Source organism: Desmodus rotundus, chromosome 4 (assembly GCF_022682495.2).
Source record: "Desmodus rotundus isolate HL8 chromosome 4, HLdesRot8A.1, whole genome shotgun sequence".
In the NCBI taxonomy this organism is placed as follows: Eukaryota; Metazoa; Chordata; class Mammalia; order Chiroptera; family Phyllostomidae; genus Desmodus; species Desmodus rotundus.
The window spans coordinates 109,120,088-109,323,384 of record NC_071390.1 but is presented as its reverse complement, the minus strand read 5'-3'; the positions used below and the strand labels follow the sequence as shown (position 1 = coordinate 109,323,384).

The 203,297-nt window shown below is 41.2% G+C and overlaps 3 protein-coding genes and 2 long non-coding RNA genes across 18 annotated transcripts; 3 read left to right on the top strand and 2 right to left on the bottom strand.

Moving 5' to 3' along the window:
- The first annotated feature begins 23,012 nt into the window (after positions 1–23,012).
- Positions 23,013–43,237, top strand: ECHDC3 (enoyl-CoA hydratase domain containing 3). Of its 2 annotated transcripts, none has more exons than XM_053922777.2 (5): positions 23,013–23,313; positions 26,392–26,483; positions 28,118–28,215; positions 32,374–32,574; positions 39,286–43,237. In XM_053922777.2, exons 1-5 carry the CDS (start codon positions 23,144–23,146, stop codon positions 39,592–39,594), a joined length of 870 nt encoding a protein of 289 aa, XP_053778752.1. In that variant the 5' UTR covers positions 23,013–23,143; the 3' UTR covers positions 39,595–43,237. The 2 variants fall into 2 exon arrangements, with proteins under 2 accessions (XP_053778752.1, XP_053778753.1); XM_053922778.2 differs by having other exon boundaries at positions 26,392–26,513.
- Positions 43,238–43,243: 6 nt separating this feature from the next.
- LOC128780690 (uncharacterized) lies at positions 43,244–46,719 on the bottom strand. Its single transcript, XR_008426684.2, has 3 exons — positions 46,510–46,719; positions 45,740–45,915; positions 43,244–45,579 (listed from the first exon to the last, which is right to left on the bottom strand). It is a non-coding gene; the product is annotated as an uncharacterized lncRNA (long non-coding RNA).
- A 17,254-nt stretch (positions 46,720–63,973) lies between these two features.
- Positions 63,974–69,619, top strand: LOC123478520 (retrovirus-related Env polyprotein from Fv-4 locus). 5 transcript variants are annotated; one of them, XM_053923177.2, is made up of 3 exons: positions 63,974–64,467; positions 66,661–66,877; positions 68,003–69,619. In XM_053923177.2, the coding sequence occupies exon 3, from the start codon at positions 68,272–68,274 to the stop codon at positions 69,202–69,204; it is 933 nt and encodes a 310-aa protein (XP_053779152.1). In that variant the 5' UTR covers positions 63,974–64,467; positions 66,661–66,877; positions 68,003–68,271; the 3' UTR covers positions 69,205–69,619. The 5 variants fall into 5 exon arrangements, with proteins under 5 accessions (XP_053779152.1, XP_045042420.2, XP_045042425.2 ...); XM_045186485.3 differs by having other exon boundaries at positions 67,994–69,619; XM_045186490.3 differs by lacking the exon at positions 66,661–66,877.
- A 5,899-nt stretch (positions 69,620–75,518) lies between these two features.
- LOC112322812 (sperm-associated antigen 6) lies at positions 75,519–124,037 on the top strand. Of its 3 annotated transcripts, XM_053922438.2 has the most exons (11): positions 75,521–75,715; positions 75,801–75,896; positions 96,374–96,540; positions 101,995–102,178; positions 104,759–104,964; positions 105,842–106,015; positions 107,410–107,562; positions 109,984–110,175; positions 115,002–115,118; positions 118,197–118,342; positions 122,289–124,037. In XM_053922438.2, the coding sequence occupies exons 1-11, from the start codon at positions 75,691–75,693 to the stop codon at positions 122,356–122,358; spliced, it is 1,530 nt and encodes a 509-aa protein (XP_053778413.1). In that variant the 5' UTR covers positions 75,521–75,690; the 3' UTR covers positions 122,359–124,037. The 3 variants fall into 3 exon arrangements, with proteins under 3 accessions (XP_053778414.1, XP_053778416.1, XP_053778413.1); XM_053922439.2 differs by lacking the exon at positions 107,410–107,562 and having other exon boundaries at positions 75,519–75,715; XM_053922441.2 differs by lacking the exon at positions 118,197–118,342 and having other exon boundaries at positions 75,519–75,715.
- On the bottom strand, positions 111,941–159,462 carry LOC112322816 (uncharacterized). Of its 7 annotated transcripts, none has more exons than XR_008426635.2 (7): positions 159,249–159,462; positions 153,623–153,769; positions 152,184–152,252; positions 150,655–150,795; positions 147,940–148,002; positions 116,083–116,242; positions 111,941–112,388 (listed from the first exon to the last, which is right to left on the bottom strand). It is a non-coding gene; the product is annotated as an uncharacterized lncRNA (long non-coding RNA). The 7 variants fall into 7 exon arrangements; XR_008426636.2 differs by lacking the exon at positions 111,941–112,388 and adding an exon at positions 115,122–115,136; XR_008426634.2 differs by lacking the exons at positions 111,941–112,388; positions 116,083–116,242 and adding an exon at positions 138,791–140,512 and having other exon boundaries at positions 159,249–159,456.
- Positions 159,463–203,297: the final 43,835 nt, after the last annotated feature.

Below are 203,297 nucleotides of genomic sequence, written 5' to 3'. Positions count from 1 at the left end.
GAGAGCGGTGGCAGTCGAAGCAGGCCTGGCAGCCTTCAGATATGACAGGGTCCTCCAGGAAAGTTAAAGAGTGTGTGTAACAACAGGCGAGTGGAGCATGGCTTTGCAGTAGGGACGAATGAAATGCTAGACGCACAAAAAATGTCATTTTTTTGCAACACTGTTATTGGCCTCCAGTAAGCAAAGTGCTGGGTTCACACTGTGAAGTCTGGGGCGAGACTGGGGGGTGGGGGACAGCACCCCACCCCAAATCTATTAAATTCAAAATTGTGCGGGTATCCCTGGTACCTCCATTTCTAACAAGCTCCCAGGTGAGCCGTAAGTTCAGTGACATGTAAGACATTGACTGTTATGCATTGAATTGCACCTCCTAAAAATTCATATGTTGGAGTCCTAACGCCCAGTACCTCAGAAGGGGACCTTCTTTGGAGAAAGGGTTCTTACAGAGGTGATCAGCTTAAATAAGATCATTAGAGTGAACCATAATCCAATATGGCTGGCTAACCTTATAAGAAGAGGAAATTTGGACACAAAGATGTACACGGAGGGAAGACAACATGAAGAGACACAGAGAGAAGGTGGCCATCTGCTAGCCAGGTCCTTTCCTCCCGGCCTCCTGAAGGAACCAACCTGCTACACCTTGATTTTGGACTTACCGCCTCCAGAGCTGTGAGACCATAAATGGCTGTTGTTAAGCCACTCAGTTTGTGGGACTTTGCTACGGAGGGCCTGAAAAACCAATGTAATAATGGCTGCACAGAGAGAAGGACACTCACGGTACACACATCTGCTGGAGAGCTGCTGGGGTGGGACGCGCAGAATATTCTGAACCACATCTCAGAGATAGGAACAGTGTTCTGTTTTCCTCAGAGTGGGGAGTAGCTTCTCACACAGAGTTCTTCGACTGAAGTAATCTGAGAGCCTCAGAAAAGCCAGTGTCTGTTTTCTGGGGCAGGGAGGGAGAGCCAGAACAAAGGGTCTGTCCTGGTGAGCTGAAAAAGTGGGAGGAAGAGCGAGAGAAGCAGAGATCCTGGGAGATAACAGTTTTTATTCGTTATTTGTTCTTAACTTCCTGGCTGATGCCATGGGGGCGGTGGGGGGGGTGGTCTTAACGGGCAGGAGTTTGAAATAAATAGGACTCTGCTGGCATTCTGAGCAAGCATGTTCCTTTATGAAATAAATGATCCTCTAAAAGTCTCCTGTATGGAGCCGTCCACTGGTTCTTTAGGGTTCCAGGCCGCTCTTCCCACTCTAGGGTCTCTGTGTTCCGGGAATGGGGGCAGGACTGGCAGGAAGCGATTCCATCTTATGACTGGGCAGCCTCTGGTCTGTCCAAAGAGCGTCAGGGCCTTTTGTCCCCACTAGAGTCATTCCTGTCTTTGCAAAAAGAAAGCAAATGGGGTGAGGGCAGGCGAGCCCTGGATTTCCTGGGGGACTCAGGGCAGGGCCTGTAACCTCCACGGCAGCAGGTCGATAAATGCAAGTTGAGGACAGGCCCCAGGGGTTACACAGCTGCTCCACTGAGTCCCCTCAGGCTTTCGGCCAGCGCCTTTTTCTATCTCATCCTCCCCGGCACTGAGTTCTTTCCCTTGCAGCCTAAAATTCCCCTGTTTACAATTAGCTTGACTTCCCTTCTCTCTCTGCCCTAAGAAACCGAGATGCATTCACAGCATGCCATGCCTGGAGGGGATCTTCAGAATCAGCTGCCCTAATTTTATTGATAAGAAAAATGAAACTCAAAGAAGTTCAGGGCATTGCATCTGAGACAATTAATGACAGCATGTGGCAAGCACAGCCCAAGTCTCCTGCACCTCTCCCAGGGATCTTTTTATAACAGGGAAGCCAAATTCCAGGAAGCCAAATTCCAGTCTCGCAAGGCCCTGGAGGGTGGGAAGGGTGCAGAGGAAGAGTTCCCTGGCTAGGTTTGTTTTCAAAACACAGCCGAGAGGCCCAACCCCGTCCTGCTCAGGACAGGAGCATAAATTGTCCTGCCTAAAATGCTCTGTACCCACCCTTGTCACTTGGTCCACACCTTTTCCTTCTTCAGACATTGTCTCAAACACCATTTACCCTCAAAAGCCATTCCCAATTCCAAAGACACTCTTAGGACCTAATGTGAATGCTCTCTCCACACCCCGCTTCTCTCCTGCAGCACTTATCACTGCAGTTGCATTCTCTGTGGGTTCAAGGCTTGTCTTTCACTAGCATGTAAACTTCACAAGGACGATAGCCAGTTCTTTCTCCACCGGGTGTTCCCAGCACCTCGCACAACACCGTACACACAATAGGCAGTTTATAGACATGCATTGATTGGATGGCTGAATTAGCAAATTCAGGACTTAGAAATCCTGCAATAAAGCAGCCTCTGTTACTTTGCTTACATTTAGCATTTCCCAGACCTATTGAACCATAGAACTACAACATCTGAGGGCCAGACCTATCTGAGTAACAGAGACACGCTTTGGAGAACACTGTGCCCCACTGCACACAGACTGCCCCAGATAAGAGTCCCGATGCTCCCTGTAGCCCGGACCCAGAGAGAACATTTCAGACACAGCCTACGGCATGGACGATCCTTGAGGACATTATGTTCAGTGACACCAGCCAGTCACAGAAAGACAAATGCCGTGTGATCCCACTTACCTGAAATATGTAGTGTAGTCAAATTCACAGAGATAGAAAGTAGGATGGGGGTAACCAGGGGCTGGAGGGTGCGCCAAAGGGGAGCTGTTGTTTGTGGGTATGGAGCTTCACTTGTGCAATATGAAAAAGTTCTGGAGACCTGTTTCACAACCAGGTGAAACTACTTACCATCACTGGACGGACACGTAAAAATGGTTAAGATGGTAAATTTTACATTATGTGTCTTTTACCACAATAATGATGTGCACACAGAGAAACAAAAAAGGTGGTTGAACTGAAAGCGTTTTGCAAACTGTAAAGACTATACACCTGTAAGTAAGGTCTTATGCCAGACCTATGCCCAGCCAGAGAACAATGCCTGCTACAGGAGGTGCTCAGTAATATGCACTGATTGAGTGAAGATCTTTCTTCTTTGTCTTCCAATGCTCTTCACATTGGAAGAACAAAGGACATTAGAGTTGGGGGAAGAAGCAGCAGAACCTTACCCGGTGAAGACATACAGGACTTTCAGAAATAGGACTCCTTGATCACCCAAATCTGTGTGATCTGAAAGAAACATTGTTCCCCGTGTAATTAGGTGTTGGGAGGAGAACTGATCCCTAACAGAGGCCATTTTCAGTTCTGCAGACGCACCTCTCCCCCACCACTTTTCCTGCAGAGACAAGGGGTAGTGAGTAGGGTGGATACTGAGATCCCAAGAAAGAAAGGCAGGTGCTGGGCAGAGGGGGCTGCTCTTGCAAACTCGCGACAGCTCTGGATGGCCCGGCTGCACTGTGAACTGTGTCTGGAAAGACCCTCGGGAATATCTCAGGAAGAGCTCAGAACATAACCAGCATCCAGAGCCCCCCCATCTTCTTTGCATCCAGACCCCTCCTTTGCTGCTGGTCAAATCCCAGGCACCCAGCACAGCTCAGGCAGAATAACCAGCACACTAGGGTTCCCCTCCTCAAAGGGAAGCATTTACTCTAGTTAGTACCTCCAGGACCTCCTCGGCTGCTCACCACCTTTTGACCCCCCCATTATTGTTCCAAGTACATATGGGTATTGTTTTCCACTTATGCAGAGGCATCTCTGGCATCACAATATTATAAACACCTCTTTATGTTTTCTTACCTGGTGAGAAGGCCCCTTAAGAATCACAAAATCCTTGCTATATTTGTTTACTTTGAGAACTGTATGTTATTTCAGGCATCCACAGGCACTCAGCTGTTCTAGTGTCCCCTCAGTGGCACCTCTGAGAAGGTGCTACATGGAGGTGTCTGTGTTTCCAGAACTCGAGGTGCAAACGGCCTGAAAATGCACCTCACTTGTATGAAGCCACCCAGAGCAGGCTTGGAATGTGCATGAAGCCCAAGCCAGGAGGGAAGTCTTTTGAACTCCTACCCCTCTGAGTGTAAAAACACCAGCTAAAGGAAAGCCTGGGGAGGCATGACAATCAAATAAAAGGCTGCCCGTGTATTTACATATTTCTAACAATTTACAAATCAACATCCACAGCTCCCTGCAGATAATCTGCCAGACTCCAGCCATGCCTGAGGAAAAGGCAGCCCTGACAGTTAGAGGATGGTATTTGGGGTTCAGCATGGACTAAGGCTTCGGCACCCCGCATCTGTCCCTTAACCTTCCTGGACCTTCTTTACCATCACTCGGAATGTTCTAATAGTCACCAAAAGCATTACGTATCTGCTGTTGGATGCAGTGGAGAAGGAGTTTATGGGTGTCTTTTCTGGTTGGGAAAAACTGCTGGGTTTCGAGGAGGCACCGTAAGCAGGAGGAGGCAAACCCGATGCTACAATAGGGGTCTGTGCCCCGGAATTTCAATGGTATATGCAGATATTTTCCTCTGACATGATGACATGTGACCACATAATGGGAAGTGTGGGAAGCCTCCTTGAGTGTCCCCTACAGAAGGCCTCTAAAGCCAGCCTTGGACTGACACCAGCTTCAGGCCCAAGTGGGAATGGCAGCCCAGGAGCAAAACCCAACGGGAAACCTGGGCTCCATTCCCCACCCTCTATGCAAATTTGCATTAAACTTCACCCCAGTCCACAGGGGTGATGACTCTGCATCACAGACATGCCCTAGACCAAGAAACACCTCTGAGGATGGGTGGAGTAGAAGCTGCATTTGGCCCTAAATAAAGAACTGTTCTTTCATAAACCGAGCAGGCATAGCAGGAAGTGGGAGGGCCGAGGCCAAGCTGGCTCAGGGGAACAAGGAGAGACCGCTATGCTCCAGGCACCACCCGGCAAGCAGTCTGAGGGGCCGCCTTTGTGACAGGCCTCCCCTCCGGGCGCCATGCCCGCCCCAGTCACAGCAGGGCTGACCACAAGCCAGATACCAGTAGGAGTCAGGAAAAAAAAAAGGACTGTTCAAGACCTAGACCCAAGCAACCTCACAGCAGAATGTCTGCTTCATCTTGACACAAAAGACGCGTCAAGGCCTCCCCCTGACACAGAGTGTCCAATCTCAGAGAGAGGAAGAAGGAAGAAATGGACAGAAAAGGGAAAACATACTAGGAATAACTTTTCTTTCTCTAACTGGTTTGGAAAGCGGGTAGTTGGAAGCAACAAATGGTGACTTGGAGAGAGAAGTAGTGAATGTCACCCAGCTTTAAAAAGGGGAAATTGCAGATATCTGAGCCAGAAAAGGACCAGCTAAAACCAAGGGGTGTTATCGGTTGCCAAGGAGATAGTCTGTAGGTCCCATCAGAGTGGAGAGAAGTCCAGGAGGAGCCACAGAGAGGGAGTGGAGGGTCAAAGCCAAAATCAAGTCAGGGCAGTTGACTTGAGTGGACCTGGGGCTCAGCAGGGGCTTGGGGAGGAGGCAGTCAGCCAAAAGCAAACAACAAGGTCCAGGGCGGGGACCTAAGCTTCTCTCGGCAGTATGCCTGCACCCCACCCCACAAAGACAGAAAGAAAGTGCCCAGTGGAAGAGCCAGCAGGGCATGTGGGGGCAAGGGAAGGCACTTAAGTCCTTGTACCAGACACTGGAATTCACCTACAGGCAGATTTTGCTTCTTTAGGGAAAGCCACTCCAGACGTCCAGCACGAGCATTGTAAAGCTGAGGTACACCCGTCTCCTTGTTCGTGGGGATGCTGAGGATGCCGATGCTGTGAGACGATCGAAACAGGATGCCGTTCACTGAGAGGGGGACTTTTCAGTTTGGTGCTATAAAATGTGTTTATGGGGTCACTCATGTTGCAAATGGTAAGACTTTCTTCATTTAAGGCTGAATAACATGCTAAGTGAAATAAGCCAGACACAGAAGGACAAATATTGCATGATGCCACTTAGACGTGAATCTAAAAGGGTCATCAAACTCAGCAGCAGAGTGGCATGGTGGTTGCCAGGGCTGGAAGTGGGTAAGTGAGGAGATACTGGTGAGAGCACGCAAAGTTTCAGTCATGCAAGATGAAAAGGTCCTAGAGGCCCACCATCCCCACTGCTAACAGCACTGTACTGTATAATTAAATTGTGCCCTGAGGGTATAATTAAATTGTGCCCTGAGGGTATACCTTACACTAGGTGTCCCCTCGTGACGCCCTGTTCAGGCTACTCACAACTGTCTCACTCCAGTCTCTGCTGTCCAGATGTTTATTTATTTATTTACTTACTTACTTACTTATGGGAAACACCATTCTCGTACCATTGTGATTCTTCCCAGCTCTTATTTATTTGGCAGAGCCTCCTGGGGTTGGGCCAGAGCCAGAATGAGTGGGATAAGTGGGTGATCCCTCCATCGTTAGCTGGCCTGGTGGGGCCTGTGGCAGAGCCACCTGGCCGGGTGGCCAGTGGCATTGCCAGCATACTCTACAAATACAGTACATATTAGGTTTCCTCTGTGTGCCACAAAATGGGGAAGGTCGAGGACCCCCCCCCCCCCCCGCCCCAATGGCATATAATGTTTGTTTGTTGAGTCCATTGGGCTTTGCCTCATAGCATTCACAGTTAACTCCAAAACCCTTTCCCTTTCAAACACATTCAGCTCTTGCATAAGAAATGGGCCTGGGCTTTTAAGTCATAAATGATGGCCATGGGTTTAAACGTTATTTGAGACCTATTCTACTGCTTCGTTGTCTCTAGGTTATTTTGTGCTGTCCCTTTGCTGCAGTGTGTGCCCGTCCCCAAGGCAACAGAGACTCTAAGAGGAAAGAGCAGACAACAGAGGGCAAACCTCTTAGTCTCCTCCTTTTATGGGGCTCCACGGAAAAGTGTCGTCACCCTCCCAGAGCACTGAGGTGTGTCTTTTGACTCTGAGGCCCTGCCCTTCCAAGCCCAGAGGCTGTCTCCCGGGGCACTGCAGCTAAACTTGACGGGCTGGTTTCCCAGAAGAAAATAAAAAGAGAGAAGCACTCCGGGTGCTATCAAGAGATCAGAAAAGAGAAATAAGCCTCTGCACAGCAGAGGGCATTTAGCAGGAAGGGAACTGTTTTTAGGAAGCACCAGTCCTGATTCACTCCCCCAACCGACAACGCGTGCTATTTGAGGTCAGTTGCTCATCCTTTCTGTGCCCCAGTTTCCTCTTCTGCAGCACAGGCACTCCCCATACTACAGCATGTGTCGTGGAAATGGATGAATAATCAGGGCCCCCCACAGAGGGTAGATTCTGTGCAGTGCGAACTCAGGAGCTATGCTGAATGCTTATCACTGGGAAGGGGACAGACGTGTTCAGATACTGACCTTCAGTGTTGGCTGTGGAAATCCACTTCAAGACAGGGCCTGTCCTTGAAGGACCTGCTTCTAACAAGAGAAACAGGCAGACAGAGCATAGTAGGTTTCTGTAACGTATGAAAAGCCTCTCTCCCATCCCTGCAAATTTCCCTGGGGCATCAGGAAGAAAAGTAATCCCTTCACTTGCTTTAGGCTGGCTCAAAATCCTAAAGTGATGTATTTGGAATGGTCTTCACACATCTTCTGGTTTCCTGGTCTTCAAAGTTGGAAGAAAAGGTTCTACTGATTTAGAACAAACAATGAAGTTTTGGATGCACCTCTGTATCAGACAGATGCACTCAAATAAGAGTGGAGCTGTTGAGACTGATGGTGAGGTGGGGGCTGTACTTGGGCCTCTCAGCACCACCCTCTTGCAATCCACAGTCCGAAGGACACTCCTCAGAACCTCCTGGGTTTCTCTGGTGACACAATTTGAAAACATCCTGACAAAGATTCTCTCCATGACCAAACTCTACACAGCCCCTCCTAATTCTTTTTCAACCAGGTCTCAATTTTTGGACCTCCATGTTCATCTCTGTCTTGTTCAGTTTTAGCTGAAGAATCCTACTAAGCTGGTTTAGCTGCAGTCTCCATCCTCCATGTCTCATCACCCTCCAGATCTCACCGGCCTCCCTGGTCGGGTTCTTCAGGCTCCATCATCCCCCAGGTGATGTCTGAGCACCTGGCCAGCCTTCAGCAAGAATCCTGTCAGGGCAGTTTAGCAAATCCCCCCACCCTGGTGTTTCTTCTTAGTAATCTTCCACCCCCCAACCCCACCTACTCCTTCACTATAAATTCCCACGTGCTCATGCTGTATCCGGAGTTGAGCCCAGTTCTATACTGAGGCCTCTTTTCTCCTATTGCAATTGTCCTGAATAAAAGGTGTTTTTGCTGCTTTACCTACTGTCCAGCTCTGATTTTTCTATAACAGTCCCAATTAGCTTAACTGTCTCTCATTGGATAGATGAGCAGACAAGTGTTGAGAGATGAGATTACTAGAACCTGGATGTCTTGATTCCAGGCCCAATTCAGGTCTCTTCCCACCACACCAAGAATGATGGGAGCCACTGATAAGGGTGTAATGGAAGTGGTAATGGCGGGGAGTCCTGGCAGGGAGTCATGGTTGGGAGGCAGGGGGAGACAGGCAGAATGGGAAAAGGTGGATAGAAGCAACATTTTTAAAAAAAAGAGAGAGAGAGAGAGAGAAACAAGACCAAGGGGGCATATCTGACTGAAGGAGGTCAGATGCAGTTGCTTCATCCCTTCATATATAAAAGACAGTGCAGACGAAAAGAAACAAACCCCACTGCGATGTTGAGAGGAGACGATGCCCTGGCTGGGCAGCGCAGTTGGTTGGAGCGCCGTCTCCTATACCAGAAGGTTGCGGTTTGATCCCCAGTTGAGGCACATATAGGAGGCAACCAATCAATATTTGTCTGTCACATCAATGCTTCTCTCTCTCTCCCTTCCTTTTTCTAGAATCAACAAAAATATCCTTAGATGAGGATTTTAAAAAAAGGTGGGGAGATGATGTTATACATGAAAGAAAAGGAGCCACATACTAACCTGACAAGCTCAGGGGAGGCCTGCATGGCAGCCTCACGACCTCAGAGGCCTAAAGTAACCACAGGGGATGGTCTAAAATTAAAACTTACTAAAAGCAATGTGTGACAGGTGGTCATATCCTAGGCCAGCATTTTTCCCTAACAAAGGTCAATCTTACCTTAACTAAGCCTGTCTATTGTCTTTTTGCATCTATGATAACATACCTTTGGAATGTCAAGGTAGCTTCCCTTTTCCCCAAATCCCTTGGGCACAAAAGCTGAGACCACGTGTTCACTGTTATTGTTATCATGTTCATTGTCGACTGTCAACTATCCCTTACCCACCTGTGTAAAAGAAGTGTCTATCATTTCACCTTTTATCCAATCCCAGAGGTTCCCCCTCACCCTGTTTTGCTTTCTTCTGCCTCCCTAATCTATCACCAATGGATCTCATGTAACCCCCTGACTCCTCCCCTGTGATAGAAATGTGTAAAACAAGGTGCTAAGCTGCCATTCTCTGGAGCATTTCTCAGTCCTGTTGAGATATTGCTTGCCTGCAATTGTCAGTTTGGCTCAAATAAACTCACCAAAAATTCTGTACAGGTTTGAATGTTTCTTATGTTGACATATGTTATGTTTCGGTCCCTTAGGCAAGAAGAAATATCTACTGCGTTACAAAGGGGCATAAATTACAGAGATTGCCTGAATCCTGAAACAGGCATTTTGTAAAATGCTGTTTCTTAAGTTAACAATTGTCTAACCTCAAATTTATAACATTTGGGTCCTTCTCTGGAGTTTTTGTTAATCAATCTGTGAATTATCTGGGATGGTTAACCAATAAAGTTGTAGGATTCTCAACTTTCCTGTTCTGGCTCTACCCACCCCCATTCCTGCCACGTTCCCCTGAGTTGGTATGAATGCAGAAGTCTTTAAAATACCTGAAAAACTGTTCATCTTACAAAGCTGTACCAAGCTGTATACATGTACAATGTAAGGCATCCAGTGAGTATTGATCAACCATATCAATAGGTGATTTTTAAGTTTGATCCAAGTTCACACCTTTCTCTTTAAGACACCTGAGAGCAGAAAAACAATGTTTCTGGAAGACAATTTGGCAACAGGTACCAGAGACCATCAAATATGCTCAAATCCTTTGATCCAGGACTCTGCTTCTAGGAATTCATCCTAGAGCAATATTAGAGAGATTTATGAAAAGGGTTGTTCATTGTGGTATTATTTATAATATTAAAATTAAAAACAATTTAAATGTCTGTCAAGCGAGGTTGGTTAAATAAATTATGATAGAGCTATATGATACAATAGCACTATTGCTAATAATATCATTTTAATACTATTAAAATCATCTGTAGGACACTATTTAGGGTCATGGAAGTATTTTTCATTTATTAGCAAGAAAAGGCAAGTTGTAAAACATTACACTGTATTATTCCAACTTAATATTGTATGCTATAAAATATATACATTTAGAAAATATGTGTTAACTTAGATAGAAACTGGGACATCTCTACTTCTCAAGTTTTAACAATAACTGGTTCAGTTCCTTTTTGCCAATTCCACGGGTTGTGGAAGTTCAAAGCCGTCTCTAAGATTCCTGCGATTTCTAAGTAGGAGGGTGAGGAGGAAGACACTTACGCTATCATGGCTACATCATGTTGGCCCAGATGTGAAACTCAGCCCCGTCTTTAATTTGTACAGAATACAATTATGCACAGACACCCACACACACCGATACACACACACAATAGCACAAAGCACCTGAGAGGGTGGAGGGAGGGGCGGAGGACGAGAGAGGAGTTTCAATTTCAGCCTGAAAGCCACTTTGAATTGCGCCCTCAAATCTTGCCAATGTACTAAGTTTATTCAAATTCCATGTATCCAAATAAACAAACATGTAAATTTAAAAGTGTAAAAACAAGCACCAGATAGTGACAGAGATCAGGAAAGCAATAGTTTGACACATATAAATCCAGACAGTCAAATGCCCCAGGTAGCAGTGTATGCGTTACTGTTGTGCAGACAGCTCTGGGTTAATGTAATTAATGCTTTACGCACTTAGACCAATAGTGAAGCAAAATCAATTCACCCCAGATGACGGAGTTCTCAGAGTTTATTTCCATATAATGTCCCAACATTTTAAATGGAAATGATTTCATTCAAAAATAGAAATAAAATTCTGACTCAAACAAACTAATGAAAGAGATTTGCCACCAACACACCTGTTATAAAAGAATAGTGGTGCTTTCTCAGTTCACATAAGGTAGGTCTTCAAAACACCACATATGCCGTAAGAAAACAAAATCAGAGGATTTCATAAGGGATTGAAATCCCATTTTCTGTTCCCAACTTATGTTTCAGCATTTTCTTATCTAAATATCAATTTCTCCATGAAAGGGGAAAGAGCTAGAATGGCAGCCCCACCCCTGCACACAGCTTGAGTCCGCTTGGGCTTCCCTAAGAGAGTGGTACAGAGTTGGGGCTTAAACAACAGAGGCTTATGTTCTCACAGTTCTGGAGACGGCAAGTGGGGTCAGGGCGCTGGCATGGTAAGGCTCTCAGTGAGGCCCTCTCGCTGCCTTCTCACTGTGTCCTCGCGTGACAGGGAGCCCTCTGTTCTCTCTTCCTCTTCGTGTAAGGACACTCATCCCACCGCGGGGGACCCTCTCTCATGAGCTCATCTAAACCTAATTACCTCCTAAAGTCTCCATCTCAATATGCCATCACATGGGGGCCTAGGGCATCAACATAGGAATTTTGCGGGGGTACAGTTCCATCCAGGGCACAATTCCCAGACCGTCTTCATTTGGAGACCCACAGTATCCGTGTCACACGCATAGTCCACCATCACAGCTAGGGCCCCACATTCAGAGAGCAGGTGTTGTCTTGCCCAGTCCCTCTGACCAGGTGTAATCTTTGGATCTGACTTACAAACCCCCTTACTTTGCACACTAAAATGTCCTTTACATTTCTCTTGAGATAGTGAGATAGAATTCAAAAGGAGCCCCACCTCCTTTAAAATAGTTTAGAAATAATCCAAGTAGTGTGGTCCCTATACTTTTGCTTGGTTAGGGCACCCCCATGTGTTTCTAAAGAAAACTACCATTTAAGTTCTTTGAAAAATCATCATCACTTTGAATCAATCATCCACAACCATTTGTCTTCACTGAGCACTCGCTCCAGCCAAAGCAACATGATGGCAGATACAAAGTGATTAGAACATAGATCTTGCCCTCAAGAAACTCACAGTTTAGTGAAGAAGATCAGACATGCAGAAAGCAATTTGAAAAGAGAGGCAGAAAGCAACAACTGCATTTAATTGCTCCCGAGAAAGTGCTATGGAAGGCTGGAAGAAGGCAAAATGAATTCCAGCTGGTGGTTTCTTAAAGGCTTCATGGCAGCACCCTGACTGATGTGGCCCAGTTGGCTGGGCGTTGTTCCACAAAATGAAAGGTCACTGGGTCGATTCCTGGTCAGGGCACATGCCTGGGTTGTAGGTTCAGTCGCAGGGGGGTGGGGGGGAGGCGCGCACGTGGGAAAGGCAACTAATCCATGTTTCTCTCCCTCTCTTTCTCCTTCCTTCCCGCACCTCTAAAAATAAATAAATAAAATTTTAAATAAATAAATAGCCAATATTGCATTTAATATGGACGTTGTAGACTGGGGCTAATGTAGGGCCAGTCATTAACTGATTTACTCATGAAATCTTTTAACTAATGGTAAAATAAAGCTATTAAAGCAGAAAAATGCAGGAGGAGTTATGAAAATAATAGCAAGGAGTTTTGTATTGTGGGATCACAAATTGGTGAAGGGTAATGATGTGAATTAAGATCAAACAAACTTGATGTCAGCTGTAATTGAAATAAATTTTGAAATTAAGTTTTTAAAATTAAAAAAGATCAAACAAACTTGGACTTCTCTGGGTGACATAGTGGGAGCCAGAGAAGGTATTTGAGGAGAGAAGCTCATTTACTCTTTGATTTATTCAACAAATCTAGTGTGCCTACCTGTGCCAGGCATAAGGCATTGGGTACAGGGTGGTGAGAAAAACACACACAGGCCCTGCTATCATAGCTTATAGCAGGGAGAGATGATAAGGAAGTATTCACCCCTGAATACTTAAAGATTAGGATAATGCAGATGATGAAGAACGAGATCCTAGGAGAATAATGAGGGGCTGAAAATTTAACTCAAAGTGAGAGTGAGGGAAGTCCTCTTTGAGAAAATGATGTTAGAACTGACATCTGAAAGATACACAAGAGATGGCCAGGTAGAGGTTTGGGAAATGAACCTTTCATGCTTGCATAAAGGCCTGAAGAAGAAAGGAGTTTTCCGACCTCAAGAGAGTGGAAAAAGGCTGGTGTGAGTGGAGGAAGAAGCAAAAGAGGGAGTGGCAAGAGGTGGTGTGGCGGGAAATGGATGCTAGTTCATGCTGAGGTTATAAGTCATGGCAATGAGCCTGGATTTTAAGTGCCACAGAAGGCTGGGGAGCAACGTGACTGTGTCTACAAAACATAAGCATCACTCTGATGCTCCAGAAGGGGACACAGGCAGCTCTGGGACACCACTTATGAAGCCTTTGCCAGGTGAGACAGTGGTGGCTGCCCCAAGACAGCTAGCTGTCTGTGGGGACGGTGAGAAGGGCTCCGAGGAAGCTAATCTGGCCACGGGCTGGATTACAAGGGGAAAGGCTAGAAGTGAGGGGGATACATCAGGTGGCCACTGCAATTGTCTTCATGGGGCGTGGGAGAGGAGAAACACGAGAGGGGAGGGTGGTCAGTACGTAGTTTGGAACAACCTCACCCAAATTCCCACGGTTGGGGAACCCCCAGTCTAGGGGAAAAGTAAGGGTGAGAAAGGTGTTCAAAGAGACATGAAAGCTTTGAGCCTGTGTAGGAATAAAAGGAAGACACGCGAGCATGTGAGGGAAGACAATGGGTGGGGATTGGACCTCTTAACTTTGGGGAACGAGGACAATACCTGATTAGATATCCAGGTAGAAGTGAGAAAAGGTCAGAAAGAGTGGTTGAATTAGATTGTGATTCTCTTCACTTGGGGAATGGGAAACGAGACACACCTAAGCGAACAGGGCTGGGGCGGGGGTGCAGTGGAAGGACTATGAGGGGATTACTGTGGGGAGGACCAAGGGCTTGGAAGAGAAAGACAACATAAAGGCATCTAGAGCTCAAGGCAGCTCTGACTAAGAGAGAAACAGAAATTCAAACGCAAGTTACTAACTCCCACCTACTTTGAAATTGAATTACATTGTTAAATAAAAACAATAGCAGCTCAAACAGATTGAAAATGAACATAAGACCTAAAACCATTAAAAGAAAAAAGTAGGTGGTAAACTCCTTGATATTAGGTCTTGAGGTTTTTGGATTTGACATTGAAAGCAAAGGCAACGAAAGCAAAATAAATAAGTGGGACTACATCAAATTAAAAAGTTTCTACATAGCAAAGGAAATTATCAACAAAATGAAAAGAAAACCTACCAAATGGGAGGAAATATTTGCAAATCATACATCTGATAAAGGGTTATCCAAAGGGTCCAGCAGAAGGAAGCCCTGCTTGAGTGTGGTTGAGTGTGAATTAATGTCTCACACGAGATGGACAGCAATTTGATCATTTCACCTAAAATGTCATATGGTGTGCTTGAATGTGATATTGTTATGTTACAAAATTACATGCTTATGATTTTGTAATAAAATAGAGCATTATTTGTGCCAGACCATGTATACAAAGAATTCATACAACTTAGCAAAAAAAAAAAAAATCTGATTTAAAAATGGGCAGAGGATCTGAATAGACATTTCTCCAGAGAAGATATCCAGATGGCCAACAGTTACCTGAAAAGGTGTTGAGCATCACAAATCACCAAGGAAATGAAAATCAAAACCACACTGAGATATCATGTCACACCTGTTAGAATGGCTATTATCAAAAAGATAAAAAATAAGTATTGGTGAGAATGTGGAGAAAAAAGGACGCTTGTACACCTTTGGTGGGAATAGAAATTCGTTCAGCAACTATGGAAATCCGTAAAAAAAATTCCTCAAAATTAAAAACAGAACTACCATATAATCTAGAAATTCCACTTCTGGATATTCATCATAGAGAGACAGAAACTCTAACTCAGAAAGCTACAAGCACCCCCGTGTTCATCGCAGCTGTTGTTATCTACAACAGCTGAGGCATGAAAACAACTAAGTGTTCATCAGTGGATGACTGGGTAACATGGTATGTATATGCGGGTGTGTGCATGTGTATGCTGTTCAGCCATAAAGAAGAAGAAACTCCTGCCATTTTTGACAACACAGATGGGCCTTGAGAAGATTATGCTAAGTGAAATAAGTCAGACAAACACACAAAGACAATATGCTCTCACAAGGAGAATCTAAAAAAACAACAAACCAAAAAACACAACTGAACTCATAGATACAGAAGACAGATTGGTGGTTGCCCGGGGCAGGGGGTGGGAGGTGGGCACAACTGGTGAAGGTGGTTGAAAGGTACAAACATCCAGTTATGAAATAAGTAAATCCTGGGGATGTAATGTACAACACAGTGACTGCAGTTAATAACTCCGTCTTTACATTTGAAAGTTACTAAGAGAAATCTTAAAATTTTTCATCATGTCCATAGCAGTGTTATTTACAATAGCCAAGATCTGGAAACAGCCCAAGTGCCCATCAGTAGATAACCGGATATAAAAGATGTGGTACATTTACATAATAGAATACTATGCAGCTATAAAAAAGAAGGAACTCTTACCCTTTGCAACAGTATAAATGGACCTGGAGATTATTGTGCTAGCCAAAGTAAGCTAGTCAAAGAAAGACAAACACCACATGATCTCGCTTATATGTGGAATCTAATGAACAAAATAAACTGATGAACAAAATAGGACCAGAGTTACGGATACATGGAAAAGAACTGATAGATCTCAGAGGGGAGGGTGGGGGGGGGGACTGAAGGAGATTAATCAAAGAACACGCGTGCATATATGCACAGCCCGTGGACACAGACAACACTGTGGTGAAGGCCAGGGGCGGGGGCTGGTTGGAGAGGGACAAGTGGGGGAAAATAGAGAATATCCATAATAGTGTCAACAATAAAATTTTTTTTAATTAAGGAAGAGTTTTCATCACAAGAAAAAAATTGAAACTGTGTGTCAATAGGTGTTAATTAGGCTTATTGTGGTGATCATTTCACAATATATACAAATATCAAATCATTATGTTGTAACTAATATGTTATATGTCAATTCCACTAAAAAAAAAGACCCTTGAAATTTAGAGCCATTCAGCTCCACACAGGGCTGATCAGATGCACACAGACTTAGAAGGCTGCCACACAGGGAAAACTGACTCACATCATACTCTCTTAATGTTTTTCACTCTGTAAAATGTCCAAAGCTCTCCTCCAGAATCACGGAAGTCAGCTCTAGCTTTTGTGAGCTCTGGAGGCCTTCACATAGGCTCAGAGGTAACTTGCTAAGGTCCTTAAACTACTAGCAAACTAGTAACTACCAAGAACTAAACATGCCCCATCCCTCCCTTCCAGAAGCCAAGTAGGAAATGGTGCCTTTTCCAGTCAAGCAAACCCCCTCATTCCCCTGTCCCTACCCTCTGGCGCGCGCACACCTACACACCACCACCACCACAGCTCTCTGCCGAGTCTCTCAGGAATATTGGGGCAGTAGATCACTCTGCATTCACAGTAGAACGTCCCATCTGGCTGAAGGTTACCCTGCCTGATGCCAGGATTTCCATTGTTTTCCTTTTCTCTTACAGTAAGCATAATGTAACCTTCTCTTCGAGTGCTGGGATTATAATTATTGGGGGCGTGGTGCAGATGCAGGAGGTGTAAAGACAGCGAGCAGTGGGTTCCCATCCCTCTGGCGGGCCTGGCACTTGTTTTTCCTTACCAGGGGACTGTGGTGTTGAGCTGCACGGCTCTGCAGCCTCTGCCTGGCTGTCTTTGTCTAGTGCCATCTAATGGATCAAACGTTTAATGTTCACCTCCTAAATGACTCCTTGCCCTCTAGAAAGTCTCCATCAACGCCATTATGAGGAGCCTTTAACTTCACAAGTTCATTCAAAACGTTATCTATAGCCAGGACGTATGAAACACACGCCTCCTCCTCGGTTTATATCATTTTTCCACATCCTTTACCTAAAATTACTGTATCTGTTTGCATCTGAGCAAACTCAAGAATTTGTGCTGAGTGAGAATAAAAGGAAGTTAATTTCATCCTGCACCGCCCCCCGACCCATGTAGTTTCTAAGTGTTCACCCAGCTTAAGGCATGGGTCTTTGTGAAGAAATTTCAGGTTTGGAAAAGGCATTTGGATAATGACTGGTGGATTACATAAAAATAAATAAAATAAAACCGGGCATTGAAAAGCATCTGCAGCTGAGTGAAACAATGAAAGTCTGAAACATTTCTGGTTTATAGCTGCTTGACCCTCCTGTGACTTTTCTGGGAGGGGAGAGGGGATAGATGGGGGGAAGATGAGGGTGAAGCTCGTTCTGGAGAGTCAGCCAGATGCCAGAGGATCTCCATGGAAAGTAAACTCTGTATCTTTCACATTGTACCTTTGAACTGTGTCTTTACGTGCCTGTCTTAGAAGGGCCTGAAATCAATAAAAAGTTCAAAACCTTTCCATATGCAGCTAAAAATCTGCCTTTTACCTTTCTTTCTCTGCACCCTGAGGAGTTCTGAAACTTCCTTCATTCCTACATCAAGCCTGAGACACCAGGCTCCCTAGAACTGTCGTTTATTCTGCATTATGTCTGAAACATTCTGCCAGGCATCTGTGAGTCTTTAAAGGAAATGTGAAAAGTAGCAAAGACACATCTGTACTGCAAAGACATGTGGCACAGGGAAGGAGCACATAAATCAAAGGCAGAGAGAAGCCTGCTAGCAACCTGGAAATCAAATTGTGTCAGGGAGAAGGCCCACGTGCAAAAATAGATTAGAAGGGCGCTGAACAAGGGAGAAAAAAGACGAGCAGCCCCTACCAAAATTAATGAGAGGCAGAGGGAGCCTGGAGAAAGAGCCTGAATGAAAAGACTCTTGCACTGCTGAAGGCTGGACAAGCGTTTCAGCAAGTGATATCGACTCCTGCTCGGATAATGCATGGCCGTCCATCTCCACTTTGCTCTTTGTGTGTCTCGCCGCTCTCAAGCCACAGCTACAGCCTCTGGGAGGAATGAGGGGAGGAAGGAGACATGAAAGGGTTGGGAGAGCAGGTACAGGAATGTAGATGAGCATGGAAACCACCACCGTAGCACCATCCTTCAGGTGACCTCCAGTGCCCTGTCCCAACTCTGTGACCACAGTGCTGAGCGTGAGCAGGGCTGCCTCACAAGTTACCTTCAGATGGCATCAGTGAAGCACCACATGCAGGCGCTGGCACAGAGTGGGGCTTCTTAAAGAATAGCTGTTACTATTATTAAATAAAATGTAAAAGCAGGTGAGTGTTGTACCTAAAACATTTCATGTTCGTCTGACTTTCAGGCTCTGAGTGCCCTTCTAGTTCCTTCTTTCCCTCAAAACCTGATATTCCAATTCTCTCATCTACTCCAGCTCCTGTGTTGGAATAAAGTAGTCTCTTTACTCCTCCCAAAATTCTTTTTAAAATTTAATGCATATCTAATACATTTACCAAAGGCAAACATGAACAAGCAAAAATCGTCAGAAAGCTCCATTTACCATCCAGCCCCTACCCTTGCCAATAACAACAATGTCTGAGATAAGTTTGAGCCTATCTAGACTAGAATCCCAGAAAAGGGGCTTTGACAAATGACTTCAGTGATGTGATTCTGCACCATCCAGAATGTTACCACTGTAAGTAACTCAGCACTCCAAAAGCCATTGCCCGAACGATAAAGTTATTTCCTTCTACAGACTGCCGTGAGCACCAGAGATTGAAGGGTCAACTAGATTTATCAAAAACCTCATTAAAATGCAGGAGTTTTGAATTTTTAGTCACTGTTATAGATTGTTCCTACACTGTCACAGACAAATTATACTCACCAAAGAAGTTCAAAAGCCAAGAGGGAAAACCCCAGAGTGTGCCTTTTTGAAAGCACAGGTATTAGTCTCCAAGAGCTCTAAATAGCCTTTGCCTGTGAGATCTGTAGCAGAGCCCGCGCCCGGGCCATCCTCTGGGCAACGTCCCTCTGTTTGGACTCCACTGTTTCACACCGTTTTCATGGGGAGACCAGACTGTCGCACTGAGCCCACGAGGAAGTGCTGTCTATCAATACTTTGTGCTAATCTTAGTACGAAGGTGAGACGCGTCCTCTGGCGGTAGACTCTGGACCACAAAGGTGATCATTCTGATCAGACCTTTTGATCCTGCATGACCTGCAGCCTCAGGTAGCATGTCTTGCCTCTTCTGCAGCACTTGACATGGTTTAGAGGGTAAATATAAATCTCAGGGTGGACACTCAGGTGTTCTAGAAATTTAACTTCATTTTATTTACGAGCTTAACTTCTATTTCAAACCCTCATTCTCCCTGATGGGAGAAACTTAACCTAAGCCAATTTGGAGTTCTATCTCCAGTCCCTGAGTAATAAGTATGAGTTAGTTTGTAACACCAGGCCCTGTGCTTAGGTGGTTGTGCTAGTTAATAGGTAGTCATTGCTCAAAAACATGCCAGCTCTCCCCTTCCAAATATATGGGAGGGTTATACTTCCTCGTACCCCTGAAGTGTGCCCATATGACTTGCCGTGGCAAATGAAATGTGGCATTTCCAGAAGGAAGATTTAAGTGCCAGTTCATACTTCTCCCTGCTCCTTTTTTAAAAAATTCATCTGCCATAGAAACAGCCAACCTTCCAGGCAGAGGCTGCTCCATTGGGTCCCTGGGTGAGGACAGTGCTGGCCTAGCACAGAGCTTTCAGCTGATCTGCAGTACGCCTATAGTGTAAGAAATGCTGCTTTGTTGTTGAGCCACTTACGAAGCAGGGTGCAGCCAAGAGGAGGGCCCCAAGAAGGGATTTGTAATGGGGTCCAGGACTCGGGGTGTTCAGGAAATATTAGAAAAATGTATGTAGGATGTCTTCACCCCCACAGGCCTGAGCCAAGGGGGATGGGACACATGGAACAGGGCCATTCAGAGCTGTTTTGGGTAGCAAGAGCTTTGCAGCTAACCCCTGGCACAGTCATTTAACATATCTATAACCTTTAACTGGTTTCATGGATGTGTTAAGTAGCTGTGGCCATGCTTTGAGCCAGGGGGATGGGACCAAATTCCACCCAGGATGGGACTGGGAAGTAACTCCCCCTGGTTACAGGGCCTGCGTGAGAGCGTGGAGATGATTGGCTCCATGCCATGGGGCCACACCTGCGCAGACTTACTATGGCAGCCCAGTAAAGCTGGAAGAATACAGGGATGCTGGCAGGTGTAGCTGACTGTAGGAGGAGTCAGAAATGGGGCTGCAAAGGAAGATGGGCACTGGGATTTAAACCTAGGCCCGGCAGCCATAGAAAGAAGAGACCACGCGGCTTCAAAGAGTGAGGAGGGCCACAAGGTTTTGGGGGAGAAGGAGGAGACCATGCGGCTCCAAAGTAAATGGGGAAAAGGACCACGCGGTTCTGAAGGAGAGTAGAGAGGACCACGAGGTTTTGGAGTGCTTCTTCTTGCCACTCGGCTTAGGCAGCAGGAGAGACTTTGCAGCCATAGAGAAAGGGGAGAGAGGACTCTTGCTGGTGGGCCATGAGAAGGTGCCGCATGGCTTTGGATTAACTGGAGATTGCAGTAGCCACACAGCTGATGGTGCCGGGAGCCTGAATCACGGACTTCTACTTCCTTTCCTGAGACACGGTACCCCGGACTGGGCACAGGGAGAGGGAAGGACTGTGCATCTGTGGGTACTCTAGAGGACTTTAGTATCTTATTGAAGACATTAGGTCATTATTCTAAGTTTGTGTAACTTTTAAATAAACAATTCCTTTCCTTTTCACCAGTCTCTGGCATTGAGAGACGTCTTTCCTCTGGCGGCGGGCATTGCGAACCTAGCAGGTGAGCGTGGGGGAAGGAACCTCCAGAGACAGAAAGGGGGAATCCTTTCTGTAATAATTTATCGTGAAAGAACCACCCCCTTCCTGCTCTGTAACACTTAGACTTGTTTTGTTGTTGTTTTGTTACTTCATCCTATTCCAGCCTACCTGCAGGTGATGACATCCATCCAAGGTCCTCACTCCCACTTTGTCCTCAACCTGTCAATCCACACAGGCTGAGTCATCTTCCATTCCCCACCTCAAAGCCTCCTCAGGGTCAGACCTCTCTAGCTGTTTGCGAGCCCCTGCCGGAAGACAGGGACCAATCTGTTGTCAGAGCATCACAGTGGGCCGTGTGAGATTCTGGCAGGTGTCCAGGCCTATCTGCCCAGGCATTCCACACCCCCTGGAGTCTCACAACTCCCCTGGGGTTCTAACAAGGAAAACGAGCAAGCCTGCCTCCACCCGAGCTGAGGCTTCCCACCATTCCCACTTCTTCAGGAGGCTTTGGTCCACCCCTTTCCTCAATCCTACAACGGTTGCCCTCTTCTGGCTTTTCCTACAAGGCCTCCTTGCCCCATCATTGCCCCCAAACCTGGGGGACTTTAATCTGGTCTTGGGCAGAAAGCCTTGTTCTGACTTATCAGTGCCCCCCAACCCAATCTATTATACCTGTTTGGTGTTTCTCCAACCCCCATCTATTGGGATTTTACAACTCAAAAGCCAAGAATTGTCCCCTGTTTGTCTGTGAATTCTGTCAGACCCCCTTTTCCTTGGAGGCAATGAATGAGAATACCCCAGCTACCTGAATGGAGTGAGGACCAAGGAAATGAAGTGGTGGTGGTGATATCAATTGATATTTTAAAATATCCTTCTGTACATGTGTCCTCTCCAATTATGAAACTGAGAATTAAAGAGAGCCTCACTCAGAGAAACCCAATGTGTGACTATTGTAAGCTACTGTACAATCTCAATGGCCCCATTTCAGAATGCTCTTAGGGGTGTCCAACCCTTTGGCATCTGTGGGCCACACTGGAAGAAGAGTTGTCTCGAGCCACATTCTGACACCTAATCACAAAACAAATCTCATAATGTTCTAATTAAATTTATGATTTTGTGTTGGGCCACACGCATAGCCACCCTGGGCCACATGTGGACCTCAGGCCACTGGTTGGAAACCCCTGCTGCACAACTTCTAGTGCAAAAGTGTGGAGGGTCTTGGGCATGGGGTCTCCCCCAGAGACCATCAGATCTTTGAGGGCCAAGACCATAACTTCTAAGTGTCCTGCAAATCACCAGACTTTGAGAATTTAACAAATACAGGAAGCCATTAACTAACAACTGAAAATGAGAACATCCTCATCTTCATCCTTAAGGTTTTAACTGCAGGATGTGCCCGGGGTGGCAGCCACTTAGACCCTGAAAAGGGCCTATCATTCCCTCCCTGGAGCATTTGAAAAGCCCAAGAGATAAATGTAGACCCCAGGGCTTCTTGAAAGGAGGATATAAAGCATTCAAAAGTCAATGCCTGAGTGGGATACCCCTCGTGTCCTGAGCTGTGATCATCCTCTAAGCCCGGGCAGTTTTCTGTGGGTGAGGTGAAGCAACAGAGAGGCGTCCAGCAGTCACACCACTCAGTACCTGATGACATTCATTTTTCTAATCTAGGCTAACTACCACATTCTTGGTGTTGGTGCAGAAAGAAACAGACCAACCCACTCCTTGCTTCTTTTTAACTCTTGATTTGGCCATGCTAAGGCAAACAAATCGTGCTGACCCTGCAGTTTCGAGACCTCGCCCTCTACCCAGGCTCCACCCCTCAGCCCCTGGGGGGGCGGAGCGCCAGTGGAGGGGGGGGGGCAAGGTGAGGGCGGGATCAGGGGCAGTGCGGCGAGCGGAGGGGAACGCCCCGGGGGGCTGGACGTCTAGGGCAGGGTGCGGGATGAGGGGGTTAAGGCCAGCAGTCTAGGGCGGAGTTGGGGGGTGGAGGAACAGGGGCAGGGCTCCCGGCTCCCGGCCAGGGGGCGCGGCACTGGGCCGGGCGAGGGGGCTGGACTGCGGAGGACTCCAGGGGTTGGAGAGGCTGGGCGGCGGAGGAGGGGTCTGGCTGGGGAGAGCCCCGAGGAGGACTAAGGACTGGGAGCTCCAACCGTTTCTGCGCGGAGTGTCCGCCACCTCCGGGCGTCCGTCTTCGGGGTGCTTCTTTGGCCGCTATGGCCGCCGTCGCCGGCTTCCGGGCTTTCGGGTCAAAGGTACCCGACTGGCTGCAGCGCGGCCCGTGGGCTCCGCTCGCCGCCGGCTTCTGTAGCAGGGGGCCGCCCGCGGCCGGTCAGTCGGAGCCTGGGCAGCGACCCACCAGCGCGCGGCAGCAAGACGGCATCAGGTCAGCGGCCGGCCGAGGGCGCCCTGGCCCTCCGGAAGCGGCCTGCGCCCGCGGGCGTGTGGGGCCGTTCCCGGGTGGGGCGGACTGGCGGGGACACGGGGAGAGAGACGGGCAGAGTAGGAGGCCAGACCCCGCGCCGCGCCACCCCACGCGGAGCCCAACGAGGGCTCTGTTAGTGGTCAGCGCCCCTCCGTGTTGCCTGCCCCCGCCCCGCCCCCATCATCCGTCACTGCGCAGTCCGGCCCGCGGTAGTCCAGCCGAGAAGAACAGTGGAAGTAGTGCTTAAAGAGGTCACTTGCCCGGGCTCAGTCGCGTTTGGGACCCTACAGGACACACCTGAGGATTCCAAGTGGGACTGCCCCACACTCCCCCTAAACTAGTGCAACGGGGCCGAGTTGTATTGGACTCTCACGCTCAGTGTGGGCAGTTCTGCTGGTGGCCCATTGCTGCCGTGGCCTTTGAGACACCCCTTTACTAGAGGGTTCTGTGCCTCACGAACCTGATCTGGCTCCAAAGCTATGTTAGGCCTAGCAGAGCTTCTCCTTGGCCCTTACCCAGAAGTGCCAGGAAAATAAATAGGATGAAGGACACAACGTACTGAGCAGTGACCTTTGGCTCAACAACCCCAAAACCATTAAAACCATACCTGTGTACACAACTGGACAATGAAGTAAAGGTTGAAGGGCCCCAAGCCCCATCTGGGCCTCATCCTGACTTTTGCCTGGACAGTCAGGGGCCAGCAGAAGGCCCATGTAGCATTCGAAGTATTTAAAAGTTACAAATCAAACTAACTACTAAACATGTTTTCTTCTCCTGCCCTGACAAGTAGGCCTTCGTAAAACCTCCAAGGCCATGTTTGAATTTACAGCCCTCAGGCTCCTAGGAGTCCTGTCTGAGAGAGCCAGTGGACAGCCAAGTCACTGGCCTAGTTTTGGTGTTTTGTTTTGTTTTTCTTCCCAGCCTCCGCTCACCCCCTCCTACCTCTTCACCTCTCCTTTCTTCCAGGGGCTTGGCTCATAGGTCTGCAGATACCCCGTCCACATGCCCATATTCTGCCCTCTCACCCCTATAGACTACTCCTTTTGGTCACCCTGGGGCCTAGGGATGCCCACTGCACAGCCAGGGAACTCCAGGGTTTCAGGTAACTGCAGCAGGGTTTGGAGGGAGGAGGTGATTCCACGTGAGCACATCCCATTATCCTAGTGGTCCCCTGCTCACTTGGACGGGCACAGCTGGAAGAGGGCAAATCTGGGTCCATCTGGTCAGGAGCCTGATTTGTGGCATAGCAGCCAAATGACAAAAGGAGGCCTGGTGGAGTTCTCCAGAGTCAAACATGAATCAGAAAGAGAGAAAATTAGAACAACCTATCATCAATTCTGGGACTCATTCAGTAGGAAGGGAGCCCCCAAATCCAACAACTCAGTCAAGCTTCGAGTGCCCTGTTTCAAGGCTGCTTCTCTCAGCAGCACCACTGTCATGGAGGGAGGGCCAGCTCTGAACTGGGTACTGCTCTAGGCACAGGAGGGAGCTCTGAAAATGACTAGCATTTAGAGGTTAGCAGAAGGCTAGGAGCCTATGGAAGTAGAGAAGGGCCAAAAAGCCTGGAGAAGAGGAATGTGTTTCCAGAAGGAGAACATAATACAAATGGCCCCTGGATTTGGTTTAGACAACTGGGAGCTGCTAAGTGAGAATGGTTTTGCTGGAGTGGCAGGAACAGAAGCCTGGTTATACTGGGTTGAAAAGGGAATTCAGCAACTTCGAGCACTTGACAGGGCGTGTTACACACAAGCCAAAGGATTAATGGGATGCACGTGCACAGACACTGCCGTGCAGCTCGGGCATTTGGGGGCTGGCGTCATTTTATATAATTTTGCCTGAGGCCTTAGAATTTAATTTAAACATATGTCATGGGTAGGATGGCAGCTTTTTAAGTCTGCTACAGCAAGCACACTCATTATTTTACTTGAAGGTTCATCAGCAGTTCTCTCGCCACCATCTCCCCTCACCCCCTTGCCCTATATAGGTTTCGACGTCTATCAGCATATCAGCTGCAAGTCATTTTTGTACTTAGGAGACAGTATGTCTATGAGAAACAATGATGAATATCTCGGCCACCTGAATGTGGCAGCAAAACGGAAATGATATTCCCAAGAAAATGGTATTGCACTGAAATTCAGTTGCCAAAGTGGCACAGGAGGCTATTTATGGAGAATCCAAGCTGACATAGCAGTAGGAATATCAGATTTGGAAAAGAATGAGGAAGGTGGAAAACGTGGATGGAGGCTGATGGGAAATACATAAAATATATAACAATCTGCTTACTGTCGCCACTTGTTCCGTATAACAGCAAAAATAAGACTTCTATGTATAGGCGGTAAGAAGATGATACATGTTATTGTAATCAGCATACTTAAAATAGCAATCAGGCCTTTGAATACTAGCTTCTAGTGAGATGACATGTCCAAAAGAGCCCCGTTGCTGTACAGTTCTGTCCTTTTGTTCTTCACCAATCATTCCATTCTCGAACAGCATGAATTACTGTGCAGAATTACAGGTTGCCACTGTAAGAGATGGAAAAATGTCGTCATGTGTGAATGGGCAGCTGCACCGTGGCTGTCACGGGGTGGGTGAGAGGAGATCGGGGGCAGATTTTATTCTTGGCTCTTCTGATATTTTTTCCAAAGGACAACGGGGAGAAGGACTGTGTGTCAGATTCCTCTGGCTCCTGCTGCTGTCTTACAAACTGTGCAGCCTCAGTGTGTGTGGCAAGGATTTTTGGAACGACTCTGACTTGCCCTTTCAGTGAGGCGGCAGTAATGTTTCTGACAGCAAACCTGGAGAAAAAGAGAAACAAATCAAGGGGAGAGGGAGACAACCCAGCCTGCATTTCAGGAAGTTTCCTTGTTTTGACTTAGCTGTAACTCCAGAGAGTTGACAGACCATCTCAATTGCCTCTAAGCACCAGCAGTTCTCTTTTCTAGTATTTTAAAAATAGCTCCAAGATTAGAAAGGAATTGTAGGGGTCCCCGCTTGTTTTGATTGGTGCATGACCCAGTAATTATAAAATGTTCTTCGCAGGAACATTGTCTTGAGCAATCCAAAGAAGAGAAACGCGCTGTCACTGGCAATGCTGAAATCGCTACGAAGTGACATTCTTCACGAAGCTGAAAGTAAAGATCTGAAAGTCATTATCATTTCAGGTACTTATCTGATCTCCATCCTCAGGGCTCTTCAGTACCCAGCAGACTTTCCTCAGAATCTTTGGTTAACTGCAGCACTCCCTCACTTACAGGAGAATTGTTTGGAAGCTCCTTTACAAGAACATTAATTATAAAAAACTCTTGAGGATGGGGTATAAGGGGGACAAATGATAATTGGAAAAAATACAATAAAAAAGAAAGACGATAACATGTTAAGCCCTATAAAAATTTACAAAGGCAGTATTCACTTAAAATATGTTGTAGAGATTAAGTGGCTTCTCACTGAATGTTGGTACACATGGTATTATTCGGTTACGGCAAAACAGCCATGAAATAAAGTAACGGTAAATATGGGAGGACAGTAAAAAGCTAAAACAATGCAAAAAAAAGAAACAGAAAAACACTTGAGTAGTGGGGGGCTATGCAACATTGCCGCACTTGGCTGTGCTGGTCTTCTCATCAAAATCAGATGATTGGTGCCCTCATGGACCTGATAAGATGGGTTTAATCACTGATCCTTCAGGTAACTACCACATCAGCGGGGACCAGGCTGCTCAGGCAGTTGGCTGGTTTGTCTTTACTATTCCTACCAAACTTTCCACCAATATCCGTAATCTTCAGTGGTGCCAAGAAGGGTGTCCTAGTTTGCTCATTTCTTTCCTTGTTCTTTTCCAGCAAAATTTTTTACTGAATTATCTAGTGATGATAGTGATGGTACAAATAATATCAGTGTCAGCATCTTAAAGCATTCACAGAAAAGTAAAATGGATGATGCTCTGTGATGTACTTCTTTCTGTTGTAGAAATTAAGGATCAGTATTTCTGGAGGCAGATACTCGGAATGTTACCTTCTTATCTGTGGTTGAATTTCAACTGTTTTATATGGCTAATGGAAAAGAAACAGGACAGATATTATTCATCAGCCATGAGGATGTTACCTGTAAGCTACAAAGGCAGTTAACTTCTGAATGACACAATTTCCTCACCTGTTTAAAGGAAATAATATTGCTTATCAAAAGAGCCACAACAAAAGGAAAATATGAGAAAGTGTTATCATCTTATCCATGGAGTTACATTTTGCTGTTATTAATCCCAGATCCCATGTGAAAAATAAAGGGGTTCCCTTCACACTCCGACCTTCCTGACTGCAAGCCTGACTGTATGGGTGGCCACTGGCTGCAGACTAAATGACAAGGATGCTGCCAAAGGCATGGTGCATTCTGATGAACCTACATAATTCAATACTTTCAGGCCAGACCAAAGTCCAAAACCAAAACTGTGTGCCTGGAGGGACAACTCTGAAAGAAGCCCATTCACCCTGGCTACTGAGCCCTCTCTGTGGTGTGATTGCATGTCTTGACTGGTTTCCACCACGGACCGTTTAAAGTACAGACACCTCACCTTGGACATCATCACAAAATACTGCCTATAGCTTTTCAAGTTAACTGGAATTATTCTTATCAAATCGGGCCATTAACTTTCTCTATGTGTCCACAGCTTCAATACAAGTGTTCATTAAAGTTACTCAGTAGACAAATAAGTGACCTTCCCAGCTCTGCTGTTTACACCTTTTTATTTTCTTATCTCAATTGGAAACATTTGCAGCTGAGGGGCCCGTATTTTCTTCGGGGCATGATTTAAAGGAACTGACAGATGAACGAGATCCGGAATATCATGCTGAAGTATTTCAAACCTGTTCTGAGGTAAGCCAGGAGGACAGTTGGCATTGCAAACCTGAAAATGATAATTATACACTTTAAAGATTGACTTAGGCTTCTAGTTTACAGGTAGGTTTTTATCTATGAGACCTAACCACTGTAGAACTACTGAAACCTCTGTGGTCATTGGTGAATCCTTCAATTGAGCACTGACCTATGAACTGACAGGTCGCCAGTTCAATTCCCAGTCAGGGCACATGTCTGGGCCAGGTCCCTGGTTGGGCGAGTGCAAGAAGCAACTGATGTTTCTTTCTCATATGGATGTTTCTCTCACTCTCTCTTCCTCCCTTCCCCCCTCTCTGCAAATAAATAAATAAAATCCTTTAAAAAATAAAATAAAATTCAGACTTAAAAAAATTATTTTCAAATGCTCCTTTCAACCAACTTTTATAATCACCACCTCCAGGTAGGAAAATTAACCTCTTCATTTTCACTTCCGTCTATTTAACCATATTAAGAAGGGAAACGGCCAACAGCTATAGAGGAGGAAAAACAAAAAGTTGAGATGATGTATAAATGTGTCCTCTCAACCCCTGGATAGTCAAAAATTAAATATAGAATCCAACTTCATGTAACACATTGATCATTTCAGGAGTATTTATTGAGTACCTTCTATGTGTATGGTACTTGCAAGATATTGAGGGAAATAGAAGGAAAAAAGTTTCCTACCAAACTGAAAATGGAAATCTAGTTGAGAAACAAGACATAGAAAACAGTTTCATAACTTGACCCTAAGGTAACAGCCTAATTTTCCACCTTTCATAGACTTATTCATTCATTTGGTCATTTATGATTCAACAAACAGGGAACAATACTTACTATGTAGCCAAGATAGAGGTGAGCAAGGGGAGGCAGGGACCGGAAGGTGATTAAGACACCTTCTTGACCGTTGTTTGTCATCCTCACCATTTCCCAGAAACCCTTCTGGGGATCAGATTATAGTTTTCTCACTTCACGGGAGGACAAACGGGAAAAATGATTGACTTGAGACTTCACAGAGAGGAGAAAGCAGGCAGAGCTAAGACTTAGGTCTTTTGTTTCACATTAGTGATTATGTAACAATCTGCTCCTGTGTTTGCCAAGGCTTGGTGCTTTAGAAGTTATTTTCCTATGAATACCCAGTATGTTTGACCACAATAGAAAACCATCAAAGATAACCAGTAGGCCCTTCCATCCTGCCAAGAGGACCTGCTTTTGTTACTCTGCTGTGGGATCTACATGAACTGGGATCCAAATGGGTTACCAAAAGGCCATGGGGAGCCAGAACTTCTTAGAGGATAAATACCAGATTTTTCTGGAAGCTTCCAATCCCTGGATGCTTCCGGCTCACCAAAAAAGACACAGTGCCTGAACAAGACCCAGCCCAGATGCAGTCACACAGGAGTGAAAGTGCATTGGTTTCTTTAACATTTTTGTTCTAAGAAAATCAAATTGTCAATAAATATGAGCACCATAGCTTGTGCAAGATTTCAATTTCCAAGTGTAATCGACAGGCAGAGTGGAACAGAATGCGCTAGATATTTCATGTTGGGTTCATGCATGAGAAAATTTGATTTCAGAAAGGAAGATAGTGCTGAATTAGCTTAGTATCTAAAATCTATAACAGATTCGTTATAGACCACAAGTACAGCATGATAGTCACTTATTAAAAATCAGGAATAGGGCAAATGGAGAATGAGAATAAATACTTGATTATGAAAGCGATAGCAACCTTTGTGATCTGACGTGGCAGCTTTCACTAGACACCTACCCTTGTCTGCCTTCCTTTATCCTGTGACGTTTGACAGGGGAAACCCCAGCCTAGGAGGAGATTCTTCTCTTTCTCCTCACACCCCACCACAGAAATGACAATGGGATAGGATGTCTGGCTTTTGGAAATATAATATGGAACCCTCAGCATTGCTGTCCAATGAGGCTAGGGCAGAGTAAAATTTATATCCATTTTGGAGTAGGCTGGATCCCCAAAGAGTACTTCATTCAGGAGGTAAAATAGAAGGAATAATCAATTCTTGACTATTAAGGGATCTATTATGTAGCTGCTTTATTCTCTGAATTGCTCTCTAAATTTACTTTTAAAATTTTCTAATTATAAAAGTAATAAATGCTTATAGAAAATTTTGGAAACCTAGAAAAATAAATGGAAAAAAAATACTGATACCATACCATGATCATACCACCAAAACTATAGTTAACAAAAATATTCACTACATTTCTTTTTAATCATTTTTCTACATGTACCTATTTGTCTGAATAATCATACATAGATATGATTACACTGTGTAATTGTATAATATTGAATGCTTACTATGTTCCGGATAATATCGTGAGTACTGTAGACATACTAATTTATGTAATTCTCCAGTTGTTAAAGTTGGTACTATTATTATACGCATTTTACAGATGTGAAGACTGAGGATTAGGCAGTGAGTGAGTAATAGGCTGGGCATCAAACCCCAGCAGCCCAGCTCCAGACCACTGCACAGGCCCAGACTATCATGCTGATATTTCTCTTGGAAAATTTAATTTTAATGAGAATATGGCATTCTGTGAAATAAATATAGTCTGGTTAATATAGCTACTTCCATATTTCTATATGTTCATATTATTTATTGTTTTTATTATACAGTGATGATTTGGTGAACATCTTTGTCCAGATAGCTTTTTATGCCTTCAGATTATTATTTGTTGGTACAATTTTTAGATTAAAGGTATGAGTATTTTTAATATTGTTGATATATACTGCATTACCTAAATATTTTGCCACCAGGAAGTTTGAAATCCTAGTTTTTTGTAGGTGACAAACAGGAGACAAACTGTTCAACTCTAATCACAGTCAGCTACTTCTCATAAGTAAAGTTCATTGGGTGACAGGTGACACCCAGAGCTAAAACAAAATTTTGTCTTTCTTTGCAGTTCTTGTGCGTCCTCCTTGTCACAGTAGCTCACTGTGAATGAGCTCTGTCACTGGCCATCCCCATTCTCACTAGAGTATGTGAACCCCATATCCATGGACAGTTTGGGGTATGGGTACATACAAGTGCATTCTTCTATAAAGAGGGGCACTAGCACTTAGATTCTCAGAGGTAACCCCCCAAAAAAGTCAAGACCCTCTACTATAGAATATAATGGGATATCCTTATAAATATAATTGGTTTTGTTATAATAAAACTGACAAATATCAAATGCTTATAAGGACAAAGGTAAGTTCCTTGGGCAAAATCAATGAAGGTCGTTTTTCTTTGAGTTGCCATCATGGAAAACAAGCCCAGAGGAAGCTCCTCTCTGCCTCTCCTCCTGCCCTGCCAGAGTTCAAAGAACAACCATTTATAAATTGAAGTTACCATAGCAACACAATCCTTGTAGAGTATCATGAAGAAATGGAGAAATAAACCAAATTATTTCATAAGCTGCAAAAACAAAGCTCTGGAGACTTAGGAGGGGCAGGGGTACGTGTGAGCAGGTTTGTGGCTGCCTCTCTGTGCCAGTGGCACTGTTTTAGGAATTTTGTTCATTTTGATGACAGCAGGGTGTTCCCCACCATTTTAATAGAATTGAGAGAATATCATGGTGGTAATTTGGGGAGTAATTACTAAAGAAACTGCCTTCCAGTCCCTTTTCCATTTTAATTTTTCAAGGACGTTAAAAATACCAGTTTCAGACTTTTAACACTAGAGCTCCACGCAGGCTCAGTGACAACAGAATCATTGTTCCCAGAGACAAAGTCAGCTGTGCCCCCCTGTGGGGGTGCTTGGGAAGCAGTTGGAGAGGAGGGGACTGTAACCTTGAAGAGGCCAGGGCTAGGGGTTGGACAGATGCGGGTTCAGACGCCACAGCGCCACTTGGGATCTTGGATCTTGTCACCTGAGTCTGGCTCCTCCTGCTCAGAACCTTGTGTCCTGGTTGCAACACAGTGTTCCTTCCCCATGGGGTTCTCAGGACTTAAACGGCACAGTCTGTTTCATAGTCAGTATTCAGTGCAAGTTAGTTCTCTTTGTGCCTTCTTTTGTCCTTAAAAAAAAAAAAAGAATCTGATACACTAGTGGATGTGAAAAGGCTCTGAAAACAGGAAAGGCATATGAAATAAACATTAATGTTGCACCTCCCGCTTACATGGATGTGTACTGGGTGTGTTTGCCCCTCCAGGTCATGATGCTGATCCAGAATCACCCCGTCCCCGTGATTGCCATGGTGAACGGCTTGGCCACTGCTGCTGGGTGTCAGCTGGTTGCCAGCTGTGACATTGCTGTGGCCAGTGACAAATCCTCGTTTGCCACTCCAGGTGTGAACATCGGGCTCTTCTGCTCCACCCCTGGCGTGGCCTTGGCGAGAGCAATGCCAAGAAAGGTAATTTGACCCCCTGAAGCCCCCCTATCCAGTTGTAACCCTCCAGTGCGTATGAGGGTTAGCTCTAGAATTTGCTTGTTAAAGTAGCATTTGAACAGGATGTCCTGCACCAAGCACAGCTAGCTGGGTGTGCCACAATGTCCCTTCTAACAGCTTGCGTGGGGGATGGAGTATGCAACTTCTCGCAAAGCGCTTCACTTTGTAAATCGTGCATTCCACTCTTGCCTGCCCCTCGATATGGACTAGTTAGGTTTTTGGATTTTTTTTTGTTTGTTTTCATAAATGAACACATTTTTTTGTAATCTTATTTGAAATGCAGCTGAGACTCAGTTTTGTTGCCCTGAAACATTGCCCATGAGCTGTACTAGCATGGGGACACACGCCAGTAGCCGGAGGTCAGGATACAGCATTGCTGACGTATTGTGTGCCGACAGTCTGTCTGTTCTACGAAGGACAGAAAGTCACTGCCGGACTGAGTGTGTCAGCTTTGTGATGGCTGTGTTTCAGGAGTGTGAACAGCCTGCGCCTTGTGTGTTGAAGCTGCCCCAGGAGCACATTGTAAAAGTTGTTTTGTCATTGCTAACTAAAGTGAAATCCATTTCTTTACAAAGCTTTCCCCCTTCCTGTAACTCATAAAATAATATTTACCAAACTTATAAAAACCAGTGGGTTCCTTGTTCTAGAAAAAGTACATACTCATTCTCAATTGGAAATCTGTTTAAAAAATGGGGTGGGGGAGTGTCGTATACCATAGCAAGTAGGAAACTAAATTGAGTTCTAGAATATCCATGTCAGCATCTGCTACAAAAATTAGCCGTTGCTCACATGCCTGAGGCACAAAAGAAAAGAGACTCAAGGGAAATCAAGCCCCAGGACGAAGACATTTAGAGAAGCACTCCTTTCTTTCATGGTGCTTCCTCATTAGCTTTTACAGAGGCGTGTGTTTTGAGGACATTCTCAATGCATATACCTACAAGCGCACACACATGAAAACTGGCTGAACGTGGGCTCTGCAACTGCAGATAGTGGCCTGTCAAACGGAGCTGGCTGAAACGTCCTCGGCCCAAGGGGTGTTTTGATCCTGCCAGGATACACATTTACCTTAAATGTGTGTGTGTATGTGTGCATATGTATATATGTACACATATATGTATGTATATAAAGTCCCTACTTTGTGCCAGTACATTAAAATGCATTCATTACAAACATGTGGTCAGAGCTTATTAATAAACCATCTTATAATTGTGCAAATCATATCATGAGGCCTTGTGCATAGTAAAAGGTAGTTGCCTGCTTAGCCTACCTGCATGCAGCTGTTCAACACCCAACATTCTGGAAGGTTCCATGTTAAGGCATTTGAAACCTTTAAGTCATGATTGTCTTGCTCTGGATGGAGTAGCTCGGTTGGAGCATCGTCCCATAAACTGAAAGGTCATGGGTTCAATTCCTGGTCAGCATACATGCCTAGGTTTCGGGTTCAGTCCCCAGTCCAGGTGTGTACAGGAGGCAACCCATTGGTGTTTCTCTCTCATCGGTTTCTCTGTCTCTCCCCCTTCATCTCTCTCTCGAATCAATGGATGCATCTCTGGGTGAGGATTAAAAAAATAATAATTATATGTACAAAATACATATATAGTATATATAAATCATGATCGCCCTACTGACAGGATAAGAATCCATTCTTTCTTAAACTTTTAAAAACAAGGCTTATAATTGACTCCTAAAAACTTCAACATTATATCATATTTGTCAAATTTTATTTTTTTTAAGATTTTTAAATTTATTTTTAGAAAGGGTAAGGGAGAGAGAAAGAAAGGGAGAGAGATATCGATGTGGAACCCGTGACCTTTCAGTTCACAGGCTGGCTCTCAATCCAGAGCCACACCAGCCAGGACACATATTTGTCAAGTTTTAAGTTAGTTTTTGAGAAGAAAGAGAGGGAAAATGTGACAAAAACAGGATATAAGTTCCCAGGAATTCCAGTTATTCTCAGAACCACGCTGCATAATTGTCCAGCATGAGAGATTAAAGGGCAGGATGTTGTAAGACCACAGCAACTTTTTCTTCCCACAGAAAGTTCTGGCAGTGCCAGGGCCACCCCGAAGACGGGCAAAGAATCTCCCATCTTGTCCCACACGGATCCCTGATCTGCGCTCCTGTTCCGATCCCCCAGAGGCCTTTGACTCTCTAGAGCCAGTTGTAGCATTCTTGTTTGGAAGTCTCCAGGGTTTTTTCCTAGTCAGCCGTCTAAAAGTGGTTCAGCGTTGTAATACAGCAGTCCCCAACCTTTTTGCACCAGGGACCGGTTTCATGGAAGACAATTTTTCCACAGAGCAGGGTCAGGGGGATGGTTCAAGGATGATTCAAGCCCATTACATTCCAGCTCACTTCCTGCTGTGCAGCCTGGTTCCTAAAGACCACGGACCAGTACAGGGGTTTGGGGGCCCCTGTATAGAAGTCCTTGCATGTAGGGCTCATTAATGTTGGCCTATTTAGAGGCATGAAGCAGAGAGATAGTTTCAGGTCAATACTAATGAGCTGAACTTGCAGTACTGATCAGGGGGATTTAGTGGGATGAAAGGCCTGTTGGCATCTAAGGCCTTTGCCAGGTTTCTGGACTGCAGATCTCACCTGGGATCCCACCCTTTAGGAGGGAAACTGGGGATTCACAAAAATCTAAGCCTGAACAAGGCACACCAACCTGTCCTCATTGCATGATTCACCCACAGGAACACATTCATACACAGGCCTGTCGACTGTGTGTGGGTATTGGGCACATGTCCCCATACACATCCACAGGGAAGCAAGCAGGTGCTTTTGTAAACTGGCCTAGTTGGGGAAGTTCAGCCCTTTTGTTGCAGGCTGAGGCCACATGTGTGGTCACCAGCACCCTCTGCTGGTCACTTTGGGAAACTGCTCAGCTGTGCCCCAGACAGCAGGCTGCATGGGAGCAGGAACAATGATATAGATAGAGCTCTTGTGTTCAAGCCAGACTGAGCCTGGGCATGAATAACATTTCACGTTTGTAAAGTGTTCCTCTCCTCTGGTGTGAGTTAAATAATTCATCTTCATTGCACCATGTAAACAACCTGCCTGGTGCACAGCTCCCTGCCCCTATCAGAGCTGGCCTTCTTCAGAAATGAGCCAGTGCCCCACGCTGTTAGCATCATAGGACAGTGCATGAAAGGTCCAAACCCTCTCATCCCAAATGGTGCACTGCTGTAGGAACACGTGCTTCCATCTGTTTACCCATGATAACATGTGTATTTGTGGAATGTGATTTCTCAATTTAATTAGAACAGAGTAGAACTTTGAAGCTAGAAAGAGTGTTAAGGCATTGTATCTCAGCTGGTGTGCAGTTCACCAGAGAGCCTGGAAAAATGCAGGGTCTCAGGCCCACCTAGACTTAATGCACCAAAATCTGCACTCTAACAGTCATTTGTGGGGCCATCAGAGTTGAGATGTGGGCTCAGCACCTTGAGACCAAGTAGCTCAACACCCTAACTTACTTCTCAGGTTTCCCAGCCAATTGAATTAGCCCCATGATCCATCAGCTTCTTTGTTCTCTGAGTCCTCCAGCATCGCAGCCCCTGATACTGGCACACCACTGCCACCAAATGGTTCTTGTCAGGTGGGACTGGAGGGGACCTGGAAGGCTCCTCTGCTTTAAATAATCACCCCCTTTCAGGGGCCACAATTCCTAAAACACAACATTAGAGATTCACACAAATTTACAGCTGGAACAAGCATGTGAATCATAGCCACTGCACTTATTAAGTGCCTACTGAGTGCCCAGCACTGCATTATAAGCGATACATATACTTTCTCTAATCTTCACAATTCTGCCAGTGGATGGTAGTCTCGCTCCTGTTTTTCAGATAAGGAAACAGACTCAGAGCGGGGTAAATTGTTCCCTTAAGGTCTGTGGTTAGCAAGTGGCCTCAGGGACATCCGGACACAAGTCCCACTACCTAGGGAGTGAGCCTTGGCCACCAGTCCTTTTTGTGGTTTTTAATGTAAATAGCAGGAGGAGGAAGTGTTAAGTCACCAGCTTGTTAGGAGGACCCAAGAAGTGCCCCCTAAAAGGCAATAAGAGTTGGTTTAGGGAATAGGAGGTATTTTCTTCTCTCACACCTGAAGTTTCAGGGGCCCACTACACAGAAACTTAAATAGCAAGTAAACGTTGTGCTGATGAGCTATAATCAGTAGGCTTTCTTTTCTTAGGGAATGCCATTCCATTACCTAATCTGCCTGGGTGAAGTTCCCGTAAATCAACATTGTGCTAAACATTATCACCCCACTAGATGGGTGAGGAAACTGAGGCCCAGAGAGAAGCATGAACTAGGTGGGGGTGACTTAGAAGGCTGAAGGTAGGCCAGGAACTCAGTCCAGGCCTGACCCTGCTCCAGTCCAAACTTCTTTCATGAGCAGTTTTAATACCATTAGGACCTGTTTGGTCTTCTGGACAGAGGGAGAGGTGCCAGGATAGCAGAAGCATAATCTAGTCTCATGATTTAAAAAGCCATCTAAATCGGTGGTTTTAAACTGGGAGCAATATTGGCCCTGGGGACATTTGGCAATGCCTGGAGCCATTTCTGATCATCAGAAGTTGGGGGGGGGGGATTCTACTGGCACCCAGTGGATAGAGGCCAGAGATGCTACTATGCACAGAATGTTATCCACATGACAACCCAGACAACATTATCTGGTCCAAAATGTACAATGGCACTGACACTGAGAAACCATGGTCTAAATGCTCTCTCACCTGAAGTTTCAGGGGCCCTCTACATAGAAACTTAAACAGCAATTAAAGGTTGTGATGATGCCCTATGTCTTATATATAGTTTAAGCTATGCCCATTATCTCTCACTGCATAACCACCCACGGCTATTGGCTCAAAACAACAGTAATTTGTTCAGCTCATATGTCTGTAATTTGGACAGGGCTCTGGGCTCAGTGAAGAAAGCTGATCTCTGCTCCACAATGTCTGTGGCCTCAGCTGGGAAGACTTTTAAATTGGGGGAGTGAAAGCTGGCGGCAGTCAGCGTCAGGCTTGTTCACTCATGCTTCTCCGCAGGGAACTCAGAGGGGACACTTAGCGCAGCCTCTCGGTGTGGCTTGGGCTTCCTCAGAGCAAGGCAACTGGTTCTCAGGCTGAGCTGACAAGGGAAAGAGTCACATGGAGACAGTTATTAACTTTTCTTTTTTTAATCCTCAGCCAAGGATATGTTTATTGATTTTAGAAAGAGAGGAAGGATGGTGGGGAGGGAGAGGGAGAAAGAGAGAGGGGAGAAACATCGATGTGAGAAAGAAACATTGATAGGTTGCCTCCTGTCTGCATCTCAGCCTAGGTATTGAACCCGCAACCTAGGTATGTGCCCTAACGAAGAATCAAACCCCCAACCTTTAGGTGTACTGGACAAAGCTCCAATCAACCGAGCCAACCTGCGGGGCAAGCAGTGTCACCTTTTGACCTAGCCTCCAAAGAACTACAGTGTCACTTCTTTCTACTGCGTTTGCCTTCATCCAGTCATTCATTAAATCATTCATCGATAAATATTTAGTAGGTTGCCTGCTATATGCAAGGCACTCTTTTTGTGCTGGAGATACAGAAATGAACAGAAGAATAAAAAGAAAAATCTCTGCCCTCGTTGGGTTTACCTGCCAGAATGGAGATAATACAATAAACAAATAAGTGTGTAAAGTATATAGTTAAATGATAAAGGTACAAAGGATTAAAGTACAGTCAGAAGGGGGTAATGCTGAGGTTGGATTTGCAGTTGTAATAGGGTGGTCATGGAGGACCACACTGATGAGGTGACATGTGAGCAGAGACCTGGAAGAAATGAGGGAACGAGCCATGAATGAGGACATCTGGGGACAGAGCACTGCAGGCCAGGGAATGGCAAGTACAGGGACTGAGGTGACCACACGCCTGGCATGTTCAAAGCACAGCAAAGACGCCAGCCCAGCTGCAGGAGGGAGCAAGGGGAGAGGCAGTGGAGAGGCTCTGTGTTTCTTGTGCACCTGGAAAGCCTTCTGTTAAATCATAAATCTGAGTTTCAAGAAGCTGAGCTTTGTAGAGTTACAGAATGGAAGCACAATACGTGGCCGGCAGTAGAGCCAAGGAAACTGGAGAGAGTGAGGAAGGTGTACCCCCTTTCTGCAAGCCTTGGAAACCTGTGGGGAGAGGACGATGGAAAGAAAGCATCCTCTTCTTATAAGTTAAAATCATGCTAGGACCCCCCAATCTGTTCTTGGAAGGCATTTCCTTTCACTCCTCCTCCTTTGGGAGATGAGGCTGCTCTTTCAAATTAGACTGAGGTGGTGGCTTCTCTGACCATGCCCTTCCTTCTGGAAAGCAACCACTGCACCGTTTTGTGGGAGGCCATGGGCCTTGCTGCCAAGGCGTTTTTAGTTTCATCCTATCAGATGTGGCTCCTGGCCTGTGCTTGGCTCTTGAAAGAGGCAGCTCAAACCTCCTGCCTCTGCAGGGCTAGGAGCTCAGCTCTGGGGAAGGACCAGGGGACGCAGAGAGTCCTGCCCTCTCCTTGGTTCTGGAAAGATCATCTGTTCCTGACACCTGGGCCAAGGTTGTCAGGAAGTCAAGACACCAACTACCACAGCAGAATGAAGTGGAGAAGGTGGGACTTAGGTGGCAGTGGGTCAGAAGGAGTGTGCCTTAATAATTGCCCATGTTTCCTCCCGCAGGTTGCCTTAGAAATGCTTTTTACTGGGGATCCCATTTCTGCTCAGGAGGCCTTGCTCCATGGGCTGCTCAGCAGAGTAGTGCCAGAAGAGCAGCTGGAGGAAGAGACCATGAGAATTGCAAGAAAGATTGCCTCCTTGAGCCGTCCCGTGGTGTCTCTGGGCAAGGCCGCCTTCTACAAGCACCTGTGCCAGGACCTTAGAACGGCCTACCACCTCGCCTCCCAGACCATGGTGGACAACGTGGCCCTGCAGGATGGGCAGGAGGGAATCAAGGCCTTCATCCAGAAGAGAAAACCTGTCTGGTCATAATGAGCTGGCCATATTAGAGGACCGCCGTATTACAAGTGAGCCCCATAAGCAGCACTCAGGACACACCCTCCCCGACCTGATCCCCAACCACTGTGGCCTTGTGACGGTAATGGACAGACAGACTGCTTCTGTAACATCTGTAATGGTTTCACTGCGTGCTGTCTGTGTGATTCCATGGGGAAAGGATGAAGTGGAGAGACAAGGGAAGTGCTAATTTAAGGGTGTGAGCACCTGTGATGGGCCAGCTACAGTAGAAAGCCTGGAATTTGATACAATTCTTCATGGGACCTTAAGTGAGGGATCACCCTGACATGAGAGAAGGTGACGATAAAATGAGGTGTGAGAGAAGGATGCCAACATGCCTCTCTTGTCAGAAATGTCCCCTAAAGTGGAGGTTCTCCTGGTTGCCCCAGGCACCTGGACCATTTCAGATCTCCATGAGATACTCTATACACTGAACATCTTCTTGGTTCTATTGAGAAATAATCATGCCTATGGCTTTGGAATAATCTTACGTGAGTTTAAAAGATTAACTATTTAGAGAGACTAGTAATTTTGTCTTCTTAACCAGACTGTAAGCTATCTGAGGGAAAAAATCAACTAGTTCTTATTTTTTGTATACCCATACTGCGGACATACAGTAGGTGCCTGATGTTTCTGCAGTGAATGTCCTGGCCATTGGGGCTACTGTAAAACGGGGACCCTGGGCTGATCCTGAGGATAAAAACATCAAGAGACGCAGAACACACATCCAGTCCACTAGAAATCACCCGCTCCAGAACACACCTCCAAACTCTGCTCAGCTTCTAGTGAGAATCCACAGTAGCATCAGGAATAGAGTCCCCCAGCTGAACAAGAGCTTGGATTAGGACCTAAATATATTCCTTTCTGGTTTCTGGTTCATTGTGGCCCATGAGATGTTCTAATTTCTTGTCCTCAAGCTTGCCTACTTTATCTTACTTACCTAAGAGTAGAATTTGGCCCTAAGTGTGGTTAGTGCCTCAGCCAAGGCGAGAATGCGGCAGCTCTAACCAGTGGTGCTCGCTCAGGGCAGGCTTTTCTCCGTGCGGATGTCCCCTAATGTTTTCACGGCTTCCACGGAGATTGGCTTTTTTTTTTTCTTTGCCAGTTTAGAAAGGTAAAAACAATCTTTTCTTGGAAAGGAAGAGTTTGTTCTAAGAGTGCCCCTGCTGAGCAGGAAGACCAATAGAGCTACCACCTGCCAGGCACCTGGCACGTGGGACACTCCTTCAGTCCTCACCACCACGCACTGGAGCAGGTCCCACAACCACCTCCACCTCACACTTGAGTAGTTAGTTGAGGCCCACTGGGTCCCAGCTGACACTGGATAGAGTGAGGGTTCCAAACTCTACCTGCCTCATACGCCATGGGTGCACTTTCTCTTGGCCACTCTGCCTCACGGGGAGGCCAGCCCGAAGAAATGACTTTGCTGCTCCAGGGCAGCTCTCCAGCTGAAACAATAGACCAGGTACTCCTTGCTACAGAACTGGGCCAGTGCGCGAGGGTTTGAATTCTTGGCAGACCACTAACAGAGTTTTTACTCCAAAGGTAATAACAAGCTGGCTGCAGCTCTAAACTATGTCATGAAGGATGGAGCTGTCCTGGTTTGCTCGAAACGGCGCTGTCAGTGGGGCCCCTGCACCCTCTCCAGGTGACTGGTCTTGGTAGTCACTGTTCAGCAGTCACCACGTCATACAGTGTAGAGGAGAGGGTGTTACAAACTCTCTGGGCTTTAGAGAAAGTAACAAAGCTTTCTCACACATTTGGCAAATAAAAAGCAAAAGTTAACTCTCCACTGTCTATGTGAGCTACACAATACTCTCAAACCACGTAACCCCGGGGCCTCTGGGCTGCCTTCCCAGCCTGTGAGCTGATGTGCCCTCAGGGACTAGCTATACATCTATATAGTCTCCTGTGGGTAAAATCACCCAGAAAGAAAGTCTGCAACCCACTCTTTGATGTCACAGAATTCATCCTAAGGCTAATATAATTTGGGGCTAATTTGTATCTGCTTCCTTCCACTGAGACATGGAATGAAAATATTCTGATAACCACATGATGATTGCCTTCAGAAAGTCTAGTAGTTGGTCTTGCCCTGCACTATTTCACTTCTCAGGGAGCTGTGCTGAGCTCAGCCCGGCAGTGCAGGGGCTAGAAAGTCAGTGAAACCGGTGTCCACTCCTGCTCCCCCAGGAAAGGCACCGTTCCGAAGGCTGGCTCGAGCCCTGGAGAATATAAACTAAAGGAGTGAATGACTGACTAACTTTACACCAGAGAGCTCGGTGATACAAGGAGCCTAAGCTCCTGTCGGGCAGCCCTGTGCAGTCGCTCTTCCTGTCCCCCTGCCATCCAGGAGGTTCAGAGAAGTTAAGGCATTTGCCATGGTGGAGCCAGCATGTGGGCTTGGACCTGTGTGGTCTGAAGCCTGTGCTCCTGCCTCCCGCACTGTATTCCTCCCAGCTTAGTGAGATCACTGTTCCAGCCTGCAGAGGAAGGCACCAGTGTGCTCAGAGGAAGCTGGTCAGAAATAGCACAGCCCAGGCAACACAGTTTTTCTTACCAAAGAGGATTCGGGAAAAGCACGAATTTGAACACAAAGAGCGCCGAGTCCCAGGTTTGCCATCAGCGAGCTGTGTCACTGTGTGTAGGTGATAGAGCCTCTTTCGGCCCTCAGTTTCCCAGTCATAAAATGACACCACTGCACACTTCCTCTTAGTTCTGACATTCTGGGTTCTACAACATTGGGTTTGGAAACCTGCTGTGAACTTGAAACAAGAAGCTTTTGTTCAAAGAAAATGCTCTTTTGTGAATGGAGAACATGGGTGTGTTATTTTTGCATTGAAAACACCTGATTACATTTGAAAACAAATCCATCACAGAGGTTTTCAGGACACACCAGAATGCTCTGATGTCATGGCTAGGAAAACCCTACACCAGGCAGATGGCTACCTAATCTGGCAGCTGCCCTTACTTTTGTCTAGGTGCATTACTCAGCCAGCCTGCCTTCCTCTGAAAACCCACTACGCTAAGAGCAGCATTTCCAAGTGTGGCCCATGGATGATCGGGACTGGCCAAGTGCAAATTCCTGAGCTCCTTACCACACCTCTGAATCACAAATTCTGGTTATTAGGACCCAAAAATGTGCATTAAAAAAAAGATTTCCAAGTGATTCTGCTGCACACTGAAATGTGAGAACTGCCAGCTCAGGGTGGGAGTGACAGAGCTCTCCCTGGCAGTGTCTACATTGAAGCAGTGGGGCCTGTGTGATGAACGTGCCAGCAGTCACCCCGCTGGCCTCACAGGACCGTGAGGAGACGCAAGCACTCCCAGGACCCCCTTCAAATCCCACTTGGGCTGATCTCAGGGCCTTCCCCAGCCCTCGGTGCTCAAGCCATTGGAAGCCCCACCTCCTATCACATCAAACATCAATCAGAATACACCCGCATTCCACAGTAAATATAATTCTTAGTGTTAGGGAAGGAAATTGAGTGATTTGCTTTTAAACTTTTTAAAAAATCTTTTATTAATTAACAATGATTACTTCTAGGCAATCACCAAGAAGGCAAGAATTAAATTCAAGGTTATTGAAGTTGATGCCTTGTTAATAAAATATTAAATTTTAGTCAGTCTTGCAAAGGATTTTCTTCTGTATTTTGGAGCTCAGAACTTATTTTTTGGGTCCCAAACAGTGAACCATGAAAAGCTGCAGGCTCTCCAGGCTGTGCCTGCAGTATCTCTTGAATGGAACAGCCCAGCCCATGCAGGCTCCCAGTTATGGGCCCCAGTTCCACAGGGGTTTGGGGAGGAGGGGAAGAGGTGGGTGAGTCAGGTGTCATGAGGTTTACATTCCCAGCATGCAGCCTTCAGACTTCCTTACTGATTTTATATTGATGTTTCCTTTGACTCTCTCTGTCCTGCCCAGGAATGTTTAAGCACAACCCACAAAACAATTTATAAGGAGTTTTTTTTCACATTTAAGAAATATTTTCATGTTGTATGTTTTCAATATTTACCTTACCAAATTCTGTATGGAGATGGTAATTCCCAGTTTTAGACATTTCTAGGAATTTAGGGAAAAAAAGCATTGGTCAAAGTGGAATGTGATTTAGAACTTACCGATGCTTAGGTTTATGTAGTGACTGCTCTGTGCCAGGCACTGGGTTAAGCATTTTGCAGTTACTGATACTTTAATTCTCACAAAAGCTCTGTGAAGTAGGCTTCATGAACCCCATTATACAGATGAGAAACAAAAACACAAAGATATTAAATAACTTGCCTGTCTTCACACAGCTAATAAGGAGCATGTTCTGCTCTGCTTTTTAACTTTCTAAAACTGATTTAGGAGATGTGGTCTGAGAAGTTTGAAGGCCTATCACTGTCATCAGCCTGTCCGGGGAGTCGGGTTTTGGAGGCCAGCTGGTCTGGCTGTGCCTGGTGAGCTTGGGATTATCCCCGCACTGGGCAGTCTGCTGCCCCTCACCCGCTCCTAGACAACCGCCACATGGCATCACTTTGCAGATACTGTTCTTCTGCTCTGCATGAAGCACAATGAATTGTTTTTAATTCACAGTCCCCTGTGTCCTCCTCCCTGTCCCCCAACAAAAGTGTGCATCCCTGCAGGGTCACATCGATCCTCGTCCACTTTATAAATTCTCAGAGTCTGGACACCGCCCAGCACAGAGCAGACTTGTTTGGTCCAGCTCAATGTGGCCAGGATACATTCCCCGTACAGGTTACCTAACACAGACGGGTGTTTTTGGTTTTGATTCGTTTTTAATTCTCAAACCACATTTTCCAAATCAGTTTGGGAAAGTTAAATGGCTGAGCAGAACATCAATTCAGTCATCATTTCTTTGTAGGTCCAAAGAAGTTGTAATCATCTCTTTGTAAGTCACACCGCTCACTTGGGTGAAATCAGACCCAGAGGTTCTGTAAAGCCCATTTTCTTTCTTTAAAGCACAGCAGGAACATGTTTTGATATCCAAATGATGGCCCTCCTGGTGGTGACACATTCTTCACAGAGATAAATGCAGTATATGGTTGGCTGGCAAGGGGTGAAGGTATCTAATAGATTTGTTCTTCACAGAATCCATTAGAGTGGTTAAAATGCTTATTTGAACCTTAAACCAAAATTGTCTCGTTGGTTACTGTGTTGGCACTGTGGAACGGGTTTTTGTATAAGATGACTCTGACCCTCCAGGAACTTCATCTAGGAGATAAGTCATGACCGCATTAAAATCCAAATACAAAATAGTATCAAGGGACGAGACTCAGATGGTTGGCTTGCCTCTGAGCCCAACCCTTATGACTACCTTTGTGCTGTGGGGCTAGTGTGTAACCTCTTTGAGTTTATTCATGGTTATAATAGAGATACAATAACACCTACCTCCTCAGTGTTGGGGGATTAAACTGACCTTCACATGTGGAGCAGCGTTGCTGATGACCCACATCCATTTCACCTGCAGCCGTGGTGGGCGGTTTCCACAGGTAAGAGCTTCCCCATATTATGGATTGAATTGTGTTACCTCAAAATTCCTCTGTTGGAGCCCTAGCCTCCCTGCCCCACTGTGACTGCATTTGGAGAAAGGGCCTCTAAAGAGGTAATAAGATTAAATGAAGTCATAGGGACGAAACCCTAAATAAAACTGGTGTCTTTATAAGAGGGAGAGACACTAAGGATGCATGTGCACAGAGGAAAGGCCATGGGAGGACTCGGAGAGAAGGTGGCTGTGTGCAAGCCAAGGAGAGAGACCTCAGGAGAAACCAGACCTGCAACACCTTGATCACAGACTTCCAGCCTCCAGAGCTGTGAGAAATTAAATGTCTGTTTCAGCCTCCCAGTCTGTGGCATTTTGTTACAGCAGCTCAAGCAGCGTCAGTCACTCCCTCGAGCACTTCTGTCTCTCTGCCTCTCCGAGGTGATTTTTGGCATCCAGGAGGTTGCTCAGTCTTCAACAGGCCAACCTAGAAATAGGGGGAGTTAGAGCCTCCAGGGAAACCCCTCAAACAACGGCAGATGTCCATGGATAAATGCCCCAGCCCCCCATCGTCTGAGGGAGCAATTCTGAGATGCCTTTCCTCAGAAGGCCCAGCAAGGTTGAGCCCCATGACCCACAGCACCAACCTGCTTGTTCATGCAAACTTCATCGGCTTCTCTCCTCCCCCGCCTGACCTTGGCCAGTGCCCTCACTCGTGCTTCCTGGGATCACTTTCCATATAAACACACTTCACACAGTCCCTGATTCAGGGTCTGCCACTGCAAGAACCCCAAACTCAGCCACTCGGTGAACACCGCCTTCCCTAATAAAAAAGCGAAAACAAGACTTAGCAACAGAAGACCTTTTACTGTGGAGCAAAAGGGTTGGTTTCTAAATGAACACCATGGGTGTTAAGTATTATGGAACTCAAGAGAAACAATCAATTTTGACTCTTGGGTGAGCTAATGGGATCATCTACATAAAGCTTTCGATTATCCAGCTGGAAGGGATCTTGACTCTCAGTTAACTGCAGACTGTGACGTCACACAGACGAGGGATTAAAGACTCAAAAATACAGACGTAGGCATCATTGGTACCAAAACCAGGATCCTCTGGCCAAAAGCTGGAGCAGCCTGTCTATTGTTATCCCCTCAAAATTATTAGGGTAAGTCACCCCACAACTGTTCTAAGCTTCCTGGAAGTTTACTTAGGAAACTTCTTATCCAGGAAGAAGAGCAGGTGTGTTGTCCTAAAACTCCCCTCTAGAGGCCCCTGGAGAGGGAATTTATGAGCTGCTGCATCTCTAGTTCCTTCCTTGACATTTATTGGCTTTTTGATGAATGTTGGAGCAATTTTTCTGTCAACAGCTTCTCATTAGGGGTTTGGTGATGTTCTCGCTGACCATTACTTTACTCACTATCATGCCCGGTCCCAGGGAGGAGAAGAGCTTCCGCTCAGGAGCCATCCATCTTTGCAGCAGCAAACAGCTCAGATAATCCCACTTAAATGCCCCTCCTGCGTTGACGGTCACTCACGGAGCATGCACGGAGAACACAGACGCACGGCCCAGCCTCTGGCCTCATGCCTCTCCCTTCCTTTAGGGACATATTTCAGGCTTGATTCTCTCTGTCCCTTTTTAAAACAAATTATGGAGAATGGGGTGAGATAATCACTAGGACTTATTTCTTAAAGACGACAGGTTCTCACCCTGAATGACAAGTGTGTCTGGAAAGCCTGGAACTAGCGGGTGTCGGAAGAAGGCGTCCACTTTTCTTAATGGACTGTGTTCTTTGCCCTGTGTTAGCACAGTTAGGTACCTGGAGATGTCTGGAGTTCCTGTCATTCATTAAGATCAGTGCCAGCCTTCATGTGCCCTCCTCCACCTTCCCAGCCATCACAGACACAGCGCAAACCTGGAATGGCACAGTTTTTAAAGGGTTTTTATTGTGAACAATTGCAAACATGGAGAAGTCGGGAGAGTGTGTGATAAACTACCATGTTCACATTACTCAGCTTTAACAATTATCAATGAATTTATCAATTATACTGGCCAACCTTGTATGATCTGCCCCCTTTCCTTCCCCTGGGATTTTGAAGTGAATCCCGGAGTCATCTCATTAGAACAAAAGACACTCCTATCACCCAGAAAATGCCAAGGGATGTAAGAGCTCTGTGTCAGAAACTGAGATAAAAGACCAAATGTTAGAACAAGAGATGTTCCAGGAGCTCTTATCACTGAAGAAATGACAAAGGTCTCAGGAGCCCTGCGCCAGGAATTGGGGGCAGAGGCCAGTATTTAGTTTCTCCGATCTCACACAACACACTTACATGCCTTTCCCACCCGGTTCCTGCTCCCACTCCTGCTTCATGGGGTCACTTTCCATCATAAACTAGCTGCATGCGAGCCTGGGGCTCAGGTTCTGCTTTCCAGGGCACACAGGCTAAGGTGGCAGCTCAGGGAGGGTCAAAGGAGTGCCAAAAATGACAGCAAAGGGAAGCCCCAGGGCGACCACTGGGCAGGGGGCTGGAGAGGACACAGCCGGACAGAAGGAGAAGGGAGGACTTACGGGGGATGTGCCCAAGAGTAGACTTACTTTGCATGCGATCAACCTTATGGGAAATTGTCCCAAGAGGCTAGAAGAAGGGAATGAAAACAGCACGTACTTTTTTAGGTTTTGTCAAAGGTCATCACTGCTGACAAAAGGGTGGTAGAAAAGGTGCAGTGATGTGTTCCTGGAGCGAATGGGCAACTTGTAGGAGGCAAATTTGAATCAGCACCTTTTAAAAATGGCCATACCCTGTACCCTCAGAGAAGAATCAGAAATTGAGAGCAAATTTTATTTAAAAAACTGTGAACCTGCGTGTTATTTATATTAGCATTGAAAAGAACCCCCAAAAGTAGAGTTACTTTGAGCCCAGCACAAGTGTGGTAATTCTAGAACATCTGCTGGGAGGAATACCGTGAAGCCACTAAAGGTGATATGATCAAAGCAAAGTGTCCAGAAAAAAGACAGCAATAGAAAATGGATGAGATCTGAATTAAATTAGTAGTTTGATTTACAGTATTGTACCACTGTTCATGTCTTACTCGTGGTGAATATGGTGGTGTGAGACGTTCACAGAGGTGGTGTGAGGGAGATAAGGGAGCTCTGTACTACCTTCGCAACTCTCTGCAAATATAGTATTGTTTCAAAATAAAAAGTTTTTAAAGTTATATGTATCTGTAGTAGGGTTCTCCAGAAAACAAGAACCAACAGGACAGCTGGTTGGTTGGTTGGATGGATGATTATCTTTAGAAAGAGCTTTATTATAAGAACTGGCTCACACAATTATGGAGGCTGCAGAGTCCCATGATCTGACACCTGCAGGCTAGGACCCAGGAGAGCTGGTGGTGTAGTTCAAAGGCTGAGAGCCAGAGACCTGAAGGTGTTAACTCCAGTCCAGGTGTGAACACCTGAGAACCAGAAGCATGGAGGGCAGAAGACCAATGTTCTAGCTCACACAGTCAGGCAGAGAATGGGTGAATCCTCCCTTCCTCCAGCTTTGTGTTCTTGTCTGGCCCTCAACAGATTGGGCAAGGCCCACCCACACTGGGGAGGGCCAACCCACGTCACTCAGTTCTCCGATTCAATGCTAATCTCTTCTGGAAACACACTCCCCAGAAATAATGTTTAACCAGCTATTCGAGCATCCTGTATCCACACAAGTGGACACATAAAATTAACCATCACAACATCAAAGTTCATATGTGTACAGCCCAGTCCTATTAAGATACTCTCAGAATGAACATAGTTTACCTCTGGGGACAGCAATGGGGCAGGGCGTCAGGGCTGGAGGGAGACTTACTTTTGCACTGAATACCCTTTTGTACTGTTTAATATTTTTAAATATATTTTATTGATCATGCTATTATCCCAGTTTTTTCCCTTTGTTCCCCTGTGCCTGGTACCCACATTCCCTCCGGCATTCCCCACCCCCTTAGTTCATGTCCATGAATTGTGCATGTAAGTTCATTGGCTTTTCCATTTCCTATACTCTTCTTAACCTCCCTCTGTCTATTTTGTACCTACCATTTATGCTCCTTAATCCCTGTACCTTTTCCCCCATTTTCTTCCTTCCCCCTCCCTGCTGATAACCCTCCATGTGATCTCCATTTTTATGATTCTGTTCCTGTTCTAGTTGTTTGCTTAGTTGGTTTTTTAGATTCAGTTGTTGATGGTTGTGAATTTACTGCCATTTAATGTTCATAGTTTTGATCTTCTTTTTCTTAAATAAGTCCCTTTAACATTTCTCCTTTAGTTTTACCTCATCTGAGAAGTACTTTATCTGTCCGCCCATTCTAAATAATAGCTTTGATGGATAGGGTGATCTACGTTGTAGGTCCTTGCTTTTCATCACTTTGAATACTTCTTGCCAGTCCCTTCTTGTCAGAAAAATTTCTTTTGAGAAAACAACTGATATCTATCTCTCCTGATTTTTATCCACCACACATGAATGTGGGGCCACCCATCCCACTGCCTCCTCTCTGCGCCTCTCTGCCCATCTCTGCATCAACACCCCTCCTACCATCTGGATGAATGTAGCTTCTTTAAATCCTTGGTTGTCAGACTTCCATACAAGTCAATAGTCTGACAGTTCTGGGTGATATTTGTTTTGTGGTCTAGGTGTAATTTTTTCTGTAGTTGTGCAAGGAGGCGAAGCATGTTTACCTATACCTCCATCTTGACTGGAAGTCTAATATTTTTCAACATGTGTAAATAGTACCAATTTCAAAAAATTAGAAGTTATGGGCACACAAGGTCTGCTCTGTGGGAGGCAGATGGTGAGAGGGCATTTTGTATGTATTCAGGATGTATTCAGGAAGTGACCTCCAATGAACAGCCATGGAAGAGAAGAGAAGAAGCAGGACTGGCCAGAGGCAAAGGTCCAGCCTTAGCCAACCCCCTGGGGAGGTCTAGAGCCAAAAGGGCCCACCAGAGCTCTTCCCCATTGGGCCAGACTGTCTGGGCCATCATACCTGCCTCTGCCAGTCCCTGGATGTGGGCTGTGCTGGGCATAAGGGCATAAGCCTGGTCTACGTGCCTCCCTGAAGCTGAGGCAATCCCTGAGGGGTGACAGCCAAAGGCAGCAGCTGGGGCACCAAGCACCCCCCCATCCCCCAGAAAGTGGATCTGGGCAACACATCCACATGTCCCTCAAAATAACAAAAAATGCTCATAATAACATGGAAAAACAATGACGATGTCTAGAAAGAAAAAAACAGGGCACAAATTTTTATCTACTATAGTATATAACAACTGGGCAAAACAAACAATAAAAACATTTTTTTAAAACATCTTTATATTCTCTAAAAAAGGACTGGAAGAAAGTGTTCCAAAATATAAAAAAGTCATTTTTTTTCCTTAGAAGTGGAACTGCACATCATTTTTCTTCCTTTCACATTTCTGTATTTTCCTCAAATTTTCTATAACTTTTAAGTAATCAAAAATTTCAAAACAACATCCTAGGATCTGCTTCTGTTGTTTCTATCATTAAGCTTTGATACTGTTTCATGACTTAATTCTGTGCTTGCAGAGAAGTATGAGGAACATTTACTTATTATCAAATAATGTCTAAAAATTTAGGGTACTACATAAGAAAAAAATTGATCCTATAAACCACTATAAACCCAGACCTTTTAGGCAAGTTCAAAGAAAAAAGTTGGTGGCTCAGTCACCTGCTGAATTCAAATGACCAAGGGTCAATTATTTCTCATTCTCAACACTTAAAGCAGCAGACATAACCTTCTCCAGCAGAGGGCGACAGTAGCTTAGATGACGATAGAAGTCTTGGCTACCTAACTTGGAGCTAAGTACCTGTGAGAGGAAAATTGCATTTGCTTTTCGGTCCTAAGAAAAAAGTAACTTATTTAGCAAGTTATAAAGTAAAGTTAGTTAGTTCATCTGAGACAGTGGAGAGGGAGAAGCTCATAAATATAGTTGTTTGCTTTGTATTTTTTCTTTAAATGACAGAGTCAGCTGACCTCACAGCAGCCTATAAACATTGCTTCCTTATTGTTTATTCCGTGGGGTGGTCATTAGAGGAAGGGCTCCTCAAGGTTTCTCAAGCTTGACACATAGTGTCCATAGGACACTTTGGTCCAGACAGTTCTTTGTTGTCAGGGCTGTCCTAAGCATTGCGGTATGTCGAGTGACATCCACATTCCCTACCTACTAGATGCCAGTAGCACCCTCCCACCCAGGTGTGACAACCAAAAGTGTCTCCAGACATTGACAAACATGCATTAGGGGGGAAGCATCCCCAGACGAACCAGTGCCTGAGACAATGAGTTAGTGTATTCGTCAAACACAGTGTAGGTGCTGCAAAGGAAGTAGAAAGGATGTTTTGATCCCACGCTGGGATGAAATATTAAAAGACAGCATTCATTGGGCACTTCCAGGTGTGGGGCTAAGAGCTTCCCAGGCAACTCAGGAGTTGCCATTGCTATACTCAGCAGAACTCAGCACCTTCAATTTCCCTCCAACAGATTCAACGCTCGGAAAGCTTTAAAGAGAAATGGAAATAGTACTAAAACTATCCTGAGGAGAGGAAGAGAAGCCTCTTCATTAGATTCTCCCTTTGACATTTCTGTTCTTGACCCCTAAAGGCCCTTTAGCAGGCCTCTGGGGAAGCAACTTTTTGTCTTAAGCTCCAGTTCACCCTGCACCTGGCACGAGACAACATGTTATTCTTCCAACACACCCCATCCTAAGATGCTTATTAAAGTCTCCCCCCAACCAAGCAAGGTTCTTGCTAACGGGGAATATTTCTCTTCATACTGTTACACCTTCACTCATCTCATTTCTGTAGATGAGGATGCCAAGTGACTCTCCCAAATCTCACAGCTGAGAAGGGATGGAAGCCAAACTCAGACCCCGGACACAGAATGAAGCGCTGTCAGGGCACAGCGCCAAGGGCTCATGACAATGTTTCCATGTTGATTTCTTTTAAAATAAGAATGCCATTCTAAAACACAATTTTAAATTTTTTAATAGAGGAAGGGGCCGATGAAGGCAAATGGCTCTAGAGCCCCCTAAGGTCATCCTGCAGCCCTGAGAGTGTTTGGTGAGGGCGCAGCTGACAGGCACCCACCTGACAGGGCCTGGTCGTGGCCCAACACAAGGCCAACCTCAACACCGGGGGCTGTAGAAGTACAGGTCCCATCTATTATGGGTTAGTGGTATCATTTTCATATATTCATTTAACCACTCAATAAACATTTCAAATGGCCTGCTATAAATGAAAAAATATTTTAAAATATTACAAACTTATTACAAACTTTTGATTTAAACAATACATTAATTCCAAGTTACAAAAATAGAGAGTATTTGTTTTATGCTACACTAAACCTGGAGTCACCACAATCTCATTAGCTCCTTTTCCAACACTGATTTGGGGGTGGGGGGCCCATGCTCCTTCACTCATTTTACTGCACCATCTCTGGGCCAGCTGGAGGTAAGGTGACGTCTCAGCCTGTTGGGGCTGCCATAACAAAATACCAAGGACTGGACAGCTTACCAAACAGACATTTATTTCTCACAGTTCTGGAGGCTGGAAGTCCAACATCAAGATGCTGGCATGGTGAGGCTCTGGTGAGGACTCTCCCCCTGGCTTACAGATGGCTGCCTTCTCACTGTGTCCTCACATGCAGAGAGAGAGCTCAGCACTGGTGTCTCCTCCTCTTCTTATAAGGGCACCAGCTCTCCTGGATCAGCACTCTGCCCTTATGCCCTCATTTAACCTCAATCTCCTCCTTAACGGCCCCTTCAACACAGTCACTTGTAGGGGTTGGGGCTTCGATATAGGAACTTCAGCGTGCCATGATTCCGTCCACAGCAGGTGAGCCGGTCAAACAATTTATGGCTGGTATATTTCTAGTACTTGATTGCCAGTCTGATCTGAACAATCAAGGAGGAAGGGCGTAGTGGTCTGAGCATTCTTTCCAAAGCCTCACCTCTTCTCTGATGTTTTGCTGCAATTAATGACGTCATACCCTGATGTTGATCTCTTTTCTCATTGCTGAAGTTGGTGAGTATTAGGCCTTGCTTCTATTTGGGGTGAGGTGGGATGTTTTGGGTTGGGTTTGCTCCCTTGGTTTGGAGCTGACTGGTTTGTTTGGGTTTTTTTCTTCTTTCCTACTCTGATGACAAGAAAGGGCAGGATTCCTGCCTAGGAACAGTGACAAATTAATTGCCAACAAAAGAAGTTCTATCAGAAGTGACTATTCCATTCAGCAGCTAGCATTTCTCAGTTGTCTTGTGTTTGCTGCTGAGCTGTACTTCTCCACATTTGAATCTAATTAAACAGTCCATTTTAACAAAGATGTGAATAAGGGAAATAAAGTTTTTTTCAACTTATTTAGTGGGGGCACAATATTATCCTGCTTGTTATATTTTGTTTGGTCTGATCTTACATTTAGAGTCCCTGAGCACATAGTCCCTCTTGCCTGAATGCCCCTCCTTTTGATTTTAGCATTGATGATTTCTTGCCAGGCAGAGCTCAGATGTTTAATCTGCAACAGCCCTTCCCTAGCCACTCAGTCTAGAGTCCACCAGTCACACCATCCATCATCTTATTCTAATTCTCTTCTCAGCACCTACAACTCTGATTTTCTTCCTTTTCCCTCTTTTTCTTTCCTCCCTCCTCCCTCTCTTCCCTGATTTCTCCCTCTAGAATATAAGCTTCCCAAGGGAGGGCAAAGACCTTGTCTGTCTTGTTCATCTCTGGAGTCCTCATTATAAGAGCACGCCTGACATAAACTAGGCACTCAACAATTATTCATAGCATGAACAAATGAAGAAATGAATGGAGCCCTGGTTGCTGTGGCTCAGTGGATTGAGTGCTGGCCTACAAACCGAAAGGTCACTGGTTTGATTCCCAGTCAGGGCACATGCCTGGGTTGTGGGCCAGGTCCCCCATTGGGGGCGTGCAAGAGGCAATCAATTAATGTTTCTCTCCCTCTCTCCCTACCTCCCCCTCTTTCTGAAAATAAATAAATAAAACCCTAAAAAAAAAAAAAGAAAAAGAAATGAGTGAAGGAGCTCTCTTCAAGGAGGCTTTTTATTATTGTTCAGCATTGAGAGCTCTTGCAGCTGCTCCAAGGTAGGAGGAAGGACTAAGTGCGGGGACTCCACCCAGAGGCATCCTGTTCTGTAACACCCACCCACCCACACAGGCCAGCACAAGTCCTGGGGATGGAGGACTGAAATATGCCACCCAAAATATGCCACTTGGGTATATGGAGTATTGTGAGCTATAGGCATTTGAGACACAGATAATGCAGGGAAAGGCTTTCTCTGAACTCCCCACATCTGCCCACAGACAGGTCCTTCACAAGGAGCTCAGCTGTTATAAATCCCTCACTGAACTGGTTCATCAGCCAGGGAAGAGGGACTCTCATCACAGGAGTCTGGATGTCAATACCACACCCAGACAGACTTTATCACAAACTATCATGCCTCCCATCTGTTCTTCTAAGGACACTCATCTTTTCTGAAAACCATTTCCTTTCACCTGGGAGGCCTAAGTCTCCTCTCACCTATTAGGATGGTATTTAGGACTAAATTCTAAGCCACCTCGGAGAGTTCCTCATCTTTTCCTGGGTGTCCCATATATACATGAGGTCTCTGTGTTAATAAACCTCTGTTTTTCTCTAGTTAATCTTTTATTACAGGGTCTCAGCCAAGAACTCAGAAGGATGGAGGGAAATTTATTTTTCCTCTGCTACAAGACCAACAGTGCAAGGAGCCAGGAGAGAAGGCGCAGAGGAAAACGAGATGCCAGACTGGAGGACAGCACATGCAGGCAGAGGTGTGAGCTGGTCTGCTTTCCCTGTGGTGACCTAGGTGTCCTCCCAGGATAGGAAAGGCCTGCTGCAAACTCCTAAGTGGCATAAGTCATGTTGGCACCAGGAGCAGCTGAGGGCCTCATCTGGCTGCTCTGGGAGATGGCAGGATTGCCCTAGTGTGTTGGGGTCTGAAGAAAGTGGAGGGTTGTGGGGCAGGGTGGGGAGCAGAGAATGTGAATGAACCAGTGAAAGGAGATGCCCTGATATTCAAAAGACTAGTGAATAAATTCATTTGTTTTCATAAACTTTTCATACCTCATATATTCTGGTATCGGGGGGCATGTGTAAATTTTTTATTCTTCAACAAATTTTAAATGGGCAGATAGAACAGAGAGCTGATTAACTTCAATAAGAATAATCTAATGATTAAGTATATAGTGTGCTAACACTATATAATGCTATACAACATGAAAGTAAAAACTTTTGTTTTTCTTAGAAAACTACAACTATGCAGTCACGCAGTACAATTTTGTAGAGGGGTGGCACTGCGGGAAATAATAAGAAATGTGCGTGAGGGTCCTTTTCATTCATTGGTTCCAAGCATGGGCTTAGGTCCCTGGCCTCCATCCTGTCCTCACTGTGGTAGCTCAGATATGATCACAGGTGACTGGCGAGTTTCCTCCTGGGATCCTCCATAATAGAAGCACCTGGAATATGTCACGCAGGATCTGCTGAAGCAGGATCTCTGGGTTTGAAGGAATGCAGGAATTTGCAATTTTAACAAGTTCCTCCAGTGAATCTTATGTGTTGTATCGACACTAAGGGAAAAAATATATCCTTTCATCTTTCTCTAGTATTTCCTTATGAAGTGACCAAGTAGAAAATTTTCCTGTATAGCACAGACAAGTTCACATTCAATAGCCCCCCTCCAATTTCGTATTTGTTTTGTCTAGTCCTAAAGTTGCTTTTAATAATAGAGTAGTAATCCTAGCCCACTGAGGATATTTGGTTGTTTTTTTAAATGATGTTTAGATTTCACAGCCAGCCTGTGTTTATATTTCCCTTGGTGTCCTCCCAGAGAATTTTAATGCTGATAAAAACACGTGTCTCCTTATCCCTTCCAATTTCTGAACAGGATGTCCTAGGATGTCCCCAACTTGAGACACCTGAGACTCAGAGTTGCAGAGACGCACAAAACCTTGGCTAGCCTTCAGGTGCAACAGAAAAGAATCTGACGGAAACCTCCAGGGGAAGACGACTTTCCCCAAGGACACTTTGAGGACGACAGAAAGCACAGAAGTCAACGTCAATAACAATGAAACGCCAGTTGCTCTTTCCAGATGTGTTGTCTCAGTGACTATTCATACAGGAGGGGGGTTGTATCAATGGCTGCTCATAGGAGAGGCAGGGCCCTACCTCCTGCTTAAGGTCCTGGAGGGGTAGGGGCTTGAAAAGAGGAGCTTGGCAGAAGTGAAATGCCTTGAAGATGAGATCTATAGATCTCTTACGAGTTGTATAGAACACCCAAAATAAAATACACATATAAAGCCTCATTACTAACCACAGTTGTTTACATTCTATTCAATTCCAGTGAGTTTTTGGCGTTTGTAAGAGGTTCTCAACCAACCAAGTGCACAGAGTAGCTGTCTACCCCAAAGGGAAAGCAATAGCAGGAGACAGCCTGGGGACCCAGCTCCAGTTCTGCCAGCGCCATCCTGCTTGCTCTGCCCAAACTTCACTAAAGCAGCTCCATTCTCATCTGTTTTACATTGGGTTTCCACATGTGGTTTCAATTGAAAAGAGTATCTTGCGCTTTTAGATTTTCCATTAAATGTTTGGTAACCATTGTGTATAACGCTCCCTACAGTACAGAACATTAGGCCAGGAAAGCGGAGATCGCCTGCACGTCCACATGCCACCGCCCCCACGCACCTCCGCCAGAGCTCGCCCACGCACCGCTCCCGCCGCCCTGCCGTTGGCGCTCGCACGGAGGCCCGAGCGCCACCGCTGCCCACCCCACGCCCTGTCACCCCGCTTCCGGGCCCCCACCCCCGCGCCCCGCGCCGCCTTCGGCGCCGGTTTGGGTGGGACCCGGGGCGCGGGTGCCCTGCCGGCGCAGGCCAAGCGCCGCTGGACGCGGTGCTGCGCGAGGCGCGGAGCTTCGGGACCACTGACCTGCGCCTGGTGGACGGGACGGAAGGGGAGTGCACGCCGCTGCACAGGGAGGGACGCGCCGCAACTGCGGGCGCCGGCCGGGAGCTGCCCTCGCGGAGGAAGGTGTCGGCTCCGGGAGGGAGGCACGAGCACGCGGAGACGGAAGGTAATGCTGTAATGCCGGTGACTGATCCTCGGCTTCAGCTGTAGGCACTTACCTTAGTCACACAAGTTTATTGTTATTAGTAATAATAGGCAACTTATTGTATCGATAAGGGTCTAGCGATTTCCGTGTACAAAGGGAGGGAAAGTTGGCAAGAGTAAACGCTGACCTTGTTTTGCTAGGTGGATCGGAAGAAACAAGACCCCCAGGTTTGTTGCTTCGTTAGGAGGGCTCATGGTTTTGATTTATTACAGGGAGAGGACGAGGCAAAATTTGCAGAGGCTCCAGCGGAGAAGTCCAGGAGTACCAGGCAGGGCTTCCAATGTCCCCTCTCAGAGGAGTCACATAGGGCACTTAGCCCCCCACCACGCAGTTCTGGGACAGGTGAGAGGCTGCCAGCAGAGAGACTCGGTGCCCTGAGATTTTGTCCGGGGCCTGTGCTGTGGGCATCCCCGACCCAGCACGCAGCCACGTTCCAGACCCCAGAAGGAAAGCCCGTGTTTAACACAAGCCACACTGTTTGTACAAACCGTTTAGGCACAGAGAGCCCCTCTTAACTAAAGGTGGTGGGAACTGCCGGAAATCTAAGTTCCCAGATGCCAGCCTGGCCAGCTCCTGGGCAGGCCTTCCTGAGGAGAGGGCCACTAACCTCCCTGCACCCTGGGTCTCATGTCTGGCCTGGCTCCTTTAAGAATGTTGGGGAAGGAGGAGGTTAAAACTGATATTTAAGTCATTTTATCTGTACATTTGACTTGTGTTATTCTCTGTAGAGTCAGAAGGTGATTAATTTTTCTAACAACTGGGTTTTCTTGCACATAGAATTAATTAGTCATGTGTGGAGCATCATGTGCCAGTTTCTGTTGTAGGGTCAGGAAATGCCCTGGAGCAAGGGAAGGAAACACTCAATGGGAAGCCCCAGTGTTGAGCTGAGGCAGGTTATTTCCTTTTCAAGAGAGAACCAGCTAGATCCCATTAAATACGTGATGCACACACCTCACTGAACTCACCAGAGTGAGCAGGGGCATTTTTTGCCTACTGACATTATTCAATAAACATTTTTTTAAAAAAGAAGAAAAAGAAAAAGAAACGCCTATTCTCAACACTGCACGCCCCTCTTAGAACTTATCTCATAAAATGCCCCCAGGTTTGGGACTGTAATCCCACTGGACGTTTGGGGCTGAAACTGACCTGTCCAATAAGCATTAATGCCCTGATGTTATGGCAAACTAACACCCTCATTTTTTTTTCAGAGCATAATGTCAAATAAATTAACATTCTCATCTCAATTGACTCACTTGGCAGGAAGAAACCTACATGCTGTGAGTGAAAGAAGATGGGAGAAGAGTTCGGGAGTCATGGGAAGAGGCAGACGGAAGGGACACTGCACAGTTCACTAAAATGTGAATACCAGCACCATCCAATGCCCACTTACTACAAATTCTGGATTATAATTTTCTGAAGTTGGGAATGAGAGTTGTTCCATACCCAGTCAGCTACAGGAATTCTTAGCATTTTTGTTCACATACGCCTTTGAGAATACGATGATAACAATAAACTCGGCCCAGGAGAAAGGTATCTATTACTTGTTGAGAGCTAGGCAAGAGGGCTAGGCAATTATAAGCATTGCTAAGCAGAAAACATCTTGAAGGTCACCAGAATAGATAAGGAAGAGAAACAACATTGTCAGCCAAAGTGAGCTGAAAACAGGAGACAGACAGATGGTTCTTATCGACAGGAGACAGGGTTTCAAAAGAAAATTTTGACATCTGGCTAATGTTCCTCCAGAGCCAAGGGCTATGCAGAGATAACAGCAACCTCTGCTTTTGTAGCTTGCTTGCTTGCTTCGCGCGCATAAAAGAGCTAGCCTGAAAGCGTTCAGCGAGACTCCCCTTTGCAGCCTTAACAGGCACCCTGGGAGTTCACCCCTGCGCAGGTAAAAATAAAGTACCATCCAAGTGCACTCCACACGTCTCCATTTGATTTTCTGCTCGCGTTCGGGATACAACATTACTCTCACACAAAATCCTGTTCTATAAGGAACCACTAGCTGCAATACTCAAGCTGGAACCCTACTAGTCACAGTACACATGCTGTGTCATCCCGGTCACCTGACTGCCATAAAATCGTCCTTACATCTAACCTAGTTTCATTCTGTAGCTTAAGCCTCTCTCCACTGTCTCTGTCCTGTTTGCTTAAGGAAAGATTATTGCAGGCCTGCTTGCATACGTTTTTCATACATGCTTGCAAAGGGTTATGAAATCTTATCACGATTATTCCTGAAGTCGAAACTTCTGATCTTTCCCTACAAAGTGTGGTATAGAGTGCTGGTTACTTTTCAATACCCATTTCTACCTTCTGTGTCAGTTACTCAGCTATATGATTACATTTTTTGAGCCTCTCTTGCAGCTAGGTTTGGCCACGTGACTAAGCTTTAAGCCAGTAATATGTAAGCACTGTGCTATGTGGATATTCTGAAAAATCTCCCTTTTCTTATCCCACCCTGCTCTCTGGAATGCAGATGCAGTAGCTGGAGGTCAATGGCCATCCTGGGCTGTGAGCTTGAAGTGTGATGGGCAACACTGTGTGTTGACCCTTCCATTAGAAATAAATTTCATGAGAATACGCACCTTGTTTATCTTGGTCAAAGCAATTTCCCCAGCACCTAAAAATGTGTATGGCATGTGTTAAAGGCTCAGTACTGAATGGGTACTGAATGAATAAAATGAGGAATAAATGAGTTTACTCCAGACTATGTAAAACACTGATCATAAAGTTTTCCAGGGAACTCAGCCATCAGTAGCAGATGTAAGGTCTTCATATCTATCACAAAATCAAACTCTTGCCTAATTCAGATCACATTACTCCTATTAGCTTCCCTTTGCTCTCCCAGACTTGGCACTGTTATAGAAGGAGAGGGTTTTTTCTTACTGCTCTCCAATGTTCTCTTCGAACAAAATATTCTTGTCTGTTTTCCTAATAATTCTTCCCGATTTTTTTTTTGCTTAGCAAGTCTAAAATTCATTAATATTCAAGGTTGTGCATTTCTGTTGTGTGTGTCTGTTGTTAAATGCGGGCACTACTTGGTAAATTAATCTTGGGCATTGTCTCAAGACTACAAGAATCATTCAAAATGCTATGCCTAGGACTTCAGACAATAATGTTATCATGGAATGCAGCTACTAGGTCCTAAGTATTTTAACTAGATGCTGTTTACTGAAACTGAACTTCATCGAATCCTTTCCCATTCCACTGTGGTCTCCCACACTTCAGTATATTGCTCATTCTTGTCACCAAACCTGACATATCTTTTAAACTAAACATTAATCATCCCTGCTTCTCTGATTTTGAGGTGACCTTTCTCTCCTGCTATCCTTTCAATAAAGGAGAACACTCCCTCTGGTCCTTTTCACACCCTATGTGATTAAAGGGTTTGTAAATGTTCACACCTTTTTGCAATTACATGTCATTTTCTTAATTTTTTTCTTTACTCTCCTCCAAAAATTGTTCTATATCTTTTAATTATTTGGGAGAAATGATTAGCCTTCTTTTCTACTTTTGTGACATACCTATTTATAGTAGAGCTATAAATAGGTATGGATTTTGCTTGAATTTCTTTTCAATCTATCCACCTTTGAGGAAAGATATTATTTGCTTTCTGTTAAGAATTTTGAGCTTTTCTGAAGTGTTGACTTCTCTACACATTATCCTCTCTTTCCCAGAGTAGCTTTCCAAATAGAAGACTTAAAATAGAGAAAAATAGAGGTCATCAGATGAGCTCTTCCTAAATCTCTCCTCCACCAGAAGTGTCTCAGTGGCCACACAGGTCCTTTCTCGCTTCCTGCTTTCCTGTCTCCCCGAAGCTAATCCATCCCTGCTCTGGAGTGCACCAGCTTCTGCCTGCTTGGGGGCCTCACTCTGTCATTCTCCCTTCTCCTCTAACTTCATCCTCTTTTTACTCCTCCATTACTTCTTACTCTTTAACATATAAATATGCTCCCTTTTTTTCATCTTAAAATAAAAAGCCCGAGCAGTCTATCTCCCTCTAACAATTACCACATCGCTCTTTCTCAGCCAAATGTTTGGGAAGAGAAGCCCTCCATTGCTGGCCTCACTTTCTCACGCCCTACTCACTCCTCACTCACTGCCTGCCATCCTGCTGGCACACACCTCCAGTCATTGAGCTGTCACAGCCAAGGCGTTTGCAGCTGTCCTGCCCTCCCCACAACATTGGACTGTGTATGGGGAGTGATGTGTGGAGTGCCCATTGGCCTGGCACTGGGGTAGGTGCTGCTGTATCAGAAATGAAAGGCAGGCAAATGTGATCCCTCATGGGGCTCAACGGGTCAGGCACTCCTGAAAATACTCAGGTTTATTTATTTCCACTGCTCACCTTTACAGGCTTCACTGAAATGCTACTTGAATCTCCCTATTCTCCAAGTCCCCTTTTTCTCTTCCTTAGTACACATATCTTCTCAAAGCAATCACTTCTATACCCATGGCTTCAATTACTATATATGCTCTAATGACAATATAATTTTAAATTTTTAAGTTTTATTTTACATAGGATACCTCATTCACTAAAACCATGGATTCCAAGTTGCTCCATGAAAGCAATTCCCCCAAAAGTGATATTCTTAGCATGTCAACTTTAAGAAATTTCCCTAATTACTTGATTTAATATATGCTATTTTCAAAACTATGTAAGATGGGATATCACAAAACGAACCCAGTCTTCCAGGCCCAGCTGCCACGTGGCATTCAGGAGGGCTCCAGTAATGCGATGTTCCCGAGGCAGTGACAACCCCACCCCGAGAGCCCTTTGGCCCTTCCTGTGGCACGGCTGGAGTCAGGGCCCCAAGGGACCAAGGGACCGCAGTGTATGGGCAGGAGGGACAGCCGTACGGGTAGCCTGCCCAGCCGCGGGTCGCAGCCGCTTTCCCCTGCTACCTTCCTTCCAGGGGCTTCGTGGCTGCATGCGGAGGCTTGGTTGCCAGTAGCAACCACACCCGAGCAGTTTACAGCCAGGACTGCTTCTGCTGCCACCAGTACAGCTGCCGCCTCCTACACCTGGGGTGGGGGTGGGTGGGGTGGGGTGCGGGGTGGGGGTGGCGCGGGGTGGTTGGATGGAGCATTTGCAGCTGTGGGGGTGACCCTCCTGGGTCTCTCTCGCCCTCCTGCCAGATACATGTCCTTCAGGATCCTCAGTCCGCTCAAAATCCAGGTCCCAGGGCTTGCCCCCTCCCCCCACCCGAAGGCAGACAGTAGGGAAGCTGGGAGGGAGCTGGGAGGGAGCTGGGAGGGCCCGCTGACTTGAGCCCCAGACAGAGAGGCGCCTTGCTTAGTCCCAACCCCACGCGCCAGCTTCTCCACCTTGAGCTGGAATTCTTTGTCCGTGGCCACTTTATTAGAAAGTTTTTCTTGACATCAGAAACAAGGATGGTGGTGAAGAAAGAAGTCAACACCAGATGCCCACTCCCTTTCTAGTAATATCGACGAAAACAAAAGCTTATTACGGCTGTGTCTGCTTCTGGGAACGGTGGCCTTCCCCTGGGTTAGAGCCACAGGTGAACACTACTATTTCCCGTCTTTGTCTGCCACGAATATTTTGCACGAAATTCACAATCTAACCACTCCTGTTAGCTCAAATGTTGTATCCGCACACTTGTCATCCCGAGGCGGACGGCTCATTGCATTTGACGAACCACATCGCCCGGTGGCAGTGTGGACTGGGTGGTGTGGTGCGTAAAGAAAGCGACTGACATTAATCCTTCCGGAGTGTTCTGCCTTTTCTATTTTCTGTGGTTGTAGGACACCGATTGATTTTTAATAGAACTTTTGTTAGTGTTTTAAACTTGTTTTTATTGAAGAAAAATTTCCAAAGTATCTAGCAGTCTTTTACTTAGTGAGTTCCTACTCGGGAAATATATGTACTGCTAAATTTCTTTGCTCTTAATAATTGTCCTGGCTTTAAATAGTTACTAAGTTAGTTGAGTGTTCTTTGACGATTCAATCGAAGTTTCATTTGTGCTGAAATTTCTAAGTTTAAAGCTCCTTGAGGTCAAGCATCTGTTTTGTTTATCTTTGCATGCACGGAGTCTTTTTTAACATAACTCAGCAAATATTTGTTGAACTTCCAGAGGATGCCAGAAGTTCAAGAACCCTTTTAGAAAAACAAAGCCTTCAGGATATAAAGCTTGGATATCTTGAATGAACTGAATGGAATGCTAAACATTTTCCAGGCTAGTGGCATTAATTAGATATCCTCATTCACTGTATTTTTACCTAATTATATTTCAAATGTTGTGGAATTGTACTAAAAATACCTGACGGATGTTTCCAGAATTCTAAGGAGAATGATAAATTCTAAGTAAGAAGTTGTAACTTTGCTATTTTCCCACCAATAGTGTCTGAACACTGGCAAATAGCCGGAAGTAAGGTGCGATTTTCGAGTTACTTGCATGCTTTCACAGAGCACAGGCGCGGTGGTAACTATCTTTACAGTTCACCAGGAACACTTACGGGCTAGTATCGGATATTGCAAAACTACTAAGGCAATGTGTCTTGAAATATCCTTTTTTTTCCTGACACCGTTTACATTTTTTTTTTAAAAAGTAATAGAATTTATTGGGGCGACATTAGTTCGCCAAACCACAAGGTTTCACGCGTACCGCTCAGTAAAACATCTTCTGCACACTGCATCGTGGCCCATCGCCCTAGGCAAAGTGGTCTGGGGTTGTTGAGGGCTTAGGCAAATGTAAGCATTTCTGAGCGCCAGAATGAGCAAGGAAGGGAAACAACATTGTCAGCCAAAGTAAGCTGTAAACAGGATACATATGCCTCCAGGAGATGGCCCTTGCGACCTATACTAAGTGAGACAGATGGTTCTTGTCGACAAGGAAACAGGGTTTCAAAAGAAAATTTTGGTATCTGGCAAAAGTTCCTCCCGAGCCCAGAGCTATGCAGAGATAACAGCAACCTCCGCTTTTGTAGCTTTCTTGCTTGCTTCGCACACATATAAAAGAGCTAGCCTGTAAGGGTTCGCGGCAACTCCCCTTTGCAGCCTTAACGGGCACCCTGGGAGTTCGCCCCTGCGCAGGTAAAAATAAAGTACCATCCAAGTGCATGCCACACGTCTCCATTTGATTTTCTGCTCGCGTTTGGGATACAACATTTGGAGGCCCCAGCGAGATCTCCCTTTAGGGAGTTTCACTTTCGGAGACCGTTCAAACTGAGTAAGTAATTTGTATGGATCCTCTTCTGATTTTGGTTTCGGTTCTCTGGAGTTTGCCCTGAGGTAGCAGGCAGGACCCTGCCTAAGACCTACCCAGGAATTCGGAAGTGGGACCCCACTCTCCGAATTTTGGTTTCTAAATTTTGGTTTCTGAATTTTGGTTTCTGTAGTCTGACCTATGCCAGACATTGTGCCGCGTGGACTTGTCATATCTGTCTCGTGTTGTGTGTCTGTCTCAGTTACCTGTTACTAACCGGGAGTTCACCCCGAACTCCCCATTCGATTGCATTTTGAATAACTTTTCTGATTTCCGGCGCCGTGTACGCGGCTACGGGAGTGTGCAGGTCGATCCAGAGTTCTTGCGGACTCTGCCAACTAGAGTGGCCAACTTTTGGTGTTGGATGGCCTACAGAGGGGACTTTCGACCTCCCTGTATTGTTTGCAGTGTGGGCCACAGTTTATAGAGTCCCACACCCCGATCAGATGGTTTAGATCAATGTGTGGGTAGACATAGCCACAGACAAACCAGGCTATATTCAGAAATGCCTAAGAAGGAGTGCCTCCCGGGGAAGAACAGTTTTGTTAGTCCTGGGGAGGACATGTCAGACCCCTTGAATGCGCCCCCTCCCTACCCTAGGAGGGAAGAATCGCAATATACCCAGCCAGAGGAGGGAGGGACACTCACGAGCCCTCCTCACACCCAAGGGGGAACCAGGGATGGGCAGGAGGCTCCAGTACCCCCAGCACCTCCGGCACTTCTGCCACTTCGTGAGGCACCGCCCGGACCGGATGCCCCAGTCGGAGCACCCCCTCGGTTGATATATGTTCCTTTCTCCACTAGTGATCTGTGGAGACACCAGAACCCCCCATTTTCTGAGGAACCACAGAGATTAATTTCTCTACTAGAAACTATATTTAGGACTCACCAGCCAACCTGTGATGATTGTCAGCAGATAATATTTACTCTATTTACCTCAGGAGAAAGGAAAAGAATCCGTAGGGAGGCTGCAAAGATTGTGGTGGGAGATATTCTCCCCTCACAACCTCCCATGTGGGACCCCAATACCACGGAAGGAAGGGAAGCGCTCCTCCAGTACCGCCGAACCTTATTAAGAGGGCTCAAGGCAGCTGCTAGGAAGCCCACCAATTTTGGGAAGATTAGTGAAGTGATTCAGGGGAGGGAGGAATCTCCCGCTGCTTTCCTAGAAAGATTACTAGAGGCTTATAGGATCTATACTCCCCTCAACCCAGAAGCTATAGAGAACCAGAGAATAGTTAACATAGCCTTTGTGACTTAGTCAGCTTCAGATATCCGGAAGAAACTGCAGAAGATTGAGGGGTTTGAAGGAGAGAATAGAAGTAAGTTACTAGAGATAGCTCAAAAGGTATATGTCAATAGAGATGACCCCGAGATTGGCAGGGCAAAGGAGATAGCAAAAATTCTTATAGCGGCCCAGAAGCCAGAAGGTAAGGGGAAGGGGAAGATGGACAAGGGCAGGTGAAGACGGGTTGGGAAAGATCAGTGTGCCTATTGCAAGGAGAAGGGGCACTGGAAGAAGGATTGTCCTAAGTTAGGTGGAACAGCCAAGGACCCTGGACGTGGTCCCGAGGTGCTATTGGAGACGCTGGACTGAGGGGGCCGGGGCTACATCCCTGTTGGCTCCCAGGAGCCCATGGTCACCCTCAGGGTCGAAGGAAAGCCAGTGGACTTTCTTGTAGACATGGGAGCCACCTCTTCAGTGCTGAAACAACCACAAGGACAATTGCAGAAGGCAACTACCAAGATAGTAGGGGCAACAGGGAAATCACAGGCGTACCCATGGACAACAGCTAGGATCGCAGACTTGGGAAAAGAGACTATCACCCATTCTTTCTTAGTCTTACCAGACTTCCCATACCCATTAATGGGCAGGGACCTGTTGCAGAAGCTTCAGGCAACTATAACCTTCAGGAAAGAACCAACAGTCGGGGAAAGGACTAATGAGGAGACTGAAGTAAGCCTCAATGTGACTGTGCCCATATCAGAAGAATACCTCATGGTAACAGTCCATGAGGAGAAGACAGATGAGCGAGGGGAGATAGGAGTACTGTTGGCCAAGATACCTGGGGTGTGGGCCTAGCAGAACCCCCCAGGGTTGGCATCTCATCAGCCACCTGTGCTTGTTCAGTTGGCAAGTTCTGCCACCCCTATCAGGGTTCGCCAGCACCCAGTTCCCACCAAAGCACGGCAGGGGATTGCCAAGCACCTGCAGCGACTACTGCAGGCGGGAGTGCTGAGGCCCTGTCAGTCCTTGCCGCCAGAAAACGAGAGGAGTGTTTGGAAGCCACTACAGACCTGCTGCAGGACCTGGAGCGGATGGGCAGGATTGCCGTGCAAACCGTGAGTTACCTCGGATACGTACTCCAGCAAGGTAAGAGAGCCCTGTCTCAGCAGAGGATCCAGGCCATCCTGCAGATTCCCAGACCAATTATGAAGAGGCAGGTGCGGGAGTTTTAAAGAAAGAAATTTTAGCCTTACAAGAGGCCATTTGGTTACCCCAGAAAATTGCAATAATACATTGCGAAGGACATCAGAAAGGGGAAGACCCCGCCGCCAGAGGGAACCAGTTGGCAGGTGAGGCCGCCAGAGAAGCAGCTTTTTAAGGAACCCCGCAGATACTACCTTTAGTGCCTCAGTCCGAATTGTCCATCAGCCCAAAGTATACTCATGGGGAAGAACTTGAAGGTTAGAATTTAGGAGGAAAGAGGAATGACCAGGGATAGCTAGAATTGCCAGACCATAGGGTATACTTGCCCCAGGGAGCAGCAGATCTCATAGTCAAAGAGATCCATAGGGGAACCCACCTAGGGCAGACTAAGTTAGAACAGTTATTAAGAAAATACTGCTATAGCTTAAGAATGAAAGACATAGTTCAATCGGTAGTGTCAAGATGTGAAATTTGTGCCAAGGTGAATTCCCTAGTAAGGAAGTTCCCACTTCAAGTCAGATATAGGGTAAGGCCCCGGGGGAGCTATAGGAAATTGATTTTACTGAAATAACTCCTGGGAGATTTGGGTATAGATATCTGCTGGTCCTTATAGATACGTACTCAGGCTGGGTAGAAGCTTACCCCACGAAGGGAGTAACCACATCTATAGTTTGCAAGATCTTACTGAAAGAAACCATTCCCCGTTATAGGCTACCTGTAGCCATTGGGTCAGATAATAGGCCAGCATTCATCTCCAAAATCTCACAGGAATTAGCAACTAGGCTAGGGATTAATTGGAAATTGCACTGTATTTATAGACCCCTGAGTTCAGGACAGGTAGAAAGAATGAATAGAACCTTGAAAGAAACCTTGACCAAATTGCAAGAGGAAACAGGCGAGTACTGGGTAGAGCTCCTTCCTTTCTCCCTCTTGAAAATTCGTTATACCCCTCATGTTGGTAAATGGACCCCTTGTAAAATCATGTTTGGGCAACCAGTACCAGTCATACCTCGGCTGACCGCGGAGGAGCAAGAAACTGCTAACCAGAATCTTCTTAAGTCCCTTCAGGCTTTGCAGCACATCCGGGGAGAGGTCCGAGCCTTGCGCCAGCGCCAGGCACCAGCCCGACAGGACGCAGACAGCTTGGAACCTTATGAACCAGGACAGTGGGTGTGGACTTTGCAGCATCGGCAGAAAAACCTTGAACCTAGGTGGGAAGGACCCTACCAGGTAATCATAAGCACCCCCACCGCGGTGAGGATAGCTGAGAAGCCATATTGGATCCATCAGTCACACCTAAAGCCTTCGGATCCCCCGGTAGAAGAAACAGCTAAAGAATGGAAAGTAAAGCAAGACCCACAGAGACCTTTAAGACTCACCCTCACCTCGAGTTGAGGGTATTAGTATTACTTTGTATTATTAATTTAGGCTCAGGACTAAGCAGACAGCAGTGGGTACTGATTAGGACCGCAGACGGGGCTGTAATAGCCACTAATTATACTTCGAATTATGCTGCAGTAACGCTCACTGCAGATTTCTCCAAGTTCTTTGCTGACCGCTTTTGTGATTCCCCGGCGGCACGGAGACATTCCAATGCAAATGGTCCCCTGCAAGACAACCTCCCGTCCTCCTATACTTTAGGACACACACGGTGTGACCCAGCCCAGAAAAATAAGAACCTCTGGTACACCCCGCATTACGGGTGCCCAGAGCCACCCCCAGGGAAGCGGTATAAGTGTGGATCCCACGATGACTATTATTGCAAGGCCTGGGGTTGTGAGACCTTAGCCCTAGGCTGGACACCAGGGGCAGGACAGGATAAACACATTATCCTTTACCGCGACCCAAGCAAGAAGCCTGGGTTAGGGTGGAATAATAATTGCGCCCTAGACAGCTGCAACCCTACAATTGTAACTATTTTGAACCCGGCTGATCCTGAATGGACAAAAGGCAGGACTTGGGGAATAAGACTATATGTATTTGGGACAGACCCAGGGACTTTCTTCACTGTACGAAAGCACACCATTAGTAATGAGCTCTTCCTGAAAGGGATAGGCCAAGGTCTGCCCAGAGGACCCACCAGAAATCCCCAATCAGTTCCAACAACACCTAAGACCTCTCAGCCTGAAATTTCCCCAACTAGGCCAACAGGGGAAGCAGAGGAAAGGCTAAACGGTACCCAGATTGTGACCCAGATGAAGCAGCAACCTGTCATAAAACCTCAGAGGCCACAGGAGACTAGCCAGGAAGACGATGAATCGAGGGTTTGACTCATAAGTGCCAACAAGGAAATGGGGGAATGTTGAGGGCTAGGCAAATGTAAGCATTTCTGAGCGCCAGAATGAGCAAGGAAGGGAAACAACATTGTCAGCCAAAGTAAGCTGTAAACAGGATACACATGCCTCCAAGAGATGGCCCTCGCACCTATACTAAGTGAGACAAATGGTTCTTGTCGACAAGGAAACAGGGTTTCAAAAGAAAATTTTGGTATCTGGCAAAAGTTCCTCCCGAGCCCAGAGCTATGCAGAGACAACCACAACCTCCGCTTTTGTAGCTTGCTTGCTTGCTTCGCCCGCATAAAAGAGCTAGCCTGTGAGCGTTCGGCGCCTCCCCTTTGCAGCCTTAACCGGCACCCTGGGAGTACGCCCCTGCGCAGGTAAAAATAAAGTACCATCTAAGTGCACTCCACACGTCTCCATTTGATTTTCTGCTCGCGGTCGGGATACAACAGGGTCTAAGGTGCTGCCTGACGGGAGATGGTGCAGGGTTCCTGCACCCCATTTCGGTCCCCGGGAGTCTGGGGACCCCACACCCTTTCTTCCCAAACAGGACTCCGTAAGCGCCCAGGGCAGAACGTCAGCGGGAAGCAAAGCGGCCAGAGCGGTGGCGGCGAGCGTTTCTAGCTGCGCCAGCGCTTCGGGGCCTCGGTTCTCCGCTTCTCAGGTCCCGAACCCAGGGGTTGTGAGCAAGCTCGAGCAGGACCTCTCCGTGGGAGCAAAGCAAAAGAAGAAGGGCCTCCTTCACCTCTCCCCACCCCCCACCCCCGCCGCCCCACTCTGCTGAAGCCGGCTGGGCCGGACCCAGAGCCCCTAGGTCCTAGTCCTCATGCCCGCAGGGCTGCGAGGAAGCTGGAGGGAGAGATGCCCCCCACCCAGGCCTGCGCTCCAGAGCCCTGAGGGACCCGTGGGAGGGAGGCCGCCGGGGAGCCTGCGCCTCTCTTCTGCGCTCCCGCCTCACCACCGGCCCTCGCACCCGCACCCCCTTTTCGTCCCGGCCGAGCGACTCGCGGTGCCCCCACCCCCCCGCCCCACGCTGCGCTCTGACCGGACCCACAGCCTGACCCTAACGCCAACAGACGCCTGGCGCCTCTTCCTCGTTAGAAAGTGCGCGGAGAGCCTTCTAGAAACTTCGGGACCTAGGAAAAGCCTTGGAGGTGGGGGACGTCTACATCCTTCTCTCCTCTCCAGCCCCAGCAAACTGCCAACACTCAACGCAGGTGTCTCCACGGCCACCGCAGCGGAACCCCGAGCTCCGCGCCCGAGCCGCTCTGGACGCCCCGTTGTGCAGCTCCGCGGAAGCTGCGGCAGGACCCGCAGCTGCTGGAGGCGCGAGCCGCGTCCTCCCGGATCACAGCTCCGTGCGGGCGTGGTGGGCGTCCAAGGTCCTTTCACCTGTGGCACCTCCCGTCTTTGTCTCTTGTGTCCTGTGCTAATAAAAATGTGGGAAAACAATAATAGTTCCTTCTCCAAGAGACGTCCAACAACGCCAAGATTTAAAGGGCCGGTGGGCCAGGGTGGCGTTGAGAGGGCTGACAGACTTCTTTGGCAGGGCGCTTACAGATTTCTGTCGGGTGGTAGGGGGGTTGGGAACACTTTTTAAAGAACACCCACGTAAGTCTTCAGAAAGATGATACTCGCACATACACAAACACACACACCAAGCAGCAATAACATGATTTTTTAATGCATGTCTCATTGTTTTGGAATATGCTATGCTGTATTACAGACTTCTACAGTAGAAGCATCAATTTTAAGTATCAATCACTTTGTGCTAAATGGTGCCTCTGGTGCAATTAAAGTATGGAAATGTGGAGATGCAACTATTCTTGTGAGCAGCCCCCCTAATGATGGCTTACTTTGGGGGAAATCTCTGCAGCCACTGAACTAGTGGAAATGTTACAGGTGTATCTCTAGAACTTTGGGGTCAGCTAAATCACTGTCATCTTAATGTTTTGCTGACCTTAACACTAAAAGAAACATAAAAACTTTAAAGTCTAAAATGTGAAGAGTTGACTTAAAAAGGCTTGTAAAGCAAAGAACAAGAAATAAGACACAAGCATAGAAATGTTTATCTTCCCTTCCTGGATGGAAGTGTATGAGATGGAAGTCTTCTGCCCTGTGGACCAACCTGATGGCAGAGTTGGGTGGTCTGCTGAGACCTACACGTAAAATCCCGATGTCCCCCCCCAAAGAGAGGCAATGTAACATTTAAGATACATGTAACATGTATCATGTTACAATGTAACATGTTTGCTTTCATCATTAGAGATAATATTTTGAATACATTAACTTGGTTATGGGGTATGTAATGCCTTTATTTTTAATTAAAGTATGTACATATGGAGTTATTTCATTAATTTTAGATATGGTGTTGGCAAAATGGTTATTCTCATAATTTGAATTATATGCAATTGCCAAATGAATGTCTATTTAAATGCTAACACTGTTAAAATAAAATAAAATAAAATAATAATAAAAAATGCTAACACTGTTTTAATTGGGAGAGGAAGGAAGGAGATTTCAGACCTTGAAAAAACAGCTAATTTTTCTTAAAAAACAAGCAGTCTTTTCATTATTTAAATGATCTCTTAGTCTCACCTCTTCACTTAGGTTACCCTCCTCTTTGCTCCCACCACGGGCTCAGAGCAGCAATTTCCAACCAGTGTGCCCTGGCAGGTATATTTGTGTGTTGCAAGAATTTTTAAAACATGCACTACCTGACTATTTAGTTAAGGGCACTGACCTCTTTTCCCTTAGACTGTCAAATTTTTAAAAATGACATTACTCTTCTACAAATAATGCCCTGGTTTATGCACAAAGCTTTCCATCACAGCATTACTCGCAGTATTTCATGTCTGCTGCTGTGGGCTGCTTCAGTGAGTTATGGAACAGCCATTTGATGGAATATTATAAAACCATTCAAATAATACCGGCAAAGCAATTTTAAAACATGGAGAAAGCCTGATGTTATAACATTAAGTGGATAAAGGAGGCCTATGAATAGCATACATTAAAATCTGTCATTGTACTAGCCAAAAGAAAAAGAACAAGAAAGAAAGAAAAGAAAAAAAGACAACAGCCAACATAATAACTATCCAGTGTGAATGAATCAAAATTATCCCCTTTTTTGGGGTCAGATTGGCAAAATATATATATTTTTTGGCATACCAAAGAATTTTAGTAGTCTGTTTACATGTGCCATGGGATGAAAAAGGTTGAAAATAGCTGACTTAGAGCGATTACAGCCCTTAAAACAAGGCAGCCTGCTGTATATGCTTGTTGAATGAATTCATACTTTGTTTACATGTCTGTCTCCCACTAGATTTCGTGTCCTAGAAGACAGGCACATTCCGTTATTAGCAAAGTGTCTACCACATACATACACACACTTGATTCAACTCAACAGCAGTTTTAAAAATACAGATGTTAACATCTAATTAACATACATAAAGCTTTAATTTTTTAAATTTAACTAGGCACTGAAGAAAAAACACATGTATGTTAAAATTAAAATTTCTTTTAGGCATATGTAGAATATATCCCCATGATGGGATTTTCTGAATTTCCATAGCAGATTTTTAAAGAAAACCAGAACAGGGTTTTTCAACTGCCTTTATACTATCATCTTTTTGAGTCTCATTTTCATAAATAGAGGAATGCAAAAATGATTTTTAAGTTACATATGATTAGCTTTTTACAAAAGAGCCAAAGCCTTCCAAACAAATCTTTCATGGAAACATTTTTGTAAGTTGCTCAGATAATATGTTTCATTCTCAATCAAATGTGTAGTTTAATGTGTCAAGTACATTGTATATCTGTATTTAAAGGCAGCTGGTACTTTAAGCACTTTTTTAAAAACCCTGAAATATCCCTTTAAAAGTTTTCTTTCTCACTGCTCATTAGAAGTAAGTACGTGATCATGGGACATTCAGTTAACTTTGTAAAATCAGAAGTGTATTTTTTAAAGATTTTATTTATTTTTCAGAGAGAGGGGAGGAGAGGGAGAAAGAGGGAGAGAAATGTGGATCTGTGAGAGAAACACCAACCAACACACCTGCAGCTGGGAGCCTGGCCCCTAACCCGGGCACGTGAGCCCAGACAGGAATCAACCTGGTGAATCAAACTGGTGACCCGGTGACCCTTAGGTTCCCAGGCAGATGTTCACCCCACTGAGCCACACCAGGCAGGACCAGAATTGTATTTTATTTTTAAGGTAGGAAGTTGAAAATTAGGTCAGAAAATGTAGATTGGCTTTCTTGTCAGTAAAAATTATCTGTTGCCATATTTTATATTTGACTTAATAACAATTTATATGTATATTATGATCATTACATGTTACATCTATTTATTTAAGTTTGAAGACTTCTAAAAAAGGAAAGCTAGAATTGAGGAGCAAGGATCTATAATGTCCAATATCAGATGCAAAGTGGGAATCCTATATTGTGTTTCATCGGGAACAATACAATTTAATCCATACTCATTGTTAATGACAGACTCAGAATTGATAGTCAAAAAATAAATTAGGTACCATTTGAACCTAAGTTTTCAAGCTTTGTAGCATTCCATACATATAAATAGACTTTTGTTTATAGGTTTAGACCTTTTCACCGTATTTCTAAAGTAGAAAATACATAGTAACCCCCCCCACACACACATATTAAAACAATGACTAAAAATGGCAGCTGTACTGGCTTGAAGTTAGATTGTTTAAAGTCTGAAACCAATTATGGAACCTTTTATTTTAAGGGCATTTTTTAAAATCATGCAACAAAGAACTGTAAACAAAATTATAGTGAAGGTTTATTTGCAATTTAAATTATTTGCTCAGTCTGTCCCCCCCACCACATACACACATCTTGAAATGAAAACACACAAAAGTTTTAACTTTAAAGATTTTATATACGTATTTATTTATTTTAGAGAAAGGGGAAAGGAGAAAGGGAAGGAGAGAAACATCGATGTGTGAGAAAAACATGGATCAGTTTCTGCACACCCCCAAACAGGGACCTGGCCCACAACCCAGGCATGTGCCCTAATCAGGAATTGTACTGGCAACCTTTCCATTTCCAGCCTGGCTCTCAACCCACTTAGCCATACCAGCCACTGAGTCTTAATTTTAAGACTTTAAAATGAAAGGTTAAAGTCTTTAATTTTAAAGGATCCGTTTCCTTAGAGAAATGTGGAGATCATTGTGAAACTTATGCCTTAGAGTTAAGTAGAGGGATTATGGATACCACTGGCTTCTGAAGCGCAGAGCGAACACACTTGCTGCTCTCTCTGATTGCTGGTCATTCCCTAGCGATTCGGGGCTCCACACGATATCAGGACTTCATCAGCGAGCTGAAGTGGGAATGAGATCTCCAAGATCCAATGAAGTCTGCATGGTTCCTTCTACTGAAGAAGAGAGATCAAGAGGTTTCCTGTCCTGGCACTACTCAGCAGTAGCTGTGGCTATCTGCTCACTTGACACCTGGTGCAATTGGAGTTTCTGATGGAGAAACATTTTAAGTTGACACCTGTGATTGAAACATATGGTCTACAGTTATTAGAGAAGCTAGAAACTAGTAATAGACCAAGTACCTAATTTTTGTTAAAAGAGACTTTTTAAAGAGTTAAAGTGACACAAGCTAGAGAAGTCTGGTTAAGATCATTTGAATTAAGGCTTTCCAGGTAAAGATTCTCATTCTCATTCTCTTTCCCTCCTTCCCCTCTCTCCCTCTACATTCAGCAACAAAGGAAACCTAAATTTAAAAGACAAAGCCAAAATGTTTAAAAATCAAACAAAAGTGAGAAAACAGAAAAGCTAGTAGTAGTAGGAGAAAGTCGTAGAAGGCAGGATATTGATCTCATTGTTCTCGTCTGCTTTTTTCCTTGAATGTTTAGGAGTGCTTACCAAATGCTTGCAATACAATAGAATTAAGTGTGTGAACATCATCGTCTCGACCCACCAGGAATTCTGAAAACTGAAATGTCAGGTATATAAAAGCTGGACTAAAGGGGAAATGTTTGACTTCAAGGTTGCATTGACAACGCTGTATTTATCAGATTATACGCGTCACACGTGACATTGTTTCCTAGCCGCCCAGCGCTAGCCCCGGCTCTCCCCAGCGCGGGGCTGCAGGCCGGACCAGTGGCGCGCAGCCAGGCTCCGACGCGCCTCCGGGGGCGGTTTGCGCAGCACCTGCGCCCCCTCCCGGCCACGCCCTAGCCAGCCGGCCGCGACCCTCCGTGGTGCGCGACTCCGGCCGCGGCGAGGCGCGCCGGGCACGTCGGGGGGCGCAGCCGCACGCGGAGTTCCCCAGCCGCTGGCCGTCCTCGCGGGCGCGGGGCCTGGCCCTAACGGCACTCCCGGGACTGGCCGTTGCAGCCAAACGGCCGCGTTCCGGTTCCGGCCTGTTGACCAGGAGACGCGGGTACACAGAAAGGACAGGAGACCGACGCGGACGCGGCTGCGGCGGACGGAGAGCGGCGGGCGCCATGAGTCAGAAGCACGTGCTGCAAGGTAGCGGCGGGGGCGGGCGGCCCCGACGGCTGGCGGCGGGAGCGGGGAAGACGCAGCGGCGGCCCCACGGTGTCTCTCCCCGCAGTGTTCGAGCAGTACCAGAAAGCCCGGACCCAGTTCGTGCAGACGGTGGCGGAGCTGGCGACCAGGCCCAAAAACATCGAGACCCTGCAGAATGCCGGTGAGCTCCCACCGGACCCCGCCTCGCCCGCACCCGCGGGGCCGTGTCGCCCGGTGCCTCGGCCTCTCCCAGCGCCTCGAGCCCTGGGTCCCCCGGAGCCCCCGCCCCGCCGTCACCCGCGTGCCCGGCGCGTCGCTGCCCGGCGTGCGCAGGCCTCTCGTCGCCCCGAGACCCCGGCCCCTGGCTCCCCGCCTCAACTAGGTCTCCTCGCCCAGGCTCCGTTCCCGCCCCTCCCCTGCCGGCTGAGCGTGCGGGCGGAGGAGGGCGGGGACGGCGGGCCCGCGGCCCCGGATTCCAGCAGTTCGCCGCGAGGCGCGGCAGACTCTTCCGCGGGCCGTTGGGAGGGAGGCTGAGAGGGCGGCGCTACCTGCTGGGGTGAGAGAGGCCCGCCCGCCCCGTTTCGGTCTTCAGCGCCGCCAGGCGAGGGTCAGGGTGAGAGTCAAAGCCAAAGGAATGGCCTGGAAGTCATTTTACACGAATGCGAATTTACCCTGATCAGACCCGTTTTATCTGGGTGCCTGTGCACGTCACCCAGATAAAACTGGTCACCTTGGACTTCTTCACACCAAAGGAATTCCAGAGCGGCCGACACATTGCTTTTCGTTTGGCATTGCTGAAAGGGCAGTGATGTGCTTGGATATTTTCCAGGAGATGCAAAGTCGGTAAAGACCTAGCTTTGAAAAATCCTTATGGTGTTCTCATTTCACCCTCAGCCGGAACCCATGAATTCTATAGAGAGGAAGAGTGTGTGTGTGTGTGTGTGTGTGTGTGTGTGTGATGTGCTTATCTATTAACATAAAGGCAAAATAATGGTGGCGCTCTCTCTCTTACTAAGCATTATCCCACCACCATCTGATCTCAAAATAAGATAGCATTTTATCACCACTGTGTCACGAGAAACATTCAATTTATAGGATATGATATTTAAAACATTTAAATTAACATGGAATTAAAAGAAAATTAACATATAGACAGGGCAAGAATGTTTAGACCTAATATTAACTCTGGGTTTTTTTGAGGGGAATTTCTACTGCCCCTAGAAAATCTCTCACTCTCTCTCTCTCTCTCTCTCTACACACACACACACACAATTATATATATATAGAGAGAGTAACCATATATATATATATACACACACACACACACACACATACATAGAGTTACTAGGAGGGATTTTGATGTTTATTCCTTGTACATTTTCATTTGGGGTCAGGAGATGCATTTACAATAGAGAAAGTACATTTTATAATCATGTCTAAACGCTTTTTTTCAGATATTGGGATAATTGTATATTCACATGTAGTTGTAAGAAATAATGCATGATTCTGTATACCTCAAAACTGTAGTATGATATCACAACCAGGATGTTGACGTGTTCATTAATTGACTTAGTTCAGGTTTTCCTAGTTTTACTTGTACTTATTTGTGTTTGTGCCTGTGCTATACAGTTTTACCCAGTGTGTATCCATCACCACCATAGCCCAGACACAGAGCTCTTACATCACCACCAGGGTGCCTCCTTGTATTGCCCTTCTATAACCACACCCACCTCCCCCTTGTCCCTAACCCCTGGGCAGTCACTGATCTTTTTTCCATTAAAAATTTTATCATTTCTGTATTTGCTTTGCCACAATTTTCTCATATAACTGACACAAGTGTAAAGGCATAGACTTATTACAGGTGAGTTTTCTTCCTTGAGACTTTTCTGGGTCCTTAACAACTTATGATAGGGGGCAATGGAATAAACCTAAGTAATGCTGGCATCCAGAACACTTGTTCAGGCCAAGATGTAGTTAAAGCAGCTCTACCCAATACACAGAAACAAACACAGGAGACTGCCAAATTGAGGAGACAAAGAAACATGGCCCAAATGAAAGAACATATCAAAACTCCAATAAAGAACTAAGTGAAATGGAGATAGCCAACCTATCAGATGTAGAGTACAAAACAGTGATGATAAGGATGGTTAGAGATCTCGATGAGTATGGCAAATGCATAAAGGAAGAAATGAAAGCTACACTAAGTGAAATAAAGACAAATCCACAGGGAACCAACAGTGAAGGGAACAAAGCCAGGGTTCAAATCAACAATTTGGAACATAAGGAAGGAATAAACAGTCAACCAGTACATAAGGAAGAACAAGAATTCAAAAAAAAAAAAAAAGAATAAGAAGACTCTGGGACATCTCCAAATGCACCAACATCCAAATCATGGGGATGCCAGGAGAAGAGGAAGAGCAAGAAATCAAAAATTTAGTTGAAAAAATAATGAAAGAAAACTTCCCTAATTTGGCAAAGGAACTAGAAACACAAGGCCAGGAAGCACAGAGAGTCCACAACAAGTTGGACCCAAAGAGGACCACACCAGGACATATCATAATTAAAATGCCAAACATTAAAGATAAAGAGTCTTTCTTTTCTATTTCTTTCTTTTTCAAAGAAATTTAAGTATATTTTATTGATTATGCCATTATTGTCCCATTTTTTCCTCCCCTTTATTCCCTTCCTCCCAAATACCCCTCTGCCCTGTACCCCTTTCCCTCTAGCATTCCCCCCCTTTAGTTCATGTCCATGGTTGTACATATAAGTTCTTTGGCTTCTCCATTTCCTATACTATTCTTAACCTCCCCCTGTCTATTTTGTCCCTACCATTTATGCTTCTCATTCCCTGTACCTTTCCCCCCACCCTCCCCACTCCCCCTCCTCCCTGATGACTCTCCATGTGATCTCCATTTCTATGATGTTCCTGTTCTAGTTGTTTGCTTGTTGTTTTTGTTTTTGTTTTAGGTTAAGTTGTAGATAGCTGTGAGTTTGTTGTCATTTTACTGTTCATAGTTTTGATCTTCTTTTTCTTAAATAAGAAAATCCCTTTTAACATTTCATATAATAAGTCTCCTTAACATCTCATATAATAAGGGCTTGGTGAAGATGACCTCCTTTAACTTGTCCTTATTTGGGAAGCACTTTATCTGCCCTTCCATTCTAAATGATAGCTTTGCTGGATAGAGTAATCTTGGTTGTAGGCCCTTGCTTTTCATGACTTTGAATACTTCTTTCTAGCCCCTTCTTGCCTGCAAGGTTTCCTTTGAGAAATCAGCTGATAGTCTTATGGGAACTCCTTTGTAAGTAACTCTTCTTTTCTCTTGAAGGAAGAAAAGGAAGGGAGAAATGAGGGAAGGAAAATAAATAAAAGAATTTGGAACTAATTATTTAAAACATTTTGTTATTTCAAAGTTGATAATCTTTTGTTCTGCACTTGTTTCTTGTGGATTAATTTACTTTCTTCTGCATGTGTGCATGCTTTTATGCATGCAGGCATACTCCTCAAAGTACTCAGAACAGTACTGGTCACACAATGTTTCATATATATGAACTCACTCAAGTTTATTAGAGCATACCGCATTTTTAAATCTTATTTTTTAGTTTTTCTCCCCTTCTCAGTCCTATTCAATGGTTTTTGTGAATGGACACTTGCAAATTTTTATAAGTATGTAATTTTTAGACAATATACACCTAAACTAAATCATTCTTTAAAGAAAAAAATGATAGACATTATACTGACATACAGAAGTAGATAACAATTAAGATACAGAATAACCTGTTTTAGTAGAATAGTAGCAGGGTTTCTTTTCCCATTAAGTGTACAATATAGAATATACTGTGGAATTTAATCAGTTCAAACTGTTAGGCTAAGTGATCACCAAAGTATAAGTGCTTTACATGTGACATTTTAAATAGCCACCTATACTTCCAATCAAGGTGGCAGCATAAGCAGACACAGCTCGCCTCTTCACACAACCACATCAAAATTACAACTAAAATATAGAACAACCATCACTCAGAACCGTCAGAAATTGAGCTGGAAGTCTGACAACTATGGAATTAAAGAAACCACATTCTTCAAGACTGGTAGGAGGGGTGCAGACATAGAATGGGCTGGTCCCTCACCCACGCGTGGTGGACAAAAATTTGGGAGGATTATCTTGGAAGAGAGGAGTTCCAGCCCCACACAAGACCTCTCATCCCAGGGTTCCAGTGCCAGGAAGATAAGTCCCCACAACTTCTGGCTGCAAAAACCTGCAGGGATTGAGTCAATGGAAGAAACTTCTGGAGCCCGAAGAAGTTCTTCTTAAAGAACCCATATATGGACCCACCTACTCCCTCTGAGCTCCAGCAGTTACTGGGGTAGCAGCTTGAAAGGCACCAGTGGCATACTGGGAGAAACTGAGGTTGTCTGTAATCAAGGTGAACAGAGGCCATTGTGTGTTTTCTAAACCTTCGCCTCACAGAGCCAGCAAGCCGGTGCCTTATCCTTGATTCAGAAGTCTCCGTCAACCTGGCTAACACTGTTTGACCCACCTTGGAGATCCCCAGAGACTCTGCCCCACCCAACTTATGGGCCCACCCAAACTGCTTTTCCATATGAATGCCTGGTCTTGGCTCATGCTTCACAACTCCCTAAATCCGATCAAACAAGCAGCCACTGGCTTCAGTGAGCCCCAGGCATTGAACTGCTTGGTAGCTTGGCTTGCCTGGGAATCTACAAGCCCAGGAGAAGTAGCAGCCATCTCAAATTGCTATAGTTTAGGAAGGGTGGCCCCGGGGCAAAACACAGGTGAGGGCTGAACTTGGACTGCAATGTCTGGCAAGCCTCAGGGCCAGCGAACCCAGTGGACAGCTACAGACCACGTCGGAGCACTACCAGACTGTCCCTGCATAGCCGATCCTACATGGAGGGTGAAGGTTGGTGATCAGTGGTCACAGCCAGTCCTTGCATCTGACTGGCCTGTGTGAATCCCTCCCATTGATCTGCCAACAGCAATCAAAGCTCAATACAAGAGGAGGGTGGGAGGAGAACCAAGATGGCGGCGTAGGTAGACACACTGCGCCTCCTCGCACAACCAGAACTGACAGAAAAATCGAACGGCAAGGAAGTCTGACACCAAAAAATAAAAAATAAACATTCATCCAGACCCGTAGGAGGGGCAGAGACAGGCACCAGGGCGGAGAGGACTTGCGTGGCCGTGGCGGGACCGAGACTGGCGGAGTGTGGGACAAACGGGGCAGGCAGTCCGACCACGAGCAGACCCTGCGGCCCCACATTCGCGCACAGATAAACCGAGAGGGCCAGACTCAGAGTGGTGGAGAACGGGGCAGGCAGAGCGGTGGGTAGCACCCCGCAGCACCACATTCGCGCACAGATAAACCAGACAAACGGCAGGGAGCGAAGCAGACTGCTCAACCCAGGGCTCCAGCTCGGGGAAATAAAGCCTCAAACCTCTGATTGAAAACTCCCGTGGGGTTGGAGCGGCAGCAGGAGAGACTCCCAGCCTCACAGGAGAGGTTGTTGGAGAGACCCACAGGGGCCTAGAGTGTGCACAGGCCCACTTACTCGGGAACCAGCACCAGAGGGGCTCAGTTTGATTGTGGGTAGCAGAGTGAAAGAGTGAAATCCAGAGGAGAGTGAAGCGGGTGCCACTGCTCCCTCTCAGCCCCTCCCCCATGTACAGCATCACAGCACAGTGACCAGCATTACCCCGCCCTGGTGAACACCTAAGGCTCGCCCCTTAAAGTAACAGACACACCAAGACAAAAAAAAAAATGGCCCAAATGACAGAACACTTCAAAGCTCCAGAAAAAATACAACTAAGCTACGAAGAGATAGCCAACCTATCAGATGCACAGTTCAAAGCACTGGTTATCAAGATGCTCACAGAATTGGTTGAATCTGTTCGAAAAACAGATGAAAAAATGAAGCCTATGCTAAGAGAAACAAAGGAAAATGTACAGGGAACCAATAGTGATGAGAAGGAAACTGGGACTCAAATCAACGGTGTAGACCAGAAGGAAGAAAGAAACATCCAACCAGAAAAGAATGAAGAAACAAGAATTCGGAAAAATGAGGAGAGGCTTAGGAACCTCCAGGACATCTTTAAACATTCCAACATCTGAATTATAGGGATGCCAGAAGGAGAAGAGGAAGAACAAAAAATTGAAAACTTATTTGAACAAATAATGAAGGAGAACTTCCCTAATCTGGCAAAGGAAATAGACTTCCGGGAAGTCCAGGAAGCTCAGAGAGTCCCAAAGAAGCTGGACCCAAGGAGGAACACACCAAGGCACATCATAATTACATTACCCAAGATTAAGCGCGAGGGCCTACATCCAAGATTACTGTATCCAGCAAAGCTATCATTTAGAATGGAAGGGAAGATAAAGTGCTTCTCAGATAAGGTCAAGTTAAAGAAGTTCATCATCACCAAGCCCTTATTATATGAAATGTTAAAGGGAGTTACCTAAGAAAAAGAAGATCAAAAATAGGAACAGTAAAAATGACAGCAAACTCACAGTTATTAACGACCACACCTAAAACAGAAACAAGAGCAAACTAGGCAAACAACTAGAACAGGAACAGAACCATAGATATGGAGATCACATGGAGGGTTGTCAATAGGGGAGTGGGAGAGGGAGAAGGGGGGAAAGGTACAGAGAATAAGGAGCATAGATGATAGGTGGAAAATAGACAGGGGGAGGGTAAGAATAGTGTAGGAAATGTAGAAGCCAAAGAACTTATAAGTATGACCTAAGGACATGAACTATAGGGGAGAATTTGGGAGGGAGGGGGTGGGCAGGATGGAGTGGAGTGAGGGGGGGGAAATGGGACAACTGTAATAGCATAATCAATAAATATATTAAAAAAAAAGAGGAGGGTGTACTCAGCCCAGGGACTGATAAAATCAATCCCTGTCTCCACCACATGCCTCTTAATCATCTTTTTATATATGTATTTTAGAGCAAAATATTCTCAAAGAATTTAGAGTATAAATAAAGTAAAAACTAAGTATCTGAAGATATATTTTTGAACTGACTGCTTTCCAAAATATTTCTCTTCAGATATTGCTCCTGAAACCTCTTGAAACAGATAGTCCTTTTAGAACTGTCCTGTTTATTCTCTACAAAGTAACTTTCACCATTTGTTCATTCATCATTCAATAAACATTGAGTGTTTAAGTGCCAGATGAATGCTTAGATGCTGATCATGCAAAAATAGAAAGCTCTTAAGGAGAGTATTTATTAAGGGAGAGACATATACATAAATAAAATACTGTTTGATAAGTGTCTGAAGATAGATATAAGGAGCACATATGGAAGGTACTTAACTCGGGCTTTGGGAGTAAAGGGTGCTGTTTGTAGGAGATTTCTAGGAGGAGTTCCCAGGAGTTAGGCAAACCAAGAAAGGGAGAGGAAACTGCACTCAGGTGAAGGGAAATTACGTGTAAAGGCACAGAGGCAAGAGAAAGTATGGTATGTTCTTGATAGAAAAGCAATTGTTCGGGTATGGCCGGAGCTCTTGGGATAACAAAGCAAAGGAGAGAGAAGTTAGTGGCTAGAGAAGAAAACAGGCCTAATTATGAAGGACCTCATCTGAAGTTTGGATTTATCCTGAAATTGATAGAAAGTCATTGAAGACTTTAATCAGAGGAACATTGGGACCCATTTTGTGTTTTAAAAATATGATTTTCACAGTAGTGTGGAGAACAGATTGGAGGGGATAAAACAGGATCAGGAGACCAGGTATCCCGTTTGCTGTAAGTCACTGTGGAAAAGAGATATGCAGGACGTGTGACTTAGAGGAAGTGAGCAGGGGCAGGTAAGGAGAGAGATGGGTTTAAGATGCCTCCCAGGCTTCTGGTTCTGTAGGCACATTAGCACCATTCATTACTGAAGGAAGAGGGTGCAAAGGGCAGAGGAAATGGTGATTTTATTCTAACAGTGTTGAGGTTGTAGTATGTCTGGGATATCTATGTGCCAGTGACTATGGTAAGCAGTTTGGACATACAGGGTTCTGGAGCCCAGGAAAGATGACTTAACTGGCAATAAAGGTTTAGTTATGTGGAACTTACATGTTTATTCGAAAACTATAGCAAAATCTCTCTCTTTTTTTTTTTTTTTTTTGGATGAGACAGAGGTCTTGCTCAATTTTAAATCTACACAAACTCAGATTCCTTTGTGGTCATAAATTACGATTCCTCCCTTTGATATTCCTTTTTTTTTTCCTGTGCATTGATTTCCCATTTTTTTCCAAGTTCATTTTCTCTCTCTCTCTCTCTTTTATTGTTGTTCAAGTACAGTTATCTCTGGTGTGGGGGAAATGGAGTAAAAGCTCATTTTTACACTTCTTTACATAAGTATAACATGTAAGTTCCATCAGTTTATCTACATGTAAATTGAACTTGCCATACTCGTACGTTCTATATGCTCACACAGCTCCAGTCTCCACACACATATGATGATGGCTGGGATCTAGTTGAGAATCAGACAGTTGCACTGGGGGAATGAGTGGAATTTCAGTTTAATATAGTGATCCTGGGAGACAGCTACAGTAATGTTAATGTCAATTCAGCAGGTATACCCTTTGGTATGCATTCTAAACCTGACAATAAGTCTGTTTTCATTGATAAATGGTAAATGCTATATATGTTAAATAAGTAAATAAATATGTACTGTGCTTCCTTGCCCTCTCAAAATAGTTGCTAGCTTGTTTAGTGAGTCAGTGATCTTGATCCTGGTTCCACCTTCCTATCACCTCTCCCCACTCAAAATGATGCATCAGGCCCTGGGGGGAGGGGGGTGGCTCAGTTCATTGGAGCATTGTCCCATACACCAAAAAGGTTGCGGGTTCAACTCCTGGTCAGCGCACATACCTAGGTTGTGGGCTCGATCCCCAGTCAGGGTGCGTACAGGTACAGGAGGCAACTGATCGATATTTCTCACATCAAGGTTTCTGTCTCTTTCTTTCTCTCTCTCTGCCCCCCTCCAGTTTCTTTGCCTTTCTCCCTCTCTCCCTTCCTGTCTTTCTAAAATCAGTAATATATCCTCAGGTAAGGATTTTTTAAAAAATAATGTATTAGGTGTGGTAGACCTTCACTTATAAACAACTGAGTTAACAGTGAATCACCAAACAAAATTCAGAAGATAATAACTATAGTATTAACTATATTGAGAATAATTTTTTTCTCCTTTTTAAAAAAATTTTTTTTATTGTTATTCAATTATTGAGAATAATTTTGAAAGGAGAAAATAGAGTATTTTTATCATAATGTAAAAAGACTATATGTATGTTTTGATTCATTATGACCCTTTAAATAAATTATAAGACTCTGTGTGTTGTAAGGGATATAGTATCTAAAATCAGCCCTGGCTGGTGTGGCTCAATGGATTGAGTGCTGGCCCATGTACTGAAAGGTCATTGGCTCGATTCCCAGTCAGGGCACATTCCTGGGTTGTGGGCCAGATCCCCATTTGGGAGCATGCAAGAGGCATCCTATCAATCAATTAGTCACTCAATTAATCAATCATAATTGACTTGATAATTATGACAGTTTAAAAATAATTTCACAGAAAACAAATAGACATATGATACCAAAATTTATGATTTCTTAATCAAATGCAGGAATAGTGGCCAGAGGTATATAATCAGTGGCTGGGAGAAACCAAATCAGGTCCTGAAAATTTTTACTCTAAAAAAAGCAAGGGAGGAACACATAAATATTTTCAAATAAAAAATGACCAGTGACAGAAAAAGAAACAAGTTGTAAAATTTATCAGTGCCATGAAACTCGCTGTAATAATAGTTACGTAAATGTAATATCTTATTAAAGAGATAAAAATAAAATTATTAAAGTTAATAAGTGTAATTGGAGTTATTCCGTGATAGAATAGGTAGTGCTTAGAATAGTAAAATCAAAGTGAGTGGTGGTTTCTAGAGCCAAGACCACAAGTTTTTCAGTAAGAGCTTGCTGTATATTCAGAGTGGTGCTAGGTAGTTTGAGAAACAGAAAAGAAGTATAAAACGTGCTCTAGAGATGTTCATTATTGTGCTATGGAAATAAGACATTCATTCACTTAAAACAAACTAGAGAACCACATAGCATGCTATGTCAGCGATGGCTGCTGTGCTCTGCACGACTTCGGAAGTACCATTCATATCCTCATCTATGTGAGCGGCAGGCATCCCCTGGACTTGTGCAGTACACGCCTGCTCAGCCATACATCATGGGCCTGGGAATTATTCAGTCTTGATTTTCATTTATTTCCCCGAGAATAGGTAGTATAAACAATAAATCTCCCCGTGGCTTCCCATTTCATGTAGAATAACATCACAAAATCTTCATTTGACCTATTGCCAAATTTGACCTACCCCCAACCAAACTCTCCAGCTTCATATCTTACCACATCACCCCTCCCACTTAACATTTCAGGATGGTTTGAATTTATCATGGATTCTTCAGCAATCTGCCACAGTCATGCATCCCTTCTCCAAGCCAGGAACCTGGAAGTATCACTGATTCCTTCATCTTCACAGTAATCAAGTTTGTCTCCTAAATATCTCCTTAGACCTCTCTCTTTTCTCTTTCCCTTTTGCCAGTGCTGTTCCCCAGGCTACCTTCACATCTGGTGTCGGTTCCTACAACAGCTTCCTAAGTGGTCTCCCCATCTCCTGTCTTGCGTACTCTCATCCTTTCTTCCCAGTGCAGTCAGAGTGATCTTTCTTTACAAAGTCCAGATTTGGTTCTGTCGCTGCCTGACTTTACTGTTCAGATACAATTGAAAATACTTCAATAGTTTATTGGACCCTTCAGGATTTGGGGTTCTATTCATTTCTTAGCCTTATTTCTCCAACCTTCTCTCTTCCTTCTTGTGCAGTAGTCACACAGCATTCCCAGTTTTGTCAATACATCAAACTGTTTTTGGTTCCACGCTTCATTTCTGTAGTTCCTTCTGGCTGGAATGCTCTCCAGTCCATTTACCTCTCTACTTCATCCAATTATTTTAGCTGACACTCTGCCCCCAAACCTTCAGATCTCAACTTAGATGTCACTTCTCCTGGGTTGCCTTTTCTGGGTGCTTTAAAGCCTGGGCTAGATGTTCTACTATATGTTTGTAGAGCACGCTCCACTTCTCATTTAGTTGCACACATGATAACGTGTTGCATTTTGTGCATCTCTCACAGCCCCTTTATAAGTTCCTCGAGGTCAAAGACAATTGTGTTTTCAGTGCCTTGTCTATTCTTAATAGACATTTTCCTCTCAGTTACAGTTTACACTCAATGTTATTCTGTATTAGTTTCAGATATACAGCATAGTGGTTAGAAAATCATATACTTTACAGAGTGGCCACTCCCAATATTTTAAGTACCCTGCTGGCCCATGCATAGTTATTACAATATTATTGACTATATTCCCTATGCTCTAATGTACATCTCTATGACTATTCTGTGACTACCAATTTGTACTTCTTAATCCCTTCACCTTTTTCACCCAGCCCTACCTAACCCCCTACCCTCTGTCGACTGACACTCTGTTCTCTATCTGTGAGTATATTTCTATTTTGTTCTTTACATTCCATATACAAGTGAAATCATGGTCTTTGTCTTTCTCTGTCTGACTTATTTCACTTAACCCAATACTCTCCAGATCAATCCATGCTGTCACTAAGTGTAAAATTTCATTCTTTTTTATGGCCGAATACTGTTCCATTGTGTAGAGGTGCCATAGATTTTTTATCCAGTCATCTATTGATGGGCACTTGGGTTGCTTCCATATCTTGGATATTGTAAATAATTCTGCAATGAGCATAAGGGGACATATATTCTTTCAAGTTAATGGTTTGGGTTGCTTTGGATAGATTCCCAGAAGTGGAATTGCTGGGTCAGAAGGCAATTCCATTTTTAATTTTTTGAGGAACCTCCACACTGTTTTTCATAGCGGTCTCACCAATCCACATTCCCACCAACAGTGCATGAGGGGTCCCTTTTCTCCACATGCTTGCCAACACTAGTTTGTTGATTAATTAATGATAGCCATTCTGACAGGTGTGAGGTGATATCTCATTGTGGTTTTGATTTGCATCTCTCTGATGACTAATGATTTAGAGCAACTCTTCATATATCTGTCTGTCTTCTTTGGAGAAGTATCTATTCAGGTCTTCTGCCCAGTTTTTAATTGGGTTGGTTTTTTGTTTTTTGGTTTTTTTGGTGTTGAGTTGTCTGAGTTCTTTACACATTTTGGATATTAACCCTTTATCAGAAGTATTCCTGGCAAATATCTTCTCCCATTCAGTAGGTTGTCTTTTGATTTTGTTGATGGTTTCCCTTGTTGTGCAGAAACTTTTTAGTTTGACGTAGTCCCTTTATTTGTTTTTTTTGTTTGTTTGTTTGTTTCCCTTGCCCAAGAAGAGATGTCAAAAAAAAACATTGCTAAGAGAAATGTCAGATATTTTACTGCCTATGTTTTCTCTAGGAGTTTTATAGTTTCAGGTCTTACATTTAAGTCTTTAATCCATTTTAAGTTTATTCTTGTATATGGTGTAAGAAGATGGTCTAGTTTTGGGGTTTTTTTTTTTACACTTATATGTCCAATTGTCCTACAATCATTTATTAAATAGAATGTCTTTACCCTGTTTTACTTTCTTGCTTCCATAGTCATAGGTTAATTGACTATATAGTTGTGGATTTATTTCTGGAGTCTATTGTTTTCCATTGATCTATGTGTCTATTTTTATGCCAGTGCCATGCTGTTTTGATTTCTACAGCCTTGTAGTACAGTTTGATGTCAGGTAGTGTGATACCTTCCACTGTGTTCTTTTTCAATATTTCTATTGTTATTTGGGGTATTTTGTGTTTCCATATAAATTTTGGATTGTTTGTTCTAGTTCTGTGAAATATGCCATTGGTATGTTGATAGGAATTGTGTTGAATCCTGACAGATATTTCTTGAATGAATTAGTCATTTCATGATAAGTCTAAAAAATACTGTAGAAAAGATTCAATCTATGGGGCCACAGCACCACAAATATTTCTTCATCAAAAGGGAAGGTATTGATTAATGAGGCACATACAGTAATGATGATAAAATGTTGATGAAAAACATGGTCAGCATAGGGACCCGATCCCTTTAGTTAGCACTTTTATTTATCAAGCACTTGTGTCTACTTTGTCCCAACCCATCTTCCTAACACTTTAGAAATTTTTACTCATTGTAATTCTCACAACGATTTTAGGAGGTAGCCCTAGAATTTACCACTATTTTACATACAAGGAGAGTGAGACGAGGAGATGTTAAGTAACCTTGCTGGTCCCCACAGCTAGGAAGTGACAGCATGCAGATTTGAACCCAGTCAGTCTACCCCCAGAGACAGGCTTTCAGTTAGCTCAGTCTGTTGTCTCTCAACATAAGCAGTCATGTAACAATCCGGACAAATGATTCTTTCTGTTCGTAAAGCATGAAGTTTCTTTTATTTCCTCATTGGACTCCAAACAGAATGCCTGAGTCAGATAGCAACACCGACAGTCAACGGTGAATTCTCTGCTGTGTACTGGATAATTGTATGATGAAATCACTTCTTCTAAACCTCGAATGAACTATAGTGGCAATTTCATGTTAAATGGTCATATAAAAAGTAGCAATCACCAATCCAAAAGAACCTATGCACCCCAATGTTCATAGCAGCACAATTTACAATAGCCAAGTAGTGGAAACATCCTGAGTGCCCATCAGCAAATGAGTGGATCAAAAAACTATGGTACATTTACACAATGGAATTCTACGCAGCAGAGAGAAAGAAGGAGCTTATACCCTTTGCAACAGCACGGATGGAACTGGAGAGCATTATGCTAAGTGAAATAAGCCAGGTGGTGAGGGACAAATACCATATGATCTCACCTTTAACTGGAACATAATCAACAAAAGAAAAAAACAAACAAAATATAACCAGAGACATTGAAGTTAAGAGCAATCTAACAATAGCCAGAGGGGAGTGGGGAGGGGATAGTGGGGAGAGGGGTTTTCAGGAACTACTGTGAAGGACACATGGACAAAACCAAAGGGGAGGGTGGAGGCAGGGGAGGGAGGTGGGTTTGGCTGGAGTGGAGTGGAGGGGTGGGGAGAAAATGCAGACAACTATAATTGAACAACAATAAAAAAATATTTAAAAAATGTAGCTTTAGATAAAAATAAAACATTTGTTGGAATTTACATTTTTAAAACTTTGCAAAATTTACAATATGTCTTTAACATATAAGTTAATGATAATTTTGAATAAAATTAGAAAATAAAGAATATATATGATAGAAATCATTTCATTTTAAGTAAAAAAAATACAAAGAAGGACATCAAAGGACACTTCCAAAAAGTAAAAATGACAGCTCACAGGATGGGAGAATATATTTGCACAGCATATATCTGATAAGAGATTCATGTCTAGAATATATAGAGAACGCCTACTAGTCAACAAAAACCCAAACAACCTGATTAAAATTGGCCAAAGAATTTGAATAGATATTCCTCCAAAGAAATTGTAAAAGTGGCCAATAAGCACATGAGAGGATGCTCAATATCACTAGTCTTTAGGGAAATGCAAATCAAACCACAGTGAGATGCCATTGCATATCCATTAGGGTGGCTATTACAAAAAACAACAAAAAATAACAAGTGTTGGTGAGAACGTGGAGAAATTGGAACCTGTGTGCTTTGCTGGTAGGAATGTCAAATGGTGCAGCCATGGTGGAAAATAGTTTGGTGGTTCCTCAAAAACTAACAATTTCACTCCAAGGTATGCACTAAAAAGCACTGAAACCTGGGACTCAATGGAGTAGACCACTATTCATAGCAGCATTATTCACAATATCTAAGAAGTGGAAAATGTCCATGAACAGGTGAATGGAGAAACAAAATGTCATATATACATACAATAGAATATTATTCATCTTACAAAGGTAATGAAATTCTGAAACATGCTATAGTAGATGAACCTTGAAAATATGTTGAGTATGAAATAAGCCAGACAAAAAGGACAAATATTATATGATCCCACTTATATGAGATATCTACAGCAGACAAATTCAGAGACAGAAGATAGAATAGAGGTTACCAGGGGCTGGGGTAGGGAGAAGTGGGGAGTTAGTGTTAATTTGTATAGAGTGTTAGAAATTATGAGTAAGTTCTGGATATAATAGTGGGCGATGGTTACGCAACATTGTAACTGTACTCAGGGCCATTAAATTGTACACCTAAAATGGTTAAAATAATAAATTTTGTTACATATATTTTACCACAATAAAAATAAACAGAATTTTAAAAATTGAACAAGACAAAGAAGGTAAGTAACCAGGGCAACCAGATATCTTTACTATGACTTAAATGAGCCCAAAGACCCTGTTTACAGACTGTTGTTTTTAACGAAACAAAGTTGTTAAATATCTTTATAAACAGAAGATGAGGTAATGTGTATATACATTATAGGAGAGACCCCCCAAAACAAGAATTATCTTCTGGAGGGCAGGACCCTTGTAGCACAGGCTTCCCCCACTAGGTGAGTGTTCTAAGAACCCATCTGTATCAGTCAGTGTACCAGCTGGCTTTGTTGTGAGAGGCTGCATCTGGCATCAGTGACATTTTTAAAAATACTCTTTCACCACATTTCCTCGTTTCATGATGGATGATTAATGAGCGCACCTGCCCACACCAAGCTGAGTGTTCAGCAGTTTTTGACCAAAAACAGCATGAGTGCTGTGCCCCATCCTTCCTATTCAGCCGATCTCAGCCAGAGTGACTTTTTTTTGTTTCCCTGGATGAAAAAAGTCCTCAAAGGGAAATGTTTTGCCAATGTGGGAGAAGTGAAACAAAAAAAAAGGCAGAAGCTCTAAAAGGAATCAAAATGAATGAGTTTAAAACCTGTTTTGAGCAATGGAAAACAAGTCTTGATAAGGCGTATTGCATCAAATGGAGAGAACTATGAAGGTGACTGAAGTTTAAACATGTAAGAATAAACATACAATATTTTTGTAAATAAACTCCGGTTTTGGGGGGTATACATGTATATATATGTAATATGAGAATGCATAAGAAATTTTTTTGTCTTTGGAAATGTTTGACATTTCCTTCCTAATTTATATATGCTTTTAGCATACAACATCAAAATAATTAGGCCCTTGCTGCATTGAAATGAATTAAAGGAAAGAGCCGTGATTATTTTGAGGCTATTTTACAATCCCCTCCTCCTGATTATTAGTTTCTTGAGAATAGGAGCTGCCTTAACTTGTACGTGTAGTTCTACTCCTTGCCACTTGGTAAACCCCGATCTGTTTTTTGAATGAACGATTGTGGCAGGATCAGCAAAGTTGTTTTTGTTTTGGGCATAACTGGGCTGCAGTGTAGGTATTAGCAGCAATGTCTCCAGTATGGCACTGGAACAAGCAAAATAGAAAAGGAACTCAAAGCCATAAGTTGGGAGAGGGGGAGAATTGTAAAGATCCTATAAGTTAAATTTCAAAAATAGTTTCACACTATTTTATTAGTTTGTATAGATTGAATTGTTTTAGAGATGTTACAGTATAATACATTAATTATTTTTAATGTTAGAAATTAGATAGATCTTGTTGGCTCCTTCAGTGGAGACCACAGTGAGGTCATCAGCTGTTCTCTAGAGACCTCGTGTCTCAGATATTACAGAACTATTCAGACTGCTGTGGTTTATGGACTATAAATTTTTATGCATGCTCTCACCAAGAATCAGTCACTATGGATTCCTCATGGACAGGCAGGTAAGGACAAAATTTCTTTTTATGTTATATATACTACCTTTTCCCTCTGCTATTCTCTCCTCCCTCCTCCCCCCCCCCACTCAATGTCTCTTGCATCATTATCATATTTTTAGGACAAATGGGTAATTAGTTATCAAAGTCTCCATGCTTAATCTGTGTAAGAGATAAAAAAGCGTGTCCCTCGGGGCTAATGATTATAAAGTACTAAGAAGCAATTTAAGGACTAGAAATTTGGGGCAGTTATTTTCTCTAAAAGAACACTCTTATTCAAACTCCTATATGTTATTTATTTTTATTGAATTTATTGGGGTTACATTGGCTAACAAAATTCTATAGGCTTCAAGGGTACAATTCTATAATTCATCACCTGTATATTGTATTGTGTGTTCACCACCCAAAGTCTAGTCTCCTTCCATCACCATTTATCCCCCATTTTTCCTCTCTACCTGCCTCTACTCCCCCAGACAAATATATTTTAAATGGAAACTTTAGCTTTTACTTTTAAGGTTCAGAGATTTAAAATTTTTTGAAATCTTCATTGTGCTACCATCTGAACTAATGAATATGGGAAAAGTATGATAGAGCAGAAGTTTCCATGTAGAAGCCTGACTTGGACATCGAATACAAGAACAGAAGGAATCACTTTCCTTCTATCCTTGTATGTCATTTTATTGACATTATTTTTCCTGGGCCACATACAATAGAAAAATGGAGGAGACAAAATATAAATTAGAAAATTCCTTTGAGTATAGGGACAAGTGAAATACTTTTGTGGGGGCGTGGTAAAATAGTTTACCACTAAAATTGCAAACCAAAATTTTCTGAAAAGTAGAGACTTGGTGTATAAGCTAAATACTATAACTAATAATAAACACATAATTAAGTTAAATATTATACATGTAGATAGAGGAATTCATCTAATTCTTAATGTAAAAGTTCAAAGTTCTTGAGATTTTAATTTAAAATATCTAGGCTGACTAGCCCAGTATGGATTGATTTTCCAATTACATTTCAAAAGACAGTAAGCTACTTCCGTCACATAAATTTATCAAATTAGGAGAGAAAAGGAAATAACAGAATCAACAGCAAAAAAAATAATATGAACCATAAATTATTTTTTCTTTCTTTAAAATTGTGATTCTTTTAAAACTATTCTAAGCATACTATACTTTACATTTTTGGCCTTTATTGCATTGGTTATGAAACTTAAATATATGTTAACAAATTTAATTTTCCTTTTTTATTTTACTTTTTAAAAAGATTTTATTTATTTATTTTTTAGAGAGAGAAGGGAGGGAGAAAGAGAGGGAGAGAAACACCAATCAATTGCCTCTCACACACATCCCTACTGGGGCAGGCCACAACCCAAGCATGAGCCCTGACTGGGAATCAAACTAGTGACCTTTCGATTTGTGGGATGATGCCAACCTACTGAGCCACACCAGTCCAGGCAGCCTTTGTTTTTTAAATGGTGCATATTTATTATCAAAAATGTCAAGTTATATTCAACAACAATTAATAACAACCCAATTAAAATGGGAAAGGGACATGAATGGACATTTCAGTAAGGAAGATATACAAATGGTCAATAAGCACAAAAAGACATTCACCACCATTAATGCTAGGAAAATAAAAATCAAAACCACAATGAGATACCACTTCGTGCCTATTAGGATAGCTATTATTTTTTTTAAAACATGGAAAATAGATGTTGGTGAAGATGTGGAGACATTTGAGCTCTTGCACTTTGCTGGTGGGAATGTAAAATGGCGAAACTTCTGGAGAAAACAGTATAACATTTTCTAGATAGTGGAGATGATTACACATCATTGGAAATGTACTTGGTACCACTGAATTGTACACTAAAAATGGTTTAAGTGGTAATTTTTGTGTTATGTGTATTTAACCACAAAAAAAAAGTAATAAAGCAAACTACAAAGAAGAGATTGACAAATTGTTTTAAACCCAACTTTTGTGCTTTAACCTTTTTGTGGGAGATATTTCAGAAATATCTCTATGAAAAAAGTATAGATAATAGTATAAAGAACAGTTACACGTTGATTTGTCTAACAGGAGCTATGATCTTGGCTTGAGCAGGAGTGCTTTGCATCTGCAAAGTTAATTAGCTTGGGTGGTGCTGAAATGTGCAATTGTGGCCTTGTATACGATGATCTCACCAAGCCCAGTTAGACATAAAAATAACACTAGATGAAATTGGAAACTGAGAAACCACAGGTCACATCATTAAATGTGTCTGAGATAAGCATCATTCTTCTTTGTTTATATTATTTGGTAGTACTATGTATCATACTTTAGCCCAATCCTAAAAGTTACTGTGTTTTCCTTTTATTCTACTTAAAGTGTTTCTGGATATAACATTATAAAAGATTATTGGTAATATATGCTTTTATAGATCACTAGAATGTTTTTATAGAAATGATATAGTAATATCAGTTGAACAGCCTGCTGTAAATTACATAAAGTTTAGAAAGTCAAGGGGCACTTTGTTTCAGTTTGAACTACAGCATTACCTTTCTTGTGACCTTAGACCAATACACCATCATTAAAGCACAAATAGCAGTTAACTATTTTACAGATTTTCTAGTAAGGCAAAGCTAATATAAAAAGTTGGAATATCCCATAGGATGACCAAAATGCAATTATTTGTCTCCCTTCCCCTACTTCCTCAGTTTTAAATACATATTATTATTTATGTAGCAGTTATCAATAAGAATATCAGAATTTCTTTTTAAAAACATTTTATTTATTTATTTTAGAGAGAGAGGAAGGAAGGAAGAGAGGGAGAGGAACATCAATCAGTTGCCTCTTGGACTGCCCCAACCAGGGACCAGGCCTGCAACCCAGGCGTGTGCCCTGACCGGGGATCCAGCCAGCACCCTTTTTGATTGTGAGATAATGCCCAACCCATTGAGCCACACCAGTCAGGGCAAGAATGTCAGAATTTCTAACCTTGCTCCACCATTTATTAGTTGTGTGACAATTCTTTAACCTCTCTCAGCCTCAATTTCCTCATCTGTAAAATGGATGTAATAATAGGGCCCACATCATAGGTTTGTTATAGTTCAGTAAATTAATAATATGCAAAACAAATCCTTAAAATAATGCATGCATATAAGTGCTCCATAAATATAAGCTACTTTTATTATTGTTGTGAGGATGAGATACCTACTATCTATTCAACCCTCAAATGAATATTACGAGAGCTGATAATATGATATACTTTCTTATATCAAAGAATTTACTTATTTGGAGATAATGTCAGAAATCTGATTTGCAGCCCTTTGTGAATGCAGCTCTGGACAAATGGCACTCCAAGCTCCCCTGGTTCTGAGATAGAACCTGATAAAGTTTCTGTAATAAACTCTTTCATTTGGAATCAGAGAAAAGACCCAACAGTTGGAATCAGAGAAGAAAAGAAAGACTTCAGTGAGAGGAAAGGATCTGAGCTGGGCCCTGAAAGATAGAATTTGCAAGGGGTAGGGGAGGGGGCAGGGGATTCTAGCCCTTCCCCCCGCCGTGTGCTAGGCATTGTACTGTGTGCTTCACAACCTTTCTTTACATTCATCGTGACAGCCCTGTCAGGTCACATAGCTAGTATTTAACACATCGGGGATTTAAACTCTTCTCTAAACCCAAAGCTGTGCTTATTTCCACACTATGCTGCCTCAATAATTGTAGGTTGTATTGTTCTGTGTCTTGGACAGTTATATACTTCTAAATATTCCATTAGTTTGCAGTGACTAATTTTTTATTTTTGCTGATTTTCCCATTTTCTTATTTGCATATGTGCTGAATTATATGTTTGTTTTTAAATTTAAATTTTGCTGATTCTGTTCCTTCATAATTCAACTCAGGTGTAATGTCTTTGCTGAGGCCTCTTCTTCTGGATGTGGTCCCAACAATTCAACAGACTGCCGTGTTGGCTCTTGGGAGACTGGCTAATTATAACGATGACCTAGCAGAAGCAGTTGTGAAGGGTGACATCCTTCCACAGCTTGTTTATTCACTGGCAGAACAGAACGTAAGCATTTTTTTTAATTTAAATATATTTATTGATTATGCTATTACAGTTGTCCCATTTCCCCCCCACTCCACTCCATCCTGCCCACCCCCCTCCCTCCCACATTCCCCCCCCATAGTTCATGTCCATGGGTCATACTTATAAGTTCTTTGGCTTCTACATTTCCTACACTATTTTTACCCTACCCCTGTCTATTTTCCACCTATCATCTATACTACTTATTCTCTGTACCTTTACCCCCCTCTCCCCCTCCCACTCCCTTATTGACAACCCTCATGTTCTAGTTGTTTGCCTAGTTTGCTCTTGTTTTTGTTTTATGTGTGGCCGTTAATAACTGTGAGTTTGCTGTCATTTTTACTGTTCCTATTTTTGATCTTCTTTTTCTTAGGTAACTCCCTTTAATATTTCATATAATAAGGGCTTGGTGATGATGAGCTTCTTTAACTTGACCTTATCTAAGAAGCACTTTATCTTCCCTTCCATTCTAAATGATAGCTTTGCTGGATACAGTAATCTTGGATGTAGGTCCTTGCATTTAATCTTGGGTAATGTAATTATGATGTGCCTTGTTGTGTTCCTCCTTGGGTCCAGCTTCTTTGGGACTCTCTGAGCTTCCTGGACTTCCCGGAAGTCTATTTCCTTTGCCAGATTAGGGAAGTTCTCCTTCATTATTTGTTCAAATAAGTTTTCAATTTTTTGTTCTTCCTCTTCTCCTTCTGGCATCCCTATAATTCAGATGTTGGAATGTTTAAAGATGTCCTGGAGGTTCCTAAGGCTCTCCTCATTTTTCCGAATTCTTGTTTCTTCATTCTTTTCTGGTTGGATGTTTCTTTCTTCCTTCTGGTCCATACCATTGATTTGAGTCCCAGTTTCCTTCTCATCACTATTGGTTCCCTGTACATTTTCCTTTGGTTCTCTTAGCATAGGCTTCATTTTTTCATCTGTTTTTCGAACAGATTCAACCAATTCTGTGAGCATCTTGATAACCAGTGCTTTGAACTGTGCATCTGATAGGTTGGCTATCTCTTCGTAGCTTAGTTGTATTTTTTCTGGAGCTTTGAAGTGTTCTGTCATTTGGGCCAATTTTTTTGGTTTGTCTTGGAGCATCTGTTACTTTAAGGGGCGGAGCCTTAGGTGTTCACCAGGGCGGGGTAACGCTGGTCGCTTTGCTGTGATGCTGAATGTGGGGGAGGGGCCGAGTGGGAGCAATGGCACCCGCTTTACTCTCCTCCGGATTTCAATCTTTCACTCCAATACCCACAATCAAACTGGGCCACTCTGGTGCTGGTTCCCGAGTAAGTGGGCCTGTGCACACTCTAGGCCCCTGTGGGTCTCTCCAACAACCTCTCCTGTGAGGCTGGGAGTCTCTCCTGCTGCCACCCCAACCCCCAGGGGCGCTTTCAATCAGAGGTTTGAGGCTTTATTTCACTGAGCTGGAGCCCTGGGTTGCATGGTCTGCTTTGCTGCCCGCCCTTCGTCAGGTTTATCTGTGGGCGAATGTGGTGCCGCAGGGTGCTACCTGCCACTCTGCCTGCCCCACTCTCTGCCACTCTGAGTCCGGCCCTCTGGGTTTATCTGTGCGCGAATGTGGGGCCGCAGGGTCTGCTAGTGCTCGGACTGCCTGCGCCATTTGTCCCACACTCCGCCAGTCTCAGTCCCGCCACAGCCACGTGAGTCCTCTCCACCCCGGTGCCCGTCTCCGCCCCTCCTACCAGTCTGGATGAATGTTTATTTTCTATTTCCTTGGTGTCAGTCCCCCTTGCCATTCGATTCTCTGTCAGTTCTGGTTGTGCGAGGAGGCGCAGTGTGTCTACCTACGCCGCTATCTTGGTTCCCCTCAGAATTTTTAAAAAATAAGTTATGTTTTTGACTTTAAAATTTTGATAGTTTGGATATATTTGCAAGGTTACAGGCCTTAGAATTATTAAGATGTTAATACACCTTCAGTTCTCTAAACTGAACATAATATCATTAGGGCATTCTTTGAGGTTGGTTTGCAGCTGTTTTCCATTATTGTATTGACAGATTTACAAATGTAATGGAGGTATACATACAGCAGTATTTCTATGTATCAGAGGATTAAAATTATAGAATTAGGCTTAGGATATAAAGCCTTAGGCAAACAAAAAGTTGTTTACAGAAATCTTTATATACAGGTGAAATTATATACAGGTTGATGGCAACTATAAAAGATTGCTTTAGAGCAAAGGGGAGAGAAGCATCCAAAAGGAAGAAGACTGTGTTTAATGGAAGGTTTGATAAAGCACTTTACCTAGTATGACAAGCATGTCAGCCCCAATAGCTGTTTCTCCTTCTGCCTGGTTCCATTCCATGACTCTGTACAGCGCCACCTAACAGTACCTGACAGAGTAAAGGACTTCCCGTAGGTAGGGTCTTGGAGTGGTCATTCCATTCTGTTAGTTTAGCATAACTAGGAATATATCTTTCTTGACAAATCTTTAAGATTACATTCCTATTTGTGTAACCAAGGACAAACAATCCAATTAAAAATGGGTACAGGACTTGAATAGACAATTACTCAAGGAAGATGTACCCATGGCCCACAAGCATGAAAAGATGTTCAACAGCTTTAGCCATTAGGAAATGCGAATCAAAGCCACAACAAGATAGCACTTACCTACTGGGATGGCCATAATAATAAAGGAAAATAACAAGTAATAGTGAAGATGTGGAGATGCTGGACCCCTTGTACATTGCTGGTAGAAGTGTGTGGCTGCTTCCCACAGCTTAACAATTCCTCAGTAAGTTAAACAGAATTACCATATGGCCTAGAAATTCTGCTCCTAGTTATGTTTCCAAAAAGATTGAAAACAGGTGTTCAAACAAAACTTGTACACAAATGATCATAGCAGCATTATTCACAATAGCTAAAAGAATTACAGGATAAATGAAATGTTATATGTCCATACAGTGGAATATTATCAGCCATAAAAAGGATCAAGTAATGATAAATGCTACAACATGGATGTACCTTGAAAACATTATGCTAAGACAAAGATGCCAGACACAAAGGCTACATATTACATGATTCTGTTTATGTGAAATATCCCCAATATGCAAATCCATAGAGACAGAAGCAGATTAGTGGTTGCCCAGGGCTAGGGGAGAGGAGAATGAGGAGTGGCTACTTAAAACATATGGGGTTCCTTGTTGGGTTGATAAAAATATTCTGGAACTACAGCTCTGACTTGTGTGGCTCAGTTGGTTGCGCATTGTCCCGCAAAGGGAAAGGTCACAGGTTCCATTCTCAGTTAAGGCACATGCCTGGGTTGCAGACCAGGCTCAGTCCCTGGCTGGTTGCAGGAGGCAACCAATTGATGTTTCTTTCTCACATTGGTATTTCCCTCTTTCCACCTCCCTTCCCCCTCTTTCTAAAAATAAAGTAAAATCTTTAAAAAAATATTCTGGAACTACAAAGGTGGTTGCACAACATTGTGAATGCCAGTGAATTGTATACTTTAAAATGGTCGAAATGGTAAATTTTATGTTATGTGTATTTTGTCAGCATTTTTAACAGTAAACAAATTTCTTTGTTGAAAAATTTGCCTCATTTTTATAAATTGGAGAGTCATTTACTAATGACTGTTTTATATTTACAAGGAGTGACAGAAATTTTATTTCTCTTGTAGGTATTCCTTCTATTATCAAATAATGTTAGACTTTCTTCTTTCTGGACTCTTACTTCCATCTTTTGACAGCAGAGTGTGTATTTTGGTATCCCACATAGAAGGGTTTTTTTTAGAAGATCCTTGGAACATAGAAGTTTTCCATGTAAACGATGTCCATTAGTTATAAAGAGATAGAAACGTGTTTGCAGGAAAGTGATGAGAAAGTGAGAATGTGAAGCATTATTCAGAAGCTTCTGTCTCCTTCACTGAGTCCTTTAACGCATTTCTCACAGGAGATTTAATCTCTTTTTATGGAGAGCAAAGTTCTTTTGCTTTTGCTTTTTTTTTTAAAGGAAATTTCTGGTGAGAAGTGGGAGAGAAGAGAGGAATTTGAGGAAGCAGAAATTTGGAGAAAGGGGGAATAAGATCAGAAAATGTGAATTATAGGCATTGTAAGTAGTGACTATTAACACCCAATAAATTGTGAATTTGAAAATTCTACAACATAAAAGTCAATTTAGCTTAAGGTAATGATGAGAAATGAATCACCATTATTTTTCCAGAATTACAAGAAAATCTGTGGAAAGCTACTTTAAAACTCTATTCTCATTTTTGCAATAAATTAGTAGCTATTTGGCTACTGACATATAAAATTAAACTTTACAACAAATATTTTAATATCTACATATGTTACATTTAAGAAACTAAAGAAATATGTAAAATTAAAATATCATTACTAAATAGCATATTTCTTATTTCATCAATACATACCAGGTTTTGAGATTTAATTTTAAAAATATACTTGATATATTTTCTCTCTTCTATAAGTTTTTTCGTATCTCAATATTTTAGCCTAAGTAAATAGAATGCTTTCAAAACAGGTGTTATGACTGCCAGTTGCTCTTTAGTAGTCACTATATGGAAATAGAAACAGAATCTAAAGTAGGGGGTTAGCTGGGTTCCATTAATAAAAAGAAGAGTTAGGAGACCATTACTGTATCATTACGTGAGCCGCATAACCACAGTGAGACTTAGAGCTAAATGCTTTCTAAACATTTAATGTCCTTAGCTCCATGAAGAAAATCATATTTCAGTTTTTATTTCTTAATCTAATAAAATTTATATGTAGAAAATATTATAAATGTGAAGCATTACTTAAAATTCACACCATGGTAAGACATTTGTATTTCCCTTTTTAAAAAAGCACTTTTAAAAAGGGATAAATACTGTATCTCACTGTTTGGCTAGTTTCTTTGCCAGGAAAAGTTTTAAAATATATCATGAATGTTTTGCCTTTATGTTTATTCAATGATTGATAAGAGCATCTTGAACCATGGTGGCTATTTCAGGATAACTTGGAACACCAGAAAGATTAGGTGAGGCCATGAGTGGCCTGCCAGGCTTAGAGACTGAGGGCAGGTAAAGGAAATAAGTTTGTCCGTTGACAGTTTAGTTGTCACGCCGACAACCCGAGGTCCTTGGGGTCAAATACCTTTAGTGTAACGCAAATACATAAAAATCTCATTATTTTATGAATTTGTAGGATATACATTTTGCAGGGTATATGTTTTATTTTATAAAATCATCTTTTAGAATAAAATATTTGAAATGTAATATAAGACATTGTTTTTGTTTAGTTACTAAACAAAAGCAACAGAGAACATCAAAAAATAAAAATGATGTTGCAGGATGTTTTTCTATTTAAGAGCTGTTGAGCTTTATTAATGTTATTTTGACATTGGTTTTGGTCTTTTTTTAACTTTTTGTTATATAAGTGCTCAACTCATTTTGAATTATATTTATTTTATCTATTTTATCATTGTAGCGTTTCTACAAGAAAGCAGCTGCCTTTGTGTTACGAGCAGTTGGTAAACATTCTCCTCAACTAGCCCAGGCAATAGTTGATTGTGGAGCCCTGGATACACTGGTGATATGCCTGGAAGATTTTGACCCTGGAGTTAAAGAGGCTGTCGCCTGGGCCCTTGGAAATATTGCAAGACATAATGCAGGTAATGGAGCATAAGTTAAAATAGGGTTATTAAAGTTTATATTTATTAGGCAAATCTGGCATTGGTGAGTTTTTAATGATGTTTCCATACATCATAGGAGATAAGCTTTGAATGGTGCCCAAGTTGTTTGAATTACAAATTCACACACACAAAAAATCTATACATCCCAGCTTTTATCTTAATTAGCAGAGGAGAAATTTGTAGATGGAAAGGAGGGGCAGGAAATGGGGCAAATGTGATATTAATTCTCAAATTCTTAAATTCTCAAATTCTCATTTAGGAAGTGACTTTAGTTTAGTTAGTCTTCACTCTTATTCATAATATAGGGTATTCTAAATCATCCAGGGGCCATATCATATGAGTGAGTAATGTTAAACACATATGGACATAACTTCTAGAACATGTTTGTATTCGGTCTGTATTGGGCAGGAAGGAAGGAGGAGAAAGAGAAGGACCACCTTTGCTTAGAAACTGACAATTCAGCGCCAGGACCTCCTGTGTGAAGTTGTGCTGATACACCTGATCAGTAAAAAATGCATAGGGAACAAAACTGCTAAATAATATGAACAAATAATACAACAAGAATATACAGTTTAACAAACATATGTAAAAATTGATCAACTTTGCTAGTAATCAAGAACTGTATATTCAAACATTAGTGCAAATATATTTCTCCCCTTTCATTACTTTGGGGGTGGGGGAAGAGTAAGGCGGAAATAGAGCCAAGTGGCTAAGAGCACTGTGGCATTAGACAGGACCAGAGTTTGAGTCCAAGTTCTACCACTTAGTTGCTATGTGACATTGGATATGACTTTTTAACCTTTCAGAACCTTTACTTCCTCATCTGCAAAAAGAGGGTAATTACTTCAGAATTACTTCAGGGATTTGTTGTAGGATGTTCACAAGAGCTGCCTCAGAGATTCATTGTGAGGATGATGAGATACTACATGTGAAGCATTTAGAACAGTGCTTGGCATATGGTAAATATTCAAAAAATGAAAGATATTAGTATTGATACTGAAGGTTAGAGAGGGCTTGATTATGTTTATGCCCATTGGTGGAGGCACTACAAATTGTATAAACTTGAGGAAAGCTGTTTGGTAAAACTAATCTAAGTCACAAAATGGTTTATGGTTACTCTAAAAAGCCTGCTTTGGGAATTCATCCTAAGGAAAGCCACAGAATGAAAAAACTATATTCATAAAAATGTTTTTGTAGCATTTTTTTTGTTTTTTATTTGGAAATGAATGAAAGTTTATTGAAACTGGTTTTGGGGATGATGGCTAGGGTGGATACTTGAGGGTTTTCCAAAGAGAACTATGTATTGTGCTTTAGGCTTCTCAGGAAACATTTTTTTACATGTACATTATACAGGGTCCAGCGTAATGTAAGGCATGCTTGAGTGTGGTTGGTAGGGTATGTGAGTGTCTCACATGAGGTGGACAGCAGTTTGCACATTTCACCTAAAATGTCATATGGTTTGCTTGAGTGTGGTATTGTTATGTTATAGAATTACATACTTACGATTTGGAAATAAAGGATTTTGTAATAAAAAGGGGCATTATTTGTGCTGGACCCTGTTTGGGTCTGCCTGTTTCTCATTGTCTGTAATTTAAAATGTGTTATTTTTATAGCTGTTATTCTTGGACACACAAGTAAATCAACATGTATAAGCAAAAGATGTTTATTTTTTTTAAAGATTTTATTTATTTATTTTTAGAGAGGGGAAGGGAGGGAGAAAGGAAGGGAGAGAAACATCAGTGTGTGGGCCTCTCACATGCCCCCTAATGGGGACCTGGCCTGCAACTCAGGCATGTGCCCTGACTGGGAATAGAACCTGTGACCCTTTGGTTTGCAGGCCGGCACGCATTCCGTTGAGCCATACCAGCCAGGGCTCAAAAGATGTTTACTTCTGACAAGTAAAATGGTTAAGATTAATTTATCCCTTTATCTAAAGAAACATTAACACTTATATATATAAAAGTATGCTGTTTAATTGTAGATCTCATTTTGAAAGTGTTTTTTATATATACAATATAATGCACCTTTTTATTTTGTATAAAGTTTTCAAAATCTTTTAAAAACACTGTAAGATGAATGGAATTTAAAAATCGAAATTATTAGCACAACATTCATGTTAATGTTTACTCATGTAACTAGTACAAAATACTGCCTAATTAGTGTGGTTGGTCAATTTTTGGTACTTTGATTTTCTCTATTATTGTAAACCATGCATAAAATGCTTGCCTATTGAGAAGTGCAGACCTGTCAGAGCTTAAACAGCTGACATCTGCTTACTCTCGTAGAAGAAAAAGAAAAAAAAGAACAACAAGCCGTTTCAGCCTAATCTACTTCAAATGTGTTCATTAAATGGAGGTCCATCTATTGACCTGTATGCTTTTCAGCTCAGGATTGGTCCACATGGTTTCTGAAACCAGGAAAGCTGATTTGAAACACAGATGTCAAGACAGTGAAGTAGCCCCCACCCCTTTTTTCTTTGCTGTATCTGTGAGGGTGAAAAATGGGCTGCTTGCACGAGGGTCAGTCACTCATACGCAATTACTTTTCCTGGATCCACAGAACTGTCACAAGCTGTGGTGGATGCAGGAGCAGTTCCTCTTCTAATACTGTGTATCCAGGAGCCAGAAATTGCTTTGAAAAGGATTGCTGCTTCGGTCCTCAGTGATATTTCAGAGCATTCTCCAGAGTTAGCGCAGACAGTAGTGGATGCAGGAGCTATTGCTCACTTAGCCCGGATGATTCTGAACCCCAATGCAAAATTGAAGGTATTGAAAAATGTTAAAAAACAGACTTTTGTTAATCTAAGAAAATGGAATTGTGTATATATTAATATTATACATTCAAAATAATTTGTAAATTATTGAAAACAGATGTGACTAGATTATGTATTTGGTCTTCTAATATGTGAAAATTATGCTGTAAAGATTAGGCAATAAAGACACGATTGGGAAAAATATGTGCAATGCTAAAAATTAGAAGTAGCAGCAGTATTAACATTAATCACTAAAATAAGGAATCACATAATGATTGAATCTGAGGGTGGGAAGGCACTTAAAGTTTTTCTAGCTCACCACTATTACATTTAAGTTTCTTATGAAAATTGTCATATTTACATTTATTTTCTGTAGCTTTCTAAAATCTGATTTTCAGTTAATAGTCACCAAGTATACTTTTATATGCTAATAGTTATAGTCTATAAGGTTTAAAAATTTTTAATGTTAACTAAGCAATGAGAAGTTCTTTGAAATGTGATCAGCATCATGCCAAAAATGTTAGTTCTGCCTGATTTTTTTGTACTATACCATCACATGTATTGTAAATTAACAATTTAAATATTATGTAGTTAAGAAACAGTATTTATCCAAACATCATATTCTCTGATCATCTATGATAGAGATTTAAACAGTCCACAGAGAACTGAGACATTTAATTTGGAAATTAGGGGATTTGAGAAATTGACTATTTAAGTATAAGACTAGGATGTGAATGTCTCAAGACTCAGAAATCTTAGGTTATGTTGGATATGTAATTGTTTTTTCTTTTTATAAAGGAATTTGACAGTGTAAAGCTATTTAAATTATATCTGAACTCTGCAGGGGACTCTACATAATATTTTGTTTTATTTTGTTTTTTTCTGAACAGCGTCAGGTCCTTTCTGCTCTCAGTCAGATTGCAAAACATTCTGTGGATCTGGCAGAAATGGTGGTTGAAGCAGAGATTTTTCCAGTTGTGCTTACCTGCCTGAAGGACAAAGATGAATACGTGAAGAAAAATGCTTCCACTTTGATTAGAGAGATTGCAAAACATACACCCGAGGTAAAACAAAACACAACAAAACAAAACAAAACACCCAGCTTTAAATACAACAATATTAGTCAGTTTTCACTGTTAAGTAAAACATCAATTTGTGTAAAAGACCTAGGTGCTGTGCCTCATGGTTTGATTAGGTCAGGGTTTCTCATCCTAAGCACCTGGACATTTTGGCATAGATAATCCTTTATTGGGGGTGGGGGGCTGTTCTGTACAGTGCAGGATGGGTGTTTAGCAGCATCCTTGGCTCCTGCCATTAGCATGCCTTCCCACCCTGTGAGGATCAAAACTGTCTCCATACATTGCTAAATGTTTACCAGAGGACAAAAGTGCCTATTGGTGAGAACCCCACTGGGTTATATCATTGGAGTTGGAGACAGAAATCTCAGTTTTTAATCATTTCCCCTTTTTACATTTCCACACTGTGGGGACCGTAGTCCTTTGCCATTTTTGTCATTTCAGGTCAGCTGAGAGTAGTGAGAGGTTGTACAGTTCCAGGGTGGGAGAGACCACCAGGTCCCCAGCCCCGTGTACCTGCTCTAGTGGCTGCTCTTACACGGTGGTTCCCACTCTGAGTTCTTAGACGCCAAAGGCATAGAGATGAAGCAAGCCTGGGTGGATTCTGAAGTTGTATCTTTTTCTGTGTATATGTTGACTAATCAATTTCATTTTACTAAAGTTTATAGTCCTCATAATTTCACCTAACATCTTTACTTGGTTGAAATTTTTATGATTGGATATAATCAGCTAGTAATCATTGTTTGCAAAGAGGGGATAATTAGGCTAGAATATTTCAAGTTTGACATTGTTATTCAGCATTTAGTGATGAATCTGCTTCCACTCACATGTTGCAATTAGGGCTTTCAGTAGCTAGTTAGTTATGAACTAGCCCTAAGCTTAGTGTCTAGGTGGGGAATTTTGACAACCATTAGAATAGGGATAAAAGCTGTGCCATCAATGCATGAAAAGTTGAAGCACAGAGTAAGCACCGCACAGTGAATGTATTTGTACATTTGAAATAGGATTATGACACCCTGACTTGTGTGGCTCAGTGGGTTGAGCGCTGGCCTGTGAATTAAAAGGTTGCCTGTTTGATTCCCAGTCAGGGCACATGCCTGGGATTCAGGGAAACTGATTGATGTTTCCTTCCCTTTCCCTCTCTCTAAAAAATAATAAAATCTTTAAAAAATAAAAAATAAAATAGGGGTAAAAAAATTAAATAAAATAGGGTTATTCTACTTGTGTATTTCTTTAATAAGTAATTTCACTAAATCATATTTCAAATTTTACCAGATGTTTTTAGATACTGAGTAAAAATGTTTGGCAATACTAAAGTAATATTTAAAGATTATTTTATGCTTTCTGGTCACAATTACCTAGCTCTCCTTCCTTTCCCGTAGCTTTCGCAGTTGATAGTTAACACAGGAGGAGTTGCTGCCATCATCGACTGCATTGGGTCTTGCAAAGGAAGCATAAGGCTGCCTGGCATCATGATGCTTGGCTATGTGGCAGCTCACTCTGAGAACCTGGCAATGGCAGTGATCATTTCCAAGGTTTGCTCTTGCTTCATTTTCTTCCCATTACTATAGTGAGATATTCTAAGAATCACAATAACACTCTCCCACAGATTATAAAATATGACTGACCAGAGAGAAAGAAACCTGACGAATTTTTCAGCTTGTTTCAAGGCTGATTAGTAGGTTTCTGAAAGCAACACTAGAATATATAAGGTTTATTTTGTAGGCAGTTTTAAGTTTTACTCAGCACTTAAGATCTACAAAATGTCAGTACCTCTGAGTATTAGTATTACCTGTTTTGAAATATTCGTTGTAGTTTATCTTGAAGGATTGACTGTGTATATTTACAAAATGTAAAGCATACTTTGATTAAAGACATTACGTACCCAACAGTCATTCTCCCCTTTCCTGTCATTGGGTGGGAGACGACAATGGCTAGGGCGTCCCTTTTATCTGCTTTCCATCAGCTTTCATGAACTTATTTCTCTTTTTAGGTGAAGGCAATTCAGAGCACATGTCAGCTAGTGACGTTTTGTGTCTTTGCTCTAGGAATTTTGTCCTATCTCAGTTTATAACTTGGTATTAACCCACCACACAGTGTAGCCCCAACACAGAGTAGGTACTCAAAAATATTGATTGAATGAATAAATATTGATCTCCTGAAGAATGCTTCGAGGCTGTGTGCTTACAGTGTCTCTGGCAACACTGTAGGGTGTGGGTTTCTTATCAGCATAGAAACCTGCTGCTGTATGTTAAACAGAACTGTGGATTTTTTTTATCCTTTGCTAATCCTCAAAATTAAAGGGAGCCTCAGATCTTTATTTTCTACCTATTCCTTGATAATTCTTTGCTTTACTCGCTTTTTAGTCTATGTTTTTCCTTTCGTTCTTCTATTACCAAAGACTGTGACAGAGATTAGAACAGTAGTGCTGCATTAGGAAGGGTCACTGTGGGGATATTACTGGGAGTTTTGATTCTTGGTTCTTTTGTGGATCGTCAGAAAGCTTACATGTAGGAAGAATAATGAAAGAAGCATCAATTGCTTTTGCTTCCTATGTTTCCTCCCCAAACTAACCAGGAGGTGCTTCCCTGCTTTGGACTGGGGTTGCTGCTGGCCTCTCCCACCTAGCTGTCTCTCAGCTGGTTGAAGATCCAGGTGGCAGCAGTAGTTTTAGGCAAACCTACCTGTGTCATTCTCTCTTTTTCCTACATAGTACTGTAAGGACTAATAACAAATAGCATTTCACATTTAAATAATACTTTATAATTTTCAAAGTGCATTCATGTTTCTTACTTCATTTGCGGTTCATAACAACCAAGGCAAGTAAGTCAAAGTTTGGAGGATGGGAGGGAGGAGGCCAATTACCCCTCCTACTTCTTCAGTCTTGATATGTCCCAGAGTATGGACTTTCTGGAAAGTTGTTTCATTCTGAAGACAGGTCTGACCTTTTGTATCAGCAGACAAACATTTTTAGTTGGAGAGAAGAAGCCAATGAAGAAATATGGCAGGTCTCTTCAGAAAATTGGTCTTAACCAAATTTAAAGGTATAGGGGAAAAAAGTATATATGATCATTTGGCCTTTGCTGTGGTAACATAACAATATGACATTGGCTTTTGTGGTACTGCATTTAAGGTGATCATTATTATAGTCTCAAATTAGTTAGAAAGTGATTCCTATACAGAATCTGGAATTATAATTTGATTTGGACATTTGATTCTTCCTTAGACATAGGAACTCTGAGGTCTTTTGGGTTCTTTAGTTAATTCTGTTTTGATTATTTAGATAAAACTAAAACCTAAAGCACAAAATATAAGCACACATCTGTGTAACAAAAGTAATTCTTTCTATTTTGACATTCAATCATGTTAAAATGGGCAGAACTATTATTTAAAAGTTGACCAAAATTAATGAAAACTTATTTACTATTTTAGGAAAGGTTTTACTGAATATATTTAATCTAAAAGTTACTTAAATAGAATTCCAGCTCATGTTATTCATTGGATTTCAAATCTATAGCAGTTATTTTGTTGTTAGATTTATTATACTTAGTGAAAAGGCAATTTTAAAGGATTCTAAATTTACTTTCTTAACAAAGGAAAATAAAAGGTTTTAAAATCTAAGCACTTTAAATTTGTCAAAGTGGAATCTGGTTTTACCTGTGTACTAATCTGTGGCATCTGTCATTTGATTAAATGCCTCTGTATTTGGGGAGTAAATGCTAGCAGAGATAGTCCTAGTTTAGTTGGATTGTAACAGATAATTAAGGTAAATTAGTTCTAGCCATTTTATTGACTTGAAAAATGACAGCCCCTGTGATGTGCTCATTTATTGAACCATCTAGGAAAAAAAGGATCAAAGCCAAAATGATTTCTTCTAATGTTTGAGAGACATGGAAGACCCTTTACTCCTGCTCTAGAGACATAACACCTGCTTGCTCTTTTGATCAATGCTGCAGGGTGTGCCCCAGTTGTCAATCTGCTTGTCAGAAGAACCAGAAGATCATATTAAGGCTGCCACTGCCTGGGCCTTGGGACAGATTGGGAGACACACTCCAGAGCATGCGCGGGCTGTTGCAGTCACAAACACTTTGCCAGTTCTTCTTTCTCTGTACATGTCAGCAGAAAGCTCTGAGGATCTTCAAGTAAAAGTAAGTGCTTAATTCTTTTGTTTCATGAAGATTTGTTAGATTTTGACTCCTTCTTAAAAACGTGTAATTTAAAAGGGTTTAATTTTCATTATGGACAATATTGCTTTTATGAGTCAAGAAATAACAAATTTATTAGAAGAACTGAAGAGACTCTTCTTTGAAAACAGGATACCTTTGTCTCTAAAAATCAGTAATGCATTTTCAAGAAAGTTTTCTGCACGTGCAAAGTTGTTTGTAAAATGAATGTCTGGTTGTTGCCTCCTACGTTCCTGCTGGCTTTTCTTATAAAATAGGAATTGAAGAAAAATTGAATTTTGGAGTTAGAATTGGCTGCAGAGAACTGTAGTCCTTCTTACATTAAAAAATTGAGTCCAAATGAATTTAAGGTGCTTTCAGAAAGTATAATATTACTGGGCAGGAGGGGTTCCTGAGGCCATGATATATATTTCCTAACTCCAAGTCCACCCTGTCTTTTAATTATGTCTTAAATTTGTTCCTTGAAAGAAAAATGTCCATAGGATTCACTAAATTAAACATTTTAAAATATGCATTTTAAAACTCCAGCTTTCTGAAAAAAAGTATTACTAGTTACTAAAATGATTCAAAAAACATGAATATAAGGTTGGATGTGTTGTTTAATAATTATAGAATTTCAAAAAAAGAAAATGTTTCCCATCATACTACCTTATTAGGAAAACATGTAACTTTTTTATTGTTGTTCAATTATAGTTGTCCTAATTTTCCCCCATTGCTCTCCCCTGCCCCTCCCAACCCCCACTCTCTCAGTCAATCCCCACCCTGTTGTCCATTACCATGGGTCCTTTATAATGTATCTTGACTAGACCCTTCCCCTTTTTTTCCCCATTACCCCCCTCCCCACTGTCAGTTTGCTCCTTATTTCCATGTCTCTGGTTCTGTTTTGCTCATTTCTTCGTTTTGTTCATTAGATTCTACTTATAGGTGAGATCATATGGTATTTGTCTATCTTAATGGAGAGACATTCCAAGTTCATGGATTAGAAGATTCAATATTGTTAAGATGGCAATACTCTCAACATTTATCTATATATTCAACACAATCTCTATTAAAATCCCAGCTGGCTTCACTATCCCCTCCTCACCCCCACTGAAAAGCTGATTCTAAAATTCACATGGAAATGCAAAGGACCCAGACTATCCAAAACAATCTTGAAAAAGAAGGACTTATACTGCCTAATTTCAAAACTTACTACAAAGCTGCAGTAATAAAGATAGTGTGGAACTTACTTACAGAAAGATATATATCAGCATAATTGAACTGAGAATCTGAAATAGACTCTTCTTTGGTCAACTGATTTTTCACAAAGGTGCCAAGGCAATTTAATGTGGAAAAGATAATATTTTTAGCAAATGATAATGAGACAATTACATCCTCATACAAAAATATTAACCTGAACCCTTATTTCATACAATATACCAGAAATGACTTAAAATGGATCATAGATATAAATATGAGTTTAAGACTATAAAACTCTTAGAGAAAACATAGGAATAAATATTTGTACCTTGGATAAGGCATTAATTTCTTAGATATGACACCTAAGAAAGCACAAGTGATAAAGAAAATGTTGACAAGCTGGTATTCATCAAAATTAAAAACCTGTATGCTTCAAAAGACACCATTAAGAAGAAGATGAAAAGAGTTGGAAAAATATTTGCAAGTCACATATTTGAGAAAGGACTTGTATTCAAAATATACAAAAGGGCTGTTACAACTCAATTATAAGACAAATAACTCAAACATTGAGCAAAGATTTTAATAGAAATTTCACCAAAGAAAATATAAAAACGGCCAATCAGCACATGAAGAGATGTCAGAAATCATTAACCACTAGGGAAATGCAAATCAAAACCATAATGAGATAATACTTCATACCCACAAGAATGGCTATAATTAATAAAATGGATAATAACACGTATTGTCCATCATGTAGAGAATCTTGAATCATCTTACACTACTATTGGGAAAGTAAACTGTTATAGTTACATTGTAAAACAGTTCAGCAGTTTCTCAAAATGTTAAACATAAATTTACCACCAGCACTCAACAACTGCATTCCCAGTTATCTTCCCAAGAGAAATGAGAACACTTGTCTCTACAAAGACTTGTATATGAATCTTCATAGCAGCATTATCCATAGTAGCCAAAGGTAGAAACAATCCAATGCCCATCAGCTGGTGAATGGATAAACAAAATGTAATAAATATGTATAATGGAATACTATGAACAATTAAAGTAACGAAGTACTAATACATGCTATAACATGGATGAGCCTCAACAACATTGTACTTAGTGAAGAAGGCCAGACTCAAAAATTCATATATCACATGATTTCATTTATATGAATTGTCCAGAAAAGTCAAATTTATAGACAGAAATTAGATTAGTAGTTGCCTAGGGATGGTGGGGTTAAGTGGGGTGAAGGAATAAGGAATGACTGTAAATGGGCATGAAGTTTCTTCCTGGGATGACGAAAATGTTCTAAAATTAGATTGTGTTGATGGTGCACAACTCTATAAATTTACTAAAAATCCAGTGAATTGTGCATTTAAGATTAATGAATTTATGGTATGTAAGTTGTATCTCAATAAAGTTGTTAAAGACTTAAGCCCAGAAATTGACAAGTGAACAAAATCTTAATTAATTAATATATTAATATTCCTTTCACACTGGACAATGCAGCTGATTATTAATCAGGACATACATTCCTATCTATAAGTACTGATATATATGCTCATATAATCATAAATCTAGTGTATTTCTTGACAAAGGATAGTAAAGCCCAATGAATTTCTAGGGTCATTAGAAGTTCTAACCCTCTAGGGTTCTTGATTAACAACGTGGCAGCTCGTGACCACTTTGGAGCTGCTAGAGTAAGGCTGTCTGCATGATACAATGCATGTGGTCTCTGCTGTACTGTTAGTAGGCCTTGTCACCAGTTAAGTTAAATTTGTTGACCTGCTAAGTTACCGTGATCCTAAGATGGTTCACAAAATTATAACTAGGTGTGTTGAGAATTGAGAGTTTAATTACAATTTATGTTATAATACTTGGGGGCAAAATTTGGGTTGCATTACTTAATTTGTTGTTTTATTTAATCTAGTTTATAAACCAATATTTGAGGACAAGTGTATCAAGAGATAAGAGATTACAAGACTGCTTAGCCTATGATTCTGGGAAATTGTAAATTCAAGAGTTTCTTAATTAACACAAATGGGATGAAAGTTTTTGCAGAACCCATTTATCAACTATAAAATTCATGATGTGAAAGTAAAAATGCTCCTTGACATTCAAGAGCATTGCTGAATGTTGAGGAGCAAGATGCCAGAAGACCAGGTCAGCTAAGGCCTCACGGAGAGGACAGGTGATCAGAGGAAAGGCGCTATAGGGAGGTACTGAAGCATAAACCACACACATCCAAGCATATGTGGATTTCTAGTGGAAAACGGCTGTAGATAAACCCAGTCGTGAAGCCTTCCAAAGTGAAGGGGGGCAGGCTTTAATACAAAGAAACAGAATCACAACCAGCTATGGCCTTAGAGCTGGCTGCAGGAATGAGCTACAGTCACATCGGAGCCCTTCTTCAGCTACACTTTCAGCAGCACCGCATGGTGTCACCATGAAATATAGAGTGCTGGGGGAGAGTGGGAAAGGTACCTGTGGGTAATACACTCACTATTGATCTTTCCTCTACAGCTGAGTAGATTCTGTTTTGCTTCTCTCTTTGAGAGGGGTAATTTCTACCTGTGACCTATAGCAGTGTATCTACAAACGCTCATTGAATAATGCACACAGTGGAATATTTCTGACTACGTACCTATAAGCCATGAAGTCTTTTGGAGAACGTAGAATGCCTGAAAATGGCTTCCTACAGTAAATTAAGTATTTTCTCATATTTGTTGATTTGAAGGAAGGAATAAGATATTAGCTATCTCACAGTTTCATATATACAAATTTTTATACCATTAATTTTCTTCCTTTTTTTTTTTTTGAGTAAAGGCTCATCCATTTATTTTCTTTAAATTCTAGCATCTAAAGAGATACACTACCATATCTGTAGCCCCCGAGGAAGCAACAATTTTCAGTTTACATCAGCCTTTGTAACATATCAACAAACCTGAAAACCATATTGATTGAATGATTCAGATGCTAGCCTAATTATTATATTGATTAATCCATATCATTTTGATTGAATCTAAGCCATAACTTTTCAGAGAGGATGCATTTTCTTTTGAAACAATTACACCATTAATTTTCAATCTAGAACTTTATGATTTATCATTTCAGTTTCCTCATAGGTATTTTAAGAGCTCAATCATACATTCTACATTTTAAAATTTGACACAAAGAGAACTGGCAGGGTATTCTACGATAAAAACAATAAAAGATAGAAGGAGTTTTTCTGACAACTATTTTTAAAAATAAAACAACTGTTGTCATTGCTGGGGGAAGTGGGGTACAGGGGACTAAATCTTAACAGAAAAAATACAATAAATATTAAATTTAAAAAAGAAAACTTCACAGAGCAATATCCTCCATTGTAAAGTATTTGGAGTTGAGTTCACTCATAATGAATAATACGTTCAACTATTTATATATTTTAGATCCACTGGGTGTAAGTAGATTAAAATTTAAAATTTTCATTGTGCATTAAAAATATGAAACAACTGCTGCTTAGACCAGGAAATTGACTTCGTTTTCAAATTCCTGGAACATGAGACATGAATTTTTGTGAAGATTTCATTGACTGCTTACTTTGGTATGTATTCTGCTTTGTATTTCAATAGAGTAAAAAAGCCATAAAGAATATCTTACAAAAATGCACCTATTTACCAGCCCTAGAGCCATTTCTATATGATGCTCCTCCCAATATTCTGAAGTATGTGGTTGGACAGTTCAGTAAGGTAAGAAGTGTTCTTAGCCTGGAAGTGGGGAAGAAAATGAAAATGAATCAACTTGTTCCTTCTGTTGGGTCAATGTTTTCTTCTGTAAGATGGGGCAGGGTTCTCCTACTTAACTCACTGATTATACTGACAGGGATGGAAACATACATTAATAAAATTCACACTTCCTTCTTCCTCACAATTTCTGAACCATCTTTTTTAGTGTTCTTGGGGAGTAACTTGTATGTCAACACATGAAAACCTCATAATACAGATAATTTATATCAATAAGTAACTTTTCATAATTTTCCCAGTACACTCATCTGGGAACACTGCCAAGATCTTTAAAAGAAAAGGAGAAAGGTTTCTGAGCCACTAAAATATTTTCCACAAAGTTTGTGCACTTACTGGAGATGCTCTCAGACAGTCATTTGAAGTTTATTGACTTATTTTATGAACAATTTTAACAAATGTAGCTGTTAAACATGGGGTCCAGCACAAATAATGCCCCTTTTCTTATTACAAAATCTTTTATCACAAAATCATAAGCATGCCATTATGAAACATAACAATATCACACACAATATGACATTTTAGGTGAAATGTTCAAATTAAAACTAAATTATTACACCCATACTACTACCCTACCAACCACACTCTAGCAGGCCTTACTTCTGCCAGGCCCTGTATTACTTAGATTATCGCAGACTAGAATAGTAAGGTAGGAAGATCAAGCTGCTAGCAGTGGGCAGCAGCCAGCAGGACTGACAACTGATAGCAAAGGCTGAGAGAGAGAGACTGTGTGGCCACAGCCATTGGTGGCCAGGATGGTGACCTTAAGCCATCAGGGACTGGTTAAATTGTGCTCAGGGGATTTGATTTAATTATTAAGTTCAATATTTCTGCACATAAACAACAAAACTATATATTATTATAAGTTATAAACTAGCCTTCACAGTTAAATAGGTCTAATTTAGGTACTCACCTGAAAGGTGCTACCAGTCTTTACTTCTCTGAACTCTTTCCATAATCTCCAACAGTTTGGCCGACGCTCAGACACCACAGCCACTGGATGGCGGGTTTGCATGGCTGAAGCTACTTCAGTATGCAGTTCCGTACATCAACACCTATGTTCTGTCCTCTTCCTTCAAATGAACACACAAAGAAAATAATTAAACTCTTCCCCCCACCCACACACAGCTAAATGAGAAACTGACCAGCTAAAAAAGGGGGTACAGTAAGGAGCTGAGTAGATCATCTATAGACTGAATCATCAGCTCTTGGAAATGAGTAGTTGACATTATTTCTGAAAGTTTCACTTTAAATCTTTTAGGCTACTGAAATAGTCTAGTTTTATTGAACTTGCTATAAAAATAAACACTAATCTGAATTAAGAATTAAAAATCAGTCATTAAAGAAGATAAAAATAAATCAGTGAGATTTGTGAAAGGTTCCTCATAAAATATGTACTCTTAGAAATGTGCCTCAGACAGAATTTCATGGTTCTTCATCTAAGGGTACCAGAGCACTAGAAAGAGATGGGAAAGCAAAGCAGAAGGTAAAAAAAATAACAGTTTAATGTGGCTGGGGACAGACATAGAAGGTATGAAGGCTCTCCAGGCCAAAAAATATATTTCAAACTGATATATCTGTAGACCATTCCATTTTTTTCAAATATATTCTAGTGTAATCTCTTTTTTTTTGTCCAGATGATGTATATTAAAATTCTATTAGCCACATCCTTTTCGAAATTTAAGTACATGTACCCTGTAAAGCTTAGAGGGATAGACAAAAAACAATAAGACAAAGTTCTACTTCAAGGAACTTCATATCTAGCTGGGGAGACTAGAATAAACAGTTAGAAAATATTTCAATGTGCTAGACTTCATAATAAACCTTTTTTAAAAAAAGGAATACCTGAATACAGTTTGAGGCATTCAGAAAGGGCTTCAATGCAGAAAGTACAAGTGAAAAGAGCTGGTTTTGAAGAAAGAGTAAGGACGGTGGGGGAAAGAAGGGGTGTTTCTGTCAGAGGGAATAATAGCAATGACCAAGAAGAGAGTGGAAATTCCCACATTGTGAACTTCCTTCCTTGTTTGGTCAGTTGTTGTCATGCATAATTAATTTCTACATGGCTCTTTCCTCTCAGCACACAAACATCCACTGTCAAATATGGGGACTTTCTTTAATTCTCATTGGTTGCTTCTTAAAATTTTCTCTTGGATTTGTTGATTCCTTACTTTCATTATTCTTTTTCTATCTCTTTGACATCTCAATTTCCTTTTTCTGCCTACTCCTTAGTATGTTCATTCATTTGTTTAACAGTAATTGAACATCTATTAGGCACCAAACACTAGAGAAATAAATGAACAAATAAATGCACAGTTTTTGCCTTCATGACATTTATGTGTGACAGACACATACACTGATAATTAAAATATTATGTGGCAGGTGTACCAATGGGATTTAACAGAATACTGTGAAAGAAAAGTACCTAACTCATCCTGGGATAAGAGAATAGGGGAGTTCCAGAGAAAGTTTCTTAAAGGAAATAACACCTGAGCTGAATCTTAGAAGATAAGCAAGAGTTATCCAAGCAAATGGGGGTGGAGGGTATGTGGAAGGTGGAGGGGCATTCTAGGAGAGGAAACAGCATGGGCAAAGGCAAGAAACAACCGGCATGCAAATTTGGGATAAAGATTGTTGGGAGAGGAAGCTGGAGAGGTACTTAGTTGCTGGGTCACAGAAAGCCTTCTGGGCCCAGTTAAGGAGGTTGCCTTCAATTTTGTAGGTAGTAGAAAGATTTTAAATGGATGTCAGCAATGGAAGGACACCACTTCATGTTTTATGTTTATAAGTGGATCTCCACTGCCTTTGCTCAGGTTCAATGCCTTTATTCCATCTGCACAACATAAAAAGTTCATACATTTTTAAAAAGATTGAATTTTACTTCTAATCTCAGCAAATTTATGTTCATTATATTACAGGTATATTGGACATAAATACTCTTTTACATTTCCTTGGATATATTGTTGCTTTTCAGTAGTAACAGTCCAACTTGGAAAACAAAAGCTGACATTTTAATGTGCATTTTCCAAGGTGCTGCCACATGATAGCAAAGCTCGACGACTTTTTGTAACAAGTGGTGGACTTAAAAAGGTTCAAGAGATAAAAGCTGAACCTGGATCTCTTCTTCAGGAATACATCAACAGTATTAATAACTGCTACCCAGAGGAAATAGTAAGGTGAGAAAAACAGACCCTTAGAAGGTCAAAATTATGATGTGTTTTTTTTTCTGTTTTCAAATCTAGATTTTATATTTACTCTGTCAAAATGTGGACTTTGAAATACTACATGAGACCAGTGTGTACCTTTACCTCTGCTCTTGATCACTTTATTTCCCTCAAGTTAAATAATGTTCTGCATGACACACACATTTCCAAGTTAAACTGCAGTGTCATTTAAAACATTTCTGTACTAATTTAAGACATGCTTTACAAAAGATTACCCAGATACACAGTTCAAATTTAATTGATCTTTAATGTGAACCTGATTTAGAAAGAGCCTAGAGATTCTGATTTTCATAATACCCTGCATATTATTATTATTAAGCTTACATTTATATTAATGGAAGTGTTATAAATAGAAAAGAGATGTTTAATATAAAAAAGAAAGTGACAAATTATATTTAAAAGGAAGTTAAATAAATAATGTTGTTTATAACATGCAGGTGCTCCACAATAATGCAGTAGGAAGCTACTTTCAAGATCAGTTTTTTTTTAAATGAGGTTTATTTGAAGAGCATTAAACCTAAGCCTCAAATCTTATAAGCCTGAAATAGAACCATACTACTAAACTCAAAGTTACCAAGGAGGTAACTTTCCTTTTATTGTGTGAAAAATTCCCACAACACATGCAGAATTAAAGCTCATATTTTTCTAATCCTACAGTTATTTCTTACTTTCTCTAATTAATATTGGAGAATATAAATTTCAATTTTAAAACTTATGTATAACTTATAAAAGTTATATAAACTATTCTTCCTATTTAATATCAGTGGTTTTTCATACATATGGAAACATTGATTTTAAAAACACAAAAATAATTTTATTTAAGATTATAATGTGTTCTCTGTTTACATGTATTCTGCAAGTAAACTCTTTACAAAGATTTAAGTCTATGCACTTTTGGGAGGTTTCTGAGAACTCCTTGACCAAAAGAGTTCAAATAAGTTAACTTTGAAAATATTAATACATATAAAATATACCAAAGGAACAGTATATCATAAAGTGTATATCTACTATATATAATTTATAAATATAATGATGTGCCCCCAAGTTTATATAACATATATGTGTAAAACCACTAAATGAAGGAAATAGGAAAATCTTTTCTCAAGAAGATGAAATTAATTTTTACACATTTACACATCCCTTTAGGAAGAATACTATTTTATATAAGATTAAAATAACTTTATACAATTTTATAACATAAAAAAATACAGAAAAACGAAAAAAGCAAACTAAAGGGCTCCCCAAATGGAATGACCTATTAGAATTAACCAGCGGTAAAGTACTTTCTTCAACAGAAATTTTCTTTATACTCCTTTCTAGGATTATTTTACAGGGCACAAGGGGAAACAAAAAACTCTAACATGTTATATAGAATCTAATCTGGTGATTTGTCAAAATACCATTGTAAATTTTTAACTTCTAACATCCTGTAATCTTGGATTTTATTTTTAAAATTGACTAATTATCATGAAGAATTTTGGTTAGCTGACTTTTTCAAGTTTCTGATATATTTTTAAAGCATTATGTTCTATAAAATGGTGTTTGTTAGAAATCTTTGAAACATTGTCTTTCTATAAGAGATACATATAATCTTAAAATTATGGTTTTGTTTTTGCAAACATATTCTCAAGAATCACTTGGTAACTATTTTAGAACTATTCTTTTTTTTACTGCTTTTTATTTTTAAAAAACTTAATTTTATTTATTTACTTTTAGAGAGGGGAAGGGAGGGAGAGAGAAAGAGAGGGAGAGAAACATAAATGTGTGGTTGCCTCTTGCTCGCCCCCTACTGGGAACCTGGCCAGAAACCCAGGCATGTGCCCTGACTGGGAATCAAGCCAGCCTTTGAGCCACACCAGCCAGGGCTAATTATTCTTTATAAGACAGATTATCAATGGTTACATTCTCTCTGTTCTTATTACCCTAAACATTTACTTCCTATTGCCTTCCAATTTTAGAATCTTTAAAAATTTCTAATAAAGGTAGTTGGTATGATGAGAGAGAAGGGACCTAGCACTAGATGTTAGAAGCTCTAAGTTCTAGTCCTTGTCCATTCCACAGCCAGAGTTTTGGGAACTCATGTCTTCTGGATCTCAGTCTAAACTGGGGAGGGGAAGATAGTTTTAAGAAACATTTAATTTTGGGAGGGAGGCATGCATACAGTCTTCTATTTGGCACATTTCTAATATGGCAACTGTATAATAACCCAAATTCTACAGGGTCTAGGGTGAGGTTAATTCATTTATATTCTTTACTTTTTAAAATTTTTTTTAAAGATTTTATTTCTTTATTTTTAGAAACAGGGGAAGGAAGGGAGAAAGAGGGGGAGAGAAGCATCAATGTGTGGTTGCCTCTTGCACACCCCCAACTGGGGACCTGCCCCATAACTCAGGCATGTACCCTGACATCAAACCAGCAACCTTTGGATTTGCAGACTGGTGCTCAATCCACTGAGCCACACCAGCCAGGGCTAATTCATTTATATTCTTAAAGGCCTTATAGAGGTAAATTGGGATAGCAATGGTTGACAGGCAGAGAAAAGGAATTTCCTGTTCTTCTTGGGAGGTTCATTTTAGTTCTTTTATGAGGACTATGTGGTTAGCAACTACCATATAGCAGCACAATTTTCAAAGGTTGGTGCTTTAAAAAAAATCTATTTCTTGCCATTTACATAAACAAATACCTATCTTAATATCTGACATATTTATTGTATAAGGCCTAGGAAGATAAGGCCCACTTTAAAATTTGTGACTAATGTAGAGAAATAGCTATGAATTCCTCAGGGTATGAATACTTTGAAAAGATCCTCTGTTGAAGGGATGATTTTTTCCAGAGTAGAAGGTCTTTAGAGGAAAAACATTCTTTAAAGTAGCTTTTTATGTTTGAACAATATGTGTATATCTATTTAACTATGACTATCTATATAAGCACACTATTAAGAAAAATGTCACTGTCTTTTGTCCACTATAACTTGACAGATTGTAGAAGAAATTAGTATACTATGAATTATGAATTTTTAAGTCAAGCATCTGAGAATAAAGGTAACTATAACAAAGGGCAAAGAAGTCTCAAACATTAGGTTTTACCTGGAGAAAACACCTTAGGAGGCTTACTTATTTTAAGTGTCTTGGAAATTTTTTAATTACCCTTTATATTTTTTTTAGTCATTTATTATATTCTAGGATGTCTACCAAACTTTATTTGACATATTTTTATATGTATGTAAATTCTTTCCATGGTATATGAAGCATCCCACAATGCATTCATCAATATATTTAATACTTTCATACTAAAGCTTTCATAAAATGTTGTATTTATAAATATAAATTTATAGTACTATAGGTGATCAAAAACAAATGAAATTGATTAATTTCTCATGTTTGTGTAATAGAATATTTGGAAACCACATATGAAATAGTTCTTTAATATAAATTATGCTCCCAGAAATTTGTTTTTATGGGTGACCAGATCTGATTAAAATATAACTTGGGAATAATCTCCAAGACAATCAGAATGCAGAACTTGATTAGTAATGATAGTCTGTGTTGTCTAACTTATGAAAAAAACCTACTAGCTCTGATCATTAAAACAACATCAGTCACTGACATAATAAAAACAAAGTCACTTTAATAAAATACTATCACTGGACTTGAAGATATCCATTCTTTGCCACTGCTTTGATATCTCTTAAATGTTTTGTTATTTATCTAGCACAGTCTTGTGAGTTGATGTTCTTTTTCTTGACAGTCTCTAACCTTGTACACAAAGCATCACTGGAGCATAATTATTCAGAGGTTTCATTTATAGTATTATCTCAGATAAAAACTTTATACTGAATCTTTTGTGCCTACTGTGCTGAATCTTTTTACCAGTATCTAATAAAAAATTTCTTTTTCAGGTATTATTCTCCTGGATATTCAGATACACTTTTGCAGAGAGTGGACAGCTATCAACCAATTATTAACTAAGCAAAGTTACTTTTTTCTACTCAAATTCACAGGAGAGTAGTTATGAATAACAGTTGTTTAATCTCTTTCTAAATATTTGAATTAAATACATTCTAGTATTCAATGTGAAATACCTTTAGATAATATTTTCTAAATTTATGTAATACTTTAAAAATTAGTGGCTTGAATTTATGAGAAAATTTTCATGGTCATTTATTTACACAGGATTTAGTCTAAAGGTAGATTTTAAAATACATTAAATAATTTTAAAGAATTTGGTATTCTATTAAAAACCATACACACACACACACACAACCCTCCAATTAGACACATGAAAATGTGGTATTCAGAAACTCATAGTTATTTTGGTCAATTCTTTATTTATTTGCAAGGCACAGGCAAGTAAAAATGGCCTTGCAAATTCCACAGTAGGTTATAAAAGGGAAATAGTTGAAAGAGGAAAGTTTTTCATCTCAAGTTTTCTAACCACTTTTCTTACCCTACCTAAACTGTTTCTTACCTTTCATGGAGCTGGAGAGGACAGGAGTCAACAGGAAGCATTATACGACTGTGGACATGCTTTCTACTTTCATTGAAAGGTTTCTTAGTCTAGTTCTGCTCATGAATAAACAAGGAAGCAGGCATGTAAAATGGGTCAGTGGTGTTCTCTTGCCCTAGCTTCACTTTCCCAAGTTTTAAAAGTCATATTTTTAGATATTTAAGAGATAGTTTGAAAAGAACACCATCAGGCTCAGATTTTACATGCATCTCCATTCACTTAGGGAGCTAATATGGGGTGAGAGAGGGTATCAATAAAATTTTAAATAAAAAGAGCATGAGAATTGTCCTTTTCATTTTTCCTGTCTAGTGTGTTTCTGGCCTTGGGGAACATGTGATTAGATTTAGGAATCTTGGTTAGTTGGCATGAGTGTTTCTTTTGATCTAAAGCGACAGTCCTTATAGTGATCTCCCCTGGAAGACTGGAGAGGAGGTGAATGATAACCAGGGAGCCCCTATGCCTCAGTGCCTCCAGTCTGGCTGGACTTCAGGTTTCTGTCTCAGACTCTTTTTATTCCTCCTCAAAAGGAACCTACCCATTTATTTTTGGTATTTTCTGGATTCATCTCTGTCATCATTTCCTAATGGTGCATAGCTTTTCGCATCTTTTAAAACATCAATATACCCATGATTGTCCCATTTCTTTTTGCCTTATATCAGCCTAGAATTGCTTGCAGTTTTACTTTTTTAATACCTTCTTGGGCCTGTTTGGTTTCCTTGTAGTAACTGACATTGCATAAGAAAATATCATTTTCATTCTCAATTTTGTAGCTTTCACTCCTCTCTCCTGTGTCTGCCTGCTTGTCTTATGCACCTTTTAAGAATCTCAGGAAATGAAGGTAGTTTTCATCTTTCTTACATTAAAACCTTTTTTTCCTCAGATGACCATGTTGGTAATGGAGAAACTGGTCGATATATGGTAAAACCTCCCCCAATGTTATGGGAATGGTGAATTTCCTTTTATGTATTTCTGGTTATTTTATATTGTACTCGAAGGTTTACACTTCACACATCATTTCATACTTATCAAGTAGTATTAAATTAAGAAAGTAATATTTAATAGTGTATGGATGGGTACTACAATTTGATGATATGCAATTTGGAAAATTTATGCTATGAAATGTTCCTTGACATAAAACACTTCAAGCAAATAAAGCTTTATTTTTTAAAAACTCTATTATGAGACTTTTAATAGACTTTTTAGACTCATAATATACTTTTTAAAACAAAAAAATTTTCTATTTGTGCTAGAACAAAAATAGTGTCTCTTATTGATGTTTTATCCACTCATCTATTGATGGACCTCTTTGAAAACTACTGTAACCTAAATTGGCTTCTCTGTTTTTTCGAATTTCTGTAGCATATATAGTTTAAATCATACAAATGTAATTAAAATGCCAAGGAGAATGTCATCATTCCCCTATTTTTTTCTTACTGACTCAAGTATGGCCTCCTTCTGGGATGAGTGATATGCACCCTGCTCTTCAGTCCCTGATGGCACCCGGCCCTGCGGTAAGCACACAGGAGAACAGGGGGCAGGCTGGACTGAGCGTCAGAGCAGCAGGCCCTCTATGGTCAAGTCTCCTTAAATCCCCAGGCCGTAGTTTGCTGAAATATCATCGCTTAGTGCAAAAGAGGACAGACTAATAACTGAGTTAGAGACCCAGATTAGACTCTCACAACTGCTACAACCTGACTCATTGGCTTTCTGCAAGTTACTCATAGCATCCATTTCATAGGTTCCTGAGGATTCAGCAAGGGTGAGTGAGCATGGGCCCTGGCACGTAGTAAGCAGTGCCACCACTAGCCTATATGATATCTTTATGTACATAGAAAAAGGTGCACAGTCCTCAAAATGCTTTACTTCCATTTGGCAGAGATGTAATACTCTAATTTTGTTCAAGTAGAGAGTCTTTACTGCCATCTGCTGGACATTTTTCTTAATAAATATACAAATAATGATGTTTACAATGTGAACCACACCCCCTGAGATGTGTTGGTGCCCTTGTGCAATCACAACCTGTACAACTGTGCACATAAGTGCTCAGTAGGTAGGATTTGCTACTCTTCTTTCCACTTTTCTAGATTGGGTTTGGAAGAGAATTCCAGATACCCCTATTATTGCATGAAGCAATTCATTTTTAAAAATCAAGGAGTCGGTTAATTTCTATAAAAACAATCAGCACTTCATTAAAAAACCTGGAAACATTTGACCTTACTGCTTCCCTCACTTCCCATTTCCCCCACAGACAAGTATGTCCTACAATAAAACCTGCAATTCAAGTTAGCAGATGTACTAAATAAGCCATTACTCTTATATTTATAAACATTGAATATAAGACCAAATCAGGTAACATTTTCTGTGCAAAAACAAAGCACATTTTGGAATAATCTATATAGTCTTTAAATCTTGATTTTTAAGATTGGATCAAGAATATTATCATTATTTCAAGATGGCAGGTCTTCGGAAAGCAACTCTGCTGGGGCTCCATTCACCTTTCTTCATCCTGGAACATGGGCTGAGATAGTCCTTATTCAGAGACCATTATAGTACCTTTTTCTGCACACAAAAGGAAAAAATTCAGCTCAAACATACCAGTACAGTAATGAAGAAGACTGACTAAATTTGGATTAGGAAGAGTTTATTGATAAAGGGAATATTCTCCCAGGATAAGGATTTATCACCCTAGGAAGCACCCCAGGTGCAAGGATGGCCCTTGGAAGCTTAAAGAAATCAACAGCCCACACTAAATGAAGTGAAAATGCTCCAACTGCCATGGCTGACTGGAAAAAAATGTCTCATGGCTCATAGAGGTGGGTATGCACAAGTAGGGATGGAAAACCCACCCACTGACTGTGTTCAAAGTTCCAGAGAACACACCATTTACCAAAGCGGTAAGCAATGTATGGTTAAGAGGGTAAGGATCACTGAGAATTTCAGTGTTGGTAGTCTTCTGTTTGCCAGGGTTGACTGGAGGAGACACTGTTACAGAATTGGGCTCCTGAATAGGGATAAGAGGATTCAGACACAATAGTGGCCAAGTGACAGTATATAACTGTGAGAAGCAAAGTGTGCAATTAGCCCTGGCTGGTTAGCTCAGTTGGTAGGAGTCTTGTCCTGCTACACCAGAGTTACGGGTTCAATCCCCAGGAAGGCACACACAGTAGTCAACCAGTGAATGCATGAATAGGTGGAGCAATAAAATTGATGTTTCTTTCTCCCCCCACAAAAAATATATTTTTTTAAAAAAGTGCCCAGTTATTGCAATGAATTGCAATATTGGTGTGGTATCTATAGAGAGCTATATTGATAGTTAATAGAACTCAATGTTCCTAGAGGCAAAATAGCTAGACAGTCAATAAGGGTATCAATTTATAAAACAAATCAAGACTGGATTGTCAGGAGGCTAAGGGCAGCTGCCCCAGGAAAATGGCACAGTCACTGGCCTAGTTTCCAGTCCTGAATCAATCACCAGATCTGGAACCCACGGACTGAAGGGAGGCTGGTCCCTATGAAAACGGAGCCTGAAAATCTCCATTAAGTGTATTCAGTAGTTATTTCCCATGCACTTCAGCACATTGTTTTAATCCCTTTACCAGGTGACTGAGTTTGTAAAAGACTGGCTCCGAAGCTGGTCCAGGCACCAGTGTAAACAGCCCCACCATATCACTCAGCAGACTCTATGGTGTTAAAGGTTATCAGTGGTGGGAAAAGATGCCATGTTGAGTTACCAGTAATCCCAGTAGTAGAGCCACAACATAGACTCCTAAGATTCTGAAGCAAGGTCATATCATCTCTAGTAAAGGTCTATACACCATTCAAACAGATGTTCTTACAGTCCAATGATCCTTGATTGAAATGGAGTATCTGGCCATGGGGTATAAAGTAACTGTGGTGAGAGAGAACCCTCATAGCTGGGTTCTGTCAGATCCAGCAAGTCATGAGCCGAGTGGGCCCAGCAGCAATCCACCACAAAATAGAAGTGGCATATTTAAGACTGGGCCTGAGTAGGGCCAAAGGACACAATAAAGTTCTATCAGCTAATGGCCCAGATGCCCATGTCTTGCCACTGTTGTGCTAGGTTCACAACTATGGTGTTCACATCTGTGGTGTAATCTGCCTAGACCAGTATGGGCGCTTACTAGCTGAGGCTGAGGCAAAGCTACAATGGGTGGTGGAGAAGGGAATATAGTATCAGTTACTTTAGTCTTCAGATCCATTGCAGCTACAGCAACTGTAGTTTTCCCACTAACTCTCTTGTGTTTCCTTGGCAATAAAGGCCAACCAGAGTCCTGCGGCTGCTGGTTACTAGAGGGCAGAACTTACTATAAGAAACAAGTGGATCTGAGCACCACAGCGGGTGAACCATAGCAATACTCTAATGTTCCACCTACGCACATCTCCTCTTCAGGGCCAAGGGCCAATGCACCCATCCTTCAGCTGCTGCTGTTTTCTAGTCACACCTTTTATAGACTTACCACAGATACAAACTGAATTAAATCCTCAACCCACAACTAGAATGGGCCTTAATAATTTGCTAACCCTTAATACCGTAAGTTTAACCAAAAAATTTAACACTTAGGCAACTAGTTCAAACTGGAAGCAAACTAAACCAGAACATCAAATTTTCTCAGATCTAAATCCAAACCAAATTTCCAAATACTTAAAAAAAATTTTTAACTGATTTTTAGAGAGAGATGAAGGGAGAGAGAGAAACATCAATTTGTTGTTCCACTTATTTATGCATTCATTGGTAGATTCTTGCATGTGCCCTGATGGGGGACGGGGGTGGGGGGGCAGGGATCAACTGGCAACCTTAGCATATGGGGACAACAGTCTAAGCAACTGAGTTACCTGATCAGGGCCAGACACTTGGCACATATAACCCTGGGTAGACTCTCTGTAGCTTTTGCAGCGCTTCCTAATTAGAAGCTCCTGACTTCACTCTGGCAGCTTAGTGGTTAAATTTCTTCCAAAGTGTGCTTCTATCTGAGGTTAGAGGTACATGGCTAGAATTTTCACTCAGTTATCAATTTGGTTCAAATGGGGAAGAAAATATCAGTTATTTTTCAGAAAGTAAGTGCATACCCACCCAGCATCATACCCATTAAATAATAATTGTCCAAGTTATTATTCAATATCGTTTAAAAATTTTTGACAAACAGATGCTTATGCAGATACAGGTATGTGATTTCTTCTACTGTTTTATGGTTCTTTCCCATCCAAGAACCACTTGTGTGTGTGCACATAATATATATAGAAAGAGAGAGACAGAGAGAGAGAGACAGAGATCAATCTTTTACAATTTCATTTTCACATTTGCCTCTTTAATCCATCTGGAACGTATTTCAGTATATAGTAGGAAGTGAGCATCTAACCTGTTTTTTTTCCTCCCAAATGAATGGCTGGTTTTCCTAGTACTAGTTATTGAATAAGCCATGTCCTCCTTATTGGTGATGCTTCATTTATTGGTATACTGAATTTTCTTTCAAAGCTATTTATTCTTAAATATTAATCTATTTACCAATCTTTCCTCAGTAGTTCAAAATCATAGCATGTGGGTTTGTCATATGTATTAACATCTGGTATGGTGTTCATCTGGTATCTCCTGTTATGACTCTTCCTTTTCAAAAGTATTCTGGCTACTCTCGTTTGTTTCCTCCAAACAGAAATTATTTCGTCCAACTTCAATAAACAATCCCACCCTGGTGGGTGTGGTTCAGTGGATTGAGCACTGGCCTGTAAACCAAAAGGTTGCCAATTTGACTCCCTGTGAGGGCACATGCCTGGGTGTGGGCCAGGTGCCAAGTTGGGCATGTGTGAGAGGCAACTGATTGATGGCTCTCTCACACATAGATGTTTCTCTCCCTGTCTTTCACCCTCCCTTCCCCTCTCTCTAAAAAGAGAAATATTTTTTAAGAGAACAAAAAACCCCATTGGAATTTCAGTTAAAATCACAAATAAAAAATAGACAAATATAACTCAGAGCATAACACATTTCTCAATTTATTAAAATCCTTCTGTTCTCATGTTTTTTCTCTTTTTTGTATAGATCCCCTCCAGTTCTTGCCAATATTATATATATGTGAAAACACACACATAGTCTATTTGGGAAAAGTCCAACTATTGTTAATATAACGAGAATGGTTTGCATGACATCACTGGCAGCCAAGGAGAGTGGACTGGAATATGCATGTGTGAACAATGATTTCACTGTACTAGTCAGGGGGCGTGGTGGATGCCATTGAGTGAGAATGTGCACTGTGTGGCTGTCACATTCAAAATCACTGAGCAAGGAGAGCAATGAATCTGCAGATCCAATTTCGTGTTAAGCTTGAACATTTCTCCACAGAAATTATTTGGGTGACTCAGAAGGCCACAGCTATGGGCAACTGGTGAGTGGCAGCTGCATCATGACCACATGCCCACTCATGCATCATGTCTTGTACAGTTTTTTGGTGAAACATCAAATCACCCAGGTGACTCAGCCCCCTTACAGCCCAGATTTGGTACCCTGAAAATCTGGTGCCCTTCTGGCTTCTCCCAAAACTAAAATCACCTTGGAAAGGGAAGAGATTTCAGACTGTTGATGAGATTCAGGAAAATACAATGGGACAGCTGATGTCGATTGGGAAAACTGTGTGAGGTCCCAAGGTGCCTATTTTGAAGGGGACTGAGGCATCATTGCCCTATGTACAGTGTTTCCTTTTTTTTTAAGATTGTATTTATTTTAGAGAGAGGAGAAGGGCAAGAAAGAGGAGAAACATCAATGTGAGAGCCATACATGGATCGGATGCCTCTCAGTTGCCTCCCACATGTCCCTAACTGGGGACCTGGCCTGCAACTCAGGCATGTGCCCCAACTGGGACTCGAACCAGCAACCTTTTGGTACACAGGCCAGCACTCAATCCACTGAGCCACACCAGCCAGGGCACAATGTTTCTTCTATCTTCTTCAATAAATGGCTTTATTTTTCATAGTACATGGCTGGATACTTTCTGGACCCTGTGTGTGTGTGTGTGTGTGTGTGTGTGTGTAATTTCACAAGTTATTGTTGTATCACTGGAAAAGTTACTGCCTTTTTAGTAACTATTTTATAATACCTTTTCAGTCAGTTCTCTTGAGTTTCTTAGGCAAAAGTATCATCTGCAAATAAAGGTGTTTTTCTTCAGCTTTCAAATACTTTAGCTATCACTTTAGCAAATACTTGAGCTATTATTTCAGCATAATTTTAAAGAATAACAGGCAATCTATGGCAAAAAGAAAAGAATAGCAGGCATCTTCATAATCTAATTTTATTAATGCCTCTAGTGTCATATTACCTATATTTTGCTATGTATAACGTGTACTTTTTTGCCCAAATTTTTCAGGGAAAAATAAGGATGCACATTATACATGGGTGGTACCTGAAATACTTAGTATCTATTCTTGTATTTTGTAATTATTTGTTACATAAAATTTCTTGGACCATAGTATGTTCAAAAATAAATGCTACAAGTACCTAAATATTAATAAATACAAAATTGAATTAAAAAATTAAAATGAAAGATTTTTTTCCTGAAAGTTTGGGCCAAAAATGTGAGCGTGCATTATACATGGCAAAATATAGTATTAAGCATGGAAATTTACAAATATACTCAGAAGTGTGTTGAATATTAAGATGAACTCTCACGTACTCATCATCTGGCCTAAAGAATTACCAAAAATTTTTAATACACTTTTGGTGGGATTATAAATCAAGGCATTTATGCTAATTTGAAAATATCTACCCATAAGTACCATATGTTGCCATATATAATGTGTACTTTCTACCCAAATTTTTGAGGGAAAAATAAGGGTGCTCATTATACATGAGATAGTACCTAAAATACCTTATATCTGTTCTTGTGTTTTGTAACTACTTGTTACATAAAATTTCTTGTACCATAACATGTTCAAAAATAGATGCTAAAATTCCTTTACAAGAAACAAGTATTTAAATCTAAATAAATAAATAATTGAATTAAAATATTAAAATGAAAGACTTTTTTCCTGAAAGTTTGGGCCAAAAACATGGGTGCACATTATACACAGGAGTGCATTATACATGGCAAAATACAGTAGTTACAGCAATTCCATTGCTAGTCATTAATCCTACAAGCACACCAGCACCAATAGGCAAAGGTATTCAAGAATGCTCACTGTAACTGTATATAATTGCACAAACTAGAAAATAGCATTTGAGAATGAAGAGTGGTGATGGGGGGTTGAGGAATTAACTTTACATTTTCTTCTCTTCCTTAGAGGTTGGTTGTCTTACCATTAACATTATTAGTTTTAAAAAACCTTACTAAAAATATGTTGACTTTTGATTGAATATTTACTAAGAGTTTTTTTAAAAATTAGTTTTTTTAACCAGGAGGCAGTGTTAAATTTTTATCATCTATTGAGATGAGGGCATTTTTTTTCTTATATGACCTAAATGTGTGATTTATTTCAATTACTTTAGTATTATAAAAGTATCCTGGCATTCCTAGGATAAAACCTACCTGATCATGTTAAAAATGACTTACTTCATTGAATTTAATTTACTGATACATTTATGGGGAATTCTGGCATTGAATTTCTTATGTGAGTTTATTCAAATATTTTTGAGTGTTTTTCTTTACTGTTTCCATAGATTTTATAGTAATTATATTTCTTCCTAAAATGAATTATATTTTAATATCTTTATGCACTTAGAAAGGGAATTATATATACTTCCAGCCAAGATGGAGGTGGAGATAGATATACTGTGCCTCCTCATACAATCAAAAGAAGGACAACAACAAATTTAAAAACAAAGAACAACCAGAACTGCCAGATAATCAAACTGTATGGAAGTCTGACAACCAAGGAGTTAAAGAAGAAACATTCATCCAGACTGGGAGGAGGGACAGAGACAGGCAGTCGAGGTGGAAAGGACATGTGGCAAGGCAGCAGCTGGAGGACTGGGCTGGTGAGGCGGAGGCAGTGGCTGGCAGAGCAGGAGGTCCCACATTTGAGTGTGGATAAACTGGGAGGACCAACTGGGGATCAAGACAGAATGCATAACCCAGGGTTCCAGTGTGGGGAAATAAAGTCTCAAAAACTCTGACTGTAAAAACCTGTGGTGGTTGTAGCTGCAGGAGGGACTCCCAGCTTCACAGGAGAGTTTCTTGGAGAGACCTACAGGGTTCTAGAATGTACACAAACCCACCCACCTGGAAATCAGCACCAGAGGGCCCAATTTGGTTGTGGGTAGCAGAAGAAGTGACTGAAAGCCAGCTGAGAGCCGAGCAAGCAGCACTGTTCCCTCTCTGACCAGTCCCCCACATACAACGCAGCAAAGTGGGTTGTCTCGAAATTGAACACTTAAAGGAGAACTTCCCCAATCTGGCAAAGGAAATAGACTCCCAGGAAGTCCAGGAAGCTCAGAAGGTCCTGAAGTTGGACCCAAGGAAGTACACATCAAGGCACATCACAATTATGTGACCCAAGATTAAAGATATGGAAAGAATCTTAAAAGCAGGAAGAGAAAAGGAGACAGTTACCTACAAAGGAGTTCACATAAGACTACCAGCTGATTTCTCAAAAGAAACCTTACAGGCAAGAAGGGGCTGGAAAGAAGTATTCCAAGTCATGATACGCAAGGACCTACATCCAAGATTACTCTATGCAGCAAAGCTCTCATTTTGAATGGAAGGGCAGATAAAGTGGTTCCCAGATAAGGTCAAGTTAAAGGAGGTCATCATCACCAAGCCCTTATTGTATAAATGTTAAAGGGACTTATCTAAGAAAAAGAAATGATCAAAAATATGAACAGTAAAATGACAACAAACTCACAACTATCAACATGGAACCTAAAAGAAAAACAAAACCAGAAACAAACTAAGCAAACAACTAGAACAACAATAGAATCACAGAAATGGAGATCACATGGAGACTTATTAGCAGGAATGGGAAGGGGAATAATGGGGGAAAAGGTACAGGGAATAAGAAGCATAAACGGTGGGGACAAAATAGACAGGGGGAGGTTAAGAATAGTATAGGAAATGGAGAAGCAAAAGAACTTACATATATGATCCATGGTTATGAACTAAGGAGGGGAACGCTGGTGGCAGGGGGGTGCACAGTGGAAGGGAATAAAGGGGAGAAAAAATGGGACAACTATAATAATCAATAAAATATACTTTTAAAGAAAAGAAAGGGAACTATATATCCTTCAAATTATGCAAGAATTTGCAAATATAATCCCTAGGGCTGGGCCTTTTTAAAGTTTCCTCTCTGGTTTTGATCTACTTGGATTTTTAATTTCTTCTTGATTCAATTTTGGTGATTTATATTTTTCCAGAAAACAACTGTTTTAGCATATAGTTAACTACACATAGTATTCTCATATAATTTTTTTAAAAACACAAACTTTTCTGAATGTTTTATCTCCTTCCTCTTTTACAATTTTATGTATATAGTCTATCTCTTTTATTAAGTAGATTTGCCACATATTTCTCTACTTCCTATTTTCTTCTGAAAAATAATTTTGGAATTTATCAATAATTGTTTTGTTTTCTAATTCATTAATTTGGGCTTTAATCTTTTTTTAATTCTCCTCTTCTCACAGTTTAATTTCTTAAAAAGTACTACTCAGTTCATTTATTTTTATTCTTTCATGTTTAATTTTCCCATGCTAAACAATGTTACTAAGCTTGGTCTGGTTTCAAATGATTTTTGGGTATATTTCTAATAATTAAATCTACTCTGAGAGGAAGATTGCTATCACTGACTACGTCCATTTAAAAGAATGTGACTCAGTCTCCTGCGGCAAATTTTTACAGAATTCTAAACCTGTTTGAGTAATGGCAATACAATTGCAGCAAGCTTACAACCTATTCTGAATGGGTCAATACCTGTTTGTATAAATAAAATCTATGTGTTTGCTAGAACATTATCTGCCCTCATATATTTGGAAAGAATCAAATGCCAGGATTTAAGGAGAAGCTGTCATGTCTGCTTAATGGAATGTCCTCAGATTCAGCCTGTTTGTAACCCATGATATTTGAAAATGTTTTTGTTTTTGTGAAAAGGTATTTAAATACATTATGTGTACAGCCTGGCTTCATGATTGGAATTAACCTCAAATAAAACATTTTCAAGTGTTAAGATTAAACACTGTTCACATGATAGGATGACAAAATTTTCACTGCAAAAACAAATTCACTACAATGATACAGATGTTGGCAGGACATGCTTTTAAAACTAATTTTTAGCCCCTGCCAGTGTGGCTAAGTGGATTGAACGCCAGCCAGCCTGCGAACCGAAGGGTTCCATTCCCAGTTTGGGGACATTCCTGGTTGTGCTGGCTAGGACCCCATTTGGGGGCACGAGAGGCAACCAATCTGTTTCTCCCACATATCAATGTTTTTCTTTCTCCCTTCCTTTCCCCTTCTCCAAAAATAAAGAAAATCTTAAAAAAAAATTTTTTTTTTGAAAAAGTGTTCTGGTGGGCCAGATTATAAACAAGAAAAGTTAGTCTCTAATAAAAAATATTGTGTTAATAGAGAGGTAGATTTACAGATGTGACCTTTACCAGTATCTGTCTCAGAAAATCACCAGATTCATGTGTTTGTATACTATGTAACAGTGTTTAAGTGGCCAGGAAAGGGAGGATTTTGAGGTCCAGACAGTGGAAATGTCCTATTTAACATATTACCCTCGCCAGATCCATCTCAAATGACTGTTGATCAAGTTAGAAATGGTTGGCAAGTCAGGGGGAGGAAAGAAAAGGTCTGACAAACTTGTCAATAAACAGGGGGGCCACAAAGCCAGTGGCTATTATTACAAACACAAACTTGCCCAGGCCAGGTGACTCAGTTGGTTGGAGTGTTGTCCCACAAACCAAAAGGTTGAGGGTTCAATTCCTGGTCAGGGCACATGCCTGGGTTACAGACCCCCCTCTTCCTTCCCCCACCTCATGTGTGAAAGACAACTGATTGGTCACATCTCTCTCTCCCTCCCTTCCCCTCTCTCTATAAGCGTGTCCTCAGGTGAGGACAAAACAAACAAAGATCCGCAAACTTACTGAAGTCTTCAATATTTTAAAAAACACAAAGAAAAATTGTTTTGCCAAGCATTCTGGACCAAAAGTCCCTTTAAAAAGATTTAATATAGCCATCCCTAATAAGATTTTAGAAAAGGTAGAAAGAACATGGCTTAATGAATGAACCAAAAACATATAACTAGGCCCCCACAACACTAACAGCTTTATGATCATGATTGAAAAACACTTACTTTGTTTTGCATCCACATACTTTTCAAGTTTTTCAAATTTCCAAATGTTTAAAACAAGTACATGCCTGTGACCTAGGAATTTATTCTTGAAAGGAAACACCACACTAGGCACCAATAAATGGAAAATCAAACTTTTATCTCTACCAACTTCAAACAGAGGAATGTAGATATAAATGTATGTATTTAGCAGTGAGTTCAACTGGATGCCTTTCAAAATAGCAGTTTGGGGCTAATAGGACAGTAAGCCACAGCCCAAAATAATCTTAATTTTGTTTTTGTGGCTGTGAAATTGTAATTAAAGCACAGACTTAAAGACCAAATGCTGCTAAAGGACTACCTAGAAAGCAGAGCCTGACGTCAAGTTTAAGGTTCTATTAGGAGGGGAATAGAGGGCATTTGGCCCCCAGGCCAGTAAGGGTGAGGGGAAATGCAAAGGAAAGCAAAAATACAAGGAGATGCAGCATTGAGCTGAAAAAAGCTCCAGAAGGAACTACAGCCCATTGCTCAGTCCCAAAGGATAGCTTCCAGACAAGCCATGCAGAACCATCATTGCTTGAGACCCCTCTGTCCAAGGAGAGGGAGAGGAATTTATATGCTGGCTACTTCTTGCTGTCTGCACTCTTTGAGGCCAGTTTGTCTCATGGGGCCCTCATGCCCCAGCTCTTCTGGGTGTGGCAACTGAACCCTCCTTTCACTTGCCAGGGAAGCAAGAGCAAGCTGAGTGAGCCTCACGGTTTTCCACAGGAGTCTAGAACTGGTGCAAGGCGCCAGAGCCTCCATCAGAGCCTTGGTGTGACAGAGGCCATGCTGAAGCCTGACCCTCACCCTGGGGAGGCTGTCCTGACTGGAAGCCTTAGCAGCAAAGGCCAGGTCTCTGTGCTGAGCACGACGCTAAAATGGCAGTAGGGGTGGGACCCGCCAAATCTGGGGAGGTGCATAAACTGGGTGTGGTGTAGTGTATCCTTCTTGGACCTGAGTATTCCTGTGCTGGTGTTCACTGATTCTCAGGAAACAAGGAGCCACTCAGTTTAGAGACAGCACTCATTTAGTGTGCAGATTTTGTAAATCGTAAAATCTTTCGACCAGCCTGTCCTTACTTCTCAACTACCCCTAGCTACTACTTTAGCTCTCCCCCCGCCTTTTTGAGGGGTAATTGGAATGCATTAAAATTTACCTACTTGAGGACTACAGTGTGATACATGTTAGCAACTGTCTTTATCTTGTAACTACCACTGTGGAGACGTGGGGTTGTTTGTTACCCGAAAAAGTTCCCTCCCGCTCCGGGCATTGCATCCTCTTCCATCGTCACCCCTCCCCAGGGAACTGCTGCCCCTAAGTGGTTTTGACTCTTCCAGAATCTCATAGAAACGGAATGACTATGGTCTTTTGCTCTTACCTCCCCCCTCCCCCCGCCCCCAGCACAATGATTTGAGATGCATGCATGTGGCCGCGTGTGTTTATATTGTGTCCCTTTTCATTCCTCACTCTATTTTGGATAAAGTTCTGTGTATGCTACATGTGGGCACGTTAACCTGCATCGTCCCACTTGGAATCCTCACAACCATTCAGCTTTCCAGCCGTGGGCCCGGAGGCTCGGGCGCCCAGCGGAGGAGGTCGGGGAGGTGCACCGAGCCACTTACTGGCAGTCGCTCAGCCTGGGTGCCACCGCGGCGCCACGGTCAGCGACCCGACCTGTGGTACCTGCTGTCAAGCAGAGAGGGCGGCAGAGAGGGCCTGGCGGAGTGCAGGCTCCAGCCAAAGATGCTGGAGTCACCGCCCTCCAAGCCGCCCGCTTCCCAGGCCGCTCGCTGCAGGGGAGACTCAGGGCAGCGTAGGGTTCCCACGCTGAGGTGGGTGGGAGCTACCACAGCCGCATTTCTGCAGATGTGTCACCTGACGGGCAGTGGAGCGTGGAGCGGCAGCGCGCCCAGAAGTCTCCCTCCGCGCCGGAGAAGGCACTACTTCCCGAGGGGCCACGCGTAAGGGCAGCGCTGCGCCTGCGGGGAGGCGAAGCGCTGGGTGGCGCGCTCCCTCCGCCCCTTGCGGAGGTGGCCGCTCGTCTCGGCCCGCTGGGCGGGCGAGAAGAGTGATTGGGGTTCGTCTTCTCCTCCACGCAACTTCCTCGCAATAATAATATCGGGAGACTTCATTTTAAGGACGCGGTGGAAACGTATGAGGGCGTTTGGCCCCCTGGCGTGGACCGGCCTCCCTGCTGCTTGACGGGCCGGCGGCAGCTGCTCTTTTTCTTATTCCTGCCGTGGTTATGGGGCAGTGGAGGGACTTACGGGAAGGCTCTGAGGAAAAGCTGTCGCGAAACAGTCTCTCCTGAATGACTGCCGGCCGCCTTCGGCGAGGAAACAGCTGGCAATTTTTTCCATATCAATTAAAGAGAGGAAAAATCCGTATTTTTCCTCACATTTTCATTCAGACTTTAGAATTAGTGTCCCCAGTGGTATCAAGCTATCATTCGTCTTTACGCCATCTCCTTTAATGTTGTATTCCATCGCTACTCTAAAAATTCATACGTAACCAAGTCGTCTCTGGACCTTTCTTTTCTGTCCCTCTCAGAAATAACGGGATTTCACGGGAAACTGTGGAGATGGGTGATACGCAGACCGAGGGCCTTGTTGCCTCAGATACGGGCCCCGAGAGAAACAGCCAGCGGGGAAAGAGGGGGGGGCAACATTTCTGGGGATCCCACGATTCTGATTTTTGAGTATCTAGAGGAAGTGCCTGGTCAGAGAAGGTGGGAGGCCCCTGAACTTGAGCAGGTGGCTTGGGGTGAGCCGAGAAAGCATCTATTGTTCGAATATGCAACCACCTGCTATGACGGCAAAGAGGGCAGTAGAATGTTTTTTTATAGCACCGTGTAAAGTTTGGGTTTAGAGGTTGCGACTGCTAATCGCCCATACTCCGCGTTTCTTCTCATAGTCGTTTACTGTTGCATATTTTATGTGTTTGTTTATTGGCTTCTCTTCCCACTTGATAGAAAACCCATGAGAACTGGGAGTTGTTTGTTTACTGTTGTTCTGGGGAGCCTAGCACAGTGTCTGGCAAAGTAGCTGGGGTTTTGTAAATTATTTACTGACTCAGTGATTAAAAAACAAATATGGCACGTCATTTAAAGGCATTGTGAGAGGAGCACAAAACCAAAAACCACATGACATACAGAAAACTGATCTCTTCAAACCTGCTCTTTTCATTCTGGGGCAACAATTAATAAAGAATAGCCAAGAGATAGTCACACTACCATTGCCTTTTCCAAAGAAAAACAATGAAAGCAATGAGCTCTCCCTTTGTTTTCCACTTCATTTTAGGAATTGTGTGTGGGAGGGAGGGGGAGTGTGAGAGGGAGGGTAGGGTGAAGGGGGTCAAAAGGTAGAATTTTGCAGTTACAAGGCATGGGGATGTAATGTACAGCATTGTAACTATAGATAATACTTTACTGCATATTTGAAAGTTGCTACATCTTAAAAGTTCTCATCACAAGAAAAAATCCTGTAACTATGTCTAGTAAGAGATGTTAGACTTATTGTGATTATTTCACAATATGTGCAAATACTGAATCATGTACACCTGAAACAAACATGTCAATTATACCTCAATTTAAAAAAAAGTAGTAGGAAAATTTAAGGTAAAACATTTATATACTTCACTGATAGTTCTAGGGCCTGAAAGAAATCCTGTTGAACCTTACAGAAAGATAATCATTTTAGCTTACTGCTGTGTTACAAGCCACCCCCAAATTTTGTGGTTTAAACAAAGACCATTTTATTTGCTCATAATTCTTTGGGTTAGGAATTCAGGCAGAGCTCAGTGAGGATGGCTCTACTCTGCTCCATGTTGTCTTGACTGGGGTGCCTCAACTGGACCCAGAGCAGGGTCTCTGTCTCTCTGTCTCATCCTCTGTTTGTTGGTCAAAGCAAGTCAGAGGGCTAGCAAGCATGGATGGATTCAAGAGACTGAGAAAGAGATTCAACTCTTAATGGGAGAATGATACAGGCACATTGCAAAAGGGATGTGGTTACGATGAGTGAAAGAAGCCTGTCGCAAAAGAGTACATTATATATGATCCTCTTTATATGAAATTCTATAAAAGACAAACTAATGTTGAGTGACAGGAAGCAGATTGTCCAGGGCTGGAGGGTGGGAACTGATAAAAGGGCATGAGGGAATTGTTGAATGACAGAAATGTTCTGTACCTTGATTATGGTGGTATATGCACAGGTATATACATTTTATTATAATTAGGCAAACTATACAAAAAAGGGTAGGAAACTGGAGTGACCATCTTCAAAAATAATCTACTATACATAAAACTTTTCATTTGACAGAACCTGTAAAGGTCATCTGGTTCAGTGTCTCCATTTTACAAATAAGGAAAGTGGGCCCAAAACAGGAAGTTGTCAAAGGATACTGTTAGTGACAAAACCAGAATTGGAACCCAGACTCCTGACCACAGTCTTCCTGTCACTTCTCCCACATCCTTCAAGAAGACAGGGGAAAAGGATGCCCTGGGCCTGATTCCCACTGAGACTCATTTAGATGTAAGCATGTCTGGGAATGAGGCTGGATCATATCCCTTTGTACTCTAGAAGTTCCCAGGGGTCTCCAGTGGGCATGTACTCTGATCCTAGTTCCGAGAGACTATCAACAAGTTCCTGTAAGGCAGTGTCTATAATAAAGGTAAATGGAGCAGTATTTATAAATAGAACTGAACACTATGAGGGAAAAAACAGAAGAGCAGCTATGCCATAGCCACCTGTTGTCTACAGTGCTATTTTTAGGTTTCCTAAAAGGGTACTGGTAGAAGAGGACAAGGAGAGACATGACTCCTGAAACATTATTATTTCCTTAAGCTTTACTAAGTTAATAAACCCATTTGCAGCTAAGAATTATTGCTAGCTTTTGTAAAGTGCTTCATATGGTAAAATAGAACTGAAATAATAATAGTATTGCTACCCGTAGCAATATGCAAATGTTAGAACATTTAGGGAATTTGAAAATGTGAATACAGTCCATCCTCTATCTTTAGTATAATGTCTTTACTTAGAAAAAAACGACTAATCCATGTCCAAAGTATCTCAGACATTTATCAGATGTATTCAACTCCTCTGGATGCCAAAGAACCTTTTAAAAAATATCTATGCCCTGACCAGGGTGGCTCAGTTAGTTGGGCATCATCCCGCAAAGCAAAGGGTCGCCAGTTTGATTCCCGGTGAGGGCACATGCCAGTGTTGCAGGTTCGGTTCCCAGTGGGGGTGAGTGGGAGAGGCAACTGACTGAAGTTTCTCTCTTGCATTGATGTTTCCTTTTCTCCTTCCCTTCTCTCTAAAAAAATTAATAAATAACATCTTTTACAATATATCTGTGAGAGGTCAGAATAATGTGGGCTGAAATGATTTGTGGCTGATTTCAGGCAGTCACCCAGAAACCTATGGACTTGAACTGTGGATAGAATCTGAACTTTTTGCTAACACAAAGTCACTTTTGAAATCATTTACCAAAACACTAAAAATGATCAGCAAGGGAAGTTTGTTTAAGAGAACACCACTCTGACAGATTTCTGAAGCTTGGGTTTTTCTTCATTTTAGTTTTGGGTTGTTATTTCACCATTTTTCTAATACCTATATCTTAAACATTTTATGTTTATATAGTAAGCATTTTATTAAATGAGGGGACACTGATTTGCATCTTGAAGTTGTGGTTTCTGTCTGAAAACTGGTGATTGAGAGGAGTCTACTCTTTCACAAACTTAAAATGTAGTTACAGAGTAACTCTCCTGGCCTAACACTAATGTCAGGTGAAAATTGATGCATTTGTGGAAATAATTCAAGCCCAAAAAATCTACTCTTGTTTGGATTATCCCAAAGCTTTGGTCCAGAATGGATTCCCCTTGGTTTAACTTGGGTTAAAGAGGGCAAAACAATAGAGCATATAAGGGAATCAATCCAAGGCTCTCTTAGTTTTAACTTCAGCAATCCTGTAAAACTTAGCTCAGTTTAGGCCAGACATTCTCAACTAAAGACCTTTTTACATGTTACATTTCCATTCCATGGCTGCCATGTTTGAAATATCTGAACTACTCATGTAGTATTATTCATAACCCTTATAGTCTTTACTCAGGAACACACATATTTAGGTGGTTTCTTTTCCCCCCAATAGCATGGGGAACCATGTAGAGATCAGCAGTTCTACCTTAGGAAATCAAGAACCCAGCATGACATGAAACTCATGAGGGAGCTAAACCAAGCCTTCCAGGTCTTTTACATAGTTTCCCACCAACCTGGTTCCCACTTCTCACCATCACTGCTCTTCCTCTGGAACTGATGGTGGTTGTAATCGCCTCCTATTCATGCCATTGGTGAGAGAGGGATTCCTGCTCTAGAGTTATGGGGATGACCAGACACACAATACCTGACACTGAACAAGTGAGACTAACAGCTGTTTATGAGTCACCTATACTCAGCCAAGGGGAGTACACCGCACACAGGACTACATGGGACAGAATGAACCACCAGTAGCTGTGTGTGTGTGTGGGGGGGGGTGCTTCTTTGTAGAATCAAAAGAATGGGGTGCCTCCTGGTTCTTATGGGAGGATGTGATTGGCTTGTTTGAATTCTGAGGGATGGCACGGAACTGTAACCCACTACTCAGGGATAAGCAAGAGTCATACCTGCTCTACTTGCTAAAGGGTTGTTTGGCTAGGGGACCTATCCTCTGGAGCAGAGGGAAAGGGAACTTGTGGTCAGGCCAGTGGAGGTCTCCCAGTTTTCCCTAGATGTCAAGGCATATATAATATTGGACCTTCACTTTTTAGGCCTTACATCACAATAGCAAGATCAGGACATTATTTCTAGATTGCTATATACAATACTCTCTTATAACTGGGGGGGGAAAAAAGGTAGAGTAAGGCAAAGGGTGTATACAAAACCTTTCTAGTTTATACTTTCAAATATACAGCACAAAGCAAATGTTTACTGAATATCTTCTTGTGCTAGCACTAGACTAGCAAGAGACTTAAAAGTAAATGGAATGTAGTCCATATGTTGAAGGACTCAAATGGAGAATAAATAGAGAACATAAGCAGATTGTCGCCATACAGAGTGATGGATGCAGGAACAAAGATCTGTGCATCTAAGAGCCCAGTGATGGGAGAAGTTCATTGAGCTGGGACACAATGAAAGGGTCCACAGGCACAAGGGACAATGGCTCCTGAGCTGGCCTTGAAGGATTAGTGGGAATTGGCCCATCAGAGAAGGGAGTTTGGAAGCATCATATCAGAGGGACTAGCATTACCAAGGGTGGAAATGATCACATGTTAAAAATGAGTGGTAAATCATCCAGTGAGGATTGTGGGAGGCATTGTTAGCTAGGGATGGGGGGACAGGATTGACCCTGTCTTGGATAGGCAGTACACTTCCTGACATTGGTCTTGTGACTTTTTTGGATTTGACACCAAAAGCACAGGCAACAAAAGCAAAATAAACAAGTGGGACTATATCAAACTAAAAAGTTGCTCACAACAAAGGAAACCATCAACAAAATAAAAAGGCAGCCTACTACCAACTGAGATAAAATGTTTGCAAATCATTATTTGAGAAGGGGTAAATGGCCAAACTGTATCAAGGAGTCATACAACTTTCTCTAAATTTCTGAGGGTCCTAGGTGAACATTCATTTTGCTGAGTAGGACACTAAACAGCTAAACCCCCTGAATGAGCAGGCCTTGTCAGTGGAACCTCATCTTAGGACACTAGGGTAGCAAGCCAGTTTTGTCACTGGAGTAATACTAAGTGTTAGTGATTGTAGGTCCTTTCTCTTGGATCAGTTCACAGAGACCAAAGCTCCAATTCCCTGACTAGGGTTAAAAGCCTGGCTGTCAGCATCAGAGAAGCCCATGGAGAACAGGAACCGGAAGCCTCGTTGGTCAACACAGACTAGCACTGAGTCTCCTGTTCTGCTACAGCATCACCCATTCCTGATTGATGTGAATCCCTCAGAAAGTAAACCTGATTTGAACCAGAGTGGGAAAAGGGCAGGCGGGCTCAGCTGTGCAGGGTAAACAGTTAACAGTCAACTAACACAATAAAGGGATTTGTGGTCTCTCTCTGGTGTGGCGCCAGTGGTTTGAGGGGTCTGGAAAAAAGGAAATTACTTTGACATTCCAAAGGTATGTTATCATGGGTGCAAAAAGACAGTAGACAGACTTAATTAAGGTAAAGGCTGACTTTTGTCAGGGAAGATCCTAGCCTAGGACATGACTACCTGCCATAAACTGCTTTTAGTTAATAAGTTTTAATTTCAGCCCATCCTCTGTGGTTACTTTAGATACTTGAGTTTGTAAGGCTGCCACGCAGGCCTCCCCTGAGCTTGTCAAGTTAGTATGTGGCCCCTTTTTGTCCACCTGTACTGAAACCCAGAGGATAACTACATGGACACAGGTACTAAGAGAAGATACAGCCTTGGGCAGAGGGTGCAGGCATGATGACTCCACAGGCAGGAACCCAGGGAAATGGATACCCCAAACTCATTCTCCCACCTACAAAATGCCTTCCAGCCCCTCTCACTGCCTGCCCCAATCAGAAGCTCGAGGGCAAGGGAGCCTGTCCATGTTGTTCATAAAGTCGGGTTTCCGGGGCACAGGACAAAGGGAAGAAGGTGGAGAGGGTCACCTGGAGAGGCAAATGGCCATTTGATGTGAATTTCACTATTTCATCCTTCTCTTCTTTACCAATCAGTAAAGAACACCCAAGATGCAAAACTTTTCAAGAGATGTCTTGAAATGACTGAATTATAAAGTCTCTAAATAACCAAGAGCTTCCTATAATCTGTATAAAAGAAGCTTTATACCCAAATCTGGGCCAAAAGCTACATCTGTACTTGGCAGAACAAAATCCTTGAACTTACTACCATCAATTTAAATCTCACCCTTAGATTTGAGGCTACCTAATAAGCTACACAACTTTTCTTTCACCTGTATGGTGAGAAAATCTCTAAAAATTAGTTTTAATTACATATCCTTGTGGTGTGTTTAATTTTTGTAAGAAAGGGAACACTTTAAACAAATCCCATAGTTTAAATTCTGTAGAGGTTTGCATAAAGCCCAAGGATGAAATCACATTACAGTTAAATAATACCTTGAATTGTTTCCTATAGGAGTCCGTTCTGCGTGGCATGGACCCAGCTCCCACTCGGAAAGGCCAGTGGAAAGCGAGGTCCGGCACACAGGACCCGCATCCACAGATAGGTTCTACCATGGGGAATCAGGACTGCATTGTACCTAGGCCTCTATGAGGCTTGCTTTTGCTAAAGCTCCCTCACCATGAATTGAGGCAGCAAAGGTTTACTGCATATCTTTAAAGTAACTTCCTAAAATCTATGCTAAACCGTCCAAGGACAAGTGTAACCAGTTCAACCACTTTTCCCTTTACATTTGCAAATATCCTTCCTTTTTGATGTAATCAACAACACCCTCTCCTTCATTTTCTGTAAAAGGTAACCACCCAAAGCGAACCTGTGCACAGTAAATGAAGACCATCCTCAATGTAATGTGCCCAGAAAAGGAATAAAAGCCTGTCAAGGCAAGGGTCGGGGTGCTCTCCTCTTGAGAGTGGCTGTGCCATCCCTTTTCCTCCACAGGACTCGGTAGTCCATGTGAATTTGTCCATGGCAGCCACAACACACGGATCCCGCGGGCCGAGATCCGCATCAGTTTCCTACCATATTTCATAAAACAGATATTGCTCACCAGTATTCCTAAATAAAAAAATTATTCCACACACTGCAAGATTCCATTAAAATGATGTCCAAAAACAAGCAAAATTATCCAATAATGACACAAGTCAGAATAATGGCTATCTCTGATTGGAGGGAGGATTCGGGCTGGGAAAAGGCGTGAAGGAAACTTCTGGGGTGCTGCTAGAAATGTTCTATACTTTAGATTTTGTTTTACATGTTGATACATATTACACATATCAAGAATCAATGAGCTTAACAATTAAGCTCAATGTGTAAGCACTTCACATACTACATTGCTTGTTGGTATGTTCTATGTCAATTTAAAAAGAAACAATTACCCCATTAAATGACTTTTGCAATTAACTCCACAGCAAATATCATAACATAGAAAAAATTTGGGTTTATGCATTTATCAGGGGTCATCAAACTATGGCCACTGGCCTCTGATATAAAGGAGGTGTTAGGGATCACAGCCACAGGCAGTGTCCACACGACAGCTGCAGGGGCAAGTAGTTGTGACAAAGGCCTATGATTCTTTAAGAAAAGGTCTGTCAACATCAGACTTAAACTTCAAGTAACATCTTTAAACTGTCCCTTTTCTAGGATAGTTCAAATCAACCTCACCTAATACCAAACTAACAAGGAGATTCTAAGGACAGTTGAGTAAATCACTCAGTTAACTGTAACCAAAAATGTCATAAAACTCTAACATGGGGGTGGCAGCATTCTTTTGCCTTGAGCTGTACACAGATCACAAATTGTGATTTTTATTTAGCCTTACACAATGTCAATTTTTAAAAATTTGGTACTAATACTTTAAAAATATAGTATTATAAAGTATCCACTTTAAAAAATACAATCAAGATTTTGGCTGCTCATACTAAAAAAAAAAGGAAGATGGAGCAATTTTGGAACCACATTCCTTTAAAGTAACAATGAGCTACCGTGACTCCAACAACACTGAGCCTAAGCACTGGCTGACACTTCACACTGTGCTTGCCCTGTCCGGAAGGTAACAGTTAAAAAGGACGAACAACTGAAGGAGGACAGATCACTATGTAGTTTCCAATACAAACCAGAAAGCTTTAGAAATAAACACGAATTATACTTTAAAAAATAAAATCAGTTTATGGGGAGGTACCATTATTTAAAAAGGAAATGCTCTTTAATTAAGACAATTTACCTAATTATATGAACTCTTTTCATACTGTAGCTTTGACCAGGGTAGAGCTGAACACAATCAGCAAATTTAATCATTGGAAATTGTTTCCTATTGTTAAAGCCAAACATCTTTTTTCTTTTTCCCAACTAAAAGCTTTTTGCCTTCAATACAGTCACTGGTGGTTATTAATAAAATGGAACTGTCCTAAAATTTTCCTAAGTATATCTGAACTCTATAAATTCTACAGTTCATATCAGGGATTCAGGTTGAAATCACTTTTTAAAATGCTAATATATGTAAATAAAGCATAAAGCTTAACATAAATTAATATCTACCACTTGAAATTGAAATACAAACAAAAGATGAGTCATAAATATGGTAATGATTGTTCTTTGGCACAAAATCTGAAAGCACTTTATGCATTTTAAGTGAATTTAAATTTTAAGTAAACTTCTGGAGTATCATCTTCAAGCTTTAGAATTAACATCCAGCAAAAGTCATTATACAGCCACAGCCTAAGATTCTTGACAATCTGGCAAAAGTTAAGAATATAGTTGATTTTTTTTCCCACTAAAAAGAAACATTTAACCAATACAGCTATTTGTGTACAGAAGTGTTGTTATACATTACTTAAAATTATGTTCATTAGCCCTGGCTGGTGTGGGTCAATTGGTTGGAGTATCATCCTATAACCAAAAGGTGGCAGATTAAATTCCTGGTTGGGGTACATGCCTGTGTTGTGGGTTTGATTCCCTAGTCAGTGGCATGCAAGAGGCAACCGACTGATGTTTCTCACCCACATCAATGTTTCTCTCTCACATCGATGTTTCTCTCCCTCTTTCTCTCTCTCCCTTCCCCTCTCCCTAAAATCAATAAGCATGTCCTCGGGTGAGGATAAAAAAAATTATGTTCATTAAAGCCAAATTGTAACTATTCATACCTTTTATCCTAGATGTTAAATCTACCTTAAAAGTAACAAAATGAAATTTACCACAAAATACTCTAAATTTGCTGCTCTTCACGAAACTCCCACAGCAAATACAATAGTCTTATTTCAGTGCTAACATAATTAAAACACAACCCATCACACTTTCTTGCATCACATATGAAGCTGAGGAAGTTTTTATTTTATTCAGTGAAAATGTCTTAAACAGAAGTATTTATAAGGACTAGACTTACATCCTATTATGCTATGTCTTATTTGTGATAATCCATTTGTTTTCAAAGTTTACAGTTTTGGAATTGGAGAATACTAATCTCCAGATAAGTTTCTCTCTCCAAACTGCTTACCTGATTATATTTCTGCTCTGTTTCATCATTTAAAACAGTGATTTTTCTATCAGTGTGCTTCAATTTTTAAAACATGCACTACCTATTTAGTCAGGGTCACTGACCTCTTTTTTCTTAAGATTGTCAAATAAAAAAATGACAACAGCTGGCCGTGGCAGGACAGCTCAGTTGGTTAGAGCATCATTCTAATACACTAAAGTTGGGGCTTTGATCTCCAGTTAGCGCACACCCAAGAAGCAACCAATAAATGCATAAACAAATGGAACAAAAAAATCGATGTTTCTCTGCCCACGCCCCAGAAAAAAATCAATGAAAAAATTTTAGAAAAATGACAACAGTCAACACAACAATCAACACAACAATCACCATCCATTGTGAATGAATCAAAGTTATACCTATTTTTTTGGACAGATCACCAAAAAAATGTAATACATTTTTTTGGTGTGCTGCAGTTTAGTAATTAGTGTATGTGTGCCATGAGATGAAAAAGGTTGAAAATAGCTGAAAACATGTGCAACATGCTTGGAGAACATCTTTTCCCTACCCATTCTGGCACAGATACAAACCATAGTGACACCAGTGGGTCAAGGGGCATTTCCAAAGGCCATCTGAAGATAAGCATCATTAGCCTAAAAAGAAAGATTCAGAAGAGATCAGAAGAGCAGAAATATTGTGTTGGGTCCAAATTTTTATTTCAAGTATTTCACAGTTCTTTATGAAGTAATTTTCAGTCATCTCTTAAACATGTTGAAAATATTACCATTCCCCTTACAAAAGAAATTAAAATATGGGATGACTGACTGCCCTGCCCAGGACCACAAATGTCCATGGAAAAACAGACACCAAAGCTAACCTTGGGAGTAAAAAGACAAGCATTCCTCTGCAGCCTCTGTATACTGAATAGTACTGCATTTTGATCTGGAATTACCAGGCAGGTAATTTGATGTACTGACAGAACACTCTAGTTTGGATCTCCTTTCTACCTGGTCTTCTCCACAGGTGGTCACACAGAACACAGAGGCTGACTAGTTCCTCACAATCCAACCTGAAACGGTGCCCACTCCCTGCACAGCAGTCAGACCTCTGACAGCAGCAGAGGCTCTGCACACTGGGCTACTACATAGGCTCACAGTGGGGGTGTAAACACAGAATAAATACTGGCTCTTGAATCAGCTAGAGCATGGGATTGCTTTACCCTGACCCACAAACCTCCCACCTCACTAGAACCTTAAATTATTGCAAAAGCTATAAAACATAAAGACAGAAACCAATGAAGACAGATGGCTCTTTTTCTAAACCAATCCTGGTGACTTGCGAACGAGGAAAAGAAGAAAATCAAAATAGAAAGCAAGGAAATTCTAAAAGACCCCGAGGGTTTCAGAGAAGCCTGTGTATAGCCAGGCCTCTTTAAATTAAGGAGAATTTAATTTAAAAAGTCAAACGCTTAAGTGATTGATATGTAGAATTATTTTTGAAAAAAAGCAGGCACTAAAAATAGGTTAACTGAAATATCATTTCTACTCTAAAAAGAAAATTGAACTTGTTCTACTCAATTTTCTCAAAGCTTAATTTTAAAATGGTGTATACACATTTTTATCACTGATCCCCATGTGTGTAAACTTTAACACTGGATATTAAATGATAAAATTCTCAATATTAGTTTCCCTAAATTTCCAAATAAAACTGTCCAAATGCATTATTAAAGTTTCTTGGTTCTTTCTGCAGTTCATACAACATAAACTTTCACCTGATTCTCAAAAATGAGAATGAGAAGTGTTACAAGAGGAAAGACATACGATCTAAATTCTTTTGCAGTGATGGTGACCTTATCCATCTGTTCCAATGCTATCCTCAGTAAAGCAGCATGCAACTAAAAGAAACTATCCAAAAATATAGTTTATATCCATAAAGCAAAAACATTTTCTTTGATAAAACTAACTGGCTCTTGGCCCTGGCTGGATAATTCATTCAGTTAGTGTGTCGTCCAGACAATCCAAGACTGTGGGTTCGATCCCTGGTCTGGGCACACACAAGAACCAACCAATGAATGCACAGCTAAGTGGAACAACAAATCAACATTTCTCTCCCTCTTAAAAAAAAAGAAATAAACTTAACTGCCTCTCATATAGAGGGAGTAAATACAATAGTTTAGCCTCATCGGCATGAGGTTCTGATCAAGGAGACCACCCAGTCACCTGGGAAGGCCAGCAGTCCCTTCTGAGCACAGATACACACAGCACAGGAAGAAGCAATGGCATTCCTGCTGTTCTCTAGGAGCCCGTCCACTTACCTGGAACTGCTGCACCGAGATTCCCCACTGCTGCTCTCTTGGGAGGCACAGCCACCAGAAGCCCTGCTCCTCACCCTCAGCTCACGGCCCACCAAGCAGCGTCCCATTTCCCATCTCCACCACTGGTGCACTAGGCCCTTCTCTCTCATTCCGCTCCACCAACTGACAGCCCTCCACTCTCCCCTTTCTGAACTCCACCCCAGCAGCGCTTGGGCACCAGAGCTCTTTCCCCAGGCCACCGCCTCCCAGGGCCCATTCAGGAGGGAGCGAGGGGCAAGTCTTCCCCAACAGGGGGTCTGCTACTGCTGCGGTCCTGAAATGGGAGAGACGAACGCTGGCAGGCTGACATGGAACATATTCTCATAGAAACACGTATAAAGGGCAGTAAGATTCCACTGTATCATTAGTACAACCCTTTAGCTATATTATGAGTAGTACGTATTTGTATCTCCACGACATTGTTTCTGTGGAAAAATTTGTTCCAGGCTATAACCAACAATCTGCAAACTTTGATTCAGCCCCACTCATGAAATGAACATTGTCTATATCCAGTTCATGATGTGAAGAATCTTTACACCTACTTTAAAAATGACTAAAAAATACTACAGAGTGGTCTGAAAGTTTTAATACTGAATGCTGACAATACATAAATAAGAGGGTTTTTTTTTACTGCTAATTCATTTCACATTTACTCTTAAATCTCCTATGTAAAACACTCCCACACTAAATGAAGGTATTATGTACGCAACCTAGATAGGCTCAAACCATAGTTCCAATGGACAGCATGGTAACATAGCTTCACATATTCTCTCTGCAACATGAATTTAATAGTATCTATTATGGGTTCTTTAATACCAGCAGGAAAATTCTAGAAAAGAAAAAGCTTAACTAATTTTGGAAGTTACTGTGTGTAGTTACTACATTTAGTCTGATTTTATATATTCTATTTTTTAAAAATCAGCTAATAAAAGCATTTTTTGAGAAACCTCACCCTTTTCCGTAGCTTTCTGGAAACATCTGAGATAGGACTCTGTCTGTTTCTGTGTAGCACTGTTCAGTTTACCCTGCACACTGTGTTTTTCACATAATCTTCTCTGGCATTCAATTCTTCAGCCCAAACACCAAGAAGGAACTGTAGAGAGAATGGGTGAATTTAGACTATAATGCCAAGTGGTTGAACAAGTTTAAAAGTTCACTAACATACAAAACAGTACACTATCATTCTTAAGAGTAAATTTCTCAACTGATTACAGTATCATCTACCAATATTTAATTAATAAACTATACCTCCTCATTCTGTCATGTATGTTTTAAAGTAGTGCCTTTGGTAATTCACTAACTTCCCTATTCTATATATATTCCTAGCTCAAAGATAATCCACTTTCCCCTAAAAAGAATTACCAAATTACATAAATAACTATTTGATAGAGATTTTCTATTACATAAAATTCACCCCTACTAGATTATCAGCCATAATACCATATGTAGTGTGATATTTAATCATTCCCCCAAGTATATTTTATTTTTATAGTATTTTGACTTTCTACTTTTGCAGTAAGAGAAATAATTCAATTAAAAATTCCCACTAAAAAGCCTAACTAAAGGAAAAGGAAAGAAAAAAAGTAACAATGATCCATACCCTCTCCTTACCCCACTCCAGAAAACTACAAACTACTGCAGTGCCCCTCAGGTTTACCTGTACACAGAACATCCTTCCAGATGCAGATAAACAGGGAAGGCTGAGGAGAACATACCCCCCCTCCCCCGGCCAAGTGGCATTCCCTGTGCAATCCTATGTCAGGAGAGGCTGTCACCCTAACAGAAATCTTCAGTTGATAATTAGTTTCCATGCCCTACCTAGTTTCATAAAATTTCCTCAACAGACTTGGAACCTGGATGACTGATATGCTACATTTAAACTGTAAATGCAAGTAAAAGTATTTACTGCATTTAAATCTCATGGCCTGAACACAAATAATTTGTAAATAAATCTGGAATTTGCAAACACTCTACAAAAACTATTTACTAAAGACAGAAATGCTATGAAGAGAGATGGAATGAGCCTATCATAGCAAGAATAAGCTGTCTGTAGAACTGAGAAAATGAATAGTCTCTGAAAAGTTACTGATGTGTTTGCTTTTTACACTGCTAATGTCTTCCTTCCCTTACTGTCATTACCCCTCATAAAAGCTTCTAGAACTCTCCCATCAGTGCGCTACTTTGTAGAGTCTTTTTTAAAAATGTAGAACTCCCCAAACTTCATGTTTATTCCAATGCTGTAATTCTATTCTTTGTGTTTCTATTAATAAGTCAGCTTTTTAAAAAAGTGCCAGAAAAATATAAATATATGCTATCTTTGATTAACTTCTATATCCAAGTGCATAGCAAAATCATAATGCACATGCCACAAATGTTAATTGAGCTTTCCCTTCCCAGTTTTTAACCCTTGACAATCCAAAATTATAAAAACAGTTACTAACCAACCAAAGTGTTTTCTTTACTTAGCTTAGAAGTACATACCTTAAGGAATTTGGTGATGATGTCCATGTCTTTATGATTATCACCTTTCCCTAAAGACTCTCCCAATGCCTGAAGAAAAATAATGTTCCTGCTCATTAGTACAGAGCAACAACTGAATAGATATATTATCAACACCAGTCCAACCATGGCTTATTACACAGACTCAATGTCTATTTAAAAACCTGATGGAATTTCTAGATAATTAACCACCACCCCTGCCCCAAATTTGCCACTTAAATTGCAAATGCATGTTATTTTTGTGATTCAAAATACAGAAGAAAGAGTAAGAGGAGTTACTGCTAATGCACATGAGATTTCTTTTCAGGGGAACAAAACTGTTCTAAAACTGGATTGTGATGATAACTGTACCAGCCCATGAATACTAAAAAACTATTGACTTGTACACTTTAAATTGGTAAATTGTATGGCATGTGAATTTCTCACTACAGCTGTTGAAGAAAAGGAAAGGGGGAACAAAAGCCCAGAACTTGTTGCTCATACCAATTATTCCAATGACATTTCTAGACAGATACTGGGGTAGGGAAAGGGGGTACAATTAAAAGGATATCCTCCTCAACTATGATGTCAACATGTGCAACAGCCAGGAATGAAAGGAAAAAGAAAACAATTTACATTTTATTAAGCATTAAGAGCTTTAAATTAAGCCATATTGTTTGCTCAAGCGAGATATTTGAATAATTCAACATTAATTCAGATTGTATATATTATTCCATATTCGACACACTGGTAAAAATTAGAAAGCAGAAGACTGCCCAGTGTTGACAGGGATTAGGGATGTGAGACACACCCTGCTGGTGGGGAACAGACTGGTCCTGCCATTCTGGACAGCAACCTTGTAGTACTTAGACAAATTAAATTATATAAACCCAGCAATCCCACTTCTGAGTCCACAGAGGTGATGTACAAGATTATTCATCACAAAGCTGTTTGTGGTGAGAGGGAGCTGGGAGCAACCTAGTTGTCCGTCATTACGGGGGAACAGAGGTAAAAGGCAGGATATGAACTATTAGCAATTAAAAGCAAAGGTTTAGATATACATAAGGCATCAAGGATAGATATTAGAAACAGTTCAAAGTATTAAAAAAAGTAAAAAACTCTTCAAAAGAATGAAGAATTTCACAGTACAATGCCATTTATGTAAATCAAAACCACAGACACACAAAACACTACTGGTTTTAGAAGACCACCAACAAAACAATGCACAACAAAAATATTAGAATGACTACTTTTGAGGTAAGGAAGTAGGGAAATGTGAGTGGAAAAAAGGAGTGAACAAATGAAAGCATGAAATGAAAGAAGGGCCTTTGTAATAACCGAAAACAGTGTACTCTAAACTGAGCGATTGGATGAACTCAGCTATTTGCTCCAGGGAATGAAAGGTATGATGTGGAATGAGGTAAGACGGGTGCAGCGATTACCTCTAACTTTCAGTTGTGGTGTTTTCTTCATGAACTTTCAAATCTTTCTGTGTGTCTGCCTCTCTGGGTTCTTGATCACCCACAAAGTTCATTGAAGTATTACTGATTGATCTAATCCAAAGCTGCTTTCAGATCATTCCTCAATTCCTGAGGAAAGTGAAAAATTATACCTAGCATGAAATTTCAGTGATGTTTCACTTGATCTTTTACAAATAAGTACAATTCATCTCAGACTACCAGTCAAGATGCCAGAATATGTAAACATTGTTCTTGCTTCCGCAAGAGACCAGATCAAAATTACAACTAAATGATAGAACTGCCATTACTGAGAACCACATAAAGACTACTCTGAACTCCCAAAACATTTTTTAATGTCAATAGTATAAAACAAGTGTCTCATCTATATCCGCGGCTATCATTACATTTCTAACACCAGTAAATTCCACATTCTATTCATATCCAGTTTGTGACCATTTAATAAAAATGCAAGTCTTAAAGCTGGACCCTTATACCACATATAAAAATTCACTCAAAAGGAATCAAAGACCTAAATGTAAGAGCTAAAACTATACAACTCTTAGAAGAAAACATGGGGGAAAGCTTCATGACATTGGATTTTGTAATGTTTTCTTGTACCCAACACCAAAAGTACAGGCAACAACAACAACAAAAATAAGTGGGACCTCATCAAAATTAAAAATGTGCATCAAAGACACTATCAATAGAGTGAAAATATAAACCATGAAAGGAAGAAAAAATTTGCAAACTATAGATATGATAAAAATTGATATCCAGAATACACAGAAACTCCTACAACTTAACAAAAAACAACCAACATGATTAAAAATGGACAAAGGATCTGAAGACATAAAAATGTGCAATAAGCAAATGAAAACATGTTCAACATCACTAGTAAGTGGGGACATAAAAATCAAAACCACAATGAAATTATCACTTCATACCCATTCAGATGGCTATTACCAAAAACAAAACAAAAACAACCTCCCCCCGCCCCCAGATAATAACAAGTGGTGGCTAGGATATGGAGAAATGGAACCCTTGTGCATTGCTGGAAATATAAAATGGTGGAGCTACTTCAAATGTTGGCAATATCCCGAAGTTAAGCATTGTTGGGAACCACCCTGCCTGGTTTCAGAAGCTATAACCCCCCTCAGGTTAAGGCTGAGTCAGAGTTGGGACCATAGGCCACAAAGGAGACAATGCTTATCTCCCTGGCAGGTGTGCCACCTCTGCCCACTTCACCCTGCTTGGCCCTGAGCTTGGCCAGTTAGCCAATGACGGGTAAGATTCCTCAAGGGAGGATCAACCTAAGACAGGCATGGTCACGGAAGAGGCCCACAGGGAAGGACTAGGGGGACTATAGAAAAAGGGGGTGATGGACCCTTGCCCCTCGGCTTTGAAATAGCCTGAGTCCTCATTCTGTCTGCAGGAAGTCTCCTAATCTCTTGGCTGCCTTACTTCCCTTGCCTGACTTAAGCCTGAAGCAATAACAGAGGGCAGTGCAGTCCTGTGCTGGGAGGGGCGGATCCCCTGGGGAATCAGGCCTAAGAAAAAATAGATACAATCCTGTGAAACCTACTTAATTTATACCCTCAGCTTAAAAGATAAGGGTCCAGACCTGAGATGAGTCTGGCGCCTAAAGTTTTACAGCCCTCTAACTGACTGGCTGTAACTCAGAATAAGCCCTCAAAGTTCTCTGTAAATCACGTATTGTTTAACCCTTACTGCCTAATGATGATTGATGAGCTTTATCTGTATTCCTGTGTGAATGAACCTAATAAAAGCCCATGGAGGAAAAGGCTCAGGGCCCTTCTCCTTTGAGAGATCGGCCACCTTTCCTCCCCAAGCCGATCATGTCTTGGTAGACTTATTCTTCATCCGCCGTGGACGCGGGGCTCAGGCATAAAGTTCCGCGACAAAGCATATCCATACCAAGACACATTATAATTAAAATGTCAAAAGGTAAAGAAAAGGAGAGGTTCTTAAAAGGAACAACAGAAAAACTTGTTACAACGAAACCCAAATAAGACAATCAGCAGATTTTTCAACAGAAATTTTGTGGACCAGAAGGCAGTGGTACAATATATTCAAAGTACTGAAAGGAAAGAAAAAAGTTCCAACCAAGAAAACTACCTGGCAAAATTATAATTCAGAATTGGAGAGATAAAGAGTTTTCGAGACAAACAAACGCTAATAGAGTCCATCACCACTAACCTGGCCTTACAAGAAATGCTAAAGGGACCTTTTTAAGCTGAAAATAAAGGGCAGTAATTAGTAACATGAAAACAATATGAACATATGAATCTCACTGGTAAAGATAAATATAAAGGTGGTAAGTTAATCACTTATAAGACAAAAATAATAAAAATAATTATAACTAGAGTAATTAGTTAAGGAATACACAACAGAAAAAGATGTAAAACGTGATATCAAAAACGTTGAACATGGACTGGGTAAAGTAAAAAAGTGGAGCTTTAGAAGATGTTCATCAACTTAAAATAGTCTTTTCTAGTTAGAAAATAAACAAATCATGAGGATATACTGTATAGCATGGTGACTATAGTTAACAATACTATACTGCATATTTGAAAGTTGCTTAGAAAGTAGCTCTTAAAAGTCCTCACCATCAGAAAAACTGTAACTATGTATAGTGATGGGTGTTAATTAGACTTACTGTGGAGATCATTTTGCAATATCTACAAATATCAAATCATTGTGCTATACATATGAAACTAATATGTCAATTATACCTGAAGTTTTTTAAACGTGCAGATAAAAAATTTTGTATGATTTGATAAAGACTTGAACAAGATTAGAATAGAGCAGGTGGTAATAAATAAATATAAAGAGCTAGAAGATTTTTCAAGTAATGAAACATTAGTAGTACAAAAATTCAATGAGATAAAAACTTAATAGTTCACAGCAGTATTTTATTCTATCTTTTAATAAGGAAAATGACTGAGGATATAGAAGAGAAATAAATGTTGGTAAAATGAAACAGTATAAAAATAAAAACTGCTCTTTCCAAGAACTTAGGTTAAGGAAGTGTTAAGACTAAAAATAAAGAAAAATAAATTGCTGTTAACATTAATAATATAAAGGAAGAAAACTTTTTTAAATTCACTTATGCTTTGTGGGGAAAAGTTAAACAGAATTATCAAATGATTCAGCAATCCCACTTCTGGGTATACATACAAAAGAAGAGAAAGGAGGGACTCTTAAACAGGTATTTGTACACCCATGTTCAAAACAGATTTATTCACAATAGACAAAAGGTGGAAACAACAACATCCCCAACACCCACTGAGGAAGAATGTATAAACAAAGTGGGGTTCATACATACAATGGAATATATTTCAGCCTTAAAAAGGAAGGCAAATCTGTCACATGCTACAACATGGTCGAACCTTCAAGGCATTACTCTAAGTTAAAACACTGGTCCAGTGGAGCCTTCAGATGACCTTACCCATTCACCTGACTGCAATCACCTGTGAGATCCCAAGCCAAACAGTGCCCAGCTTAGCTCAATGAAACCACAGAACTGTAAGAAATAAGAAACATCTTAAGTCACTAGGGTTCAGAATGATTTGTTATAGTAGTGATAACCAAAAAATATTTTAAAATAACAAATTGTTTTAGGCTATTAAGTTTTGGGTGGTTTATTGCATAGTCATAGATAACCATACCTGTTTCTAAGTAACTGATAGAGCAAGTAAAAAAGTTAATCAGGCCACAGAGTATCTTACAACACTATTGTAGTTACCAAAGCATAAAACATACTGTTTTCAAGATCCCATGGAATATTTACCAAAACAGATCAGTACACTGAGCCATAAAACTATATCAGTGCCCTAAAGGTAAAAGCCAAAACTATTAAGCTTTTAGAAGAATAGTATCTCCTCAAGACCCTGGGATAGGCAAAGGTTTCTTAAGCAAAAAAACAAAAGCAACAACCATTAAACCAAAAGCTGATAAAGTAGACTTCATCAAAATTTAAAACTCTCCCCCTCAAAAAACACCAATAAGAGAATAGGTAAGCCATAGACTAGGAGAAAAAAGTCACAAAATATCTGTATCTCACAAAGGACTTATACCCAGAATAAATGAAGAACTCCTACAACGTGAAAATAAAGACAAACAACCCAATTAAAATTTGAAAAAAAGACTTTAACACAAACTGCACAGAAAAAGATATAACCAGTAAGTCCATGCAAAGATGCTCATAATCTTTAGTTATCATGGAAATGTGAATAGAACCACAATGAGATACTAGTACACATACAAGAAAATGGTTAAAATTTAAGACTAATAATAACAAATGCCAATGGTATTTGGAAACATCTGGCATTTCTTTAAAAGTTAAGCATACATTTACTCTTACTATCCAGCAATTCCACTTCCATTTCCAAGTATTTACCCATGAGAAATAACATAAGTTCGAAATAAGATTTGTATAAGAATGTTCATAGCATTTCAATCATAACAGCCCAAACTTGCAAACGTATTGTGGTATATTCCCATGACTGTCTGAATATCATTGGCAATGAAAAGGAACAAACAACTGATATCTGCAATAACATGAATGAATCTTAAAAATACGCCGATCAAAAGAAGCCAGACACCTACTCTCTATGACCTCATCTATAAGAAACAGTAGAAGCAGCAAAATTAATCTATGATGATAGAATTTAAAAGGCGGTTGCTCAGGAATAGAGAAGGAGAAATATGGGATTGGCTGGGCAACTTTCTTGGTTGATGAAAATATTCTATATCTTCACAAGGGTAGTGGTTACAAGCTTGTATGTAGTTGTCAAAATGCACTGAACTGAATGTTGAGGATATGTGCTTTTTAAAAAAATTAAAGAAAATTCTCTCATTCTTGCCTGTAATAATGCAATTGGTCAAACTCCTCATTATTCTAGTCTGTGTAGTACAGTGACATTCTTCTAGCTTTGTTCTGACATTTTACCTTGTTAACTTCTGGTGTGAGGATCGACTTAATAAGTTAGTTCCTAAATCACGTAATTCTTTCTTCTCTTTCTCCATTGTTTCTCCAACACGGTTTCAGCCTTTAGTGAAGAGCTAACCAACAGGCTTTTCTATGTGTATGGGGGGGGCTGGGTGCGGGGGGTGGGGAGGGAGTAGGGAAGAGAATGTAATTTAAAAAACCGGCTTTACCAGTAGGAAGGAACTAAAGTCTTTTGAAAACTAACTTTGAGGGGCATAGAGTCGGCCCTTCCTCTATGCTGCAGTTGGGCACAAACCCTTAGTGAACCACAGACGTGAAAAATCAGAACTGGGGCAGAATTCCGAAGACTACCGGCAGATGAGAGTGAGTATAATGGGCAGTTAGGGAAACTGCGAGGGCGTAACGGGCAGCTGGGGGAATGCGGCCAAATTCTTGGGTTCTCCTGCAACTCCCCAGTTTCCGCCCTAAGGTGTCAAGGGGTGCACCTGGAGGGCCCGCTCTAGGGTAGTGCTGGGGGGCGGACCTCGCTAAGCCCCGTGTCCGCCGGAGTCCGGTCAGTACCAGTCCCCTCGCTCCCAGCCTCCCCTCTCGCCGACCCCTACACACCCCCGCGCCCCCGACCACAAGACTCCTCACCACCAACAGGACCCGGTCCTCCACCGGCGGTCGCTTCCGGAGGACCTCCGACTTCAGAACGTCCACGTTGCCCGGGTTTAACCTCCAGTTTCACTCCCTAGCTTCTCCGCCAAGCCTCACCCAGACAGGGTCCCCGAACCAAGTACAAAATGCGAACCCAAACACTGGAGGACAACACTGACTGGACCGCTTCCGGCGGAAGCTAAGGTGAGCAAGAGGAAAGAGAGCGCCGCAGCGCGTCTGTCGCCGACGGAGGCGCCGTGGATTAGCGGCCTCTGGCGGCGCCCTCTGGCAGTGCGCCCGTACTTCCCACTGCCTGTGAAGTGGACTGAAGCACGAATCTTCTGAATTGTGTGGAGGTCGACACACTTCATTTTTAATGATGTTATTATACCTGCTTGTACCTGCTAGTCTAGTTCAGGTCCAAAAACCTCCTCGCTAAACACCTCAATTATGTTAAATAAGGCCAGATCCTTACTATACTAGAAGTTCACATCAGTTTTTGAAATTACCTGCTTGCCAAAATTAATGTAATAGAAACAGAGTGAGACAAACAGGAACAATACGCCATCTCATTAATATAAAGTAAAAGGGCAGTGTTCATTGCTGGCCTGTGAAATCACCTGTAAAGTTAAGCAACTATACCCATTTAAGTCTTTTTCAGAAGTAAATTTGTTTTTCCTTTCTCGGTTCTAGATTGCTTAAGTATCTTAGTGATAATTGAACATTAACTCCAAGCTGAGATAATCTTTTTGGTCATGTATTCAACAATCAAGATTTTAAGTGTCATGATTGGAGACATACTCTGAAATTCTTTTTCTTTTTTAAGTCTAACCAAATAAGAAAAATAAACTGAGGAGAAAATTACATCAGAGATTTTAATTTTAAAAAGATCCTAAAAGCTGTTTATGATGCATTTGTTTTTATTTCTATTCCATTGAATCATTTTTTAAAAATCGAAGTCATCACTGAACAATATTTGACATACTTGTTTTTCCCATTCAAAAAGAAAGAAATATCATTCAATTCAGTCAATTGATAATGGGTAAGATGGCTTAGCAAAATAATAGATGATAGAGAATTGTTCAGTTCCATTTAAGAAGTTTTTTTTTTATTGTACGTGTGTGTGTGTTATACTGCCTCTAAAACATATGTAACTTTTCCCAGAAATAAATTAGCTTTGGGGCTTATGAAAACTTAAGATATTTTACAAGAAAAAGTCCTCAAACTAATAAACATGGGCAACATTCTTATATCAATATCTTTTTCCTCAGTCACTTATAATTCAATAAGCAAATAATAATTTATTAGGATGTTCCTGATTTAGGGGTTAGAGATTTATAACACAAAAACCTGAAATGTTGACACAAAAGATAGTAACAATAAGAAAAGATTACAGAGAATGCAAAGGTACAGCTGGCCAGATGGGAGAGAATTAGTGTAAACCAGAGAAAACATAAGCAGGCTCCTATTAAATTTCAGACTGTCATTGATTTTGATGTTTATGTAAACATGAGCATTAAATCTTGATTATGAGATGGTCTGAGACCATCTCAAATCTTGGTCTGAGATGGAAGATGTAAGAGAGGAGAGTATTTGAACAAGCAAACTGATGAGATAACTTTTCAATACAGAAGGGGAAAAAAGATGCCTAGGAGACTTTAGAAACACTCAAGAGAACCAATCAATCCTGACTCTAAGGGAGAATGTGTTCATTTTTAAAATATGCATCCCATTCCATCACAATAGAATTTAAAGGGAAATATTGCAAACAACCCAGATGCCCTAAATGGGAAAATGGTTAAATAAGTTATAGTTCATGCATAGAATTGAATAATGTGAAACATTAAAAACCATGTTTCAAAAATATTCAATGAGATGAGAGTGTTTATGATATCATATTTAGTTAGAATTAATGAAAGTAGAAATATAGTATATAGTCTCTTGGTAAGACAAGCATATAAACTTAGAAAAATTATTGGAAAGAAACATATCAAAATATCAGTTTGTTATCTGTCAATAGTACCACTGGTAATTTTTATTTTCTTCTGTATACCATAATTTGGTACAAATTCCATAATTTGGAAAAATATCCAGATAGTAGTCATTTTCTGTTTTATTAAATTGTTATTGCAATTCTTCATAAACTTTCCAGCATAATTACCTTAGAAATTGTGTATAATAAATTTTAAATAATGCCAGTGTGAGAAAGCAAAGGATTAAACAAAGAATATTTTAAAAAATCTTTATAATTATTCAATCAATATTTAAATATTTTCTATGAGCTCTAACTTATCTTAGATTCTGTGGCCTAAACCAAATAGAAAAAACAGAAGGAAACAATAGGAAAAATAGAAGTCCTATCTTTTAGAGTATTACCAGCTAATCTGGGAATCAAGAAATAGATCCCAAAAGGGTAAATTAGGTAAGATAAATATGATTTAGTAGCATGTATGGGCTATAATAAGGCAGTCATAGAAATTAAAGACCAGTCATTTTGTAAAAGAAGAAATAGTAAGAATATATGATTGATGAAATTATTCCTGTTGGAGTAACTCATCCTAAGAGATTATTTGTCATTTCTGGAGACTGGAGGAAATACGAGATTTAATCAAGACGGCCTGGGTTTGTTTTGTTGCTCTCCTAAAGGATAGAATGTAACTTGTTTTTTTGGTTTTTGTTTTCTTTTCTTTTTGAAAAAAAAAAACCTATATGATCTAATACAGTGGCCTCAATCGTCAGAAAAACCAGGAGGACTTTTTGCAACCCAGACCGCAGTCCTGATCCCCAGAGTATCTGTCTCATTCAGGAGCTTGGGGGTGGGGCCCAAGAATCTGCTTTTTGATCAAGTTTCCAAGTGAGGAGGCTGCTGTTGATCCAGAGGCCACACTTTAAGAATATATTATTTTCAAATCTCTCTGGGAGAAAAAAGACTGGGTGAGTCGGAAACTCAGTCTGCACGGAGCCTCGATGAACAGGAGCGGAGGCCGAGGCCCGCGCCTGCAGCACTGTCAGGGTTGCCTCTCAGGGCGCCCGCCCACTCCCAGTGACACTGCCAACGATTTCTAAACGGAAGGGGGCAGGCTCCCTTCAGATCCAGCCCCAGTCACAGGTCATGCTCTGTGTGGTTATACCTCGGGCAGGGGCCAACCCATTCTGGGCCCACCAGAGCCCGTTCCCTAGGAAATTGGGATTGGGATTGGGTCAGTCTTTCCAATACACAGGAAACATGGAATGTGAGTGACAGAGTGGTGAAGGGCCAGGTCAGTGGCATACTGGGTCCAGAGTGGTTCATTCTGACCTGCAAGATCCCCCTGCGAAATTTTTAAGAATTCTGTGAGTCACCTGTTAACCATAGTCGTTATTAAAAGGTAAATGTTTATTTACAATTAAACATATTATATTATAAACAAAGGTAATAAATATACAGAACCTATTACTAATTATATTACTACATTTTACTATTATTTGCGCTCTTGGAGTTAGCTGTGACTATTGCATCTTTGTAGTGGAAATACTATATAATGTGGCCACTGCATGTCTTCTACAGACTCCACATCTGAGGATGTCCTACCAGCAGCTTGAAATCAGGCATAATGGGAATATTTGTGCCACAGAAACTGACAAATGCTGCAAATCTGGACTCAATGTATTGTTTTGTTGATTGTCTAAACTTTAAAAAGTGATAGAGAAAATGTTAATAATACAGACCAGGGTTTTTCAACCTCAAGCCAGATAATTTGGTGGGGGGGGGGGGGGGAGGTGTGTCCCTGACTCTACCCATTAGATGCCAGTAACACCCCTTCTACAGTTTTACAACCAAAAATGTCTCTGAACTTGCCAAATGTCTCCTGAGGAACAAAATCTCTCTCTACTTGAGAATCACTGATACAAATTAAATGTGTAAGTGCTATTGTCTGTGGCTGTTACATAGTAAAGAGGACAAAGACTTAAGGAGATATTCTGCCAGGATTGAAAAACTATTATCTGAGTAAAGAAGTTTCTCACATCATTGACAAACAAGGGAAGTTTGAACATGAGTCTTCGTTGCTTCACTTTTGTCTTATTCCTTAATTTACACAATAAGATCAAGCAGTGTTTGTGTTAGAGCTGGACTCATTCATCAGTTATAACCATAGATTGGCTAGGGATATGAGTTCTGCAAAAATTAGTTAAAGCATTCTGTGAGAATCAATTGGTTACATGGAATTTACAATAAAGATATTGTATCTTCATTATTTATAAATTGTGTCCTCCATATCTTTTATATCAATAAAAATGATAGGAATATATGCACACACTTCTTTTCCTCCAGAGAGCCAGTTTTTAAACCAGCACAGCACTGGCCATTATCCACCCTCAGTGTTGGCTTCACTAAACAGTTTAGCAAAGAAAGTGGGGATATCAAGAAAGAGGAATAAAACAGGTTTACAAGGAGAATCATGAATGACGAACAATGAAGAATAACCCCTAAGGCCCTCAGGATTTCCAGTTCTCTATTCTGGTTCTTCCTGGAGTCTACTTTGCATTTCCATACCAAAAACCACTACTGAATCTTCACACCATATTTCTACCTTTTTTTAAAAAAAAATTCTCATTTGAGGACATGTTCATTGATTTTTAGAGAGAAGGGAAGAGGGGGAGAGAGAGAGAGACATCAATTGGCTGCCTCTCATTTGCACCCTGACCAGGGATTGAACCCACAAACTAGGTATGTGCCCTGATCAGGAATCAAACCAGCAACCTTTCAGTGTACAGGACTACAGGACTACGCTTCACCTGAGCCACACTGGCCAGGGCTATTTCTACCTTTTTTAAAAGAAAAATATTTTATTGTTTATGCTATTACAGTTGTCCCTATTTTTGCCCCTTTGCCCCCCTCCACCCAGCCTGCCTCCCACTCCTGTAGTCAATACCCACAATGATACATCAGACAAGGGTTTAATCTCCAAAATATATAAAAAACTTACATGATTGAATACCAGAAAGACAAACAATCCAATTAAAAAGTGAGCAAAGGACCTGAATAAATACTTCTCCAAGGAGGATGTACAGATATGAAATATGAAATATGAAAACATGCTGAACATCACTAGCAATCAGAGATGCAAATTAAAACCACAATGAGATATCACCTCACACTGTCAAAATGGCCATCATTAATAAATCCACAAACAGCAAGCGCTGGTCAGGATGTGAAGAAAAGGGAATCCTAGCATGCTGTTGGTGGGAATGCAGACTGGTGCAGACACTGTGTAAAACAGTATGGAGTTTCCTCAAAAAATGAAAAATGGATCTGCCTTTTGACCTCATTGTGTTCCAGTTTCTCCCTCTGCCGAATCTTGCCTTCCTCATCTCCTTACAAATGCATCTCTGAAAGCAGTCCCAGGAAACCACAAACACTTGCATGCAAAGAAATGTTTTGACTGGTAGCCATAGGTATTCTGGTTCATCTGTTAGGGAACTCTTCAACTGCCATTCTAGTTTTCACATCAGTAATTTTTGTGAATGTGGTTAGCCAGAGTTACTCCAAGCCTACTCCAAGCCTTGTTACACAAGCAAAATTGAATAAAAGGATGCTGAAAGTTGAGAGACAGGGCTTGGATCCTGGTGAATCTTCAAATATCAGTGGCCCTGTGAAGCCCAGTCTGAGAGACCAATTGACAATCCCCAACGACAACTTTTTCTCTTGAACTTTCAAAAGTGACCAAATGAGGGAGACAACCCTCACAGCACATCAGTCCTGTTTCCTTCTTCCTTGACATTTCTTGTCAGCTACGCTGTACCCATTTGATTCGCTTTGTCCCAGAGCTTTTATACTGCTTATTAGTGGTGTGTGTAAAATGAATGTAATAAAGAGCGAATTCAGGAGAAAAAAATCAAGATGAGGAATTAGAAAGGAGAAATAACCAAGATCCTGAAGGAAATATGAGATATATCACCTGTGAATCAATAGCAATAAATTCGGAAACCCAAAAGATATGAATGATTTCCTAACAAAACTTTAAGCTACCAAAATTGTCAACAGAAAGTAGAAAACTGAAATAAGCAATTATAGCAGAAAGAAAGAAGAGGTGATTTTAGGTGCCTCAATTTAAAAGGCATAAGATGTAGATTATTATTTTTTTTATCCTCACCGAAGGACTTTTTTTCATTATTTTTAGAGAGAGGGAAAAGGAGAGAGAGAGAGATATTGGTGTGAGAGAAAGGTCGATTAGTTGCCTTCTCATAAGCACCCTGACTAGGGATCAAACCCACAACCTGGGTGCATGCCCTAACCAGGGACTCGAGCCTGTGACCTTTTGGACTATGGGACAATGCTCCAATCAACTGAGCCACACAGGCCAGGGCCAGGTGTTTTTATTACTGAGGCGTATGTCATCTTTAAAGAACAGGTAACTCCAACTTTCTGGTCTCAGAACCCCTTTCTATTCTTAAATATGCTTGAGGACTCAGAAGAGTTTTGTATATGTGGGCGATATCAATATTTACCATACTAAAAAATTTTTAACATACTAGAAATTAAAACAGAAAAATTTTTAAATGATTAATTTATTTAAAAATAACAACACACATATTACATATCAATAAAAAATACACTATTGTTAAAAAGTGGTGTTTTCCAAAAATTTAGAGAAAAGAGTGCCATTCTTTTACATTTTTGCAACCTGTTTAATGTGTAGCCTAAATAAAAGAAATCTAGATTCTCACATTTGCCTCTACATTCGATATGTTATTTTATTTGATCTATATGAAGAAAATCTAGCTTCACATAGATATGTAGTTGGAATAGAGAAGAGTATCTTAATCAGATAACTGTGGGCATTCTTCTTTGATACTATATCCAAACACAAGTGGTAGTTTTCTAAAAGTTAGCTGCAATGTGGAATCTAAAACCATATCCTTAAACTTTTCATACTGTTCCATTAAAAACCCATTGGTCTATTCTGAACTTTGAATGGATCTTTTACTCATGCATGATGTTGTAACATCATGCATTAGTCATTTGGAAAACATTAGTTCACTGATTTATACAGATCTTCCAAATGTTGACACACATTATTACACAATATTTTAAATATCACATTCATTAACATCACCCCTTCCAACTCATCAGAAAAGCCTTTCAATTATTGAGAGGATAAGAAGCTCATGGTGGGGGATACAATTTGCTAATTGTAAAATGCTAATTTGGACTGAAAGCTCATGTTTTATCACTAGCAACAAATATTGTCAGTCATTTTCTTTAAGTGACAGGCTCACTCTGTTCATTTGCAAGAAGACATCTGCCAAGTACTCAAGTCTAAATGACCATAATTTGTCTCTTGGTTACTCTTTAAGTAAAAGTTGTGACCTATAAAAAAGGGGGCAGTTACTTCAACTTGCCGTGCAGTCAGTGCTGTTCCTGAAACCGAGCATCACACTTCAGTGTGCAGCACAAACCCTTTATGTTCACTTGCTATTTCGTTCCACAGAATGTTAAAAAGATGCCTACTCCAGTGTCGAGATTTGATAGAATTAATAATTTTTACTCATGAGTTCTGGCCACGTAGCTCAGTCAGTCACAGCATCATCCTCATAGGCCAACATTGCATGTTCAATCCCTGTTCAGGGCGCATACCAGCATCGACCAATAAATGCATAAATAAGTGGAACAACAAATTTCTTTCTCTCTCTCCCCCTCTAAAAATTAATAAATAAAAATAATACCTTTTACTCATTAAGAACAATTTTTAAGTGAAACTGGCTGTTTTGTGTGTGGGAGTGCATGGGAAGGAAGGCTCTGACTGTGGGTCCAGTTCGGTGCTGCTGCTCTGATTCCTGCCAGGGCATCAGCAAACTCACCATTGCTCCTGTACCTTTGGTGCAAATGTTAACTTTCCCAAAAGTAAAATATAAATACTACATTTCACTTTTAATTTTTTCGAGTGGGGTTTTGGAAGAGGAGAAAATGACCTTAAAGAGGACAAGGGAGTATACATTTCCAGTAATAGTTAGGAAATGGTGAAAAAGTGTGAAGTGTTGCTTCTACTGGAAGGAGTAACTGCTACAGGCACTTCTGTCCTACCATCAACAACTAGAAAAACAGCCAAAATATATGAAACAAATATTTTCCAGACATAGGGCAACAGGCAGCAATGGGCTATGGCTCCTAGGAAAAAGGAAACAAGCAAGGGGAGCACCAGCCCTGGCTACTACCTGGGGGCAGTTTCCAGGATACAGCCCCGGTGCTGGAAACCCACACAGAGCCTGGCAAGTTGAGGGAAAAGATTACATTGCTGGGAGGTTGAGGAAGCTACATGTGTGAGGCAGAATATGATGAAGGAGAGAGATGTTCACGGGGAAATCTCAAGAGATCTGCAGAGGCATCCTTCCCAATCATTGGCTCAATCCTAGCCTGCATATGTTTGCATGAAACTCCCCAGGCTGAGTTAGGAACCACCATGGAACAGTGGGCCATGCAATGCCCAGTGCAATGCCCATGCAAAGAAGGGCATATACCAGGTATAGAATAGAGTGGGGAAAAAAGGCATTTCCAGACCCTCCTTAAACTTCCTATCATCTGGTATGTTCCGTACCCCTCCAACCACATCCATCCCTTAGCACCCTTGAACACCTTCTCCTGTGCTAACCACCACACCCAAAATACACACTCCACCAGTTTTTACAGGAGGGCCCTATTTGTGACAGCAGCTACTACAGTTCCTAGTACCCAAAGGAGGGACAAGACATTGCAGGTCGGCAATGGCAATGATCATGAGAAAAGCGGACTATGAGCAGTTCCAAAGTGTTAGAAAAATCTATCAAAACACATTTGTGTGCTATATTTCATTATTTTAAAATCCTTTTGTTCCACATTTAACTTTGAAACAGGGATGCATCTTTCAGTTGATGCCACCATGCAATTTTAGTTTACAAGATTACATCTTAGAATTGATGGCAGAATTCTGAGTCTAAATTTTCCAAGTCAACAAACTACAGAATGTCTGGACACAGGGTACCCAGGATTTTGCTGTGGACAAGGGAGCAGAGATGAGAGCTAAGGCAGAATCCAGAGGACTGGAGCCCATGTCTAGGCCAGAGTCTCCAAATTAACATTATAAATTAACAGCTCTGTCCCCACCTATCCCTGCCCTTAGTTGAGGCTGAGAAGGTACCCTGGGAAGTGGTGCCACCGAGTTTGGAATGAGTCACTCATAGAAATTGCTGCAAAGCTAGTGGTAGGGAAAGGTAACAAAAGCAGGTCCCCTCCAGCAGGTGGCACCAGAAACAGAGACAGACAGGATTAGGCCTCGCTTGCTCAAGGAGCAGTAAGGTTGACTAAACGCATTATGAAACTAGGTAACTAAGGAACCTGTCATAGTGCTATTGCTGAACTAGAGGACAGGACCTCGGTACTATAATTACTTAACCTTTCTGGATTTCAGTTCTTCATCTGTGAAATGGGGGATAATAATACCTAATAGAATGAGTGTGTTGATGAAAAAAAGATAACATGTATAAAAAGAACTAAAAAAATAGTGCACAGCATATGGTAAGTATTCAATAATTTGATGTATCATTATGGTCATTTCCATAAATATTTTTAAATTCATCCATTCATTCCTTCAAAAAACATTTGTTCAGCAGTTATGATGCTAAGGGCTGAGTGGTTTATTGTATTTCGTCATGTTCTTTGTCTTTTTAATCTGCTAGGAATGGCCAGTAACAAATGTCAGTTCCTCATAACTCTTACTTACCCTCTTCGGTATATTTTCCTTCTGTTCCATCATCCTGCCAAACAGTTGGAAATAGGGCCAAAGTTTTTACTCTTTACATTAACACCAATACTATTCATTCATCATAGAAGATACCTGATGTTTCCATGCCAACAATGACCTAGAATAACTCACAGGAATGAAAAAAAAGAACTAGAAAATGGCTTTGTCATTTAGGGAGCTGTGATTGTAGGCCAGTCATTTGCAAAATAAAGATTATATATTTTTATTTATTTTTAATTTTTATATTTCAGTTACAGTTAACATTCAATATTACTTTATAATAGTTTCAGTTGTACAGCACACAGGTTAGACACTTATGTAATTTGTGAAGTGATCCCCCCAGTAAGTCCAGTACCCATCTGGCACCACATAATTACAATATCATTGACTATATTCCCTGTGCTGTACTTTACATCCCCATGACTATTTTGTAATCACCTATTTATACTTCTCAATCCCTTCACCTTTTACACCATGCTCCCTAACGCCCTTCCCATCTGGATCTATGGTCTGTTTTGTTTGTTCATTTATTTCGTTCTTTAGATTCCACATATAAGTGAAAATCTTTTTTTTGCCTTTCTCTGACTTAATTGTCTTTCTCTGTCTGACTTATTTCACTTAAGATAATACCCTCTAGGTCCATCCATGTTGTTACAAATAGTAAGATTTCATTCTTTTACGTCAAGTTAATATTCCATTGTCTATACGTACCATCACTTTTTTCTATTTTTTAAATTATTGATGCAAGAGAGAGAAACATCTATTTGTTGTTCCACTTACTTATGCATTCACAGGTTGATTCTTGCATGTGCCCTGACTGGGGATTGAACCCAGCCAAGGCAAGTACCCACGCTTTTGATCCAGTCATCTATTGATGGACACTTGGGATGCTTCCATTATCTTGGCCATTGTAAACAATGCTGCAATGAACACAGGGGTGCATGATCTTTTCAAATCAGTGTCTTGGGTTTCTTCAGTTAAATACCCAAAAGTGGAATTGCTGGGGCGTGTGGTAGTTCTACTTTTAATTTTTTGATAAACCTCTATACTGATTTCCATAGTGGCTGTGCCAATTTGCAATCTAACCATGAGGGCATTAGGGTTGCCTTTTCTACATATCCTCACCAGCATTTGTTGTTTGTTGATTTATTGATGATGGCCATTCTGGCAGGTGTGAGGTGATAGCTCACTGCGGTTTTAATTTGCATTGTTCTGATGATTAGTGATGTTGAGTAAAAAGGTGATACTCAACTGGCAGAGATTTTGAGAGAAAAAAATGAGATGATGTAGGTCAAAATTCATACATTTATTTTGTCAGTAAACTTTACATTGTAATAGATTTTTGTTATCAAAAATAACACGGTATACCTGAAACTAATAATATGTCATCTGTCATTTATATCCCAATTTTTAAACATTAAAAATTCACATTAAACATGACTATCTTTTGCTTGATGAAGATTTTTAATAAATATATTTACATAGTAACTTTTAAAAGAGATTTTATTTATTTATTTTTAGAGAGAGGGGAAGGGAGAGTAAAAGAGAGGGAGAGAAACATCAATGTGTGGTTGTCTCTCATGCGCCCCCTACTGGAGACCTAGTCTGCAACCCAGGCATGTGCCCTGACTGGGAATCGAACCAGCAACCCTTGGTTTGCAGGCAAATGCTCAATCCACTGAGCCACACTAGCTAAGGCTACATAATAACTTTCTATGAAAGAATTCCCAAGTTTAAATCTCAGATGCCTACAAGAAACAAGGGACAGAAATAATATATTACTCTGAATTTATGTACTGTTTCTTATTGTATTGATGAGGAAATTATCCAAGATTATTAGTAGGCACTAGGGTTAAGATCTAGAATCTGTACTTCCTACTCCCAAATTTGCATTTCTCTCCTTGAATTCTAAGGCCCTCAACCTTTTAAGAGGGAAAACTTACATACACACCAGAGGTTTCTCAAACCTGGCTGCTCACTAGAATTATCTGGGAGGCTTAGGAAAATACTAATGCCCAGGTCTTATTCCAGACCAATTGCACCAGAATCTCTGAATGTGGAGTCTAGTCTTTCTAAAACCTTCCCAAAAGATTTTAACGTACATCCAATGTTGAGAATCACTAATAGAGAATTAAACATCAGCTATGGCAATGTGAAAATCACACATGTGCTATAATACATTTTTTAAAGTATATTTTATTGATTATGCTGTTACAGTTGTCCCAATTTTTTTCTCTTTGCTCCCCTTGCCTGGTACCCACCCACCTTCCCTCCAGCAATCCACCTCCTTAGTTCATGTCCATGGGTCATGCATATAAGTTCTTTAGCTTCTCCCTTTCCTATACTATTCTTAACATCCCCATCTATTTTGTACGCTTCTTGATCCCTGGACCATTTCTCCCTTTTCCCACCCCCCTTCCACTCCCAGCTGATGACCCTCCGAATGATCCCCATACCTATGAATCTGTTCCTGTTCTACTTGTTTGCTTAGTTTGTTTTTTTATTTTTTTTGATTCAGTTGTTGGTAGTTGTGAGTTTGTTGTCATTTTACTGTTTTGATCTTTTTCTTAAATAAGTCCCTTTAACATGGCATGTAATAAGGGCTTGGTGATGATGAATTCCTTTACCTTTACCTTGTCTGGGAAGCACTTTATCTGCCCTTCCATTCTAAATGATAGAATTTATTTTATCCTTTGCTGGATAGACAATCTTGGTTGTAGGTCCTTGCTTTTCATCACTTTGAATACTTCTTTATAGCACCTTCTTGACTACAAAGTTTCTTTTGAGAAATTAGCTGACAGTCTTATGGAAACTCCTTTGTAGATAACACTGCTTTTCTCTTGCTGCTTGTAAGATTCTCTGTTTATCTTTAACCCTTGGCATTTTAATTATGATGTGTCTTGGCGTGGTCTTCTTTGGGTCCAGCTTGATTGGGACTCTCTGTGTTCTTGGGCTTGTATGTCTATTTCCTTTGCCAAATGAGGGAAGTTCTCCTTCATTATTTTTTCAAATAGATTTCCAATTTCTTGCTCTTTCTCTTCTCCTTCTGTTACAGAACAGACCCAGAGAGGGGGCACGAATGATATACTATTGCCGAATGGACCCACCCCATACTAGGTTCGCCTTGCCAACCGCCAGGGAAAGGCATCTCTCAGTGCCAGAGATTGGTGAAAAGGAAAGGGATATTTATTTAAAGAGTTATACAAACTTAAGAGTAATGATTTAATGTCTTCATTGAGATGCTAAAGTCCTTTAGAATACCTACAAATGCACAGTCCTTCCTTCCCCCTCTGCCCAGTCCAGGGTACCATATCTCAGAAAAAGAAATAGAAGTCCATGGTTCTTCTCTGCCTGAGCTGTGTGGTCCCAAAAAGACCCCTGGTTCTTCTCTGCCCAAGCCGTGTAGTCTCAAAAAGACACCGCATGGTTGCCATGACTGGGTTTAAATCCCAGTGCCAATCTTCCTCTGCTGCATAATTTCCGACTCCTCCCACAACTGGCCACAGCTACCAGCATTCCCCTTTTTCTCCGGCTTTACTGGGCTGCCATACTAAGTTGGGGAAGGTGTGGCCCTGTGGTGTGGAGCCAATCATCTCCAAGCTCTTATGCAGGCTCTGTAACCAGGGGGAGTTGCCTCCCAGTTACATCATGGGTTGAAGTCACTCCCATCTCCCTGGCTCAAAGCATGGACACAGCTGTTTAACATATCTATGAAACCAGTTAAAGGTTATAGATATGTTACATGACCATTCTAGAGGTTATCTGCAAAACTTGCTATTCAAAACAACTCTCACTGGCCCTGCTCCATGCGTCCCATCACCCAGCTCAGACTTGTGGGGGTGAGGACATCCTATATATATATTTTCCTAATATTTCCTGGACACCCTGAATTCTGGACCCCATTACAAATCCCTATCCCGCCCCCCTCTTGGCTGTACCCTGTTACACTTCTGGCACTCCTATGGTGCAAATGTTGGACCTCTTGAAGTTGTCCCAGAGGCTACTTGTACTACCCACATTTTTTTGGATTCTTTTTTCTTCTGGTTGTTCTGATTGGTTGTTTTTTGCTTCCTTATGTTCCAAATCATTGATTTGATCCTCAGCTTCGTCCATTCTACTTTGTTTCCCCTGTAAATTGTTCTTTATTTCAATTAGTGTATCCCTCATTTCTAACTGGATCTTTTTTATGCTGCTGAGGTCCTCACTAAGTTCCTTGAGCATCCTTATAACCAGTGTTTTGAACTCTGTATCTGATAGATTGCTTGTCTCCATTTTGTTTAGTTCTTTTTCTGGAATTTTGATCTGTTCTTTCATTTGGTCCCTGTCTCTTTGTCTCCTCATTTTTGCAGGTTCCCTGTTTATTTCTATGTATTAGGTAGAGCTGCTTTGACTCCGTGTCTTGGTAGTGTGGCCTAATGTAGTAGGTTTCTTATAGGGTCTAGTGGCACAACCTTCCCTGTCACCCAAGCTGGGCATTTGAGGTGTGCCCTTCGTGTGGGCTGAGTACACTCTCCTCTTGTAGTTGAGCCTTGGTTGCTGTTGGCAGGATCAATGGGAGGGATTCATCCAGGTCAGTCAGCTGCAAGGATTGGCTGTGACCACTTACCACCCACCTCTGTCCTCTGTGGAGGATCGGCTATGCAGGGGCAGGGTGGCATTGCTCCAAAGTGGTCTGTAGCTGTCCTCTGGGTATGCTGGCCCTGGAGTTTCCTGGGTAGTGCAAGCCAAGGTCATCCCCCACCTGTGTTTTTTCCAGGGCCACCCTTCCTGAGTTATAAAGCAACCTGAGAAAACTGCTACTTGTGCTGGGCTTGGGATTCCCAGGTGAAGTCAAGCTGTGAAACTAATCTGGCTGCTGCTAGTGTGTGGCCTGGAGCTCACTGAGGCCAACTGTTGCCTGTTTGATAGGATTTAGGCAGTTGTGAAGCATGAAGCAGATTCAGTGCCCTTTAATGTCAGTCCTTTGTTAATTGTTTTAGTTGACCACCTTATAAATTCACCTTGGAACGGCCCTGCATTCCATCTTCCTCGACTTCTCTCCTGTCATGACCTCCCCTCTGATTTATTACACCAATATTCTTTTCCTATTTTCAACTCTCACCTCCACATACACTTTATTTTTGTTCTCTTGAATTCTATTTACCAATCCACCTCATTCTCTCAAGCGCTTTATCCCCAGAATATTACTGGAATGACTTGACAATCCTTCCTCTCCCTCAATGGTTCTTCCTATTATCTCTTTGCCTCGTTTTTTCCCTCTATCACTTAACTACCTTTCTTGTAAATTTCCTAAAGAGGGCATTAGCTTTATTCAAAGGAATCAGTTGTCAATGGGAGGGAGCTGGGTGGTCAGGAGCATCATTTCCAGTCAGTGCTGGTGAAGTGTTCTAAGAGGGCTAGACCTTGAAACAGAGCAAAGGACGGCAGTTGGGGGAGGAAGACTTGATCATTCAATTTGGATAGGCAGGGTGGGGGCTGGTGGGGAAAGGGAGTATGGACCTTTGTTCAAATGCCAAGTGGAAAAGGTAAGCCAAGAATATAGCCAGCCTGTTCAAGGATCCCGCCAAGACCCAGACAAGTGAGAGTCAGGGATGAATAGAGAAGAAGCATAGGTAACACAGTGAAGAGATCAGAGTCCCTTAGGAAGACAATTAGATATACATATATTTATAGCTTCCTAGTTTTAACAGCATTCCACACTTCTTTTGTGCTGTACCCTTTCAGTCTTAGAGTGTTCATACTTAAATGGTTTCTACTCTGCTCTCTCCAGACCTTTCTCCTGAGTGTTACCAGACTGGGACTTTATGGGATAAAAGAGGTGAAAATTGCTATGAAGCTGAAATCCTTACTGTAGATGGTGAACTATATGTTAGTTTCCTACATGTGGTTCCTATTAGTAGGGCTAGGGTGTAAATACCCGCTGTGAGCAGGCAATGTCAGGTGTTGTGGGGGATGTGATGCACCAGGCAGAAGTGTCAACTCTGAGGGATAGAAGCAAAGATAATTTTAGGGGTAAATGCAAGTTGTTATCGTGAAGAGAAATCAGAAGTCCATGCCCCAAGAGCAGCATCAAGCATGAGATCAGAGGATGAGTATAAAGCCATAATAGAAGGTGGAGGACAGGAATCAAGAGTCAAAGGGACCCAAAATATTTTCATGTAGCAGAGTGCAATCATGAAATAAACATTTTTAATTCCAGGCTATGCGCAATGTATCAGAGCTGATCACTTACATTAAACATTGGACTCACTGCTGGGGGAGCTGGCCAGTTTAAGGACATGGGTTCAAGTTAATCCCTTTCAATGTGTCCTCCTATCAGACAGGATAGGTCCAGACTTGCCCACTTGGATTTTCTTTCTTTTTTCCATATATATATATGGTAATTCTTTATTCTATGCCCTTGATATGGTCTTTATAGACTTTCTTTTTTAAAAAATTATTTTATTGTTCAATTACAGTTGTCTGCACCTATGTTTTTTTATTGTTTAAGCTAGTTATCCCCACTTTTTTCCCCTTTACCTACCTCCACCCAGTCCATGCACCCTTCTCAGGCCATCACCACACCATTGTCCGTGTCCATGGGTCATGCATGTATGTTCTTTGGCTACTCTATTCCCCTCTTTCACCTAGTACCTCTACCCTCCCTTCTGACAGCTGTCAGTCTACTCCATATACCTATACCTCTGTTTCTTTTTTTTTCCAAAGATTTTATTTATTTTTAGAGAGAGGGGAAGGGAGGGAAAAGAGAGAGAGAGAAACATTGATCAATTGCTCTCCAATGCACCCCAACTGGGAACTGAACCTGCAACACAGGCATGTGCCCTGACTAGGAATTGAACCAGTGACCTTTTTCTTTGCAGCTGATGCCCGACCAATTGAGCCACACCAGTCAGGGCTATGCGTCTGTTTCTATTTTGTTCATTAGTTTATTTTATTTATTAGATTCCACATATAAGTGAGATCATATGGTATTTGTCTTTCACTGACTGGCTTATTTCAGTTAGCACAGTAATCTCCAGGTCCAACCATGCTGTGACAAAAGGTAGGAGTTCCTTCTTTTTTACTGCCATGCAGTCAGTATTCCATTATGTAAATGTACTACTGATGGACACTTGAGCTGTTCCCAGATCTTGGCTATTGTAAATAATGCTCCTATGAACGTACGGTGCATATATTTTTTTGAACCAGTATTTCAAGATGCTTAGGATATATCCCTAAAAGTGGGATTGCTGGGTCAACAGAATGAAAGACTTAAACATAAGGCATGAAACCATAAAAATCCTAGAAGAAAACACAAGCAGTAAAATTTCATATATCTCACATAACAATATTTTTGCCAATGTATCTCCTAGGGCAAGGGAAAATGTAAACAAATGGGACTATATCAAATTAGAAGGCTTCTTCACAGCTAAAGAAAACATCAACAAAACGAAAAGGGGACCCACTGTATGACAGAAAATATTTGCCAATGATACATCTGATAAGGGTTTAATTTCCAAAATATATAGCATATATAACTCAAGACCAGGAAGATAAACAATCCAATTAAAAAATAGGCAAAGGACCTGAATAGATACTTCTCCAAGGAGGACATACAGATGGCCAATAGACATTTGAAAAGATCTCAACACCACTAGTCATCAGAGAAATGTATATTAAAACCAGAATGAGATGAGGTATCACCTCACACTTTCCAGAATGGCTATCATCAATAAATCAACAAACAACAAATTCTGGTGAGGATGTGGAGAAAAGAGAACTCTAGTACACTGTTGGTGGGAATGCAGACTGGTGAGGCCACTATGGAAAACAGTATGGAATTTCCTCAAAAAATTAAAAATGGCACTGCCCATCTGGGTTTTCTTGATGGTAGGTGGATTGCCCTTTGAGGTCTATACAATTACCACTTAAGGATCTTTAAATGTGTGCCCCTCCCATTGGATCAGAGTTGGAAATTGTCTTGGAGGTTGTGGCTACATCAACCTCTCTATTTATTTGGAGCCTCACATAAAGGCTGGGGGAGTCTTTAGAGTGTGTAATAGAGGAAAAGCACTGAAATTTGAGGTGGAACAGCATGTACAGGAGGAACTGAATATGGAAGGCAATCAGAGCTGTGAATGTTGTAATTACAGAGGGTCCTAGATTCTTTGGCAAGAATAGATGTGAAGAGTGATGAAAGGAGAGTCAGGAGGTTCCGAGATGAGTCATTTCCCTTGCTATTTGGTACTTGATGATGATGGCCTTGTATTGTAATGTTCTTTGTGGTGCTAGAGGTTGTGCTGTAGGTGTTTCTGAGCAGTCAGAGATTCAACCTGTAGCTGGGTTCACAGAGGTTCTGGATGATACCAGGAAGCGGTGGTGGTAAAGCCAAAAATACCACAAAAGGGAGTATTCAGGGGAGATGAGTTCAGAGAGCTATTATACATAAATTCAGGGGTTATTTCTGGACTACTCACGTATCTGTTCATCTTTGCTGTCATTAGGTGGATGAAGAGTGCCATGTTCCCAGCCTGCTCTGAATATCGCTGTTCTCAATAAATTCTGTAGCTGCATAAGAATATCTGGGGGCTGGGCGATGGCGACTTTCAAGCTGTCCCAGGAGAGTCATTAATGCAGACAATATTTCAGAGCCCATTGGTCACTAGACATTGAGCACAGCCCTGCCTTAAACTTCTCCTAATGAGGGGTACAGGATTTACTCAAAGGCCAGTGCCCTTCTACCTCAGCAATGACTTGGTGGGGTTGAATGACAGCTCTATCAATAGCTCTTCCTTGGCCTTGTTAGAACCACCCTCCAATCCTACAAGGTAAATAACATCACCCACTGAGCAAATAGAGAAATGGCATGCTTAAGGAACTTCCACAGAGTCACACAGTTATGAGCAGAGGACACAATCTGAACACAGGTCTGCCTTATTTCATAGTCCATGATCTCATCAGCTATGTTAGTACTGTGTCAAGGTAGAGATAAAGAACACTATTGAGGGACAAAGAAGCACAGCTGAAGGCCAACGGTTAAGGCTTGTTAATTTCAAATTAATTCCCATCATGGCCAAAAGGGAAGGGAAAGTGACTACTACAAATTATGGTCACTTAGTGGTCTAGAAGGGCACTGAAGCCCAGCTATGCTAGAAATCAATATACTAAATCCAAAGATTTTCAGTAAGTAGGCCTTCCTTGGGGTGCCTGGAAATAGATGTTTTTGTTTTTGTTGTTGCTTATTTGTTTTTACTTTTCATCAGGACCAAACCTGCTATTGATGGATAAATAATGCCTTGCTCAACATGGCTATATTTATATTCATTCACTCAAGGCTCATTCCAGGATCTATGAGACATCAGAATACCAATTACTTTATCAAAATAATCATTTATATCAGAGGAGGAATTAGTCTAAATAAGAATTTAGAATTATATAATGTTTAAAAACAATATAATCATATGATAGTAATTGAAAAATAGAGAATTAAAAATCAGACAGTTCCAACTCTATCACACAATACTGTTTCCATTTAATGTAATTTGTGTATATATTTTATGTGCACATCTATAGACTTTATAATAATGGTGTGTATATTATTTTGTATTGTTTTTTTCCTAAATATTATGTATGTACTTCCCATTTCCATTAAGTCTTCCTGATAGTTTGTTTAGTTACATAATGTTTCATTAAGTGGGCTATTACCAAAATTTATTTAAATCATTCCCTTGCTGTTGGATATTTAGGTCATTGCAAGTTTTTGCTATTATAAATTATTCTGCAGTGAACATCTTTATGTAAATAGAACTTCATTTGCATAAAATGTTTTAGATTCATTACCTTTATGTTCACTGCCACTCTACACCAGATCTTAAGCACCACATATCTCAATTAATGGATTAACATGCTGGCCAGTCTCCCCTGCTTTTATCCTGCATAACACTAAGAGATTGGTCATCCGAAAATGCCACTTTCATCATGTTGCTTTCTTAAATTATGCTCATCTGCCTGTCTTCCAAGTAATATGATTTAACTACTCTTACAAACCAAAATGTGAAGCAGGTTGGGCCCCCAAAGAGTAAGTAGCAGGAACCAGAAAATAAACTGGATCTGGGGGGGGGGACTACATTTAGAATACACCAACTCAGAAATGTTGGCCCCAAGATACATGCCACAGTATCCACCGGAGCAAGAAAAAATTGGGCCATTTCAAGTTGGACCCACCCAGGAGATCTCATGTAGTGAGGGCACAGCACTGATAGTCCCGGAGTGGTGGAAACACACACAGTCAAGCAGAAGCAGGAATCAGAGTCCAACAGAAGTTAATCCAGGTTGAACTAGAGTTGGAATGGAGTGAACAGTGTCAGACACCTTAGGGCACAGCAATCAGCAAAAACTAGACAGGGGACCAGAGCCCAGCTGAATAGATCTAGGTTTGTGGCATGGTGCTAGAATTACCACATTGCTAGAGTGGAACCAGGGCAGAAGCCAAGTTGTATAAACTAGTTCTTTGTGGGGAGCAGTAGGGAAGGCTGCAGTGGTCAGGCTTGTAAGCAATCAGATTTTGAGAGGACCACCACAGTGGATATCTGGTTGAGAGCAGTACTTCGGGAACTGATGGACATGGGTTCTTAATCTATTACCCATGGACTGAGAAAATCTGTTACTCAGAGACTGTGAAGACAGCCTGCTGATGTAGGTGCCCACTATCTGTAGGTAGTAGAGACTGACATTCAGGAAGATCCTCCAACAAAGTCAAAATAAGTAAAACACATATCTATGTATATATGTATAGTCAAATGCTTGTGTACATACAGTGCCCCTGCCTTTTAGCACTTTGTTCTTTTGGTGTGAAGACACTATACTGTGAAAAAGATATATAATGCTCTATCAATTTCACAAAAACAACATGTTAATATAAATTACCTGTTTCTCCACAAATTGAGAATTAGCTGAAAGCTGATTTAGATCAAGGGCAAAAGTGGGGGAAAGGGGGGCAAGAGGGATTCAGAACAGATAGTAAACTATTAAACACTGTATTAACCAGAGAGCCAGGGTTCTCCAGATAAACAAAACCAATAGACTATACAGATATAAGGAATATATACAACTTTATAGAGCTATATAGAAATAAATGTGTGTATATACATACATATGCATGTATATACATACACATATGTATGTGTGCATACACACACACACACATATGGGGGGAGGGAGAGAGAGAGATTTATTTGAAGAAATTGGAACTGGTTCAAGCAATTTTGGGAGCTGGCAAGTCCAAAATCTGCAGGACAGACCAACCGGCTGGACCCAGGAAAGAGTTCATATTGCAGTTCTGACTCCCACCGCAGCCTGGAGGTAGAATTTTTTCCTCTTTGAGGAACCTCCATCATATTCTCTTAAGGCTTTTATCTGATAGCATGAGGCCCCTCAAATTACAGAGGATAATCTGCTTTACACAGTTACAGATTTAAATGTTAGTCACATTGAAAAAACAACATCAAGACTGGTTTTTGACTAACACCTGAGTACCACAGCCTACCTAAGGCACATTTTATAATTATTATCATTTTATTTACAATATATTTATTACGCATTGTATTATCATTTATATATTATTATACATTGATTTGATTTCATATAATTATAATTTTGTGTATCACATAAAATTGAGCGTCACAGTGAAACAAATCAAGATCACTGAACTGAGCATGGGAGAGAGATACGAACAAATGTATCTCCTCCCAATTCTTCCCAAATTGTGAACAAACCCAAATATCCCATTTTTATATCTAAGAACTTAAGGACTTATTTCTCATGGCTCTTGAATAAAACCTTCACTCATGGAGTCAGGGTTAGCTCTGCCTCTTTCCCACTGGGGACCACCGCTCCCCTGCTCCATGAATCCCAGTTTCCACCTATTCACACCTCCCACTTCTTTCAAGTATGAGCTCACAACAATGCTTCACAATCAAGAATTTTTTTCACATGTGGGCTCAAACCAGTGGTGGTGTTTCCTTTATGACTAAATGCAAAAGAAAAGATATAATGAGGCATCAAAAACAGCCAGTTTAGAGAAATGAAACCTGGAACTAGAGTTTTTCCCTCTGCCTATTAGTTAACTTGAAGAAGTCCAACTGTATGAGGGTCTACATTTGAGAGAGCCATTCACTGTCATTCGTGACGCTCCAGAACACTGCAGCATCTCCTCAAGGTCAAAAACACTTATCTATAGCTGCATCCCGCTTCCTTTATACTTTTCAGTGTTGCACCATATATTTAGTTGAGTGTTGCCAACTTAAGCACTGATGACAATATAGTTGATTTTTTATTACTGAGATAAAATTCACATGCAATTAAATCTATAGATCTTGTGTATAATTAAATGAGCTCTGAGTAATACATACACATGTGTAACCACCTCCCTAGTCAAGATACAGACATTTCTATTGCTATAAAACTTTACTCATGAAGTTCACTTTTTGCATTTCCTCTCCTCTTTTGATTTTTTATTCTTTAAAGTAATAGACTATTTTAAGAGCAGTTTTAGGTATGTAGAAGAATGAACAAAAGTACAGAGTTCCCAGTACTCCTTCACCCCCTGCCCTGAGCTTTCCCTATTATTAACATCTTGTATGAGTATGGTGCCTTTGTTATAATTGATGAGCCACTACTGATTATCTAAAGTCCAAAGTTTACCTTCAGTGTCACTCTTCGTGTTGTACATTCTATATGTTTTGACAAGTGTAACGACATGTGTATCGACATGTGTACACCATTACAGTATCATGCAGGGTAGTTTACTGCTCTAAGGATTCCTTGTGCTCTCCCTCTTCATCCCTCCCTCCCCCTGACCTCTGGAAGCCACTGATCTTATCATTGTCTCCATAGTTTTGCCTTTCCCAGAATGTTAGTTGAAATCGTACAGTACATAGCTTTTTCCAGTTTGCTTCTTTCACTTAGCAATATGCAGTTAAGCTGCTTCCATGTCTTTTCATGGCTTCATAGGTCATTTCTTTTCCTTGCTGAATAATGTTTCATTGCATGAATGTATCCAGCCTGCTTATCTGTTCACCTACTGAAGGACATCTCGGGTGCTGAAAAATGGGGACAACTGTAATTGAATAATTTTTAAAATTTTTAAAAACTGCTACAAACATTTGTGTGCAGGTTTCTGTGGACACTTCAATTCCTTTGACTAAATATTAAGGAGCATAACTGCTGAATCTTCAGGCAAGAGTATTTTTACTTTTGAAAAAAAACCCTGTCAAACTGCCTTCCAAAGTGCTTGTATTTCTTGGTATTCCCATCAACAATGAGAGAGTACCTGTTGCTCCACATCCTCACTAGCATTTGGTATTGTCAGTGTTTTGAATTTTAGCCATTCTAATATATGTGTAGTGGTATCTTGTTTTCACTTGCAATTTCTTAAAGATATAAAATGTTTAGCACCTTTTCTTATAATTATTTGCCATTTGTGTATCTTCTTTGGTGAGGTGTTCAGATCTTTTGCCCTTAAACATTGAGTTGTCTTCTTATTGTTGAGTTTTAAGTGTTCTTTATATATTGTGGATGCCAGTCTTTATCAAATATGTTTTGCAAAGACTTCCTCCCAATTTGTGGCTTTATTGACTCTTTGAATGATGTCCTTTTCAGAAATCTTTTAATTTTGATGAAGTCCTACTTATCAATTTTTTCTTTCATGGATCATGCTTTTGGTGTTTTATCTGAAAAGTCATCACCAAAACCAAAGTCATTTCAATTTTCTCCCAATTTATCTTCTAGGAGTTCTGTTGTTTCATACATTTAAGCCTATGATTTTGAGTTACTTTTTGTGAAAGGTGTGTAGATTCATATTTTTGCACACAGATGTCCAGTTGTGCTAGCACGATTTGTTGAAAATACTATCCTTTCTCCATTGAGTTGCCTTTGTTCCTTTACCAAAGATCATTTAATTACATTTGTGTGGATTTATTTCTTGGCTTTTTATTCTTGGATTGGGATTGCATTGACCCTATAGATCAAGTTGGGAAAAACTGACTTCTTGGCAATACTGAATCTTCCTGTACATATGCATGGGATATCTGTCCATTTATTTAGATGTTCATTGATATCTTTCATCAGAGTTTGTCATTTTCCTTGCATAGAAATTTTACATTTTTTCTTACACTTATAACCTAAGTATTTCATTTTTGATGTGAATGTAAATGGTATTGTTTTTAATTTCAAATTTCACTGTTGTTGCCCAACAAGACATCAATTGATTTTAGTATATTAACCTAGTATCCTGCAACCTTCCTATAATATTTATTAGTTCCAGGAGTTTTTGTTGTTGATACCTTGGGATTTTCTACATAGATGATCATGTCATCTGCAAACAAAGGTAGCTTTATATCTTCCTCCTCAACCTGTATTCCTATTTTTCCTTTTTCTTATCTTATTGCATTAGCTAGGATTTTCAGATGATGTTGGATAGGAGTGGTGAGAATGGACAACCTTGCCTTATTCCCAATCAAGTGGGAAAGCATCTAGTTTCTCACCATGAAGTATGGTGTTAGCTGTAGTTGTTTTTTATTTGTAGATACAGTCATACCCCCTTATCCATGGGGGATATGTTCCAAGACTCCCATAAACCTGAAACCATGGATAGGACCAAACCTTATATATTCTATGTTCTTTCCTATACATACATACCTATGATAAAGTTTAATTTATAAATTAGGTACAGTAAGAGATGAACAATAACTTATATAGAATTATAACACACTATAATAAAAGTTATTATGGCCATTATTAGGTAAAATGAGGGTAACTTAAACATAGGCACTGCAATACTGCAACAATCAATCTGACAATGGAGATAGCTACTAAGTGATAGTGTATATAGTATAGAGATGCTGTACAAAGAGACGATTCACATCCTGGATGAGATGGAGTGGGAGAGTGAAGATTTCGTCACACACACAGAAGGGTGCCCGATTTAAAATGCATGAATTGTTTATTTCTGGAATTTTCTTCCTTTTCAAAAAAAGACCATTGAATTGTGTACTTTATTCATTTATTTATTTAATCCTCATTTGAGGATATTTATTGATTTGAGAGAGAGAGAGAAACATCGATATGAGAGAGCAACATTGATTGGTTGCCTCCCATACACACCCTGACCACGGATTGCAGATTGAACCCACAACCTAGGTATGTGCCCTGACTGGAACTGAATTCACGATATTTTGGTATATGGGACAATGCTCCAACCAACTGAGCCACCTGGCCAGAGCATGGAATTTTCCATTTAATATTTTCATAACATGGTTGAGCATAGGTAACTGAAACCAAGGAAAGGGAAAACTGTGAAAAGAAACTGCAATAAGGTAGGGGAACTACTGTATTCTCTATCAATTTGAGAAAGTTCTCCTCCAGTCCTACTTTGTTTAGAGATTTTATTATAAATTAGTGTTGGATTTTCTAAAAATATTATTTTTGCATCTATTCATAAGACCTTTTCTTCTTTAGCCTCATGAAATGATGGATTATATTAATTGATTTTAAATGTTGAACCAGCCTTGCATAACTGCAATAAATCTTATTTGGTGCTGTACAATTTTTTATACATTATTGGATTTGATTTGCTAATATTTTGTTGAGCAGGAATTGATTTTTAGGCAACACTAAAACAAATATTATTACAAATATTATTTTACAGTAATCTACTTGGATTCATGCAAAAAAATTCATTTTTTACATTCTTTGCTCAGAACAATGTTTAAACAGGCATGTTAACTGGGGCTGTATATTAAAAAAATATAAAATAAAGGGGTTGTCAGAGACATTGAAGTTAAGAACAATCTAACAATAGCCGGGGGGGGGGGGGGGGGACAGTGGGAAGAGGGGATTACAGGAACTACTATAAAGGACACATGGACAAAACCAGGGGGGAGGGTGGAGGTGGGGGAGGAGGTGGGTTCAGCTGGGGTGGGGTGGAGGGATGGGGAGAAAAGGTGTGCAACTGTAATTGAATAACAATAAAAATTAAAAAAAATAAAGGGGTTGTGTTTAAATAATGATATCTACATATCTTTTGTATTTCTCCCCTCATTTCTACTTGCTGCTCTTCTCTCCATGAGCTAAAGCTGAAATCTCTGCTCAATTCTTTGAGTTTCTTTAATTTTTTAAAAAGATTTTATTTATTTATTTTTAAAGAGAGAGGAGAGGAGAAAGAGAGGGAGAGAAACATCAATGTGTGGTTGCCTCTCGCACGCCCCCCACCAAAGACCTGGCCCACAATTCAGGCATGTGCCCTGACTGGGAATAGAACCAGTGATCCTTTGGTTTGCAAGCTGGCGCTCAATCTACTGAGCCACACCAGCCAGGGCCCAATTTTTTCAGTTTCTAGTTCCCATTCATCCACTGGGCATTTGTGGTCTCTCTCACTGAAATAAGTTTAAGTGGTCAGACCAGAATCTGAGCAGGGTTTATATGCAGATTTGGGGACTCACCACCTCTATAGCTCCCTCCCTTCTAAGATCCCCTCCTTACTTCCCTGCTTCCCTTCTAGTTCTGAACTCTGTACTCTTACCACCACCATCCAGTAAAGCTGAAACTGTACCCTGAGCCACCCAGTGGATCGGGGAGCATCTCTGGACAAAAACTATAAACTCAAAAACCACAATGGTGTAGTAAAATCTTTTAAGTGTAGACTCCTCTCTGATTTCTACTTGCTTTTAGTCTCCACCAAATGTGTTCAAAGAATTGACTTACAATATTTTCATACATATGTTATCATTAATATCTGTGGGAAGGTCAGTCCAACTAAGTTATACCACCATTACCAGAAGTCAAATTTCCCAGTATTTTGCTCCATACTGAAACCATGCTCCTTTCTCCATCCCATTTTTGTTGATGTTACTGGTGGTAATGGCAGAACAGGAATTTTGTTCAAATGTCCACCTCCTCCTACATATCGCTGGGGGTAAATCCTAATTAGTCCATGTCAGTGTTGTAATTCATTTCCCTTGCACCAGTGGTAGGTCTAGGAAAGGTTATCTATCAGTCAAGGGACCAGAAGCTACTCTTTAAAGTCAGGATATAAAGGGTTTTAAAATAGGGAATTGGTGGCTTAACCAGAGAAAAGGCCTAAGGGAGCAATGGTCAGAAAAATCACCACTGACATTCTCAAACTGAAGCACTCAAACCATGTGCTTCAGGCTGTTTTCAAAACTCACCCTGAAGTTCCTAGGAATGTTGTATCCACTCACAATTCTGGCTCAAACTGACTGGAGGATAAAGATCTCTCCATCACACTGGCTAGAGGGTGCCTCTCATTAACACACTCTAGCCTGGAACCATAGGACAGGGGATTCTGGCAAATGTAGCTCCTGGCTTTTCTTCTTCAAAGCAAAGGAGACCTTAGGAGGGGTGGTGGTGATGCCAAGTGGACAATGGATAATCCAACACGGGGCATGTGACCCAAATTAGCCAAGAGCCCAGGAAGGGAAGGGAGCTGGAGAGCTTCTGGAGATTTATTTCCTGATAAGCTAAATAAACAAAGACTTAGAAGAACAGTCCCCTCTTCTTCAACTGGATTTTTTTTTCATGTGACTCTTGGAACTGAAGCATGGATCTTGTGACCATGAGAGCAGCCTGCTGAGATGGAGGCAAACAAGGTGTCTGAAGCCTCTCCAATCTGTCCTTCTTGCTGTGAGAATAAATGCTGTTTAAGTCTTTTCCCATTGGTTTTTCTGTTACTTGTAACAAATGCAATATTTAGATCCTGAAGGTAAATCTCAGAAGAAACCATTCAAAGGAGTGGAAGTGGGAGCCTTTAGGGAGCAAGACTGGGGATAATAAGATGTGGTGTTTATTCACCTTGTTCTATTTTACACTGTGAAGAAGATATATGCACTACTCGAATAAAAAATTAAATTAGAAGAGTTAATCTGATAACTCAGTTCCAGTCCCCACATTATGCTTTTCTTGATTTACTCTGATCTACAGCACAAAAAGAAATGGCAGCTAAATGGTACAGTCTTTCCTCACTCACTCTTATTTGAGGCAATCATCAATTCTAGCTGCCTACTGAAGAGCTTCCTAAGTGAATCCCATTCTCTCTCTCCCTTGATTTACTGTCTGTTACCAAAATAATTGTTCTGAAGGGCAAGTATGATCGCATCCCTCTTCTGCTTAACATCATTAATTGGACTCACATTGTCTTTACAAGAACCAATCTGAATTCCATAATGTGGTATCAAAGGCTCTTTGTGATCTGACCCGACACACTCATGTAAAATTCCAGATATTCTGAAACTCTTGCTTTTCTCCATGTACTCCGTGTTTTCTCAGCCCTGCACTCCTTAGCATACACTGTTTCTTTGGCTTGGAATGTCCTTCCTCACTAATCCCTTTTTCAGTTACCTCTTCTATAAAGATTTCTTACTCCCATAGTCCTTCTACCATCTCTCCTTCCAGATGTGTGTTGGGTAACTAAAGCCTTGATCAGCACAAACTATATTACACACCAAAAATCACTTCACCGGAGTCTCAATTCCAGAAAAATGTATGAAAACTGAAATATTTTCGGAAACTCACTTGATAGCAAAAATGGAATTGAACTATTGTAAATTGAATTTATTCCACTTTGTGTGAATGTTCATTAGTTTTGTTGGAGAAATATTAGTGGGTTCCATTACGCACTGAAGCCTTGGACCCCACTGGTGGTATTATGGTAAATGTAGCATATGTACCTGTGGTCCATTTCAAAAATGGCTACTGCACTATTTCTAGCCCCACAAGTTCTAGAATTTTTATTACTCATCAAGAGGTGGGGTCTATGTCCCCCTTGACTAGAGTGATTTTATAACTGTCTTGATGAATAAAAGCAGTGGAATGACACTGGTTTTTAATGACTTTTTATGACTTTCAAGGCAAAATCATAAAAGGTGATATGCTTGTTTTTCTTTCTCTCTGAAAATGCTTGCCCTGGGAACCCAGTCACCATGTGGTGAGGAAGCCTGGCCACATGATGAGGCCACTTGTAGGTGTTCTGGCCCACAACCCCAGCTAAGGTCTCATCCACAAGCCAGCATCAATCACCAACCAGCATCAACTGGTTAAGTGATGCCTTCTGGTGATGCCGGTGCTTGGCATTCAGGCACTCCAGCTGCTGGCCAAGTGGAGTAAAGGCAAGCTGGTGCAACCAACTCCTGCCCAAAATGCAAATGTATGAGAAAAATTAATGTTTTTGTTGTTTTAAGGCACTGGATTTTGGGGTAATGATTCTGCAACTATAAAAACTGGAATTCTATCACATAACCTTGCAAAAATTTTGAAATATTATGAATTCAAAAACCCATCAGAGGCTTCAGACGAAATATGTATACTCTACTGTGTATCTATATATCAATTTTTCAATGGAATTAGAGGTTCTTTGAGTACAAGATCTAAGCCTTTTCATCTTGATATTCTCAGAGCCAACGTATAAGATTGGGTGGGTCCTCAGAGCCTATCGATTGAATTAATCAGTAAATAAACACAGTTCTAAACAAACAGTTATTTTGAACTAGTTTCTTGGGAGTCTATAGTTTCATCCAACTCAATCCATTGCTCAAAAATCACTTCAAATGACTCATTTTTATAATTATCTTCAGGTGATGAGCTATATAAAAAGTTTCATTAATTTTCCTGTCTTGTTTTTATCCAAAAGTATTACCTACTATGATTACATACTTTATCCACCAAAGTATGTTCCAAATTATAATTGGCTGTTTCCAAAAGTCAAACGCATTTTTAAGGGTGAAGATTTTCCATTACTGGGGATAGCTGAAATAATTGGACATAAACTCTGAAGGCAATTCCAAAATAGGAAATCCCAATGTTTTTGAACAATGCAATGTTCAAATGCAATGCAATGATGCATAGATGCAAGGATTTTAGCATCCAATGTGACAACTTTCTTTATTTGGAAGAAAATAAATTCCATTAATTTGAAGTATAAATTCAACTTTGCATGACAAAAATATATTTATCTCATGGTCACACTTCATGTCACACATACAGGGGTGGTAAAAAGTAGGATTACGGTTGTAATACAACTACATAATGTAATAATTAATAATAATACAAGAATAAACTATATTTCATGTACTCACAACTGTAACCTACTTTTGCCCACCTCTAGTATACTTAACTATATGAGGGAAGAGAGGAAATGAGAAAATCCATAATGTCGCAGAAACATGAATAGTGTTGATTTTTTTAATATTTCTGTTGTGAATAACTGTTTGTGCTCTTCCTATGAAATGTTATGATGACAGGATATAACATTAGTTTTATACTTATTTTACAGGCTTGTTGTCCAACATTTGGTCAGAATTTAATGGATTCTTACTGTCCTGATTTTCCTCCTTCCTACCTTTTTGTAGATGTCAAAAGCTGAGCTGTATGTAGATGTATCTAAGGATAATTCACATTCAGAGGAAACATCACTGTGACAACAAAAACGTCATTAGATAAATATAAATATAAACTACAGTGTCTCAAAAAATGTCAAAAAGGGGACAGATCTTACAAGCTACAGCCAAACTTCTTGAAAATAATTTTTTCTCCTCTCTGGTATCTCACTGGGAGCAGCAGCAACTCTGCTTCCAGGTCCTCTTCCTTTTCCTCATAGTCTTCCAACCCCCTCCATGTGGCCCCTTCCAGCCCCTCACCACCTTGTCCTTTTTCTGCCCTACCTCCCTCATCTTCTGAATCCCTTCTTTTGTCATCTAGTCGCTTTCTGAGATCAATCAGACTGGCCTTGGCTGCATTTCCTTCCTTCCCTCTCCCATTAAGCTGGTCCCGTGCAATCCTGGGATCAGGGACACAGTACAGGTAAAGACAGGACTCTCCTGTTCAAGGTGAGGAGGGGGACAGGCTGTGCACCCTCAAATACTAACTTTTTTCCTGTCACACCAACATCTTACAGCAGAAATGCGTTTCACTAAACAGCAGTAACGTGATGGGTAATCTTAACCAGATATACACTGGTTAACCAGTGTAACCAGACATGTTAGGATGTCATGAGGTATAACATGGCCCAGCCATAGGGTCCAGGTGAACAGCTCAGGGAACACATGTCACTGGTATATAAGCATATTGCTGCAGCCCTGCTGGGGTCTGGGTAAATTGGTACTGATTTAAATTGATGTGTAAAGTTCCATAAGGAGCTATCTCATTCCTGGGGTCCCCCTCCTTTTACCTGATATATAACTACAGTTTTCTAAGCCTAGAAGGGAGTTAAAAGCCCTGGAAATTGCCAAGGACCAGGCAATGAAAGTCAACCATCCCCTCCTGTATCCCCACCCCTGTCCTCTCTCTCTCTGGACTCTGAACCCAGAGCAATCGGAGGGTGGGGAAGCTGTAGTAACAAAAATTCTCATTTATGATAAGGTTGCCAAATAAAATACAGGGCACCCAAATTTGAATTTCACATAAAGAATGAGTAATTTCGGCCCTGGCTAGTGTGGCTCAGTGGATTGAATGCTGACCTGTGAACCAAAAGGTCACAGGTTCAAGTCCCAGTCAGGGCACATGCCTGGGTTGCAGGCCAGGTTCCCCAGTTGTGGGCATGTAAGAGGCAACCAATCGATGTAATTTCTCATACAATGATGTTTATCTCCCTCTCTTTCTCCCTCCTTTCCCCTCTCTCTAAAAAGTAAATAAATAAAATCTTAAAAAAAAAAAAGAATGAGGTACTGCTGGCCAAGATAGAGACATAGCTAGAAACTCTTCACTTCCTCATACAACCAAAAGAAGGATGACAACCAATTTAAAAACAAAACACAACCAGAAATGCCAGAAAATCAAACTGCATGGAAGTCCAACAATCAAGCAGTTAAAGAAGAAACATTCATCCAGACTGCACCACAACACAGCAAAGTGGGTTGCCCAGCCCTGGCTAATAGCTAAGGCTCCACCCCTTACAAAATAACAGGTGCACCAATGCAAAGAAATATGGCCCAAATGAAAGATCAGATCAAATCTCTAGAAAAAGAACCAAGCGACGAGGAAACAGACAACTTATCAGATCCAGAGTTCATAATACTGGTATTCAGGATGTTCACAGAAAAATGATCAGGTATGGTTGCAAAATAAAGGAAGAAATAAAGGCTATACAAAATGAAATAAAAGAAAACATACAGGGAATCAATGGTGAAGTAAAGGAAACTGGGACTCAAATCAACAATTTGAAAATAAATAAACATCCAACCAGAACAGAATGAAGAAATAAGCATTCAAAAAAAAAAAAAAATGAGGAGAGGCTGAGGAACCTCTGGGACAACTTTAAGCATTCCAACATCTGAATCATAGGGGTGCCAGAAAGAGAAGAGGAAGAACAAGAAAGTGAAATTTTATTTGAACAAATAATGAAGGAAAACTTCCCCAATCTGGTGAAAGAACTAGACATGCAAGTCTAGGAAGCTCAGAGAAGCCCAAAGCATTTAGATGCACAAAGAAACACACCGATACATATCATAATTAAGTTACCCAAGATTAAAGATAAGGAGAGAATCTTAAAAGCAGCAAGAGATAGGAGAGAGTTACCTACAAAGGAGTTCCCATAAGATTATCAGCTGATTTCTCAAAAGAAACCTTCCATGCAAGAAGCGAGTGGAAAGAAGTATTCCAAGTCTTAAAAGGCAAAGACCTACATCCAAAATTACTCTATCCAACAACACTATCATTTAGAATGGAAGGGCAGATAAAGTGCTTCCCAGATAAGGTCAAGTTAAAGGAGGTCATCATTACCAAGCCCTTATTATATGAAATGTTAAAGGGACTTATCTAAGAAAAAGAAGATCAAAAACTATGAACAGTAAAATGACAACAAACTCATAGAAATCCACAACTGAACCTAAAACAAAAATACAAAAACAAACTAAACAAACAAGTAGAACAGGAATAGAATCACAGAAATATAGATCACCTGGAGGGCTATCAGTGGAGAAGGGGAGGAGGGAGAATGGGGGTAAAAAGGTGCAGAGATTAAAAAGCATAATTGGTAGGTACAAAATAGACAGGGGGAGGTTTAGAACATTATAGGAAATGGAGAAGCCAAAGAACTTATATGTACAACCCATGGACATGGAGGATGCTGGAGGGAGGGCAGTGCAGGGCAGAGGGAGGAAAAGGGGAAGAAAAAAATGGGACAACTGTAATATCATAATCAATAAAATATACTTAAAAAAAATCTTAGTATAAGTATATCCCCAGTATTGATGGGATGTACTTATACTTTTCTTTTTAAAAAGCATTCATTCTTTCTGTGAAATTCAGTTTTAACTGGGTCTTCCTGTTTGATTTTCCCCCCTAGATCTGGTAACCCTAATTTATGACAATCAGTGAGAGGATTATCAACCAGTGGTGAATACCTTAGGCTTGAAAATGGAGATTCTTACATATATACTGCCTGTGGAGTTACTCACAATTTACCTAGAACACCAGAAAATCAGAAAAGCAGTTTCTGAAACAGCAATATGAGACAGAAGCGGTCTGGAGCATGAGACCAAGTCAACATTTCCTTGAAGAGTCTACGGTTCTCTAGCCATATGAAAATTTACTTGTCAGCACACCCTTTATAGATGAGCTAAAGTATGCTCCAGTTCCTGGAAATAGAGTTGGGAATTTCAAAGCAAAAATGTTTATAGGAGTGTTTAAAACTCTGAAGGAATTCTGCATTGCCAAATTGAAAAAAAACATTTAGATCAAAGATACTACAATGAAATGTAACTACACTACCTGGAAAACTTAAAGACAGGTGAGGTAGGCATCAACCAAAGTGGTTTCCGCCCCCCCAAAAAAGTCACGGGATGTAGTGTTCAGCATAGGGAGTATGGTCAATAATATCGCAATAACTTTATACAGTGACAGATGGTTACGAGATTTATTGTGATAGTCACTTTGTAAGGTATATAAATGTCTAATCACTATATTGTACACCTGATACTAATGTTGTGTCGCTATAATTTTAAAATAAATTTAAAAACTCATCATTTTTTTACTTGAAAAACATGAATACAGATTGAGTAGAAAAGTGAAAATTTGAAGTAATAATTCTTACTTTCTTATCTTCAATCCTGATCGATCTCATAAAAAAAGAAAAATAGGAATCTCTAATTCTTCAGAGATCGAAACAGCTGCATTGTGGTGTCACTTCAGAGGACTAACTCATTATTCTAAATATCTGGAATATATTTACATTTTATTTGTTATGTAATTATAAACTATATCAGTTAAAGTACTAAAAATTATTAGAAGTGAATAAGTGTATCTATATAATTACTAATAATCAAATTATGAAACAAGATGAATCACCAAATCACCTAAATTTCATAACAGAAGTCCAATTTATTTATTTTCCTTTGCTGTTTTTAAAAACTACATTACCCCCATAAGACACAGATCTCATTGAAGCATTCTTGAGCAAAGGTTCCACTACAAAGGATTGTGCATGTGAAATGAGACTGTTTGGTCACCCCAGTGAGGATGGACAGAGGATGTGCTGTTCAGGGGCAGCACCTGCCATGGAGGGTGAGGAGTGTTGAGCTGCCTCCTGTGCCCACAGCTGTTCCCTATTGCCCCAGCGATTTGGGGATTTGTGGGAAGGTTGTGTCCATGATGAGATTCAGCCCTTGAGAAAGCAGAGCTGCCCTGAGAACAGAGCAGGGAAACGGAGAGACACTTAGAGAGAGTCAGAAGAATGGGATGGCATGAGGCTTTGAGTGAAGGCCCAGGCAGTCACAGATAAGACTGTCCTGCTTATGCCTCCTCTGAAGGAGACCAAAAATTACTTCCCACCTTGAACTCTATGTTTGAAAGGAATGCTATTCTGCTAAAATGTGACATCAGAGTTGTGATGTATCAAGTTGACTGGCTATGGGGCACCCAGATTATATGTTATTTCTGGGTGTGTCGGCGGTGGTGTGTCCAGATATTGGCAGTGAATCAGTGGATTCAGTAGGTGGCCCTCCCCAGCGTGGGTTGGCATCATCCAACCCAATGAAGGCCTGAACAGAACAAAATAGCAGAGGAAGGACCAAACCCTTTGCTTCCCACCTGCCTGTTAGGACTGGGATATCAGTCTTCTGCCCTTGGACTGGGACTGACACTGTCATCTCCCTTGGTTCTCAGGCCTTCCAATTCAGACTGGATTATACCACCAGCTTTCCTGGGTATCCAGCTCATAGACTGTAGATGGTGGACTTCTCGGCCTCTGTAATCACAAGAGACAATTCCTCAAATAAATCTTTATCTATATCTATGTCTATATCTACATATCTATATCTAAATATCTCCTATTAGTTCTGTTTCTCTGGAAACACTAATACAAGAGTAAAAACAAGTCCACTGAACATCATACATGGAAATAAAACTCTACTCAGCCAACTTGGCATCTTCCTCCTAAACAACCCCTCCTCTCACCTCCACATACTCACCTACCTGTATTCCACTTCCCATTTTTCATTTAGTGTTTTAGAAGTGATGCCCCATGTGAAGATAACAGCTGTTTCTCATTTCAGCAGTTAACCCAAATGTACAGTCATTGAAGGCAGGAGTAGCATCTCAGATCTGTTGCCAACAGGATCTACAACCTAGAAGCAAGTGCTATGTACATAGATAGGAGTTTCGGTGAATTAATAAATGCAATCTCCAGCCTTGGCTAGTGTGGCTCAGTGGATTGAGCACCAGCCAGACCTCTTTAGGATGAGACTCAAGTGCAGGTCAGGGAAGTGTGGAACAGACTGCAGTCTCCAGGCTGTCATTTGGCCCCCCTCACCAGCATTAAATTAGGCATGATAAAATGAATGGAAGTCCTGTCAGCATATGATACATACTAGCCAAAGGAACAAGTGAAATCATTTTGACAAAATCCGTCTCTCTTTTCTATGGAATTGTGCGTTTGATCTTTATCCCAAACCTTCTTTGACGTGATTAAGCAAAGACTGAAAACTGAAGATATGAGACACATAAAAGCCTATTGCATTATCTAGCCTACATTTTAGGCCACATGTACTAAGTATGTGTTCCCTATGGAAATATTTTCTATAACTTTGTCTAATCCTTTTCCAGTAAACTTCCTCTACATGTTTTAAAGTCTTTTCTGAAGAGCTTATTCCAGTTAGACACATCTTAGATACCTGGCAGTTTTTCTGAAACTTCTATTTCAACCTCTCTTATTTGAATTTTGTCCCATTAATCTGGGTAACCCCTTTTCCTGTCACTATACTGTAGATCGTTTTCATATTCCTTCTCAGGCATAATTTAACCATGCTTCACACATTCACTTGAGTAGACAGTATATAGTATAAATTACAGAAAAGAGCGAGGAGTGAAGACATTCTGTGGTGAATAAATTAAACCTTTAATTTCAGACATATCAAACTAACACTTTTGAATTTGTAGTTCCTATAATTTTCAGACCTGTTTCTAAAGTCTTTGGAATGAGTGAATTAAATGGAAGAGATTAGTTTAAGACTTCTTTTATGTCATAGGTTGGAGATCAGCCAGTTCCATGAATATGTAAAAGAGGAAAAAATTTTAAAAGAGAATTTAACACAGAGTTCCTCCTTGGACTTAAGATGGTGATAATCAGACATACTAGTGAAAAGGACTGGGTTTAACAACTCACCAGACATAATCCCCACCAATCTACCACTTAAGAGAGAATTAAGACTATTGCCAATCTGGAAAGGGCTTTATCGCCCCCTGTGTATATGTGCGGCTTGGTACAATGAAACTGAATTGACTGAAGAAGCAAACATGTTTATAGTATATAAAGGGAAGATTTTAAAAAGGAGAACCTACCTCAAATTTAACCAAAATCTGTATCTGCAAAGGCAAACATGCCCAGCACAGGCTCTCCTGGGATTCTGGTTTCTGATTTCCACAGGAACACACATGGAATGGGCACTGACACACACACACACACACACACAATGCTTTTTAAGGAGATGAGAAAAAGAGTCAAGTTTATCCTCATTCCAAGTTTTATTTTCTTCCATAGTATTGATCATTTATACCATATTTTCACTTATTTTGTTTATTGTCTATATCCCCCACCTAGCATCCACGCTCCATGAGGACAGCAATGTTTTATCTTGTTCACTTCAGTATCCTCGGGACCTAGAACACTGCTTGACCCGCCGTAGGCAGTTAATAAACACTGAAGGAATTAACTTATTTGGTACTGATTTCTCTATTTAAAGACTCAAACAGCCCTCGCTGGTGTGGCTCAGTGGACTGAGTGCTGGCCTGAGAACCAGTTTTGATTCCCAGTCAGGTTTGATTCCCGGTCAGGACACATGGCTGGGTTGTGGGCCAGGTCCCCAGTAGGGGGCATGCAAGAGGCAACCACACATTGATGTTTCTCTCCCTCTCTTTCTCCCTCCTTTTCCTTCTCCCTAAAAATCAATACATAAAATCTTTTAAAAAAAGACTCAGACAAAAAAATATAAAGATTCAAACAGAAAGATATCATGCATACTTCTCTGCTAAAAAGAGCTAGAACTCCCCACTCCAAATGGTTATACTACTACAAGTCCTTTACATTTTCTTTTTTGATCTGTTTTTTAACTTTATTTTTGTTGTTTACACTATTAGAGTTGTCCCCGTTTTTGCTCCTTTGCCCACCTCCACCCGGCCTCAGACCCCCTTCCCTCTGGCCATCACCACATTGTTGTGGGTTATGCATATATGTTCTTTGTCCCTTCACCTTCTTTCATCCAGTCCCCGCTCTCCCCTCCCCTCTGACAGCTGTCAGTTCCAAGTTCTTTAAATTTCTAAAGACAGGCTTTGACATAATATTAACCCTTAAAATATAGATTAGGAAGCATCTCAAATCTGACCATCTAATTAAAGGTGCTAAAGATGAAGCTCCACGAGGGCTGAGGCAGTCTCTCAATTTTCTATCAGTATCAGCTTGTGACACACGCCTAGTGTGAGTCAATAAATAAGAGCCGGACTTCCGGCTAAGATGGAGGCATAGGTAGACACACTGTGCCTCCTCGCACAACCAAAAGAAGGACAACAACAATTTAAAAACAAAAAACAACCAGAACTGACAGAAAATCGAACTGTATGGAAGTCTAACAACCAAGGAGATAAACAAGAAACATTCATCCAGACAGGTAGGAGGGGCGGAGACGGGCAGCCCAGGCGGAGAGGACTCACAGAAAGGCGGAGGCTGGCCGACCCCGCGAGGTGGCGGATTGTGGAGGGGGCGGGGCAGGCCAGGCTGCAGCTAGCAGACCCCCACAAGGTGGTGGCTGGCAGACCCTGTGGCCCCACATTTGCGCATAGATAAACCAGGAGGAACGGCGGGGGAGCAAAGCAGACTGCGCAACCCAGGGCTCCAGTGCGGGGGGGGGAAATAAAGCCTCAAACCCCTGACTGAAAACACCCGTGGGGGTAAAAGCGGCAGTGGGAGAAACTCCCAGCCTCACAGGAGAGTTTGTTGGAGAGACTCACAGGGGCCTAGAGCGCGCACAAGCTCACCCACTCGGGAATCAGCACCAGAGGGGCCCAATTTGATTGTGGGTAGTGGAGGGAGTGACAAAATCCAGCAGAGAGTGGAGCGGGCACCATTGTTCCCTCTCAGCCCTTCCCCAACGTACAGCATCCCAGCACAGCGACCAGCTTTACCCTGCCCTGGTGAACACCTAAGGCTCCGCCCCTTTAAGTAACAGATGCACCAAGACAAAAAAAAAAAAAAAGACCCAAATGAAGGAACACTTCAAAGCTCCAGAAATAATTCAACTAAGCAGCAAACAGATAGCCAACCTATCAGATGCACAGTTCAAAACACTGGTAATCAGGAAGCTCACAGAATTGGTTGAATTTGGTCGAAAATTAGATGAAAAAAATGAAGGCTATGCTAAGAGAAACAAAGGAAAATGTACAGGGAACCAATAGTGATGCAAAGGAAACTGGGACTCAAATCAACAGTGTGGACCAGAAGGAAGAAAGAAACATCCAACCAGAAAAGAATGAAGAAACAAGAATTTGGAAAAATGAGGAGAGGCTTAGGAACCCCCAGGACATCTTTAAATGTTCCAACATCCAAATTATAGGGGTGCCAGAAGGAGAAGAGGAAGAACAAAAAATTGAAAACTTATTTGAACAAATAATGAAGGAGAACTTCCCTAATCTGGCAAAGGAAATAGACTTCCAGGAAGTCCAGGAAGCTCAGAGAGTCCCAAAGAAGCTGGACCCAAGGAGGAACACTCCAAGGCACATCATAATGACATTACCTAAGATTAAAGAGAAGGAGAGAATCTTAGAAGCAGCAAGAGAAAAAGACACAGTTACCTACAAAGGACTTCCCATAAGACTGCCAGCTGATTTCTCAAAAGAGACCTTACAGCAAGAAGGGACTGGCAAGAAGTATTCCAAGTCATGAAAGGCAAGGACCTACATCCAAGATTACTGTATCCAGCAAAGCTATCATTTAGAATGGAAGGGAAGATAAAGTGCTTCTCAGATAAGGTCCAGTTAAAGGAGTTCATCATCACCAAGCCCTTATTATATGAAATGTTAAAGGGATTTATCTAAGAAAAAGAAGATAAAAAATATGAACAGTAAAAATGACAGCAAGCTCACAGTTATTAACAACCACACCTAAAACAAAAACAAAAGCAAACTAAGCAAACAACTAGAACAGGAACAGAACCACAGAAATGGAGATCACATGGAGGATTACCAACAGGGGAGCGGGAGGGGGAGAGAGGGGGGAAAGGTAGAGAGAATAAGTAGCATAAATGGTAGGTAGAAAATAGACGGGGAGGGTAAGAATAGTGTAGGAAATGTAGAAGCCAAAGAACTTATATGTATGACCCATGGACATGAACTATAGGGGGGAAATGTGGGAGGGAGGGGGTGGGCAGGATGGAGTGGAGTGAAGGGGGGGAAATGGGATAACTGTAATAGCATAATCAATAAATATATTTAAAAAAATTTTAAAAAATAATAAACAAATAAGAGCCAACTGGAACAGCTGACTGTGCTAGCCACCAGGCTAAGCATTCATTCATTCCTTCCTCATTCATTTGTTCACTTAATATAATTCCATAAGAGGAATACAGTTATGATCCCCAATTTTCAGATAAAGAACATTAAGTATATGGAATAAAATAACTTAGTTATCAATGTATTGTCTCTCAGCTCCAAACCCATCCCTCTTTGCCATTCGTAAACTGAGCTGGAGGGATGTTAGGCTATGTCAACAGAGGGCACCAGAGGGACACTGCAAGGCTGAATCCCACCGTAGACCCTCCCTTACAGGTTCTGACCCACCACGATCTTTATTCTGTGTGGGAGTCCAGAGGCCAGCCTGGCAGAGTCCCAGTTGCACCTTGGGTCACATTCTCCTCACTGGTTGCTGCTTCTGCAGACCAGCTCTGACCCCATTTCTGGAAAGTCTTTTGCTACCAGCAGGCTGTGCGTCCCCCTGGTAGCCACAGCTTCTCTGAAGAGGACTGAATCCCAGCATTGGGGTGGAAGTGGGAGCGCAAATTTGAATAACTACTTAAGAAAACTCACAATATCTATCTACTAAATATAAACACACATATATGCTATAATTCAGAAATTCCACTCATGAATATATACACAAGATTAAGTGTGCTTATGTCCACCAAAAGAAATGAACTAAAATGCACAAGAATATCCACCAAAAGAATGAATGAAAGCTTGTGGTTTATTTCTATAATAAAATAATATACAGCAATGAAAAAAATGAACTACTACTATAACTAACAATATGAATGAGTCTCATAGACAAAATGTTGAGCAAAAGAAGCCTGACACAAAATAGTATATACTGTATGATTCCATTTGTATGACGTTCAAAAATAGGCAAAACCAAGCTATAGTGGACAGCCTGCTGGAAATGTTCCCTTTCTTAGGGGGTAAGGGGTTACAAGGATATGCACATAAGTAAAAGAAATTGATTGAGCTGTACATTTAAGATTTCTGTTCTTTACTGTATATGTTAGATCTTAATAAAAAATAACATTAATATTTTATGTTAAAGAAAGGACAAAAAGGTATTCTAATGCATCATATTTAAGGTAGTGAAGAAACCAGCATGCCATTTGAGTTTCACTAGAAAATCATCTTTTGAAAACTGATTTTCCTCATGTACAAATTTGGAATATTAATATGTACCACACATGTAGCAATTAAGTATATTAGGTAATATATAAATATCTTTGTGTTCCTTTAAGAATAGTCCCATATAAATATAATTACAAACTATAAATATAAATATATGGTAATATTATTTGTGGAGCATTCCAAGAGCTCATTTTCACTTAAGTATCCTCATAAATACTACTTCATTTCTTTTAAAATACAATCACTAAAACCCATAAAGTAAATGAAAGTGGAAACATGAGTTAGGCCAGCAACAAACTGATAAATTGGGGCTAAAGTAGGGCTGCCTATTCTTTCCACGACCCTTATGGTAGATAATTGTCATAAAACTTTAATGCTTATACTTATTAACTCTTCCTGAAGGATACTAGAATCTACTTGGTGACAGGATTGTCAATTCTAGAGACTCAAGTCAAAGATTTATAAACTGCCTGAAGCCCAATAACACCACACAGTTTATCTTCTTTGTTTTGAGGGTTATTGAAAAAACAATTACACAATAATCTGGCTGTAGTCGAATCTATGTACACAGCATGGTTCAGATCACAGAAGTCCTCTAAATCTGAGCTGTCCAATGTGGTAGTCACCAGCCACATGTGGTTATTGAGCACTTGAAATATGGCCAATCTGAATTGATGTATCTTCTAAATATAAAATACATACCATTTTCAAACCTCTGTAACAAATAAAGGGAACGTAAAATATCTCATTAATATTTTTATATTGATTGCATGTCAAAATGGTAATAGTTTAAATATGCTGGGTTAAGTAAGATAGATTGTTAAAATGAATTTAGCCTGTTTTTATTTACTCTTTTTTAATGTAGCTAATAGAAAACTTTAAATTCCATATATGGCTTGGATTATGTTTCTATTGGACAGCAGATCTCTAAATAAAGGTGGAAGTTTTCACAATGCTATTTCTTTCCAGATAGTTTTCAGAAAGAAGAATTAAGGTTAAGATTACCTAATACTTTATAGCCAAATTACCTGTTGCCATCCAAGATTAAAACCTGCATTTAATTTTCGTGTTAATAAGCTGAGTTTTAGAATGGTCATATGATAAGAAATATGGCTTATATGAGGTCACAGAATATTTGACATATATATTGACATGAGTATTCAATAACATGTAAATTTGCAGTTCTAAAACTTTTGAGGGCTTTGAACTATAGAGGCAGAGAAATGACCTTAATATATCTTCTACAGACTTCCCAAGATGCCCCAACACAAAAACTATATTCAATTAACCAAAAACAATACTGATTAGACTGAACTGTATCTACCCAAAATTCACTGTGGAAACCTAATTCCCAATATGATGGTATTTAGAAATGGGACCATTGGGAGGGAATTAGGTATAGATGAGATCTTGAGGATGGGACACTGATAATGGGATTAGTGTCTTTATAAAATAAAGAGGTCATAACTCTCTTTTCCTTTCTCTCTGCCATGTGAAGACAATGCCAGAAGGTGGCCGTCTACAAGCCAAGGAGGGAGCCTTCACCAGAAACTGATACTGCCAGAGCTTGATCTGGGACTCCTAGCCTTCAGAACTATGGGAAAATAAATTTCTATTGTTTAACCCACACAGTCTATTGTGTTTTGTTATAGCAACTTTATGCAACTAACACAGATACCTACCACTTAAAGCAATCTCTTTTTATTAAATATCAAAATAAATATTTACTTAATAATTATTATAAATATATAATACATTTTTATTATGTAAAGGTAATGTGATTTGCACAATACAGAGAATAAATATCTGTTGATTTTCTCTATTGTCCATAGGACACACCTGACCTATGGCCTCTAGAGGCCAGTTGGCTCATAGACCATCTTTAGAGAGCCAGAAAAAAGGTTCAAGGAAAATGATTATTACCTAAAAACATTAGTAGTTTAAAATAGTTTCTTAACTATATCAAAAGTATTTTTGTTCAGTAAATGGAATTCAGACTCCTACTTGAACTGAAAATGCTAAGTTGTTAATATCTCCCCCAGGGATTTGCTTCTGGGTATGCACCTTCAATCATTGCATCATAGCTTAGGCATAATGAAATCTCATTTACGCTCCACGGCATGAATGATCCGAAATGTTCCTCAGTCAGTATAGCACTCAGCCATGTGCCTTCTGGAATAACATTTTTAAAAACATTACAAAAAGAAAAAGGAAAAAGGAAAGGGTCCTAGCCTGGGGAACAAAAATCCTATGTTTCTGTAGAAACATTCAAAACCTCTTTGAGTTTTTAACTGCCTGGTTTTAAAGAAAGAAAGCGGGGGGGCGGGGGATGGAAGAGAACCCAATAGGGCAACTGATTTAATCCCTGTGGTCACTTTAATCCCTTCTGCCCCCTTTTGGAACTCCAAGGGGTCTAAGAACTTCAAGAAATCTGTACAAAATTTTATTTGTCCTATACATACTTTCTGGGGAAAGGGACCTGAGCTGTGAATATAATCTCCAAGAAGACAGTGACCACAAAAGTTAAGAACCTCTTGTTCTAGGGTTTGATTTAATGAGACGATCAGTTCCCCCTCACCTTGGCTAGGAATAATTGCATTCCTGCTTGCTGCATAATACCTAAGACCTCAGGATGTGTACCAGGCCCTCCTTCCACTACTTGGTTGGCTACCTTGTTCCTTGGTTTTGCTTCCCAGCGTGTGTATATTTATGCTAGTTGCCTCCAACTTCCCCCTTCCTCCCAGTTGTTTTACTCTGAATATCCCTGTTTAGTAAGAGTGGACCCTGAGGGGCTATGTGTCCTTATTTGAGTGAGACTCACAATAGAACTTACCACATTATCAACATACCCCTTTCTCTTATTTCTATTTACTCTTTTGGGGCCACCTGAATTTGCCACAGTGCTGGATGTGTTGTCTACACTCTTTACTGTCTAGAAATAGGGTCTAGAAATGACCGGTTTGGCCAGGTACTTTAAAGCATGTCAGATCCTGCTTTACAGCCATTCCTAGGTGGTGTAAATTTCTTTTCCGTTCCTACCTTAAAGATGCTGTGAGAAAGAAATGGGGTGCTGTTTATATCAATGGTTTTGGCACTATTACATCAAGTGTCTGAGTCCCCTGCACCTGCCTCGCCCATTTCTTCCCTGACTCAGAGC

Excerpts from the sequence above, each read along its gene's own strand:
- ECHDC3 (XM_053922778.2), top strand. The coding sequence starts at position 23,144 with ATGGCCGCCGTCGCCGGCTTCCGGGCTTTCGGGTCAAAGGTACCCGAC. Across the intron at positions 26,514-28,117 it reads GAAAGTCATTATCATTTCAG|CTGAGGGGCCCGTATTTTCT; the intron begins GTACTTATCTGA and ends AAACATTTGCAG. Across the intron at positions 32,575-39,285 it reads CGAGAGCAATGCCAAGAAAG|GTTGCCTTAGAAATGCTTTT; the intron begins GTAATTTGACCC and ends TTCCTCCCGCAG.
- LOC123478520 (XM_045186490.3), top strand. The coding sequence starts at position 68,272 with ATGGAAAGTAAAGCAAGACCCACAGAGACCTTTAAGACTCACCCTCAC.
- LOC112322812 (XM_053922438.2), top strand. The coding sequence starts at position 75,691 with ATGAGTCAGAAGCACGTGCTGCAAG. Across the intron at positions 75,716-75,800 it reads TCAGAAGCACGTGCTGCAAG|TGTTCGAGCAGTACCAGAAA; the intron begins GTAGCGGCGGGG and ends CTCTCCCCGCAG. Across the intron at positions 102,179-104,758 it reads TATTGCAAGACATAATGCAG|AACTGTCACAAGCTGTGGTG; the intron begins GTAATGGAGCAT and ends CTGGATCCACAG.